General features: G+C 35.9%; 2 protein-coding genes and 2 long non-coding RNA genes across 6 annotated transcripts in view; 3 read left to right on the plus strand and 1 right to left on the minus strand.

The window, feature by feature from the left end:
• ARHGAP42 (Rho GTPase activating protein 42) overlaps positions 1–18,913 on the plus strand; it is a 316,690-nt gene extending 297,777 nt beyond the window's left edge. The window contains exons 22-24 of the mRNA XM_078432969.2: positions 354–416; positions 15,133–15,212; positions 15,629–18,913. Coding sequence (XP_078289095.1) covers positions 354–416; positions 15,133–15,212; positions 15,629–15,717 — 232 coding nt within the window. The 3' untranslated portion in view covers positions 15,718–18,913. The remainder of the gene's footprint in view (positions 1–353; positions 417–15,132; positions 15,213–15,628) is intronic.
• A 12,442-nt stretch (positions 18,914–31,355) lies between these two features.
• LOC132661113 (uncharacterized) lies at positions 31,356–68,622 on the plus strand. Of its 2 annotated transcripts, XR_009602050.2 has the most exons (7): positions 31,356–32,139; positions 32,414–32,525; positions 33,347–33,416; positions 37,186–37,211; positions 59,322–59,373; positions 66,085–66,219; positions 68,537–68,622. It is a non-coding gene; the product is annotated as an uncharacterized LOC132661113 (long non-coding RNA). The 2 variants fall into 2 exon arrangements; XR_009602051.2 differs by lacking the exon at positions 37,186–37,211.
• Positions 68,115–173,475, minus strand: PGR (progesterone receptor). Of its 2 annotated transcripts, XM_060605291.2 has the most exons (9): positions 171,294–173,475; positions 169,879–170,030; positions 133,891–134,007; positions 113,338–113,424; positions 103,356–103,661; positions 87,979–88,123; positions 86,432–86,562; positions 72,079–72,236; positions 68,115–69,615 (listed from the first exon to the last, which is right to left on the minus strand). In XM_060605291.2, exons 1-9 carry the CDS (start codon positions 172,925–172,927, stop codon positions 69,460–69,462), a joined length of 2,886 nt encoding a protein of 961 aa, XP_060461274.1. In that variant the 5' UTR covers positions 172,928–173,475; the 3' UTR covers positions 68,115–69,459. The 2 variants fall into 2 exon arrangements, with proteins under 2 accessions (XP_060461274.1, XP_060461275.1); XM_060605292.2 differs by lacking the exon at positions 113,338–113,424 and having other exon boundaries at positions 68,116–69,615.
• On the plus strand, positions 68,656–134,784 carry LOC144612905 (uncharacterized). Its single transcript, XR_013550066.2, has 4 exons — positions 68,656–68,729; positions 92,747–92,897; positions 95,703–95,875; positions 134,626–134,784. It is a non-coding gene; the product is annotated as an uncharacterized LOC144612905 (long non-coding RNA).
• Positions 173,476–288,358: the final 114,883 nt, after the last annotated feature.

The raw sequence follows: 288,358 nt of genomic DNA on the forward strand, positions 1-288,358 counted from the left end.
ACCCTGTGGCTCCACAGGAGTCAAAATCACTGCCAGAAGCTGAGTGGGGAGAAAATGTTCTTTTTTACTGTTTCCATAGTTTTTTGAAGTAGAAAAGATGAGAACAGTAAGATCCCCAAGGGAAGGGGAGGTAGCTATAGGTTTATTACATCTGGTACTCTATGAGCTGGAGACTAGATCTAAAAATTTCTGCCACATTAAATCTTAAAACAATTAAAATTCAGATCAAATTTTGAGGATAGTTCTTAACTAATTATTTTTGGTTTGTGTTAAGTTATAACCCTGAATTATACTTTGAACTGAATAATATAATTTTTATTTTAATGAAAATCGCATTTTAAAATTATTTTCAGTGTGGCAGCAAAAGCCCAACTGTTTGAAAATGTTGGTTCACTTAAACTGGATTCTTCTGGGCGGTAAGTTCTCAAAACCCTTAAAATGAAAAAATAAATAAATAAAGTAGTGGTGACATTGTTGCTTTTTGTTGACATACTGAGTCATCTTTGACAGCTCTGACCTTCAGTTCTGCAGATGGTGAAATCCACACTCACTGTCTTGCACACGGGGCGTGGGGGTGGGGGGGAAGATCATGTCTATAAACAGCATATAGCCTCTCAGACTGTTCCACTGATGCCTTATTTACTAAAATCTTCACAAAGGAAGAGTTCTAAACAAGTTTTCTAAAAGATACAAGTTGTCCTAACCTTTTGCACACAATGACAATTTGTGGAAAGTTTTCAAAGGTATATTCATGACTTTTAAAAATTACAGAACTTTTTCTGGAACAAGTTTTATGAACATGCATTACAAATTTGCTTATTATTAATGGCCACTGGGTTGCTCTAGGCTGATTGATCTAAACTGCTCTTTTTTTGAGTGCAGTACTTCATTCAGGGTTTCCAGATTTTACCTTTCACTCTGTTGTAAAAAAGACGCAGGTTGTTGCATCTTACTGCTATTAATGTGCTTGCTTCTAAGGTTTTGCTTTCCTCTCCTCCCCTTGTAAAATTGATTCTTCTCATCCACAGTGGGCTTTGGTTTTTTATCTGAATATGTCTGAAATAATGGAATTTTTTAGTATTTTGATATTTCTGGTTTTTTGTTTTGTTTTACAATCAGCAGCTACTAGAGGTATGTGTCATTTAATAAATGCTTGTTATTAAAAGAGCATATAAATGAGACCACTTGAAGAATAAACTTTGATTTTTCCTTTGGATGCACAAGGGAATTTCGAGCTTCCCATTCATACTTGGATAATTGAGGTTTTGAAGTAAAAGAACCACAGTTAATTGAAGTATCACTATATTTAACCACTGTTGTACACCTGAAAAAAATATAACACTGTTAACTATATGGGAATTAAATTTTTTAAAAAAGATTGTTCAACCATAGAATTTTATTGACCCTTTTAAAGTATGTGTACTTTTTCAGCAGTAGGCATTTACTAAATACCTACACAATATTGGGCTGTTGCTAGTTACTAGGGATAACAGTGACCTTCAACTTCTGTTTTGTTTTTTTTTTTTTTCTCACAAGACCTAGCAGGGGTCTTTGTGTATCAATGCTTTTGACTTCACAGAGTTGAGCCACTTTGGTATCTTACAGGTATGTTGGTTGATCCACGGAACTTATGTAACAAATCCCAGAGTAATTTCATTTACCTTAGCTCCATCCATAGTAACTTCACCTTCTTCCCTTTGTTCAAGATTTGGTGAAAACCAGGTACTGTGCATATCAGAGCAAACATCAGTTCTCTGAAACTGTCATCATTTTTAGACCTTAGTGTATGGGATTTAACTTTGCTACTTCTGTCTTGCTATATCATTGAATTGCTCCTGTAGGTGGAGTCCTTTTACTATGAAGCTCTAAACAAACCTGTAAGAGCTCAAGTTATGTAATCAAAGAGATAATCCTTTAAGCTTTAAGAAAACAAGCTATTAATCAAGTAAATCAGAATACTGTCAAATAGTGAGATGTTCAACAATGAACCTATGCATTTTTAGTATGCTTTTATATTATACTCTAAATCAACTTCTAATAGGCTGTCAGCATAAACTTAGAGCTTCTCAATACATTGAAGGTTGGAGTCATTATTTGTCAACAGTTCCACAGCACTTGTTGATGGTGTCATAGCTTTTCACCAAAAGACAGGCCCAGTGGAACACAACAAATATCAGGGTCAGATAGACCTACGTTTAAATTCTTGGTCTACCTCTTTCTAGTTGCAGTAACCTTGGAGTTACATATTTAGGAAAAATATTTTCTTTTTTTTTTTCAGTATATGAAGTTTATTGTCAAATTGGTTTCCATACAATGCTCAGTGCTCATCCCAAAAGGTGCCCTCCTCAATACGCATCACCCACCCTCCCCTCCCTCCCACCCCCCATCAACCCTCAGTTTGTTCTCAGTTTTTAAGAGTCTCTTATGCTTTGGCTCTCTCCCACTCTAACCTCTTTTTTTTTTGTCCTTCCCCTCCCCCATGGGTTTCTGTTAAGTATCTCAGGACCCACATAAGAGTGAAACCATATGGTATCTGTCTTTCTCTGTATGGCTTATTTCACTTAGCATCACACTCTCCAGTTCCATCCACATTGCTACAAAGGGCCATATTTCATTCTTTCTCATTGCCACGTAGTACTCCATTGTGTATATAAACCACAATTTCTTTATCCATTCATCAGTTGATGGACATTTAGGCTCTTTCCATAATTTGGCTATTGTTGAGAGTGCTGCTATAAACATTGGGGTACAAGGGCCCCTATGCATCAGTACTCCTGTATCCCTTGGGTAAATTCCTAGCAGTGCTATTGCTGGGTCATAGGGTAGGTCTATTTTTAATTTTTTGAGGAACCTCCACACTGTTTTCCAGAGTGGCTGCACCAATTTGCATTCCCACCAACATTGCAAGAGAGTTCCCGTTTCTCCACATCCTCGCCAGCATCTATAGTCTCCTGATTTGTTCATTTTGGCCACTCTGACTGGCGTGAGTTGATATCTGAGTGTGGTTTTGATTTGTATTTCCCTGATAAGGAGCGACGTTAAGCAACTTTTCATGTGCCTGTTGGTCATCTGGATGTCTTCTTTAGAGAAATGTCTATTCATGTTTTCTGCCCATTTCTTCACTGGGTTATTTGCTTTTTGGGTGTGGAGTTTGGTGAGCTCTTTATAGATTTTGGATACTAGCCCTTTGTCCAATATGTCATTTGCAAATATCTTTTCCCATTCCGTTGGTTGCCTTTTAGTTTTGTTGGTTGTTTCCTTTGCTGTGAAGAAGCTGTTTTTTTCATAAGATCCCAGTAGTTCATTTTTGCTTTTAATTCCCTTGCCTTTGGGGATGTGTCAAGTAAGAAATTGCTACGGCTGAGGTCACAGAGGTCTTTTCCTGCTTTCTTCTCTAGGGTTTTGATGGTTTCCTGTGTCACATTCAGGTCCTTTATCGATTTTGAGTTTATTTTTGTGAATGGTGTGAGAAAGTGGTCTAGTTTCAACCTTCTGCATGTTGCTGTCCAGTTCTCCCAGCACCATTTGTTAAAGAGACTGTCTTTTTTCCATTGGATATTCTTTCCTGCTTTGTCAAAGATGAGTTGGCCATACGTCTGTGGGTCTAGTTCTGGGGTTTCTATTCTATTCCATTGGTCTATGTGTCTATTTTTGTGCCAATACCATGCTGTCTTGATGATTACAGCTTTATAGTAGAGGCTAAAGTCTGGGATTGTGATGCCTCCTGCTTTGGTCTTCTTCTTCAAAATTACTTTGGCTATTCGGGGCCTTTTGTGGTTCCATATGAATTTTAGGATTGCTTATTCTAGTTTTGAGAAGAATGCTGGTGCAATTGATTGGGATTCATTGAATGTGTAGATAGCTTTGGGTAGTATTGACATTTTGACAATATTTATTCTTCCAATCCATGAGCAAGGAATGTTTTTCCATTTCTTTATATCTTCTTCAATTTCTTTCATAAGCCTTCTATAGTTTTCAGCATACTGATCTTGTACATCTTTGGTTAGATTTATTCCTAGGTATTTTATGCTTTTGGTGCAATTGTGAATGGGATCAGTTTCTTTATTTGTCTTTCTGTTGCTTCATTATTAGTGTATAAGAATGCAACTGATTTCTGTACATTGATTTTGTATCCTGCAACTTTGATGAATTCATGTATCAGTTCTAGCAGACTTCTGGTGGAGTCTGTCAGATTTTCCATGTATAATCTCATGTCATCTGCAAAAAGTGAAAGCTTGACTTCATCTTTGCCAATTTTGATGCCTTTGATTTCCTTTTGTTGTCTGATTGCTGATGCTAGCGCTTCCAACACTATGTTAAACAACAGCGATGAGAGTGGGCATCCCTGTTGTCTTCCTGATCTCAGGGGAAAAGCTCTCAGTTTTTCCCCATGAAGGATGATATTAGCTGTGGGCTTTTCATAAATGGCTTTTATGATCTTTAAGTATGTTCCTTCTATCCCGACTTTCTCGAGGGTTTTTATTAAGAAATGTTGCTGAATTTTGTCAAATGCCTTTTCTGCATCAATTGACAGGATCATATGGTTCTTTTCTTTTATTAATGTGATGTATCACATTGATTCATTTGCGAATATTGAACCAGCCCTGCATCCCAGGAATGAATCCCACTTGATCATGGTGAATAATTCTTTTTATATGCCGTTGAATTTGATTTGCTAGTATCTTATTGAGAATTTTTGCATCCATATTCATCAGGGATATTGGCCTGTAGTTCTCTTTTTTTACTGGGTCTCTGTCTGGTTTAGGAATCAAAGTAATACTGGCTTCATAGAATGAGTCTGGAAGTTTCCATTCCCTTTCTATTTTTTGGAATACCTTGAGAAGGATAGGTATTATTTCTGCTTTAAACATCTGGTAGAACTCCCCTGGGAAGCCATCTGGTCCTGGACTCTTATTTGTTGGGAGATTTTTGATGACTGATTCAATTTCTTTGCTGGTTATGGGTCTGTTAAACCTTTCTATTTCCTCCTGATTGAGTTCTGGAAGTGTGTGGGTGTTTAGGAATTTGTCCATTTCTTCCAGGTTGTCCAGTTTGTTGGCATATAATTTTTCATAGTATTCCCTGATAATTGCTTGTATCTCTGAGGGATTGGTTGTAATAATTCCATTTTCATTCATGATTTTATCTATTTGGGTCATCTCCCTTTTCTTTTTGAGAAGCCTGGCTAGAGGTTTATCAATTTTGTTTATTTTTTCAAAAAACCAACTCTTGGTTTCGTTGATCTGCTCTACACTTTTTTTAGATTCCCTATTGTTTATTTCTGCTCTGATCTTTATTATTTCTCTTCTTCTGCTGGATTTAGGCTGTCTTTGCTGTTCTGCTTCTATTTCCTTTAGGTGTGCTGTTAGATTTTGTATTTGGGATTTTTCTTGTTTCTTGAGATAGGCCTGGATTGCAATGTATGTTCCTCTCAGGACTGCCTTCGCTGCATCCCAAAGCATTTGGATTGTTGTATTTTCATTTTCATTTGTTTCCATATATTTTTTAATTTCTTCTCTAATTGTCTGGTTGACCCATTCATTTTTTAGAAGGGTGTTCTTTAACTTCCATGCTTTTGGAGGTTTTCCAGACTTTTTCCTGTGATTTCAGGCTTCATAACATTGTGGTCTGAAAGTATGCATGGTATTATCTCAATTCTTGTATACTTATGAAGAGCTGTTTTGTGACCCAGTATGTGATCTATCTTGGAGAATGTTCCATGTGCACTCAAGAAGAAAGTATATTCTGTTGCTTTGGGATGCAGAGTTCTAAATATATCTGTCAAGTCCATCTGATCCAATGTATCATTCAGGGCTCTTGTTCTTTATTGACCGTGTGTCTAGATGATCTATCCATTTCTGTAAGTGGAGTGTTAAAGTCCCCTGCAATTACCACATTCTTATCAATAAGGTTGCTTGTGTTTATGAGTAATTGTTTTATATATCTGGGGGCTCGGGTATTTGGCGCATAGACATTTATAATAGTTAGCTCTTCCTGATGGATAGACCCTGTGATTATTATATAATGCCCTTCTTCATCTCTTGTTATAGCCTTTAATTTAAAGTCTAGTTTGTCTGATATAAGTATGGCTACTCCAGCTTTCTTCTGCCTTTCAGTGGCATGATAAATAGTTCTCCATCCCTTCACTCTCAATCTGAAGGTGTCCTCAGGTCTAAAATGAGTCTCTTGTAGACAGCAAATAGATGGGTCTTGTTTTTTTATCCATTCTGATACCCTATGTCTTTTGCTTGGCGCATTTAGTCCATTTACATTCAGTGTTATCATAGAAAGATATGGGTTTAGAGTCATTGTGATGTCTGTAGGTTTCATGCTTGTAGCGATATCTCCGGTACTTTGTCTCACAGGATCCCCCTTAGGATCTCTTGTAGGGCTGGTTTAGTGGTGACGAATTCCTTCAGTTTTTGTTTGTTTCGGAAGACCTTTATCTCTCCTTCTATTCTAAATGAAGACTTGCTGGATAAAGGATTCTTGGCTGAATATTTTTTTCTGTTCATCGCATTGAAGATCTCCTGCCATTCCTTTCTGGGCTGCCAAGTTTCAGTAGAGAAATCAGTCACGAGTCTTATAGGTCTCCCTTTATATGTTTATCCTTTATACGTTTCCTTTATACGTATCCTTTATCCTTTATACGTTTATCTCTAGCTGCTTTCAGAATTTTCTCTTTATCCTTGTATTTTTCCAGTTTCACTATGATATGTTGTGCAGAAGATTGATTCAAGTTATGTCTGAAGGGAGTTGTCTGTGCCTCTTGGATTTCAGTGCCTTTTTCCTTCCCCAGATCCGGGAAGTTCTCAGCTATTATTTCTTCAAGTACACCTTCAGCACCTTTGCCTCTCTCTTCCTCCTCTGGAATACCAATTATGCGTATATTATTTCTCTTTAGTGCATCACTTAGTTCTCTAATTTTCCCCTCATACTCCTGGATTTTTTTATCTTTTTCTCAGCTTCTTCTTTTTCCATAATTTTATCTTCTAGTTCACCTATTCTCTCCTCTGCCTCTTCGAGCCGTAGTTGTCTCCATTTTGTTTTGCGTTCGTTGATAGCATTTTTTAGCTCCTCCTGGCTATTCCTTAATCCCTTGATCTCCATAGCAAGAGATTCTCTGCTGTCCTTTATACTCTTTTCAAGCCCAGCGATTAATTTGATGACTATTATTCTAAATTCACTTTCTGTTATATTGTTTAAATCATTTTTGATCAGTTCGTTAGCTGTTGTTATTTCCTGGATGTTTTTCTGAGGGGAATTCTTCCGTTTGGTCATTTTGGATAGTCCCTGGAGTGGTGTGGGACTGCGGGGCACTTCCCCTGTGCTGTCTTGAATAACTTGCGTTGGTGGGCGGGGCCGCAGTCAGACCTGATGTCTGCCCCCAGCCCAACGCTGGGGCCACAGTCAGACTGGTATGTACCTTCTCTCCCCTCTCCTAGGGGCGGGATTCACTGTGGGGTGGCATGGACTGTCTGGGCTACTTGCACACTGCCAGGCTTGTGGTGCTGGGGATCTGGCCTATTAACTGGGGTGTATCGGCAAGGTGCACAGGGGCGGGAGGGGCAGGTTCAGCTCTCTTTTCCTTCGGAGATCTGCTTCGGGAGGGGCCCTGGGGCACCGGGAGGGAGTCAGACCCGCAGGAGGGATGGCTCCGCAGAAGCACAGCGTTGGGTGTTTGTGCGGTGCAAGCAAGTTCCCTTTGGGATTTCGGCTGGGGGATGAGCGAGGGAGATGGCACTGGCGAGCACCTTTGTTCCCCACCAAGGTGAGCTCTGTCGTCTGGGGTTCAACAACTCTCCCTCCCGTTCTCGGAGCAGAGCTGTTAGCTTATAACGTTCCAGATGTCAAGTCCCGCTTGCTGTCGGAACACACTCCGTCCGACCCCTCCGCTTTTGCCAGCCAGACTCGGGGGCTCTGCTTGGCCGGCAGGCTGCCCCTCCACCCCGGCTCCCTCCCACCAGTCCGTGCAGCGTGCACCGCCTCTCCCCCCTTCCTACCTTCTTCCATGGGCCTCTCGTCTGCGCTTGGCTCCAGAGACTCCATTCTGCTAGTCTTCTGGTGGTTTTCTGGGTTATTTCGGCAGGTGTAGGTGGAATCTAAGTGATCAGCAGGACGCGCGGTGAGCCCAGCGTCCTCCTACGCCTCCATATTCGAAAAATATTTTCTTTATCTATAAAATGAATATCATAATTCTGCCCTTGACAAATTCTTATAAATGTACACTACAATTTATTTGCAAAACTTGCTAAGTTCTCTGTAGATGGTCTATGATGGTAACTATTATTATTGTTATTTAAAGTGCTCGCTTAAGATATTGAAGCCTCTAATATATTAATGTTACTAAATCACTAACCATTGGCAATCACCTGATACTATTTTATACCATTAAATACAAGTGAAAAACAGATAGAAATTGGGGGCATTTCCCATACTAACCTCCTACAAAGTCTATTTTGCTTTCTTTCTAGGGAGCTCAGGGGTATCCTTGAATTGGACCTTGAAGAATGATTGAACCCAGTAGTAGGCAGTAGGACAACTAGCCATGTTTGGGAAAGAGACCTAATGGGAGATTTCAGTGGATGGCTTTGAACAACAGGAAAGTAACACTTCTGGGAGTTACTGTAGACTGAGTCATTGAACAAAGGGGTGATCTAATCATGGGTGCGCTTGAATAGATCACTCAAGTGGCTTTTCTAGGAGGTTGTGAAGGGGAGAGAACAGTTGGCCGTCTAGGATGGAATTTGTGAGGTTTAAAGGGCCTTAATTAGGGCAGTAACAAAAGCATGAATAACCATAAGGAGAATTTTGTGGATCAGACCAGGATTGGGCAACTGCTTGGATACTTTGGGAATGAATGATAGGTAAAGAAAATTCCAAGTCTTTGAGACTGACTGTCAAAAAGAATGGAAATTTAGCTTCTGATCTTAGCTTGTGAGTATATAGGAAAGGAAAGGAAATGTTGACCGTAATGTTCAAGGAGCCTGAGGAACATTGACAGGCAGTTAGAAATGTGCAACTGGAACCAGGGGAGGGCATGGTGTTTGATGCCATTTGAGAAACTTCCATACAGCAGTTATACTGCATAAATAAAGCTGAGGCTACTCAATGATGGAGCTTATTGAGTGAAAAAGGAAAAATATCTGAGCATTGGTCTTTGGTGAATGGTTTCATTTAAGGGTCAAGCATGTGAGTGTGAAGAAATGATAAAGAGAAGTAATGGTCAACATGGTAGAAGCAAAAGTGTCAAGGAGATCATTAGAGGAGGACACTGGTTTTAATCTCTAAGGCATCACTGGAAATCTTGAAGAAATCAGGTTCAGTGGAGTGGGAGGGATCACTCTGCAAGGAGCTTGACCTATAAGACTTGTTAATATGAAGATTCCTGAGTTGCTGCAGACTCTGTAAACCAGAATATCTGAGACTGAAGCCTGGAGAATATGAATTTTTGACAACATCCCCAAATGGTTTTTATGTACCAAGAAATACTGTTTTTGATAGTCATTTGAACAGAGAAAAATGTCTTAGTGCCTAGCACATCCTTAAGTAGACATTGGTTATATACAATGCCTTCAAAAACCAAATGTCACTAGGCTCTGTTTCACCATTATAAAATATGTGGAAAATAGTACTTTTAAAGCCTTCACCTAAATGTCAGTTAAATTTGGGCAGAGGGGAAGATCCACTTTAACATAATATAATTTACGCAAGATTTACAAATATCTTCTGAAGGTTGAATTGAGAATTATATGGTTGAGAATTAGGAAAATTGAGAGTGCCTGGCTCATTATAAGCAATCACATATTTCTATTATCATAATTTAAAAGCAGTGTTGAAAAAAATAAAACCAGTGTTTTGTTTATAATTGCAAAACACCAAAGCAAAACTCAACAAAGTCTTCTCGTCCGGTGAGTTTGAGATTTAAGAAGGCTGTCATTGATTTAGAGCACAGTACACATGTAAGATACACATAACATAAAGTATTGTGCTACATTAAGAAACACAAAAGAATGCATTATTTTTAAGAATAACATTTTTTTTTCTCTTAGAGAATGTGGGTAGTACTAATAAATTTTAAAAAAGTAAAGGAAAGCCACCTCTTATCTCACCACCTGAAGATAACCTCAGTTAACATTTTGGTTCACAACCACCTAATCTCATCTATGACCATGGTTCTTGAAATTTTTGGTCTCAGAACACCTTTATACACTAAAGAAAAAGAAAACATTGAGAACCTCTAAAGAGCTTTTGTTTATGTGGATTATATCTATTTATATTTACTAGAAATTTAAACTGAGCAATTTAAAAATATTTATGAATTTAGTAAAAATATGAATAAGTTAATGCAACTAAAGAGGTGTAACAGTAACATGCTTTGTTGTTGGAAGACAGAATTGTGATTATTTACTCTTATTTACTGTCAGCAATTATCAATAATAGATGTGATTTTTTTTCACTGATATTAAGAGACTTCACAGATGACATTCAAATAGTCACCACAAATGTTCTAGACCAACAATCAGGAGATGTAGTTTCTAGCCTGACTCTGCTGTAACTTTAATTTCTCTTGGACTTCATTTCTACATATAGAAGATGAACCAAGCAAAATGCCTGTTTCCTTTCAAAATCCAAACTCCTATCACCTAAGTCACCTGATGATCACAAGTCCTACAACATTTGGGGGTCACCCTTTTCTATAAAACCTAGGCAGAGAGTTTATGTGCCCACCCCTAGATCACAATAGGGTCTAACCTCCCCACCACTTTCCTCTTCCAAAGGCCATATTTTTAATGTGTTTTGAAAACAACAGAAATTGTTTCACATCCAACACTAACCCAGACCACATGGAAGCCCACTCCTCCTCTGTTGTTGCCATATACTGAACGTGCTGCAGTCAGCTTCCATTCCTTAATGATGGTGACTGCTGAGAGCTCAGGAACTGACACCTCTCTTCCTTAATCCCATCAAAGCACCATTAATACAATAACAAAGATTTTTTAAAAGGCCATTACATATGAATATAAATAAATTTTATGAAAATATTTTTTAAAACAAAGAGCTACATTATTTAACATTTTTGTAGACCTCTTTAAAACATGGCATACTAGAATATAAATGGATTCTCGTATATACTTCATTTGCTCTCAGAGCAATGTCCTCTCAGGGCCCTACCTACCCATCCATCCAGGTTCCCCTTGACTATACTTTGTGAACCACTCCTCTATGATAAACACAGAAAAGGAATTATGAAGGTGGTGCTCACTGTATTGCTCCAACATAGTACCCAACAGAGAAAAGATGCTCAACAAAGTTGTTGGATAAATGAATAAAATAATACATTTTTAACTTAAAAAGATTTTGTTACTCACTTTTTCACTTCATTTTCAATGGAGTTGCAATGCACGTGCCTTTTACATAAGCAGCTTTACAAGCGTCCATGGGAGTTCTTTAACATTGAGGCATTCAGTATTCACTCAGATATCTAAGCCAGAAACAGCCACTATTTGTTGACAAAAGCGTAAAAAAGGAACATGTGACTAATTTTAAAAAATCTCCAACCAGTGGCCCAGAAGCAAATGTAGTATTTATTGTAAATAGTCATGGGCAATTTAGGGGCCTTGCAAGGACATATTTTTTTATAAAATAATTGCCTTACAGGCTAATATTGTTTTATGCCATGTGTTCTTCTACATTATTATTTAAAGTAGCTGCCTGATGCTTTATTTGGGTTGGTGTTTTTAAATCTTCTGATGAAGACTTAGGTTTTGATTTTTTTGTTTTTAGCTTTTCTATATGTTACTACTACGTTGGCATCTTTTTAACTATATCTAGGTTCATTCCTCCTTCCTTCATACAAAAAATATACGTGTGTGTGTGTGTTTGTGTATGTGTGTATCATTAAGTGACCCTCCAGAAAATATTGTATCAATTTTGATCAATCATAGCTTATGATTAAGATAAGCATTGTGAATTTTGCACACTTATCAAAGCTCTGTAAGTTTACTCATTAGTAATAGTGTATAGAATTAGGAATGAATCTCATGAACAGATCATTCTCTGGATGATAAGGGAAGAAATAGCTTTCAGCATGCTGAGTGTCATTACCTACTCTCCCATGCAATAAGAAGCAAGATTTTCAGAATCCTTTTCAAAGAATATTAGGATCTTCTGAAGAAAGACCTAATAGGTGACAGTATTATTTTCACATCTTCTTCAATATACCAAGGCAATAAAAGAGGAAGCATTAGCACCTGAAGAGAAAACTTCACAGTCACAGACATCTACATTAAATCATCAAAGCTTTCTGCTGAGTTAACACCTGTAGTTACAGATCTCAGCAGAAGAAAATTATACCTGTCTAGTCATATGCACAGATGATTGAAAAGTCAGGACAGATATTATTTTGTGCTGTGTATTTTTGACACATACAACAATATCTTTATTTTGTGATATAATTATTCTACATGCCTCCCCCTTGCTATCCAATTCCATAAAACACTATAGAGAGAACATTCATATCTGAAATGTTTACAAAAATAGTTTAGTTGTATTCAGTATATAATTTCAAAAAGTATATCATTGCAATGATTATTATATCTTTTTTTAAGTTTATTTATTTATTTTGAGAGAGTGAGAGTAAGGGGAGGGGTAGAGAGAGATAGGGAGAGAGAATCTCAAGCAGGCTCTGCACTGTTAGCACGGAACTCAATGCAGAGCTCGAACTCATGAATCCTGATATCATGACCTGAGCCAAAATCAAGACTTGGAGGCTTAACTGGCTAAGCCACACAGGCACCCCAGGATTATTATATCTTAATCATTTCTATAACTGGAAATTATTTCCTTATGCATCTCTTAGATTAATGATTCAAAGCAGTAGGACTTAATATTAGAGAAAATTGTTGCCATTAGAAAATTTGGTTTTTTTGAAAAACACATATTTTTAGAGAAATGGTTCTGGGACTCTCAATTATTTCAGCTATCAGATCATATTAGATCAAATCATACCAAATTAGATCAAATGATTGTAATTGACTAGAAGATTTATAGGAAAAACTAATATATATATTTTTTTATTTAGGATTATCATGGTCTGATTCTTACAAGTCTTCATAACTTAGTAGTATCCTCTTCCCCCACCCCCCCACACCCGTGTCAGCCAGCACATACATTCATGTGCCTGCATGTACATACACACACGTACATATGATTCTTCTTTAGTGTAGAGCCCTGTACTTCCTCAATTCTTCCTTGCATGATGCAGCCCTGAGAAGTGTTCTGTGTGGGCTAGTAGTCATTCCTAAATCTGCCTGCTGCAGGCTCTCCTAGGCTATCCTAGCAGACTTTCTGAAAGTACAACCTGAGACTTAAACCTCATGAAATAGATTCTGAGGGTAGGACCATATTTTTTCTCTATAAGCTTTCTAATTTTCAGATAACTTTTTGGAAACCCGGTTTAAATGACCTAGCCTCATTCTGGAAGTGTAGGGAATAAGACCCATTATCCAGCTCCAACAGGGAAGTGAAATAATAATGTACACTGCTCTTTGAGAGAGCTGTAGATAGCAAACACTGCTGATGCTTCTTTGTAGATAAAGTACTGGGCCCTCAGGGAGGAAAGACAGGGTGCCTTCAATATTTAAAAGGACTCACTGTGTATGAAACAGAGCCCAGAGCTTCTTAACTTTTTTTTTCCATTCATTGATTCAGCAAATATTTATTGAGTTACTAAGCATCAGGCCTCATTCATGGAAGTTGCATTCTAATTGAAGAAGGTTATAGAAATATCAACAGTAACAACAGAATACCAGATACTAATGCCATGCAAACTTAAAACAGGAGAATATGATAGTTGCCTGGGCAGCTGTTTTAGAGTGTGTGGTCAGGAAGACCTAACTTTTAGCAAAACGTAGGAAATTTAAGATGAACTAGAAGTGAACAACCATGTTTAGATCAAGGGGAAAACATGTCAGGGCAAAGCCCTGGGGTGAGAATGACTTTGGCATGTTTGAGGAGGTAAAAGCAGGCCAGTGTGAATGGAGTATAGTAGATGAGCAGGTAGGTACAGAAGAAGCAGGAGATACTAACAGGTACCTGATTGTGCACAGTATGGAAGCAGGAGTTGGAAACCAGTTGAAGGGTTGTTTTCAGGGAAATAATGTGGTCGTCACACAATCATCAGAACCTTTTTCAAACTGGCTGCTCTGTATAGAATGGATTTTAAGTAGACAAAACAAGAGGCCTAGAGGATTTAGAAAGGTAGGAAGCCATTCTGTGAGCCACACCAGAAATGATTTTGGCTTGGGCTCTGGTTGTGATAGAGATGGTGAGAAGTAGGTGAAATCAGCATAACTTGCACATCATATGAAGGTAATTGGATGTTGTCGAATGAAGGTGACTTGACTAGTGATTTGATAAGCAGCCTCAGATGATGGCTTTTTAGTGTTGGCTCAAATATTTTTAAATATATCACATATAAAATTCTGAAATTCTGTTTTCTCTTAAGAAACTAGAGTATCTGGCTACATTGAGTCTGAATTCTCACATGGCAGCAGATGTTGGGAGCTGAATATTGGCTTCCCACTTTAGGAGATGGGTATAGGCTCTGGTTTGCAAAGCCTCCATCTATCCTCATTGTTTTCCTGACAATGAGGCTATTGTTGGTTGCCATTTATCATCAATTTATTCTATTCTTTTTCCTATCTCATGTACACTTAATTTATTTACCATATCCTGTAGGCCTTTTAATTTTTGGGTCTCACCTCTGATAGAAAGTAGGAAAAAAGCTACAGGGTACCTATGAACCTCTATATAGGTGTAAAAATGGTCTGTTTGCCAGCATATTAGCAATTATATAATAATAGTGTTCTTTAAAACCAGCTTGTGCTGTTAGGAGCCAAGTTGGTTACCCTTGGAGACATTTCCTAGAAACACAAGAAGGGTTTTTGGTATGATGTCAGTGTTTTTGCTTTGTGAAAAATGCTCTTATGCATACTTATATGTGTACTTGATGTGTATTATACTCCAATTACAACTAAAAACTAATATTATTTTTTACAAATGATTTGAAGTATAAATGTATTTTTGTTGAGAGCTGTGTATTTTATAAATTACTTTTTGCTCTTTCAGCCAAGCCAAAGCCATGTACTCTTGTAAAGCAGAGCACAGCCATGAACTTTCTTTCCCACAGGGGGCAATATTTTCTAATGGTAAGTATACCCATTCCCTTTGCTTAAGTTTATTATCATGGGGATGATGAAGGAGTAGCTTCTTATAGCTAAAGTAGAAGCCAGGAGACTCAGAATCTGCTCTAGCCCTTGCCTCTCATAACCTGTACAAGTTAATACACTATATTTCTCTGGAGCCCAGTTTCCTCCTATATATGAAAGAGAGGGAGAGAGAAGGAAGAAGAAATGGGGGGAGATAGGAGAGATGGAAGGATGGGAGGGATTGGGGAGGAAGAGAGATTGAATGCAGAGGACATTTCCAGCCTTAAAGGTGCTTTGACATTGTTTTGACAACTTGAGTATATTTATGCAATCTGATGTGCATTTTTACCCATTTGTGTATATAATTATTTGAAGCTAATGCTGATTGAATGACATTTTTTTTCATTTTTTGCCAGTATACCCATCAGTGGAACCAGGATGGTTGAAGGCAACTTATGAAGGCAAAACAGGACTAGTTCCAGAAAATTATGTTGTCTTCCTCTAATACTGTTTAGTGGATGGCAGTATCTTCATGGTATCCATGGTAACAATAATAAGTGCTATGATTTTATCTGACACAGATATGGGAATCATCCCACTAAATGAAACGTAAATTTCTATCAAGTTCTACACCAGCAGACCATGTAGCTCCCTATAAATGAAAAAGAAAAAAAATGCATAAATTGTTAGCCATGCCATTCTTTTAATTTTTACTTCTTGACTGGTTTATTTTAAAATCTTGCCCCCACACTTGTCTTTGATAACTAACTCTGCGCATTGTCTTTTCCATAACAATTGTAGAATACTGTGTTAAGTACTATATCCCAGAAATTTGGAAACTAGAAATTTGCTGTAAGGATTTTCAGATAAGTCCTTTACTGTCTGGAATTCTCTGAGGAACCTTGAAATCATTAGTTAACATGTAATTTAAATTGTTCATTCATTATTTTTTCTTACGAATTTCTTTCTTTTCTATGTCATTGTTTTGCTGGTCCTAAACATTTCAAGGAAATAAGTTGTTTTTTTTTTTAACGTTAAGTTTATTTTTATTTGTTTACCAAGTAGATGATGATATTCAAAAGGAATAATGTAAATGATGTCTATAAATGAAACCAAGTTAAGTCATACACTGATTTCAATATAAACACTCCATTCAGCATTCCAGATGCCTTCTATGGGTATAGAGTGGGGATTAGCAAACTATTTCTGTCAAGACCTGATAGTAAATATTTGGGGGTTTTGTATACCCTAAAGGTCTTTACTACAGTACTCAACTGCCATTGTAGCAGAAAGCACTCATAGATAATGAATAAGCAAATGAATAAGGCTTAGTGCCAATACAACTTTATTTATGGACTCTGCAGTTTGAAAATTTTTGAAATTCTCATTCTTAAAATCTATTGAAAAATAGAAATATTTTAGCTGTTAGGCCATGTAAAACTAGTGGCGGGCCAGATTTGACTCATGGGTAATAGTTTGCTGATGCCTGGTTTAGAGGATATATAAAACTATCTCTATAACTTTGGGATTTAATGAAATTTTACCACATTAACATATAAATACTGGTAAGTCATATGCACATATCATCTGATAGTGGCATTACAGTGGCATCAAAAAATATAATAAAATGAAAACAATGTAAAAAGTGGATTTTTAAGGCAGCAGCCTAAATTCTACTTGTAAGACTATAAAGTGTCAATGTATTTTATTGATATCTAATATTGGCTTTTGAGAAATTCTTGTACAGATGATAAAGATTTTTTTAAAGATACAAGTATGCTTAAATTCTTTTAAATTCTATACTTAGTTGCAATAAAAACCAAACATAAAGGTACAGGATTCTTACATAATCTTTAGCCTCAGAATTTAAAATTGTGTAATCATCTTTAGCAGGAATAAAATCTGTACCTGACTTTATTTCATGCCTTTCAATTTATAGCTTTTATTAGGAATTTCACTGAATTTATAGAGTGTAGAAATAGATATTCACTACCCATTTAAATAGATCATCAACATCTGGTCATGCATCAACCATTATTTCTATTTCAATTATTCTAATATATTATCTCTATAAATATCTGCATGTGGCAAAGAGCCTCTCCTCTTAAGATTCCAAAAAGCTGGTTACTTGCCATTGATGGCCACAGCACTGGTCCACTGGGACATGATATTTTACTTGTTACTTCAGATTTCTCCATGTACAGACACTCAGGTATTGACTGCATAAAGCTCTTTTTGCAGACAGAGTCAAAATCAGAAATAAACACCAGTACATTGAATAAAGGGATGAAAAATATTTAATATTATAAAAATTAGTAATATAATGAAAAAAAATCTGATAAATGTTTATTTTTTACCTCCTGCTTTTGATCTTTGTATACTTATGATCAGGTGTTGCTAGAGCTTTTTGGTCTCTAGATCCTTGGTGGCCTTTTCCTAGTAATAATAACATTGCTGATAGCTTGACTACCTTCTGCTGGAACAGAAGGCAATCCCTCCAATGTTCCAGTCCCTACGTTTATATGACACCCTCAGTTTAAATGCCTTTGCCATCATCTGACATCCTACTAGATTAGAATGTCTTAATGGCAAATTGATTACCTTGCAAAGATCAACTTGACTCCAAAGAAAGATTCAGAATTCCACTTCATTTGCTACAACATAGAGAAATCTCAACGTTCATTTTATTTTAACACAGACCAGAGTGTTCTTTCCTCTGAGTTGTCTGTGAGCTAATTCCACTGACAATTAGTGAGGAATTAAAGCTTTTGTTGTATAGGACATGGATGAAGCCCAACTCTCCTTTATTATATACTAAGGCATTAGTATACATTTATTGTAGCATTACTTACTGTGGTCCCTTTTTTGAAACAAAAGTGTAAGTGCTTGTTCAAATTGTACCTTTCTTTGAAGTTTTAATCTTACAGATTTATGGTGATGGTCCTTTTTTCTTCGTATTGATTACATGTGTTAAGCAAGTCATGGCCATATACTGCTTTTCCTTAGAAATAAGTTTCCCACAGAAAAGGTATTCATGAGCATTGAGAAAATCAAGACATGTGCTCTAAATTACATGGAATATTAATTACACAAGAGGTAATGACAGTCATTGAAAGACAATCACACTTAAAAATTTAACCACAGTTCAATGATGAAACCTTAGTATTTCAGGGATAATGTGAAGATAGGTTAGAATTGCCACCTCTACATCTCCAAAACACACAATGTGCACACCCTAAACACTGCTTACAGTATAATCAGTATGAGGAAGAGTTGATAAGTCTATGTCAATCATCTTGTGTACTATGTAAAAATATCCTCGAGTACAAAACATTTATGTATTTAACAGGTGACTCTTTTGTTATGCCATAACTCCTACCACATTTATAGACACTAGTCAGTTAACTGAAGGTTTTTCTTGTGTTATGTGTAAATGTGTGAAAAGTAAAATAATCTTTGTATTCCTGTGAAGTCCATGAAGTATGAGGAAGTGCCATTTCTTCTTGTTTGATTTGAGTGGCTTTGGTAGTTGTGTTGACTCTCTGTACTTTGTAATGTGAATGAGTGTAACCAGGTCTTTTAACAATGGCTTCTTTGCTAGCTCTTTCAGGAATGGTGAAGAAAAAAAAAAAAAATGTACTTTACAGTCTCAAACTATCCAAATTTCCAAATAGGAAAAATAAAGATATATAATGACTATTCTTATTCTATGATAATTGGTTTTACATATTGTGGTACTCCTTTTAAAAATCAACTAGGTTGAACAAAAAAAAAAAAAAAAAAAATCCATTAAGTTGTAAGGAAAAAAAATCTGGCCTGTAATCCTTTGACAATAACCTCAATCACCTTGTTACTCCCAGCCTCATTCTTCAGGTCTGCATCTGTTTCTGAAACAAAAAGGGTAGCATTCATATGGATGCTGGTGTAGAAGAGTCCCTCAGAGCCTTCTCTCAGACAACTGTGTTTGTAGTATACCCCTCAATATGTATTTAGGATGCTTTAATTAGCATTTAGAGCCCCAACTTGAATTCCACTTAACTGACTCACAAGTTAGAGGCAGACTGGTTAGGGTCAGATTTTGTTCTTTGTTTTTATAATAACTTTTTAATTTGCAGCTGTTACTATGACCTAATAACAGGTTAACTCAATAACCTAATCATTAAGTAGGACCCCAAAATCATATCTCCCTGTTAAAGAAGAAAACAGAGACTTTACTATTATCCAGAAGTTATTTTGCACTTGACTAAAGTTTTCCCACTTAGGGTGGGAATAGTAAATTGATGTTTACTTTTGCTTCCTATCTTTTTTGGTTACCTTCCAAAGTCAAAACAATTTTTACAAATGAACCTTTTTGAATAATCTATGTCCTGCCTGTCTCCTGTTAATCTACAGACTTATTGCCAGGTATTTATCAACTAGTCTTACATTTCCCAAACACATTTACTGTATCCATTCGTTGTCACCAAAATCTCCCTGCTTCAGATGTGCAAGTTCTACTTGGTAGTAATCGCAGACGAACTCTGGCTTATAACTGACATGGTCTTTTAGAGGATCAGATCAATAAAGAGGGCTTTTTATTTTTTATAGTAGCTGTACCCACTGCTTAAAATAAGGAATTTCAATTAAGAATTTTGACAGCACTCATAGTGAGCCATTGACAGAAAACTGATGTGAATATTCTAGATCAGTGGTTAGAAGCTATTGTATTAGTTAGGGAACGCAATAGGTCATCATTTCCCTCCCTGGCACTCAAAACACATGCCAGGTTCAGAGACTGAACATTTCTTGGTGCTATAGGGAGGAGTGGAATCTGTTTGCTTACTAAGGAGTCTCAAAAGTCAGGGGCCACTTATAGTTATTACATACATAAATATCCTCCATTATCCAAGATGTTCATGTACAGGACTATGTGAGGAAATTAAGTGTTGGAGGCAGGTGGGGGGCCAAAGGTGCTGACACCACTTAATTCGATGACCACTTTCTCTCTCCCCTTTGTACCATCTGCCATCTCTCAGCAATGTTTCCTTTGGTCTTTACCCTTCCAGGGTTGAGAGCAGCCTAACTTTGCCTTGAATCCACCCAGTTTCTTATGTTAAAAGTGTGCATTGTTTTATATATGGCAGCATGTTAGAAGTTTTATATCTGGCTTTGTATCTTCATTTACCCTTTTACAGAGAACACTGCCCACACTTGACTTATGCCTAAAATCTGAGATATCACCACATTGAAGGCTGTAATTTCAGGAGGAACTGAAACCTTTACAGTTAAATAGGGAGTTTGGCAGGGAAGAGGACTCTTTTTTAATTCAGAATCTTATTTATATGCTGTTAAAATTTGAAGTACTATAGTTTATATTAAAATTGAATATTTAGATACTCTGTTTCAGTACTAAGAATATTTTTTGCAGCCACCAACATGACAGATTAATAGATATGATGAAAATGATTGTCAGTAAATTATCATATTGAATTTTGTGTAGTGTTTCTGTATTTGTTTTCACTTTGAATATATATACACACATACATATACAAACATGTACATAACCTCATGTTATTCCTAATCTCATTTGCTACAATATCTTTAATGTATGTTGACACTGTATTTTAAATTAATTAAAAAAATAAACTATGTAAACTCATTTTAATTTAGTCTTTGTACTTCAAGAGCCACTGTGTTGGAGAGCAGCTGCCTTGGATTCATATAGAGAAAAAACAAAGTTTCAAGTACTGTGAATGGTCATTTTGGGTGTCATTTTGGGAAAATCATAGCAGAATTAATAAACTTTTCCTGACAATTGGACCTTTTGCCAAGAAACTGGCATTATGACAGATCAGGAAAATGTTAATGTTGGTACCTATTAATGATGCAGATGTCTACAGGAGAGAGAAGTAAATGAGCCATATACAAAATATCAAATATAACAGGGATGCAGGCTTACCTGAAAATATAAGTTTGCAAAAGTTTACAAGTGTGCTATGGAAGAAATATCAGCATGCAAACACTCCCTTAGATTTTTGTTAGTTTTATGACATTCTTGATCACTAATTGACTTCTAACTAAAACTTTTTCTGTATCAAAAAAAGAGTTAATCCTGTATTTATTTTGTACTGCTAACTGGATTGTTAGAGTGCAGCAATCACCTTGCAAAAACTAAGCCTGACAGGTTAATAACAGTGCCTTTGAGCATAAAACCTGATCGACTCAACTGGATTATAACTTTCCTTGATATCAGAAGAGAAGCAAAAAATTCATGACACAAGATTGTTGAGATAAAAAGACTAATGTGAATCAATGTAAGTATGAGTAACCAGGAAAGGACTGTCAGGATAGGTATTAGAAATCATTATGGATGAGCTACTGTTTGAAAATGTTGGGTTGGAAGAAATTAACCTAGATGCAATTCCTTATCATTGATATTTTAGAAATAATAAAAACTAGTTCCCAGTAGCCAAAACTGGAATGGTTTGAGCAACAAAATAAGTAATGTATCATGATTGGGTTGTAACCCAAAGTATAAAATACTGGTGAATCCACACTGATACGAAGGACAATAAATTTTGTTTATATAAACACATGTAAAATAGAGAAGAGACAGATATTCTTTAGAGAAGAATTTCAAAGAATTGGAATTGTATTACTCTTCCCTCCAGGGGGTAGAGTTTAACTTTTCCCTACTTGAGGACGGGCTGTTAGATTTAGTGATGAATTTCCAAAAAGTAGAGTATGGAAACTATTATAACTTTAGAGAAAAGCCAATCAGATATTATCCTCACATCATCAGTGAAACCATGTAGGTTGTAAGCCATAACATGATGTGATGAGAAAAGCCAATTACCTCTGGATTTCTTTCCCCAAATCCATACCTCCAATCTAATCATAAGAAAAACATCAGACATATCTAGATGGGGGACATTCTACAAGATAATTACTAAGATACTAAGTACTTCTCCAGACTGTCAAGGTCCTGAAAAATAAGAAACTGTCATAGATAAAAGGAGATTTGGGAAGCCCAACAGCTGAATGCAATGTGGACCCCTGGATTGTATCCTGGAAAAGAAAGAAGACATAAATGGAAAAGCTGGTGTTGTATAAATAAAGTGTAAAGCCTAGTTAATAGTGGAAAAAATGAAAACAGTAACAAAATCAGCCACAAGCTTGTGACATGAACTGGGGCCACCTTATCTCCTTTTTGGAATTTAAGTTGCTTTTATTCAAAACTTAAGACTTTCACATTTTTCTCTGCTAAGTGGGATCTGTGTGCAGGACATGTCTCTTGTTCATTGTTGAATCCCAGGCTTGTTCAGAGTTTGGTATACATCAGGGTCAGCCCCTTTCATTAAATGAATAAATTCATTAACAAAGGAACAATCATTGTAAGCTGTTTTAGAATTTAGATAATGCAGTTGTAGGCTTGAATTGTTTTTGTGTCTCTGTCTCTTTGCCCAGGAATAGTGGATTTCAGTCTTTAACATCCCCGACATATGACTATTATATGTTCGTAAGGAAAAGGATTAGACAGATTTGCTCTTTTCAATACTAGTTTGGTTTAAGGATGATGTTGAAGTCAATTTTCTAAACCATTAAACACAAAATAATCCCAAAATTTGAAAAGCTATGTTAAACTTACAGTTGAATTTCATGAGCCAAAGAAGTACTGTTAAAATTTTGTGCAGCCAAAAATTTAGAAGCAAAAATTTTTCAAAGTTTTTTATGTAATGGTTCTTGTTACTTAAAAAAAAGGATAGAAGAGAACATTTGAAACCACTTCATATAGGATGCCACTGGGAACACAAATCCCCAAAATATTAAAATTGAATGCTTGCAAATGCTGTTTCTGGGTGTTTAGGGTAAATAAGCCAAGTATGGCATGTCAGCAGGACTCTGCTTATTGATAGAGATTAGTTATCTGACATATTCTACCTCCAAATTACCATAAGCCAGTCTACTGGGTCAGCCTGGGTTAGAGAAAGAAAAATAACACCCTACCTCCTAGTCCTCATCATGGGTTTTGATACTCACTAACTTACCTATCTACAGACAGGTTTTTCACAGAATGAATGAGTCATAAGTTGCCTTAGCAATTATACAGTTCCAGTGCCTTTCAAAAATTTTTAAAAAACATTTTTTAATGTTTATTTATTTTTAAGAGAGAGAGAGACAGAGCATGAGCAGGGGAGGGGCAAAGAGGGAGACACAAAATCCAAAGCTGGCTCCAAGCTCTGAGCTGTCAACACACAGCCCGATGTGGGGCCTGAACTCACGAACTGTGAGATCATGACCTGAGCCAAAGTTGGATTCTTAACTGACTGAGCCACCAAGGCACCTCTTAAACATTTTTGGAGTAACAACTATTTCTTCAAATAAATCTTACTTGAAACAAATATGAGCCAGCCTATTGGAGTGTGTGCCTATATGTGTGTTAAAGAATGCCTCCTCTTCCTCCATCCAGGCCCACAGACTCTCTGGCATCTCCATAGAACATGTAGAGCTTTTTAGGACAAGGTATGGAAATGCCTTAGTCTAAATCTCTGCTAATTTAGAGATGGGGTCATATGAACACCATTTTATAGCAGAATCATGGCTTTTACCTCTGCTGTGATCTGACCACTAAATTTTTGACTGTGTGGACGGCAGCTTCTCCTATACTTTGATCTTTGTAAAGTCTAACTTTATCTGAAAAGGATATCCTCTGATGAATATCTTCCCTGATGGATGCACATGGAGCAGAAAAGCAGAACAGTAAGATTCAACCAGACTTGGCTGTTAAAGGAGAGAGACTTTTTTTTTTTTTTTAAATTTTTGGTGTGTAAAGACTTCTGAAAATAGGTATAAAATACCTGGCCCCATATCTTGTACCTGTAAGGTATTATTGGATAACTATTATTTAAGACTTCAGGGGTTTGATAATTGAGTTTGCAATGTTCTGATGCAAATGACAAAAGAATCAGATTTCACAAGTTTAGTGAAATCTTAAACTTAGGCAATAGAACTGAAATCATGGCTCCCAAATGTATTGTCCACAGCCACAAAGCAAATGCTCTCACTTGCACATACATTATCCTCCGGTCCTAACTACTAGACACAGACACTGGATATCTCCTTTTTCTTTTTCTTTTTTTTCTTTTCTTTTCTTTTCTTTCCTTTTCTTTTCTTTTCTTTTCTTTCTTTCTTCTGACCCAATGTCACATGATTGGTAGTGGCAGAGCTTGGACTCAAGCTGAGGTGTCCTTCTTTGAAACCCAGTACTCTTCACAATGAACCACCTTTTTACTACACCAAGTGGAATATGGTAAAGCTTTGTGTATTACCACACTTGAAAGAAGTCTGGCAAACAACCTTATCCAAGAGAAAGATGAAGTTGGTGAGGAGACTAGAACTAACTTATCCTCTGAAAAATGTTTTAGACCAAGTGTGATCTGTTTACAAATTCAGAATCTGAATCAGCATCTGCATTTTAACAAGAGCACAAGATGATTTATGGAAACAGTGCAGTTTGAAAAGCACAAGTTTAGCAGAATTTTGAGGCCTTTGGGAATATATGAGGGCAATAAAGGACTAGATTCATTACAAAGGCCAAATACAGAATCTTGGAAAAAGTCACAAAGATTGAGATTAAGGTTTCAAAAAGTAAGTTTATCACCAAGTATTCTAAAAGAAAACTCAAGAAAAAGCTTTCCATTGTAAGGAGTGTTCAAGTGCATCTGGATGACTGACCATTTGTCATGATTTCCCAGAGGAAATAGAAAAATTTAATGAGTATTTGAACCAGTCTCAAAAGGTAAATTATTGAGCACCAAGACCTGTGTAAGTCATTGGAGGTCTTGAGTACATTAGGTATTATACTTCCTTTCAAGAGGACCATGGTTTATTTGGGTAACCAGTAAGTAAAAGTCAATGAGATGTTATATGATGAAATGCTTAAAAAGTAAATACTGGATTCTATAGGGGTGCAGAGAAAGGGCACTATTCTGAACCCAGGAGATGGCAGAAGTAATGAAAAAGAAAATAGGTTGGAGAGAGAGAAAAAAAAATAAGTGTGAATTGATTATAACATGGTGAATTATGCCATCATCCAAACTCAGTTAGAGGTAAAAAGCTGAAAAGACTGGAGCTCCCTGCAGTAAACTTGGATTCTACGTTGCAGAGAGGATGAGACAAATAGAGAAGTAGGGGAGAGGGGAGGAATAGAGTGGGTTTTGGGGAAGTTCTGGGATGCGCTGAATTTATTATTTTTTTTATGTCTTCATCCTTTCAATTAACGTAATACCAAGCACTGCTCTAGTTGCTCACTATTCAAAAAAGAATTACACATGGTCTTTATTCTTAAGAAATGCAGAGCTCAATGAAAGAGACACAACTAAGGTAAGTGTGATAGAGGCACAACGTGTGAAAGGAGCACACAATAACCCCACAGTTTAGAAGGAAAAGGGAGGTAGAGAGGATCAGAGGAGGTTTTGCACACAGAAGGAAACATCCTAAATAGACCCTAAAGGACAGAACGTTACAGAGAGTGAAGATTTAGACACTTAAAATTGAATGAAGTTTCTGATGGAACTAGATCTCTAGTTCTAAGTAGTCAGTAAATTGAGTGCTTGCACTGGCACATAGACATGTGATTGTGGGGGTATAGGATGAGGTTGAAAAAAAATGTAAAAAAGCAGGATTGATTGCATGAAGCCCAATCTGAGGAGGTAGGGAGAGTTTAGAGAGGACAATGGTGTGATCAGATTTACATTTACGAAGATTGGAATGCAGGAATGAGTGTGTGTTCAAATGAATGTTGTGTCAGGCAACTGCAGGAGTAGGGCTGGGGAGCCAATGTTTCATAAACCCTAGAAAAGATGAACAAGACCAGAACAAGGAAATGACTCATTTCAGAGGTCAAAGTGACATGACATGATCATTTTGAATGAGTAATTTAGAGGACTCATATGTGGCTTAGATGTGTGTAGGTTGCTGAGGAAGGAATCAGCAATAAAGACAGCAGGCAAAGTTGTTAAGGCTGAAAAAGGCAGCCAAAATTACTGGGCAGAGTGCATGGCTGGAACTGGTTAGTAAATTTGGTGATGTGGACTCACTTGGCCTGAGCCATTCCCTCTTTGGGAGCCCTGTGGGAACTGGAAGCAAGGCTTAGAGACTGCTTAATGCCTCCCACAAAATCCAGGGGCTTTCAACTGAGTTTCAAGAATGGACATAGGTGGTTGGGGGTGGGAGGCATGAGTTAACCTGAGTTCCTAAGTAAATGTGTTGTGTCTATATCAAATTCAAAATTTTCAATTCCACCTTTGACCTACCTCCTCCCAGCACAAAAAGTACCAAATGGCTGCTGCATGTACATAGTAGCTAAAAGTGTGGCTGGACTATCTGTCCGAACCCAGGGTCAGCACCGTGAAGGATGGGAGTGTAGTTTAACTTGGGGCCAGCTTGATCTCTTCCCATACAGGTTGAGAAAGAAATGACAGTAGACTAAGCTTAAAAGCACAGGCCAGCCTACTGATTTGTGCCTACTCTTTGATGAGAGAATGCTCACAGAGACCACAGCAGGTATCAGGGGAAATTAATGAGGAAGGGATCACAATGTTGCAAAGCATTTAGGCTCCAGTCCATTCAGTCTGTTGCCTGGGCTGGGTTGTGACCTAAAGGCTGAGGTAGCTTTTCTTCTGCTTTGTGAACTCAGGAGGTCTCTGTGCCAGAAATAATTATTCTGGCATTTGTATAACAAAAGACCCCTGCCATTCTCTTCCCCATGACCTTTGAGGAGTCCAGGAGCAGGCCAAGTTTTGCTCTACCCAAGGATTGTTGAGTGGTGTGAAGCACAAAGCTATAGAGTTATAGAGTGTGGGAAGCTGCAAAAAGTGGCAGAGCTTGACCTTGCCTAGTCTTTCCTGCTGTTTGTGGCAAGGCTAACCTACTGGAGACCCCACCCTGGATAGGTGGATTGTTTCCCTTTGTTTTTTTGCTTGGCAAAGCTAAAATAACTCTAAAATGGGAATAACAATGTTTTTGTTAAGTACTTAAACATGATATATCAGTCTGTTTCCAATCTGAAAACAGAAAATCCGCTAGTAATTAGAACAGGTTAAAATTAATATAAAGATTTGTTAACTGTAAAAGGTGACTACTAAAGAGTTTAACATGTAACTCCAAGGAATACAGAGATAGCACATGGAGAAAGCAGCTACTACCCATAGGGCAAAGGGAGAGTATCAAGGAACTAAGAACTAAGAAGAGCTCACTTGAGGCTGAGATATAGACCTTATTGGAGAAGTATGGCTCCGCCAGGATATACAACGGACCAGTTGTTAGAAACTTGCTAGTGAGTATGGGCTGGAGCTGGCTTCCATGAAACTGACCATGTGTGGCAGAGAAACTAGCTGGCAGATGCGAGATGGTGAGCAAAGACCACAGAGATGAGTGCCACTGGGCTGCCCGTATGTGATCAGCTTAGTGTCCTTCTTCCTCTCAGCTGACAAAACCTAGTATTGCACCAAGTGGCAAAGAAGAATTGCTTTTGAGCAATTTATGACCCAGTGTCATAAAACAGGGAGAATGTCTTTGGAGCTGAAGGCAGTAAAGTGGTAACTGACATACTTGTAAAGATTGTTTAACTCAGATCAACAGCAAAATGGTAAGAAAATGAAATAATTGGTATATGTCTTGCATAAAAATGGATAATTTTTTATGTCCAGATAATATGATTATGTACTTAAAAAACCAAGACAGTCTACAATAAAATAGACAAAACAATCTATTGGAATTGATAAGAGAAGAATATAACGTGTATGAATATATAAAAATTAAGAGCTCTTTCTCCTATCTTGGTAATAACCTATGTAAATTAGGAGAAATCACATTTATGACAGCAAAAAATGAAATGTATATGAATACATATGTTAAGAAAGTTAAGGGACCTATATGATGAGGAAATCCAACAGTTTATGAAAAGACTTAAAATAAGACCCACCTTATAGGATGGTAAGAATTAATACTTTAAAAATGCCAGCATTCTGTATAATTCTAATTTTAATGAAACTAAAGCAGGAATCCATTTTTTTTTCTTTTCTTTTTTCTTTCTTTTTTTTTTTTTTTTTTTTTTTTGGAATTAGAACAAATGATCTGAGACTCATATAAAAGAATATGTTCAATAAAAGGCCAAGACATTTTTAACAGAAGAGAATGAGGGCAGTACTTACTTACGTTATACATTTATTAATCTAATTTTATTTATTTTTAAAGTGTATTTTATGTGTTAGGTTTTTTTTAACGTTTATTTATTTTGAGAGATAGTGTGCATGAGCAGGGGAAGAGCAGAGAGAGACCGAGAGAGAGAATCCTTAGTCTCCACGTTCAGCATGGAGCTTAACACACAGGGATCGATCTCATGACCGCAAGACCATGACCTGAGTCAAAATCAAGAGTTGGAGATTTAACTGACTGACCCACCCAGGCACCTCAAATTTTAAATTATAGAAATTAAAACAGTACAGTATTAGCATTGGATTAAACAAGTATGTATTTATAAAAAACAAAAGTATATTTAAGCATTATGCAGAAGCTTAATGTATGATAAAACTAAAATTTAATAATTTCATTTAGGTTGATTTAATAATTGGCCATCAAAAGGGAAGGAAACTAAATTAGACCTTCTTCATACTCTATACAAAATAGATTTAGAGAAGAATTTATAAAATCCTTACAATTAAACAATAAAATAAGAAGAAATATCAGGAGCTTGTGTAGCATAGACCATCTTAAAAGCAAGAAACCACAAAATCTCAAGGAAAGAGATAGTCTTAATGACAGAACATTTTTTTAATTTTGAATAGGAAAACCATACCATAAAGTTGAAAGATCCCTTCTAAACTAAAAAATATTTGTAACACAAGAGACAAAGATGATATCCTTAATATACAAAACACTCCTATGAATTAACTGGGGAAAAAAAAAAAAACATAGAAATAGTGTCAAGGGACCACCGTGAGGCAACTTAGGAGGAATTTGCATACAAATGTTTGCAAAGATGTTCAGCATCTTTATTTAAAAATGCAAATTAAACTGACAATAAGATACCATTTTTTACCCAGATGACTGGCAAAACATCTAGTTCTGTGGAGGTTGCAGGAAACTGAGAACATTTATCTGTGAATTTGCTGTGAATTACTCCCAACATTTTGATCCAAAATATTTAGCAAAATTTGATTAAAAAAATAATAATAACACATATGCTACTATCCCTGTAATTGGATTCCAGTAATCCAATTTTGGGAAATGTGTATTTCAAAAATATAAGCTCCAGTATAAAAACATGTGTTCAAGGATGTGTAGCATAATTTTGTTATGCCCAGAATTCGTGATCCCCAAATACCACCAGGGAGCCGAGTCCGATGTAAAAGCAAAAGAGCCTTTATTCGAGCTAGCTCGAGCTCAATCCCCTACCTGCACCGACGCAGCGGTGAGATACCAGGGAGAGAGAGCAAGTTTCAAAAGGACAAAGGTTTTATTGGGGTCTAGGGGCAGTTGGTGAGGTAATGGCTATGGCCTCAGCCGATTGGCTGGGGAAGGGTCCGAGTCCTGTAAGGCAGGTGAGGGGGGGGTTACTCAAGGGGAGGAGGTGTGGTCAAGGTGAAGGACACAGAACAAGATGGAGTCCGCCGACGTAGTCCCGCCCTTTCAATTTCATAGTTTCCAGTTTATAAACAGTGGGTATACAAAGACACAATATTCTTCTTTTTTTAATGTTTATTTATTTATTTTGAGAGACAGAGAGAGAGCACAGGCAGGGCAGGGCAGGGCAGGGCAGAGAGAGGGAGAGAGTGAATGCTGTCAGCACAGAGCCCGACATGGGGCTTAATGTCACAACCATGAGATCATGACGTTAGCCAAATTCAAGAGTTGGATGCTTAACCAACTGAGCCTCCCAGGTTGTCAAAAGACAACGATATTCTTTTTTCTTTTCTCTTCTTTCTCTTCTCTTCTCTTCTCTTCCCTTCCCTTTTCCTTTCCTATTCTTTTTTTCTTTTTCCTTTCCTTTCCTTTATTTTTTTTTCTTTTCTTTTTTGATTTACATCCAAGTTAGCAACAATGATTTCAGGAGTAGATTCCTTAATGCCCCTTACCCACTTAGCCCATCCCCCCTCCCACAACCCCTCCAGTAACCCTCTGTTCTCCATATTTAAGAGTTTCCTGGGGCACCTGGGTGGCTCAGTCAGTTGAACGTCTGACTTCAGCTCAGGTCATTATCTAGTGGTCTGTGAGTTCAAGCCCTGCGTCAGGCTCTGTGCTGACAGTTGGAGCCTGGAGCCTGCTTCAGATTCTGTGTCTCCTCTCTCTCTGCCCCTCCCCCAGCTCATGCTCTGTCTCTCTCTCTCTCTGTCAAAAATAAACAAACAATAAAAAAAAAGAGTTTCTTACGTTTCGTCCCCTCCCTGTTTTCATATTGTTTTTGCTTCCCTTCCCTGTGTTCATCTGTTCTGTGTCAGAGTTCTGAAAAATTCTGTAGTTGAAAAAGTCTATTTCTCAGCCTCCTTTGTAACATGGAGGCTATCTGATACAGTTTCTCCACCGAGATAAATAAAAGTCATAAACTGGAAATTTCTGGGAAAGTTTTGTTCTTCTAATAAGTGCTACTGCTACCCCTTTCTTCCTTGTGATTTTCTTCTAATTCTTCCTGCCTGGAAAATGGATGGGAGGCTAGAAGTGGAGCAATCGTTTTGTGACCATAAAAATAAAAACAAGAAGGATGCTAGGTCATTTTTATAATCATGGAAACTGAACTAACTCCAAATTGCTGTTTTATGAGAAAAAAACATTATTTGGTTAAGTGTTATAAGAGAGTTTCTTTTATAGTCAGTCAAATGAAATACCTTACATCCTCATCATTTTACTAAACCAAACAATTTGCAGAACTAAAGAATAACAATCATGTAGAAATGCCACACTTAACATACATGGTGGTTGAGTACTGCTGATTTCATGCGTACCTTTCAAGGAACCAGAAACTCTAATGTAGAAGGGTCTATGTTTGTGAGATATGACTTACCATATATATGTATGGTATATAAATGTATACATTTAAATTTTACTGAGTCGCATTTCTTCCCATTTATATGTTCAGTGACTGGAATCACCAATCCAATTGCATATTATACAGCTGTAAACTTTAAGCTTAAAACTGAATGTTTTGGGGGCACCTAGGTGGCTCAGTTGGTTAATTGTCCAACTTCATGATCTCACATTTCGCTTGTTCAAGCCCGTTATCAGGCTCTGTGCTGACAGCTCAGAGCCTGGAGCCTGCTTCAGATTGTGTCTCCCTCTCTTTCTGCCCCTCCCCTTCTCGTGCTCTGTCTCTCTCTCTCTCAAAAATAAATAAAAACGTTAAAAATTTTTTAAATGAATGTTTTGTTCAAAAGTTTTGTTTATAATTCCATGAGAATACAATTAATCTGCTTAAAAAATTATTCATTGCAGCAAATAGCTCATAGCAACTCAGTTCAACTAGAAACAGTGCATTCTACATAATAAATGCCTTCTTTGTACCCACCTCTTCTAACTCTCTAGAGGGCTGCTCCACTTCAGATGGACAGTACAGTCTTGTGTGGACAGAAATGCCAAGGAAAAAGTAGAAGGAAGGAACATGTAGGAGTAGTGAAATGAGAGAGATGAGGAACTCTATGGAAAGCCTCTGCACATGGGATGTCACCACTTATGGACAGAGACTGTTATAATATGTTGAGCACATGTGCAGGCTCCAAATGAACAGAAGACTTTTTCAAGTGACAACAAGAATGAGTATTATGGATGAGTCTGAGACTCTACATTCTAGGTTCCGATCCAATGTTACTCTTTGCAATTGTGCAGAGCCTCAATTCACTCATTAAAGGAAAACATATATATCTTGTTAGCTTTACTTATTCTGACTTGCTAATTTGTGAGTATAAATTATATTTTAGTGTATGTGCTTATACTTGTGGATATTTTGTTCTTACAGCTTCACTGGCCCACAGCAATTGTGTTTAATGAAAATCAGGTTGGTCTTGGAGTCAGAAAACCTGGTTGGAATCCTGGTTAAGCCATAGACCTAGTTGTATAATTTTGTGCAACTCTTATCTATAAGCCTCAGTTCCCCCATTGGAAAAATAGAGATAATATACATCTTACAGTGTGTTGTGAAGCTTTTATAAAATTGTGTACCTCTTCCACAGGACTCCCCAGCAAAATGAAAGAGATGAAAGATAGAAGCTTTGGACAGGGGTGCAGCTAAAACAACATGGGTTAGCAGGGGTCTCACACTCAAATACCTACTAGTTCATACAGGTAATGTAAAAGTGTGAAGTAGGCAAGTGAGGCTGTGGTGATTACAGAGTACTGTCCCTGAAAGGCTCAGGCCTTTTAAGCTCCAACTGATTGCTGCTATGTAATAATGTAGGCTTAGATTTTCTGAGTTTTAAAGAGATGACAGGAATATGGGTGTTCATGTTTTAAAACCTTGTTTTCAAAATGATGGCAAATATTTTAGAATGTTAAAAGATTGTTAGACTAAATAACATAACTGTGGAAGTAGCTTGTAGGCTACTGGTTTGTTATCTTTAGGTTTCACTGAATTTTAGAGGAGGGCTTTAATTTTTCTTTTCTCCTGGCTGAATAATAGGTCCCATTGGCTGAGGAAACTCAAGAAATATCTGAGGTTCTTGTCTCCCAAACGGCTTCCTTGTTTACCTTCCAAGTAAACAGCCTCCATATATATATTTCTGGCAGAGTTTTGAGTGCATACAGCTGCTAACAAAAAGGAGAGCTCAGCCAAATCTAAAGGTGTTAAGAGGAAGTTTCATTATTTCATTTGGAACGAGTGGGCAGAGGATATATTGGCTCTGTGTGAAGTAAGGATGATTGAATGTGACCAGGAAATGGCCAAACAACATGAACATTTAAAAGAAGTCATCTAAAATAGGCTCAATGGGGCATTAGGAAAAAACTTGATTTTTTTTTTAACCCAAATGCCCAGAATCTTTTAATTCAAAATCGTTATGGATAGGACCAATTGTAGTTAGTTTCATCAGGTGTTTGTGAATGAAACACTTCAATCTTATTGTCTGAACACATTGGTCATGATCTCTATTTTTTGTTTTACTTTTTAGAGCGACATCTCGGAGGAGGAGTTTTCTCTGCTTCTGCTTCATCCTAGTGAGGGAAGCCACATACGCTGAGGTAGGTTTGACAAATACTTCTTGAAACATAGGTTAAATTTACTAGAATCAACTACTGGAAAATTCAAATTCCTCATGGTGTGGAGTTGTTTGTTACAGAGTAATATTGGAACAATTATGTGGGGGGAAGTAGCAATTGCAAAGAAAAGGAGAGATCAGACCTACTGGGTGCTGACTCTGTTCTAGGCCCTAACTAGCTGTTCTCTTGATAATTACTTCTCGGTGTGTAGATTTCTGGACCCTTTCCAACTCAACAGTAGAAACTCTGTGTAAGCTACTTATTTCTTTCATCACAAATCTTAAGAGAAGGGCTCAATTATAAAAAAAGAAAAAGAAAAAACTTTCTGTTGTCTAGATAAGTACTTTATATTATATATATATATATATATCCATATATTATATATCACATTACATATCCATATATATTATGTATCTACATATCTATCATATCTATATATTACCTATATTATCTACATATCTACATATCTACATGCTATTATTGTGTATCTATTCTATTTTATATTATACATTTATTTATATACGTTATATAGATAGATACTATCTATATCTTTACATTTTCTCTTTTTAGTTAATTTATTTATTTCAATTTATTTTTTAATTTATATCCAAGTTAGTTAGCATATAGTGCAATAATGATTTCAGGAGTAGATTCCAGTGATTCATCCCCTATGTATAACACCCAGTGCTCATGCCAGCAAGTGTCTTCCTTAATGCTCCTTACCCATTTAGCCCATCCCCCCACCCACAGCCCCTCCAGCAACCCTCAGCTTGTTCTCTGTACAGTTTGTTCTCTGTATTTAGGAGTCTCTTATGTTTTGTCCCCCTCCTTGTTTTTATATTGTTTGCTTCCCTACCCTTATGTTCTTCTGTTTCATATCATAAATTCCTCATATGAGTGAAGTCATATGATGATTTGTCTTTCTCTGACTAATTTTGTTTAGCATAATACCCTCCAGTTCCATCCACATGGTTGCAAATGGCAAGATTTCATTCTTTTTGATTGCCGAGTAATATTCCATTGTATATATACATACCACATCTTCTTTATCCACTCATCCATTGATGGACATTTGGGCTCTTTCCATACTTTGGCTATTGTCGATAATGCTGCTAAAAACATTGGGGTGCATGTGCCCCTTTGAAACAGCAGCCTGTATCCCTTGGATAAATACCTAGTATTTCAATTGCTGGGTCATAGGGTAGTTCTATTTTTAATTTTTTGAGCAACCTCCATACTGTTTTACAGAGTGTCTGCACCAGTTTGCATTCTCAACAGCAGTGCAAAAGAGATCCTCTTTCTCTGCATCCTTGCCAACATCTGTTGTTCCCTGAGTTGTTAACGTTAGCCATTCTGATAGGTGTGAGGTGGTATCTCATTGTGGTTTTAATTTGTATTTCTCTTATGATGAGTGATTTTTTCATGTGTCGTTAGCCGTCTTCTTTGGAGAAGTGTCTATTCATGTCTTTTGCCCATTTCTTCACTGGATTCTTTGTTTTTTGGGTGTTGACTTTGATAAGTTCTTCATAGATTTTGGATACTAACCCTTTATCTGATATGTCATTTGCAAACATCTTCTCCTATTCCATCCATTGCCTTTAGTTTTGCTAATTGTTTCCTTTGCTGTGCAGAAGCTTTTTATTTTGATGAGGTCCCAATAGTTCATTTTTGCTTTTGTTTCCCTTGCCTCTGGAGATGTGTTGAGTAGGAATTTGCTGTGACCAAGCAGTTTTTGCCTGCTTTCTCCTTGAGGATTTTGATGGCTTCTTGTCTATGTTTAGGTCTTTCATCCATTTGGAGTTTATTTTTGTGTGTGGTGTAATAAAGCGGTCTAGGTTCATTTTTCTGCATGCCACTCTCCAGTTTACCCAGCACCATTTGCTGAAGACTGTATTCCATTGGATATTCTTTCCTGCTTTGTCAAAGTTCGGTTGGCCATACATGTGTGGGTCCATTTCTGGGTTTCCTATTGTGTTCCATTGATCTAAGTGTCTGTTTTTGTGCCAGTACCATACTGTCTTGATGATTACAGCTTTATAATACATCTTGAAGTACGGGATTGTGATGCCTCCAGGTTTGGTTTTCTTTTTCAGGATTGCTGTGTCTATTTGGGGTTTTACATTTTCATAGAATTCTCCTGCTTTGTTTTTTTTCCTCTTCCAAAAGCTACCTTGTATTGATGGTTTTACTCTATATTAGGATAGAGGTAGAATAGTGGCTAAACTCCGAAGTTGCACTTTCTGGATTTAAATCCTGATTTTCTGGGGGTGCCTGGGTGGCTCAGTTAAGTGTCCAACTTTGGTTCAGGTCATGATCTCATGGTTCACAGGTTTGAGCCCCGCATAGGGCTCTGTGCTCACAGTGCAGAGCCTGTAGCCTGCTTCATATTCTGTGTCTCCCTTTCTTTCTGCTCCTCCCCACTCATGCTCTGTCTAACTATTTCTCTCTCAAAACTAAAAATAAAAAATTAAATTAAATTAAATTAAAATAAATAAATAAATCATGACTTTCTAAACCACAATATCCTAACCTATAAAATGTGGATACTAATAAGATAATCTCATAGATTATAATATTACATGAAATAGTACTTGATATAATAGTAGCTGCTACTACTACTATTATTATTATTATTATTTGTTCCTTATATCAACTGTGGAAAATAGGTATTACCTAAATTTTATAGATGTGGAAACAAGAGAAATTATGACAATCTTTTTTAAACTTTTTTTTAATGTTTTTGAGAGAGAAGATACAGTACAAGGGGGGGGGGGGGAGGGCAGGGAGAGAGAGAAACACAGAATCTGAGCTGTCAGCACAGAGCCCAACGTGGGGCTTAAACTCACAAACTGTGAGATCATGACCTGAGCTGAAGTTGGACACTTAACCTATTGAGCCAGCCAGGTGCCCCAAGAAAGTACAATAATCTTAAAAGACTTTTATTTTTCTTCAGAAGCAGTACCTCTCATAAGAAGTTATAGATTCTTGTTGATTCTTTTAGTCCTAGTTAAGGAATAGAGTTTCTAGCAAGACTGATAATTTTCTTGTTCATCATGATGCTAGAAGTAGGCTAATGGAGCAACTGGGTTTCTTGGTTGTATCAAGTCATTTGGCTAAAAAATCCATTACAAAATAAATATAATAGGTGTGCATTCTCAGGTGCAGAACCAAAATACCAAATGGGAATCTTCCTCGTTGCTAGCACTGCTGGGTGGGACAGCAAGGATGACAAAACACACTTTTAAATACCAGGCTTTCAAAACTTTTATTTATGGTGGAGGAAAACAACACTACCAGGTATACCTGTTTCAAGCTTTTTTCATTAAAAAAATCTAGAAAATAATTTATCAGGGGTTAGGTCTCTGTATAAGACAACCTGACTGGCAGCCAACGTCTCCCCAACAGTTCACAAAGAGAATTCTTCTTGTTTTCAAACTGACCCACTTTAAAATGGAGGAGGCTAGTCTAACCTATAAGCAAAACAAACATGGAGCTAAAAGAGGGGAGGAAACTGGGACAGAAGAGAGGTCAAGACCACATTTTCTTATTCAGCTCAGTCAGTTGCCCTTTAATGAGTCATAATACCTCTCTGAGTTTCATTTTCGTGCTTCTGTTGAATGTATTCATAATAGAATGCGTGCTTTCTACCTGAGATGCTTTTCCAGATGAGATAATGCACACAAAATAGTGATTGTGGAAGCTTTTCAAATGGTAGAATAAATAAAAATATAAGGACTTTTTAATATTTCAGCTGCAGCTTGGAAAAAATGATAAAAGGTATGTTAAATTAAATTTTTATTCTAATGGAATAAGATTTCATAGATATTATTTAGGGGTGTAAATTGAATTACTATTTCTATTTCATTAAAAAATTAATACTTATTTTCTTTTTGTTTCTTTTTTTTTAGTTTATTTATTTATTTTGAGAAAAAGAGAGAGAATGCAAGCTGGGGTGGGGGCAGAGGGAGAGGGAGAGACAGAATCCCAACCAGGCCCCATGCTCAGCATGGAGTGCAATGATCTCACAAACCGTGACATCATGACCTGGGCTGTAATCAAGAGTCAGACACTCAATGGACTGAGCTACCCAGGTGCCCCTTATTTCTAATGCTTTAAAACTCAAAGGTATTTGAGCCTTGTTATGAGTGAAACAGTAATCCTATAGGAAATATAATGTTAATAGATAAGTAGAAGAAATAGTATTAGGTAGGAAGTGATAAACATTTGGACTTTAAATTTTGTTTTTAATTTTAAAAATTCTTAAGCTAAGAATATTATTTAGTAAAAACTTTCCATAGAGCTTAATAGATATTTTATGTGCTATTTTAATAAAGAGTTGGTGTTGTTTAGGAGAAGCAAAACTAAGGAATGTTTGCCCCTGTAGTTCTCAGCAAAGCCTCACCAGTGTTCCTTAGTCTTTTGTGTCAACATTCTGTGGCTGTCATACTTTAAAAGGCCTTTTAATAAGGTGAAATTATTTCTTACTAAGAAGATTAGGAAAAACGTCATGAGAAAAAAGATTTTGATTCAATCCTTAAAAGGTGAAAAAAATCTGGAAGATAAATAGCAAATCAGAGGAGGTCACGCTAAGTAAATAACACAAAGTATTCTGACACTCATAGGAGATTTCGGTCATTAATTACATAATTCTTATCTCTCTTTATCTGTCTTAAACTTAAGAATTATGCCTAATTTGGTATGTCTTTATTTGTACAATATGCCTGGTCACCTGGGCAACATGCTAAAACTTTCGTTTATGTAACAGAATGTAAGTCTTACCTGAATTAAGTTACTTTTAAAAAGCATATTTCCAATTGAGACACCCTTTTTTATCTTTAAGAAGAATGAAACAAATCAGGGCTCACCAGAAGCTCCAGGGATAGGCGAAGTGAATGGTAGGGGCTGGCTAGGCTCGTGGTGCTCTCAGCTGAGTACTAATTCATTCTGGATTTGAAAGATTAGTCCTTTCAAAACCCAACTTATTACATCCACCATCCTCTCAAAGGGAAAAGTCAAGTTTGATTTGGGGTCCTTTGACACTTCCTAAAGTTTTAAGTTCTTTACTCAAAGTGCAAAGCAGAATGGTGCCAGACTTATGCTGCCCTAAATCCTGTTATTTATAAGATGTTTGGACATTTCCAACAATAAACATGAATTGTGGACTCAAACACATTTACTGCCTCATTTATCTCCCCAGAACTCAAACAGATCCCAAAAGAATAAATACAAATTTCTGTTGAAGTTTTACCAGTGCCTGCTTGTGGGTCCTGGTGCATTGATATATGATAGCACTTTGAGTCTCATTGGAAAACGTTTGTACCTTCTCTCATAGCTGTAATTGGAGACATATTAGACTTCAGTTGTTCTGAAACTATTTCTAGCCATAGTCACCATCATCTACAGAATATATGACCCTATCAAAAATACCTTTTAACTAATCTAAATTCCAAGATCAACTTCTCCCCAAGAGGCCTGTGCCTATTAATAACAAATCATACCATTTCCTGTGGATGAGACATGCTTCTCTTTAACAAACAGATGTCAAAGGAAGGTGTATTGTGTATTCACTTCTTATAATATTAACTGATCAGTTACTTCCTAATGAAGCAATCTCTGTGAGTGGATTTGTAGGGAGTGAGTATAGACAAATATAGATATGCAGCAAATAGGTGGGATGAGGGAGGCCAGTGCAGCCTGGGGATGACTGAATTCACAAGGACCTGGCAGACATGTGGAAGATGCTCTAAGAAAGAATAAGAGAAAACTAAGCAGTTTTCAGTGTGTAAAAAAGGTAAATCTCTACTTCCAAAACTCTCTGGGATCACTTCTGAGCCTTTGGATGTCATAAAAATGACATATGTTCTTTAATTCTTTAACAATAGTGTGAAATTAGCTAGCTTTTGGTTATATTTATATTAACAACCTGAAAAGCCCAGCCAACCCAGAGCCACCTTTGCCAAACTTCACATTGTACTTTTGATATAAGTATGCATAGATTCATGGGAATGCTTATTGACCTTCAGAGCTAGAACATAGAGTTGTAAAAGTACTGTACATAGGAAGTTGAAACCTTTGTTACCTTTGTTATCCTAATTGAGAAGCTGATTTGTTACATTTTCTTTCTTTTAAAAAAAAATTTTTTAATGTTTATTTGTTTTTGAGACAGAGAGAGACAGAGCATGAGCAAGGAAGGGGCAGAGAGAGAGAGAGACACAGAATGTGAAGCAGGCTCCAGGCTCTGAGCCGTCAGCACAGAGCCCGATGCAGGGCTCGAACTCACGAACTGTGAGATCATGACCTGAGCCGAAGTCGGACGCTTAACTGACTAAGCCACCCAGGCATCCCATGTTACATTTTCTTTCAGTTGCTGTTCCTGGCAGTGAATATGACCTTATAAGAGACCACAGTCTGCTATGGGACTATTCCCCAACCTCCCATCCAAATGCATTCTCTTTGGGGCTGTCAAGCACTCTGGTGCATGCATGCACATGCACGTGCTCTCTCTCTGTGTCTCTCTCTCCCTCTCTTTCTCTGTAGGCTGCCCTCATAAAGTGAGTTGCTGCTATGTTGATGTGCTTTGGTTTATTTCCTCTGGTGTTGACATTTTTATTTCGAGAAGAAACATAATTCATAATAGCAGCAACAGTTTGGAGAAAAAATTAGCTATTAAAATAGTTCTTAAATGAAATTCCCTTTCAGGTGACTGCAGGGACAAGATTTGTTGAACTGTGTCATTTTTAATGTGATATTACATGTTGTTGCTTTTTTTTAAGTTTTAGGTTTTCTTTTCTCATTCAATAATCTTTCCTATTTTTCTTATTTATTTAACATCTTTTAATGACATAGACAAGTGATGGTAGTTTTCCTTCTTAAGGTAAATGCGTTAAGCCCTTTCTGACTAAATTAGCTTCACTTTAGTTATTATGATATGAAATTCTCAAATAGAGTACTTTTTCTGTTTTTATTGGCTTTTTCGTTGCCTTTGATCTCCAAAGACTTTGAAGAAAGTTTGTAACTATGAGGGTTTCATGCAGTAACTTTGACTTGATATTTCCTTTTGGGTCAACCTGTCTACTACAACAGACCTTTCCAGACTACACTAGCCTCTCTCTACTTTGAACTCTTAACACTGGAATTGAAGTCTATGATTTAAGATTTATTCATATTATGGCTTAAATTTCCTTGAATTTTTCTCGTGTGTGCAATATTCTTCATCTCTAATAAGACCATGATATAATTGTGAATAGATATTAATTTCTACTTAGATAACATTTTAAATTCTTAAATGACACATAATAGGAGCTCAATGTATATTGGTTAATGCTTTAGGCAACAGTGAGGGACATTCCTTCCTGTCATTTTCAGGTCTTTATTGGTCTGAGGAAATATTTTCTATTTCATTTCCCCCCAATTATTTTAAGACAATTTAGCTTTTCATTCATTAAAATATAATTATATTTTAATGATTACTGACTGGATCAAGCATTTAGATGATAACCTAAATTTTTTTTTTTTTTTTTTTTTTTTTTTACTTCTCAGTTTTGGAAGACAGTTTGGAATGTAGTTTCATTCTGCTTCCAAACCTACTAAGCCATGCTTTGAAATATTTCAAAACAAAATATATATTACGGAGATTATTCTTCTACTCATTTTATACTTGGAATCACCCCACTGAGTTTGGTAGAAATTAGTGATGAGGGGTATAGATAAGATGTAACTTCCCAAACTGATAAACCATGTACTAAACTTTGTTCTGACTTTTGTTTCTATTTTTTTCTCCCCTTTAGCCCCAAAGAATAAGAAAGTAAAAGATTCCACACCTTTACCAGTGAATAAGTTAAAGATTATTATCAGTGGAGCAGAAATGCCTACAGCTATAACGTTTTAATTAAATTTTTATTTTAATTTCAGAATACTTAACATACAGTGTTATATTACTTTCAAGTGTACAATGTAGCAATTCAATACTTCCATTTAACACCTAGTACTCATCATGACAATTGCCCTCTTTAATCTCCATCACCTACTTGACCCATCCTTTCCCTCTCCTCTGGAAACCATCAGTTTGTCCTATATATAAGAGCCTGTTTCTTGGTTTGTCTCTTTTTTTTTCCCTTTTGCTCATTTTTTTGTTTCTTAAATTCCACATATTAGTGAAATCATATGGTATTTCTCTTTCTCTGATTTATTAAGCTTAGCATTATACTCTCTAGTTCTATCCATGTTGTTGCAAATGGCAAGATTTCATTTTTTTATGGCTGAATAATGTATATCTTCTTTATCCATTCATCTATTGATGGACTCTTGGGTTGGTTCCATAATTTGGCTATTGTAGATAAAGCTGCTATAAACATAGGGGTGTATGTATCCCTTTGAATTAGTCTTTTGTATTTGGAGGGGAAAGTATTTGCAAATGATACATCTGATAAAGGGTTATTATCCAAAATATTATAAAGAATGTATACAACTCAACACCCAAAAAACCAAATAATCCAATTAAAAAATGATCAGGGGTGCCTGGGTGGCTCAGTCAGGTAAGATCTGACTCTTGGTTGAGCTCAGATCATGATCTCATGGTTTCGTGTGTTTGAGCCCTACATCAGGCTCTGCAGTGGCAGCATGGAACCTGCTTAGGATTCTCTCACTCCCTCTCTCTCTGCCCCTCCCCCATTCATGCTGATTCTGCCTCTCTCAAAATAAATAAACTTAAAAAAATTGTTTTAATGAGCAGAAGAAATGAACAGGTATTTATCCAAAGAAGACATACAGATGACCAAACAGACACATGAAAAGATACTCAACATTACTTATCGTTAGAGAAATACAAATAAAAACTACAATGGGATATAAAAAAAAATCACAAGAAACAGCAAGTGTTGGCAAGGATGTGGAGAAAAGGAAACTTGTGCACTGTTGGTGGGAATACAAACTGTGCAGCCACTGTAGAAAACACTTTGGAGTTTCCTCAAAAACTTAAACATAGAACTATCATTTATTTTGATTGAAAAAAAGAATAATCAGAAATTGTGCCCCAGAACAATCCTATTTATCTTCAGAAATATGAAAATTAATTTCAATTTTTTCACAAATCCACATTTTAAGGCATAATATGGATAACAAATTATAATTACATTATATTTGTAGCTTAATAACATTGTGGGTGCTACCTGCAATGGAAGGTTCAATTCACTACTTCAGTTTCATGTGAACAAAACTAAGAGGAACCCACAATTTACCAGCCTCTTTGTTGGCTGAAAACCCCATCTGTTGGGAGCTCTACCAAATCAATAACATTCTGTCATTAACCTACATATCAGTGCCCGGTTTCAATGCCTACGTTTATATCCTCTATGAATCCTCTATGACCTTGGATGAGTCACATGCTCTCTTAAATCTCAGATTATCTATTTGCAAAATGAGATGGTGGAACTGATTTGTTTGTTAACATATTTTTCATTGCTGACTCCTCTGAGAAGTTAATGAAAGTAATGGAAAACACATTTATACACAGGCACCAAATTATACACAGACTGTTGAGATCTTAAGCTTCCTTAAAGCTTGTCCATGGACCACAGAAAAAGAATCCATGGGCCAAATGATCTTTAGAGGTCTATGTAAATCTAATGTGACTGGCTATACTTTTATTTTAAATTAGCTTAAACAGAATATTGAAAGAAAAAAAAAACAAGAAAATAAGTGTATAATATAAGCAACACAAATCTGGGTATTAACTATGAATTTAGATTGTGGTGTTTGGAATGTGGTGATAATGAATTCAATATGCAGAAACAAAATATATCAGCACTGACACTGCATTTTAACAGTAAAGTTTTAAATAATAAATTTCTGTTTATTACAAGATGGATTAATTTATACATCCTCTAGAGGTACATTTTCTTATCATTTCATTATCATTTCATTGCATACAGAGGGGTGCCTGTGTGGCTCAGTCAGTTAAGCATCCAGCTTCAGCTCAGATCATGGTCTTATCTCTCCTGGGTTCAAGCCCTGCATCAGGTTCTGTACTGACAGCTCAGAACCAGGAACTGGCTTCAAATTCTGTGTCTCCCTCTCTCTCTGCCCCTTCCTCACTTGCATTCTGTCTCCTTCTCTTTCTCAAAAATAAATATTAAAAACCAATTTTTAATTTCATATAGAGAAATATACTGATTCAAAGAACAGATGATAACATAATGACTTCCAAATTAACATAGAAGACACTATTAATTTGACATACATATTTTGAAGATTTTTAAATGACTAATCTTTACATTTAGCATTCATACTGTTAAAATATTCAGTAGAAATTATTTCACAATTAAGATTGATTTAATCAATAAAATAAACTTCCATATTTATGTTTAAAAAGTTTATCCTTGGGGTGCCTGGATGGCTCAGTTAGTAAGTATCCAACTCTTGATTTCAGCTCAGGTCATGAACCCAGGATTGTGGGATGGAGCCCCATGTCAGGAGCCTGCTTGGGATTCTCTCTCTCTCTCTCTCTCTCTCTCTCTCCTCCCCCACTCACATGCTCTCTAAATAAATAAATAAATAAACTTTTTTAAAAAAGAACAGTTTATCCTTGAAGTACGATTGGAAGCTGTTTGCTTAATATTTTGAGCAGTTAAAACATATGGTGCCTGGGTGGCTCAGTCAGTTAAGCATTTAACTCTTGATTTCAGCCTAGGTTGTGATCTCAAGGTTCGTGAGTGCAAGCACCTCATCAGTCTCCATGCTGATGGCGTGGAGCCTGCTAGTGATTTTCTCCCTCTCCCTCTTTCTCTTCCCCTCAGCACTCTGTCTTGCTCTCTCAAAATAAATTAACTTAAAAAAAATGGGATTGTCTGAATATAGCTAAGAAGAATTAAAATGCAAATTAGTATTTTGAATTGTAATGTCATATTCAATCTTAAGAAAGTACAATGGAAAAGATGACTTTTTTTAGAACCAAGGTTTTATTAAAAGGAATGGATAAAGAGGAGATGGAAAGAAAGAAAAAAGAAAAATTGTTTTTGAATATCAAACAAAAAATGCTTCTTAAAGTTAAACTTTACTGAAAATAGAGTACAGAAAAAAATAGTTTTCATGCAGGAAATATACACTGGATTTTGAAAGTATCACTTTCAAAATCACACAAGCCAAAGTATCACTATTTTAAGATTCATTTGTGTTATATAAAAAATCTATCCAAATTTATACTTAAATGGGTAAAATCAAGGTTAAGTCATTTTGTAAAATTTTTGTAAGTACCCCAAATTACTTTAGATTGTTTATAGACACACAAGAAATAAGGAAATCAAGTGTTTCTTGCATTTTTCAAAAATTAAATGGAAACAAGTTAAACAAAGATAATAACTATTAAGAATTTATAGAATAAATTAAATAAAAATCTATTAAAATATTGAACCACTCTTGTCCATATTTCCAAAATTTTTGAGATACATATATATCATGTGACCTCATCTTTCAGGTAGGGAAACTCACACCAGCTCATAAGAAATGTCAGAGTCATTTAGAACAGAATTTTTTTCCTTCAAGTTTCCAATCTCTTTCCTCTATATTTTAGCCTGAAAGGATAAATTTTGTTGTCTTTTGTAAAAGGTACTTACGTACATTTTTTTCTAGATTGTGTGCATGAGTTGCACTCATGCATGTGTGCAGAGTTAAGAGTAAACATCTCCTATCCCAGAATAACTTGAGTGTAAGTCCTACTTAAGTAGAGATAACTTGGGACAGCAATAAGTTGAAAGCTCCACATGATGTATGTAATTTAACTCTATGCAAAAAGGTTTCTAAAAATATGAAAATGGCATGATGTATAAATAGCCTCTGAATATGAGTCAGTATTTTCTTAGTTATTGGAAGAATTACATTTTGAGGCTTCATAGCAGAAGTGAAATAAATCACCAGACAAGAATCTAGTGAATTCAACACAGTTTAGATAGCCAAATCAGATGATTTTTAAACAGTAACCTCTTCCTTCTTCCTTGATCACCCTAGGTAGGACAGTTTCTTCATTGCAAATATAAGCACTCTATTTACTAAGCTCCTTGTAGAGATTTTTGTAAGTATACATGAACTTTATAAAATGTTTTTATTTTCATAAAATTTGCTTTAAAAATGAAGTCTTCTTAAATAATAATGAACATGATTCTCTATTTCAAGGAGGAAAGTGGGGTGCTTCGGTGGCTCAGTTGGTTAAGTGTCTGGCTTTTGATTTCAGTTCAAGTCATGATCTCATGGTTCGTGGAATTGAGCCCCACGTTGGGCTTATAGCATAGGATTCTCTCTCTCCCTTGCTCTTTGCCCCTCTCCTGTTCATGTGTTCTCTCTCTCTCAAAATAAACTTAAAAAAAGTAAAAGGATGAAACTAATAATTCTTGCAAATGTGCAAATAACCATTTGTTGGCATAACTTTTTCCAAAAAGCAGCTCCTCGATGACCATCTCCCATCACAGTGCGTGGGTCTACATAGCAACCTCTCAAACTGCACAAGAGAGTGAGCAGGCTTAAGGTCCACAGAGGACCATTACTTAGAAGAATTATATTTGTATAGTGTTTTATAATGTGCAAAGGAATTTTATAGGCACTGTCTCATTTAAACATGAAACCTTTTGCTGAAATATTCTCTGCTTGATAGGTGAAGACACTGAGGTTCAGAGAGTTGAAGATAGATTACTAAGATCACAAAGCATTATTTTAGAGAAGTGAAAGGTTTATTCTTTAAAACTGAGTGTAGTAATGCTGTTTGTTTTACTACATGTATTTAGGTGCTATTAACAACCATCTTAAATTGATGTTAAGGCCATCTCTGTTTAAATGATTCGCAGGTATTATGTTTTGGTTCACTACCTGTATATTCTTACTTGCATACCTTAACCTTTTATCAACCAGGTTATTACTTTTTTATTTTTTAGAAATTCTTAGTGATAATTATCCTTTGGTAAATCAACACTGCAAACACTTCCAACAAAATCAGAAATTCGATTAAGTTAAATGTAAATACTCTCTGGCTAAATAGATATAGATATTGCATTATAGTTTTCCCCTCTCTTTGAATTTTGTTCCATAATTTATTGATTTTTACCTTAGTTATTCTATATTTTCTCTAATTTTGTGGGAATTTACATATATGTTTCTTACTATCCATAATTTCAACTATCCATAATTTCAACAACTAAAATGTCATTTAGGAACTTGAAAAACTTTATAATAATTTTTGTTTGTATATCATAAAAAATTTTACATAAAATCTAACCATTTATTGACATTGATCCAAGTTCTTAAAAAATGTTCTTTTCTGTGGCAAATTGTTCATTACTCTACAATGTTTCAGTAAAAACATTGCATCTTTGAATCATTGTGATCATCAGGAAAGGTGTAAGATTTGTGAAGATCTAAATAAATCTGACAAGTAAAAACATTTCCTCTGTTCTGTGTATCATCGAGGCTGGTTTGATTTAATTTTTTTTGAGAGACAGCAGGGGAGGGGCAGAGAGAGGTAGAGAGAGAGAATCCCAAGCAGGCTCCGTGCTCATCAGCACAGGTCCTGATGTGGGGCTCGATCTCACAAATGATGAGATCGTGACCTGAGCCAAAATCAACAGTTGGACGCTTAACCAGCTGAGCCACCTAGGTGTCCCAGATTTTAATCTTATTAAAAGGAAACATTTTTATTGTGCAGTTCTGCTAAAAGTGTCTTAATAAATTAAGAATTTCAAAATTTAAATATGAATTCTATGAATAATTCAATTTACACTGATTTTTTTTTCTTTTTTTCCAGCATATTGCCCCCTTTGTTTTTTCTTTTTAACAGAAATACTTAGTGTCTATATCTGTCTTACCTTTAATAAGGTTTAGATGGTTATTTATCTTAACCTCTGGCACACAAGAATTAAAACGTGAAGACAAAGAATGGAAGCTTTGAAAGACATTAATGTATCATTTTAATCAAAACTCTTTAGTAACTATAATGGAAATATTGAGAATATGAATTTATCCCCAACATTCCAACCATTAAAAAACATTCCTTGCCAAGTCATTTGGAGCTACCTTGAAGTCATATGTCAAATCAGAGAATCTTTGACTTTCAAAGATTCATCATACTTTATATAACTCCCTAATTTTGAGTAGAACATTAAGGTATATTTTCTTTAAGATGGTATATATTTCAAAAAGCACTGTATTATGGTAACTTTTATAGACCTAGGGACTATCAGTTAACCTTTTATTCAAAAGTGATATCTCTGTGAATGAAGAGACCAATTCAACTACACAGATAATGGCAATTAATTACTTGCATGAAAGTATTCTGTCTCAAAATATGTATATCTTTCCAGTAATTAAATGAGATTAAACTCTTAATCATAAATTTAATAGGGGAGGAATTTTCTTTTGATCTTTGATTAATTCCTTATCAGAGGCTGTGATGCTGGGAAATTAGTGCTATTTATATTTTGGTTTCCCCAGAGAATTGACTATTACCCCCCCCCCTCCAGAAGCTCTCTATAGTTGTATTATGAATTTCAGTCCCTGGTACTTCTGGGGAACATGGAGAACCCTAAATTCACCCCATCCCATAGATACAACTAGATAACACTCACATTAGTGCAAATAACCTAGAAAATGACTTGAAGACTGAGAAACAAACTCCATAACTAAATGTAGAGAAGAGGCCACATGGAAAAGGGTGGGAAAGGTAGAGAAGTGGTGGGGAGCTAAACCCTGTGGGTCTGGCCATTGGAGGAAATAAGTATGGGCGTGGAGAGGGGAGCCTGGACTGGGAAAATGAATCCCCACAGCATTGGGCTTTGAAAATCAGAGGGGATGGATTTTGTGAGTTCTTAGTGGGACTTAAAGCCTGGAACTTTACAAATCAGTGGCACTTAAAGCCTGGAACTCTGGGACACCCTGGAGGGTGAGAGAGAGCCCTGCCCTTAAAGACACAGAACAACAAACAGCCCTCAGAAATACACCTTAGAAGCAGCTGTTTGAAAAATGCCTGGGGCACATGAGAGGTAAATTTACTTAGAGCTCACTGAGAGACTTCTCCAGGAAAAAAGGAGCTGGAAGGCGCCATTTCTTTCCCTGGCCCCAGCATAATTACTCAGCCATCTGGTAAGGCCAGCATAGCCCCAGCATTCGCTACCTAACTCAGTTAGATTGCACCCTTCCCCTTCCAGCTGGGCTTGCCTGAGTACTGGTACTGAGTCCTCTTTCCCAGAAGACATGTGCAAACCTTGCCAACACTGCATCTTCTGACCTTCTCCAGATGAAGTGCACCTTATTAGAACTTCACTCCCAGTCACCTGTGTGCTTTGCAGAGTGGCCCTGGGATGCCTGGTCTCTGCAAGAGCTGTGTATCCCTATTGGCAGAGAAATGCTGCATACACCTTGTGGCACTGTGTGCATGCCTGTGCGTGTTTTGCAGAGTTGCCCAGGCCAGCCAGGTCTGAATGGCTGCTGTGCATCCCCTGTGGAAGAGGACCAGCACAACTTTGTTAAAAGTGCATGCCGAACCCACTAATTTCAAGAGCAAGAGACAAAGCTGACTTTCCTAACACACAGAAACAGACACAGAAAGTTAAGCAAAATGAGACAGAGGAATATGTCCCAAATGAAAAACAGGCCAAAATCACAGCAAAAGAGCCAAGGAAAACAGAGATAATATGTCTGAAAGGGAATTTAAAGTAATGATCATAAAGATACTCACTGGACTTAAGAAAAGAGTGGAGGACTTCAGTGACACCGTTAACACAGACATAAAAAAGAACTAATCATAGATAGATGAAGAACATAATAGTTCAAATTAAAAATATATTAGATGGCACAAGAACAGACATTCAGATCAATGGAACAGAATAGATAACCCAGAAATGGACCCACAAATGTATGACCAGCTAATCTTTGACAAAGCAGAAAAGAATATCCAATGGAATAAAGACAGTCTCTTCAGCAAGTGGTGCTGGGAAAACTGGACAGCGACATGCAGAAGAATGAACCTGGACCACTTTCTTACACCATACACAAAAATAAACTGAAAAATGGATAAAAGACCTAAACGTAAGACAGGAAGCCATCAAAATCCTTGAGGAGAAAGCAGGCAAAAACCTCTTTGATCTTGGCTGCAGCAACTTCTTAACACGTTTCCGGAGGCAAGGGAAACAAAAGCAAAAATGAACTACTAGGACCCCATCAAAATAAAAAGCTTCTGCACAACGAAGGAAACAATCAACAAAACTAAAAGGCAACCAACAGAATGGAAGAAGATATTTGCAAACGACATATCAGATAAAGCTCAATCCCCCCCTCAAATAATAATCCAGTGAAGAAATGGGCAAAAGACATGAATAGAAACTTCTCCAAAGAAGACATCCAGATGGCCAACTGACACATGAAAAAATGCTCAACATCACTCATCATCAGGGAAATACAAATCAAAACCACAATGAGATACCACCTTGCACCTGTCAGAATGGCTAACATTAATAATTCAGGCAACAACAGATGTTGGTGAGGATGTGGAGAAAGAGGATCCCTTTTGCAGTGTTGGTGGGAATGCAAGCTGGTGCAACCACTCTGGAAAACAGTATGGAGGTTCTTCAAAAAACTAAAAATAGAACTACCCTACAACCCAGCAGTTGCACTACTAAGCATTTATCCAAGGGATACAGGTGTGCTGTTTTGAAGGGACACATGCACCCCCATGTTTATAGCAGCACTATCAACAATAGCCAAAGTCTGGAAAGAGCCTAAATGTCCATCGACAGATGAATGGATAAAGAAGATGTGGTGTGTATATATACAATGGAGTATTACTCGGCAATCAAAAAGAATGAAATCTTGCCATTTGCAACTATGTAGATGGAACTGGAGGATATTATGCTAAGTGAAATTAGTCAGAAAAAGATAAAAATCATATGACTTCTCTCATATGAGGACTTTAAGAGACAAAACGATGAACATAAAGGAAGGGAAACAAAAATAATATAAAAACAGGGAGTGGTACAAAACAGAAGAGACTCATAAATATGGGGAACAAACTGAGGGTTACTGGAGGGGTTGTGGGAAGAGGGATGGGCTAAATGGGTAAGGGGCACTAAGGAATCTACTCCTGAAATCATTGTTGCACTATATGCTAAGTAATTTGGATGTAAATTTAAAAAAATAAAAAATAAAACAAGTTAATAAAAAATATATTAGATGGAATATGTAGCTGGCTATATGAATCAATGGAATGAATTAGTGACCTGGAAGACAAAGAAATGGAAAGTAAACTGAGCAAGCGAGAGAAAAAAAGAATTATGCAAAACAAGAATAGATGTAGGAAACTCAGTGACTCCATCAAGCATAACATTCACATTATAGGGATCCTAGAAGGAGAAAAGAGGGAAGGGGGGGGCAGAAAATATATGCGAAAAATAGTTGCTGAAAATTTTCATAATCTGGGTAAGGAAACATATACAGATCCAGGAGGCACAGAGATTCCCCAACAGAATCAACCCAAGGAGGTCCACACCAAGACACATAGTAATTAAAATTTTAAAAGTAGTGATAAAGGAAATGTTTTAAAGGCAGTGATACAAAAGTAGACTGTTACATACAAAGCAAACTCCCTAAGGCTAGCAGAAGATTTTTCAGCATAAACTTTAGAGGCCAGAAAGGACTGGCATAATATATTCAAAGTGCTGAAAGGGAAACCTCTGCAGCCAAGAATATTCTCTCCAGCAAGATTATCATTCAGAATAAAAGGAGAGATAAAGAGTTCCTCAGACAAAAACCAAAAGAGTTCATGACCACTAAATCTGCCCTATGAGAAATGTTAAAGGGGACTCTTTGAGTGGAAAGGAAAGACCATAACTGGGAATATGGAAAGTAGGAAACACAAAAGCAGTAAAAATAAGTATATGTGTAAAAATCAGTCAAGGTATTCATAAAACAAGTCTCACCACATACCTAATTGTAGGGGGCGAGGAGTACAGAATGGGTTCAAACTTAAGCCACCCTCAGCTTCATATACACTGCATTTACAGAAGATGTTATATACAAACCTAAAGGTAACCACAATTCAATAAATAGTAATAGATACACAAAGAATAAAGAGAAAAGAATCCAAGTATAATACTAAAAAAAAAGCCAGCAAGTCATGAAAGAGAGCAAGAGAAAGACCAGAAAAAAAAAAACTACAAAAACTATCACAAACCAAGTAACAATATAAAAATAAATATCTATCAATAATTACTTTGAATGTAAATGGACTAAATGCTCCAATCAAAAGACATAAGGTGTCACAATGGATTTAAAAAAACAAGAGCCATCTATATGCTGTCTACACAAGACTCATTTCAGACCTAAAGAAACCACAGATTGAAAGTGAGGGGATGGAGAAACAAGTATCATGAAAGTGGATGTCAAAAGAAAGCCAGGGTAGCAATACCTATATTGGACAAAATAGACTTTAAAACAATGACTGTCACAAGAGATGAAGAAAGGCATTATATACTGATAAAGGGGACAGTCCATCAACAAAATATAACAATTGTAAATATTTATGTGCCTCAAATGGAAGCACTCAAATACATAAAACATTTAATAATGAACATAAAGGAACTAATTGATAGTAATACAACAAGTCAGGAACATTAACACCCAGTTACATCAATGGATAGATCATCCAAACAGAAAATAAACAAGCAAACAGTGGCTTTGGATGACACACTGGGCCAGATAGATTTAACAGATATATTAAGAACATACCAACCTAAGAGAGTAGAATACACATTCTTTTTAAGTGCACATAGAACATTCTCCAGAATAGATCACATTTCAGGTCACAAACAAGTCTCAACAAATTCAAAAAGATTAAAGTCGTACCATGCATCTTTTCTGACCACAGTGCTATGAAAGTAGAAATCAACCAAAAGGAAAAATCTGTAAAGAGCACAAATACATGACACTAAACAATGAATGGGTCATCCACGAAATCAAAGAAATTAAAAATTACATGGAGACAAATACAGGAAAGCACAATGATCCAAAATCTTTGGGATGGAGCAAAAGTGAGTCTAAGAAATTTATAGTAATATAGGCCTACTTCAAGAAGCAAAAAAAAAAAATTCAAATAAACAACCAAGGTTACACCTAAAGGATCTAAAAAAAGAACAAACAAAACCCAAAGCCAGTAGAAGGAGGGAACTAATAAAGATTAGACCAGAAATAAGTTATAAGTTATATATATATATATATATATATATATATATATATATATTTAATATATAATAAAAAATATATATATATAAGAGAACAGCTCAATGGAACAAAGAGTTGGTTCTTTGAAAAGATCAACAAAATGATAAACCTACAACCAGACTCAACAAGAGAGAGAGGGGGAGACAGAGAGAACTCAGAAAAACAAAACCAAAAATTAAAGAAGGCAGATAAATAATTTTAATAATTGTAATTATTACAGAAATATGAATAATTATAAGAGAATATTACGAGAAATTATATTCCGACAAATTGGACTATCTAGAAGAAAAGGATAAATTCCTAGAAATATGTAACTTACCAAAACTGAACCAAGAAGAAATAGAAAATTTGAACAGACCAGTTACTAGCAAATGAAATTGAATCAGTAATCAAAAAACTCCCAACAAACAAAAGTCCAGGACCAGATGACTTCCCAGGAAAATTCTACCAAACAACCAAACATTTAGAGAGGACTTAACACCATTCTTCTCAAATTTTCCAAAAAATACGACAGGAAAACTTCCAAATTAATTCTATGAGGACAGCATTACCCTGATATCAAAGACAGATAAAGATACAAAAAAAGAAAGAAAGAAAGAAAGAAAGAAAGAAGAAAGAAAGAAAGACCAGCCAATATCTCTGATGAACATAGAGGTAATAATCCTCAACAGAATGTTACCAAACTGAACCCAACAATACATTAAAAAAATCATTCGCCATGATCAAGTGGGATTTATTCCCTGGGTGCAAGGGTGGTTCAATACTTGCAAATCAATCAATGTAATATATCACATCAATAAGAGAAAGGATATGGTCATTTTAATAGATGCAGAAAAAGCATTTGACAAAGTACAATATCTATTCATGATAAAAACTCTCAAAAAGTAGGGTTAGAGGGAACATACATCAGCATAATAATAGCCATTTATGAAAAATCCCCAGTGAACATCATCCTTAATGGGGAAAAACTGAGAGGCTAGGAACAAGACAATGATGTCCATTCTCACCACTTTTATTCAACATAGGACTGGAAGTACTAGCCACAGCAATCCAACAATAAAAATAAATAAAAGGCATCCAAATTGATAATGAAGACATAAAAATTTTACTATTTGTAGATGACATGACACTATACATAGAATATTCTAATAATTCCACCAAAAAAACTACTAGAACTGATAAAGGAATTCAGTAAAGTCACAGAATACAAAATCAATATACAAAAGTCTGTGGCATTTCTATACGCAAATAATGAGGCAGCAGAAAAATTAAGAAAATAATCCCATTTATAATTTCACCAAAAAATAATAAGATACCAAGGAATAAACTTAACCAAAGAGGTGAAAGACCTGTACTCTGAAAACTAAAAACACTGATGAAAGAAATTTAAGACACAAAGAAATGGAAAGACACTCCATGGTTACAGATTGGAAGAACAAATATTATTAAAATGTCTATAGTACCCAATCTACACATTTAATGCAGTCCCTATCAAAATACCAACAGCATTTTTCACAGAATGAGAACAATCCTAAAATTTGTACAGAGCCACAAAAGACTCAAATAGCCAAAGCAGTCTTGAAAAAGAACAAAGCTGGAGGCATCACAATTCCAGGCTTCAAGTTATATTACAAAGTTGTAGCAATAAAAGCAATATGGTAGTGGCACAAAAATAGACACATAGATCAGTGGAACAGAACAGAAAATCCTGAAGTAAATCCACAATTATATGGTCAATTAATCTTCAACAAAGGAGTAAAGATTTTCCAATGGGAAAAAGACACTCTATTCAGCAAAAGACATTGGGGAAACTGGACAGCAACATGCAAAAGAAAGAAACTAGACCAGGTTTGTACCATACACAAAAATAAATTCAAAATGGATTAAAGGTCTAAATATGAGAGCTGAAACCATAAAAATCCTAGAATAGAACACAGGCAGTAATTTCTCTGAGACTAACTGTAACAACATCTTTCTAGATATGTCTCCTGAGGCATGGGAAACAAAAGCAAAAATAAACTATTGGGATTACCTGAAAATAAAAAGCTTCTGCAGTGCAAAGGAAACAACCAACAAAATTAAAAAACTTCCTATGAAATGGGAGAAGATATTTGCAAATGACATATCTGATAAGGAGTTGGTATCTAAAATATATATAGAATTTATACAATTAAACACCCAAAACCAAATAATCCAATTAAAAAAATGGAGAAGACATGAACAGACATTTCTCCAAATAAGACATATAGATGGCCAACAGATACATGGGAAGATGTTCAAAATCACTCATCAAAGGAATGCACAATAAAACTACAATGAATTAGGGTTTTGTTTTTTTTGGGTGGGGGTAAATATCTAGTAAGGAAATTGCTGGATCATATGGTAGTTCTATTTTTAACTTTTTGCGGACCCTCCAAACTGTTTTCCAGAGTGGCTGCACCAGTTTGCATTTCCACCAACAGTATAGAAGGGTTTTCTCTTTCTCCACATCCCCACCAACACCTGTTGTTTCTTGTATTGTTGATTTTTGCCATTCTGACAGGTGTGAGGTTTTTATTGCAGCATTATCTAGAATAGCCAAACTATGGAAACAGACCAAGTGTCCATTGATGAATGGATAAAGAAGAGGTAGTATAGATATACAATAGAGTATTAGCCATGAAAAACATGAAATCTTGCCATTTGCAGTGACATGAGTGGAGCTACAGAGTATTATGCTAAGTTAAAGCAGTCAGTCAGAAAAAGACAAAAACATGATTTCACTCATATGTGGAATTCAAGAAAAAAAAGCAAAAGAGCATGGGGGAAAAAAGAGAGGCAAACCAAGAAACAGATTCTTATCTATAAAGAACTGACAGTTATAAGAAGGAAGGTGGTGGGGGGTGGGAGGGTTAAATAGGGGACGGGGATTAAGGAGTACACTTGTAATGAACACCAAGTGTTGTTAGAAAGTGTGGAAGTATTATGGTGGTGTACACCTGAAACTAATATTACACTGTCAACTAACTGGAATTTAAATAAAAAATTAAAATAAAACTTCAATGAGATATCATCCCACTCCTGTCAGATGGTTAAAATAAAAAACACAACAAAGCACGTGTTGGCAAGGATGTGGAGAAAAAGGAACCCTCGTGCACTGGGTAAAGCCCACCATGGTCTCTATACCACTAAAGAATAATACGTTTATCATGATGAGCGGTGAGTGACATATAGAATTGTTGAATCACTATATTGTACACCTAAAATTAATATAACACTGTATTTTAACTATACTAGAATTAAAATAAAAAAGTTTTTAATTAAAAAATAAAAAATTCCAAAGATACTCATCTTGATGAGGTTTAAACAGGCAGCACATTTATTAAGTTTCTTCATATATCAAGTAAAACCATTACAAAAGACTTAACGCGTATGCCAGGAAAAATAATTTAATTTGGAAAAATATGACAGAAGCTTTTTTCTTTTTGCAAGAAATAGATTTTCAAATTTAATGAAGTACTCTGAACCTCTATTTACACCTCTGTAAAATGGAACTCATATTTAGCTTGCAAGAATTACAGTAAGAGTTAGAGATAATATAGGTAAAACTCCCTATTACAAGGCCCGGTGCATAGTAGCTACTCAAATAAGTGACAGCTAAAAAAAAATGGTAGTACTTAGTGAATGCATATTGATTACTCATCTATAATAATTGAAGTAGATCACTTGTAAGACAAAATCTGACTTCATCTGATTAGGTAAAATTAACATCCCACCATTTAAATAAAATGTTGCTTTTTAAAAGCAAGTAGAGTGATCTATATACTCTTTAGTTGTTATAGTAACTCTGACACCAGGGAATAAAGTGTCCCATTGACACCCATGGTCATTTACCATGTTTTCTCTTTATTCATTAAATAGCTAAATGTAAAATTAGAAAAATGCCAACTATCAAAATCAGATATCTAAAAACCAGTGTATTTTTATACACAAATACGAAGTTTTTCATTTAAAACTTTCATTTAACCTTCATTTAAATTAGCATTTAACTTTCATTTAAATGTTTTTCATTTTCATTTATAAATCTGAATGTGGAGACATGTTTAATTTAAAAACTGAAAACATAGTGTTAAACAATAATAAATGAATAATATTTTTAATGTTGAAGGAATATTTTCATGGCCAAATAATCCAATAAAACTTCTTGGTTTCTACATTCTATTTCAAATGTGGCTGGTTAAATAAAAAGAAGTATGTTTAAGTTTCAAATTATATCTAGCCTCTTATCACCTGGAACTTAAAAGCAAGAAATCTATTCAACTTTTATTTTTGTGTTTCCAAAGGCCTATCACAATTACTTATACTCTCTAGACACTTAGTTTATTAAATAAGTATATTTGCATATTTCCAATATTATATTAAATTATATTTCTAGTAGTGAAACCAATGCATGATACCAGTTTAAAATACTTTGTTAGTAACAATCAGATTATATTCCCTTTCAGTTTAATGTTAAGTGCATCAAATTTCATGTGAAAATTCTTAATATTTGTATAATAAGTATCAAACTTTTTACTTTACCAATGTGAGTAGCCAAAATAGTGCATTATCAATTTTACTAGATACCAGCTGAATGTATATTTTGCCATCATGAACTAGTTGGATTCAATTTAATTATCTGAGAATCACTCTTTGCTTCATTAAAATATACACACAGTCATGGGTATTGTCTACATATGCCAAACCATCCATATTAATATCTCACCTTATTCCATGTACACTGTTGAACAAACTGAAATGATTATAAATTTAAAGTGACTGGTAAAGAATAATGTACTGAAGATTCTTATGCACCTTGTATATAACTTTATATAATTGTATTGAGGTTTTTGGCGCTCTAATTCATCAATAAAGAGATATATAGACACGAGTTATTCTTTATTATCACAGAGAATAGTTAGAATAATAAAAATTAGTTGTAGTTATTTTTAAGAAAACATATTTAAAGATGATTCATTTCAAACTGCCAGCCAATTTAATGTAAGACACTTGTCAAATATCCGTTTTTTCATGTGAATCACAAAATATTTCCTTCAAAATCCACCTGTAGTTAAAATAGAGAGATTAGACTGAAAATAAATATGTGATGATGGTTTTAGGTGTCCACTATCACCTAATTTTTATAGCTTTGCATTTGTCATCCAACCGTTGCTTGGGAACCAGTGCCAGACATACATAGATGGAGAGAGAGTCTCACTTTCCCAGCAAAAGCCTCAGGTGAACTTCCAATTTGAAATATTGGCTTCCCCACTCAGAAATGAGGAGCTAAATGTGTGAAACTGGATACAAGAAGTATACAGGAGTTAAATATCCTTAAAAGTATAAGTCTGGTGTATGTGCTTAGTCCCCTACTATTTACTCAAAATAAGGTAGTAACAATGGAACAAAAAGGGGTGTGAGTCATGAGAGAGGGAAATGATGATTCCCTGCATCTCTTGCCAAATATTACACTAGTTTTACTAACAAGGAACAGAGTGGATAACTGAATATTTCATCAATTTCAACATAACAAAATATAAAAAATTCATGTGCAAAGAAGTCTGCTAAATATTTCAGGTGGGTTCTAAGGCATTAGATTGAAAATAAGTGTGTGATGTTTTTATGAGTCTACCATCATGTAATTTTTACGGCTATGCATTTGTCACCAGCCAGTGCTAGAACTGTTAGGCATATCCAGATGGAGAGTCTCACCATCTTGACAGAAAATCTCATATGATTTTCCAAAGTATATCTAAAATTTATATTTATTGAAATATATTAATCTTTGCTTTTTTTTTCTTTCTGGCATCTGACCTATTTCCTGGCCATTTGGAAGCAGCTATGTTGCTCCAAGAATTAGGATTATTACAGCAGATGCTTAAAGAAAGTCAATGTTGAGCTGATTTCCACAATTATTCTTTGAAAGACAGAGCAAGTCTGGAGAATTGGGTTTCAACCCCCACTAAAGAAAGAGGTTTTCTAAATCTCAAAAGTATCCTTAAGAGGTAGACTCAAACAGGGAGTTACTAGAAATAAGTGAAGAGAACTCAGATGAAGACTCACAGGAAGCCTCTGACAGATAGGAAGTGAGAGGTTTCTGTGATTCAGAAGGACGAGGTAGGTCAGGGAGGTCAGATGACAATGTCTCACTTTTGAAGAAGGTGGGATGGGCAACAGAACATCCAGACAGGTAAAAGTCCAAGAAAATTGTGAATTTTGTGTATGGGTGTAAAGTCTACAAGCATCTCAGAGAAGCCTGGATTCAGCATGGTGCCAGCTGGGTGGGAGCTGAGCAGGTAGTAGTGAGCTATGACTTTCCTGAAGGGGCAAGGCAACTGCATACAGAGGCCAGATGGGGAAGGCAGCTGGGCCTAAGGATATGTGGAACTAGCAAATGGAAGGTATCAAGTCAGCTAAGTCACAGCATCCTGCAGTACTGTGAAGAGAGAGCAGATCAATCTATGAACCATAGACTTGACTATGAGGTGATCGCGGTGGGCTCTATAACCAGGAATGGCAAGGGAGTAGTGAGGCCAGTGAGTACCATGAGAAAAAACAAAAAAAAAATGAAAAAACACTTCCCATAACCACTGTTTGCATAAACAAACTTCTTCTTTCTAGCTGGTTAGTGGAAGTAAAAAGAAAGAACAGCCCTTGATGGAAACCGAATGAGGTAATCCCTATAAGGCTCTGTGAAACTAAGAAATGGATATATTTTCTTAACTGCCAAGTTTGCTCCACATTGTATGTACTCACCAGCCTTCCTTCCTTTACTCCCCACACTTGGTGAAGAAATCATGAATAAATTTTCATAAAGAAGACATCAGACCCCTTACAGAGAAGCATTTTTTGCAGGTGCCTTTTTATAATTATACTGAATAATGACATCTGAAGAAGGATCCATACAAGTGATGTGTTTTTCATTTTAACACAGCTTAGTTTCCCTTCCCTATTTGCTGAGTCTTGAACTGTTTTAATCTTACCTTTGTGCACAGACCAGGTGATCTTGAAGTTCAATAGACATGCGAAGGTAAGAATATTGGTAGAGGGATGGAGATGTTTGGATAGATAGAATTCTAGAAATTGGTAAGTTGAAGTTCTTAATTTTCATTGTCTTTATTGATGACAAATTTGATATTTCAACACAGCAGAATAAATAGACATCTGAACTTGTGTTTGACAATTTATATGGTGTATTTCACCTACTTTCCCAAAGCTGCCAATGCTTCTAAGTTAAGTTTCTTTAAAACCTCTGGAAAATTAGGGAAGAGGTCATGATCATCTCTAACTTTTCATGTTTATGACCACCATTTTTCACCAAAATATTGCAACTTCCTCAAAAATGTTCTCTCTGCCTCCAGGCTAATTATCTATCTCCAATTCTATTCTCCGTATTGCACTAAGAGTGAGTTTTCTTATATGCCAATCTGAATTATGCTGCTCTCCTGCTTACATCAGAATCAAGACTACACAACTTAATACCAAGTACAAGACCACTGATCATCTGGACCTTGTTGTCTTCTTCAGCCTCATCGTCAGCCCCACCTTATACTCTCTCTCACCATCAAGGTCTCTGCATATACTGTTATGTCCTATTTGGAATACTTTTCTTTTCCTGCCTGTGGCATCTTCTGACTGCATGCTCAGCTAATTCCTAAGCCACTTTTAGACCAGGGCTTATATCTTCTATCCCAAATGCCTTTGCCCATTCTTAAATCAAACTAGGTGCCCCTCATAGATGCTCCAATAGCTCCCTGTACCTCCTCCATCATTGCACTTACCACACAGTAACTATTTATCTAGTCTCCATCCAACTGTGAGTTCAAAGAAGGTAGGAACTGTGTTTGATGTATTCATTGGTTACCTCCACAGTCTGGCAGAGTTGCACATAGTAAATGCTTCATAACTAGTTATTGAAGAATAAAATGATGCCTAAGGCAAGATTCTTCAACACTGCAAACAAAATCTATTTTTCCCCTTGTGTTTAAGGGCTTTTCTTCTATTAACATAAATAACTTAAAGTTGGATGCTTTATGTTGATATAAACTATTAACAGGAAATTTGTAGTTTCAGAGTTGAAAGGAATAATTTGGTCCTAGCCTTTTCCATTTCTTTGTCTCTTTCTTCCTTCATTTTCACCCTATCCCGACTCCCCACTGCTTTCTTTTTAAGCATTAAGACACCCAACTAATTGAGAGCCAAGCAGTGTTAGAAATCAGTATTTTTTTTCTACGCCTCATTAAAAAATGAAGAACTTAAAAAGCAAGCTTATGGGCATATTTATATTTTATATACTTGGGATAGCTAGTGATAATTTCCCTAACATTTAGCATTGTTATCCTGTGACATAATCGCCCATGGGATTGTGCCATTAGCATAATGGCTTGCTCAATAAGGAAAAATATTTAAGATATTATTTGGAGGAGTTCTCCATTGCACTTTTGTAAGACATATTTACTACTTTCAAAGTAAGAAATTTTATATTTTTCTTCTGTTTCTTCCAAATTACAGTGAAAAGCTTTTTAAAAAACTTTTCACTCTGATTTTTCTTATGAATATGCACATATCAAAAAAGTCAAAATGCACAGAATACTCAGGTCATAAGGAGATACTTTATTGGTTAAAGTGATGAGTTTTAAAGCCTGCCATGTGAAAATCTCTTTCTAGTTATATCAATATAGGGCTTACCATTTTAAGTTAATCTGAATAGTATCTTTACCCTATGGAGAATATACCTCTTGTGTCTTCATGTTGTAGAGCTGCATATTCTATTTTGGCAAGAATATAGTATGTTTGTAATAAATTTCCATAAACCATTTTGGTCTTGCTCATGAATTTCGAAGCCCTCAGAAGGAGATTTACTTTTGTATAATATATTATGACCTTATATCTTCAGTTCTTAACCTATTTTAGGAAAACTATGATAGATATATCCATTGACTATTTGGCCATTATAATTTTTTTTTTTGTATTTACCAAGTTAAAACTGCATCAAATCAGTGTGGACATAATTGTCATGCTGCTCAGCAGCTCAAATTGAGGTCTTTGAATAATAAAACATGAAGAAAACAAAGCAACTATTTCTTAATTGGAATATAGTTTGCTAGAGATGTACTTTAAAATACAAGCTTTTCTAGGAAGTGGACAGTAAAAGGTATCTTCAGTGGCAAAAATTTTAAAACCACTGCTTTCTATAAATTATAACAACAACAACAACAAAAAACCCTTCACAGTTAAGTAAATATCATAGAAAAAGAGATGTTAAGTTTTATATGCAACTAACTAAGGAAAAACATTTTTAAGTGGGCTTCATTTAGAGTAATTTCTGTTTGTTAAATTGGATGAGTCAGATTTGATGTATTAAGAGAAATTTCAGAAGATTATAAAACAGGCCTTGACAACTATTTACAATACCATTTAAATATTTTGCTCATATATATCTAAATATTGACCATGATGCTGATGTAACATTGCAAAATACCATGCATCTTATTTAAAGCAATTATGGGGTATGTTTTTTCCTCCTTTAAACAGTAAAATGGAATGGGGTATGCTTTCTTAGTGACTTAATTCAGATATCTCTGAAAGTGCTTTGTCAGTTAAAGCTTTCAACTAGCTTAAAAGTAATGCTTTCCCTATTTCTCCGTGAGTGGAAAAAGAGCAAACAAAAGCATGTTTCACGGTAAGGTCAGCATGACATAAAAGCAACAAAAGCCAGTAAATTCAACATGAGCTTGACATTCTGGGACTAATCCAGCAGTTCTGCAACAGTCTTCCAACTACACAGCTGCATAAAGCTGTGGACAAGCCTGGGCGCAGCCTCCAGGCATTTGCCCAGAGCTCAGCCTTGAAATGTGATCAACTTCAAGGAGAACAGATTTGTATTTTTCTTTGGCTACAGGATATTTAGATAAAGTATACGTCATTGCTATTATGAACTGCTTTTTTACGTACCACCAAAACTCCCAAATTCTTAAATTTTCTCCAATGACAGGGAGGACAAAATTTTAAGGCCGCATTGTTTCAGGCCTAACTCTGGAAGTACAGATTCTATTATCCCCAGGTACATGATGGTCTGTAGGGATGTTTTCCTGAGCTTAAATAGGGATGTGATCCAACTTAAATGCAATTACCTAAGGCCCAGTTCATATTATGAATTCATGTTATGGATGTAGACCTATCCAGGCTAGATTTCCATAATACAGGGTGAATCATTTATTTTACTGCTTTTTATTCAACTTTTGGATTTGAGAAAGAGCAGGGAGTGTGGAATACTGGTGCATTAAATAGACGGCAGATTCTAGGTAGAGACAGAAACTGTCCTTTTCACCAAAACTTGAGTAAGGAAAATACAGTGAAACTACAGAGGCTGGATGATATATATATATTTTTTTTTTTTCACTAAAATCATTACATGGCTTACTCTAGTGAGAATAAGCAAGTTAGAACTTGGCAAACTCTTACTAGATTATCTGGTTATGTATTTCCTATAAAATTTAAGAGTTGTAGAAATTCCCCACATCTAATGGCTATTTAAAAGGCATACTTTGGAAAAAAGAAAGTTATGCCCTTCCTTGGGTTGTCTGCTTGTCCATTTTACTTTTATCAGTGGAGACATGGTTGTTGAATGCTCTAATACAAAAATGAATTATCTTTTAACTTGAGAAAAAATTTCAAGTTTTAAGCACTTATCCTCAATGTCATGTAGATTGTAAAGATATTTAAAAGAATATATATTCTTCCTAAAATCTGGTGTTTTAAAGACTACATGTGGATTAGAGAAATTGCTTAGATATTCAGAACAAAACCTTTAGAAATCTAATAGCCATCTCACCCAAAGGAATGCAAGATATCAGACCAAGGCAGACAAGATCTCTTCGGGCAATTTGTATCTAACCTTCTTAAGGACAGTAATGTTATTTTTGGGGTTGATAATTTCACTATGATTTCTAGACCCCTTCTTCCCTTCTGTGAAATTATTATAATAAAAATTATCTGAGCATATAGTATATCACATAGATATTTGGAGGGTCTGTATTCTAGTCAAGATCTCAATATTTTAGAGATAACTTTAAAAATGACAAAATCAGTACCATTATTCTTAATATTATAGTGAAAGGGTGATAGGTTCTTTAAATTTCTAATAATATAGGCCTCAAACTCAAAAGACTTTTTCTTTTTGGGCAAAGAAACTGAATACTTCTAGCTCTAATTTCAAATCAAATCCATCAAATATTTGTGTGTACATGGAGATAGCAATGAAGCAACTGCATTTTCTAGATTCCTTGTTTTCACCATAGAATATGCCAGATGAATTTGATAAAATTCATTGTGTGATAAAATTATAAAATTGTGTGTATAACACAATTATATTGTGTTTAACAAAAACACAATAATAGCAATTACTATTTCTGAACACCTGTATACTTTTTGTTTTCATTTCTATTAATTGCAAAACAACTTGTCAAAGTCAGGTTTAATGAGAGAGGTTAAATGACTTGCTCAATCTCATTTAGTAAAAATGACAGAGAAGGGGCATAGGCCTGGGTCAGTTCTTCCACAGTACCCATCATGAAATATATCACTGTAATGGATAATTTAGAAGTTACAGGTTGATATGCCATGAAAGCCACTGTTTTAGCAGAAAACAACATATTTGCATATAATTTGTGTAACATTTTAATGTTAAATGTAAAAAATTAGAGCACTGCCTAATTAAAAAGTGCAATGTTTTTAATAAAAACAAAAAATTAGCCACATAACAACTGATACTGGAGGTATAATTGATCCAAATTCAAATGGCTTCTCAAACCTTTTTAAGGGAACTATTTTTAACTCAATAATCTATTTCAGCAATCTTAAAGTATTTTCTGATATATGACCTGTCGTATTATGATTAATTTCATTTTAGAGCGAGTAGAAAGAACATGACCTGCAAAATGAAGATAAAGGTTATGATGACTGCATAGGAATGGAAGTAAAGGAGGATTTAGAAACTAGATATCTTCCATTTGGTGATGTTATGTTCTTTTTCAAAACCTTTATTTTTTAAAGTTTAGCCTGAAATTTTAAATCCAGTATTTTGACATCTACACTGTGAATCAATATCAACATCAAGAACATCAAACATTATTAGGAGGTTGCAAAACAACAATAACCACAACAGCAAAATCCAACCCTTTTGGCCACCACATTTTCACCCCATAGTTGAATGAAATTTTAAAAATTTAAGTTATGTTAGAAATTAAATATGTGTAGGTAGAAAAGGATTTGTGTCATCCAAATATTGTTTTAAAATAACAAGAATCAGATAAAATGACCACATCATCAACTGTTCTCTGAGTCTTACTTGAATGTGAAAGGCTAATGACATTTCTTTTTTTTTTTTTTTTTTTTTTGGGTACATCTACATTTTCTTACTTATCAATGTAATACATTCTGAGAGGTACTATTCCCAGTGGCAGATTGCCTTTATTGTGTTGGGGAAAATTTTTAAATGTATTTATTGGGATGACATTTGTGGGGGGAAAACATATTGAAACCTTTTCAACAAATGTACATTCAGATTTAATGCAAATGAATTACTGACACAAATTAAGGGGTTATTTGAAATTTATTTTAGGTTTTATTTTTTTAATTTTATTTTTTGAGAGAGAGAGAGAGAGAGAGAGAGAGAGAGAGAGACAGGTGGAGGGGCAGAAGGAGAGAGAGAATCTTAAGCAGACTCCACACCTGATGCAGCATGGCCTAAGCTGAAATCAAGAGTCTGATGCTTAACTGAGCCACACAGGTGCCCCTGATATGTATTTTAAAGTTAATATCTTTAGCTGCATTATTTGTCTTAGTGAAGTTATACATAAATAATGCTTTGCACTTATCACATCCAAACTGTATTTTCATTTGTGTGCTCAACAAATATTTGAGTGCCTACTATTTACCAGACACTGTGATTTATACCTACTGCTAGGCTTTAACTTTGTTGAGTTATAGTCTTCCTTCAGCTGTAAATTCCCATAATGCTTTTTACCACATTTTCTTCTGTTAATAACAGGTACTCAATATTTGTTGAGTGAAATCAGAAATGAGAAAAAATTGTATATTGAGTTAGGGCTATATACTGAGTTTGCATTTGTGTAATCTTTCTTAGGAAAGGAAATAATACTCCACTCATTCAGTTTTGAAATTTAAAACAGGGAGCATGAAGTGTTCATTTTTTTCCCCAAAATGCAACTTTTTATTTCTGAATTATACAATTACAGATGTTTTTCACCATATATTCTATATATCCTTAGTTTTCAGGTAAGAAGTAAAATATTTTACTATTAAAATTATATAAGACATTAAAAAGTCTCTAACAACTTTCCATTTAAAAATAATCTCTTAGAAGCGAATTAGGATGTACACTGTCAGAGGCTCGACTTTCAAGTTCATAATTATGGAAATCATTGAAAAGAACTGGTCCTTGGAATTTACTTCAATTATTTCATTGATAAGAACATATCAACCACCTTTATCTCAGGTAATAACACCATTACTTTTCAGAAGCCAGTCTATTTCATGAAAAAATCTATTATCTCTTCTTACTCACGCCTAAACAACATATCTATTTAGTCAATTTTTCAGACCAAGAAAAACAAGACTTCCATAGTTCACTCTAAATCTCAAAAATCCCAAACAATTACATCAGATAAATGAGGTCCAAAATTGAGACTTTTCAGGGAGCACTAACAGCCATTTTGCCTCAAAGGTGCCTCTGCTTTTAGAACTAAATTATGCAAACTTCCATAAAACTCTTTGTCACTGGATATTTGTGAGAGTCAGTCAGTGTTTTTAATAAATATAAAACATACTTATATTCTCCTAAGGTATAATCAGTATGAGGAGAGATCTCACAAAGTAGGAAGAAGTAGAAAATTTTTAGAGATGAAGAGAAATGCAGAAATGTAGATAAGGAGTATGGGAAGAGAAAGCCATAAAATCATGAATATGGACATATAATGATGTAACAAAAGAATGATACAGATCCATGGTGATACCAAAAATGAGAACATGCCATGCAACTCCCAGTCAAGAGACACAATTGCTCTATCTCAAACTGGCTCCCAGTCTTGTACTACAGTCAGAATTATAGAACACACTACTATAATTCAGATGTGCACAAAATACCTGGTAAACCTTAGGAGGAAGCAAACCACCACCTGGAAGATGCAGGGAAGAACATTACAAAAATAATGCTTCGCTGAGTCTTGAAAATTGAGATATGAATGTGACTAGTATCAAAGGGGGAAAATTCAGGCAGAAAAATTGATGGTAAAAAGATTTGTATGGCTGGAACATAAGATAAATGTAAGATAGTAGAGGACGAAGACAGTAAAGTTATAGAAATTGATGTTTGAACATCATTTCAGAATAACTACTGTGTCACTGAATTAATAAGAGTAAAGCAATTAAAATAAAATCACTGAGGATGGAGCCCAGGCAAAGGTATTTTTAAAAAGCTCACTTTGAGACTGTAACATGAAGCTATAGTTGATAATCACTGTAATGGGTGACCGGAAGTCGATGAACATTTTAAAGTGAGGAAATGGCAAGATTAGATCCTTTTTAGGAAGTTAACTTTGGACTGAAGATAGCAAGAGTATGAGTTTGTGTGTATAAAGATTTTGAAAAACTGAATAGCTATAGTCTATGGTTATACATATGTATTCACAGAAAAAGACATGTAGTTAGACTTACCAAGGAAGAGACTGTTTTTATATTAATGCTAACACTATTTGGAATACTTGGTTTAAACTCTTACTGAATGTTATAACCAAATATTATAAAATTTGTATATTATTGACTATATTTGTCACATAGATGTAATGAACCCAAGCCAAGAGCCTTGGTTGGAGTTTATTTTAATCCCTACTTCAAATGTCTTATGTGAATTCACTATTTATAGACATGCCATAGCTAATTCTTTTTATAAATAGAGAATTAGCTGGTAAAAAACAGTTTTGAAAACACTGTCATGCCAATTTTTTTTCAGATGAAACCACTTTACCTCGTTTGGGGGATCACATTAGTATTCATTAAGAGATGTTACTGTCCCTTGGTAAACTGCAAAAATTTATCAGTTAAAGAGAATGGGTAGCCCAAAATGTATTAAGAAATCAGAGAAGTCAGTAAATGTTTTCTATATTGTTTTCAAAGTTACTCTTTCTTATTAACAACCATTAATTTGCATATGGCGATACATCTTATTTGTAAGATAATGTCCAATTTTTAAAATTTTAGAAAAATAATTTGGCCTACTAGTTACTCTGAGCTGTTAAAATACACACACACACACACACACACACACATATATACACATATATATGTATATATATATATATATATATATACACATATATATAATAGAGATAAAAGAAACAGAAAATAAAACAATGATTATTTTTATTGAATTTTATCAGTGGTATGAACTTAGTTCTTCCTGTTATTTTTTATATATTTATCTGTATTTACATATACAGATATATACATAGATCTTTAAAAAATAAATGGCTCTCCAGTGACTCATCTCATAAAAATACTCTTGTCCATATTCTAATGCAATATTTTTTAAGTTCATATAACAGTGTGAATTGTGTGTTTTCTAGTTATTATAATTGGTTGTATTATTTTAATCCAGTATCTAGTATTTCTTGAAATACCTATCTTAGAATTGGATCAGAGGCACTCAAAAATTTTCAATCTGTGATTTATCATTATGACTTTCTGAATGAAGAAAGAGAATATTTATTTTTTTCCTCTTCCTTTCCTCCCTCCCCTTCTTTTCTTTTTTGATTAAGAAGTGAATAAGAAGCTTTGACCAAAAGGAACATTTTTCAGGAAATATATTATACCAGTGGTAAGGGTGAGGAAATTGAAAATCAGTAAGGTTAAGTGACTTTCTACCTGCTCCAGATGGTAAGGAGTAGCATTAGGCCACAGACTCTTCAGATTTGATTCACAAGCCTCATTAAAGGACAAGTCCCAAAAAAGGTTAGTAAAAAACTACAAAACCGCTAATACTGTTGTCATAATGATATGGCTTTCCTTAATAACTTCCTTACAGTCTGTGTTTCCAATCTGGGAAACAGTCAGAGTCTATATATATGAGCTGTTTTTCCTAATATCAAACCCTCAATCTACTTCAGGGATTTTAAACTCTTTTTCTCTATACTTTTTGCACTAAAAACCCTTTAGAAAACCTGATAAAGGTTATAAATTTCCTCCTCACAAAAATGTATATATATGTTCATGTAGGCAAAATTTTGCATACCATTATTTAAAGGCTCATTTTTGTAAATATAATCGAGACAAAGGGAGCTACCTAGAAGGAACATATACAATAACTTTTTATTTTTATGTGTAAGATTTTTTTCCTTTAAAGTAGAAGATTTGTTAGATGCAAAAGTTAAAAATCTTCACCTAAATGGTGTGAAATACTATGAATATGATTAAGTTTATGTTAGCAATCACTTTTAGTACTTTTTCAATCTTGTAAACTCTTAAAGAATATATGGCTACACAAAACACTTTAAAAATTCTAGTTATGCTTTATAAAGAAAAACAATTAAAAGTTCACAATTCTCTCTGAAATTTACACAATATGATACGTTATAAATGTAAGGCTTTGAGAAGAACATTGTAAAAATCAAGACCTCACAATGCAGACTAAAAGAAAAATAGACATACCACAAAATTTAATTTTTAAAGATAAAAATGGCATTCACTTTTTATGAAAGAGCAGAGGTTTCACCATCCCTGCCAAGATCTTGGGTAACTGTGCAGCAATCACTTCAGACATCATTTCTGGAAATTCAACACTCAGTGCTCGGGACTGGATAAATGTATTCAAGCAGTACAGATGAAGCTGTTTGACAAGCTGTTGGTTCCACAAATGGATAAAAAACATGTAAAAAATAATACATTCATATTGGTTGGTTTCACAAATGGATAAAAAACATGTATAAGAAAAATAATGCATTCATATATTAATCAAACATGACAACTTATTTTTCTAACAATATAAATACCTATCAAGATGTTTTCTTGATAAAATAACTCCCTTCACTCTCTACAGTAATATGAAAATATTACATACAGTGAAACATTCTGATAGTACAGAAAGATTTAAAGAAATGAAAGTCATTCATAATCCCACAGGATAAGTGATATGAACATTTTGGTGTCTTTCAAATTCTTTTTCCTCTTTATACATGTATACAAACATAGCCAGGTATATACACAATATACACAATGCATATATATTTCCAAAAATGCAATTATTTAATAAAGTCTATTTGTTAATGGACTGGATTTTTTGCATAACAATATATTGACTCTGCCTCTGTCAATACAAGTAACCCAGCATAATTTATTTTAATCTAATTTAACTTTTGGCAAAGTAATTAATGTAAGTAATTTTAAAAGTCAAATAGAACCCAGCAGCAGCAACAAAATCCAGCAGTTTCCTTATAGAATTCTTCCCATCCTTATTCTAGTTTCCAAGATGCAACCACTTTTAACTTCTTTAGCCCATGTCTCTAAATACTTATCTCTGTATTTCTAACAAATTTTGTTTTTAAAATGTGATGTTATTGATTTTCTATTATGAAAAATGAGACTTAGCTCCCTTATATGAGACACCCCTCCCAACTATGCACACTTTCTTTTCTCCTCATTCTCTGTATAGTTGTATCTCAGTTTTTGACCAAATCAATATCTAGCAATTATATTATAAATATTTTTATTGTTTCCTGCTGGATTAAATTTCCTTTATTATATGACTTATTTTTATTTTGCTAGAGTTAATAACCTTGTGTTTCTGTTTTGCTTTGTTTCCTGTATATTTATCACAAAGCCACGGTCAATTGACACAATTTGTAAAAACTCACCTCAGTATGTTCACACCTACTGGTAATCCCTCAGTTCCATCTTTTTTTCCCCAATACTAGTATTCCAAAACCCTGTGCATTACTGCTTCAAGCTAGGCTAATGATTGCTATGCTAAAATATCCCTTTGCATCTCTCCTGTATTTGATTTTCTACTTCACTGGCTTACCCCAGTGTTTGTTGTTAAAACATCCTGTAGATGTCCTTGAGAAAGGTTATATTTGAGATAAGTTCTCTGAGACCTTGCATGTCTGAAAATACCTTTATGATGCCATCATATTTGTTTGATGGCTGGCCTGGGTATAAAATTCTTTGAATATTTTCCTTTCCTTCAAAATTCCAAAGGCATTGTTTTCTGGGTTCTAATATTGCATTGAGAAGTACAACATCATTCTGAATCCTGATAATTTTTATGTGATTTGTTTCTTTTCTCATTGGTATATTTTAGGATATTCTCTTTATTTCTGGTATTCTAAAATTCTACATTAATGTGCCTTTGTTCAATTGTGCTGTGCTTTGTACACTGGGGCTGTACAGTCAGAAAATTAAGGTCTAGCAACTTTTATTCTATGATTTTTTATAAAATTTCCTCTGCTTGATTTTATCTATTCTTTTATAAATTCCTTTTAATTAAGAATGAACTCCCTGCAATTAATCCCCTAAATTTTCTATCTCTTCTAATTTTTCATCTTTATCTTTTTTGTTATTTCTTTTGAGTTTTCCTGAGGTATATATGTCAGCCCTTCTATTAAAATTTAAATTTCTGCTCTTCTATATTAAATTATCCAAAAGTAATTTCTTGGTAAATGTTCCTTTTCAACTATTTTTTATTCTTGTTTCATGGATGCAATATCATACATTTCTAAATATCTTAATTCTTTTTGAATATCTTTTGTGTTCTCTGCTCTGGTGCCTTTTCCTTCATTACTTTCTCTCTGTTTATTTGCTTTCTGCCTTTCATTACAGAGGCTTTACCCATATAGCTAACAATCCTTAGCTATCTGTCCATATTCAGGAATAAGGTTTCAAATTTGACCTGATGAGTAGATTGTCAAATTGTCTACTAGCACTGTTATTAACTTATAATTCCATCCAAAATGATATGAGTCTTATTTTCCACACCTATACCTTTGCTTGTCTTGTATATTTAAATTTTCTAACATAAGGCAAAATTATTTTAGAATATGCTCAGGAAGGTGTATAATTCCTATAAATCATTAAATTACTCTCAAATTATACAAATACTAGTAAAAGGATATTTGGATGATCTATAGTGAAAATGAAAAAAAGCACAATATAAATTCTGAGCAGTGTGATGTAAATACTGTTTTAAGATATAAGTACAAATTATGACCTTGAAGAAACCATATAAAGTAAAATGTAGATTTAATATTTAAAATATTACAGAAATTCAGAAAACAATCATTTATTTCCTAGAAAACAAAATACTTACATCATGCAAGTTATCAAGAAGTTTTGTAAGTTGGTAGAAACGCTGTGAGCTAGAGACAACTCCTTTTTGCCTCAGACCAATTGCCTTGATGAGCTCTCTAATGTAGCTTGATCTCATCTCTTCAAACTGGTTTTGACTTCTTAACCCTTCCAAAGGAACTGTAAGAAGATAATTACAAGTAATAGTTATACTTAAAAAGATGAATTCTTTGGATAAACAACCCAAAATATGAACACCTTAAATAGGAGTGTTATTGATAGTTTTAGGACATATAAACATAATTGTCTTGAAGAATATGATAAAAACAACTACATAAATTAAAGGAAATTTTTAGCTTACTTATTTTAGAGCTGTATCAATGCTTATGCACTTAACTTAGCATTTGCTCATTCCACATCCTTGTCAGGAATGGTTTGATTTAGTTTACAATTACATGTATTCTGGGTCCTTTTTTAAAGAAGAGGTATTGTAACAAATACTTGGATCACTCTGTAAAGTTTAAGTCTTATAAATCTGAAGCATTTCTCATTGAGATTATTCATGGATAATTTATTTTTTTTGTAATTTTAACATTGCTTTATTAAATTTCCTAACTCCTTCCTGCTGATAGGAGAAAGCTATTGATACCACAATACTTCTCTTTGTGATACTCTATTTTTATTTATTTCTTTTAATTTCTATTTTTAATTCAAGTAGTTTTGGTAGATTGTCTTTTTATTTTCCTTTTTTTTTCTTGGTATACAAAAACACTATATTGAAAATATCCTCATTTCCCCCTTCCCAATAGTTGTAGCTCTTGTTTCTGCTTCATGAGTCAGTGCATTGTTAGGACATCCAGAACAATATTAAAAAATGGTAACTATGGCAAATATTCCTATTTTGTTGCTTATTTTATTGGGAATGCCTCTTATTCCCATGGTGATGTTAACTGGTAATTCAGACATTTCCCTCTGTAATCTTTAATTCTGATCACCAAATTTTAGACACAGCTTCCTATTCTTATTGCTAGTTCCCCTACATTGTCAATTTACCAACAGCTTTTTTTCCTTAATATTTTAGTTCCTTCTGATATCACTTATTTGAGATGCCCTGGTTGATATCTTCAGGAAATTATCATCAGAACTCCCAATTTTCTTGTTTTCTTTTTCTTTGGTTGTATTTATCTTACAAACAAATCTTCAAATTTAAGTGAAACAGCTGCCTTTTCTTGCAACTATATCTAGATTGCTGAAAGAAAAACCACATAATCTCTTAGATTACTATAACTCTATGTTAACTGGAATTTAACTAAACACTTAAAAAATAATTTTTTCTTCTGATTCTTGAAGTACTATTTTCCTGTTGGGCGCTCAAGAATGGAAACTAGTAACCCAGAGCCTTCACTCTATCCATCTAAGTATTTAGAACTGGCACTTGAACCAATTATTCTCTTTAAGAGAAAATCAGGCCTAATCCCAGCTAGCCTCACATACTTTTAGTATCAACCACTAACAAGTTCTGGGGATATGATAATCTAATCGTTAGGCTCTCATCCTATGCTTCTGAGATATTCTCAATTTTTTTCTCCTCTCCTACTCATTTTCCTACATTTCAGATCTATGTTGAACCAGCTCTCATAAATATTTCTCTTTGCTTTGAGCTCCTTACCTTAATTCATTGTTTCCTTAATTTATTACATCCAGTAATATATGATTGGAGAACTTTCTCTCAGATTCTTGTTGATTCCACAAGTGACTTTTAGGATTTCTTGCAAATATCATAGTGGCAAAATGGGAGAGGGTGAGTCATGGGCAGTTAGCCAGGTGCTATTTTAGATAAGAACACTTTTTAAAAAAAAAGCAAGGATCTTTATTTTTGATTTAGCTAACTTAAAAATAACATAATCATTGGAAAACTTTTAGAAAGTACAGAAAATACATATAAAATTACAATTCACCAGATCCTACAATCCAATATTTTAGGATATTTCCTAACATTATATTGAGAACATTTACTTACATCTCTTAGAATTCTTTAAAAATGAATATTTTAATTCTCACATATAATTTGACCTCACGAAACTGTAGGAGTACAATTTATTTAATTGTCTTATCATTTGATATTTGAGATATTTTGCCAAACGATGTTTACGATAAATTTAATTTTTTTTTTATTTTTTAAAAGGATATATCCTTAGACATGGAATTATTACAGTAAAAGATATTAACTTTCTTAACACTCATAATATACATTGCTAAACTTCTTAGTATTTAACTGTTTTGTGACTAGTTTTGAGTATCTTAATTTTAGGTAATCTTTGCTTTTTACATATAAAAATAAAATCTCATTTTCATTTCTTAAATTATTAGTAGGCTGAACAATATTCTTATGCATATTAGTAATTTTTAAAAACTTTTCTATTTTGTACTCATTTATCTATAGGGGCTTAAAATATATTTCAAATGTTTTTTGAAGTTTGTTGCTTAATTTTTAAATATTTTATATATTAGCACAGTTTTGCAACCTTATTAGGGCAAAGAATAGTGCCCAGGCAACCCAACATTTCTCATGCTCAAGAAGCAAATGTGTTTAACTCTTTCAGCTATTCTAACTTTTCCTTCCACAGATTTAAATAGCATCATTGTAGTGTTGACTCCCTTTTCCTTTTTTTTTCCACAGAGTATAATTTTTATTGAGATATTATGCATATGCCATAAAATTCACCTTTTCAAAGAATACGGTTCAGTGGTTTTAGTATATTCACAGAGTTGTGCAACCATCACCATTATTTGGTTCCAGAACATTTATTATTACTTTTTAAATTTAAATCCAACTTAGTTAACATATAGTGTAATGATGATTTCAAAAACAGAACTTATTGATTCATCACTTTATATAACACCCAGTGCTCATCCCAACAAGTGTCCTCCTGAATGCCCCTTGCCATTTAGCCTATCCCCCTACCCCAAACCCCACCAGCAACCCTGTTTGTTTTCTGTATTTAAGAGTCTTTTATAATTTGCCTCCCTCACTGTTTTTATATTATTTTTCCTTTCCTTCCTTTATGTTCACCTGTTTTATGTCTTAAATTCCACATATTAGTGAAGTCATGTGATATTTGTCTTATTTCACTTATAATACACTCTAGTTCCATTCACATTGTTACAAATGGCAAGATTTCATTCTTTGTGAATGCCAAGTAATATTCCATTATATATACATGTGTGTGTATACACACACACACACACACACACACACACACAAGTACTACATCTTCTTTATCCATTGATGAGTCAATGAACATTTGGGTTCTTTCTATACTTTGGCTATTGTCCATAGAGCTGCTATAAACATTGGGGTGCATGTGCCCTTCAAAACAGCATTCCTGTATCCTTTGGATAAATACCTAGTAGTGCAATTGTTAGGTCATATTGTAGTTCTATTTTTAATTTTTCTGAGGAACCTACATACTGTTTTCCAGAGCAGCTGCACCAATTTGCATTCCCACCAGCAGTGTAAGCAGTGTAAGTCCTTTCTCCATATCCTTGCCAACACCTGTTGCTGCCTGAGTTGTTCATTTTAGCCATTCTGACAGGTGTGAGGTGCTATCTCATTGTGGTTTTGATTTGTATTTCCCTGATGATGATGATGTTGAGAATCTTTTCATGTGTCTGTTAGCCATTTTAATGTCTTCTTTGGAAAAGTGTCTATTCATGTCTTTTTCCCATTCTCTGGATTATTTTTTGGGGGGTGATGAGTTTGATACGTTCCTTTTAGATTTTGGATACTAACCCTTTATCTGATATGTCATTTGCAAATATATTCTCCCATTCTTTTGGTTGCCTTTTAGTTCTGTTGGTTGTTTCCTTTGCTGTGCAGAAGCTTTTTATCTTGATGAGGTCCTAATAGTTCATTTTTGCTTTTGTTTTCCTTGCTTCCAGAGACATGTCAAGTAAGAACTTGCTGTGGCTGAGGTCAAAGAGCTTGCTGCCGGTTTTCTTCTCCTAGAATTTGATAGCTTCCTGTGTTACATTTAGGTCTTTCATCCATTTTGAGTATTTTTGTGAATGGTGTAAGAAAGTGGTCTATGTTCATTCTTCTGCATGTTGCTGTCCAATTTTCCCAACACAATTTGCTGAAGAGACTGTCTTTTTTCCATTTGATACTCTTTCCTGCTTTGTCACAGATTAGTTGGCCATACATTTGTGGGTCCATTTCTGGGTTCTTTATTCTGTTCCATTGATCCATCTGTCTGGTTTTGTGCCAGTACCATATTGTCTTGATGATTACAGCTTTGTAATACATCTTGAAGTCCAGAATTGTGACAACTCCAGCTTTGTTTTTCTTTTTCTTGATTGCTTTAGCTATTTGGGGTCTTTTCTGGTTCCATACAAATTTTAGCATTGTTTTTCTAACTCTGTGAAGAATGCTGGTGTTATTTTCATGGGGATTGAATTGAATATGTAGATTGCTTTGTGTAGTATCAACATTTTAACATTTGTTCTTCCAATTCATGAGCATGGAATGTTTTTCCATTTTTTTGTGTCTTCTTCAATTTCTTTCATAAGCTCTCTATAGTTTTCAGCATATAGATTTTTCACCTCTTTGGTTAGGTTTGTTCTTCAGTATTTTATGGCTTTTGATGCAATTGTAAATGGGATCAATTTCTTGATTTCTTTTTCTGTTGCTTCAATATTGGTGTATAGGAATGAAACCAATTTCTGTTCATTGATTTTATATCCTGTGTGTTTGCTGAATTCATGGATCAGTTCTAGCCATTTCTGGGGGGGAGTCTTTTGGGTTTTCCACATAGAATATCATGTCATCTGCAAAAAGTGAAACTTTGACTTCCTCCTTGCTGATTTGCATACATTTTATTTGTCTGATAGTTGAGGCTAGGACTTCCAACCCTATACTGACTAACAACAGTGAGAGTGGACATCCTTGTCATGTTCCTGACCTTAAGGAGAAAGCTTAAGGTTTTCCCAATTGAGGATGATAATAGCAGTGTTTCTTTCATATATGACTTTTATATCTTGAGGTATGATCCTTCTATCCCTACCTTCTTGAGGGTTTTTATCAAGAAAGGATGCTATATTTTGTAAAGTGCTTTTTCTGCATCTATTGAGAAGATCGTGTGGTTCTTGTCCTTTCTTTTATTAATGTGATGTGTCACATTGATTGATTTGCAGATATTGAACCAGCCCTGCATCCAGGTATAAAACTCACTTGGTTGTGGTGAATAATTCTTTTAATATATTGTTGGATCTGGTTGTTGAGTATCTTGTTGAGAATCTCTGCATCCATGTTCACCAGGGAAATCGGTCTGTAGTTCTTCTTTTCAGTAGGGTCTCTGTCTGGTTTTGGAATCAAGGTAATGCTGGCCTTGTAGAATAGTTTGGAAGTTTTCCTTCCCTTTGTATTTTTTGGAATAGTTTCAAAAGAATAGGTGTGAACTCTTCTTTAAATGGTAGAATTCTCCTGGAAAGCCATCTAGCCATGGGCTCTTGTTTTTTGGGAGATTTTTGATTATGGATTCAATTTCTTCTGTTCAAATTCTGTGTTTTTTCTTTTTTTAGTTTTAGAAGTTTATATGTTTCCAGGAATTTGTCCATTTCTTCCAGATTGCCCGTTTTACTGGCATATAATTGTTCATAACATTCTCTTATTATTGTATTTCTGCAGTGTTGGTTGTGATCGCTCCTCTTTTATTCATGATTTTATTTAACTGGATCCTTTACTTTTTCTTTTTGATCAATCTGGCTAGTGGTTTATCAATTATGTTAATTCTTTCAAAGAACCAACTCCTGGTTTCATTGATCTGTTCTACTGTTTTTTTTTTAAATTTGGTATCATTGATTTCTGCTCTAATCTTTATTATTTCTCATCATCTGCTGGTTGTGGGCTTTCTTTCCTATTGTTTTTCCAGCTCTTAGGGTGTAAGGTTAGGTTGTATATGTGAGACATTTCCTCCTTATTTAGGAAGGCCTGGATTGCTATATACTTTCCTCTTATGAGCACCTTTGCTGCATCTCAGAGGTTTTGGGCTGTCATGTTTTCATTTTCATTGGCTTCCATGTACTTTTTAATTTATCTTTAATTTCTTGGTTAACCCATTCATTGTTTAGTAGGATGTTCTTTAATCTCCAAATATTCATGGTCTTTCCAAACTTTTTCTTGTGGTTGGTTTCAAGTTTCATAGCATTGTGGTCTGAAACTATGCAATGTAAGATCTTGATCTTGTGTACTTGCTGAGGGCTGATTTGTGTCCCAGTATGTGATCTATTCTGGAGAATGCTGCATGTGCACTTGAGAAGAATGTGTATTCTGCTGCTTTAGGATGAAATGTTCTGAATATATTTGTTAAGTCCATCTGGTCCAGTTTGTCATTCAAAACCATTGTTTGCTTGCTGATTTTCTACTCATCTGTCCATTGCTATAAGTGGGATGTTGAAGTCTCCTGCTATTATGGTATTATCAATGAGTTTCTTTATGTTTGTAATTAACTGACATACATGTTTGGGTTCTTCCAGGTTGGGGCATAAATATTTAAAATTGTTAGCTCTTTTTGGTGGATAGACCCCTTAATTTTGATATAATGCCCTTCTTCATTTCACTACAGTTTTTATTTTAAAATCTAGTTTGTCTGATATAAGTATGGCTACACCAGCTTTCTTTTGGTGACCATTAGCATGATAGATGGCTCTCCACTCCCTTACTTTTTTTTAATCGGTAGGTGTCTTTAGGTCTAAAATTGGTCTCTTGTCAGCAGCATATAGATGGTTCTTGTCTTCTTATCCATTCTGATACCTTATGTCTTTTGATTGGTGCATTTAATTCATTGACATTTAGAGTGAGTACTGAAATATATGAATTTAGTGCCATTGTGTCATCTACAGAGTTGGAGTTTCTGGTGATTTTCTCTTGTCCTTTCTAGTTTTTGTTGCTTTTAGTATTTTTTGTTTTGTTTCATCTTTTATCCACTCAAAGAGTTCCCCTTAAAATTCTTGCAGGGCTGGTTTAGTAGTCATGAACTCCTTTAGGTTTTGTTTGGGAAACTCTGTCTCCTTCAATTTTGAATGACAGCCTTGCTGGATAAAGAATTTTTGGTTCCCTAGTTTTCCAATTCAGCACGGTGACTATATTCTGCACTCCTTTCTGGACTGCCAGGTTTTTTGTGGATAGGTCTGTTGCAAACCTCATCTATCTTTCCTTATAGGTTAAGGACTTTTTTTCCCTTGCTGCTTTCATAATTCAGTCCTTGACTGTGTATTTAATGAATTTGACTATGATATGTTGTAGTGATGGTCAGTTTTTTTTAAATCTAATGTGAGTTCCCTATGCTTCTTGGATTTTGATGTCTGTGTCTTTTCCCAGATTAGGAAAGTTTTCTGCTATAATTTGCTCACATAAACCTTCTGACCCTTTTTCTGTACCTTCATCTTTGGGGACTACTGTAACTTGGATGTTATTCCTTCTTAATAAATCACTGAGTTCTCTAAGCCTTGTGTTGTGTTCTTTTGCTTTAGTTTCCCTCTTTTTTCTGCTTCATTATTCTCCATATTCTGTCTTCTATATTGCTAATTCACTGCTCTGCTTTGTCCATCCTTGCTGCTGTGGCATCCATTTGAGACTACATCTAGGTTGTAGCATTTTTAAAATTTTTTTAACGTTAATTTATTATTGAGAGACGGAGAGAGACAGAGCATGAGCAGGGGAGGGGCAGAGGGAGAGGAAGACACAAAATCTGAAGCAGATTCCAGGCTCTAAGCTGTCAGCACAGAGCCTGACGCGGGGCTTGAACTCACAAACTGCGAGATCATGACCTGAGCCAAAGTTGGACGCTTAACCAACTGAGGCACCCAGGCGCCCCTACGTGTTAGCATTTTTAACTTCTCCTGACTAGATTTTACTTCTTTGATCTATGCAGAAAGGGATTCTATGCTTTTTCAACTGCAGCTAGCTTCTTATTATCGTGGTTCTAAATTCTAGTTCGGAAATCTTGCTTCTATCTGTGTTTATTATTCTATCCTGGCTGTCATTTCTTACTGTTCTTTCTTTTGTGGTGAATTCCTTTGTTTTGTCATCTTGGAGGAATAACAAAATTAATAAAAAAATAAAAATTAAAAAACACAAAAAAATAAAATAAAAGAAGCTAAATCCTAGATGTGTTTTCATCTGCTTGTTGAAAGAAGCTTGATAGAATAGAGAAAAAAGGGAAATAATGGAAAGAAAAGGAAAAAAGAAAAAATATACTAAAAAATTTTAAAATTAAAAAAGAATAGAATAAAGTAGAATAAAATGAAATAAAGTGAAATAGAATAAAAAATTTACAAACAATGAAAAACATAGTAAAAAAATTTAAAGTTTTTAAACGAAAATAAAAATAAGTTTTCCTCTTTCTGTGTCCAAAAAAAAAAAGAAAGAAAAAAAACCCCAAATTAAACAAAAATAGAAGTAAAAAGAAAAACAAAATAAAAAATGAATAGATGAACCAGCAAACAGAATGAAACCTGAATGAAGTTATATCCAGTTTCCCTGGGAACTCAAACTATGAAGCACTCTATATGGTCTGTACACTAAGCAGGCAGAGAGACTTGTGTTGGTCTTCTAGGGGATGTGCTTGGAGGACTCTGCTGGGCAGGGCTTGGTGTAATGGTTTCATTCTCCACTAGGTGGCGCTGTTTAGTTTACTGGGGTCGATCTGGGTGGTGCTCACGTGCATGTACATGTATGTGTGTGTGCAGGAGAGGTGGAAATGGCTTCACCCAGCTTCCTAGTCTCTGGCATAGGAACTTTACACTCTCACTGACCCACAATGAAGCACCCCTCCTTTTTCTCAGACTTCCATCCACACCCCACCTCCAGCCTGTGTCCAAGCCATCAGCCTGCCAGGTGGCACCTCCCTCCATAGTTTTATCTGAGATGGACAGTGTTTCAAGATCCCTCACTTCAGAGAACCCTGTGGCTTGGACCCACACTTAGTCTCTGGGGGAGGGTCTTGCTGAGCAGTGGCCAGGTGCCGGCTTGCCCTAGAAAACATTTGTGCAATTGGGCAGTGGCAGGGGTTCAGAGGCTATGACAAATCATAACACACAGCTGGTGCCAGGTTTCACCGCCTGGCATCTTTGTCCCAATACCATCAAACGTGGCTGCTCTCTGGGGTCTTCTGGGATCTTTGCTTGTGGGTAAGCTGTATGGCCTCTACCAAATTCTCTCCAATCAGGGGAACTGCTGATTGTCCCTTATGACACAAGGGCCCCTCAGACCCTGCTGCCTGCTCCTGGGGATTTGCCCTCTTTCCTCACCAGAGCACCACCAGGTACTGAGCTCTGGAATTTCCGACTCTGTGCTCCACTGTTTATAGAATCCTAATGGTATTGAAACCCTTACCTTTCTCCCCATCAGGGGTTTTGGGGAACAGATTTCTTGTCCAGTCCCTTGTGCTTTCACTCTTTCCCTCCAGCTACTTTTGGGGGAGTGCATTTTCTGCACTCCCCTGGTGTGCCACATTCCCCCACCACCACCCTTCTCTGTCTTCTGTCCACAAAAACAGCTCCCTGCCCTCCACAGCTTTTCTCTCCCCCAGTTTACCTCTCTGCAGAGTACCTGCTGAGTTCTGTGGCTCAAGTTATGCAGACTGTTGGGTTAATCCTCAGATCAATGTCCTAGGTATGCAAAATGGTTTGGTGCTGATCTAGCTGCATTTCAAGGATTAAACAAGCTGAGAACTTGCATTCTGCTCTACCATCTTGCCCTGTAGTGTTGATTCTTGATTTTTTTATTTTTAACTTTTGATTTTCCACTACGGAAAATGAGGCTGTAACTCTATTTCCATCTTTCAGATCTACCATCATCTCCACATCATTAGTGCATGCACATGTGTACACACACACACACACACACACACACACACAACATCCTATTTCTCATCTTCCTAATATCATTTTCGTAATATTAGTCATATAAATATTCAGTATTTATTAGTCATGTAAAATCCTACTACAGTTGAGTCACATAGTATATATTATGATTTCTAGTAGAACTTTTTGTTTTAGTGACAGTAAATAATCATCTTAATGGGTGTGTGAAGTGGCATCTCACTGTGGTTTTGATTTGTATTTCCCTAATGATGTTGTTCCTTAATTTCTATCTGTATACCTTCATAGGAGAAATGTCTAGCCTTTGCCCATTAAAATTTTTTAATTGTTAAATTGTAATTTTTTACATATTCTGGATGTTAATACTTTTTCTTTATCAGATACATGATTTCCAATTTTTTTCTCCCATAAAGTGGGTTGCCTTATTATTCTGTTGATTGTGACCTTTGACGCACCAAAGTTTTAAATTTGATGAAGTCCATTTATCTGTTTTTTCTTTTAATTCCAGTGTTTTGGGTGGCAAATCCAAGAAATCATTGCCAAAGTCAACATCATGAAGCTTTTCCTCTATTTTATTTTTTTTAAAGTTCATTTATTTTTGAGAGAGCGAGAGAGAGCGACCATGAGTGGGGGAGGGGCAGAGAGACAGGAGACAGAGACTCCCAGGCAAGAATTCCTGATGTGGTGCTCAAACTCATGAACCTCAAAATCATGCCCTGAGCCAAAGTCAAGAGTCGGACGTTTAACTGACTGGGCTACCCAGGCACTCCTATGTTTTCTTTTAATAGTTTCATAGTTTTATCTCTTAGATTTATGTCTTGATATATTTTAAGTTAATAAGAGTCCAGCTTCTTTTATTTTTAAATGAAGTTTTCCAAATACCTTTTGTTGAAAAGACTATTTCCTTTATGATTTCTCCTCCTATGTATTTTCCTGTTCACTCTTTCTAGTCCTCCAACTAAGTGGGTATTGGGCCTCCTTGATTCTGATTTTCTATATTTTTTGGGGCTTTGCTCTATTTTTGAGAGGTTTTCTAACTTTGTCTACCAATGCCTGTACTGTAAATTCTGTTTCCAAATAGTTGTTTCTTGGGTGCAATATGTTCTATTATCTTTCTAAAAAGGGATGATTTTTAAATTTTTTTTTGAGGTTTTTATCTTCCTATATCATCTCTGTTTTCTCCAAATTTGTTTTTTTTCTTTCTGTTTTGTCTTTTTCTTTGATGTCAAGGCCTCCCTCAGATGCCTTGGTTATTTATATTCAAGAGTGCAAAACTAAAAGGCTGATTCATAGTTCTGTTTCAGTGGGTAGCACTTATTGACTGTTAGCTTTAGTTCAGGGCAAAATGGCTGAGCAATTTCAAAGAGAAACACCTGCTATTAACAGATTCTGCAGAGAAGAGTCTTTCATTCTCCTGTCTAGAGGATATAAACCTGGAAGACAATGTTCTGAGAGATGGTGGGTAAGAGTATGCAGGAGGACGGTGTCTCAACATTTGGTATATAATTAATCTGTTGTCATTATAAGACCCCTCACCCTCAACAGTGCCTACAGTTTCATCAGTTCATTTACCCTCTGTTATATCCTCTTCAGGAGGATAACCTAAGGTCTCTGCCTGAGTTGGAGAGGGAAAATTTTGTGGTTAAATGATTTTTGGACCCAGATTTTAAAAAGAGCTTTGTGTTTTTAACTCTACCTTCACTCTCATCTCAAAAAATCATTGTTGTCGGGGCGCCTGGGTGGCTCAGTCGGTTGAGCGTCCGACTTCGGCTCAGGTCATGATCTCACAGTCTGTGAGTTCGAGCCCCGCATCAGGCTCTGTGCTGATGGCTCAGAGCCTGGAGCCTGCTTCCGATTCTTTGTCTCCTTCTCTCTCTGCCCCTTCCCTGCTCATGCTCTGTCTCTCTCTGTCTCAAAAATAAATAAAAACATTAAGAAAAAAAATTTAAAAAAAAAAAAAAAATCATTGTTGTCACCAACTGAGAACCATGCCAAAGATTTGATATTTCAAATTAAACCTCTTGGTTTTTCTTACTTCTGGCCTAGAATCCAACTTTCTCAGGTATGCTAAATTAGTTCTGTTTGCTGGCTTGTAGAATGTCATAGCTATTGAGCTTCTCATTCTCTTTTAGTTCTTAAAAAATCACTTTGGTAATATTTTAGTGTAGTTTTAGAGTGAACAGTGGTGTGTTCAACTTGTCATACTTCCTTGGGAGATTTTATTTTAATTTTTAGTGGCACATTGGAGGTTTAAATACTTATGTATCAAATCATTGAACTTTTCTTTTGTCAACTCTCCAAATAAATTGCATTTATTTTTAAAAAGGTATTCCTTATTTGAAATCTCAAAATCATTTGTATTCCTTACAGTGTGTTTTTAACTTTTAAAGTGTGAACATATAACTCAATTATCTGGTATTTATTTTAGGATATAACTTGAGCTAAATATCCAAACTGAGTTTTCCTCAAACATAAAACTGATTTTTCCTAACAATATCTATTTGCTCCATACTCATTGATTTGTGATGTTTCCACTACAGTATATTAAGTTCTAATATACACAAGTCTGACTTTACTAACAATTCAGTATATCTATTCTCCCATGCTGTGTTAATTAGTGTAGATTTCTAACTCTCGTCTCCACTTCAAAATTTTTGTAATACTTATGTACTTAGTTTTTAAGATTTAAATATGACTTCCCAAAAACTTTGCCAAGTCTCTCCTCAAAAATCCCATTATGATTTTATTAGAATTTGTAGAAATCATAAATACTATTCAGTAAATATTGCTGTTTCCCTTTTGTTGAAGCTGCAAGTGGCCAAGAATCTTGCTTTCTATGGTGTGTGAATGGAAGTTATAGGTATGTCACTTCCTTTCCTCACCACTTCCTTCCTTACCAATGCTCTAGTGATTGGAGAAATGCATGTCAAGATATAGCTCCCATGTACCTGGGCACCTGAGGGACAACAATGAGCAGAGCCTCCCTGTTGATCTGCATTGGACATATAGCGGGAAAAGTATATACTTAACATTTTTTTTGTTAAGCTACTGAGATTTTAGGGCTGTTTGGACCTCCAGCACAATGTAGCCTATCTATAATATAGAATTATGTTAATAATATCAACTAATTTGGGAAATCTAGGATTATCTATAACATAACTGCTATAGGATTCATTACTGTCAAGAAAGGGGTTAAATACTGTAATATTAAGTTTATTTTAGTTGACTCTCTTGGCTAGTTCCATATCAATACTTTAGTCCCCTTTATGATATTTTATCAAATTAGACTTGAGGGCCTCTGTTCAAAATAGTGTTTTCAAGGTAGGGGGATAGGGCTATGGATCCTTAGATCCTGTATTTGTCCTTGTGTTTTCATAAATTTTCATGAGGAAAACTTTCTTTTTAAGGCATTAGTGCTTTTTGTGCCTTTTCTCCTGATGTATACCCCCACCCCTCCACTATTTGAGATTTGTGCTATTAGAAAGAAGTACTTGAAAAGATGCTACTGAGAAAGACCCTTGGCTCACCTTCTACCTAAGGTCTTAGCTCTCAGTGGTTCTCTTTCAAATCACTATGAGTGACAGAAGGATCAGTTCAGAAATTCAAAGGCTGAGCCTACCTGTGCATGTTCCAAGGACACAGAAAAAGGTGGAAAGTGAAAGCAGTTTTTAAAAATTTTCTCACCCAGATCTTTGGGAATCCACTGAGGCAGAGGTATGTGTGTTCTTTGTGTATGAGAGAGTGAGATGGATATTTGCCTGTCCTTCTGGTGACCAATCTATGTTTCATGTTTCTTTGGGGTTTATAGCTAAAGTGCATTTTCTAGCCTCTCCTACAGTTAATATGGGTCATGGAATGTGGGTAAAAGTGACATATAACACTCTCAGGCCTCACTTCCATATCTTTTATCACTAGGTGCTTACCTTCTATTCAGATTAAATGGAGGACTCCAAGCTGCTATGTAAGAGTGGAGTCCCTAGACGGAAGGAATGTGGGTTTTCTTCCTAACCCACTGGACTGTGAATATGAGTGACAAATAAACTATTGTGTTATGCCACTGATCTTTGTAGATATATGTTATAACAGCCTATTCTGATATTAAGAGAATAGTTCCAAACAAAATTGTGTATTTTATATAGTAAGTCCTTTATGGAGTGGGAGTGGAAGGAAGATCGTTTGTGTTTATGTAATATTATCTAGTTCATAAACTTAATTAGGTGAATATGAAAATGTCATTTAATCATGTTTTATCTGAAAAAATATATATAATTGGCTGAACTTGTGGACTATTTTACTCTCATGTAAAACCTGACAAGTGTGAAGTAAGTTTATTAATGTCTATGACAGTATATTAGGTGGTTCTCCTTTGCAGTCACAATCTAAGATTTATACCTCATGTATAAGGATATGATCATATTGTTATTTGAGACTTTCCCATTGAATTAAAAATTAAGAAAGTAAATATCTTATAAAAATTGCTTGTAGTCACTCACTTGTATTAAGAAGTAGCAATACTTTCATACACAGGAACTCTTCTTGGCTAACTTGAAGCTTGACAAACTCCTGTGGAATCTGCCACATGGTGAGGCATAGTGAATAGAATGATGATTCCTTCATCCTCTGTCTTATATCACACACAACACACACAAGAGAAAGCAAGAAGGAAAAAACATACACACGGTGTCTTAGCCAGTTTGTGTGATTTACCAGAGAAAATGGCATTTGGTAATTTATATATTATTAAAAATGTCTTTTTGTAAACACACTCAATATTTTGAAGTTTAAGCAAAATAAACCAATAAAGTAAATCATTCACAATGCTGAATTTTTTGAAGTTAAGAAATTTTAAAGTTAGAAAATCATATTAAATACACATGTTGCTTCTCACTTTTATTATTATATTTTAAAAACCTAAGGAGTTGAGAATGTGGAGCTGAGGAAATCATTTATTTATGATTTTTTTCTGTTAAAAATATATAAAATTTTACATGTAATCCAATGGGAGAATGGATTCAGTTCACAGAAATTGAAGAGTATAGAATAGTTCAGTGTATTCAGTTGAGAGTATTCAGTGTAGAACAGTTATGCTGTGAACTATTCTAGGGGAAATGTATGGTGATCAAGAAAAGAGAACATTACAAAGGATTAAACAATTGACAAGGCCAAACACTAATTCTGAAGGTTGGGGACATTTTTTAAAGGTATTTTCTCAACCATGTGTTCTGCAATATCTACATTAGTCACATGCGGCTAACACAAATAGTGAAAAGAAAACTAGATTTTGACTCAGAAGAACTAACATTAATCCTGCCACTCAGATTCTTTGGCAGGATATGCAATTCCTCTGAGCTTATTTCCTGAACTGTAAAATGTAGGATGCTGATTCCTTACCTATTTCAAGGGATTATAGGGCAAAATGGAATTAAAATATATGAAAATTATCCATTACTATAAAGACTTATACAAGTAACTTATATGCTATAAAATTCTGAGTCAGCATTCATCATTAGAATGGTATAAGTATTTCCACGAAAAGATTCTTATTCAGTTTAAGGTTATACATAGAAAATTAATTATAGTAATTTAAATACAGCCAAGAAAATTGAAATATTTATCTTTTAATTTCTAAAATAAATTATTAGTGATTTTTCCTCTAGGAGGAGAGATAATGTCTTTATTTTCTGAAGGTAAGTCAATATTTTCAAGCAAAATTATTTCTAATTTACATAATTATCTTCATCAGTACAAAGGTATAAAATTTTAATTTGGTAAACTAAAAATTTCATTTTATCTTTAAGTATGTTTCTTGACACATTGAAACAAAAGGGGAAAACTCCAAATATCAAATTACTAATATAATGATAACAATTTTATTAATTTTGTTATATCAAGCTATATCCTGAGATAATTCTGATAAAGTTTTCAGGAAAATTCTTTTATTTAGGATACCAATAGTATAATCATCTATTGAAATGTAATTTCTAAGATTATCCTACATATACACTGCAATAATAAGAACAAAAATCAAGTTACTACTTACTCATTTAGTATTAGATCAGGTGCAAAATATAGCATCTGCCCACTGACATGTTTATAAGATCTCCATCCTAGTCCAAACACCATTAAGCTCATCCAAGAATACTGGATGAGAGTTATCTGGTCATCAATATGTAAATTTCTAAAACCTACAAAACAAATTAAAAAATAAAATGATCCCCAAAATCACTTGTGTTAAAATGCTGAAAATACATATAAATTTGAAAATAGATGTAAGTAGGGTAATATGTTGTTTTTAATTTTAATATATTTTATACAAATGAGGAAATATTAATAAATAATACCTGAGAAATTAAAAAGGAATAACATTGGAAGTCATTAAAAATGGTCACTATGTTTTAGCATTTCTGGGAATTCACTGATTGACAGTCATCCATCATTGACACATACAATATTCATTTATTGAGAATCACTTGTCTGTTAGGCACTGTGTTAAAATGGCGGGGTTAGGAAAATGAAAGACCCAACCCTTACCCTTAAAAGAAACTCATAAGTTGACAGGAGAGACAAGCACATACTTATGTGCACCAGGAATTGGGAAGCAGGTCAGGAAAAACTCCCAAAGAGATCATGCTCAAGCAGAGTATAATCAGTTTGTTAAAGAATCTTGAGTCTTTGGACTTTAAAAAAAAACTGGTTTTATTTTGTAAAACCACTGCTTTCAATCGTGCTTTATTTTTATTTAACATCCTTTAATTATGTCTTAGGTAGATTCCATAGTTTATGGTCACTTTTGTTTTTTGGAACTTAATCCAGTCTCACTTTAAACTATCATGTGGTTTAAAAGGTTTAGGGAGAGAAAAAAAGAGAGAGTGTATCCTTCTCTGGTGTTGGTGGCAGAGGGAAGACAGCAGGGAGAGGGCAAATGCATTGACTTAAGTGGTCAAAACCTTCTTTTCATCTCTTTTCAATTCTTTTTGCCTGCTTTGCAGAAGATCACCAGCCCAGCGCTGATGAACTTAAAGGAGAGGCAAAGAGGTAAATTTGGAGATGGAGGCTGTGGTCAGATATATCTATTAAGGAGCAACAATAGCCTTATTTGTGTTGTGGAGGCATCCTTGGTAGCCATGTGGAAGACATATTCAAGGGAATAAGTCTGGAGTTACAGAAAAAAGTTGGGAGCTATTGCCAAAGGCCAGATGAGAGATGATAAAAGTCTGAGATAAGCCAACGGGTAGGAATACAGAGGAGGGAGTACATCAGGGAAATATTTAAAGGGTAAAATCCAAGAGATTTGGCAACTGATTGTATATAGGTAGGAGAAAGAAGGAGCCTAGTAGATATTTCAGTATTTTTGCAGGAATGGTGGAGGAAAACAGCATTACTGAGACAAAATAGAGAAGAAATAGGCTAGGGACAAAATCTTAAGTTTTGATATGTTGGAGCGACTTTTGAAATGTCTAGATAGCAGTTAAATAAATGAATTAGAAATATAGAGGGGCTTTGGGTGGCTCAGTCAGTTGACCATCTGACTTCAGCTCAGGTCATGATCTTGAGGTTTGTGAGTTTGAGCAAGGTGACAGGCTCTGTGCTGACAGCTTGGAGCATGGAGCCTATTTCAGATTCTGTGTCTCCCTCTGTCTCCGCTCCTCTCTCACTTGTGCTCCCTCTCAAAAAAAACATTAAAACATTAAAAAAACAAACATTAAAATATTAAAAAAATTAAAAAACTTTAATAATAAACAGTAAAAATTTTAAAAATAAATATGGATAGATGAACTATAAGTATGAACTTGGAAATTCTTTGTTTTTGAGTATGCGGAAACAATGAGAGTAGATGAAATCTTTTATTAAAGGTACATAAAAATCAAGTGTTTTGGTGGGAACATCAACTATTTTCCACAAAGCTACTTTAATAACATCTGTTCTGCCTAAGAATTTGTTGAAATCTACTTACAAATGACCTATTTCAAAAGTAAAACCCAAACAAAACTTGATTCCTTACAGGATAAAACAAATGTATTTCCTGATTCTGTGAATCATCTCAAGGCAGGTAGAAAAGAAGGTTATCTTTTCTCCATACACTCCTGATAGTCCCATCTTCCTGTGAATAGAAGACTGCTATTCCCTTCTATAAAATCTTAGCCTCACACAACCAAAAACAACTCTCATGCAAATTCATAATTAGGAATGTCACAGTAGACATCTGCCTCTTTTTTTGGGGGGTGGTGGTGAGGGGTGTCAACTCTTTAGTATCTAACTTTCTGTCTTCCCTCCCTCTCAGTCTTCCTTTCTTCCTCTAGGTGGATAGAGTTTCCCATTGGTTGTATTTTGGTGAGAGCAAGTGTCCCCAGTGAAACTGGCTAAGGACTCTACTTCCCTGAGCTTGTGATCTGGATTTGACCCACTGAACACATACTACCTAGACTTTGAATAAAAAAAAAAAGTAAAACAAAGACAAATGTATGGTTAGGCTCTATTCTGGATGGCAGTGGTTGGATGGCAGTGGTACCCAGTGAGGGAAGAATCCAGTGGGGGCATTTGTGATGTTTGTTTTTTTTTTGTTTCTGCAGGGACAGCTTGGTTTCTGCCTATTTTCCAAACTTATTCCAGTTTGTATTCACTGAATTTCTGGGGTCCTTCTAGGAAATTATTTTTTCTTTGTGTTCTGTTTCTGATAGCCAGAAGTGTTTGCTAAAATTAACAGAGTTGGCTTTTTTTTGCTTACATCCTGATTTATTCAGGTGCAGAAAAACTCCCTAAGCAACTAACCAAGAAAAATGTGGCATGCAATTTTCATAATTCTTTATTTTCATATGATATACATGTATCTTCAAGTTCATGTCTATATATTATTTCTCTTTCAAAACAATTATGAATCACTTTTAATACAATAGACCTATAGAAACTAAAGAAATGCAAAGAAAGAGTGCTTATAAATAATATTTTATAGGCTTTATGAAAATGGGTAATTCTTTTATGAATTTAAAATCATTTCATAAGAGATTAATAAGTTTTCCTAAATTTTTTGCAAAGCAAAACTCTTTAAAGGGACACATATGTAGATCTTCCTATTGCTGGTCTATCTCCTTAAATTAGGAGTTCTGGAGAGAAGGCTCGAGTTCCAGTTTTGGCTCTACCACTTACTGAATGCCAGCTTGTTTAAGTCAGTTAATATTACTATATCTATATTTCTTCATAAGTAAAATCAAAATGATAAAGAAAGTTAGTTCACAGAGTGGCTATGACACTCAAATGGGATAATTATGCATATTTTGGAGCACTAGTAAGATGCTTATTATTATTCTACCAATGGATCCTGTAATAGAATTGCTGATGGAGAAATGGCTTTAAGAAGACCACCGATCAGTCTGATGGGATATCTCTAATATTAAAACAATAAGATCCAGAAGGCATTTTATATATTAGTAAATATATAAAAATAACTGTATATGTATGTATTCATACTTATTTATTAACATACATAAATTTGCTAATATATTTGTGATATATTACATATTAATAGATATTTTATTATATATTATACACTTAATATCTATAAATATATACTTATATATTTATTTATATTTTATGGAACCTATGTGATAACATTAAAGGGTAAATATTATTAATAGCAACAAAATTCAAAGCAAAAGCAAGTGTTCTATCTGGAATATACATTTTCCAGAACAACATATTTCATATATGTATTTATTTTTCCAGACTATATATTTTATATATATGTTATTATATATATAACATATATATATACACAATATATATATATAATATATATAATAACATATATAATATATAATATATATATATATATATATATATATATATATATATATATACAGTCTCATAGAAATTAGGTTCAATTAGTCACATGTATTAAAACATTAACAAATTTTTCACTATCATCTTCAGGAACATATTTTTATTCTTTATTCCTTTCTTAGTTCCATAACTTTTTTAAAAAAGTGTTTAATACTACTTAAATATTTGAGTTACTATGCTACATTTTTTTCACTCTAGGCCTTAGAGATGTTAATCTCTAATTTGAAAATTTTTACATCATAACAGTTAAATAATTTGTTCTTTTTAAAAAACAGATTCCACTTATATTTACAGGTTTATGTCTACTTTATCCTGCCCTTTATTTTGTAGAAGTTGCTTATTTTTCTTATTTTGCATTCTGGGATTACTAAGAAGTAAAAATAAATTACTACGAAGTAAAAATAAAGGAAGATTTTTAGTAGATTATAATATAAAAGGCAAATCTTGCTGAAATAACTTAAAACTTTTGAAATTACCAATATTTATAGCAGAAAGTGTATTATTTCCATTTAACAGGATGAAAAAGAACTCAGAAAACAGCTTTTTAAAATAGCCACCTTTTAGAGGGCTTACCTGTGATAAATGTACACTGTTAAATTGACTTGAACATGCTTGGTACAGAAGTATAATTCCCCCCCCCCCCATTAACTGTAATATCATTCATTACTTTATACTGAAACAAAGAAGGGAACACTGAGATCAAATTCCCATTGATGATAATGATCAGGTAAAGTCAGTACATTTGCAGTGATGATCAAAATAAGAAACTACACATAGAGAAGTGATGGATGATTCTTAATTGTGTTTAACAAGTAGTAAAGAAAAATACCCTTTCCTTTTAAGTGACTTGACCTGATAGTTTCTGACAAAAGCCCTGTTACAAGCTGTTCAATCTTTAATGATTAAAAAAAAAAACTATGTGGTAATACATGACATGTATGATCTTCTAAATTCTCCTGTGTTACTTCCAGGGTTTTGGTAAAATATATAGATTGTGCTCCTGTAAAAGCTGTCTTGCATTGAAACATTTTATCCACAACAAAGGCAGAGCATTAAATGCCTCAGCACATTCTGACACAAAGTATGAATGAACTTTGAGGAGCATAGAAAAGCTACAGCACTGTAAGTATAATCACCAACAGATATATGATTGTTTTTAATGAATAAGGACTTGATGGCTAATGATTTAAAGTAGCATAGTTCCTTTTATATCAATTCTGTAATTCAAATTTCTATAAATACCCTTTAAGCACCCCTTTGGGATGAAGCTTTATGGTTGCAATTAGGCATAGAGACTAGAAAGACTAATATTTGCAGTCTGGAGACAGAAAAAAAAATGAGAACATAATTATAATTCAGAGTGATAGTAGTATGGTTGATAAAGGCAAGAGTGATGTGGTAGAGCAAAGTGGCCTTTGGCTCAGTCTGGGAAGGCTCAGGGAACACTTCAAGTGGCAGATGATTAGAATCCTGAGGGCTAGTTAGAGACCAGCACGGGGGAAATGTGGGAAAAGGGAAGAATCTTCAGGTAGAGAAACAATATGTAAGAAGGCAGGATATTAAACAAAGAGCATTGTGGGAACTTTAGAGTTGCTTGAAGAGGAAGAATGAGAGATAACATTGTAAATTCAGGAGCCAAATCACAAAAGATTCTTGAATGTTAAGGCTAATAAGTTTGGACTTTGTTATGGAAAGAAAAAGGAATGATATAATTGATTATAATTGTTTTTAGAAAGATGATTCTGATGGCAGAAAAGGATTGTTTGGGGGCAGGGTGAAACTGGTAATCGGGTTAGTCAAAGAGCTACAACTGAAATCTAGGAAAAAAGGGCAAGGACCTAAACTGAATCATGACAGTAGCAGTGGATGTAGCATGTATAATGAATCCTATATTTAATAAATAGAGTTGACAAAATTTGATAACTAAATGGATAGGAGGTGAAGGAGAAAAGTGAGCTCAGGATACCCAAGATTCTGTCTGAGGCACCATTTCAAGATACAGGTTTTAGGTTTATGGAGTAGAAGGTCATATTGACTTGGAAATGCATCCATGTGGAAATATATAAATAGTTGAAATAGGTGGTCCAATAGTTCATTACAGGGTCTGGGTTTATAGTATGTATTTAGGAGTCATCAGAATATAGTGTTAGTTGAAGACAAGGCTATGAATGGGCTCATCCAGCCTGTGCAGAATGAGAAACTACTGGAGTAGAAGATGGAACTCAGGAAATGCCAAGTTTATGGTGTGAATGGAAGAACAAATCCACAAAGGAAACAAAATTTGTAAAAAACATATCCACCTCAAGGGAAATGATAAATGCCAAAGTATGAGTATCAGCCAGAAATGGTTATTTCATTAGTGTCTCCAGAGGCATGCAAAACATGGTAATGGCTGAAAGTATTCATTAGATTTGATAAAAAAAAATTTGTTGACATCAACAATATTAATTTCAGTGGAATAGGATGTTAGAAAAATCATTTTTTGAAAGGCTTTATAACAGTATTCTCAAACCTTGACTTTACTCATAGGCTAATCTCATTTCTTTCCCACCACTTGTGGGGGCGGGGAGTAAGTTTATTTATTTATTTTAATTGAGATGAAAGAAAAAATCCTTTGTCACATATGCAATGGCTGTCCCTGACTCAAAGATATTTTGGCATGCTTCAAGGCAGAAAATAAGGCAAAGACTGTTGCAGTCTTCTGATACTGTTAATTGCAAGTAGTCTGGCCAACTGAGATTAAGGAGCAAGATATGTTTTCAAAAATGCAATATTTAAAAATGTTAAAGTATTAGCCCTAATAGATTTTTTCACAAAATAAACAGAAAAATCAGGACAAAATTTCTAAAAAGCCAATATTTTCCCCAAACCCCTCTGTCACATAAAGTCTGCTACAATGTATTGATATATAGGATAAAGAATATTTCAAGGTGAACCTGAATTGGCAATGAGGACTTATTAATTTAATTTCCAAAGCGTACCCTGACTTTCAAGACCCTCCTTGATCAAATCATAACTATGACTCTAAATTTCCTTCTACTACTCTCTCCAACGTAAATTTATTGTCAGTGGCTTCTTAATACTTGGCTGATGAGCCCCCCAGGAGGCCAATACTGTAGTAGTGTTTGAAAACCATATATATAATTGTATTTTCTCAATTAGCAGGTATTAAATGTTATCATTACTATGCTGTGGAGGAAGGTATGATAACATTTTTTTGTGTTATGAATAGAAAAGATTGAGAATAATTCACCAAACATACCTCATGCTTTCCTTATTTTACATCATAAGCCACACTATTCCAAAGTCTCACTTCTTCAAGGTACAATGTAACTGACATCTTGACTCTGAAGCCTTTCTCTAGTCCCTGAAGATAAAAATGTCTTCTGTCTCTCTTTTCTTTATATCTGTATCTTATGTCACTTTCACATACCACTATAGTTGTTTGTGTATCTTATTTATTCCACTGGATTGAAAATTCCTTAACAGAAGGAATATGTCTTGTTCATTAAAAAAATTAACTATAACTAACATACAGTGTTGTATTAGTTTCAGGTGTACAACATAATGATTCAACATTTCTATAAATTACACAGTGCTCATCACTGTAATTACACAGTGCTCATAACTACACTGTTGCAGGTGTAGTCACCACCTGCAACCAAACAATGTTTTACATTATTAATGACTTTACTCTCTACAGTATACTTTTCATCTCCATGACTTATTTCATAACTGCAAGTTTGTATCTTTTAGACTCTTGTATCTATTTCATACATCCCCCCCTCACTCCTCTCTGGCAACCACCAATTTGTTCTCTGTATTTAAGTCTTTTTTTTTTTTGGTGTCTTTATTTCTTCCTTTTTTAAAATTCCACATCTAAGTGAAATCATATGTTATGTCTTTCTCTGGCTTAATACCTTTTAGGTACACTAGATAAATGGGCTCATCCAGTCTGTGTAGGATGAGAAACTACTGGAGTAGAAGATGGAACTCAGGAAATGCCAAATTTACGGTGTGAATGGAAGAACAAATCCAAAAAGGAAACAAAATGTGTAAATTGAGAGAAACATGTCCGCCTGAAGGTTTTGTTTCAAATGGTATGATCTCACTTTTTAAATCACTGGTAATATTCCATTATATATTTATACCACATCTTCTTTATCCATTCATTTATTAATAAGCACTTGGGTTGCTTCCATATCTTTTCTATGAATAATGCTGCAGTAAACACAGGGGTGCATGTATCTTTTCAATTAGTGTTTTCATTTTAAGTTTTATTTTAACTCCAGTAGTGTTCAGCTGTACCATACAGTGATTCAACAATTCCATATGTTACTCAGTGCTCATCATGAGAAATGTACTCTTTAGTCCCCATCACCTGTTTCACCCATTCCCCTGCCCACCTCCCTGCTGGTAACCATCAGTTTGTTCTCTATAGTGAAGAGTCTGTTTCTTGGTTTGTGTCTTTTTCCCCCTTTTCTTATTTGTTTTGTTTCTTAACTTCCACATATGAGTGAGATCATATGGTAATTTGTCTTTCTCTGACTGACTTATTTCACTTAGCATAATACTAACTCCATCTGTGTTGTTGCAAATAGCAAGATTTCATTCTTTTTTATGGCTGAATAGTATTTCTGTGTGTGTGTGTGTGTGTGTGTGTGTGTGTGTGAGAGAGAGAGAGAGAGAGAGAGAGAGAGAGAACTGTATCTTCTTTATCCATTCATCTGTTAATGGACACTTGGACTACTTCTATAATTTGGCTATTATAAATAGTGCTGCAATAAACATATATCCTTTTGAATTGATGTCTTGTATTTTTTGGATAAATGTCCAGAATTTCGATGACTGGATCATATGATATTTCCAACTTTTTGAGGAACTTCCATAAATTGGTGTAATTGCACAAATTTACATGCCCACCAACAGTGCACAAGGGTTCCTTTTTCTCTGTATCTTTGCCAATATTTGTTATTTATTATCTTTTTCATTCTGGCCATTCTGACAGGTGCGAGGTGATATCTCATTGTGGTTTTGATTTACATTTCCTCAAAGATGAGTGATGTTGAGCATCTTTTCATGTGTCTATTGGCTATCTATATGTCTTCTTTGGAGAAATGCCTGTTCATGTCTTTTGTCCATTTTTAAATTAGGCTTTTTTTTTTTGGTGTTGAGTTGCATAAGTTCTTTATACACTTTGGATACTAAAACTTTATTAGATATGCCATTTGCAAATATCTTCTCCCATTCAGCAGACTTTTAGTTTTGTTAGTTGTTTCTTTTGCACTGCAGAAGCTTTTTATTTTGAGGTAGTCCCAATAGTTTATTTTTGCTTTTGTTTCCCATGCCTCAGGAGACATATCTAGGAAGATGATGTTACAGCTCCTCTCAGAGAAATTACTGCCTGTGCTCTCTTCTAGGATTTTTATGGTTTCGGGTCTACATTTAGGTCTTTCCTCCATTTTGAATTTATTTTTGTGTATAGTATGAAAACTGATCTAGTTTCTTTCTTTTGCGTGTTGCTATCCAGTTTTCCCAATCCATTTGTTGAAAAGAGTGTCTTTTTCCCATTGGAAATTCTTTCCCCTTTGTTGAAGATTAATTGGCCATATAGTTGTGGGTTTACTTCTGGGTTTTCTATTCTGTTCCTTTGATCTATAGGTCTGATTCTATGGCAGTACCACACTGTTTAGATTGCTACAACTTCGTAGTATTTCTTGAAGTCTGGGATTGTGACCTTCGGCCTTGTTCTTTTTCAAGATTGCTTTGGCTCTTTGGGTTCTTGTGGCTCCGTACAAATTTTAGGATTGTTTGTTCAAGTGCTGTGGAAAATGCTGTTGGTATTTTAATTTATTTATTTATTTATTTATTTTTTTAATTTTTTTTTCAACGTTTTTTATTTATTTTTGGGACAGAGAGAGACAGAGCATGAACGGGGGAGGGGCAGAGAGAGAGGGAGACACAGAATCAGAAACAGGCTCCAGGCTCCGAGCCATCAGCCCAGAGCCTGACGCGGGGCTCGAACTCACGGACCGCGAGATCGTGACCTGGCTGAAGTCGGACGCTTAACTGACTGCACCACCCAGGCGCCCCTTTATTTTATTTATTTATTTTTTAAATGTTTATTTACTTTTGAGACAGAGACAGAGCATGAGCAGGGAAGGGGCAGAGAGAGAGGGAGACACAGAATGTGAAGAAGGCTCCAGGCTCCGAGCTGTCAGCACAGAGCCCAATGCGGGGCTCGAACTCACGAACCGTGAGATCATGACCTGAGCCGAAGTCGGACGCTCAACCCACTGAGCCACCCAGGTGCCCCGTTGTTGGTATTTTAATAGGGATTGAATTAAATCTGAATATTGCTTTGTGTAATATGGACATTTTAACAATATCAGCTCTTCCAATCCTTGATCATAGAATATCTTTCCATTTGTTTGTGTTGTCTTCAATTTCCCTCACTGATATTTTATAGATTTCAGAGTACAGGTCTTTCATATTACTTGGTTAAGTTTACTCAGATATTTTATTGTTTTTGATGCAGTTGTAAATGGTTATGTTTTCTTAATTTCTCTTTCTGCTATTTCATTATAAGTGTATAGAAATACAACTGATTTCCCTTGTATGTAACTGTTTTGTCTTGTTGCTTTAAAATTTTTCCTTTCTCATTACTTTTTGCCACTTTAATTATTATCTACCTTGGTGTGGACCTCCATGTGTTCATCTTCTTAGGGGCTCTCTATGCTTCCTGGACTTGAATGCTATTTCCTTGTCTGGGAAGGGAAGTTTTCAGCTTTTAATTCTTCAAATAAGTTTCTTTCCTCTTTTCTCTATTTTCTCCTTCTGTACCCCCTATAACATGAATGTTATTATACTTAATGATGTTACTGAGTTCCCTTAACCATGCTTTAATTTTTATGATTCAGTTTTTCTTTTTTAAGTTCATCTTGTTTGCTTTCCATTACTCTGTCATCCAGATGCTGATTTGTTCAGCATTCTCTAATCTGCTGTTAGTTCTCCTGTATACTTTTATTTCAGTAATTGTATTATTCATTTCTGACTGTTTTTTTGTTTATTTTATAATTCTTTGTTGAAGGCCTTATTGAGATCCACCACTATTTTTTTAAGTCCAGTGAATATCTTTATGACCATTACTTTGAATTATTTATCAGGCATATTATTTCTATTTCATTTAGATCTTTTACTATGATTTTGTCCAGTTCTTTCATTTGGGACATAGTCTTCTGCCCCATTTTGGCTAACTCTGTTTGTTTATAGGTAGATGGACAGCTATGTTTCCTGGTATTAAAAGTAGTGGTCTTGTGAAGAAGAGGTTTTGTGGTGCCTGGTAGTCAATGTCCCCTGTTCACCAGAACCATGTGCTCCCGGGGTGTCTCCTGGATATTGGCTGTGTGAGCACTGCTGTTGTGGCTAATCCACTAGCTGACTGAACTTTCAGTCCAGTTAGCTGCAATGACTGGCTTTACCTGCTGTGGTTTCACAGGACAGGGTTTGGTCCCTGTGCTTTTGTAAGGCATATCTGAGATAATCATGGGTTTCTCGACAGTTGGTGTTGGCAGTCAGGCTAGCTGTCAGTACTCTGTTTTCTGCAACTATGTACACACCAATTGGCAGAGTACTCTCCTTACGTGGCCCCCTGAGTAGCTTTTGTTGGTAGTTGGGGCTGGCAGTCAGATCAAATTTTCCATCCAGGATGGCTGTCACAGCAACAGGCACAGTAAACAGGGGGCTCTCTTTGAGTGGCCAGCTAAAATGCTCAGCTACTGGAAGTGCCCATGTGCTGGTGTTGAGGGTTATTCCCTGCTATCCCCAGGGCAGGAGTGACTTAGGAATGGCATTGGTCCCTTTTGGGCTGTTTGCACAGTATATAAGGGCAGGAGCTCCTTTTGAGGAATGCCTGCTGAAGTGGAAGAGATGAAGTGGGTTTGCATGGAAACGTGACTTGGGGTGCATGGTGCTGGCAAGATAGCAGGTGTTCCTGCTGATATCCACAAGTGTCCAGCTAGGTTGGGGGAGGGGAAGAGAAATGATGTCTGCCAACACTTTTGTTCCTGAGGAAATTTCCTATTGATGCATGTCCCTCCAGCCCATGTTCTAAGATTAGTCAATAACTCTCCATGTATATTCCAGGCACTATTCAAACTGCGCTATATGTTGTGTTGAGTCAGTAGGGTTACTTACTATGCTAGCTCTTTAAGTAGAGGAGGTCCCAGTTTCCTATGCCCCTTTGGTCTCCCTGAAGCTAAGTCCACTGGTTTTCAATGTACCCAGAGTTAGGCCCTCCAGATTTTCAAAGCTTGCCAAGTTAAGCTCCGTTGGTTTTCAAAGTCAGATGTTAGGAGGACTTGTCTTCCCAGTGCACATCCCCAGTGCTGCAGGTGCCTGGTGTAGGGTCTGATCCTGTTGCTTCACCATGCTACGGTGTCCCTTCCATTTGTGGTTAGTCTTACGGGCCTTTGGTTCCCAACCATGTCCCTGCCCCTTTTCTTCTTTTCAATGTGGTCTCCTCTCCATGATTAATTGTGGAAGGTTTGTTCTGCCAATATTCACATCATTTTCAGAGTTAGTTTCACAGATACAGCTGTTATTTCGGCGTGTCTCTGGGATGAGGTGAGCTCAAGATTCTCCTATTCTTCTATCCTCCTGACCTCTGTCTTTGTTAATTTTTCTAAAATTTGCAAATATTGTGTTGCTTCAAGTTCCAAATAAGAAAATATTACCCACTGATGTTACGGCTAAATGTCAATGTAAAATCATTCACATAACTGATACAATATGTCAGATGTAATATATCTTAAGAGATATTTTAAATGTGTTACCATGAAGCTAAAGCATCTTGCAAGTCTCCATTACATAGGAGCAATGATATCTCTGACATATGAGAGAGATGTTGGATAGGATGCAATTACCTTCATGGGTCCAAGAAAATAGAAGAGCACAAATAAAGAAAAAATGAGGAAGCCCTGACCAGGCAACAAGCATTCTCACAGGGACCTGTAGATATACACCATGGAGCCCTTAGGCATACTGTTACTTTTGTTGTTGTTGTTGTTGTTGTTGTTTTACATTTGATCTTAATCTGACTTCCAAAATACTCTTTCCTATTGTGAAAGAATCACCTGATCTGCCAACATGTTTTACTAGCAGCATCATTCTTGCACTGTAAATAAGTAAACTGACATCCTGACTTATTAACAGACCTCATTTAACCAAGTTAACATGTGAGTGAATGGATAAAATAAGTTTCTCTCATGAAAAATTGATCACCAAATGCTAGGATATGTTGCATCCAAATGTGTTCACACTATGAGCTCAGACTTTTGGCTTTTCTTTCTAACATTACTGTTTAATTGTTACATCATGCATACAGCATGCTATAGACACTTACTGAGTGAATCAAATGAATAAAAACTATTCTGACTAAAAGTCAACTGAAAGGTATTGAGTAGCTAATGATACCAGATTACTTTATATATGTGAGTCCTTTCAAAAAGATCAATATATATGGTTCACTGACCATTTTCATCATTCATACACTATGTAGACCATGCAAATATAGTTTAAAAGAGCACAGGCCACACAATCATTTGCTAATCGAAATTATCAAAATAGATTATCAAATAAGCTTCCCTTATTGTTACAGGTAATAGAAACAGTACCTGTAATACTGGTAGATGCCATCATTCTTTTTTACTTACACACAAATTACATTTTGGAATTATTAAAAAAGTTGCCACTAAATTCAGTGTAAAAATTTTCTCTCACTGTTTTTGGAAATGTGAGGATGAAATAGCTTCACAGAGAAGTGTTTCAACTTAAAATGTACACTAGCTTTTACCCAAAGTGAATAAATTATCTTTTAAGCTATAACTGGTTATTTTCTAAATTTGCCAACTGATAGTAGAATGTTTTTAAATAGTAAAGAACCTCCAAAATGCAAAAAATACAAACTGTATCAATCAAAATCAAAGAAATCACTTTTCCAAATAATATAAAAACTAAGAAAAGTTAAACACATATTACTCATATTTTTAAACAGAAGAAGTTCAATGCTATTGCAATAATTTAATAGAGATCTATCAAATTTGATAACCACTTTACAGCAAGTTTTAAAAATTCAGAAGTTTTCTAACAGAAAAAAATTACCTGTCCAAGACTTTCAGTAACAATGGAGCTAATAAGAACCTGGTTATTTGGAATTTTCTATAAAATTACTTTATCTCCATTAGAATAGTGAATTTTATTAATTTTTATCAAAGTGTATTTTTTAAAAGATTCAACAAACAGGAACCTATATTTCTTTCTGTTTCACATAACCTTGGATTTTCAATAACAAGTATTTCAAACATTTCAGGTAAAATAATAACAGAAATATATTAAGGCAAATTGAGAAAAAAATTCTTTTTTTTTTTTTTTTTTTCAACGTTTTTTATTTATTTTTGGGACAGAGAGAGACAGAGCATGAACGGGGGAGGGGCAGAGAGAGAGGGAGACACAGAATCAGAAACAGGCTCCAGGCTCCGAGCCATCAGCCCAGAGCCTGACGCGGGGCTCGAACTCACGGACCGCGAGATCGTGACCTGGCTGAAGTCGGACGCTTAACCGACTGCGCCACCCAGGCGCCCCGAGAAAAAAATTCTTTAAAAAAGGCTGTTGAATTTACTTGTAGACCAAAATGGCATATGTTCAATTCTTGATTAGATACTGGTAAAATAAACTGGTCTAAAAAAGCATAAGGATATTTTTGGTGTGAAGAGATTGTAATTTAAAAAACTGCTTTATTTTTACTTATGGGATTAATGCTTCCACAAGTAATGGCTACCCATGTGTTCTCCTGGCTCTGTAGTCTCAGATTTAGCCAAGTGAAAAATGCATCCTTGTAATTCCTTCAACCTCTAGGCTCATATGGAGCTGTGCTAAGGAAGCAAACTAGTTATTAAATAAAGTGACTTAAATCCCTTCATGATGGTACAACCCAAATTCTGTTATCTGCTTTGTCTGAGTATAAATTAGAGAAAATAGTGACTGGAAGAAATTCATTTCTCTATGTCCAAATTATTTACATATGTTTATCAGTTATGTTTCTTAATTAACTTTAAGCACCCCACTGTACTCTGAATACTGTTTTGACATATTATATGAATAGAAACATCCAGTTTTATTTTCAACCATTTGAAGTTTGTTAAATTTGGTTAAATTAGCACTTAGAATGGAAGACACACTTTTAAGAAGATGTTCAATTTGTCTTTCTCTGAACTACTATAACATCTGTGCTTTAACATACAAACTTATGCTCTTCCTTAATTGTTTCAATCACGTAATTCTTGAATCATCAAGACTCAAAGTATTATCTATGACTATTGTATTTCCATAGCACACAGTAGGGTCCTAGACAAGCAACATATTATTTAGGATCCTAGATAAGTATTTCACACTGCTGAAATGCATACTATAACATGCTGTTTAGACAATACTTAATTTACTGAACAGGCCTTAACAGTTTTCCTAGTACAACAAATATGGTAAAATTTCCATTTCATGCTATTATATACAAATTATTATTACCTGGCAATGATTTAGACCACTTGACTACTGAAAGAAGTTGTCTCTCGCCTAGTTGATTAAGACTTGTCAGCAAAGAACTGGAGGTATCAGGTTTGGTGTTGTCATGTCCTGCATAGATCACATCTGGTTCAATGCTCATTAGTAGGTTAATCAATGGGGGGATCAACTGTATGTCTTGATTTGGTGAAAAAGCGATTCTCTGGCTTAGGGCTTGGCTTTCATTTGGAATGCCCACAGGCTGTGGGAGAGCAACGGCATCCAATGCTCTCATAACTCTGACTTTATTGAACTTTTTAAACTTTCGACCTACACAAAAGAAAAAAAGAAAAGATCATATAAATATATATCATCCAAATCTTTCAGCATACTGTTATTTTTCTTAACAGAAATTAGAATTATAATTCTATAATTAGAATTATAGTTTAGGAGGTTTTAGCATCAATCTAATAAGATGAAATTGAATAAATAAAATGTTAGGTCTCAGATTTGGATTAAATAATTAATTACACCAGGGCCACCTGGGTGGCTCAGTCAAGCATCCGACCCCTCGTTTTGGATCAGGTCATGATCTCATGGTTTGTGGATTTGAGCCCTGTGTTGGGTGTGTGTTGACAGCATGAGGCCTGCTTGGGACTCTCTCTTCCTCTCTCTCTGCCCCTACTCCACTTGCATGCTCTCTTTCTCACACACCCTCAAAATAAATAAACTTAAAAAAATAATTACACTGCCATTTGGCAGGTTGGTGTGGTGTGAGATATTTACACCAGTATCCAATGGAGGATTATGAAGTTTTGCAGCAACATGAAAAGACAAATGGCTTTTAGTAAAGACTAAGCTCAGTATTGGTAAATATTCTGACAGGATTGCCTTCCAAAAGCTAATGCTACAGCCTACATTACTTAAAACATAATTTTCAGTAAATACCGAATCTTGTTTTGGGTTTCATTCCTTTAGGAATGTGTTGAGAGTAATATAAGATGATGGATGGGTTAGGAGGATCCTGGACTCACTTTGTCCTCCAGATATACCAAGATAACAGCTATATTTATTCAACTAACTCTGAAAATGATCTGAAGACTGGCAGAACAGAACTTCCACAGTTGTTCGTGGAGAGGAGGGCACATTGAAAAGTGTAGGAGGGGGGCACCTGGGTGGCTCAGTCGGTTAAGTGTCATGACTTCGGCTCAGGTCATGATCTCCTGGTCCGTGAGTTCAAGCCCCGCATCGGGATCTGTGCTGACAGCTCAGAGCCTGGAGCCTGCTTCAGATTCTGTGTTTTCCTCTCTCTCTAACCCTCCCCCATTCATGCTCTGTCTCTCTCTATATCAAAAATAAATAAACATTAAAAAAAATTAAAAAAAAAAAAAAGAAAAGTGTAGGAGGAGTGGAAACACAGCTGGGTACTAAATATTTCGTGGTATTGACACAAATGGGAGGGACATCACAAGCATGGAAAAGCAAGAGGATCTGACCCCACACTAGGCACCACCTGCATTGGGCACCTGTGCCAGGAAGATGAGTCCATATAACATTGGGCTTTCAATATCAGCATGGTTTAACATGAAGAGCTTTAAAAATCAGTGGGCTTAAAGCCCATCCTTGTGGGAACTAGTGCAAATATTCTCCATCTACCTTGTTAAAACTGTGTACTCAACTGCTGAGTTTCCCTGTAGAGACTCACTCCACCTAACCCCACCTGCCTCAGTAGGCATCCATCAATCCATCTGGCTCTGGGAAGCAGAAGGAAGATAACTTCATATACCAGCATGTCCGCAGTCCTAGCAGCCCAGCCTCTTGGCTACCTGCACAGGAAACAAGCCTTACCCCTCATATACCTGAAACTGTGTCAGAGTGGCTAATTGTAGACATTTGGTCTGACTGCTGGCTCCATCCACTAATAAGCCCATTATGACCTCAAACAAGACCATCAAAGATCGAAGACCGAACCCTGTCCAGTGTGCCCACAGCAGGTCATTGCAGCTGGTTGGGCTGAAAGTAACTGCAAATCATCCACAACAGTAGGGTATACACAGCTCTTACAGGGGCATCCCTGGAGCACTTGGTTTTGGTGACCAGGATGGTTTATACTATAGGGTACCACAGGACCTCTTCTTCACAAGGCCATTACTTAATACCAGAAAACATACGTGACCTACCTAATACACATAAACAAACACAGAGAGGAAAAATTACGACATAGAGAAATATCTTCCAAATGAAGGAACAAGACAAAAGCACAGCAAAACATCTAAATGAAATGAAAATAACCAATATGTCTGATAAATAATTCAATTATTGGCCACAAACATACTCACTGGACTTGAGAAGAGTGTAGATGATTTGTTAGATCTTCAACAAAGAGATGGAAAATACAAAAAGAAATAGTCATAAATAAAGAATTCATAACTGAAATAAAAAATACACTAGAGGAAATCAACAACAGATTGGAGGATGCAGAATAACACATCAGAGATCTGGAAGACAGTGTAATGGAAAGCAACCAGGCTTAACAAGAAAGGGAAAAAGGAATAAAAAATGAGAAGAGGTTAAGGAAACTCAGTGGCATTATCAGGAGTGATAATATTTGCATTATAATAATCACTAAAGGAAATGAGAGAATAAAAAGGGCAGAAAAGTTACTTCAATAAATAATAGCTGAAAATCGCCTTAATCTGAGCAAAAAAATACATCCAAGTCCAGGAAAACAGAGATCCCCTAACAAGATGAACCTAAAGAAGTCCACACCAAGATAGGTAATTATAATGGTAAAAAATTAATGGTAAAGCAAAATTTTAAAAGCAGAAACAGAAAACAGTTGCATGTGAGGGAAACTCCATAAGGCTATAAGTTGATTTTCAAATAGAAACTTTGCAAGACAGAAGGGAATGACGTGATGTATTCAAAGTAGTGAAAGAAAAAGACCTACTATCAAGAATATTCTACTGGTAGATTATAATTCAGAATTGAAGGAGAGATAAAGTGTTTCACAGACAAACATAAGTCAAAGGAGTTCATCACACAAAACTAACCTTATAAGAAATGCTGAAGGAAATTTTTTGAGTGGAAAGAGGGAAAAACATGTATCATGCAAAAGGAGTCGGAAAAAAAAGGACAGCAATATTTATATCAGACAAAATAGACTTCAAAACAAAAAGGACACTACATTTCAATAAAGGAATCCATTCAGTGAGAAGATACAAAAACTGTAAATATCTATTCACCCAACATAGAAGCACCTAAATATATAAAGCAAATATTAGCAGACTCGAAGAGATTAACAGCAATACAATAACATTAGGGGACATAGTATCCCCTTTACATCAATGGATAGATCATTCAGGCATAAAATTAACACAGAAATAGTGATTCTGAATGACACACAGCCCAGATGGACCTAATAGATATACACAGAACAGTCCACCCAAACACAGCAGAATACACATACTTTTCACATACACATGGAATATTCTCCAGAAGAGATCACATGTTAGACCACAAAACAATTCTCAATAAATTTGAAAAGACTGAAATATCAAGTGTCTTTTATGACCACAATAATATAGAACTAGAAATCAGTAACAAGATAAAACTGGAAAGAACACAAACACATGGAGGCTAAACAATTTATAGGGCAACCAAAAAATCACAGAGGAAATAAAAACAATACATGGAGAGAAATGAAAATGAAAACAGAATGACCCAAAATCTTTGGGATGCATGTAAAGCAGTTCTAAGAGGAAAGTTTATAGCAATACAGGCTTACCTCAAGAAACAAGAAAAATTACAAGTAAACAACACAACCTTACAATTGAAGGAACTAGAAAAAGAAGAACAAACAGATCCCTACGCTAGTAGAAGGAAAGAAATAATAAAGATTGTAGCAGAATAAAAAAAAATCAGACTAAAAAACAAAACAAACAAGAGTAAAGATCAATGAAACTAAGAGCTTATTTTTAGAAAAGTAAACAAAATTTATAAAACTTTATCCAGAATCATCAAGGAAAAAGAGAGAGTATTTAAATAAATAGAAGCAGAAATAAAAGAGGAGAAATAACAATTGACACCAGGGAAATACAACAGAGTATAAGACTGCTACAAAAAATTATATGCTAACAAATTGTACAACCTAGTAGAAATCGATAAATATCTGGAAACATAAACAATCTCCCAAACTGAATCAGGAAGAAAAGGAAAGTAGAACAGACATTACTAGCAATGAAACTGAATAAGTGATCTAAAAAGCTCCTAACAAACAAAAGTCCAGGACCTGATGGCCAATGAATTCTATGAAACATTTAAAGAAAATTGAATACCTATTATTTTCAAATTATTCCAAAAAATTAAAGAGGGAGAAAAACTTACAAATTCATTCAATGAGGCCAGCATTAACCTGATACCAAAACCAAAAGAGGTACTACAAGGAAAGAAAACTAAGGGCTATGAACATAGATGCAAAAATTCTCAACAAAATATTAGCAAGCAGAATTCAAGGATACATTAAAAATTATTCACCACAATCAAGTGAGATTTATTCCAGGGATACAAGGGTGGTTCAATATTCACAAATCAATCAAAGTGATTAACTTCAAATAACCAAGGATAAAAACTGTATAATGACCTCAGTGGGTACAGGAAAAGCATCTGACAAAATATATAGCATATATTCATGTTAAAAACACTTTCAAAAAAGTGGATTTAGAAAGAATGTACTTCAATATAATAAAGGTCATATATGAAAAACCCACAGCTAACATCATACCCATGAAAAACACAGAACATTTCCTCTATGATCAGGATCAAGACGAGGATGTCCTGTCTCATCAGTGTTATTCAACACAGTACTGGAAATCCTAGCAACAGCAATCAGACAAGAAAAAGAAGCAAAAGGCATCTAAATGGGTAAGGAAGAAGTAAGACTGTCACAAATTTAGATGACATGATACTATTTATAGGAAACCCTCAGGATTCCACTAAAAACTATTAGAAGTAATAAATTAATTCAGTAAAGTTTTAGAATTCATAATTAACATACAGGAATCTGTTACATTTGTATATACTGGTAATGAAGTAGCAGGAAGAGAAATGTAGAAAACAATTCCATTTACAATCATATCAAAAAGAATGAAATACCTAGGAAAAAATTTAATGAAACAGATGAAAGACCTGAACTCTGAAATTATACAGCATTGTTCAAAGAAAATGATGGCAAAAACAAATAGAAACATAATGCTTATGGATTTGAAGAATTAATATTGTTAAAATGTCCAAACAACCTAAAACAACTTACAGATTTGATGCAATCTCTACCAAAATAGCAATAGTATTTTTCACAGAACTAGAACAAATAATCTTATAATTTGTATGGAAACACAAAATGCCCTGAATAGTCAAAGAAATGTTGACAAAGAACAAAGCTAGAGATATATCAATTCCAGATTTCAGGATATACTACAAAGCTAGCCTAATGAAAATATTATGGTACTGGCACATAAATAAACTACACTCATCAATGAAACACAATAGAGTACAGAAATAAAGCCACACCCATAGTCAATTAATCTACCACATAGGAGGTAAAAATATACAATGGGGAAAATACAGTCTCTTCAATAAACAGTGCTGGGAAAACTGGACAGCTACATGCAAAGGAACTGGACCACTTACACCATATACAAAAATAAACTCAAAATGGATTAAAGACCTAAATGTGAGACATGAAACCACAAAATTGCTATAATAAAATATAGACAGTAATCTTATTTAATAAATACAATTTATTTTTTTTTCTAATTCCAAAGTAATATGTGGCTTTCACAGACATTTTAGAGAATCCCAAAGAATTTTTAAAGTAAAATTTTATTTCTTTATTATTATTTTTAAAAATTTAAATCCAAGTTAGTTAACATAGTGTAATAATGGTTTCAGGAGTAGAATTTAGTGATTCATTATTTTATATATATCACCCAGTGCTCATCCCAGCAAGTGCCTTCTTTAATGTCCGTCACCCATTTAGCCCATCCCCCCACTTCAAGCCCCTCCAGCAGCCCTCAGTTTATTCTTTGTATTTAAGAGTCTTTTATGGTTTGCCTCCCTCTGTTTTTATATTATTTTTCCTTTCCTACACCAATGTTCCTCTGTTTTATTTCTTGAATTCCACATATGAGTGAAATCATGATGTCTTTATCTGACTTATTTCCCTTAACATAATACATTCTAGTTCCATCCATGCAGTTACAAATGACAAGATGTTATTCCTTTTGATCACGAAGTAATATTCCATTGTATATATTTTCCACATCTTCTTGATCCATTCAACAGTCAATGGACATTTGGGCTCTTTCCATAATTTGGCTATTGTTGATAGTGCTGCTGTGAACATTGGGGTGCACATTCCCCTTTCAATCAGCACTTTTGCATCCTTTGTACAAATACCTAGTAGTGCACATGGTGGGTCATATGGTAGCTGTATTTTCAGTTTTTTGATGAACCTCCATACTGTTTCCCAGAGTGGCTGCACCAGTTTGCATTCCAAAATCAGTGTAAGAGGGTTCCCCCTTCACATCCTTGCCAACACCTGTTGTTTCTTGTGTTGTTAATTTTAGCCATTCTGACAAGTGTGAGGTGGTATCTCATCATGGTTTTGATTTGTATTTCCCTGCTGATGAGTGATGTTGACTATCTTTTCATGTGTCTATTAGCCATATGGATGTCTCCTTTGGAAAAATGTCTATGTTCATGTCTTCTGCCCATTACTTCACTGGATTATTTCTTTTTTGGGTGTTGAGTTTGATAAGTTCTTCACAGATTTTGGATACTAACCCTTTACCAGATATGTCATTTGCAAATATCTTCTCCCATTACATAGGCTGCCTTTTCATTTTACTGATTGTTTCCTTTGCTGTTCAGAAGATTTTTATCTTGATGTGGTCCCAATAGTTCATTTTTGCTTTTGTTTCCCTTGCCTCCAGAGACATGTCTAGTAAGAAGTTGCTGCGGCCGAGGTCAAAGAGGTTGCTGCCTCTTTCCTCCTCCAGGATTTTGATTGTTTCCTGTCTTAGTTTGGTCTTTCAGCCATTTTGAATTTATTTTTATCTATGGTGTAAGAAAGTGGTCCAGTTTCATTCTTCTGCATGTCACCCTCCAGTTTTCTCAACACCATTTGCCTCAAGAAACTGTTTTTTTTCCACTGTATATTCTTTCCTGCTTCATGAATATTAGTTGGTCATACATTTGTGGGTCCAGTTGTGGGTTCTCTATTTTGTTCCATTGATCTATGTGTCTGGTTTTGTGCCAGTACCATACTGTTTTGATGATTACAGCTTTGTAATACAGTTTGAAGTCTGGAATTGTGATGCCTCCAGCTTTGCTTTTTTTTTTTTTCAACATTACTTTGGCTATACAGGGTCCTCTGTTGTTCCATACACATTTTAGGATTGTTTGTTCTAGCTCTGTGAAGAATGCTGGTGTTATTTTGATAGGGATTGCATTGAATGTGTAGATTGCTTTGGGTAGTATTGACATTTTAACATTATTTGTTCTTCTCAACCATAAGCATGGAATGTTTTTCCATTTATTTGTGTCTTCTTCAATTTCTTTCATAAGCTTTCTATAGTGTTCCATGTACAGATCTTTTACCTCTTTGGTTAGGTTTATTCCTAGGTATCTTATGGATTTTGGTGAAATTGTAAATGGGATCAATGAATTGATTTCTTTTGGCTGCCTCATTATTGGTGCCTAGAAATGCAACCTACTTCTGTACTTTGATTTTATATCCTGCACCTTTGCTGAATTCATGAATCAGTTCTAGCAGTTTGTGTGTGTGTGTGGTGTGTGGAGTCTTTTGGGTATTCCACACAAAGGATCACATGTTGTCTGTGAAGAGTGAATGTTTGACTTCTTCCCTGCCTATTTGTATGCCTTTTATTTCTTTTTGTTGTCTTATTGCTAAGGCTAGGACTTCCAAGTACTATGTTGAACAATACTGTTGAGAGTGGACATACCTCTCGTGTCCCTGACCTTAGGGGAAAAGCTCTCAGTTTTCTCCCATTGAGGTTGATTAGCTATGGGCCTTTCATATATGGCCTTTATGATGTTGAGGTATGTTCCTTCTATCCCTACTTTTTGAGGGTTTTTATCAAGAAAGAATGCTGTGTTTTTAGACAGTAATCACTTGGTCATCAGCCTTAGCATCATATTTAGATATATCCCCTAAAGCAATGGAAAAAAATGAAATTAAACTATTGGGACTACATTAAAATAAAAAAGCTTTTGCACAGTGAAGGAAACTCAACAAACCAAAAAGGCAACCTACTGAGTGGTAGAAGATATTAGAAAATGATATAATCTAGTAAAGGGTTAATATCTAAAAAAAAAAAAAGACCATATACAACTCAGCAAAAGAAATAAACAATCTGATTTAAAAATGGGCAGAGAATCTGAACAGGGAGTTTTTTCAAAGATATACAAATGGCCAACAGAATCATGAAAAGGTGCTTAACATCACTAATCATTAGGGAAAAGCAAATCAAAACCACAAGAAAATGTAATATTACACCTTACACCAGAATAGCTAGAATAAAAAAGACAAGAAGTAAGTGTTAGTGAGGATGTGGAGAAAAGGAAACCCTCATGCATTGTTGGTAGAAATGTAAACTGGTGCAACCATTATGGAAAACAGTATGGAGGGTACTCAAACAATTAGAAACACCATATGATCCAGTAATTCCACTATTGGATATTTACCCAAAGGAAATGAAAACACTAATTTGGAAAGATATATGCACCCCTGTGTATATTGAAGCATTATTAATGATAGCCAAGATATGGAAACAAACCAAGTATTCAGTGATAAATGAATGGATAAAGATGTGTGACACACTACACACACACACACACACACGATGGAATAGTACTCAGCCATAAGAAATAATGAGATTTTGCCATTTATGACAACATGGATGGACCTAAAGGATTTGTGCTAAGTGAAAGACTTGTATGATTTCACTTATATGTGAAATCTAACAACAAAAAATAATGAATAAACAAACAAAAAGCAGAAAAAGACCCATAAAAATACACAAATGAAATTGATGGTTGCCAGAGGGAAGGTGGATGGGGGGATGGGAAAAATGGAAGGAGGAGAGTGGGAAACACAGGGTTGTACTTTTGGAATGAATATTTCACCAGGATAAAAGTTATAGCATATTTATCATAATCAGTAGTATTGTAACAACACTGTTTGGTGATAGATGTAGCTACACTTGTGAACATAGTATAACATAATGTCGAATCACTATGTTGTACACCTGAAACTAATGTAACATTGTGTGTCTACTATACTTCAATTAAAAAAAAAGAATGCAAGAGGTGGGTTGGGGCATGGGCTACATAGGTAGGTATAAACATCCAGTTATAAGATAATTAAGTCACACACATTAAAAGTACAGCATAGGATATTTCGTAAATAATATTGTAATAACTTTCTATGGTGAGAGATGGTGACTACACTTATTGTTATGAGAAGTAAGTAGTGTGTAGAATTGTTGAATCACTATGATGCACACCTGAAACTAATATAACATACACAGCTATACTTCAAAAACAAAAATGAAAAAAAAATCTATAGAACTTCATATAATTGTACCTCTAGCTTTTCGTTGAGAAAATAATGGCAAAAAGTAATCAGAATTAAATAACAACATAGAATGCCTTTGTATTAATTACAAAACTATTTATGTACTTTGAAAAATAATAGCATCTGCAGGTTTGGGTAAGCTAAATAGACAATAGTGGTATAGGTACAGTAACGACCTTCCACTGTACCATTTTTCCCAACTACTGTGTCTATCTTTAGGAGATGATATGTCTGGGAGCTTTCATTGTTTTCCTGGAGGGAGAGAAGACCTGGGATCAGATACTAGGGAGTGGACATGGGAACATAAGAAAAGACAGAAAGAATGACTTAATAGGATCTCTTACTCACCCTGATGAATTTTATTCTGAGGGATGGAATGTGCAAAAGTTTCACAGGTGCACTGTATGTAATAGCCTTCAAAGTGGATACAAATGTCTATCAAAATGAGAATAGGTTAATGATAGTCATAGGATGTAATAATATAGTTCAGTAAAAATGAATAAACCAGAATAATACACATCAGAATAAAGAACTTCACTAATGTTAGGCAAATAATTCAAGTTACAGAAATATATATGCCATATGATATTATTTCTATAAAGTGGGGGAGAAAATCTTCAAAACTAAGGAATATATTGTTGATGGAAATATATATTCAGAAAATTTATAAAATGATACAAGGGAATGATAAACTCAATATTCAAGATAGAGGTTTCCTGGGAAAATGATAGCTTACATGTAGCCTAGTAGTAAAAATTCTGAACTGTTTTACAAAAAATTGTAGGGAGTTGAGAGGGCAGAGAAAAAGGTTCTGAACTTATTTAGCATGCATTATTTAAAAAGGTTGGTAAAATGTTATAGGCATACTTATTAATTTTGATACAATTAAAGGGGAATATAGATTTAATTATGACTCATCAGAAGGAGCATGTAAGCACTAGCAAAATGGAAAAACACATTGAAATTAACAATGGATGACTGAGGATTGAATGGGGAAAAGAAAATGAAGGAAAAATTGACCAACCCAGAAAATTAAGAAAAGGAATATTTAACAAATATACTTAAGTAAACACATAAAATACACATAAAATGTATTGGAAGAAATAAAAGCTTATATACTGATTATCCTAACAAATGTCAATGTCAAAGAAAGGCTGGGTCAAAAAATATCTATTTGCAGTTTACAAGAAAAATAATAAAAACAGGAAAATAAGTTGAAAATTAAAAGATGAAAAGAAGTGAACAAGGCAAATACAATATGTGAAAAGCAGAGGAAGCAATATTAGTAACAGATAAAAACAGAATTAAAGTCCAAAGACATTAAAATGAGACAAAGTGAGGATATTAAGGATAAATTGTAGCCTCCTCAAAGAAAACATAAGCATAAGCCTTTATAAAGCAAACACAGCAACCAAACACTGAAAACAGGAAAATCCTTAAAAAAAATACCCAGAGTAGGAATATCCCTATATTTCTTTCATATTTTACACATTAAATACACAATTAATAATATAGATAGAGAACTTAAAACTGATACAGTACAAGAAATCTTTAATAAATTCTGAAAAAATAAACATTATATCCTTTCATAACATTATTTTATTAAAAATCAAAGTTAACTTGGCACTTGACACATTTTTCTAGGTAAGTAGTCTTTGACCAAAGAGGAAATTTATGTAAAAAAAAATTATTATTCCTCTGGACATTAACAACAAAAGACATTTCAAATCAAAACTCATGAGATATACTTAAATGCAAAAACATATATAGAAAGAATTATATGGTTTTGTTGTGGAAAATGAATGAAAAAATGAGTTAAGCATTCAATTAAGACATTAGTCAAAAAAAAGAAAGTCAAACAATAAAGAAAAGGAGGAAAAAAGTATCATATAATGTTTGGTAAAGGAACTTTAAAGACACTAGAAGAATTCCAAGACTTAGAAAATATTAAATGAAACACTCCTAAATAAATTTGATAATTTAGAAAATGGAGAGTTTTATAGAATACAATTTTTTTAAATTTTAATGTTTATTTTTGAGAGAGAGAGAGACACACACACAGTATCCAAAGCAGGCTCCAGGCTCTGAGCCATCAGCACAGAGCCGGATGCAGGGCTCAAACCCACAAACCGGGAGATCATGACCTGGGCCAAAGTGGAATACTCAACCGACTGAGCCACCCAGGTGCCCCTAGTATATAAATTATTAAAACTGACTCTGATAATGTCACACCCTAAGTCTTATCTTCTCTATGGCAGACATTTCTCTTATACTATCTTTTTCAATTTTTTAAAAATGTTTATTTTTGAGACAATGCGAGAGACAGAGTGCAAGCAGTGGAGGGGCAGACACAGGGAGACACAGAATCCGAAGCAGGCTCCAGGCTATGAGCTGTCAGCCCAGAGCCTGACACGGGGGTTGAACTCACGAACTGCAAGATCATGACCTGAGCCAAAGTCGACTGCCTAACTGACTGAGCCACTCAGGCGCCCCTATACTATCTTTTTAAAATTTTTTTTAATGTTTATTTATTTTTGAGACAGAGACAGAGAGAGAGAGAGAGAGAGAGAGAAAACAGGGGAGGAACAGAGAGAGAGGGAGACACAGAACCAAAAGCAGGCCCCAGGTTCTGAGCTGTCGGCACAGAGTCCAACATGGGGTTTGAACTCACAAACCGGGAGATCATGACCTGAGTGGAAGTCAGATGCTCAACTGACTGGGCCACCCAGACACCCCTCTCTTATACTATCTTAAAGAAAAAAGTCAAAACCTTCCCTATACATTTTAAAAGCAAACTTATCCTTAAAAGCATCATCCCAGAAATAAAGATTAAGCTGTCATGATTTTATAGGTAAAATTTTAAAATGAGCTAAAAACTTGAATTCTGCAGAATTAAAAATAGAACACTATACCTTACACTATTAGAGCTTGTTCTGAGAAGAAAAGGATGGTTCAATCCTGGAAAATCTACCACCAAAATTCATTATATCAGATCAAAGGAGAAAATCACTTAATTTTTATCAACAAATGACAAGAGGCTTTGAAAGGCAGAATCGTGGTTCCTTAGAGATGGCAGGAATAAGAGACAATTAAAATTGCAGATAGAATTAAGATTGCTAACCAGCTGACATTAAGAAGAGCAGCTTGGAACACCCAGGTGGACTCAGGACCGTGTGATACTCAAGTTTCTTAAATGGGGAAAAGGGAGACAGCAGAGTCAAAAGAGATGATGTCTTGACAAAGACTAAACTATTGTTCGCTTTAAAGATGAACTGGCACCACAAGTCAAAGAATTGTGCAGCCCTAGAAGCTGAAACATGCAAGGATAGAGATTTTCGACTGGAGTCTACAAATGAAATGCAGTACTGCTAATGCCTTGATTTTAGCCCAGTAAAACCCATTTCAGACTTCTGACCACCAGAAATTTAAGATAATAAATGTGTGTTGTTTTAAATCATTAAATTGTGGTAATTTGTTACAGCAGTAGGAAACTAATGCAAAAGCTTTTTGTTAAGATCCAAGAGCCACTACTAAAACACACAAATAAAAACCTCAAAGTACAGGTAGAAAGATATAAACACTATTTACCAAAACCCAACAGTGAACATATTAATAATTAGTTTATTTGAAGATAATATTATAGCTAGAAAACTCAAGGGATTACAATATAATTCTATAAAAGTATTAAGATAATTTAGTTATATGACCAGAAAGAAGATATGTCTATAAAAATCTCTAGATATATCACTTTTAATAATTAGAAGGTAGTAGATTAATCACTTATAAAGCCAGTAATGAGGTTAATACACTAAAGTAGCAAAATCAATTTTATCTACAAAAATCAGTCAAGGGAATGACCAAAGAAAAAGATGTAAAATATGATATCATTCATATACATAAAACATTGAGAGGGGAATAAAAATTCAGTCCTTTTAGAATGTGTTTGACTTGAGACCATCAACTTAATATAGACTACTACATACCCAAGATGTTAGATCTGAAACCAATGCTAACCACAAATCAAAAATCTATAGTAGATACACAAAAAATAAAGAGCAAGGAATCCAAGCATAACGCTAAAGAAAGCCATCAAACCACATGGGGAAAGAGCATGAGAAGGAAGGAACAGAGAAAAACTACAAAACAATGAGAAAACGATTAACAAAATGGCAAAAAGTATATACTTATCAATAATTACTTTAAGTGTAAATGGACTAAATGCTCCAATCAAAGGACAGGGTGACTGAATGGGGAAAAAAAACGAAAAAAAAAAAAAGACCCATCTATATGCTGCCTAAAAGAAACTCATTTCAGAACTAAAGATATATGCAGATTGAAAGTGAAAGGATAGAAAAATATATACTATGAAAATGGAACCCGAAAAAAGCTGGGGTAATAATATTTCTTTCAGACAAAATAAACTCTGCAAGGACTGTAGCAACAGACAAAGAAGGGCACTACATAATGACAAGCAGAAAAACCCAACAAGAGGATACAAGAATTACCAATATTTATGTACCCAGTGTAGAAGCACCTAAATATATAAAGCCAATATTAACAACATAAAGAGAGAAATTAATAGTAATACAACAGTAGGGGTTAACACCCCATTACATTAATGAACAGATCACCCAGACAGAAAATCAACAAGGAAACAGTGGCTTTAAATGACACATTATACCAGATGAATCTAACAGATATATACAAAATATTCTATCCTCAAATAGCAGAATACATATTCTTTTCAAGTGCACATGGAACAATCTCCATAATAGATCACATGTTAGATCACAAAACAAGTCTCAATAAACTCAAGAAGGTAGAAATTATACCATGCATCTTTTCTGAGCACAATGTTATGAAACTAAAAATCAATTATGAGAAAAAATCTGGAAAGAACACAAATATATGGAGGTTAAGCAAATGCTACTAAACAATAAATGGATCAACCAAGAAATCAGAAGAAATGAAAACATACCTTCAGACAAATGAAAATGAAAACACAACATCTCAAGTCTTTCAGAAGATGCAAAAGCAGTTCTTAGAGAACAGTTAGAGTGATACCTGACAACTTCCAGAGAAAAAGGAAAAATGTCAAATAAACAACCTAACCTTACACCTTAATGGGCTAAAAAAAAGAACAAAGCCAGATATAGTAGAAGGAAGGAAATAATAAAGATGAGAGCAAAAATAAATGAGATTGCAACTTAAAAAACAATGGGAAAGATCATTGAAACCAGGAGGTGGTTCTCTGAAAAATGAGCAAAATTGATAAAACTTTAGCCATATTCATCAAGAAAAAAAAGAGAGGACTGAAATAAAATCAGAAATTAAGGAGGAGAAATAACAACCAACACCAGAGAAATACAAAGGATTATAAAAGAATATAATGAAAAATTATATGCCAACAGATTGGACAACCTAGAAAATGGCTAAATCCCTAGAAACAATCACTCTTCCAAAACTGGATCAGGAAGAAAAGGAAAATTTGAACAGATTGATTACTAGTAATGAAACTTGAATCGGGAATCAAAACGCTCCCAACAAACAAAGTCTAGGACAAGATGGCTTCATGGGTGAATTCTACTAAATATTTAAAGAAAAGTTAATGCCTATTCTTCTCAAACTATTCTGAAAAATCAAAGAGCAAGAAAAACTTCCAAAATTGTTTTGTGAGACCAGAATTACCCTGATAGCAAAACCAGACAAAGACTCCAAAACTGTAGGCTAGTATCTCTGATGAACATAGATGCAAATATCCTCAACAAAGTATTAGCAAACCAAATTCAACAATACTAAAAAAAATTATTCACCACGATCAAGCAGGATTTATTCCAGAGACCAAAGGTGGTTCAATATTTGCAAATCAGTGTTATACATCACATTAATAAGAGAAAGGTTACAAATCATATGATTATCTCAAAAGATACAGAAAATCATTTTACAAAATACAACAATTACTCACTTTAAAACCTCTCAACAAACTGGGTTTAGAAGGAACAGGACTCACCATATTAAAAACCATATATGAAAACCCCACAGTTAAAATCATACTCAATGGTGAAAAACTGATTTTCTTGTAAGATTAAGATTAGGAAATAAAGCAAGGATGCTACACTCACCACTTTTATTCAACACAGTACTGAAAGTCCTAACTGCAGCAATTGGACAAGAAAAAGAAATAAAAGGCATCCAAAATGGAGAAGAAGAAGTAAAACAGTTATTATCGCATTGACATGATACTATGCACAGATATTACACTCGATCTTAACGAAAATGCTATGAAGCAATGAAACTATATACATAAACCTGAAAGACTCCACCAAAAAACTATTAATTGATAAATGAATTCAGTAAAGTTGAAGCCTACAAAGTTAATATACAGAAATATATCACATTTTTATAAACTAATAACAAAGTAGCAGAAGGAGAAATTAAGAGAACAATACCATTTATAACTACACCAAAAAGAATAAAACACCTAGGAATAAATTTAAACAAGGAGGTAAAAGACATATCCTCTGAAACTATAAAACACTGATAAAAGAAAACAAATGGAAATGTATACCACATTTATGGCTTGGGAGAGTTAGTATCATTAAAATGTCCATGTTATCCAAAGAAATCTAGATTCAGTGCAATCCCTACCAAAATACCAACAAAATTTTTCACACAAATAATACAAATTATTGTAAAATTTGTATGGAACAACAAAAGACCTTGAACAGACAAAGCAAACTTGAGGAAGAAAAACAAGCTGGAGATACCATGCCCTGGAATTTCAAACTTTATTACAAAGCTATAGCAATCAAAACAGTATGGTACTGGCACAAAAACAGATATATAGATCAATGTAACAGGATAGAGAGCCCAGAAATAAACCCATACTTATATGGCCAATTAATCTAAAACAAAGGAGGCAATAATATACAATAGGGGTAAAGATAGTCTTTTCAATAAATGGTGTTGACAAAACTAGACAGCTACGTACAAAGAATAAAACTGGACCACTTTATTACATCATATACAAAGATTAAAGGCCTAAATGTGAGACCTGAAACAATAAAACTCCTAAAAGAAAGCACACACAATAATCTCTTTGACATCAGCCATAGAAACATTTTCTAGATATGTCTCATGAGGCATGGGAAACAAAAGCAAAATTAAATTAGGACTACAGCAAAATAAAGTTTTTTCATGGTAAAGGAAACCATCAACAAAACAAAAAGGCAAGCTACTGAATTGAAGAAGATCTCTGTAAATGATCTATCTGACAAGGGCTTAATATCCAAGATATATAAAGAACTTATGCAACCTAACACAAAACAATTTTGATTAAAAAATAGGCAGAGTACCTGAATACACATTTTTTTTCAAAGAAGACACAGACATGTACAACAGACACATGAAAAGATGCTCATCACCAATCATCAGGGAAACATAAATCAAAGTCACAAGATATCACTTCGCACCATTCAAAATGGCTAGAATCAGAAGAATGATAAATAAAAAGTCTTGGCAAGAAAGTGGAGAAACGGGAATCCTTGTGTACTGTTGGTGGGAATGTAAATTGGTGCAACTGCTGTGGAAAACAACATGAATGTTCCTTAAAACATTAAAAATAGATATACCATATGATCCAGTAATTCAACTACTGGGTTTTTACTCAAAGAAAAGAAACACTAATTTGAAAATATATAAGCACCCCTACATTAATAGCAGCATTATTTACTATAGCCAAAATACGGAAACAATACAAGTGTCCATTGATAGATGAATGGATAAATAGGTGATGTGATATACACAGACATAGACACACAGGAATATTACTTAGCCATAAAATAACATAAGATCTTGCCATTTGCAATAACATAGATGGACCATTAATATTATGCTAAGTGAAATAAGTCAGACAGAGAAAGACAAATACCATATGATTTCACTTACATGGTAATCTAAAAACAGACTCTTATATAGAGAGAACTTTCCAGAGGGAAGGTGGATAAGGGGGTGTGTGAAATAGATAAAGGGAGTTAAGAGGTACAAACTTCTAGTTATAAAATAAATAAGTCATGGAGATGAAAAAGATAACATAGGGAATATAATCAATAATATTTTAATACTGTATGGTGACAGATGGTAGCTACACTTATTGTGGTGAGCACTGAGTAATGTATAGAACTGAGGAATCAATATGTTATACACCCAAAACTAATATAATATTTTATGTTAATTAAGCTTAAAAAGATTAAAATTAAAATATAATAACTAAATTTAGGTGCCAGGAAAGAAAAAATCATTATGTTTACCAGTTCTAAAAATTATTGTTTTAAAAATGGAAAATAATATTCTATCACAACAGAAGTTAAACTTCAGCTGTTGACATTATTACATTTATGTCCCCAACCACTGTTTCCCTGTCTTTCATATCAAACCAAATAGCTAAGATATCAAGCCTTCTGGCTCAAATTATAAAGGTTTAATCAAAACAAGAGAAAGCCAAGGGGAAATCACTATCAGATACTAAGTCAATTACCAGGCAAAGATAGAATTACACAGACTTAACTGTGTAGTAAGTAACAGACATATCATATGAAATTTAATAAAAATTAATTTTAGAAATGATGAAAATGTAAAAATCAAGAATCAGATGAATACAAATTGGAGGGAGAATTACTGTAGGAAAGGGACTTAAGCAAACTTTCACTATATTTCAAAAATAAAATGGCATCTAAGTTTCAAAAATCCAAAGAAGAGAAATAAAAGATGAAATAAATTACAAAACAGTAAGTTAAAATGGGAGACGGAAGAGAAAAAAATGAAGAAATAAGGCCATTATTGATGAAAAAAACCTTATTAGGAGAATAAAGGAGGAGACCTGCCAGGGTAAAACAAAAAGTAACCAGAGACATGACGTTCAGACCCTGAGATTTTAAGAAAAATCACCAAATAAAGTATAAAATAACTAAAATGAAACTGAGTAGAGAAAGGATGGCAGGTGTGGAAGACAAAGAAAAGAGCTCATGTACCAATTATTATTGAGGACTATGAAAAAAAGGAAAGAAAATATGAAACAAAAAGTCTCTGGGGCACTTGGGTGGCTCAGTTGCTTGAGCATCCGACTCTTGATTTCAGCTCAGGTGATGATCTCCAGGACTGCAGGATAGAGTGCTGCATCGGGCTCTGTGCTGAGCATGAAGCCTGCTTGGGATTCTCTCTCCCTCTGTCCCTCACCCCTGTTCATGCTGTCTCTCTTCCTCCCCGCCCCCCCCACCTCTCTCTCTGAAAAAAAATTTTGGAGGTAATACAGAATACTTTGCTAATATATAAGAAGACTTGAAATTTCAAATCAAAAAGGGCTTATTCTGTTTCAGGAAAAAATAATAGATTAAGATAGAGCTAAATATTGATGAAAATACTGAAATTAAAGGATTAAGAAACAGAGGGAGAAAACACAGGTCATCAACAAAGGAAAAATATAAGAATCTCATTTTCTTTCAATTATATTACATGCCTAAAAACAATGGCAATGTATATATATTTGAGTGAGAAGGGGCCCATTCCATACATTTTCCATGTTTGAATAGAATTTTAGTAAAGATTTGGTTGGCCAAGGGAAGTAGTACACACAGTAACATCCCACTCACTTCCTTTTCCATCTCACTCCTCCTACTTCCCTCAGTCCCATCCTAAGCAACACAGATTCTCTTTTGCCTTTGGTAGATCAAATTGATGAATATCTTTTGTAACTTCAACATGTTCCTGGAGTCACAGGCTCTATCCCAAACAGTTTTAAAAGCATTTCTAAAAATCAAAACAAGTAGGACATTTTCTACAAAGCTAAAAAAAAAATTAACTGAGAAATATTTGCAATCATTTAGAAAAATTTCCTACCACATAAAAATATATACATTTTCTTTCAAGATTATGTTTCCATGGGAAAAACATAGTTTGAAACGTAAATAGATATGACAATATTCAATAACTTTACACTAATTAAATACACTCTACTATCTATGATTCGGTAAATTAATGCAATTCCAAGATACCTGCATTGATTTTTTAATGGTTCCTACAGATAAATAATTAAAAACTTTTAGAAGATACAATAAATATTCTGCATTAAAGTTAAATATTATTTTAACAATGACAATATTTGCATAAATGACTCCATGATATGAAAGATATTTTAAGCTACTATTTACTAAACTTTTTTATAGGCCAGACGCCATGCTACATGCTTTAGATGTATCATTTCATTTGCCCTCATAATAACCCTAATTATGTAATCTTTTTTTTTCTAAGTTTTATGTATTTTGAGAGAGAGAGTGTGTGCACGTGCATGGGGGAGGAGCAGAGAGAGAAGGAGACAGAGTCCCAAACGGACTCTGTTAGCATGGAGGAGCCCAATGTGGGCTTGAACTCAGAAATTGTGAGATCATGATCTGAGCCAAAATCAAGAGTCTGATGTTTAACTGACTGAGCTACCCAAGCACCCACCTCATTATGTGATCTTAATGGAAAAGAAAGCAGAGATGTGTAAAGGTTGCAGTGCGTCCTGCAGCTATTGGTGGGGAAATTTAAGTCAAACCCTACTTGTGCTGACTGTGCATCCTCATACTTGTATAATGCTATACCATCGCCTACAGAGGTGTTTTAAAAATTCTTTTTTACAAACAGAAGACCATGGCAGAAAGGAAGGGGAAAAAAATAGATACAAACAGAAAGGGAGGGAGGCAAACCCTAAGAGACTCTTAAATACAGAGAACAAACTGCAGGTTGGTGGGGGTTGGGAGACAGGGGAAAGTAGGTGATGGGCACTGAGGAGGGCACTTGTTGGGATGAGCACTGGATGTTGTATGTAAGCCAATTTGAAAATAAATTATATTCATAAAAAATTCTTTTTTAACCTATTGACAAATTTTAAAATTTTAAAGCAGAGTTAATATATTTGATTGAAACTGGCATAAAATTCTATATAAACTCTTCTGGAAATGTAGAAAATTAGGTAGCTTATAAATCCCTTCTCCAGAACACCTAATATGATGGATGAAATATAACTAACATACTTTTAAATGCATAGTTAAACTCACAAAGTCAGCAAAGTATCAAGGAGTCCAAAATGAAGACTATTTCTATCCACTGACAAAGGGGACATGAGAAGACAGCTTGTCTGTTTCATCCTTATTAGTTCAGTATAAAACATCTCTCCTTTGATCACTCTTAATCAAAGGCCTTCTTCAGCCAGATTGGCAGCTTGAAATTATTCTACCTGCATGGTACAGGAATCCTAGAGCATTAATGAAATCCTTAAAGTGCCTGGAAGAATAAAATAAGAATTCTTTGGACAGAAACTCCCTCAATTAAGGCCACACAGAATTAAAGAATTAAGAAAGAAAGAAAGAAAGAAAGAAAGAAAGAAAGAAAGAAAGAAAGAAAGAAAGAAAGAAAAAAGAAAGAAAGAAAGAAAATAAAATTAAGCTGTGCCAGACATGAATTTATAATCCAAAATTACAAAAGGCACAATGAGTAAGAAGTAACAGAGATAATAAGCAGGGTGCTGGAACTGGAACTGGCTCATAATGGCCTATGAAAACTTATTAAATATTCAGGAATACTGAGAGCCAATTTTTAAAACTCTGGTAGCCTGAAATTTGCTATAAAGGAGTATAACTACAATCATGGGGGAATTCTGTAAATAATAACGGCTTTTTTTTAAACCATCATGCTACAGTGGCATAATTAGATTCGGAGTTATGGGACTTTGGAATTAGTGAATACAAATATTTGTGGCAAATTTGTTTACAACTTATTAAAGTTATATGAAAAAAGAATGGAAACACAAAAAAGTAAAAGCTTTTTTATTTTAGTAAAAATAAGACAAATTTATAAAAGAAACAAGTATAATGTTTAAAAAAATACCACCACTAAAGTTAAGAGATGGTAAACTTGAAGATATAACTGACTAAATTTCACAGAATATAGCATAGATAACAATATGAGAAATATTATATAGGGTAAGGATATTTGGAAGAGAGAATGTGCTAATATATGTCTAGTAAGTGTTCTAGAGGTAGAAAAAGGCAATGTGGAGGGAAGCAATATTTGAAGAATACTGGGATGGTATTGATCCTCCTGGTATGTACAAAAGACACAAATTTATAAATCATGATTTACAAGTAGAACAAATGAAGCTAACTTATTACTGGTTGTTACAGTGAATTTGTAGAAAAAGTATAAAAAACATTTTACATAAATATAGATAAAATATTGCCTCAAAGAAACAGCTGTTAGATAAATGGGAGAATTCTCAGAAAAAATGATACTCCCAGAAGGTAGTAGATGAGCATCTTTACAGCGTGGAGAAAAACAAAGACAACCTAAAATTTTTAAATCACCAAAATCATCTTTTGAAAGTGAAGGGTAAAGAAAGATATTTTAAATGGATAAATGAAATTATCATTAATAATTTCCCACATAAAGAACTTACAAAAATTGTATCTCAAAAACAAGTAAACTGAATGAAGGACTGAGTTGGAAAAAAAACCAAATAGGTAAACATATACGTAAATCTTTCAGACTGAATAAAGTAATATAGATTACTAATTATGGACTAAGTTCTGAAGTGAATGTTTACTTTGCCATGGCCTCTCTATTTGTTTTTATTTCTGGCAAAAAAAATGTTATATTTTTTATTTTGTGGATGACACAAGGTGTTCATGTGATAATGCTGGGCACATTGCATAGAGGCAGAATACTATATTGGATATTAAAATGTAAATTTTATGGAAGCTGGAAAGCTTTCTGGGAATTGGATGAGAAAATAGAGGGTAAAGATCAGCAGACAGGGAATAGTGCAAATCCTTTGATATTATAAGGATCATAATAAGCTTTGCTCTTGTTTAGTTGGATTTATAGGCAATTATCTCAATAGTAGCTGTGAGAAATCATGTCTAGATCTGTGTTTTACTTCGAATTATCAAAAGGATGATGTTGCTGGGATCAGTACATTGGGACTATGCTCTAACAACCTCTTTTGGCACAGATTTGGCTTGCTTTTCTACTTCCCAGATTAAACCAACATGCCTGCATTTATACTTAAAAAAATACAAATGCTAGATAACAGGAAATATAAAATTAAAATGAATATTTAAAAAAAAAAAAACCAAACTATATTAGAATTGTTTTAAATAGTAAATGTCTCAATTATCCAAATAAAGTTAGACTACAAATGGAGGAGAATCTTTATATCCCTCAACCCTAACTTTTTAAGGGGGTCTAAAAACAGTAAATACTGCTAGATGCTCTTGAACAGTTTTAGCTGGCAGCCATAAAAGCAGTCCCTAATTGAAAACAAACAAACAAACAAACAAAAAACCAAACCACCAAAAAACACCCCCAAAACAAACAAAAAACACAAAGAAATGAGAATGAATATTCTAAGGAATATCCTTATCCCGTATGTGTGAAAGGGGGTTTAGGGTGAACAATCAGGAAGTGACCAGAAGACATTATTTGGCTGTAGGTTTCATTCAATTTAGTGAACTGAGGAAATAGTGTGAGAAGTATTATCTTGGTATGGGGGTTGCTCATTCAAAGACCAGGGTTTGGGTAGAAAAGGAAATGCTCATAAGAGGAAGATAGTCCAAAGAGGTTAGGTGGCAGGCATCACCCAAACCAATTCCTGCATCAAAGAGAGGACAGATGATTTCAGTTTTTATAGTAATTAAAGGCACAGACTAAGTTTCTATACTTCCAAAGAAGGTACTGTTCAGAAATTCTTCAAAAAAAAAAAAAAAAAAGACTTTCTGGCTTTCAAGTATAGGAAGAGAAAAAAACAACAACACTTTACTACACAACCCATATTCTGTAGCCCAGAAAGTTATTCTCTTTGCCAAGAGACATGGGAGGTGAATATAGGGGCAAAAGGGGGCAGGAAAGAAACTAGCTTTCTAGCATAACCCTTTAAAATCTGAAGAAAAGGCTTTCTACCAAAATAAATAAATAAATAACAACCCTATAAAAATAGTCTCCAGCTTTAAAAAAATTTCAGCTAACATTAACTATGTATTTAATCATTCCTTTATGTAGAAAGTTACTTATATTTGTAAGAGCTAATTACCTTTATAATAATTCATCATTTTTACCACAAATGCAAAATACAGAGCCGTATTCATTTTAGAATTTTTTTGTGAGTCATTACACAAAAATTTTTTCCAAAGGAAAGAAGTTGGAAGCATAACACCTAAATTAGAAGATATATTACCATACTTCAGCATGTAACTATCTTTCCTACTCAGTACTGTATAGCAATAACAAAATGCAAGAGTTTATTGTGACCTGGTGAAGGCAAGGAAAGTGGTTTATTAAAAATAAGACTTATATGCAACTAAGAGACCCAATAACTCAAACACAATTCTTATAATCAGCACACAGCCACTAAAGCTGGTATTACAACCTGCGATATCTATGTCATGACCTGTGAAAACATTAATATTTCTGGCTTCTGAAATTCTTCCATATATTTTATTAAATCTTTAAAAAAATTTTCAAGGTTTACTCTTTGTTTCATCTTTTGTTATTTAAATGGTCTCTATATCAGAAATGAGAAACCTCAGAGTGGTAAACATGTAGGAAGGAAGGAAAGGATGTATCTCCATTTTTAGTAATATGTAGGCTATTATTACTTAAGTGAAACTCTTCTAATTATGAAAGAATCCAACTAGAAGCAACCCTGATTATCATTCAAAAGGAAGCTCTCACATTCTCAGTAGAATACAAGTACACTTACCCTTACTCCAGAAATTTAATACAGGACTAGCAGTTAGAATCTGATCCAGAAATTGCATACCTTTCTGATTTATAAGAACTGGACTGTTGACTCCACAGACTTTTGCTATTAACTCTTCCAGGCAGACCAATACCAGGACTATGACATATCAGAGTGTGGTGCCACTTCTTTCTAATAAACCTCTGTGCAGATCTACTTATGAGATATTTAAATACACAAACCATATTTCTCAGTTTGTGATACTGACCACAAGATAACATTAGAATTCAATCAATCTTTCCTTCAAATATGCCTGAAATACAGTAAGGTTTTCCTTCTTCTTTCTTTTTTTTATATCCCAGATAGCCCTCAGAATCAAAGATACTGCATTATATATTAGTCCTATGAACCATCTAACACTATGAAACTCCCTAAATTATTTTGAATGACAATATGGTGTTTGGGGAAGACAAATTAACTTGAAATAACTTCAGGGGTAGTTTGGAAGGTTTGTAGAGACTACCTGATTTTAAAAAAAGAGAGACAAGGAAATTTTATAAGAAATTAATCTAATGAGTTTAGTGAAAGAACATATCAAAAGCTTTAAAATATCTGTTAATATATTATTCCTTAGAGTGAAGAATATATGAAAAATGATCATATCAATTAAAAATTGAGTGACAGATATATAGGTATTTACTTGTTTATTTTTATTAATTTGGTAGGCTTAATATATTTTATAATTACATAATACAGCAAGTTGTTATATTATGGAGAATCATTAAAAAAACTCTAATGGGAAAAATATTAAAATGGTTATATTATGTGAATGACTATTTTTGGCTTGGGATAGATTTTCAATTATAGATTCTAATGAGATAACCACCTCACACCTGTCAGAATAGCTAAAATTAACAAATCAGGAAACAACAGATGTTGCTGAGGATGCAGAGAAAGGAGAACCCTTTTTCACTGTTGTTAGGAATGCAAACTGGTGCAGCCACTCTGCAAAACAGTGTTTTTGTTCCTGAAAAAATTAAAAATAGAGCTACCTTATAACCCAGCAATTGCACTACTAGGTATTTATCCAAAGGATACAAAAGTGCTGATTCTAAGGGGCACATGTACCCCAATGTTTATAGCAGCAATATCAACAATAGCAAAATTATGGAAAGAGCCCAAATGTCCATTGACTAACAAATGGATAAAGAAGATATGGTATGTATGTACACACACACACACACACACACACACACACACACACACACACACACTGGAATATTACTCGGCAATCAAAAAGAATGAAATCTTGCCATTTGCAACAACATGGATGGAACTACAGCATATTATGCTAAGCGAAATAAGTCAGCCAGAGAAAGATAGATATCATATGACTTCATTCATATGTGGAATTTAAGGAACAAAACAGATGAACATAGGAGAAGGGAAAGAAAAATAAGATAAAAACAGAGGAAGCAAACCATAAGAGACTCTTAAATACAAAGAACAAACTTAGGGTTGCTGGAGGGGAGGTGGGTGGGGTGATAGACTACGTGGGTGAAGGGCATTAAGGAGGGCACTTGTTGGGATGAGCACTGGGTGCTATATGTAAGTGATAAATGACTAAAATCTACTCCTGGAACCAATATTACACTATATGTTAACTAACTTGGATTTAAATAAAATAAAAAAAAACTATAAGACATTAACAAAACAAATTGAAGAGGACACAAATGCAAATACGTATAGCAGGCTCATGGATTGGAAGTTCAGTATCATTGAAATGTCCATGCTACCCAAAGCAATCTACACATTCAGTGAAATCCCTATCAAAATATCAATAGCATTTGTCATAGAACTAGAAAAAGTAATACTAAAATTTGTATGGAACTACAAAAGACCTCAAATAGCCAAAGCAATCTTGAGAAAGAAGAACAAAGCTGGAGGTATAACAATTCCAGATTTCAAGATATACTACAAAGCTGTAGTAATAAAAACACCATGTACTGGCACCAACACAGACACAGATCAATGTAATAGGATAGAGAGCCCAGTAATAAACTAATGCTTTTATGATCAATTAATCTATGACAACAATATGCAGGGGGGAAAAGACAGTCTCTTTAATGGTGCTGGGAAAACTGGACAGCATTAAGCAAAAGAATGATATTGGATCACTTACTTAAACTATATACAAAAATAAACTCAAAATGGATTAAACACCTAAATGTGAAACTGGAAACCATAAAATTCCTAGAAGAAAACACATGCAATAATATCTTGCCATTGTTCTTAGCAACATTTTTCTAGATATGTCTCTTCAGGCAAGATAAATAAAAGCAAAATTAAACTATTGGGACCAAACCAAAATAAAAAGCCTCTGTACAGTGAAGGAAATCATCATCAAAACAAAAAGGCAACTTACTGAATGGAAGATTTTTGCAAATGATATATCTGACAAGGCATTAATATCCAAAATTTATAAATAACTTATATGACTCAACACCAAAAAAAAAATCTGATTAAAAATTGGCAGAGGGGCTCCTGGGTGGCTCCTGGTCAGGTTGGTTGTGTCCAACTTCAGCTCAGGTCATGATCTCCAGGTTTGGGAGCTTGAGCTCTGAGTCAGGCTCTGTGCTGACAGCTCAGAGCCTGGAGCCTGCTTTGCATTCTGTGTCCCTCCTATACTCATACTCTCTCTCTATCTCTGTCTCTCAAAAATAAGCAAACATTAAAAAAAAATTTAATGGCCAGTGGACCTGAATAGACATTTTTCCAAAGAAGACATACATGGCCAACCAGCATATGAAAGATGGTCAAAATCACTAAACATCGGGGAAATGCAAACCAAAATTACAGTGAGGTATTACCTTATCCCTGTCAGAATAGCTAGAATTGAAAAGACAATAAATAACAAGTGCTGAAAAGGATATGAAGAAAAAGGAAGCCTTGTGCACTGCTGGTGGGAATGAAAATTGTTGTAGCTACTATGGAAAACAGTATGGAGGTTCCTCAAAAAGTTAGAAATACCACATGATTCAGTAATTAAACCACAGGGTCTCAAAGAAAACAAAAACACTAATTCAAAAAGATATTTGCACCCCTATGTTTATTGCAGCATTATAAACAACAACCAAATTAGGGAAGCAACCCAAGTGTCCATAAGTAGATAGATGGATAAAGAAGATGTGATATATATGTGCAATTGACTTAGTCATGAAAAAGCATGAAATCTTGCCATTTGCAACAACATACATAGTCTTAGGGGCTATTATGCTAAGTGAAATACATCAAAGACAAATAACATATGATTTCACTTACACGTGAAATCTAAAGAAACAAACAGAAAAGCAGAAATAGACCCATAAATGCAGAGACCAAACATGGTCGCCAGAGTGGAGGGAGCTGGGGGGATTGGCAAAATAGGTGAAAGAGAGTGAGAGGTACAGGTTATCCACTCATGGAATGTACAAGTCATGGAGATGAAAGCTACAGCATAGGGAATTAAATCATTGGTATTGTAATAGCATTGTATGAAGACAGAAGGTAGCAAAACTTGTGGTGAGCACAGCACATAGACCTGTCAAATCACTGTTTTACACCTGAAACTAAGGTAACTTTTAGGTTAACTATGTCTCTATTATATATATATATATATATATATATATATATATATATATATACACACTACAAAAAGGTTATGAGTTCATTTTAATGTATTTTAGAAAAATTATAACCATTACATCAAACTCATGATGCCGGAGATATTGCTTAAGAAATGGTTAACTGATGGAAGCATCGCAATTCTCAACTTCAAGTCATATTACAAAGCTGTAATGATCAAGACAGTATGTTACTGGTGCAAAAACAGACACATCAGTGGAACAGAACAGAAAACTCAGAAATGAACCCACAACTATATATGGTCAATTAATCTTCAAGAGACTAGGAAAGACTATCCAATGGAAAAAAAGACAGTCTTTTCAACAAGCGTGTCAGGAAAACTGGATAGCAACATGCAAAAGAATGAAACTGAACCACTTTATTATACCATAAACAAAAATAAATTCAAATTGGATAAAAGACTTAAATGTTAAACAGGAAAACATTAAAATCGTAGAGAAGAACACAGGCAGTAACCTCTTTGACATTGGCCATAGCAAATTCTTACTAGATATATCTCCTGAGGCAAGGGAGATAAAAAAGCAAAAATAAACTATTGGGACCTTATCAAAGTAAAACCATCTGCACAGTGAAGGAAACAATCTACAAAACTGAAAGGCAACTGAAGGAATGGGAGAAGATATGTGCAAATGATGTCAGATAAAGGTTTAGTATCCAAAATATACAAAGAACTTATAAAACTCAACACCTGAAAAACAAATAATCCATTTTAAAAAATGGGCAGAAGACAGGAATAGACAATTTTCCAAAGAAGACATCCAGATGGCCAACAGACACATGAAAAGATCACTCATCATCAGGGAAATACAAATCAAAACCACATTGAGATACCACCTCACATGGGTCAGAGTAGGTAAAATTAACAACTCAGAAAACCACAGATGATGGCAAGGATATGAAGAAATGGGAACCCTTCTGTACTGTCGGTGGGAATGTAAACTGACACAGCCACTCTGGAAAACAGTATGGATGTTGCTCAAAAGTTAAAAATAGAGCTACCCTATGAGCCAGCAACTGCACTACTAGGTATTTACCCAAAGGAAACAAAAATACTAATTTGAAAGAGATACATGCACCCTGATGTTTATAGAGGCATTATCAACAATAGCCAAATTATGGAAAGAACCCAAATGTCCATGGACTGATAAATGGATAAAGAAGAAGTGGTATGTATACACGATGGGATATTGCTCAGCCTTAAAAAAAATGAACTATTGCCATTTGCAATGACGTGGATGGAGCTAGAGAATATTATGCTAAGTGAAGTAAGTCAGAGAAAGACAAATACCATATGAGTTTACTCATATGTGGAATTTAAGAACAAAACAAATGAAAATAGAGGGGGATAAAAAGAGAGAAGCAAAAACCAAGAAACAGACTCTTAACTATAGTGAACAAACAATGGTTACCAGAGGGGAGGTGGGCAGGGGGATGGGAGAAGTAGATGGTGGTTATCTTGGAGGGAACTTGTTGTGATGAGCACTGGGTGTTGTATGTAAGCAATGAATCACTCAATTCTATACTTGAAATTAATATACTATATGTTAACTAGCTGTAATTTAAATAAAAACTTGGAACCATAAAAAATAAAATTTGAAAAACAATAAATAAAAACTTAGGGAAAAAGAAAATATACTTAGAAGGGGGAAGAAAAAGAAATTGCCAAGTGAAATGAAAATATTAATTAAAGGATTCAGAAGTGACTCCTCTCCCTGATACTTCCTATTAATTCATCCGGCTTAATATTTTTGATAACACTTACAATAATTTGACATACATACTTATTGTTCCTCTACCCAAAATGTAAGCTCCATTAGGGTAGAGATTTGTTTCTGTTTCTGTTTTGTGTGTGTGTGTGTGTGTGTGTGTGTGTGTGTGTGTGTGTGCGCTGCTATACCCCCAGAATTTAGAAGAGTACCTGGTAAGTGGTAAGGGCTCCATATATAGTTACTTAAAGAGAATGAGGAAGGGAAGTAGGGTGGGAGGGGATTGATGGAGAGAGAGAGGGAGATGGATAAAGACCAATGTACTTGACCAATTCACAGAATCAATTTTTGATTCTGAAAAGAACCTCAGTACTCTCATTTTACAAATAAGGAGACTGATGCCCAGAAGGAGTTAGTGACTTATCCAAGGCTACCCAGACAGTGAGTGGTAGAGACTAGATCCAACCTATGTTACTTAATAAGAGGCTGGTGAACTTCTCATAGCATCTCCGTATAGGCAATATAGACAAATGAAGGCTTATTACTTTTCATAACATACCTAAAAAAGATGAGAATCTATTGCTAATGTGATATTAATGGTTGCATCATTCAGACACCAATAATCATGACAGGAAAAGCAAAACAAGAACAAAGATGAATAAGAAAACTAGGATTTCCCGGCCCACGGTTTTAGAGTGTAAATATTCAACAGCATATTACTGATGAAAACATCAGTATTACCTCCAAGGACCATGCCAGCCTGGCAACACTTTCTAAGGCGACATGCGGGGCAGTTTTTTCTGCGGATTTTATCAACAATGCAATCATTTCTTCCAGCACATAAATAATTATGCTGTCCTAGAAAACAAAACAAAAACAAGAGTTATATATGATATCTAAAGACCTTTGGAAATTTTATGCATAGAAAACTTAAAACAACAACAACAACAACAACAACAACAACAACAACAACAACAAATGCACATCAGCAAGTGCATTACTGTCTCTCTCCGCCTCTTGCCTGGCATAAGTGAATGTTGGGGATGCTCCAAACCCTGTTTAATAGTTTACCCGTGTCTTCATGAGCCTTAATGAGGTGCACACAGCATATAAATTAATTTTATGACTCCTTTAAAAATGTTTTGTATAATATTTCTGTTCATCTTCTTAATGGTGTCAGTATGAGATTGCCCTTAGCCCTTTCTCATTTCAAGGTTATCTACATGTTGTTGATAAGCTTTAGTTATGTAAGATAGTCAAACTATAGTAAAACTTTTTTTTCTTTCTGACATCTAAACCTTCAAGAAACAGACTAAAGAACTAAAGAAGTCTCTGAAATAGACATTTTATAAAATCTATACACTTAATTCTATTGGAAAATCCTGGAGCTATCTTACTTACAGGGTCAAATGATTGTGAATAGCACATTAAAAAAAAAAAAAAGATGTCACTGATTGTGCTGACTTTACTGCCTAGGTTATTTTGGCTGCAAATTAGAAAACACAATAAATGGAAATAATGATAAATGAGAAAAATTTAAAACACTGAGAAGTACTGAATGAAGGAAAAGACAGAAGAATTGTAGAAGAAATGCACATACTATGTGTGACCATGGGATCATTTGTGGAGTTTTCCTTCAAAAGGTCTGGGATATTAATTTAATATTCAACCATGATGATTTTATTTTATTTATTTTATTTTTAATATAATTTATTGTCAAATTGGCTTCCATGCAACACCCAGTGCTCATCCCAAGTTCTCCCCTCAATGCCCATCACCCACTTTCCCCTCTCTCCCACCCCCCATCAACCCTCAGTTTGCCTTCTATGTTTAAGAGTCTCTTATGGTTTGCCTCCCTTCCTCTTTGTTTGTAACTTTTTTTCCCCTTCACTTCCCCCATGGTCTTAAGTTTCTCAAGATACACATATGAATGAAAACATAACAACCATGATCCTTTTAAACCACAAACGTGTTCCATTTAATAAAGCATGGAACAATCTAACTTAATTAGATTGAATTTAAAAAATTCAGCTTAAACATAGAAACATTAATTAACCGAAAAATTTACTTTTTGGCACTCATTTTCCAATAAATTCCTGTAGCACAGACTGAGTCTTTTTAACCTCTTCAGCTTACTTATATTTTGGAAGTATGAAAAGTAATTTTAAAGGATTATGGAATTTCCTTTAATATTTTATATTAGTCAGCATTAAAATCAGATTCACTCTTCTGGCCAAAGTTTGTGGTAAAGGAACACAGAGGTACCTTAAACATTTGCTTTATCAAGCAAGGGCAAGGATGTGAACAAAGCACAAAGGGAAAAAAGGCCATGTCTGTCAGACAGCTAGCAACAAAATGGTCTTGGCCTGGGGCATTTTGGGATAAGCACAGATGGTCTTTTCTTAAATATATATTCCTCCACAAACTTATGTCCATGTACTCTCTCCTACTAATGTTCATTCTCTTGTTTAGGAGTCTTAGGCATAGACTTAGGGCTTTCCTCCTAACAAAGGATGGTTATGAAGTTTCACACTCATGTCCATCAGATTAGTAGAGTGTACACTGCATGCTACTTTTTGATTTGACTCTGCTCATTTTTTTACCACAAGTTATATTTGCAGGCTACAGGAGTGACTGTGGGAATAAAGTATGTGTAAATCAATCAATCAGTCAATTAACCTATCCATCCATCTGTTATTCATCTGGACCCTACACTGATTTCTCACAAGAAGAGAGAACAGGAAGTAGGGAGCAAGATTTTCCATTCTATACAGAGAAAAAACTTAAACAGTGCACATGGATGTAATTGTTTTTTTGAAGGGAGGCTCTCCTGCCTTCTACCCCTAGGTCACAAATATTTAGGAAAAACCAAAAGCCCAAAAGAAACACCAGCATCTGGGATACTGCTGATTATAGTATTTCAATTTCTTAAATGATTTACAATGGCACCTTCTCTTTCAGTGCTCAGAGGGAGTTCTTCTTACCAAGGTTCTCAGTCTATGCTCTTGTAACCATTGTTTCCTACCTGCTTTCAAATCTTGCCCTTTCTCTCCTAAAATCTTTAGACTCTTCCTCTCCAATGATATCCTCCTTTCACAAGTGTTTCCATGCCAAAAAATTCTAGCAGCAATAAGGGAAAAATAAAAGGAATTCTGTCTCACTCTAAATTCTTCCAGGATCCATGCCTTGGTCATCTAACTTGTTGAAAAAATCATCTACATTTTCAGTCTCTAACTACCCAACTTCCTTTACTCCTCAGCATACTATAATATGGCTTATATATATTCACTGTTCTTATAAAACGGCTTAAAAAAGATTTCTTCATTCCTAAATACTGTGGATTCTTTCTTGACCTTCTGTATAATTTGCCACTGATAATTTCTCTCCCCACCTGTCTCCTGCTTTGTTTTGGGGGGCATGTCTCTTCTGACTCTTCATGTGTCTTTCTAATGGTTCCTTTAAGTTCCATTTGCCAACATCTTGTCCTTTGCCTATTTCTTATATGTTTTACTCCACTGTACACACCATATGGGTAGTTTCATTATCTTCTCATGGCTCCAAAACCTCACTCTGAGCTCTGCCCTTCCAACCACTTATTTGTAGTTACTTCAAACTCACTCAACATATATAAAAAATAATATAGTGATTATCTGGTCAAATTGTTAATTTTATAAATTGTATTATTCGCGAAATTGTGGAACAAATTAAGGAAATTCAAAAGAAAATCATCTACAATTTCATTATCATGCCCTATCATTTTTGTGTTTCATTCTAGTTGGCCTATACAGACCTAGAGGATACTTAATACTTACTTGTTAATATTCATTAAGTGAATGCATATACACTCTTATAAAACCCTCATACATTCAACAAGCATTTATTGCTTATCATGTATGTCCCAATACTGTTTGAATAATCACTTTTCCCCACTAAATGTAAATGCCTAATTTCCATGCCTAATTTCCACCTAATTTTTGATACTATACTATAGTTTTAAACAGCAGAGTTACTTGAAATAAGATTTATTATTCAAAGTTTGGATCTGGATCTTACTATCTATAAGGTAATAACAACAGCAGCAGGCCACTATCAAGTATTTACTGAGTTACTTGAAATAAGATTGATTATTCGAAGTTTGTATCTGGATCTTACTATCTATAAGGTAATAACAACAGCAGCAGGCCACTATCAAGTATTTACTATCTGCTAGGCACTGTTATAAACTATTTGCATGTATCAACTCATTTATCATCATAGCATCCTTATTATTAACATTAGTCCCATTTTATAGAGTTAACTGAAGCACAGAGAAGTAACATTTCTAAAGTCACACAGCTAGACATTTGAGCCTAATTAACCTGAAAGGTAGTATAGAAATTTATTATTATTAACCTGAAATTTATTATTATTAACCTGAAAGGTAGTATAGAAAATTAAGAGTGTGGACTTTGGTTTTTTTCGTTGTTGTTGTCATGATTTTTTGTTTTGAGAGAGAGAGAGAGAGAGAGGTGAGGAGGGGAAGAGAGAGAGGGAGAGAGAGAATCTTAAGCAGGTGCCACGTCCAGCACAGAACCCAATGGCGAGATCACGACCTGAGCCGAAATCAAGAGTCTGACGCTTAACCAACTGAGCCAGCCAGGTGCCCCAAGAGTAAGGATTTTGGAGCATTACTGCTTAAGTTCAAATTTCAAACTCCTTACTTAGTAGCTAGATGACTTTGACAAGTAAAATGAAATAATATTAGTACCCAGAATTGGATCTAAGGATTAAACAATCTCATGTAAGAGTCTGTCAAATAGCAAGTAATAAATGAATGTCTGCTACAACTATGATTATTGTCACATCTCTAAATACCAAATACAGTACTGGATCTGTTCTAGATCTAGCCCCAAAATTCTATACTTAGTGAAGTTCTTCGGTTTGAAAGGCAATTGAAAGACATTCTCAGATATGCATAAAATCAGGAAATGAGAGCCCAGTACACACTCTGAAGAGATTCCTAAAGATATAACTTAACCAATAATGGATGAGTTACAATAGAGAATGCACGAGGAGAGAAATCTGGCATGAAAGATTGCTGATGAATACTAAATAAAGTTAAACATAGATTTAAGTATAAATGAGAAAATTATAGTTATCAAATAGAATGCAATTCTTATAACTCTTGGTGGGGGGGGGGGGAGAGCTAAGCATTCCAAGATTTGACGTCTGAAAAGGAGGAAAATTTCTGATAATAAAGGCTATTGGCATGAAGGCACCACCTTGAGGGGTAGGCATGATTCATATCATCATGGGCTGCCTGTAACAAAATGGAAAGGCTTAAAGAAATCTGAAAGTTACGCTATGGTCAACTTTAACACTAATGTTAGGCTATCAAAACTGCAATGCTGGTATAGCATCATGCAAGCAGAATTTAGGGGGTAAAATTAGAGGTTAACCTTTCCCAGGAGGCCTTTTGGCTTAAGAAATGTTTCACCCAACCAGTTCCAACTAGAGCTAAGATAATTTGGCATGGGGCCCAGGCATTGCCTCTGCAACCAGAAAGCTTGGCCAGGACTCAGAGCCACCGAGAAGGCAAGGAATACAGAAAGGACCACTCTGTCATATGTGTCACTCCATCAGGTACCTGGCTGTACATGCAAGTGAAGAAAGTTCATGCCCAAATGCATTGGCTCTGTCAAAACTTTATCCAGGACATCTTCAAAACACTGAATTGTGAGGGTTATGAATCCAGCATAGTGTGTAGTGCTACCACTTTTCTTTAGACAATTTACATTCTGGTTTTGAAAAACAGATCCACTTGCTCATTCCTCATAAATCACAGATTTAGGCTCAATTGTTGCTGCTCCTCAGTCCAACACAACATTGTCACTCTAAAACAATTTACAAAAAGTCAGTCTTCAAATTACTTAGTACGTTCTAATATCCTTGCTATCTACCCATACCTTCACCACCAGGAGTTACAAGACATCCGGGAGTATTTATAAGCTATGGGCCACCACAAACAGAATGAATGGCACAATGTTAAATAATAGGAGAATTCACCCAAACAGGAGATACTGTCTAAATCTCCCCTTTTAATATATACATCATCTGCCCCTTCTGAAACCTGGGGCAATGTTACCAAAAGTCTGTAATAGAACACCACATTTTCTCTTTCTCCTTAGAAAATCTCATATATTTCAGGGTGGGAAGAGCAAATGGTAATTACTATTACATCTTTTCTTTTGAATTTCATATTCTGTTTTATGTTCTAGTTGTACTAACATCCTTACATTTCCCCAAAGTCTCTCATACCTTTATGACTCTCCTCCCTTTTCTAAGTCTACCTGTTGAACAAACTCTTAACTGGTCTAACTGATCCGAGAAAGGCCTAGACATTTCTTCTACGTTACCAACTAAATATTCAATATGTATCTACTATAAATACTGTTTGCCTGCCTTCCCTAGGTTTTGTGAAGGTAAAAACTAGGTCTTTTGTAAGTTTTGTGTTAAATAAGACTGCAATAAATATTTGTTGAATATATGTACACATAACTATATTTTTTGTTTCACTTATAGCCATAACTATGGTGTACTCAATGATATAGGCTCTACAGTAGTATTTCACTTATTGTCATATATGGTAAATTTTAAAAATGCCTTGCTCCAGATTTGTATTTAACATCTTTCAACATTTTTATACACAATGCCTATTATTTCAACGAATTTCCTGCCTTTTTATATTAATAGACCATGAGTTATAAGTAGAGTCTTAACAAGCTTATTTTTATAGTTTTTTTATAATTTTTAAATTTCAATATAATTAACAGTGTTAGTTTCAGGTGTACAATATAGTAAATCAACAATTCTATACACCACTCAGTGCTCACCACGATACTCTTAACCCTTTCTATTTCACCTAACCCCCCTCCCATCTCCCCTCTGATAACCACCAGTTTTTCCTCTATACTTAAGCATCTGTTTATATCTTTTTTCTTTGTTCATTTATTACAAACTTATTTTTAACATCTACCTTTGTAAAGACATAAGTTTTTATTATTTCTGAAATTTTTATATTTATCTGAAAAAACAGATTATTGAATGGCTATATTTATGTTACTTCTAACTGCTCCCTATCTATATATCTATATATCTATATATCTATATCTATATTTATAAATAAATATATGATATATATTATAATATATCATAATTATATATATAACATATTATATATACTTATTTAATATATATTTATATAACTTTAATTTAATATCTTATATTTATAGAACTTTAATTTAATATATTAATATAACTTTAAGTGTTACTATCATTAAAAGGATCATATTCTGTGAAAATAAAAGCATTATTAAAATGTGACTGGATCATTTTATATGCCTAATGGCATAAGAATTTCGGATACACGATAAAATTCCATTTTGATTGAAATGAAATCTATTATAAGCTAAAAAGAGATTTACCTTTAAAATAAGACTTCTGTATTATTTTTGTTGCCTTATAAGCACAAGTGAACGCATTTCCCTTTGATTTGAGAGAAGTCACAACTTTTTCACGTCTTCCTTTGAAAAGGAGGGGGAAATATGTAGTAAAATGGCAGGAAGAATGAATATATATATTTAACAGATAAAGAACAAAGAAGAGGAAGTTGGTATTGTATCACTTGTGAAGCATAGGGTTGAGACAACATGACCTGGTACTTATGGGGGCATTCCTTCCACCACAAACACAAAAATGCTGAATAAAACGTCATGGAAATAATGTTGTTTAATTATAGTCTAGAACAAAAAACGGGGGTATCCCAATAATCCAGAAATTAAAAAAGATAAGCAGAGAGGAAACTGGAATGTTCAAAAAAAGTTTTAGGTGTAGATATAGGACCTAGGAGCCAAGAACTGGAGTTTAACAGTCACAAGGAGCCAGGATTTGTGGCCTCAGGCCCACCAGAAGAAGAGCATGGGAACTGAACCCTGCATAAAATGGAGAATCTGAAGGCTGTCTTATCCATGAAAATAGGGCTAGAAAACACTACACAGACTATGCTGATGAAGCCAGGAATCTGCCCAAAACTTTGGGTGGGGAGAGGAGTCACCCATAACTAACAATAAAACATACAAAAATCTTGGCCTTTACAAGAGGTGATTTTCACTACCACATGATGTATGAACCTGTGCCAAGGAACAAATACTGGTCTAAGACCAGTAAAACTCCTAGAGTCCTGGGAAAGCCAAATGCAAAACTCATCTGTAAAAGCAGGTATGCATATTTGCCAAAAAAAGAGAGATCTGTACGAGAATATTTATAGAAGTAGTGTTTATAATTAGTCCCAAACTGAAAACCCAAATGATCATCTACAGCATAATGTATAAACAAACTCTGTTTTAGTTATTCAGTACATTATTATACAGCAATGAGAAAAAATATCTAGCCTGTGCAGAAATGTGGATGAATTCCATAAGTATAATGCGTAAAATAAGTAGACACAGAAAAATGCTCTATGATTCCATTAATATAAAGTTCTCAGACAGTCAAAACCATATATAATGTTAAAAGTTGAGAGGTGGTTACCTGTGGAGAGTGACTGGAAGGGGTGTAAGAAGGCTTCTGGGAAGCTAATGATTTGTAAGTGGTTTAATTTGGGTGATGACATCCTAGTTTCATTTACTCAATAATAATTCATTAAGCTCTACACCTTTAACTTGAGCACTTTTCTAAGATTATTCATGCCAATAAAAAGTTTGTACTTTCTTTTTAAAAATACTTCCACCTAAGAGGACAGACTAGAGGATACTGTGATCCAACACAGAGGGAGTCTGTGTAAAGCCAACCATTTGAAGTCCAGAGACTGAGGATAGAAGGAGTGTCCAGAGAGAAGAGAGGTATCACCTACATTACAGGATTATAGCTGAAGTTTCCGGTGAAATATCCCAACAATCCCACCAAGTATCCTGCTAGAGAAACAGTTATAATCATCCACCAAACAGAGAACTCCACTGATAGTCATATATGTATGTGCCAAGTACAACTGTGCCCCTCCTTTTAACCCCTCTCTTCCTATGCCTTTTACATTGAAAGGTGAAAATCAGTTGTTAAGGGGTCTTAGGAATGTGAACATGGTAAACAGAAAAAGGTGATCTTGTTGATTCTTCTATGCAACGTCAGGCCCCAAGCATTGCTAAGCTTTGGCAAAGGAGAAACCTTAAATTAGGTGAGAGTTTGGAATTTTTATGATTTTAGTATCATGCTGACCTGTGCATTGTGGTTATTAAAATGAGACTGTTCTTTTGATTAAAAACTATGGGAATGGACCAAGATTTCATAATTTCATAGACAAGATGGAACAACAAGCCCACAGAGGTACTGTCGTTAGAGGTCATGTTGATGTTGGCATTGTGAAATATGTATACACACACACACACACACACACACACACACACACACACACACACACACAAATACATAAACATGGATAAAATAATAGAATTATTTTAATATTGCTATAAATAAAATTGCAAAACAGTGCTTCTCAGCTAGAGGTATTTTTGCCCCCTTCTCTAATCTACCGCTGGGACATTTTGCAATGCCTTGGGACAATTTTGGTTCAGACAACTGACGAAGTAGGTGCTACTAAGGAGAGGCCAGGGATACTGTTAAACCTCCTACAATGCACAGGACATCCCAACAACAAAGAATTAGCTGACCCCAATGTCAACAGTGCCCTCTGAGAAACTTTAGAATAAACTCATTATTGCCCCACTTTTTTAAAAAGATGTTTTCAAGGTCAGTCCACTAAAAATGCCTATAAGCAAACACAACTGTAGCAGCAATAAACACTGGGATCCAGATTGCTGTATCTAATATCATTTTTATCTGAAAGAAACCAGAGATCCTTGGAGAAATGGCTGATCTAGGTTGTGGCTGGAAATGTACAAGTTGAGCCTGTGGTGCTTTGTTGTGACAGAGTTTGATGTTATTGAGGGTTAATGAAACTGTGTCAAAGCCACACAGACCAAAGACAATTTGAACATCAGAAGGAATCTAGTTCAAGTGATTAAAATATATTGACTACATAAAAAGTCATTACTACATGATGACATTAAGAAAAGAAAGAAGAAGAGAAATAAACAAAATATACTCACTGGAAACTACTGGAGGATGCTAAGGTACAAATTGATTACTTTGAAAATTGATAATTAAATGGAAATAACTGAGCATCTACTAGGCCTTCCAGTATTTTAAGATTACTAATTTATACAAAGAAATATAAAAAAAAGATTTATAACTGATAAAATAAGAAAGAATAATGGAAGCAGAAAATAATCCTTTTGCAATCCCTAAGGAAATGACGACCACTTGTCAAGTCTGAGAGGACAGTTAAAATACTCCTCTGTTTTTCAACTATGTGTCTGTGTGATGCCACATTTTCTTCATATGCTTCAATCAAAACAACATGTTGCAACAGGCTGAATGTAGGCACAGATATGAGATGCAGCTGCATTTTATTAAGGCAGACATTAAAATGACTTGTAAAAATGTAAAACAATGTCAAGTTGTTTCATTAAAATTTTAGGTCTGGAAAATTAATATCAAATGGGTTTGCTATTTCTCAAATGAGCTAATAAGTTAAAAAATATTTTAAATTTATAATATGATAAATATTGATATAATCCACATAAACAAAAACTCTGGGTTCTCAATAATTTTCAAGCATATAAAAGAAAGGGCCATACAACCCTGGCCTGCATATGATTTTTGTCAAAACGTTTAACCTGAATCTAATCATGTGGGGAAAAGAAACCAGACAAATCCAGATTGTGGGAATTTCTACAAAACAGCTGGCCTGGACTCCTCAAAAGTGTCAATGTCCTGAAAGACAAAAAGAGGTAGGTGGATCCTTTTAGATTAAAGGAGATGAGAGAGATTTTTTTAACCAAATGAAGTACATAGTTCTTGATTAGATCCTACATGAAAAAAAACAACCTATACAGCACATTTTTGGAATAGTTGGGGAAATCTGAACATTGATATATATTATATACAATTATTATATCAGTATTAAATTTTCCATTGTGATAATATCAAGGTTATATTGAAGAATGTTCTTGTCCTTAGAAGATATGCTCTAAAATCTTGAGAGGTGAAATATGATATCTGCAACTTACTTTTAAATAGTTATATATAGATATTCCTCATACTATTCTTTCAAATTTTCTGGATGTTTTCTAGAAGCCAAAGTTTTCTGAAGACACAGCAGAGTGAGATAAAGGCTTGGACTAGTTTTTCACATTAGCCAATCTGGGGCTGGGTATGTAAAACTGGAAAGGAGAGAGAGGGAACAATGACTATTTGACCGAGTGTGAAAGGGAGCCAGACAATAATGAAGTAGTAAGTTTAAAAGTATCTTCATACAAGATCCAAAGTGTTTTGTTTGTTTGTTTATTAAAGTGAAGGAAAAGGTGTGTGGGGAGGGAGAGAAGGAAGAAAACAAAATTTTATTGAGCATATTATGTGCCAATATATTAGGAACTTAACTGGCTTATTCCATGTAATCCTTACAACAAAATAGATACTACACAGGTATTTAATTTTCCCAAGGGGAAAATGACTAGTCAGGTAATGAAACTACCTAAAAATAAATTAGACGTAAAGAGTCTTGGGCTGAGAACAAAGAGGGCACAAAATATGTCTGTCAAGAACAGAGATGTGGGCACTGGGCATCAGACATGAGCATGTGACACATGAAAGAGGGCTGCTTGAGAGTTACATCACACTGGCAGGGGCAGGTATCAAGAGCATAGAGAATGGCACCTTCCATCTCTTACACAAGAATGCTGTTAAGCTTCATCCTGAACCAGAGGCCACCTTAAGAATCCAATTTCTCTCAAGTATCAGGCAAACATGTACTTCAGTAGAAGTTGGGCATATTCTTAAGCTATTACACATAAGTGAGAATATGTGTTACGTTCATCTAAGAATAACAACTTATTCTGATAGAATTCTTTGCAGTACCGTTTTTATTTAACTTTTAAATTTACTTCTGTTATCCAAATTCTACCAACTATTATTAGACCTTGAATAAATCATTTAACTTCTTGGTGCTTCATTTTCCTTATAATAAGAGTTGAAATAAGAGTTCAAAAGTTGTTTGAGAGTTAAATAAAATAATGTGTTAAAATATGTAGCACTATTACATAGAATAATAATAATAGGTAATAATAATAGGCAATAATTAATAATTAACAGCTAGCAGCTAGGACAGTTCAATAAACAAACATTTATTGAATATCTACCATGTCCTGACATTGTTCTAGGTGCTGATGATAAGATCCCAGGAGCTTACTTTCCATAATTAGTTAATACTTTTGCTTAAGTTGTTTTTTAGTTTATTCTTCAGAAACCCTGATTATGTGTTGAATATATGTTCTCTATTAATCATATCTCTTATTCAACAGCACAGTTGTAAGACCAAATGCTTTATAGTCACATAGACTCTGACTCAAATTCTAGTCCTACCACTAATACCTTGAGAAAATTATCTTAGTTTTCCCATTTATAAAATGGAAATGAAGATAAACACTATCTAAGGCTGTTATATGGATTAAATGAATTAGTTAGAGAAATTACTTAGCATACTGGTACATAGTAAACATAAAAAATCATAGCTTAAAATTTTCATCAATATGTCCTTTTCCTTCATTGTGAAGTAATGCCTTAAATATGAACTCTACACAACTTATTTTATTCTCTTCATAGTTTCTAATATAGATTTTAACTCTCCTATAACATTTTTGGATCTTACCTCATCCAGCTATATTTTAATCTTATAGTTCTTTCCTATGATCCTCATTCTTATTTCATAGATTGCCATCATTTTTTATCTTAAGACTCTAAAGCCAATTCTTACCCAAATATTTCTTCCTTTTCTTTTAGCAAATCAGTTATAAGTATGCCTTTCCCTAAAATCAGATATACTTATTAATGATACAGTGGTCAATCAAACAACTTGACAAGACTCTAGTGGGAGAATGTAACTGTTCAGTGGGAGACTGGCAGTCACCAAAGTTTGGTACGTTTAGGACATTCACATAGGCTGTACATTAGAATGAGCTGGATGAATAAGGAATGTCAGGAAATGGAATTAGAAAAAAAAGAGCCAATTGCCAAGACCCTGAGAGAGATGGTCTGGATTGTCAGGGAACTAGTGAAATCAGTAACCAGAGGGCTCATAGGACTAATAAGTACAACTGCAACTTTTTACCCAAATATACCTGCTCTTGGAATGTAGCCTGCCACCATGCTTCTATAGATAACATTCTTGCTTGACACCATGATACGAAAATGTTGATATAATTCTTTTACAGAGACTCAAGTCTTCAAAAGAAACTGCCAGAGCTGATCAGGACCACTGACCTCTTTGAGCATGTACAAGTGTCCAATGGACAAACTTTTAGCATAGAAGGGCCCTAAAACTCCATGCTTGGATCATGCTAAGGATGTCATTTTATGGTCATGAGTCATAGGAAGATTGTATTTAGAAGATCTGTGCAGGCACAGACAACAAAATGACTTAAACCCATCCTATTTTGAAGTTCCTTTCTCCTGTACCCAGATCCTTTCCCATTTGCCATTAAATATCTCTTACTCTCCCTTCAGGGAGACAGATTTGAGACAGACTCCCGTCTCCTCATTTGGCTGCCTACTGAAAAACAAAAACAAAAACAAAAACAAAAAAACCTTCCTTGCTGCATACTCGATGTCTCAGTGATTGGCTTTGTTGCACATCTGGCATATGAACTTGGGTTTGGTTATGCTAGTAACGTTAGAGCTGACTGAGCCAGAGGGAATGGTAGTGGAAAGGAAGGTCAGACTATAACAGGGCAAGACTCAATAGGGCCTTGGAGATCACTATAAGAATTTTAATTTTTCTCTGAAGGAAATAAAATGCTGTTGCAGAGTTTAGAGCAGAGAGGAGTGACATAATCTGGCTTATATTTTAACAGCATCATTTTGGCTTCCAATTGAAGTATAGATTCTAGGAGGGCAAGTGTAGAAATGAGAACAGTTAAGAGTCTATCATAATAAATCCAAAGGAGAATAATCATGGTGATTAAGAGGTCATATTCTAGATATATTCTAAAGGAGGAATCAAGTAGGATACAGAATGTTACAGGTGACATTCCAATATTTAACTTTCTTAAGTCCTCAATGTTACTATTAAAAAAATTTTCCTCTTATTTCTTCTCTTTATTTCCCTTTACTTTCTTTCTGACTGTAGAACAGTTGCTCCTTCCTGAGGCTAGTCTTACTCCTCTCTTTATAAATGAAACAATGCCGCTGGATCTCTTCTGATCTCTTTCCTAATTATCTACACATCTTTTAACTTTTAAAACAACGAATTGTATGTATTATCTATCTAGTTACACCTGATACTTTCAGTTATTTATTTAGCTAACCAGTAGGCATTTAGGGAAGAAATTGCACACAGACTTTAAAAACCCACACAACCATATTACCTTAAGAAAAGTTCACATACTACTGAGAGATGAAATATTTAAGATATCTACAAAATAATCAGAAAAAATTACAAAATTATATGTCAACAAGGTTGTTTAAATCATTGTGGTACTCTGATGCGAGACTATGGTACTCTGATTCAACATTATGACCTTTTTAAAATTTTGTTTATTTATTTTGAGAGAAAGTTCGTGCATGTACACCAGTGGGGCCAGGGCAGTGGGGGGGGGGGGGGGGCGGCTAGACTCCCAGGCAGTCTCTGTGTTGTCAGCACAGAGCCCAAAGTGGGTCTCAATCTCAAGAACTGTGAGATCATGACCTGCGCCAAAATCAAGAGTAGGATGCTTAACTAAATAAGCCACCCAGGCACCCCAAGCTTATGACTTTTTACATATATATAAACTGTTCTTTCTTTCATATCTATGAATTTATTTTTCCTTTTGAGATTGCAATCCTGAATTTATCAACATTTAATTTCCTTATTTTCTTCAAACTTCTGCTTTAGAACACCAGGTGACTTAAGATTCTGTTATAAATCTCTAGAGCCACTCTGGCTTCACCTGAAATTGGCTTTGCAAAAAACCAGAATCCTATGACCAAAAAATTAGCATTTTCCTACCCATTATTTAGGTCTAGTCTCCCAAATATATAAGATTATACTATCATCATATTTTTAAGCCTTTTATGATAAATTTCTTTAAAAAAATAATTTTTTAATGTTTATTTATTTTTGACAGAGAGAGAGAGAGAGAGAGAGAGAGAGAGAAGCAGGGGAGGGGCAGAGAGAGAGGGAGACACAGAATCCAAAGCAGGCTCCAGGCTCTAAGTTGTCAGCACAGAGGCTGACGAGGGGCTTGAACTCACAGATCGTGAGATCATGACCTGAACTGACGTCGGACACTCAACCGACTGAGCCACCCAGGCACCCCGATAAATTTCTTAAACAATTGTTATTATTATGTTTAATTCTTTTTTTAAATATGAAATTTATTGTCAAATTGTTTTCCATACAACACCCAGTGATCATCCCAACAGGTGCCTTCCTCAATGCCCATCACCCACTTTCCTCTCCCTCCCACCCCCCATCAATCCTTAGTTTATTCTCAGTTTTTAAGAGTCTATTATGGTTTGGCTCCCTCCCTCTCTAAGTTTTTTTCCCTTCCGCTGCCCCATGCACTTCTGTTAAGTTTCTCAGGATCCACATAAGAGTGAAAACATATGGTATCTGTCTTTCTCTGTATGGCTTATTTCACTTAGCATCACACTCTCCAGTTCCATCCATGTTGCTACAAAGGGCCATATTTTATTCTTTCTCATTGCCACGTAGAATTCCATTGTGTACATAAACCACAATTTCTTTATCCATTCATTGGTTGATGGACTTTAGGCTCTTCCATAATTTGGCTATTGTTGAATGTGCTGCTATAAACATTGGGGTACAAGTGCCCCTATGCATCAGCACTCCTGTATCCCTTGGGTAAATTCATAGCAATGCTACTGCTTGGACATAGGGTAGATCTATTTTTAATTTTTTGAGAAACCTCCACACTGTTTTCCAGAGTGGCTGCACCAGTTTGCATTCCCACCAACAGTGCAAGAGGGTTCCATCTCTCCACATCCTCTCCAGCATCTATAGTCTCCTGATATGTTCATTTTAGCCACTCTGACCAGCGTGAGGTGGTATCTCACTGTGGTTTTGATTTGTCTTTCCCTGATGAGGAGTGACATTGAGCATCTTTCCATGTACCTGTTGGCCATCTGGATGTCTTCTTTGGAAAAGTATCAATTCATGTCTTCTGGCCATATCTTCCCTGGATTATTTGTTTTTCGGGTGAGGAGTCGGTGAGTTCTTTATAGATTTTGGATATTAGCCCTTTATCCCATGTCATTTGCAAAAATCTTTTCCTATTCCATCAGTTGCCTTTTAGTTTTGTTGATTGTATCCTTTGCAGTGCAGAAGCTTTTTATCTTCATGAAGTCCCAATAGTTCATTTTTGCTTTTAATTCCCTTGCCTTTGGAGACGTGTCAAGTAAGAAATTGCTGCAGCTGAGGTCAGAGAGGTTTTTTCCTGCTTTCTCCTCTAGGGTTTTGATGGTTTCCTGTCTCACATTCAGGTTCTTTATCCATTTTGAGTTTATTATTGTGAATGGTGTTAAGAAAGTGGTCTAGTTTCATTCTTCTGCATGTTGCTGTCCAGTTCTCCCAGGACCATTTGTTAAAGACACTCTCTTTTTTCCATTGGATATTCTTTCCTGCTTTGTCAAAGATTAGTTGGCCATACTTTTGTGGGTCCAATTCTAGAGGCTCTATTCTATTCCATGGTCTATGTGTCTGTTTTTGTGCCAATAATATGCTGTCTTGATGATTACAGCTTTGTAGTAGAGGCTAAAGTCTGGGATTGTGATGCTTCATGCTTTGGTCTTCTTCTTCAATATTACTTTGGCTATTCGGGGTCTCTTGTGGTTCCATACAAATTTTAGGATTGCTTGTTCTAGCTTCGAGAAGAATGCTGGTGCAATTTTGATTGTGATTGCATTGAATGTGTAGATTGCTTTGGGTAGTATTGACATTTTAACCATATTTATTCTTCCAATCCATGAGCCTGGAATGTTTTTCCATTACTTTCCATTTTTTTCAATTTCATTCATAAGCTTTCTGTAGTTTTCAGCATACAGATCTTTTACATCTTTGGTTACGTTTATTCCTAGGCATTTTATGGTTCTTGGTGCAATTGTGAATGGGATCAGTTTCTTTATCTGTCTTTCTGTTGCTTCATTATTAGTATATAAGAATGCAACTGATTTCTGTACATTAATTTTGTATCCTGTGACTCTGCTGAATTCATGTATCAGTTCTAGCAGATTTGGTGGAGTCTATCCTGTTTTTCATGTATACTATCATGTCATCTGCAAAACGTGAAAGCTTAACTTCATCTTTGCCAATTTTGATGCCTTTGATTTCCTTTTGTTGTCTGATTGCTGATGCTAGCACTTCCAACACTATGTTAAACAACAGCGGTGAGAGTGGACATCCCTGTCATGTTCCTGATCTCAGGAGGGAAAGTTCTCAGTTTTTCGCCATTGAGGATGTTAGCTGTGGGGTGTTTATAAATGGCTTTTATGATGTTTAAGTATGTTCCTTTTATCCCGACCCTCTCAAGGGTTTTTATTCAGAAAGGATGCTGAATTTTGTCAAATGCTTTTTCTGCATAGATTGACAGGATCATATGGTTCTTATCTTTTCTTTTATTAATGTGCTGTATCACATTGGTTGATTTGTGGACATTGAACCAGCCCTGCAGCCCAGGAATGAATCCCACTTGATCATGGTGAATAATTCTTTTTATATGCTGTTGAATTCGATTTGTTAGTATCTTGTTGAGAATTTTTGCATCCACATTCATCAGAGATATTGGCCTATAGTTCATCTTTTTTTTAAGGGTCACTGTCTGGTATGGGAATCAAAGTAATGCTGGCTTCATAGAATGAGTCTGGAAGTTTTCCTTCCCTTCCTATTTTCTGGAATAGTTTGAGAAGGATAGGTATTATTTCTGTTTTAAATATCTGGTAGAATTCCCCAGGGAAGCCATCTGGTCCTGGCCTCTTATTTGTCGGGAGATGTTTGTTAACTGATTCCATTTCTTTGCTGGTTATGGGCCTGTTCAAGTTTTCTATTTCTTCCTGTTTGAGTTTTGGAAGTGTGTGGGTGCTTAGGAATTTTTCCATTTCTTCCAGGTAGTCCAGTTTGTTGGCATATAATTTTTCATAGTATTCCCTGATAATTGCTTGTAATTTGGAAGTATTGGTTGTAATAATTCCATTTTCATTCATGATTTTATCTATTTTGGTCCTCTCCCTTTTCTTTTTGAGAAGCCTGGCCAGAGGTTTATCAATTTTGTTTATTTTTTCAAGAAACCAACTCTTGGTTTCAATGATCTGCTCTACAGTTTTTTTAGATTCTATATTGTTTATTTCTGCTCTGATATTTATTATTTCTCTTCTTCTGCTGGGTTTGGGGTGCTGTGCTTTCTGCTTCTAGTTCCTTTAGGTGTGCTATTAGATTTTGTATTTGGGGTTTTTCTTGTTCCTTGAGATAGGCCTGGATTGCAATGTATTTTCCTCTCAGGACTCCCTTCACTGCACCCCAAAGCATTTGGATTGTTGTATTTTCATTTTCATTTGTTCCCATATAGTTTTTAATTTCATCTCTAATTGCTTGGTTGATACATTCATTCTTTCATCTCCATGCTTTTGAGGTTTTCCAGACTTTTTCCTGTGGTTGATTTCAAGTTTCATAGCATTGTGATATGAAAGTGTGCATGGTATGATCTCAATTCTTTTATACTTATTAAGGGCTGTTGTGATCCAGTATGTGATCTATCTTGGAGAATGTTCCATGTGCACTCAAGAAGAAAGTATATTCTGTTGCTTTGGGATGCAGAGTTCTAAATAGATCCGTCAAGTCCATCTGATCAAATGTATCATTCAGGGCCCTTGTTTCTTTATTGATCCTGTGTCTAGGTGATCTATCCATTGTTGTAAGTGGGGTATTAAACTCCCCTGCAATTACCACATTCTTATCAATAAGGTTGCTTATGTTTTGATTGTTTTATATATTTGGGGGCTCCCGTATTCATCGCATAGACATTTATAATTGTTAGCTCTTTCTGATGGATAGACCCTGTCATTATTCTCTTGTTACAACCTTTATTTCATCTATTATCTCTTGTTACAACCTTTAATTAAAGTCTAGTTTGTCTGATATAAGTATGGCTACTCCAGCTTTCTTTTGACTTCCAGTAGCATGATAGATAGTTCTCCATCCCCTCACTCTCAATCTGAAGGTGTCCTCAGGGCTGAAATGAGTCTCTTGCAGACAGAAAATAGATGGGTCCTGTTTTTTATCCATTCTGATACTCTGTGTCTTTTGGTTAGAGCATTTAGTCCATTACATTCAGTGTTATTATAGAAAGATATGGGTTTAGAGTCATTGTGATGTCTGTAGGTTTCATGCTTGTAGGATGTCTCTGGTACTTTGTGGTCCTTGCAACATTTCATGCACAGAATCCCCCTTAGGATCTCTCGTAGGGCTGGTTTAGTGGTGATGAATTCCTTCAGTTTTTGTTTATTTGGGAAAACCTTTATTTCTCCTTCTATTCTGAATGACAGACTTGCTGGATAAAGGATTCTCTGCTGCATATCTTCTCTGTTTATCACATCGAAGATTTCCTGCCATTCCTTTCTGGCCTGCCACGTTTCAGTAGATAGGTCTGCTACTACCCTTATGTGTCTACCTTTGTATGTTAAGGCCCATTTATCCCTTGCTGCTTTCAGAATTCTCTCTTTATCCTTGTATTTTGCCAGTTTCACTATATGTTGTGCAGAAGATTGATTCAAATTATGTCTGAAGGGAGTTCTCTGTGCCTCTTGAATTTCAATGCCTTCTTCCTTCCCCAGATCAGGGAATTTCTCAGCTATGATTTGTTCAAGTACACCTTCAGCCCCTTTCTCTCTCTTCTTCTTCTTCCCCTCCTTCTTCTGGAATTCCTATGATACAGATATTGTTCCGTTTGATTGCATCACTTAGTTCTCTAATTCTCCCCTCATACTCCTGGATTTTTTTTATCTTTTTCTCAGCTTCCTCTTTTTCCATAATTTTATCTTCTAATTCAAGTATTCTCTCCTCTGCCTCTTCAATCTGTGCTATGGCCACCTCCATTTTATTTTGCACCTCATTTATAGCATATTTTAGCTCCTCATGACTATTTCTTAGTCCCTTGATGTCTGTAGCAATAGATTCTCTGCTGTCATGTATGCTTTTTTCAAGCTCAGCATTTAATTTTATGACTATTATTCTAAATTCTTGTTCTGTTATATTGCTGAAATAGTTTTTGATCAATTCGTTAGCTGTCGCTACGTCCTGGAATTTCTTTTGAGGAGAATTCTTCTGTTTCATCATTTTGGCTAGTCTCTGCAGTAGCTCCAAAGTGCAAGGCACTTCCCCTGTGCTGTCCAGAGTAACTTGTGTTTGTGGATGGGGCTGCAATGAGACCTGTTGTCTGTCCCCAGCTCACCACTGGAGCCACAGTCAGACTGGGTGTACCTTACCTTCCCCTTTCCCAGGGACAGGAATCACTGTGGAGAGATGTGGCCCCTGTCTGGGCTACTTGCACACTGCCAGGCTTATGGTGCTGCTTAGATGGGATCTGGCCAAGGATGTATTAGCCAGGGTGGATCTGTAAGGTGGGCGGGAGGGGCAGGCTTAGTTAGCTTTGCTGATGGTGGTCCCCTGGGGAAGGGGCCCTGCAGAACCGGGAGGGAGGCAAGCCTGTTGGAGGGATGGATCCACAGAAACACAGTGTTGGGTGTTTGCACAGTGCAAGCAAGTTCGGTGACAGGTACTGTTTCCCTTTGGAATTTCAGCTGGGGGATGGGAGAGGGAGATGGCGCCTCCCAGCACCTTGTTCCTCCACCGAGCTCAGCTCTGTCTTCCAGGGCTCAACAACCCTCCTTCCTGGTGTCCTTTAGCCCTCCCAGCTCTCTGAGAGCAGAGCTGTTGACTTTTAACATTCCAGATGTTAAGTCCTGCTGGCTGTCAGAACTCATGGAGTCCGGCCCCTCCACTTTTGCAAACCAGACTTTGGAGGCTCTGCCTTGCCCTGTAGGCTGCCCCTCCACCACCCTGGCTCCCTTCTGCAAGTCTGTGTAGCGCTCACCACCTCTCCGCCCTTTCTACCCTCTTCCGTGGGCCTCTTGTCTACACTTGGCTCCAGAGAGTCCGTTCTGCTAGTCTTCAGGCGTTTTTATGGGTTATTTAGGCATATATGGGTGGAATCTAAGTGATCAGGACAACGTGAGCCCAGCATCCTCCTACACCTCCATCTTCCCAGGTCCTACCATGTTTTATTTCAAACACAGTGCTAAATGGTATGGTATAATAAAAGTAATTTAGTCTTTGGAGTCTGGAAGAACTGGGTTTGATTACCAACTCCACCACTAACTGGCTGTGTGACCTTAGGCGAGTTACCTTCCCTCCCTGTCAATTCTTACACTTGCAGAAAGAGAATGGTAATAACTTCTCCAGCAACTCCTGAGAATTAAAGGATATAATGAATAGAGCACCATGTGTCTACCATGGTACCTGGTATATAATAAAAACACAAAAAACAGAGTCTCCATCCTCCCTCCCTATGCTGTCACATTTCTTAGAATTCTCTCTGGAAAAGGGAGCATTCTTAGTAGGGGCAACTGCCTAGTATATGCTTCCTACACTTTAACTTCACTGTTTTCAGGAATTAAAAGTAGCTTCTCAGCAAAGGACCAAAGGCCCCTAATCTAGATCAAATAATATTTTAAATAATCTTAAAACTGGCTCCCTAGCATCATCTTCTGTCCATGTTATTTACTGTTTTAAATCAAAGCTTCTCAAAAACAAAGCTGACCATGTCACCTCCCAGTTTAAAGACTCTGGCTCCCCTATGAGTAAAGCAGTACTTCATTATGCATAAGAAACAGCTGAATAGGTATTGAAATGCAGTAGAATAGGAGCTTACTTTCGGACTTGTTAGTTTGAGATATTCAGTAGTTATCTATGAAGATCTCAAGTCAGCAGTTAGATATATAAATTCTGGAATTCAGGGGAGAAATATAGAATTCAGGGGAGAGGTCTGGGCTAGAGATAGAAATTTGAGAGAGATCAGGATGGTTTTCTAAAACCATGAGACTAGATTATATATCCAAGGAAATATGTAAACAGAATGTCTAAGGTGTCAAAATACTGAGCACTGGGCCCTCTAAAGTTAAAAGCTAAAGAAGAGTAGACTGAAGAGGAACCAAGAGGGGAAAAAATCAAGAGAGTGTTGTGTCCTGAAAGCCAAGAGGAAAAAAAAAGTATTTTCAGGAAGCTGGAGCAATCAACTGTCAAATGCTACTGATAGATCAAGTAAGACGGGACTGAGAATTACCCATCAGATTTTTGCCATCTGGTAACCTTGACAAGAGAAATTTTGGTGGAGTGATTAGCTGAGACAAAAGACTGACTGGATTAGGTTTACGAGAGAATGGGGGAAGAAAATTCATTGGAGGAGTTTAGCTGCAAAAGGAATAGAGAAATAGTAGACAGAAGAATAAAGCCAACAGAAATATTTTGGCTTTACAATGGGAGAAATAATAGCAAGTTTACATGCTGATATACCAGAAAGGGGGAAATTATGATTTAAGCAGAGAGGGGGAAAACTTTTGGGAGGCTGCTCTTGAGTCAACAGCAGGAGACTGAACCTGGTACACAAGGGGAAAAGGCTGGTCTTGACGAGCAATGCAGATCTTTAGTAACAAGAGGAAAAGTTGATTATAGGTTAGATGCTACATGAGTATATGTGGTAGTAGCATTTTCAGAAAGTTTTTTCAGAAAATTATGAAGCAACATCATCAGTTGAAAGTGAAGGTGGGAGTGTTGGAAGGCTAAGAGGAAGGTGGAAGGTAGCCATCCAGAAGACATGGACAGTGAATGGGACTATTTGCAGCGCTGAATATTTAGTGATTATACTCATTTTTTCAATCCCACCTATTAATTATGCAAAGTTTATTTTCCTCTGAAATTCAGCTAGAAAATTTCTGCCCTCCCTGAAGTAAATCAGTTTTCATTACAAATAATTAGGACAAAGAGACAATAGATAATGGATAAGATGTAATGGATAAGAGAGAAAGTTCACTGGGTTCCAATCTCTGCTCTATTTGCTATTTACCTGTGCAAGTGATTTAACTTTTTTGTGCTTCATGTAATACATAGAGCCAAGTTCCCAGCATGTAATAAAGGTTACATAAATACCAGTCTTATTATTAAACATATTCAGAACCTACCCATTGAAACCCTCTAGATTTTTTAAGTTAGAAAATTCTATTTCCAAGTGTTTAAGTATGTAGTTGTAAAAGTTTTTACTTGTAATGTATTTATAATGCCTGCACAACAAAATCAAATAACAACAATCATCTGCACATAACTGTTTTTCAAAATGCTCTTTACATCACAAAGGGATGTCTTGCAAAAGGGAGTTACATTGCTTTTCTAACATCACTTTCTGCTTGAAAAGGCAGATGAAGTGTCCTTCTGCTAAACACCTTTTTTTAAAAATACAATTTATTGGGGCTCCTGGGTGGCTCAGTCGGTTAAGCATCCGACATTGGCTCAGGTCATGATCTCGCGGTCTGTGAGTTCAAGCCCCGCGTCGGGCTCTGTGCTGACGGCTCAGAGCCTGGAGCCTGTTTCAGATTCTGTGTCTCCCTCTCTCTGACCCTCCCCTGTTCATGCTCTGTCTCTCCCTGTCTCAAAAATAAATAAAACGTTAAAAAAAATTAAAAAAAATATTTAAAAATACAATTTGTTGTCAACATAGCTAACATACAGTGTATACAGTGTGCTCTTGGCTTCGGGAGTAAATTCATCGCTTATATACAACACCAGTGCTCATCACAATTACTCATTCACAATTTCAATATACAAAGACATGCTAACAAAAGTTTTGTTGTAGTTATTTGTCAATGGTACTTTATTTGACCTGACTTCATTTGGCAGCTGAACCTGGCCCAAACTCACATTTTATAGGCTTCATTCATACATTTTGCTGCATAAATATTAATGTGTTTCATTATGAAGTTTTGTTCTAGATAATTTTTTAAAAATCTATACAATTCTGAATTCTGAAACATATCTAGCCCAAAAGATTTTAGCTTAGAGATTCTGGACATGTATTAAGAAATAAACTTATTGATTATACTGAACATGATGCTGCTGTAGTTTTGCAATGTAGCAGCCCTCAAAATTACAATAAATATTTAGGAAACAATTATTGTTATTTGTCCTTCCTGTATATTTACTACCATGTTGGGTTCTGTAGAAGATTACAGAAGATAAATAAGCTATAGTGTCTAAATTCATGGAGCTTTAAATTCCATCAGGGAGATAACCATAAATACAACATAGGTAATAAACTAAATGTGGTTTGGATCTTGAGGGTAAAAAAAAATCATATTAATTAGGGAGACCAAAAAAAAAATAATAATGTTTTTGTGGGGAACGGAGCATGTTAGATGGACTGTTGAGAATACATGATTTTAACATAAAGAGTTGTAATAATGGCTGTTCTAAACAGAAAGAATGGAATGAGCACAAGTACAACTTAGCTAAAGCATGGGACATGGTCCAGGATCCCAGAATACCTTATAATTATATATAACATTTTCATGTGCTTTTCTGGAGTGATTGCTCTTAAGACATTTTCAAAGGAATTCAGTCTTGGTCCATACTTACCACTTGTTTATTCAGTCTCATAAATCACTTTATCACAGAAGAGAAAATAACATTGAAAGTATTTTTTTTCTGAAGAAATGATATGATTGAGTATTATGCTTCAAAAACATTATAATTTATTAAAATTTTATATAAAGTACATAACACAAAAGGCTGTAGCAGCAGTAGAGAACCAAACACCTAAGTTTATTACATTAAAAAAATTGAGCATGAAAATTTACTTCTTTACTTTGTAGGAGTTAACATAAAAAGGAAAACACAATAGGCTGATAAATTATGTGAAATATGCACTATGTAGTTTATTATATGAGGGTCATTCAGCAATAAGAAGGATATTGTGTTTATCTACCCTTATACAAATTAGGCAGATATGGAAGATCTATAGAGTATGTGGCTTTCGAATATTCTAAATGAAGATAAAGTTTAAAAATCCAGGGAAGTAAATCATTAGAGTTACTGTCTTAAGTATCAATTATTTCAATCTGTCCTTTAAAAAAGTGATTGATAAAAGATTCCCTGGAGTTACTTTGTTTTGCTGATAAAGACAGAGCTCTATAACTCATATGTGATTTTCAGATGATAACGTTGATATTCTGTTCAAATATTAAATAGTTGGATTTGAAATCTTGACCAAACATTCACCCTACCTTTGCAGAGATGTCAAAAAAGGCATCAGCAAATAAAGTCAAGGAACTGTTTAGGATTCATTCAAGTACCTGAATAAACATTTGTTTGAGGCCTAAGGGTTTCCTGTCATGATGAAATGGTATGTAAAAGAAAAAGTTGGCAGAAAATCCTTTGTTCAAATAAAATCTTAAGTGGAAGAATAAAGCAAATAAACAGACAAAAGCAGAGTTGTTCTAGTTTGAAAAAGGAATGGGACCGAGTTAAGGAGCACAATTTGAAAACCAATCCTCTGGAAGAGATCATGTTTTTTTCTGAAAAATTATAAAGTAATTAATATTTATTCAAATACAAAACATTGTGGAGAAATAGCAGAGAGGCACACAAACACAGAAGTTGGAGTCAGATGTCCTGGGTTTGAATCTTGACCCTTATACCTTGTAGTGAGCTACTCATCTGTGATGTCTCCACCTGATAGACTCTTAGAAGGATTACATGATGCTCAAGCGTAGTTAAGTATAAATGAATAAGCCTCTTACACAACATCAGGATATGTTAGTGGAACAAAATGCAATTCTTCTCAATTTGTCTAATTGAATACTATGGTGTGTCACCATGGCTTTGGCATAATTCAAGTCAAAGTATTATTCTCGTGTTCACTAATTGTACAGAAGTTTTTTTTGTTTTGTTTTTCTTCTTCTTTATGGCTTTGTACATGTCAAAGATAGGGACTATGTACACTTTCATCTTTCTAGTTCTAGCATAAGCAACTTTTAAATGTAGTATGTAAAAAAATTAATGGCTTAAACCACTTTAGCAGCATGAAGGAAGCTAATCATATAGTTCATTTAGAGCTGTATCAAAATACTTAATTATGTTCTGGAAAGAGGAACAAGGCATGCACTCAAGAAGACACAAAAAAGTTTACTCAAGTAATGGTGTGATAGTGATGCCTTAATAAAAGGATTTTTATACTATGAACTTTTATACAATAGTTAAAAGAACAAGCTAGGACTATAAATAAATATACAGAGCTTCAAGTCACTGTTGCATGAAAACATGATGAAGGATAATACACAAATTATATATAGGATATCATTTATATATGAACATATCATACACACATTAAAAACTAAGATAGAGATAGGGAATAATGGTAGGGAAGGGCACAGATTAGAAGTATTGATCAAAGAGGACTTAAGCCTTACTGGTAATATTTTACCTTTTTAAAGGAGAATGTATTATTGTGTTACTTGACTAATTAAGGTATAATATCTCAAAGGCTGAAGCAGAAGCACTAGCTGTTAGCATTAACAGGTAGGTCTTAATACCAATGCCTTGCCTTCAGATTCTTGCAGGGGTATTAAGATGCAGGTTCTGAAGGATTGTTAATAACAGACAAACCCAAATAACCTAATATTAAGCAGAAGATCCTCAATGTGATCTTTCTACCCCCTTTTTTTTCAGTGAAGTGGAGACCTTAATGGGTCTTATTGAAAAATTGTGCTTAACACCAGCTTACAACTCATGCTAAATATTAAACTGAGAGACGTGTAGCAGAAGATAAATTATCCAAGTATTTATTAATAATAATATTTATTATTATTTATAGAGTTTAGAATTCCAGTCCAGGGGCTCAGTCAATTGAGTGTCTTGATTTCGGCTCAGATATGATCCCAGGGTCATGGGATCAAGCCCCACAATGGGCTCTGCACTGAGCGTGGAGCCTGCTTGGGATTCTCTCTCCTTCTTTCTCTCTTTCTCTCTCCCCACCCCCTGCCTCCACCCCTCCCCATTTGCACATGCACATGCTCTCTTTCTCTTACAAAAAAAAAAAAAAAAAAAAGCCCAATCCATTGCATTACTACATGTTTATTTTTAAGATAACAGAAAAACTGTCACAGGGTAGACTGCACCAGAGAGAAAATTAAATAAGATTATTGGTAAATTACCTTCTCAAAAGCCCCAATTAAAAACAACACTTTAAGTTTATTCATTTTATTTATTTTAAAAGAGAGAGAACATGCACACACATGAATGGAAGAGAGACAGAGAGGGTGAGAGGGTGGGTGAGAGAGAGAGAGAGAGAGAGAGAGAGAGAGGGAATCCTAAGCAGGCTCTGCACTGTCAGCACAAAGCACAATAAGAAGCTGGATCTCATGAACAGGGAGATCATGACCTGAGCTGAAATCAAGAGTCCTACACTTAACCAATTGAGCCACCCAATACCCCAAGAGCCCAAATTTTAGTCAAAGAAATTATGGTGGAAGCGACTATTGGATAATTTTATGGACTACAAAATATGGAGAAAGCACTATAGAGCTCTAAAGACAGGGAAAATAATTCATGAGTTGGCCAATGAAAATTTGAACGTATAATTAGAGTAGACTTCAAAACAAGGAAACTTATTGGGTGTAAAGAGAGATATAACATAATGATAAAGGAGTTGATTTTCCAAGAAGACATAACAATCATTAATTAATGTGCATGCATCTAACAGTTGAGCATTAAATTTTTGTATGGCAAAAGCTGATAGAACTACGAAGGGAAAGAGATGAATCCACTACTATAGTTGGACACCTCAACACCTCTCTAACAGAAATGGACAGATCTACCAGGAAAAAAAAATTAATGAGGACCCAGTTAAACTCAACAACATCATTCAACTGGTTATAATTGACATCTATAGACTATTTCATTCAGCAGCAGCAGAATGCACATTCTCAAGCTCACTAAGAACATTCATCAAGATAAAAAACACCTTAACAAATCTGAAGAATAGAAAAATAGAAATTATAAAATGTCTGCTCTTAGACCACAATGGGATTAAGCCTTCAACAGAACACACCTGAAAATTAAAAAACACATGTAGATTTTACAACATACTTTTAATTATCACATGATTCAAAGAAAAAAAAATCTTGAGCAATTTAAAAGTATTCTGAAGTAAAAACGAAAGCACAAATTACCAAAATCTGTGGCATACATATAGCAAAAGCAGTGCTTATAGGGAAATTTATAGCATTAACTAGATATTTTAGAAAAGAAGATCCAAAATTTACAATCATCAAAGCTTTCTCCTTAGCAAACTAGAAGAAGAGCAAAGTAAGCCATTTAAAGAAAAAAAAAAAAAGAAATAATAAAAATTAGGTCAGAAATCAATGAAACTAAAAACAGCAAATCAGTAAAGAAAAAAACAACCAAAGCTAGTTCTTTGAAAAGATCAATAAAATCAGTATAAGCCTCTAACCAACCTAATTAAGAAGAGAGAACACAAATTACTAATATCAAAAATGAAAGAGGGGGTATCACTATAGATCCTATATACATTAAAAAGATAATAAAGGAATACTATAAACAACTCTATGCCCACAAATCTAAATGAAAGGGACCTAAATGAAATGGACCAATGTCTTGAGATACACAATCTGACAAAACTCACACAAGAAGAAATAGACAATCTGAACAGGCCTATATCTATTAATGAAATTGAATCAGCAATTAATAACTTTCCAAAACAGGAAGCACCATGCCCAAAGGAGTTCACTGATAAATTCTGCCAAACATTTAAGGAAGAGATTATCCCAATTCACCACTATCTGTTAGAAAATGAGGGAATGCTTCCTAACTCAATCTATGAGCAAGTATTATGCTAATATAAAACCAAAGACAGTACCAGAAAACTACAGACTGATATCTCTCATGAACATAGATGCAAAAATCCTCAAGAAAAACCTTAGCAAACTGAATTTAAAAAATTTAATAACAAGTCTACAACACGACTAAATGGGATTTATCCTAGGTATGTAAGAATGGTTCAACATTTGAAAATTAATGTATTCCATCACATCAACAAACTAAAACGGCAATATCACATGATCATATCAATAGATGCAGAAAAAGCACTTGAAAAAATCCAGCACTCACTCATGAAATAGCACTAGAAGTGAACGTCCTCAACTTTATAAAAAATATCTACAAAAAACCCTACAAATGATGTCCTACTTACTAGTAAGAAACTAGAAGCTTTCCCATTAGACTAGGAACAAAACAAGGGTATCTCCTCTCACCACTCATCTTCAACACTGTAGTGGAAGTCCTACTAATGCAATAAGACAAAAAGAGGAAATAAAAGGTATACTCATTAGGAAGAAAGAAATAAAATTGTCTTTGTTTGCAGGTGACATGATCTTATATGTGGAAAATAAATTTGTAAAACACCTGACAAAACAACTCCTAGAACTAATAAGCACCTATAGGAAAGTGGCAGGATGCAAGGCTAATATATAAATGTCATTTTCTTAAATCTAGCAATGAACAAGTGGCATTTGAAATTTAAAACACAATGTCATTTACATTAGCACCCAAAAATGAAGTACTCAACATAAATGTAACCAAATATGTACAAGACCTATAGGAGGAAAATCGCAAAACTCACATTAATTAAATAAAAGAAGTAAATAAATGGAACGTTCATGGATAGGAAGATTCAATATTGTCAAGATGTAAGGTCTTCCCACTATGATCTACAGATTCAATGCAATCTCACTAAAACCCCAGAAAATTACTTCATGGTTACTGACAAACTGATTTATAGTTAATAAGCAGAGGCCAAAGACCCAGACAGACTATCAACACATTATTGAAGTTGGAGGATTGACACTACCTGACTTCAAGACTTACTATAAATATACAGTAATCAAAACACTGGTGAAAAGTGGTATTGGTGAAAGAACAGACAAATAGATCAATGTAACAGAACAGAAAACCTAGAAATAGACCCAAATAAATATAGTCAACTGATATCTGACATAATAATAAAGGGGTTGCAGTGGAGCAAAACTATCTCTTCAACAAATAGTGTGGAACAACTGAGCATCTACATGGAAAAAAAGTGAAATTAGACACAGCCCTTACACTCTTCATAAAAATTAATTCAAAACAGATCATGAACCTAAATGTAAAACACAAAATTATAAAAGTCCTAAAAGATAACATAGGAGCAAATCTAGATGACCTTGAATTTGGTAATGACTCTTTAGATACAACATCAAAGTCATGATGCATAAAAGAAAGAACTGAGAAACTGGATTTCATTAAAAGTAAAATTTTCTGCTATGCAAAAGATATTTCCAATAAAGTAAAAAGACAGAGTAGGAGGAAATATCTGCAAAAGACACATCTAATAAAGAACTATTATCCAATATATACAAGAGCTGTTGAGGCTCAACAATAAGAAAATAAGCTGATTAAAAAACAAGCCAAGAACCTTAAAAGGCATCTCTCCAAAGATACATGGATGACAAATAAGCATATGAAAGCATGCTACACATCATATGTCATCAGGGAAATGCAAATTAAAACAATGAGATACCACTATACACCTATTAGAATGGCTAAAATCCAGAACATAGACAATACCAAATGCTAGCAAAGATGGAGAGCAGCAAGAATTTTTATTCATTGCTGATGGGAATGCAAAATAGCATAGCCATTTTAGAAGATAATTTGGAGGTCTCTTATAAAACTAAACATCCATACAATGTAGCAATTGCACTCCTTGGTATTTACCCAAAGAAATAAAAAACATATGTCCATACAAAAACCTACTCATCGATCATTACAATAGTTTTCTTCATAATTTCCCAAACTTTGAAGCACCAAAATACCCTTCAGCAGGTGAATGGATAAACTGTGCTACATCTAGACAATGGAATATTATTCAGCACTAAAAGGAAATGAGATATCAAGCCATGAAAAGACATGGAGGAAACACGTGCATATCAGTAAGTGAAACTGTATGGCATTCTGGAAAAGGCAAAACTATAGAGACAATAAAAAGATCAGTGGTTTCCAAGGATAAGGGGGCAGAGAATGAATAAATGGAACATAGAATTTTTAGGGCAGTGAAACTACTCTGTATGATACCATAATTATGGACATATTTTATGGTACATTTATCCAAACCTACAGGTACAATATCAAAAGCAAACCCTACTGCAAACTATGGATTTGGGGTGATTATGGTATGTCTATGTAGGTTCATCAATTGTACCAAATGTTCCTCTCTAGTGGATGATGTCAGTAATAGGGGAGGCTATGCCAGGGGAAGAAGTATATGGAAAATCTATGTACCTCCCTCTTGATTTTTCTCTTAAAAATAATAAAATCTTTAAATGAATTTGAGTGTTATTTCTCTTTTGAAAGCCATAGCAGAGAGAATGTATCACAAAATCAGTTTCATTTTTAGTCTCTGATACCAATTATATTCAACTTTTGAAAGAAATGCATTAGTTATAAAAATATTTCATTTCTGTTCAGTTTCCTCTGTGGTCTGATGGTGTCTCTCCAAATCTAAAAGGCATTTTCCATCATCCCCAGCTTCTGACAGAGGGGTCAATTCTCTAGTTTTCCAGATATTGCTTAAACTATTCAACTCAGTACATCTATAATTCATTATATAAATGCTAATTGGTAGAATGTTTCCTGCCTCCACTACAGTACACACCATGAGGGCTGCAGCGACCCAGGTCTGCCCTGTTTTACTATTTTTTCAGCTAGCACCTAGCATAGTGCCTGGCATATGGCAGGTGCTCAATAAGTATTTGGTTATTAATACATGAACAAAATAAATAGTTAAATCTTGAGGACATTATGCATGAAATAACCAGACAGAGAAAGACAAATGACACATGGTATCACTTACACATGGAATAAAAAAATCAAATTCATAGAAAGAGTAGAAAAATGGTTGCCAGGGGCTGGGAAATGGAAGTAGGGAGAGGTTGGTAAAAGCATACAAACGTTAAAGATGAATAAAGTCTGAGGATGTAATGTGTAACATGGTGACTAGTTGAGAACATTGTATTATATAATCGAAATTTGCTAAGAGAGTATAACTTAAATGTTCTTGCCAAAAAGAAAAAAATATATATGTGAGGGGATGGAAGTGTTACTTAACTTGACAGGGAGAATCTTTTCACCGTATATATTAAATCATCATATTGTACACTTTAAATATCTTACAATTTTATTTGTCAATTATACCTCAATATAACTAGAATAAAAATGAGGCTAATAATGTAGTACAATTAAAAATCCATCATTACCTACATAACTAGTGTCTTCTAAATAATATTTTACTGTATTACAATATTTGTTTACCCATATTACATCAAATTTATTCACTACAAATACTGTCACAGTAAAAAGTATCCAAAGAATAAGAGGTTGGCGTCATCAGTTATGATGACTGGTTCATTTAGAACAAAATTTACTGAATATCTAATGTATTCCTAACACTGAGTTAGTCACAGTACATACAGAGGTAAGCCAATGAGAAATTATCTTTTCCTTCTTAATACAAAATCACAGACCTGCATTTATAGAACTGGTGGGTCATTATGACTTCATCTCCTTGAAAGGTATTAGAGCAATTCCCGACAACTTTCTGGTCCATTCCAGCCTTTAGTAAAGGAATGCAATGAGCTATTCAACCAATTGCTTTTGGCTAATTCATTTTCTTAGGGTAAGAGAGGTCATCTCTTCTGATCCCTTTGTACCCACTTCCTAAGTGATTTTTTTTCCCTGCCTCTTCTCTCTTCTGTCTTATACCAAGAGAAACCCAGTTTTCCCGGGTGACTTCTTTACAGGCTTTAATGTCTCTCACTCCCAACTTGGAAGAGAGGTAGGGAAACTGGTTCTTGGTGAAATTAGTATCATCCATCCATTTATATCACACACTTTTTTTTTTAATTTTTTTTTAACATTTATTTATTTTTGAGACAGAGAGAGACAGAGCATGAACAGGGGAGGGGCAGAGAGAGAGGGAGACACAGAATCTGAAACAGGCTCCAGGCTCTGAGCTGTCAGCACAGAGCCCCACGCGTCGCTCAAACTCAGGGACCGCGAGATCGTGACCTGAGCCGAAGTCGGCTGCCTAACCGACTGAGCCACCCAGGCACCCCCATTTATATCACACACTTTTAATCACCCTTCATCTTGCAATCTCCTTTACTTCCACTTTTACCTTCCTAGATGTTTTATCATTTGGCTCACATTTTTTCTTACAATGCTCTATTGTTTTTCTTTGAAATTTAAACAGGATTTCCTATTAAGAGAAATGTAGTGTAGTTGGTAGAGAGCACGGATTCTGGAGTCACACTACCTGGGTTTGAATCCTGAGTCTACCACTTCCTAATTGTGATTAAGGCAATTTAACACCTTTGGGTTTTAGTTACCTTTTTGGAAACTAAAAATAATAATTAATATGTATATTATAAGGATTAAATGAATTAGAACACCCATAAAACACTTAAATAGTCACTGCTGCATGGAAAGCACTCTAAAATGCTGTTATCATTATTATTCCTGGTAACAATATCTATTTTTTGACCACTGACTTTCAACTTCTGGACATACTGGCATCCACACATAGTCTACCTTGAACTAGCTGATCACACAGCCCTACTTTAAGATTTCACATTGGCTATACCTCTACAATTATTAAATCCTTTTACTCATCTTTTTACTTATGAAAATTCCCAGAAACTTCTATTATCTTGCCTTAAACCACTGATTTTCTCCAAATTCATCCAAACACCAGCACTTAAACTTCCCATCCTTTAATTTTAATGATTTCCTCATATAACTCTTCAAGTCTTAGTCTAATCTTAATCTCTTTATTCCTCTTTGAACATATACACTTAAAAGCACTACTCAATGTCCAGAGATCAATAATCTTACTTGTCCTTTAATAACCAAATGAAGTTCATATTTTCCATGAAATCTTCTGCCATCTTTATACAACATGTACATTCCATCCTACAACTAACTTCCCCCTGACGAAACACACCAACTCACAAACTTAACCATTTTACAGATTTGCTTATCTGCGCATTTAGTCAATCTCTATTTTACATGCCAAAAGGACTTACATGCATATATGTTACCTCTTAAACTCTATTATAAACTTCTTGACTACAGAAGCTGTAGTCCAATTGAAACTGACAATATGCTAGACATTTATTTCAATACTTTGCATGTATATACCCATTTAATCTTCATAACAACTTTGAGGAGCAGCTACTGTTATCTTCATTTTATATGTAAGGCAGGGAGAGGTGAAGTCAGGGGAAGAATATCTAAAGCACAGATCTAAATATAAGAGGTATAAAATAACTGTTGAATGAACTTACTCATATAGTTTTGTAATCTTGTTCTAGTTTCGTGAATGATTTATAAACATATACCTTGAGTTTTTTTTTCATAAACATTGCCAAATAAAGGTGCTTCATTTTTACTACTCAGGACTAAAAGAGGACCATGTCAATAATAGTTGTTCAACAAATGCTTTCTAAGAGTAAATCTGGAAAGACATTTTATGTGGTTTTAGATGCTATTATAATATTATAAAAGAATTTGTATTTAAGTTAGGGTGCTTTTGGTTCTATATGCACATTCTGAAGTAACTTCTGAAAATTAAGTAACATTTGTCATATACCTTCTTGTGCACACCATCTCTGATTTATAAGCACTGCAATGAAAGAGTATCTAACCTATGGTAACCAACAATTAGTTACTAACTAGTTGTATGATCCTTGGAAACTGAAATTTATGTCTTTGGGACCTGCTTATCTATAAAGAGATGGAGCTGGGCTAGAAAAAACTGGTCTTCAGGGGATTCTATGGGAGTCATTCACTTACAAAATTAGACTACTCTAAGGAGACAGTAAGAATGAAGGAAATCATATTAATGTTGAAAGAAGCATTCAAGAAATTAACCAAAGTCCGATGAGAGTAGTAACTCCAATTATGCACTGGAGAATCAACTCATTCATACAAAGAAATTCAACTTGTAACTATGACTAAATAATGTCCAAAGGAAACTTAAGGCCACTCTCAGTTGTGTCCATTTTCTCATGTAGCCTCTTTTCACACAGTGATTCAATTAATTTAAAATGCAATTAAAACCCCCTGAAGCTGAATACGTATGTTCAGTAACAGTTAAATACATTCATGTTTTGTGGAAAAAAAATCATATTCTAGATATATACAAAGCAAATATTCTTTAAGAAGAATTAATTTAAGTAGAATTATTACAAATACTACTAATAAATAGTTGGGAATCATTTTTATCAAAAAAGGCTTAATAGTTGTAAAGAATCATCTGTTAGGCATCTACAAAAATAGTGAATTTAAAATGCCTTTTAGATTTTATTCTCTTGGTGCATATTAAATATACATATCAAACTCCTTTGAAAGTTCCCTTAAGGTAAAAATTTCCCATTCCCTCCTTTCCTATTTATAAGTAGAAAACTCTTGAAATCAGAAAACTCACAAACAGGAAGCAAAAAAGCAAGCATTCAGATCTTTGGTTCCTTGTCTAGGTGTGATCTCAGCACTCCAGAGGGAACTTTAAACTCATTTCGGCTCCTTATAATATATACTGATTGTTAGAATTTAAATGTGAAATGATCTTTAAGTGTATTTTTATCTTCAAATAGAAATGTATTTGCTTAGAATTTAGTGTTGATAGAGAAATTTAAAAATATTTTCTATTAGAGCTCAAATCCAAAATACATTATGTAGGTCAATCCAAAATCATTAGATAAATATGTAATTTAGACAATTTTAAAAACATGAAAGTCTTGTTGCAAAGTAACAGAAATTGTTACTTCGATGTCCACAATTTTCTTTTGCTTTAAACTGTTTACTCCTATCCCCTTATATACTTATTTATAAAGATATGCCAAACAAAATGAGAATTTTTAAAAATTTGTTTAGAATTACCATTATATAAGTATTAATAAATATGCATGTAGAGAAAAGACAAAATCATGTAGAAAATTTGTAACCGCATTATATATATATACAAATACACATAGTACATATACATAATTTTGATGATTTTTACCATTTTTCTTTTGATCAAAATTTTAAGCTTAGTACATATTTCATATAATATATAATAGAAATATGAAAATACAATTACAGCCAAGCGATTTCTTTAAAGCTAAATGGGTAATGAACAATAGCAGCACTGTCCCCAAGATTAGTATAACTTGAGTCTAATATCGAAAGCGTTAGTCAAGAGTATGGAATGTTCAAACCACATTCAATTTTGAGTATTATAAATAAAAACATACTGTTAAAACACAGTCATATATTTTAAATTATATGGAAATATCACCATTTCTTAGAAGGGACAATTAAAATATAAAAAATATCAGATTTACAATCTAATAAATCTTGGTCTACAATTAAACCAAAAATAAAGAGCCTACCTTCCATTGCCCTTTTAAAGAAGACCTTACAGCTCCCACAGGTGAGGACGCCATAATGACAGCCTGATGCTTCATCCCCACAGATTAAGCAAATCTTCTGAGGTAAGGACTCGAAGCTGTACTGTGGGCTCTGGCTGGCATCTGAATCGGGCCTTGAAATGCAAAACAAAGTACTCCATTTATTTTTTGGGTGCACCACTGTCTAATACTAAAGTTTTCTTAAGAAAATTGACAGAGTGAAAGAGGATTTTAATATAGCACCATATGTATACACACCCTTGAAAGGCATGCAAACTAGGTGTACCATTACAGGATCCATCGCATTTGTAAATTATTAGTCATTCATCAGCAGCACCAACTTAAAAGAATAATATATAATTTAATGTTCAGAAAAGCTAAGGTCCATTGTTTTTTTTTTAATTCTTTCTACAAAACTCCTTATATAGAATAATCAACTTATTCTTTGACGAATGTAATGTTATGCCCTTCCTGTACACATCGTAACAGTAAACGTGTTTTTGTTTTAGTTCAATCGTACTTAACACTGCTTTTGTTTTCAGTTTTTAAAACACCCCGTAATGGCTGTTTACTTAAACGAGTATGTGTTTGCCATTTTAAAGAATTGTTCAATATACTGACACTGTTTTACCTTTCACAACACAGAAGAGTCTAAACCGAACATTATGGGATTTTAAAATCACACTCCTTCGGTATGTAAATTGAAATGTTTTTGAAAACCTGTGTGAAAAAAGTTGTAGCGAATCCGAAACAATATTAGAATACAGTGCACTGGAGAGATTGATGTTTAAATCCATAATGTAACTATATTACACATAACTGGAGTCTTGAAATTTGTATGATAATACAGCCATTGAAGGTCCAAAACCCGTCAGGTTCTGCTTTCGGTTCTGGCTAGCTACCAAACATTAAGTACCACCCCTCCCGGAGGAACTGTGCCTTAAAGTCTCTACTAAAGACATTCCCAGTAAACATCCTTCAAAGAAAAGAACCATTTTGTAAAGCCCCCAACTCGCCGCATCCCCCCTCCCCCCCCACCCCCCCCACCCCCGCCCCGGCTCCACTGGATTACTGCGCACCTATAGTGACGCTCCACATTTTAAATTAGGGTTGATCTCGCCTCGAAATCTCGCAGATTTGTAAAATTCAGAAGATATTTTCGAGGAGGCACGCTCCAAAAACGGCATATTATGCGCCCCCCTTGTGTCCCCAAAATAGTGAGGAGAGGAGGGAAGAAAAAGGAAACCAAACTACCCTTGTGCGCCGCCCCGGCCACCCACCCCCTTGCGGCCACTTGGGTGAGCAGGATGCTGGGACCTGGAGGAGCGGCGACGAAGGCGCCGGGCTGCTACTCACGGGATGCGTACGGCACTCCGCGCCCCGCCCGGGACCCTCACCTCAGGTAGTTGAGATAGGGCTGGTAGACCTGCGGCAGGCCCTCTTTGAGCACTGCAGCCTGGTAGCCGAGCTGCGGGAGCCCGTTGAGACTGAGCTGCGGGTAGAGCGCAGGGGCCGCCCCGGCGGAAGCAACAGAAGCTGAGGTGGAGGCACCGTCCCGCGGCAGCATGCAGGCGCCTGCGCCCGGCGCCTTGCAAGGCGGCGGAGCAAACGGGCCTTGCTGGGGCGGCGCGCCCTCCGCTTTGTACAGGATGCACTCCAGGGTCGACCCAGACGAGGACGTGGACGAGACTGTGGCACTGGCGGGTGCGGCGGCCGCCCCCGCGGCCTCCCCGGGTCTGGACGACGGCGCTCGCGGAGGGAGCGGCGGCAGCGCCAGCGGCAAATCCGGAAAGACTGCGGGGTTGGGACCCGCCACCAGGTACGGCCGCGGGGAGCGGGCAGCGGCTTCGGTGCCTTTCTCCTCCTCCTTGATCTTCAGGGCTGGCGGCTGGAAGTCGCCGTAGAGCGGGAACGCATCATCCTTGGGCTCGGCGTCGGGCGGGTACGCACAGTCGGAGAAGTCGCCAGCAGCGACCTGGGTGGAAGAAGCCGAGGGTGAGCCCCGCGGCGGGGCAAAGGCGCTGACAACCGCGGCCCCGCCGTCATAATTCTCCCCTTCCAGCAGTTGACGGGTGCGGGCGGCCAGGAAGGCCGAGTTGAGGGGCAGAATGGGCACGTGGATAAAATCCATCATCGTGGTGGCCAGCGGGGAGCACCCGGGCGCCGCTGGCGCGTCCTGCTCCGCCAGGGCGACCTTGGGCGCCAAGAAACGGGAATCTTCTTTGGGGACCAGGGTGACGCTTCCTGCGGCCACCCCAGGAGCGGTGGCTGCAGCTCCTCCTCCAGCTGCTGTGCCTCCCAGAGGCCGGGATTTGCCCTTCAGAAGTGGACCCACGGAGCCTTCGGACTCCAAGCCATCCTCCTGCTCTACGTCTACCACAGCAGGCTGCGGAGCTGGTTTCACTGAGGCCCCAGACCAATGGTGGCTCCCAGAGGTCAGGGGCAGCAGCTGTCGGGGCGGTGACAGACCCCTGGGCAGCACTTTGTGGGCAGTTGCCGTTCCGGAGCTGTCGCTAGCCTTGCCCTCTGGCCGGCTCATGAGCGAAGACAACCCCCCCTGGGTGGTGGGGGCAACCCGGGGGTCTTCAGGAAGCTCAGAGCCAAACAGGCACCAAGGGCTGGCGGCCTCACAGGCAGGAGAGCTGGTGTGGCTCTGCCCGGAAGCTGAAGGCTCCAGTAGTGTGTCCAAGACACTGTGCAGCAGCCCTCTGTCCTTTTCTGGGGGTCTAGAGCTGCCAGCTCCTGCACTGCTTGTGGCTTCAACTCTGGGATACGCCCCCTCCACGTCTGACAGCGGCTGCTGGTCCTGTGTCTTCGGGTCCAGGTCTTGTCCCTGGCAAGGCCTAGGGAAGAGCAACGGGTCCAGAGAGATAGGTATAGCTGAGACTACAGGCGAGGAGTTCGAGGTCTGACTCTCCTGGAAAGGGCCAGCGTCCCGGAGTCCCAGCAGGGGCGCTCGGAGCAGTGTGGAGGAGGGCGCGGCGCCCGCCACGTGGGGAGCCTGGGGTTCCTTTGCCTTCAGCTCTGTCATGACGACCTGGACTCCCCTTATCTCCTCCCCTGTTTGTAAGGAGGAGGGAGAGGGGAAGGAGGTGGGGGTGTAGGGAATATAGGAGCAGCGGGAGGAGAAAATTAATGTTGAATTTGGCTGGACCCGGCGGGGCGGGGTGGGGAGATCCCCACCTCCCGGGTCGGAAGGAGGCGGCGCTGGTCAGCTACTGCTTTTGCCTCCCCATCTGGTAGGCAGAGGAAGGGTGGCAGTTGTTCTGTCCCTTAGTCTGGTGGGGAGAGCAAACGAAGGTAGTTGTGCAGAATCTCGTCGCCTAGCTGGGAGAGTTCTCCGACTTCAGTCCGAGGATGGGAGGCGCAGAGTACTTACAATCCGGCACTCGAGTGGCTGCGGCTTCGAAAGCAATTACAGGCGCAGCTCTATCTTCCGACTTTTTCTCTGGCTTCAACCCAGTGCGTGCCTTGTAGCTCCCAATCCCTGACGCCGTCCTACTTTCCTTCTCATTAAAACCCTGGGACTACTTGGTTTCTCGGCAGTCTAAGAGGACGAAACGCCATTGGTTTACCTATTTCATTCAAATGCCAAGTGAAACTAGTTCGTACTGAGAATGCTGCTTACGCTCCAGAACTTCGAACACTCAAATATTATAAAGCTTAACTCGAGTAGTGACAGCTGTAGACTGGCCCCACAGGTTTCTAATGACGTCTCCTCCCTATCGAGATGCCCCGCCCAAAGCCTCTCCTACACCAATTACAGGCCTGATCTGAAATTCTGGAGTTGTTATTCCCAACCGCTAGTCTGATTCCACTCTGAATGGCAGGTGCTGTGGGATGGAACTTCATACACATATTAGATGTTTTAGTACCAATTAAGAATCATGCCCAATCTAACTGGAAAAGCGAATGGATTCTTTCAGGATTTCAGTTTCGTAAAGATTTAACATCGAGGAAGATATTTGGCTTTATTATGTTTTAGAGTGAATGCATCAAGGATGATCCTAAATAATGCAAAAGAGATCCTCTCTCTTATGACTTCCGTGAAAGCGAATACTTTCAAATTTCTCTCAATACATCCAAGGTGTCTTGCTTCTCTCAAACAGTCCTCAATGTGGCAGAGAAATTTAGGAGTGGAAGATAGTTGATAATACCTCTTGACCTGTTCTGGAAGTTTAGATGTTGGGTACCATAGTTTGATTTGTCCTAAGGAATTCATTCCAACTTCTAATACTATTTTAGGAAAGTTTTCCTTAGGTTATATTCTTATATTCTTATATTCTGTGCTACATGGTAAGTTCTTCAATAGAGTTCCTCAACATACTTATTCTTAAAAATAATTATCTTTCAGGTTTATTTTCTAGGTAGATCACTTCTTACTTCATAAGATATGGTAGACAGGGGGGAGAGTATTGCAATATATTTGAGATACAGAGTTATAAAGTATCAATCTGCTGAACCCATGACCATTGGGTATCTTGATGTCATCCAAAATACCATATTCAAAACTGAATCAATCATTTGGAAAGTTCCTCAATATCCTGTCTGTGCTGATGCCCCACAGATTCTTTCAGATATAGAGAATACAGTGGAAGACTCCAAGACTCCAGGAGGGGCAAAACCCATTTAGGGATCTTGGATCCCTAAATCACCTGGGGCAAAACCCATTTAGGGATCTTGGATCCCTAAATCACCTGGGGCAGGTCTACATGAATGAGAAATAAACCTGTAGGCCACTGGATTTTGGAATTGTTTGTTCTAGCAATTAGCTTATTCTAACAAATTTTGGATATAAAGGAGTTAGGGAGGTAGAAGAGGGGTAAAGTGAATTCCAGGAAGCAGAGAGAGTATGTTCATGGAACATCAAATAGGAAGACATAATATGGGAACTGCCAGGAGGCCATCCATTATGGATTAATCTTAGAATAAATATGAGAATGGAAGAAAATGAGACTAGAGAGGTGAACCAGTTTATTATTATTAATACTTTCATTGTTGCTTTCAGGCTTTTCTCTTTTCAATCTATTTTAAACCACTTCACATGCTTTATTGAGATATAATTTACATACCATATATTTCACCCATTATAAAGCATACTATCTCATGTTTTTTAAGCATATTCAGTTGAGTAGCCATCACCACTATCAATTTTAGAACATTTGCATTACCCCCAAAGTAAACCTCATTCCCATTAGTAATCACACCTCATTCTCCCCACCCCAAATCTCCCAGCAGTCACAATCTACTTTCCTTCGCTGTGAATTTGCCTTTTCTGGACATTTCATATCATATAAATGGAATCATACTGTATGTGGTGTTTTTATCCTGGCTTCTTAAACTTAGCATAATGTTTTAAAAATTCAGCCATGTTGTAGTATGTATCAATACTTAAATTCCTTTCCAAATAATATTTAATTTGTGTGGATGTACCACACTTTATTTATCCATTTATCACTTGTTGGACATTTGGGTTGTTTCCACTTTAAAGTTATTATGAATAATGTCGCTATGAACATTTGTGTACAAGTTTTTGTGCCAACATATATTTTCATTTACATTTTATGCCATAGAATCTGTAGAATTTGTACACTCTGTATAGAATTGCCAGGTAGCCTTCTAAGACCTTTACATGTGTTAATGTATTTAATCCTTCAACAATCATGTAAAGTGGATACTATTATCTCCATTTCATAGTTGAGAAAACTGAGGCATAGAGTAACCCAACATTATAAAGGTAGTAGTAGCCTAGTTAGATTTAAACCCAGGTAATCAAAATGGCAACCTTCTTTGGGGTGTAATTTTTAAATAGCAGATGGTTTGGAATTTGGTTTTCATATTGCTATAGCCATAAGATTGGTGCTGGGTTTCATTTTAAATGACAAACTATATTTGGCTCGATTTTGATTGGTTATAAAAATTCCCTCAAGCCAGCCAGACTGACTACTTTGTTTCTATAAGATTTAAAATTTTGAAGTGGGAAAACAGTAATAAAGAAGCCCAGCATGTCCTAAATCACCATGACGCCATGAAATTTAATGCTGGGTGATTAGCATTGTTGGCATGGGAATTCCCAAATATATGAATCTTTGAGTGAAACAAAATTTACTATCAAATTCAGATGTGACAGGACTAACTCCAAATATTCTTGAAGACTATTTTTGGGGAAGAGAATTCAAGTTTGGAAGTCAGTTTGTTTATACTTTGAAAAGAAAAGCGTTATTAAGGTATAGCTGTCATACAATAAGCTGCATATATTTAAAATGTATGTTTCATGAAGTTTTGACATATCTGCGTATCTGTGACACCATCTCCATAAAAAAGATGATAAATATACCCTTTTCCACCAAAAGTTTATTCACACCGCTTTTCAATCCTTTCCTACTGCTCTTTCTTATCTCCTCCTGTCCCTGCCATTTCCCACCTGTCCCTAGGCAACCATTTACCTGTTTTCTGTCACTATACATTAGTTTTTCTTTTTAATTCATATCTGATTTATTAAACATGTTAAATTATACACCTACATATATGCTTTGGGACTGTCTCCTTCAGTTTTTTACTGATAGCCTTTACTGTTTGTTTGTTTGTTTGTTTGTTTGTTTGTTTGTTTGTTTTAGAGAGGGAGCGAGGGAGTGGGTCAGAGGGAGAGAGAGAATCTTAAGCAGAATCCATGCTCAGTGTGATCCCGACGCTGGGACCATGACCTGAGACGAAATCAAGAGTTGCACCCTCAACCAATTGAGCCACCCAGGCACCCCAAAGCTTTACCTTTTTAGAACAGTGTTAGATTTACAGATAAATTAAGCAGATAATACAGAGTTCCCCTATATCCTTTGTATACAATTTCTCCAATTAACATCTTATGTTAATATGGTATATTTGTTGCAATTATGGGATGAATATTGATACATTACTATTAACTAACACACATAGTTTATTCAGATTTCCTTAGTTTCTACCTAATGTTCTTTTATTTCCAGGGTTTTTTTCTAGGACACTATATTACATTGTTGTCATGTCTCCTTAGGCTCCTCTTGGTTGTGACAGTTTCTGAGACTTTCCCTATTTTGATGATGTTAACAGTCCTAAGGAGTCTGGTAGGCATATTGCAGGATGCCCTTTTATTGGAATGTTATGTTGTTCTCATGATTATACTGGGTTTATGGGTTTTGAGGAGGAAAATCACAGCAGTAAAATACCATATTGGTCACATCGTACATACTGTCAATCAGACCTAACACTCTTGATGTTAACCTTAATCAACTGGATGAAGTAGTATTTGTCAGGTTTCTCATTGCACAGTTACTCTTTTTTCCCTCTTTCCATGCTGTGAACCTTAGAGGGAAGTCACTATGAGAAGCCCCCACTTAAGGGAGTATGGGGGAGTAGGGTGTTCTGTTTTTCCTTCTTTAGGGTGGAGTGTCTACATAATTTATTTGGAATTCTTCTGCATAGGAGATTTACCCCCTTCTTCCCCATTTACTAATTTCTTTAATCTTGTATTTATATCAGTATGAGCTCATGGATATTTATTTTATACTTTGGGTTATAATTCAATACTATTTTATTTTGTTGCTCAAGTTGTTCCAGCTTTGGGCATTGGAAGAGTTTGTGTTGTGGTGTGTGTGTGTGTGTGTGTTTTAGCACTTTCTTACTTTCTGTCATTAAAAGACGCTCCAGACTCATCTTGTCTATTTCCTCCCCAGTCCTAGAATCAGTAATTTACTGGAAAGTCATATCAGCAATGAAGGATCTAGATGCAAATGTGTTCTACATTCATTTTTATTTCTTAGAATTTAATATAATGCAGTATATGCTTTTTTTCATCTACCCTCTTTTACTCGGCATAATTATTTTAAGACTCATCTATATTGTGATATGTATCATTAGTTCATTCTTTTTATTGATGAGTAGTAATTCATTGTGTGGATATACCATAGTTTGTTTATCCATTTACCTGTTGATGAACATTTTGATTGTTTCCAGTGTTTTGGTATTACAAATAAAACTACTATGAAATATGTGCACAAGTCTTTGTATGGATATATGTTTTACCTTCTCCTGGGTATATACCTAGAAATGAATGGTTACCTAGGAATAGTTACATTCCAACCAGAAATATATTACAGTCCTAATTCTTCCCTATCCTAGACAAAAATTGGTATGGTCAGTATTTTTAATTAGGTGGCATCTCATTGTGGCTTTATTGCATTTCCCTAATCACATGATATTACTCATCTTTCACATACTTATTTGCCATCTGTGTATCTTCTTTGGTGTGTCTGTTCAAATGCTTTGCTTTTTAAAAATTGCATTAATTTCTGTATTATGAATTTTGAGAGTTCTTTATGAATTCTCATGCATGTCCATTGTCATATATGATTTGAAAATATTTTCTACTAGTCTGTGCCTTATCTTTAAGTTCTCTTAACTGTCCTTTGAAGAGCAGATGTTTTTAAAATTGGTAAAGTGTAGTTCATCAATTTATACTTTTATGAATTATGCTTTAAATGATGTTGCAAAAAACCCAAGGTCACAAAAGTCTACTCTTGTGATTCTTCAGTTTTTATAGTTTTTGTGTTTACATTTATATCTATGAATCATTTTAAGCTACTTTTTAATATGGCATGAAGTATAGATCAAAGTTTTTATTTGTTTTGAATATGGATATCCAGTTGTTCCAGCACCACTTGCTGAAAAGAATATGCTTTCCTAGTTGCCTTTGCACCATTGTTGAAAATGTTATTCATATATGTAGGGGTCTATTTATGGACTCTCCATTTTGTTTCACTGTGCTATTTGGCAATCTTTAGGTCAGTATTATAGTGTCTTGATTGCTGTAGCTGTATAGTAGTTCTTTGGTACTTGAAGTGTTACTGCTCCTACTTTATTATTCATTAAAAATTTTGTTATTCTAGATCTTTTGCATTTCATATAAATTTTAGAATCAGCTTATTTCTCAAAATAAGACTGCTTTGATAATAATTGGGAATGAAAACAGATAAATTTGGAGAGGAATTGATGACTCATCAACATTAATTCTCCCATCTTTCTGTGAAGAAGACATGTATCACTATTTCTGTAGGTCTAATTTCTCTCAGCAATGTTTTGAAGATTTCATTGTATAGGTCTTTCACATATTTTGTCATATTTATCTCCAATTATTTCATATGTTTTGATACTATTGTAAATGGTATCTGTGTAAGTGTTCTATTGCTTACAAATAAATCACCACAAAATTAGTGGCTCAAACACCACCCAGTTATTATCCGTTTCCGTGGGTCAGGAAATTGGGCATGTTGGTTGCATCCACTGCTTAGGGCTCTTAATGGCTACAATCTATGGATCAGCCAGGACTGCATTCTCATCTGAGGCTCCGGGTGTTCTTCCAGGTTTATTCAAGTTGGTGGCAGAATTCAGTTCCTTGCAGCTTTTGAACTCATGGATATTTCTGTCTTTGAGGTCAGCAGGAGAAATTTACTCACGCTTTTTAAGGGCTTCTGCCAAATTAGGTCAGGCCACCCAGAAATCCTCATTTTGATTAATTCAAAATAATCTGATTTGGGATCTTAATTACATCTGCAAATTTCCTTTTGCCATAAATGTTACATAATCATGGAAGTAAAATATATTGCTATCATTTTGACAGTCTCATCCACATTCAAGGAGACGAAATTATACAAATCATGTATACTGTGGGGAAGAAATTTTGAAGGCCATCTTATATTTATGCCTAATTTTTGTTTTATATTGTACATTTCTAGTGATTACAAATAGAATTGATTTTTTAATTGGAATGATAAGAGTAGGGGTCCTTGGTGGTTCCCTGATTTTAGGATGGAAAACATTCAATCTTTTATTAATAAGTATGATGTTAGCTGCACATTTTTTCATAGGTTCTTCTAATCAGATTGAGGTAGTACCCTTCTATTCCTAGTTTGCTGAGAGGTTTATTAGGAGTAGATGTGGGTTTTTGTCAAATAATATTTCTGTACCTTTTGAAGTTATCATATGGTATTTCTCTTTTAGTTTGTTAATATGAGTTTCATGAATTAGTTACTATAAGCCAACCTTGTATTCCTGGAATAAATCTACTTAAATATGATGTAACATTTAATATATTACATTTGATTTGTTAAGTACTTGTTTAGAATTTTTAAATCTCCAATATTGTTCTGTTCTCAACTAAGTGGGGATAGAGGGAACATACCACAACATAATAAAAGTGATATATGAAAAACCCACAGCTAGTATCGTCCTAAATGGGCACAAACTAAGAGCTTTTCCCCTAAGGTTAGGAACAAGACAGTCTCACTACTCTCTCTCACTACTTTTATTCAACAAGTCCTGGCCTCAGCAATCAGGCAACATAAAGAAATAAAAGGTATCAAAATGGCAAGGAAGAAGTCAAATTTTCACTATTTGCAGGTGACATGATACTCTATATAGAAAACCCAAAGACTCCATGAAAAAAATTGCTAGAACCAATACACAAATTCAGTAAAGTTGCAGGATATAAAATCAACATACATAAATCTGTTGCATTTCTATACACCAATAATGAAGAAGCAGAAAGAGAAATCAAGGAATTGATCCCATTTACAATTGCACCAAAAATAATAAAATACCTAGGAATAAATCTAGCCAAAGAGGTAAGAGATCTGTACTCTGAAAACCAGAGAACACTTATGAAAGAAATTGAAGATGACACAAAGACATGGAAAAATATTCCATGCTCATTAATTGGAAGAATAGATGAAAAATCCTCATTTATACTAATCATCAAAATAATCTCTACAATTTACATGGTGATGGACTGAAACAAAGTAACTTATTTAAATATAAAGTGAGGGTGCCAGTGTGGTTCACTCAGTTAAACGTCTGACTTTGGCTTGTGTCATGATCTTGGCTCCTGGGTTTGGGCCCCATGTCAGGCTCTGTGCTGACAGCTCAGAGCCTGGAGCTTGCTTCAGATTTTGTGTCTTTCTCTGTCTCTGCCCCTTCCCTGTTCTCTCTCTCAAAAATAAATATTAAAAAAAATAATAAAGTGAACACATTAATTTCCTGTAACAAAAATTATCCTATACCTACTCTGTCATTGAAAGTTACAATATGTGAACTTTTAATTTATATAGAAATATTCTTTCTAGAATGCTAAATAAATAAATATTTCAAAAAGTTCCAGTTTTCCTCTTACCAATTAACAAACAAAAATATGATAATCATAGCTAACACAGTTCTCTTTATATTTAACTTTACTCTTTGCTTCTTAAGACAAAGAGCCAGTCTGGAGTTAAATAAAATAAGACATTTTTAAAAAAAAATTTTAATGTTTATTTATTTTTGAGACAGAGAAAGACAGAGTACAAGTGGGGGAGGGGCAGAGAAAGAGGGAGACAGAATCTGAAACAGGCTCCAGGCTCTGAGCTGTAACCACAGAACCCAGTACAGGGCTTGAACCTATGAACTGCGAGATCATGACCTAAGTCAAAGTCGGTTGCTCAACCCACTGAGCCACCCAGTGCCCCAAAATAAGACCTTTCTTTGACTCTCTCATCCATCTATTCTTTGTGATTCTTTGGTCACTCTAAAGTAACCCTAAATTTCTTTCAATCCCCATACCTTTCTCTGAAGTCTTTCATTTTTGCCTATAGGTCATTAGAAATTTAATTCTCAAAGTGTTTTATAGAATTTGTTTTAATTCTGATAAGTATTTATATATCAATTCTTATTTATTTCTTATGGGCTGTTGTGGCCACCTATTGGAGCAAGGGAAGAAGGTTGAGAGGGTTGTCAAGAAGACAGAGCTCAGTTGAATGAGGGCTGATAAAGGCAGGGAACTTTAACTATATCTGTTATGCCTTTTTTTTTTTAAATTTCACTTTTCAACTGTTTCATGCTAGTATATAAAATTAGTTAATTACTACATAACAACTTTATATCCAGAAATTTTGCTAAATTTACTTATAAGTGCTGGTTCCTGTTTTATGGATTATTTAGGATTTTGTAAGCAAACCATTGACATCTATAAATAAAGTTTTTCTTCTTCTAAAAAAAGGAAGAACAAATGTTGTTAATATGTCTATGCTACCCAAAGCAATCTACACATTCAATGCAATCCCTATCAAAATACCAACAGCATTTTTCACAGAGCTAGAACAAACAATCCTAAAATTTGTATGCAACCACGAGAGACCCTGAATAGCCAAAGCAATCTTGAAAAAGAAAAGCATCACAATTCCGGACTTCAAGTTATATTACAAAGCTGTAGATCAAGCAGTATGGTACTGGCACAAAACCAGACACTTGGATCAATAAAACAGAAAACCCAGAAATGGACCCATAACTATAAGGTCAAGTAACCTTTGGCAAAGCAAAAAAGAATATCTAATGGAAAAAAAAGGCAGTCTCTTCAACAAATGGTGTTGGGAATGACAGCAAGATGCTAAAGAATGAAACTAGACCACTTTCTTACACCATACACAAAAATAAATTTAAAATGGATGAAAGACCTAAATGTAAGACAGGAAACAGTCAAAATCCCAGAGAAGAACACAGACAGTAATCTCTTTGATACTGGCTGTAGCAATTTCTCACTAGATATGTTCCCTGAGGCCAGGGGAACAAAACCAAAAGTGAACTATGGAGACTTATTCAAAATAAAAAGCTTCTGGACAGTGAAGGAAAAAAAAATCAACAAAACTAAAAGGCAATTTTCAGAATGGAAGAAGATATTTGCAAATGACATCTGATTAAGGGTTCAAATCTAAAATCTATAAAGAACAATCAAACTCAACACCCCCCCCCAAAAAATTATCCAGTTAAAAAATGGGCAGAAGACATGAATAGACATTTTTCCAAAGGAGACATCCAGATGTCTTATAGACAAGTGAAAAGATGATCAACATCACTCATCAGCAGGGAACTACAAATCAAAACTACAATGAGATATCACCTCACATCTGTAAGAATGAATAAAATTAACAACACAGGAAATGACCGATGTTGGCAAGGATGCAGAGAAAGGGGAACCCTCTTACACTGTTGGTGGGAATGCAAACTGGTGCAACCACTCTGGAAAACAGTATGGACGTTCCTCAGAAAGTTAAAAATAGAACTCCCTTACCATCCAGCAATTGCACTACTAGGTATTCTCTTTTCTTGTAATGATTTTGTCTGGCTTTTGTATCATGAATTACAAGAAATAAATGGCATATTTTTATATTAATAAAATAAAATAACATAAAAATTACAATACAATTTAGGGTCTTCATAAATACATGTATTTTGGCATGAGCTGTTCTTTGGTGTTGCCTCTCTATCTTGGCAGTGGACATCACATGAAAAGAAACCCATAAAGTTGCCTTAAACTTGAAAGGGTGATTAACTTTTGTCAAGTCTATCCAGTTTTACAGTGAATAAAGGAAACTTTCTCTCATTTTACAAACATCTACCTACAGTATGTCACTAAATAATTTGCTTTGCATGTTATTTTACAATAGATAAAACATTTTTTATATTATCACATATAATGCTCATAAAAATTCATAAGTATTATCTCAATTTCGCAAATGAGAAAAGTGAAGCTTAAAGTCTTAGACCTAATAATTAGTAGAGCCAGAACTCACTACTAAGGTTTCTGGTTTCAATATAGAGCTATTTTCACTTTACACATTGTGTTGCTCTATTTTTTACAATTCAAAATGTTTGGTAGTTGACAAGGTGTATATGGAATAGTGTAGAAACATTTACTTGATCTGAGACCCTTTTCAGAAAGGCATGTTGGGCCATCCTGACCTATGATTTGGTTACTTTGGATTTTTCTTTATTATTTATACAACTTTGAGAGCTGGAAGTCTTCTGTATTTACAAAGTGATGATTGTAAGTGAGAGCTGGCATTTGATGTGAATATACAAAGGTCGCTCTCTGGCCTGCTTGAACATACTCCCGTGGGTTCTGAATACAGTGCCCCACATAACTTTTGGATTATTATCCACAGATGCACTGACCACCCATAATGAATAGTGATTTTTTCAAGTTTCAATTTAAATTCCAATTAGTTAACATACAGTATAATATTAGCTTCACGTATACGGTATAATGATTCAACAATTCTATACAACACCTGGTGCTTATCAAAACAAGTGCACTCCTTAATCCCCATCACCTATTTAACCTATCCTCTACCAATCTCCCTGTGGTAAACATCACTTTGTTCTCTGTAGTGAGCAGTCTGCTTCTTGGTTTACCTCTTTTTTTCCTCCCCTTTTCTCATTTGTTTTGTTTATTAAATTCCACCTATGAGTGAAATCATATGGTATTTGTGTTTCTCTGATGGACTTACTTTGCTTAGCATAATACTTTTTATCTCCATTCATGTCATTGCAAATGGCAAGATTTCATTCTTTTTTCTGGTGAAAAATATTCATATATATGTCACTTCTTTATCAATTTATCTATCGATGGACATTTGGGCTTCCATATTTTGGCTATTATAGATAATGCTGCCATAAGAATACATGCTTCCCTTTGAATTAGTGTTTTGTATTTTTTCAGTATATACACAGAAGTGAGATTACTGGATCATAGGATAGTTCTTTTTTTTTTTTTAAGTTTATTCATTTATTTTGAGAGAGAGAGAGAGAGAGAGAATACAAATGGGGGAGGAGAAGAGAGAGAGAAGACGTTCCATTCACATCAGTGCAAATGGCAAGATTTCATTCTTTTTATGGCTGAGTAATATTCGTGTGGGGGGTGTGTGGGGGGGTATGTGTGTGATCTTTTTGTTTTTTCTCAAATCTAAGGTTAGGGTTAGGGTTAGGGTTAGGGCTAGGGTGAGGGTATGTACCTGGCAGCCTGCAGTTCAAAGACCTATCCAGAGAATAAAACCCCAGACTTCTGCTGGGATGAGAACAGACATGACAGCATCTACTGAGCTGAGGCAAGGATGGGGTTTGGATCTATAACTATTCTTTAAAAAATTGTTCAACTGTTCCTTTTGTTTTTATCTCTACTTTCACATCCATTTTTAGAAATATTACCAATATTTAAATGTTTGAGGTCTTCTACAGAATAAATAGGCTGCTTCTCAGGTTTTTTTTTTTTTTTTTTTTTTAAATCATGTGTTCATGAACCTGCTTTTTTGGATCCAAGTATAGGTTTAGAATTAGAGTTAGGGTTAGGGTTAAGGTGATGGTGTGTGCCCAGTATCCTGCAGTTCAAAGAGCTCTCCAGAGGGTTAGGTTTGGGGTAAGGGTTAGGGTTAGGAGTTAGGGATTAAAGTTTAGTGGTAGGGTTAGGGTTAGGGTATGTGCCTGGCCATATGCTGCTTTTTTTGAAGTGTATTTATTTATTTTGAAAGAGAGACAGAGAGAGTGAGGGGGGAGGGACAGAGAGAGAGAGAGAGGGAGAGAAAGAATCTCAAGCAGGCTCCGGGCTGTCAGCATGGAGCCCAATGCAGGGCTCAAACCCACAAACCATGAAATCATGACCTGAGCCAAAAACAAGAGTCAGATGTTTCACCGTGACTGAGCCACCCAGGTGCCCCATATACTGCTTTTTATAGCCATATCAGGTAGAGTATATTTTGGCTCCACGTAACAGGGTCCACAAAACAGGGTCATTGGGCAAATGTGACATATAACAGATGTTATCTCACATAACAAATTCTAGAGGGACGTAGTTCTAGGGTTGGTTAATCAGTGGCTCAGTAATATCTTCTAGGTCCCAAACTCCCCATCTTGCCAGTCAGCTAGTGTCATAGGCTTAGGTTTTGTCTTATTCTTGTCCCCTAGTGTCCAAAGATGGCTATTGAAGCTGTAGGTATCAGAGTCTCACATAACTGCATCCAAAGTTAATACAGTGTTTCTACTGGCATGTTTTTTTCTTTTCTCCTCCTCCTCTCCTTCCCCCTCCCTCTTCTCTTTCTCATTTTCCTCCTTTTCTTCTTCCTCTTCTTTTTCCTCTTCTTCCTCCTCCTCCTTTCTCCTCCTTCCCCTTCCTCTTTTTTTTTTTTTTTTTTGATCCAGAAAGAATCCTTATCCAAAAGCTGACCCTGTAGACATCCTATCAAGACTTATTGGCTACAACTGGGTAATCTGCCCACCACTAAACCAGATACTCAAGGGAAATTTGATTAGGTTAATTGTGATTCCTCCACTCTCTGAGTACTTTGCTACCAAAATGTGAACAAAATTGGGGTTCTGTTAGAAAGGAATAGAAGTAGGGAGATGGCTGATTGGAATTCAAGAAATTATATCTGACATATTTCCAAAGTCTCATTTCCTGCAGAATCCTAAATGACAATCTAAATAAAAAAAATTAAATTCACACTAATGTATGAATGAATTCAATAGCCTGTATAATTTTATAAATCTTTAAAATGTTCCTTAAAGATAATTACTTTTCATACATACTTAATATGTACTTGTGATTCTCTTTAATGTAGCATTTTAAAATGACTGTCAACTTAAGATATCCTTTTATGTGCCTTGAATTATTCTTCAACGTTATGTACTAATTACTAATTTCAACTTTGTGCACTAATTATGGCTATAGTTCTCATTTCTTTGGCTCTTCAATTTAGCATATAATTATCCAAAGCTTACACATTTTGCATTTGTTACTTTTTTTTTTTTTTTTTTTGTTCTTAGGGCTTCATACACTTAAATAGATGGCTTTTATTTAGTTTTGAAAAATCTCATTTTTAATTCTATAGTCTGGCATTCTCTCCTTAATGTAATGTGATTTTTAGGAATTTTTCCAAATTATTATTAAAAGTCTATATTTACGTGAAGTATTATAGAATTAGGAAAGATTGGCAAATAACAGTAGTAAAAATAAAGACCTGTCACAGTTAATCTATAGCTGACACTGTTTAATATGAGTCATTCATTATTTGTGCTATTAAGAAAACACTACTATGATATTGGGAAGGATAATGAAAATCAAGAATCAGAAGGTAGTTATTTTACTACATTCTGCAATCAGATCTTTTGGAGCAGGGGTCATAAGCACCAGCTATTTATCTTAAAATTTTTAATTATATAAATTTCAAATTTATCTATCTAGGAAGGGGAATAAGAGTATATATGCTATGTAAAATAGTAGCTATGTCTCTGCTAGGTTAAACCCTAGGAATAATACTTTCCTGGTGAAGTTGATAAGATCAGTAGTAATTGTATACTTGAGCTTAAAATAAGGAACTATGATAATTTTAAGTTTAAAGTTATAATACAGGAAACAAAACTTTTGTGGTTATACTATTAGTTTTGTAGTTACACTACATGCATTGGAGTGGATCCTCCCAAAATATATTCATATAATCCATATAATCCTTATAACTTGCAAAATATACAGCAAAAAAATAAAACTTATAAGGTGCAAAATTGTGTGCAGAAATAAAAAATTCCTACTTGATGACAGACCATATCTTGAACTGCAGACATTTTTTTTCAGTTATAAGCCAAAGTCATTCCTCACAAACTTCATTAGTCCATTATTTTGACTTCTTAAAAAAACTAACCAATTCATTGAAAATGAGGAAATCCAGGCTTAGAGGAAGCCATTATCTTTTCACAGCACCAATTATTGTGAAAACACAAGATAAATGGCATAGCTAAATTTAGAAAATAGAAAACACAGTAATATTCCTCGTCATAAATAGCTACCCAAATGTACCAATTTTAGTAAATGGAAATTAAAGAGAAGAAAAGTCTCAAACAAGAACAGTCATTTATTTTGTATTGCTATGAGGAATCCTACTCCTGCTCTTTTACTTTCTCTGCCCCTGTGCTGCTTCTCAACCTGGTGTCTGCAGTTTTGTTGTTCTTCATCAAGGCAATCTTCTATTCTACTCTCCTTGGTAGTTATCTTCAAATGACTTTGGCCCTCTGCCAGTTTTCATTCTTCTGCATGTTCTTCTTATCTCTTCCCCAAATTTTTATTCTTGTCAATGAAGAAATGAAAGAAATGATGTTTATTAGTAAATACCATACTTATAAAAAATGACATGAGACAGGCTTTAAAATAAATTTTAGTAATAAAAAATTTTTAAGAATTAAAAATACTGTAACCATGGATTTAGCCACAGAGTTTCTCTGTGAGGAAATGGGGATAAAAGTACTTAAAAGTAATTTTAATTTTAGAATTCAAATAATACATCATTTCAAAATAGTTGTATCTTCTTTTTCTGTCTCCCCTTTTCTCTACAACTCAATTTAATCAATAGTGTTACCTTCTCTAATATTTCCCATATTTTTTTATACGCTTGTACTTTTATTTGACTTTTGATTTTATATTCTTTGACTTCCACTTATACAAATGAATCAATCACAAGGCATTTTCTACTTTGTCCCTTTTCTCCCCATTCTCTTTTGATTTTAAATTTATATCATTAATAAATACTATATTCTATCTCTTTTCCCAATGTTTGTTTTCATTTTAGATTTTCATTGGTTAAAAATATCTATCACTCACTTAAGATTCCACAGCCATATCCTTGTTTCTTTAGTAGTTTCCAAAAGAACTTAATGAAGTTCCTATATGTTCAAATTTGTTGGTTTTCTCTATTTTTGAAGGAGTGCTTAGGTGAATGCAAAATCCTGGGTACTTACTCTTCTTGTGTATCTTATAAATGTTTCTACTCTATTTCCTGACTCTAGAGATGTTTGATTCCATTGTCTTTAACTTTTGTTATATGATGTGCTGTTTCCGTATGTAGATTCAGTTTATTTTATGATGTGCTGTTTCCATATGTAGATTCAGTTTATTTTATGAAAATATTTTCTATTTTGAATTATAGTTTAAAATATTTATTCTGTTCCATTTTTATTTTCCTCTTTGGAGACTTCATTCATGTAAGAATTGGTTCTCTTTTGCCTGCTTTATATATTTATTTTCTTTCTAATTCTTTTCTTTCTTTTTTATTTTTGGTATTTATCTTCTATAGCCCTAGTATTTTTCATGATATATTAATTTCCTAGGGCTGCTGTAACAAATTTTGTGTCTCAAAACCACAAATTTATTCTCTCACAGTTCTGAAGTCTACAAGTCTGAAATCAAGGTGTCAACAAGATTATGCTCCATCTGAAGGCTCTAGGATAGAATCCTTCCTTGCCTCTTCCTAGTTTCTGGTAGCACCCAGAAATCCTTGGTACTCCTTGCCTTTTATCTGTATCACTCCAATATCTGCCTCTGTTTTCATGTGTCCTTTTTCTCTGTGTGTCTCTGTATTCTCTCCTTTTCTTATAAGGATACCAGGCATTAGATTTAGGGCCCACCCTAATCCTTTTGATTTCATCTCAAGATCTTTACCTAATTACTTTTGCAAGGACCTTATTTCTGAATGAGGTCATCTTTACATGTACCAGAGGCTAGGACTTGAACATGTCTTTTGGAGGGACACAATTCAACCTACTATATCTGGTGTCTATGTTCTTTGTTCTCCTCCAATGAAAAAGAAAACCTTCTTATTTGAAAATAATTTCAAATGTAGAGAAAAATTTTAGTTGGTATACAGTAAACTCCCATGATTTTGTTTAGTTGGTCAAGATATTGTTCAGTTTATTCGTCATGTAATTTCTCCTTTCTCTTTCCAATCTTTATTACTATAGTTGAATTTTTTTTATTTTCCTGCTCCAATTTTCCCTCTACCTTTATCAGTCAGCATACTTCTGCAAGGAAAAGTTCTACCTCATGTATGTATGTATGTATGTATGTATGTATTTACCCAGTCATTAACAAAATGGATTCATGGATTTCAGTTTTTTAAGTTCAAAATGTTTATTTTTCAATACTATTTTTATCCCAGTACTCAAATTAAACTAGTTCTGCCAATGAGAGTTCCTGTACACTGGGTTCTTTGTCCTTTTAACATGCTCTAATCACTTGTTCTTAACACTTTCTTATTTTTTGACTTAATATATTCTAGGATCATTTTGCATCCTGTCCCAGCCATTGAATCATTCTTTTTTGTTTTTGTTGTTCTGAGGAAACGTTCATTTTAGTGAAAAATATAATTAGAAACCCATACCCAGGCAGTCAATGTGCTCATTGGAGTATCATCTCTGTTTCTAGCCCCTTTCAGTAGACAGAGCTAAGAAATGTGTGCATGTGTGTATGTGCACCTATAATCTATTATACGTATATAATCTGTATAACATGTATGTATAACTTCTGTAATCTAATTATCTATGAAGATACTAGATGTCATTAGTTCTTTATTGATACCTTCAAATAAAATCATCTCCATAGTTTGCATTGCCTTCCCCCCATTCTGTTTGTATTTTCCTCTTACACAGTGAGAACACTGGCTCCTCACATTGAAACATTCAAAAGCACTTATTTTATTTCCTCAATTCAACAGTGTACCTAAATAACTCCAGAATTGTTTTACCCATATTACTATTAAAAAATACCTATAAAAAATTAAACTTTTTTTCTGTTCTTTTTCATTTCTCCACCCCAACTGAAGAGATATAGGTAAATAGCATGTTAGGGTTTTTTTTTTAGATTTGTGTTTTTATTTTATTTCCACTATTATGTTATTCATGTAAAATAGAGCTGTATACATTTGTTTCAGTTTCTTTTCAATATTTTTGTTCCTTTACCTCCTGGTGATTTATTTTTATTTCTATAATATATAGAACATGCTTCTAGAAGTGGTAACTACAAAAAATTATACTTTCTCAGAGAAATTTCATGCCTTCCTCTTTCCCTTTCATCTTTACCCCAACCCCCATGGGTGATCAGTTTTGTTGTTTTCTGGTTTATTCTTCCTGTGTTCCTTTTGTATAAACAGATAAGTTTGCTTTTCTTTTTCTACTTATTTACCATATAAAAAGTAGCTCTCTTCATTTAATACATCTTGGAAATTATTTCATGTAAGTCCATACAGATCTTTCTCATTAATATTTATAGCTGCATAGTACTGCATTATGTGCATATAAACTATAGTTTACTCAGACAATATCCTATTGGTTGATGCATAAATGACTTTGAATTTTCTCAAAGGCTTTTTCAGTATCTGTTGTCCTTCAAATTAAATCTTTATTTCTGAAAAAAAATCCCCACCTCCCATTTTTACTTGGTTTTTCCAAGTTCTTGATTTATCCACTCTTGTCACCTCATAACCTACTGTTTTCTGGCCATTTCTTACCCGAATTTTTGTACTTTTGCTTTGTGGTCTTCCTTCAGAATAGCAATTGCTTCAAGAGGTAGGAAGATGGTGGAGTAAAAGGACCCTACGCTTGCCTCATCCCACAAACACAACTAGATGACTAGCAAATCGTCCTAAATAACCAAGAATTGATCTGAAGACTGGAAGAAACACACCACAACTAAAGGTAGAGAAGAGGCCACATTGAAGAAGGTAGAAAGTGTGGACATGTAGTTTGGGAGATAAATGGATTATGGCCACCAAGTTGGGGTGGAAGACACAGTCGTGAAGAAGGGCAGGAGACAGACTATCACACAGGGCAGCATGTGGGGGAAATGAATCACCATAGCAATTTGCTTGGAAAGTGAGGAGGCCCAAATTTTTTAAGTTCTTGCAACCAGCAGGGATTAAAGCTTGGAGTTTTAAAGTTCAGTGGGCTTGGGCTTAGACCCTGGAGGATATTGGACTGCTTTTGCAGAAAAGGCAGGCAAACAACTCACAGACATAGAGCATGGAGACATGATCTGAAGAGTACCTGGGACAACAGAGGGGAGGTCACTTGCTCATCATGCAGTGTGTCCCAGGGAGACAGTGTTCGACAAGAGACACTTCTGGGAACAAAGAGACTGGCCGACACAATTTCCATCCCCTTTCCCTCAGCATAAGCACAGGCCCATCTGTGGGAACTAGCTCAGTGCTGATACTTGCTACATAACTTGCTTACAACAAGCTCTGCTCCTCCCCACCTGCCCATGCTCCAGTGGAACCGCCCCTTCCAGTCGTGCCTGCCTCCATCCCAGCTTAGTGGGTGCCTTCCTCCAGACCAGCCCAAACCCCTGTTCACTGACCATCCTATCTCCTGATTCAGGAGTTTTTCAGAGTCTTGGTTCTGGCAGTGGTGGCAACAGATCTCATTTCATAAACAGACCAGAGCACTCCTAATTAAAACTCACCACATTCATGCTAGGGACCAAACACTGCCCACAACAGGCAAAGAAAGCCTCTTCAGACAACTGCCCTGAAGGATAAAGCAGACAGGATAAAACATCAGAGCACACACAGCACACATTAGAGACACTCCTGGAAGCACTGAGCTGTGGGGAACAGGAGGCACTACATGTAGGCCACTATTGGATTGCTTCTTCATAAGGCCATTACTCTCATGAATAGGAGACATAGCTGACTCTCTTAACACAGAGAAACAGGCACAGAGATGTAGACAAAATGAGAAGACAGAGAAATTTATCCCAAATAAAAGAACAGGAAAAGGACATGGCCAGAAATCTAAGTGAAACAGCTATAGGTAACATGGCTGATAATTTAAAGCAATAATCATAAGGGTATTCACTGGACTTGAGAAAATAATGGAAGACATGAGTGAGACCCTTAACACAAAGGTAAGGAATAACATAAAGAGTTCAGTAAACAAAAGAGAAACACAGTTGTTAGAATGAACATCAGACTAGGAGAAGAGGAACAAATTAATGACGTGGAAGAGTAATGGAAAGTAATCAAGAAAAGAAAATGATTATGCAAAATGAGAATAGACTTAGGGAATTCAGTGGCTCCATCAAATGTAATAACATCTTTGACATCTGTAATATAGGAGTCCCAAAAGAAGATAGAGAAAAGGGGACAAAATTTATCTGAAGAAACAATAGCTGAAAACCTCCCTAATCTGGGAAAAGAAGTAGATATCCAGACCCAGGAGGTACAGAGAACTTCCATCAAAATCAACAAAGCAGAGCCTCACCAAGACATACTGTAATTAAATTGGCAAAATATATTGGTAAATAAAACAATTTTAAAGCAGAAAGACAAGAGAGTAACTTCAAGGGAAAATCCATAAGACTAGCAGGGAATTTTTCAGCAGAAACTTTCCAAGCCAGAAGGGAATGGCATGATATATTCAAAGAGCTGAATAGGAAACACCCTGCAGGCAAGAATACTCTATCCAGTCTGTCCTTCAGAATAGGAGAGGTAGATTTTCCCAGACAAACAAAAACTGAAGGAACTTATGACCACTAAACCAACCCTGTAAGAGATACAAAGGGGGTATCTTTGAATGGAGAGGAGAAACCAAAAATGATGGTATGAAAGTAGGAAACACAAAAGGAGTTAAGAATGAATATTTCTGTTAAAAAAGTAATGAAAGTCATGAAATAAAGTGATATAAAATATGACAACATAAACCTAAAACATAGGGAGGAGAGGAGTAAAGAATGGGTTCAAAAATAAATGACCATCAACTTAATGTAGACTGCTATATGCAAAAGAGGTTGTATAGAAACCTAAGGGTAACCATATATCAAAAAACACTAATTAGTAGGCAAAGAATAATGAGAAAGAAATCCAAATATATTACTAAAGAAAATCAGCACACCATGGAAGAGAGAAAGACAAGAAAGGATCAGAGAAAATCTTCAAAACCAACCACAAAACAGGGCACCTGGGTGGCTTAGTCAGTTAAGTGTCTGACTTTGGCTTGCGGTTTGTGAGTTCAGCAAATACATATTGAGCAAAATACATATTTTTTTCAAGTGCACATGGAACATTCTCCTGAATAGATGACATACTAGGCCACACACACACACACACACACACACAAACCCTCAACAAATTCAAGATTGAAGTAATACCATCCATCTTTTCTAACCACAAAGCCATGAAAATAGAGGTCAACTATAATAAAAATCTGGAAAGGCCACAAATATATGGAAGTTAAATAACATACTACTAAATAATGAATGGGTCAACCAGGAAATGAAAAATAAAGTAAAGAAGTACACGGAAACAAATGAAAATGAAAACACAACAGTCCAAAATCTTTGGGTACAGCAAAACCTCTTCTAAGAGGGAATTTTATAGCAATACAGGTTTACCTCAAGAAGCAAGAAAAATTTAAATAACTCTACACCTAATGGAGCTGGAAAAAGAACAACAAACAAAACCCCAAACTAGTAGAAGGAAGGTAATAATAAAAATTAGAGAGGAAATAAATGATATAGAAATTTAAAAAAAATAGAAGAAAACAATGAAACCAGGAGCTGGTTATTTGAAAAATAATCAATAAAATTGAAAACCTGTAGCCCAACTTATCAAGAAAAAAAGAGGGAGGACCCAAATAAATAAAATCACAAATGTGAGAGGAGAAATCACAACAAACACCACAGAAATACATATATATATATATATATATATATATATATATATATATATATAATAAAATATATTATATAAATACAATATATATTATAAGAGAATGCCATGAAAAATTATATGCCCAAAAGCTGGACAACTAGAAGAAATGGGTAATTTCCTACAAACATATATACTACCAAAACTGAAATAGGAAAAAATAGAAATTTGAATAGACCAATTATCAGCAAGGAGATCAAATCAGTAATCAAAAAATTCCCAACAAACAAATGTCCGGGACCAGATTGCTTCACAGGTGAATTCTACCAAACATTTAAAGAAGAGTTATGCCTATTTTACTCAACCTTTGCAAAAACATAGAAGAGGAAGGAAAACTTCCACATTGATTCTGTGAGTTCAGAATTACCCTGATACCAAAACCAGATAAAGGCACCACTAAAAAGAGAACTACAGGCCAATATCCCTTATGAATATACATGCAAAAAATTCCTCAACAAAATACTAGCAAACAGAACACAACAATAAACTAAAAATTATTCACCACGGTCAAGTGGAATTTATTACTGCACTGCAAGGGTGGTTCAACATTCACAGATCAATCAACATGATATACCACAGCAATAAGAGTAAAGTTAAGAACCATATCATCATTTCAAGACACACAGGAAAAGCACTTGACAAAGTACAATATCCATTCATGATAAAAAAGCCTCAATGAAGTAGGTTTGGAGGGAACATCATAAAAGCCATATACCAAAAACCCACAGCGACATCATCCTTAATGCAAAAAAATCAAGAGCTTTTCCTGTAAAGTCAAGAACAAGACAAGGGTGCCCACCCTCACCACTTTTATTCAATATAGTACTGGAAGTCCTAGCCATAGTAAGCAGACACAAAAGAAATAAAAGGAATCCAAATTGGCAAGGAAGAGGTGAAACTCACTATTTGCAGATGACATGATACTGTGTATAAAAAACCCTAAGGGCTCCACAAAAAAAAAAAAATATTTCTAGTAGTGATACATGAATTTGGTAAAGTTGTAGGATACAAAATCAATATACAAAAATCTATTGCATCTCTATACACCAATAATGATGCCACAGAAAGAGAAATTAAGAAAATAATCTCCTTACAACTAAACCAAAAATAATAAGATACCTAGGAATAAAACCTAACCAAATAGGTGAAAGACCTTTACTCTAAAAATTATAAAAAACTGATTAAAGAAATTAAAGACAACACAAAGAAATGGAAAGACATTCCATACTCATGTGTTGGAAGTACAAATATTGTGAAAATGTCTATACTACTCAAAGCAGTCTTCACATTCAATGGAATCCCTATCAAAATACCAACAGCATTTTTCACAGAACTAGAACAAATAATCCTAAAATTCGTACGGAACCAAAAAGGTTCTGATTAGCTAAAGCAATCTTAAAAAGAAGAGCAAAGCTAGGGAAGATGGCAGTGGAGGAGGACGCTGGGCTCACCGCGCATCCTGCTGATCACTTAGATTCCACCTACACCTGCCTAAATAACCCAGAAAACCACCAGAAGACTAGCAGAACGGAGTCTCCGGAGCCAAGCACAGACGAGAGGCCCACAGAAGAGGGTAGGAAGGGCGGCGAGGCGGTGCATGCTACACGGACTGGCAGGAGGGAGCCAGGGCGGAGGGGCGGCCTGCTGGCCAAGCAGAGCCCCTGAGTCTGGCTTGCAAAAGCAGAGGGGCGGGACAAAGTGTGTTCCGACAGCAGGCGGGACTTGACATCTGGAAGGTTATAAACTAACAGCTCGGCTCAGAAAGCTGGAAAGCTGGAGGACAACAGGAGGGAGAGTTGCTGAGCCCCGGGATGACAGAGCTCAGTTTGGTGGGGAGCAAAGGCACTTGCCAGCGCCATCCCCTCGCCAGGGCACACACGCTCACCCATCCCCCAGCCATAATCCCAAAGGGAACCAGTTCCTGCCAGGGAACTTGCTTGCTCCACAAACACCCAACACTGTGCTTCTGCAGAGCCACCCCTCCGGCAGCGGGTCTGACTCCCTCCTGCTGCCACAGGGCCCCTCCTGAAGTGGATCACTGAAGGAGAAGCAAGCTAAGCCTGCCCCTCCTGCCCCCTTGCACTTTGCCTACCCACCCCAGTTAATACACCAGATCCGCAGCACCACAAGCCTGGCAGTGTGCAAGTAGCCCAGATGGGCCACGCCACCCCACAGTGAATCCCACCCCTATGAGAGGGGAAGAGAAGGCACACACCAGTCTGACTGTGGCCCCAGCGGTGGGCTGGGGGCAGACATCAGGTCGGACTGCAGCCCCACCCACCAACTCCAGTTGTACACCACAGCACAGGGGAAGTGCCCTGCAGGTCCGCACCACTCCAGGGACTATCCAAAATGACCAAACAGAAGAATTTCCCTCAAAAGAATCTCCAGGAAATAACAACAGCTAATGAACTGATCAAAAAGCATTTAAATAATATAACAGAAAGTGAATTTAGAATAATAGTCATAAAATTAATTGCTGGGCTTGAAAACAGTATAGAGGACAGCAGAGAATCTATTCCTACAGAGATCAAGGGACTAAGGAATAGTCAGGAGGAGCTGAAAAACGCTTTAAACGAGATGCAAAATAAAATGGAAACGACCACGGCTCAGATGGAAGAGGCAGAGGAGAGAATAGGTGAACTAGAAGATAAAATTATGGAAAAAGAGGAAGCTGAGAAAAAGAGAGATAAAAAAATCCAGGAGTATGAGGGGAAAATTAGAGAACTAAGTGATACACTAAAAAGAAATATAATAAGCATAATTAGTATTCCAGAGGAGGAAGAGAGAGGGAAACGTGCTGAAGGTGTACTTGAAGAAATAATAGCTGAGAACTTCCCTGATCTCAGGAAGGAAAAAGGCATTGAAAGCCAAGAGGCACAGAGAACTCCCTTCAGACGTAACTTGAATCGATCTTCTGCATGACATATCTAGTGAAACTGGCAAAATACAAGGATAAAGAGAAAATTCTAAAAGCAGCAAGGGATAAACGTGCCCTAACGTATAAAGGGAGACCTATAAGACTCATGACGGATCTCTCTTCTGAAACTTGGCAGGCCAGAAAGGATTGGCAGGAGACCTTCAATGTGACGAACAGAAAAAATATGCAGCCGAGAATGCTTTATCCAGCAAGTCTGTCATTTAGAATAGAAGGAGATAAAGGTCTTCCCAAACAAACAAAAACTGGAGGAATTAGTCACCACCAAACCAGCCCTACAAGAGATCCTAAGGGGGATCCTTTGAGACAAAGTACCAGAGATATCGCTACAAGCATAAAACATACAGACATCACAATGACTCTAAACCCATATCTTTCTATAATAACACTGAATGTAAATGGGCTAAATGCACCAACCAAAAGACATAGGATATCAGAATGGATAAAAAAACAAGACCCCTCTATTTGCTGTCTACAAGAGACTCATTTTAGACCTGAGGACACCTTCAGATTGAGAGTGAGGGGATGGAGAACTATTTATCATGATACTGGAAGCCAAAAGAAAGCTGGAGTAGCCATACTTGTATCAGACAAACTAGACTTTAAGTTAAAGGCTATAACAAGAGATGGAGAAGGGCATTATATAATAATTACGGGGTCTATCCATCTGGAAGAGCTAACAATTATAAATGTCTATGCGCCAAATACGGGAGCCCCCAAATATATAAAACAATTACTCATAAACATAAGCAACCTTATTGATAAGAATGTGGTAATTTCAAGAGACTTTAACACTCCACTTACAGAAATGGATAGATCATCTAGACACACGGTCAATAAAGAAACAAGGGCCCTGAATGACACATTGGATCAGATGGACTTGACAGATATATTTAGAACTCTGCATCCCAAAGCAACGGAATATACTTTCTTCTCGAGTGCACATGGAACATTCTCCAACATAGATCATATACTGGGTCACAAAACAGCCCTTCATAAGTATACAAGAATTGAAATTATGCATACTTTCAGACCATTATGCATACCATCCATACTTTCAGACCACAATGCTATGAAGCTTGAAATCAACCACAGGAAAGAGTCTGGAAAACCTCCAAAAGCATGGAGGTTAAAGAACACCCTACTAACAAATGAGTGGGTCAACCAGGCAATTAGAGAAGAAATTAAAAAATATATGGAAACAAACGAAAATGAAAATACAACAATCCAAATGCTTTGGGATGCAGCAAAGGCAGTCCTGAGAGGAAAATACATTGAAATCCAGGCCTATCTCAAGAAACAAGAAAAATCCCAAATACAAAATCTAACAGCACACCTAAAGGAAATAGAAGCAGAACAGCAAAGGCAGCCTAAACCCAGCAGAAGAAGAGAAATAATAAAGATCAGAGCAGAAATAAACAGTATAGAATCTAAAACAAAAAACAAAAAACTGTAGAGCAGATCAATGAAAGCAAGAGTGGGTTTTTTGAAAAAATAAACAAAATTGATAAAACTCTAGCCAGGCTTCTCAAAAAGAAAAGGGAGATGACCCAAATAGATAAAATCATGAATGAAAATGGAATTATGACAACCAATCCCTCAGAGATACAAACAATTATCAGGGAATACTGTGAAAAATTATATGCCAACAAACTGGACAACCTGGAAGAAATGGACAAATTCCTAAACACCCACACTCTTCCAAAACTCAATCAGGAGGAAATAGAAAGCTTGAACAGACCCATAACCAGCGAAGAAATTGAATCAGTTATCAAAAATCTCCCAACAAATAAGAGTCCAGGACCAGATGGCTTCCCAGGGGAGTTCTACCAGACGTTTAAAGCAGAGATAATACCTATCCTTCTCAAGCTATTCCAACAAATAGAAAGGGAAGGAAAACTTCCAGACTCATTCTATGAAGCCAGTATTACTTTGATTCCTAAAACAGACAGACCCAGTAAAAAAAAGAGAACTACAGGCCAATATCCCTGATGAATATGGATGCAAAAATTCTCAATAAGATACTAGCAAATCGAATTCAACAGCATATAAAAGAATTATTCACCATGATCAAGTGGGATTCAGTCCTGGGATGCAGGGCTGGTTCAACATTCGCAAATCAATCAACGTGATACATCACATTAATAAAAGAAAAGATAAGAACCATATGATCCTGTCAATCGATACACAAAAGGCATTTGACAAAATTCAGCACCTTTCTTAATAAAAGCCCTTCAGAAATTCGGGATACAAGGAACATACTTAAACATCATAAAAGCTGTTCGTGAAAAGCCCACAGCTAACATCATCCTCAACGGGGAAAAACTGAGAGCTTTTTCCCTGAGATGAGGAACACGACAGGGATGTCCACTCTCACCGCTGTTGTTTAACATAGTGTTGGAAGTGCTAGCATCAGCAATCAGACAACAAAAGGAAATCAAAGGCATTAAAATTGGCAAAGATGAAGTCAAGCTTTCACTTTTTCCGATGACATGATACTATACATGGAAAATCCGATAGACTCCACCAAAAGTCTTCTGAACTGATACATGAATTCAGCAAAGTTGCAGGATACAAATTCAATGTACAGAAATCAGGTGCATTCTTATACACTAATAATGAAGCCACAGAAAGACAAATAAAGAAACTGATCCCATTCACAATTGCACCAAGAAGCATAAAATACCTAGGAATAAATCTAACCAAAGATGTAAAAGATCTGTATGCTAAAAACTATAGAAAGCTTATGAAGGTAATTGAAGAAGATAGAAAGAAATGGAAAGACATTCCGTGCTCATGGATTGGAAGAATAAATATTGTCAAAATGTCAATACTGCCCAAAGCTATCTACACATTCAGTGCAATCCCAATCACAATTGCACCAGCATCCTTCTCAAAGCTACAACAAGCAATCCTAAAATTCATATGGAACCACAGAAGACCCCAAATAGCCAAAGTAATTTTGAAGAAGAAGTCCAAAGCAGGAGGCATCACAATCCCAGACTTTAGCCTCTACTACAAAGCTGTAATCATCAAGACAGCATTGTATGGGCACAAAAACAGACACATAGGCCAATGGAATAGAATAGAAACCCCAGAACTAGACCCACAAACGTATGGCCAACTCATCTTTGACAAAGCAGGAAAGAACATCTAATGGGAAAAAGACAGTGTCTTTAACAAATGGTGCTGGGAGAACTGGACAGCAACATGCAGAAGGTTGAAACTAGACCACTTTCTCACACCATTCACAAAAATAAACTCAAAATGGATAAAGGACCTGAATGTGAGACAGGAAACCATCAAAACCCTAGAGGAGAAAGCAGGAAAAGACCTCTCTGACCTCAGCCGTAGCAATCTCTTACTCGGCACATCCCCAAAGGCAAGGGAATTAAAAGCAAAAATGAATTACTGGGACCTTATGAAGATAAAAAGCTTCTGCACAGCAAAGGAAACAACCAACAAAACTAAAAGGCAACCAACAGAACGGGAAAAGATATTTGCAAATGACATATCGGACAAAGGGCTAGTATCCAAAATCTATAAAGAGCTCACCAAATTTCACACCCGAAAAACAAATAACCCAGTGAAGAAATGGGCAGAAAACATGAATAGACACTTCTCTAAAGAAGACATCCGGATGGCCAACAGGCATATGAAAAGATGCTCAACGTTGCTCCTCATCAGGGAAATACAAATCAAAACCACACTCAGATATCACCTCACGCCAGTCAGAGTGGCCAAAATGAACAAATCAGGAGACTATAGATGCTGGTGAGGATGTGGAGAAATGGGCACCCTCTTGCACTGTTGGTGGGAATGAAAATTGGTGCAGCCACTCTGGAAAACAGTGTGGAGGTTCCTCAGAAAATTAAAAATAGATCTACCCTATGACCCAGCAATAGCACTGCTAGGAATTTACCCAAGGGATACAGGAGTGCTGATGCATAGGGGCCCTTGTACCCCAATGTTTATAGCAGCACTCTCAACAATAGCCAAATTATGGAAAGAGCCTAAATGTCCATCAACTGATGAATGGATAAAGAAATTGTGGTTTATATACACAATGGAGTACTATGTGGCAATGAGAAAGAATGAAATATGGCCCTTTGTAGCAACGTGGATGGAACTAGAGAGTGTGATGCTAGGTGAAATAAGCCATACAGAGAAAGACAGATACCATATGTTTTCACTCCTATGTGGACCCTGAGAAACTTAACAGAAGACCATGGGGGAGGGGGAGGAAAAAAAAGAGGTTAGAGTGGGAGAGAGCCAAAGCATAAGAGACTGTTAAAAACTGAGAACAAACTGAGGGTTGATGGGGGGTGGGAGGGAGGGGAGGGTGGGTGATGGGTATTGAGGAGGGCACCTTTTGGGATGAGCACTGGGTGTTGTATGGAAACCAATTTGACAATAAATTTCATATATTGAAAAGAAAAAGAAGAGCAAAGCTGGAGGCATCACAATTCTGGACCTCACCTTATATTGGACAGCTATAGAAATCAAAACAATATGGTATTGACACAAAAATAGATACATAGATCAATAGAACAGAATAAAAAACTCAGAAATAAACCCACCACTATATGGTCAACTAATTTTTGACAAAGCAGGAAAAAATATCCAATGGGTAAAGAATGTCTTTTCAACAAATGGTGTTGGGAAAACTGGACCACTTTCATATACACAAAAATAAATTCAAAATGGATTAAAGACATTTGTGAAAACTCAAACCATAAAAATCCTAGAAGAGAACACAGGCAGGAACTTTTTTGACATTAGCCACACCAACTTTTCTCTAGATATATCTCCTGAGACAAGGGAAACAAAAACAAAAACTATTGGGACTACATAAAAATAAAAAGCTTCTGCACAGCAGAGAAAACATTCAGCAAAACTAAAAAGCAACCTTCAGAATGGGAGAAGATATTTGCAAATGACCTGCTGAAGAGTTAAAACCCAAAATATATAAAGAACTTACACAACTCAACACCCAAAACCCAGCTAATGCAATTTAAAAATGGGAAGAACACATGTAAAGACATTCTCCAAAGAAGACATCCAGATGGCCAACAGACACATGAAAAGATGCTCAACATTACTTATCATCAGGGAAGTATGATAATATGTTCTGTTGATTTTTTTTTCTGGAATGTTTTGTTACTCTTTTCCATTTTAAAAACATGGTGTTGTGTGGATACTGTATCTGTTTTTCATACTTAAGTTTTATTTTTATCAGCCAGCTATTTTTGAGAAGCTCATGTTGGGGAAGGAGAAAGACTAGGGTAATCTGGCACTTTTACAACTCAAAGGCTGCCACCTCTGTTATAGCCTTGGAGCTCTGTGAAACCATCAGATGCCCTCTACCTCTTGAACCTGACCTGGCTCAGGGATATTCCTATTGCTATAGCTAAACTTCTATAGGTTCTTTCTACTCTGCCCTTGCCACCAAAGGACAGCACTGGTCTCTTCAGGGACTCCCTTAAATTCAGAAGATTTTTTTAATGATTTTCTGATCTTTCACTGGGTAACTGCTGAATCCTCTCCCTTTCTCCCTCTTCCCATGCTCCTCAACCATGCTTATAGCAGTTTCCACTCAGAGTGGGTCCCTCTTCAGAGTTTATATGTTGATGTCTTTTGAGATCTGCTAGTTTATTTTCTCACTGCTCTCCCTACTTTTTCCTTTTGACTTTTATCATACCCCATCACAGTTTTCTTTTTTTTTATGTTTATTTACTTTTGAGAGAGAGAGAGAGAGAGAGAAAGAGATATAGTGTGAGCGAGGGATGGGCAGAGAGAGAGGGAGACACAGAATCCAAAGCAGGTTCCAGGCTCTGTCCTGTCAGCACAGAGACTGACGCAGTGCTTGAACTCATGAACCATGAAATCATGACCTCAGCCAAAGTTAGATGCTTAACTAGCTGAGCTACCCAGGTGCCCCATCTGCCCTCCCATCACAGTTTTCTGCAAGGTTCTGCTACCAGTTCTGTGTTGGGCAGCATTTATATGCAAATTTAACTTGGAGGTGTTTCCTCTGTCTTCTACTTTTGTTGAAAACGGAATTTGCTTTTTTCTTAGTGTCCTTATTTCCTTATGACCTGCTGGAGAAGTGGAATGATTTGTAAGTAAGCTGCCAACAAAGTTTTGCTGGAAGTTGCAAACTATTTTATAATATTTTTCCATTTTACTTGTCATATGATTCCTTACCAGTTATTTAAATTCTTTGCACAGCTGGTGCGCCTGGGTGGCTCAGTCGGTTGACCATCCGACTTTGGCTCAGGTCATGATCTCACGGTTTGTGGGTTAGAGCCCCGCGTCTGGCTCTGTGCTGACAGCTCAAAGCCTGGAGCCTGCTTCGGATTCTGTGTCTCCTCCTCTCTCTGCCCCTCCCATGCTCATGCTTTGTCTCTCTCTGTCTCTCATTAATAAATAAACAAAAAATAAAAATAAAAATAAATAAATTCTTTGCACAGTTGTCTCATCTTCAAAGTGGATTAGATAATACCTAGTAAGATTCATGTAGGAATACATTGAGATACTAAAGTTGGTATAAAATATGGTATGTGGTAAATGCTTATAAGATTGTAAGTGATGATGATGGTGGTGATGATGATCCTGGAAGTACAAGTCTGTAGATACTGATAGAGGAATGGAAGGCCTGGTTTGAATTAATATGGAGATTTTAGAAACATTATGAACTTTCTGCTCTGCTATTTCCTTTCATTAAATAGATCTAGAAATACTTGGTTTGATTGAGTAAAATTAATGCTATAAATCATCACACATATAACTATTTAATATTTGTGGCTAATTAGCATGAAGAAATATAACAGATAAGTATATTATTAGTTAAGTCTTCTTAATTTCATTATATACTTGATTGTAGTTCTAAACTTGACCTGTTTATGTCCCCTCATTTGGCTCAACTCCAATTATATTTGCCTTTTTAAAATTTTTTTTAAAATTTATATTTATTTTGAGAGACAGAGAGAAAGCGAGCATGCATGGGGGAGGGGCAGAGATAGAATCCCAAGCAGACTCCACACTGTCAGCATGGAACCCAGTGCAGGGTTCGAACTCATGAACTGTGAGATTGTGACGTGAGCCCAAACCAAGAGTTGGGTGCTTAACTGACTGAGCCACTCAGGCGCCCTGATATTTGCCTTTTTATAATTAAGTGCGAAAACAATGAGATTTCTGTGGCTACCTTTATTACAACTTTTTTTTTAATCTCCGGTTCATAATGATTTGGATACCTGAACCAAGAAAATTGCTTTCTTCCCTTACTAAGATGACTGCTAATCTCTTCCACCAAAACATTCACCAAAACTTCAAAGTCACCAGCCTATTGTCATTCTTTTTTTAAAGCAGAGATATTTATTTATTTTAATTTATATTTAGTTAGTTAATATATAGTGCAATATTGGTTTCAGAAGTAGAATTCAGTGATGCATCACTTACATACAACACCCAGTGCTCATTACAATAAGTGCCCTTCTTAATATCCATCACTTATCTAGCCCATTTCCTACCCACTTACCTCAATCAACCCTCAGTCTGTTCTCTATCATTAAGAGTCTCTAGTGGTTTGTTTCCATCTCTTCTCTTTTCCCCTCCTTTCCATATGCTCATCTCTTTTGTTTCTTAAATTCCACATATGAGTGAAATCATATATTTGTCTTTCTCTGACTTATTTCAGTTAGATAATACATTGTAGCTCCATACACATAGTTGCAAAAGGCAAGATTTCATTATTTTTGATGGATGAGTGATATTCCATTACACACACATGCACACACACCACATCTTCTTCATCCACTCATCAGTCAATGGGAATTTTGGGCTCTTTCCATAGTTTGGCTATTGTTGATAATGCTGCTATAAACATTGGGGTGTGTGTACCTCTTCAAATCTATATTTTTGTATGCTTTGGGTAAATACCTAAGTGCAATTGCTGGATCATTTGGTAGTTCTATTTTTAGTTTTTTGAGGAACTTCCATACTTTTCTGCAAAGTGGCTGCACTAGTTTACATTCCCACCAACAGTGCAAGAGGTTTCCCCTCTTTGCATCCTCGCCAACACCTGTTGTTTCTTGTGTTGTTAATTTTAGCCATTCTGACAGGTGTGTATCTCATTGTGGCTTTGATATGTATATGATGAGTGATGTTGAGCATCTTTTCATATGTCTATACTACCCAAATAATCTATACATTCAATGCAATCCCTATCAAAATAATACCAGCGTTATTCACAGAGCTAGAGCAAACAATCTTAAAGCCCACAAATAGTCAAAGTAATGTTGAAAAAGAAAAGAAAAGCTGGAGGCATCACAATTCTGGACTTCAAGTTGTATTACAAAGCTATAATCCTTAATACAGAATAGTACTGGCACAAAACAGACACATAAATCAATGGAAAAGAATAGAGAACCCAGAAATGGACCCACAAATGTATGACCGTCTAATCTGACAAAGCAGGAAAGAGTATCCAATGGAAAAAAGACAGTCTCCTCAGCAAACGGTGCTGGCAGAACTGGATAGCAGCATGCAGAAGAATGAAAATGGACCACTTTCTTACACCATACACAAAAATAAATTCAAAATAGATGAAACACCTAAATGTGAAACAGGAAGCCATTAAAACCCTAGAGGAGAAAACAGGAACAACCTCTTTGACCTTGGCTGCACCAGCTTGTTACTAGACATGTGTCTGGAGGAAAGGGAAATAAAAACAAAAATGAACTATTGGGACCTCATCAAGATAAAAGCTTCTAGGCAGTGAAGGGGAAAAAAAATAAAAAAAAAAAAAGGCAACAATGGAATGGGAGAAAATATTCACAAATGACATATTGGATAAAGGGTTGGTATCCAAAATCTACAAAGAACTTACCAAGCTCAACACCCAAAAAATAAATTATCCAGTGAAGAAATGGTCAGAAGACATGAATAGACATTTTTCCAAAGAATACATCCAGATGGCTAGCAGACACCTGCAAAGATACTCAATATCACTTATCAGCAGGGAAATACAAATCAAAATCACAATGAGATAACCACCTCACACTTGTCAGAATGGCTAAAATTAACAACTCAGGCAACAACAGATGTTGGCGAGGATGTAGAGAAAGGCAAACAATTTTGCACTCTTGGTGGGAATGCAAACTGGTGCAGCCACTCTGGAAAACAGTATGGAAGTTCCTCAAAAAGTTAAAAATAGACCTATCCTACAACCCAGAAATTGCACTACTAGGTATTATCCAAAGGATACAAAAATGCTGATTCAAAGGGGCACATGTATCCCAAAGTTTAGAGCAGAACTATCAACAATAGCCAAATTATGGAAGGAGCCCAAATGTCTATCAACTGATGAATGGATAAAGAAGATGTGGTAAATATATAGAATAGAATATTACCTGGTGATCAAAAAGAATGAAATCTTGCCATCTACAACAATATAGATGGAACTACAGTGTGTTATGCTAAGCAAAATGAGTCAGTCATAGAAAGATAGATATCATATGTTTTCATCCATATATGGAATTTAAGGAACAAAACAGATGAACATAGGGGAAGGGAAGGAAACATAAGATAAAAACAGAGAGGGAGGCAAATCATAAGAGACTCTTAAATACAGAGAATAACCTGTGTGTTGCTGGAGGGGAGGTGGGTGGGAGGATGGATTAAATGGGTTATAGACATTAAAGAGGACACTTGTTTGAAAGAGCATTGGGTATTATATGTAAGTGATGAATCACTGGGTTCTAGTCCTAAAGCCAATGCTACTTGAATTTAAATAAATTGAATTTAAATAAATAACCAACTTGAATTTAAATAAATAAATGAAAAAGAATCATTAAATGATGTTTTTGGAAAATGTGTTCACAAGAGCCTATTTATTCTAGCCAAAAGCTCAACACAGCCTGTTGTCTGATGAAAAACTGAAGTTTAACTTGATACAATATTAGTTAGTAAGAAATTACTAATTTATATAACAGCACGATTGACTATATAAAATATTATGCATAAAAGAAGTCCTATACATAAGAATACATGTAGTATGATTCCATTTATATAAAAGTCTATAACAGGCAAAACTAATCTGGGGGGGGAGTCAAAATTGGTACTTTGTGCAGTTCTTGTGTATAAGTTTAGAACAAAAAATAAGAATTGTATTCAAATACTGAACTCTAATTAATGATATACATGTGGAAAAACAGGGGAAAGTATATTGATGTCTGTCACTTACTTTGAAATGTGTCAAAAAATGAGATGTTTCAGAGATGGATAAAGAAATTGGTAGGTGGATAGTATTTGATCAAGCAAATATAGTAAAATTTTAGTACTTGAACCTCGGCAGTAAATATATGGATCTTTACTGTATAAGTCTTTCAATTTGGGGTTTATCTGTAAATATTATCATGAAATGTTGGAAAATATATTTATATTTTTTCAGGTAAATACTTTCTAAATGTTCATGTTACACTATTTATTTAAAAATCAAATTCTAATATAATGTTCATATTGATCCTACTTTCATAAAAATTGAAAATAACTATATATACATATATATGTTATGTTTTTTTTACATATGAAATTTATTGTCAAATTGGTTTCCATACAACACCCAGTGCTCATCCCAACAGGTGCCCTCCTCAATACCCATTACTCACCCCCCATCAACCCTCAGTTTGTTCTCAGTTTTTAAGAGTCTCTTATGTTTTGGCTCCCTCCCTCTCTAACCTTTTTGGTTTTTTCCTTCCCCTCCCCCATGGCCTTCTGTTAAGTTTCTCAGGATCCACATAAGAGTGAAAACATATGGTATCTGTCTTTCTCTGTATGACTTATTTCACTTAGCATCACACTCTCCAGTTCCATCCACGTTGCTACAAAAGGCCATATTTCATTCTTTCTCATTGCCATGTAGTATTCCATTGTGTATATAAACCACAATTTCTTCATCCATTCATCAGTTGATGGACATTTAGAATCTTTCCATAATTTGGCTATTGTTGAAAGTGCTTCTACAAACATGTTATATGTTAAATGAACACAGAATGATGGAATGATGTTAATTTAGATTATGATAATGATGTTAGGTTAGGTTACTCAAGGGGTCAGAGTGGCATGGTGGTGAAAAGGATTATAAATTTTTCTTCATACAAATCTGATTTTTTTGTATTATTTTCAGGAACATGCATTACTTTTGTGACTTTCAAAAAAATCTGATACAATATACTGTAGAGGTAAAAAAAAAAACTTGTGAAGAGGGAGGTGATCTAAAAGAGTTGGGTAGGAAGACCTTGAACTCACCTCCTCCCAGGAAACATTGAATCTATACCTACATAGATTAAACATAGGGCTGATTAAACAGCTTCTCTGCAATAAATGACAGAAGAATCAGTAGAGAAGAGTAGGAGAGACAGAGACATAGTAATGAACCCCACCCCTGACACTACAACTAACTATAACATGCAGACTTTGCCTATCATGGGGTCCAGAAAAAAAAAGCCATTTAAAGTACTAGACTATAAGTGAAGGGAATCAACATTAACCCTGGGGCATCCACTAAATGGATGGGAGATTACTGGAACACTCTCTGTGGTTGGCACTGGTAAGTGCTATTTTTTTATGTTTCCATTCCACCTTGATAGTATGGATGGGAGCAATGCCTACTAAGGCTGCCTGTACACTTCAAACCCCTGTGCCAGTTCCAACCAACTCCCAAAATGGTCCTGGTGGAGTATACTCTAGGACACCTCTGACTCATACCCACTCCAGCCCTCTTGCCAAGGCAAACCTGGCTTGGTGAACCCTGGGAACCCATAGCCTATGCCCACTTTAACTCCAGCCATCCTGCCAAAGCATCCCCCCATATACAGCATTTCAGGGTTCTCTGGACTGCATCAACTCCAGCTCCAACTGTCCCAGAGTGACCCTGGAGCACTGTGCCTGGGAACCCTTCAGACCATGCCTACACCAGCTCCTGTCCACCCACCAAGGTGGCCCTGGTGCAGTGAGACTCAGGACTTCTGTCCATGCCTACACCATCTTCAGAGACTGAACAACATGCTACTAAACCACTGGTGGGTCAATGAGGAAATTTAAAAAGAAATAAAAAATACCTTGGAACAAATAAAGATGGAAACACAACTTTCCAAAATCTATGGGACATAGCAAAAGTAGTTCTAAGAGGTAAATTCATAGTGATACAGACCTAACTCAAGAAATAAGAAAAATTCCAAATAAACAATGTAACTTTACATCTAAAGAAACTAGAAAAAGAACAAAGCCCAAAGTTAGTAGAAGGAAGGAAATAATAAAGATCAGAGTGGAAATAAATGACATACAGACTAAAAACAATAGAAAAGATTAATGAGACTAAGAGCCAGTTTTTTGGAAAGATAAAATTGATAAACCTCTAGTCATACCCATCATGAAAAAAAGAGGGAGGCCCTGAATAAATAAAATCCAAAATGAAAAAGGAGTTACAACTAACACCACAGAAATTCAAAGGCTTGTTAGAGACTACTATGAACAAACTGGAAAACCTAGAAGAAATGGATAAATACCTAGAAACACACAACCTTTCAAGACTGAATGATGAAGAAGTAGAAAATCTGAATAGACTTATAGCAAATAATGTAATTGAATCAGTAATTTAAAAACTCCCTCCCCCCCCCCAAAAAAAGTCTAGGACCACATAGCTTCACAAGTGAATTCTACCAAAGACTTAAAGCAGAGTCAGTAACTAATCCCCCCTACCCCAAAACAAAAAAAAAACCAAAAAGCACAAAGAGGAAGAAACACTTCCAGACTCATTTTAGGAAGCTAACATAACCTTGATACCAAAACCAGGCAAACACCACCAAAAAAAAAAATAAATAAACAAAAATTAAAGGCCAATATCCCTGATGAATATAATTGCTGAAATACTCAACAAAATATTAGGAGACTAAATTTAACACTACATTAAAAGGATCATACACCGTGATCAAACGAGATTTATCGTTCAACACTTGCTAATCAATCAATGTGATAAACCACATTAACAAAAACAAAGGATAAAAATCATATGATCATCTCAATAGATAAACAAAAGGTATTTGACAAAAATTCAACAGCCATTTATAATAAAAACTCTCAACAAGGGGGTATAGAAGTGTATGTATTTTAAAAAGCAGTTTTGGTGGGTATATACTTAATTGTGAGAAGCTGAAAACCTTTTGTCTAGGGTTAGGAACAAGGCAAGGATGCCCGCTCTCACTCCTTTCATTCAAGTTAGCACTGGAAGTCCTAGCCACAGCAATCAGACAAAGAAAAGAAACAAAAGCCATCAGGGGTACCTGAGTGGGTCAGTCAATGAGCATCCAACTCTTGATTTTGGCTCATGTCATGATCTCACAGTGGTGGGATTGATCCCTGAATTAGGCTCTGCACTGACAGCATGGAGACTGCTTGGGATTCCCAATCTCTCTGTCTGTCTGTCTGTCTCTCTGTCTCAAAATAAATAAACTTAAAAAGATAAATAAGAGGCATCCAAATTGGAAATGAAGAAATAAAACTGTCACTATTTGCAGATGACATTGTACTATATATAGAAAACACTAAAGATTCTACCAAAAACTATTAGAAGTAAAAAATGAATTCATTAAAGTGGCAGGATTAAAAATTAACATACAGAAATCTGTTGCATTTCTGTACATTCGATGAGCTATCAGAGAAATTAAGAAAACAATGCCTTTAACAATTGCATAAAAAATACCTAGAAATAACTTTAACTGTTAGATCTGTACTCTGAAAACTATAAGACATTGATGAAAGAAATTGAAGACATTAGAAAGCAAAGCAAAGATATACTGTGTTTATGGACTGGATGAATTTAAATTGTTAAAATGTCTATACAATCCAAATTAATCTACAGTTTTAATGCAATCTCCATCAAAATACCAATGGCATTTTTCATAGAACTGGAACAAAGAATCCTGAAATATGTATGGAACTACAAAAGACCATAAATAACCAAAGCAGTCCTGAGAAGAAAGAACTAAGATGTTGAGGTATCATGATCTCAGATTTCAAACTATACTATAAAGCTGTAGTAATCAAAACAGTATGGTACTGGCATGAAAACAGACACACAGATCAATGAAATAGGATATAGAGTACATAAATAAACCATTCATATATAGTCAATTAATACAAAAGAATGAAACTGGATTACTAACTTACACCATACACAAAAATAAACTCAAGGACACATGCACCCAATGTTTATAGCAGCACTATTGACAATAGCCAAAGTTTGGAAATAGCCCAAATGTCCTTCAACAGATCAATGGATAAAGGATATGTGGCATATATATACAATGGATTATTGCTCAGCAATCAAAAAGAATGAAATCTTGCCATTTGCAACAATGTGGATGAAACTAGAATATATTATGCTAGGCAAAATGAATCAGAGAAAGACAAATATCATATGACTTCACTCATATGTAGGATTTAAGATACAAAACAGATGAACATAAGAGAAGGGAAGCAAAAATTATTAAAAAAAACAGGGAGGGGACAAAACATAAGAGACTCTTAAATATAGAGAACAAACTGAAGGTTGCTGGAGGGGTTGTGGGTGGAGGGATGGGCTAAATGGGCAAGGGGCATTAAGGAAGACACTTGTTGGGATGCACACTGAGTGTTATACATAGAGGATGAATCACTGGATTCTACTTCTGAAATCATTATTGCACTATATGCTAACTAACTTGGATGTAAATTAAAAAGATAATTAATTAATCAGTTAATTAAAAAATAAGCTCAAAATGGATTAAAGACTTGAATGTAAGACATTAAACCATAAAACTAAAAGAAAATATAGATAGTAAGCTCTTGGACATTGGTTTTAGCAACATTTTTCAGAACTTTCTCAGGCAAGAGCAACACAGACAAAAATAAACAAATGGAATTACATTAAACTTTTAAAAAGCTTTTGCACAGTAAAAAAAACCATCAACAAAACAAAATGGCAAATTACTGAATGGGAGAAGATATTTGCAAATGATGTATCTGATAAGAGTTTAATATCCAAAACATATAAAGAACTTACAGAACTTAATATCAGAAAACGAAACAACCCAATTAAAAGATACACAGGGGCACCTGAGTGGCTCAGTCAGTCAAACGTCTGACTTTAGCTCAGGTAATGAACTCATGGTTTGTGAGTTCAAGCCTTGCCTTGGGCTCTGTGATGACAGCTCAGAGCCTGGAGCCTGCTTCATATTCTGTGTCTCCCTCTCTCTCTCTGCCCCTCCCCAGTTCATACTCTGTCTCTCTCTCAAAAAAGAAATAAAACATTTTTTAAATGTTCTAAAAGAAAATATTTTAAAAGAAATATAAAAAAAAATTAATGGACAAAGTGTCTCAGACCTTGAGTTTGAAGTTCTCTCTTGTCCAGCAAGAGAGTGGACACACAATTAAATGTGAGAGAGGCTAATGTTTGGGAGGAGGCAAGAGACCTGAGTAAGAGTTCTTGCTCCATTTTTATTACAATCAGAAGTCTTACAAACGTGATGGATGTGCAGAAAGAGACGATGAAACAGTGGCCTTTAACTCATGTGTATGAGAGAAAGGGGGTTTCAAAGATATGCAGTGTTAGGGGTTTTGGTCAATACAACACAAAATCTCAGTGCTGAGCAGATGGTTGTTTACTATAGGCACCAGGCGCCCAAGTCTGTTTACCTTAACTTACTTAGGGGATAAGACAGATAGAGCAGTCTACCTCAGGGTCAACAAGGCACCTTTCTTTTGCTAATTAGCTCCACTCCAGGCAATTTCACCCTGCTGCAGAGGTCTATAGCCCAGTTTACCTGTTTACCTATTTTGGACCTTCTGTCCTGTGAAAGCAGCTTTCTGCTTTTGTACTATGCTGGGGGTGCTTCCTCCCTGTTTACTTAATCTTGAATGCTTTCATTCCCTGGCTTCCCATTCCTATGCTTTTGTATTATGCTAGAGGCATTTTTGCCCTGTTTACCTAATCTTGGATGCTTTCATCCTAAACCTTGTTAACTCATTGGTGCAAGCTCAGGAATTCCTAAACTTATTCCCCACAGCAGAGAATTTGAATAGACATTTTTTCCAAAGATGGATGGCCAGCAGGTACATGAAAAGATGCTCAACATCACTAATCATCAGGGAAAGGCAAATCAAAACCACAATGAAATATCAACTTATACCTGTCAGATTGGTTATTATCACAAAGATAATAACAATTTCTAGGATGTAGGAAAAAAGGAAACCTTTGTACACTGTTTGTGGGAATGTAAACTGATGCACCCATTATGAAAAGAGTGTGGTGTTTCCTTAAAAATAAAAATAGAACCACTGCATGATCTAGCAATCCCACTTCTAGATATTTATCTGAAGAAAATGAAAATATCAATTCAAAATGATATATGAACCCCTATGTTCATAGCAACATTGTTTACAATAGCCAAGATACAGGAGCAAGCTAAGTGTCCATCAATAGACAAATATATAAAGATGTGGTATATGTATACAATGGAATATTACTCATCCATAAAAAGAATGGAATCTTGCCATTTGTGACAACATGAATGGAACTAGAGGGTATTATGTTAAGTGAAATAAGACAAAAAAACAAATGCCATATGATTTTGATTATATGCGAAATCTAAAACAAAACAAAATATAAGCGAGGTTATAGATATAGGAAACAGACTGTTGGTTATTAGAGAGGGGAGAGGTTGGGGAGACAGGTAAAATAGGTGAAGGGGAGTAAGAGGTATAAACTTCTTAGGTTCCTGTGTGGCTCTGTTGGTTAAGTGTCTGACTGGATTTTGGCTCAGGTCACGATTTCACAGCTTGTGAGATAGAGCCCTGCATTAGGCTCTGCACTGACAGCATGGAGCCTTCTCTCTCTCCCTCTCTCTGCTCCTCTTCCACTCTCCCTTTCTCTCTCAAAATAAATAAACATTTTTTAAAAAAGGTACAATCTTCCGGTTATAAATAAATCATAGGGACATAATGTACAGCATAAGGAATGTAATCAATAATATCATAATTACTTTGTATGAGGACAGATAGCAACTAGAATTATCATGGCGATAATTTCATAATATATAAAAGTATCAAATCACTATGATGTATACTTGAAACAAATGGGATATTTTGTGTCAATTTTACTTCAAAAGTTATTAAAATAATAACATTTTTATATGAGCAAAAAATACTTGGATAAATGGATTTGAATCACTACTTGAATTTTAAAATTATATTTTAAATATATTTAAAATATTTTATTTTAATATTTAATTTATTTAATTTAAATATTTAAATTTAATTAATTAATTATTATATTATATTATGTTATAATAATATTATATTATATTTGTAATATATAATATAATAAATAATAAATTTATTATTATTAATTTAATTATTCTTTATATATATGAAACTTAGAATTATTATGCTTATATATGTTAGCCTTTCATACCTTCAAGGTTTTTCTTTTCTCTTCTGAGACAATAAGTAATTAAAATCTAATTATACTTTATAACCTAATGCATCATTATTGAGAACTGTGTTTGGTACATATTTTAGTCTCTATCCCCATTTCCACTTGCCCCAGCATTTAACAAAGTCCTGAACACACATTAAGTTCAGTAAATGCATTAAGTGAGCTTTGAGTGATGGATTTCATTGTCTGCTTTATTTAACCTTAGCAATATATATCTTTTTTGACCAAAGCCCATCTTTTCACCTATTGAATCTCTTGGGTGGCCTGTTTGTTGTCCTTTACTTCTCCCAATGTAGATGTTAAGTGCATATGCTGTGTTTGGCCATGTGCTAAGAGCTGATAATACAGCACAGTAACTTCTCTCATGAAGCTTTTCTTCTAGCAGGGAAGATGAGAACAATTAAATAAGAAATAAAAATTAAGTGCATGACAAGGGAGATACAAAGAACTATGGGAAAACATTTCCTCACCTACCATTGATTCATCAACTCACTGTTATTAGGACCTTGTCCCTTTAATTTTATGAAATCAGCAAAGTCACATAATTTCTTCTAAATAATAAGTTCAGTGAAGAATTTTCAACACTTAGAACATTTCTCTGATGCTATTCACTTGTGAGCACCTATAAAAGTTGATTTATATCAATTACATAAATTTAGAAACTAACACAACATTGTGTTTGAAGACTTTCTTTGAGAGATTTACATAGATATAAATTTATAAAGATATAGATAACATGTTTTATATATTTATCTAATTATATACACAGATATATATATACACATATATGTATACAAATATTACCTATCTATATAACTTATCTATATATCTATCATCTATGGTTCTATCATTTATCTTATCACAGAGCCAAACACATTGTAGGCATTTAACATCTACTCTGGAAGAAAGAAAGGAAGGATAAGCAGATCACTCAAGAATTTTGATTGCAAAGGGAAGAAAGCAGTTAAAAAGACAAGATAAAAGAAAGATTTCATTTTACTTTTCTTGTAAGACTAGAGAAACTTTAAATGTGTATAGGATGAGGGGAAGGAGCCATTGAAATTGGAGAGATTGAAAATATAGGGAGAAGAGGGAGTATGATCCTGGAGAATACAGGAAGAAGATAGAATTGAAATCATAGGTGGACAGATGTCTTTGATCACTTTTTTCTGTGTACACACTCCATTCCAGTCATTTTTGTTTTCTCCTTGGCCTTTCAAGTCATTAAACAAATGGAATAGAGAATCTATATTATCTTTTTAAACTTTGTATATTATGACTCTCAGCCAGCTTCTCTGGTGATAATATTTGTTAGTAGGAAACTTGTTAGATGGTTTCAACTATGAGTACTAGAAATTGTGTCTGAAACTAATAGAGAATGTTGTATGATTACCCCCACTTGCTTTATCATTTGCACTCTAGGTTTCTTTTTCTCAACCATTTGAGAATAAATTACATGCATTATGTATCTTTATTCTGAAATATTTTAATGAGGGTTTCTTAAGAATAAAGATATTCCTTAATGCAGTCCCTATCAAAATACTAACATTTTTCACAATAGTAGAACAAACAATCCTAAAATTTGTATGGAACCACAAAAGGAAAAAAAAACCAAATAGCCAAAGCAATCTTGTAAAAGAAAAAAACTGGAGGTATCACAATTCTAGACTTGATATTATACTACAAAACTATAGTTATCAAAACAGTATCATAGTGGCACAAAAACAAGCACATAGGTCAATTGAACAGATGACCCAGAAATAAATCCACAAGTATATGGTCAAGCAATTTTTGACAAAGCAGAAATAATATCCAAGGGGAAAAGGCAGACTCTCTTCTGTTGAGAAAACTGGACATGCGAGAGAATGAAACTGGACCACTTTCTTACACCATACACAAAAACAAACAAAATAGATGAAGAACCTAAATGTGAGACCTGAAATCACAAAACACCTAGAAGAGAGCACAGGCAGTAATTTCTGTGACACTGGCCATAGCAACTTCTTTCCAGATTTATCTCTTGAGACAAGGGAAACAAATGCAAAAATAAACTCTTGGGACTACATCAAAATAAAAATTTTCTACACAGTGAAGGAAACATTCAAAACAACTAAAAGACAACTTACTGAATGGGAGAAGATATTTGCAAATAACATACACTAAAGGGTTAGTATCCAAAATACTTAAAGAACTGATAACAACTCAACACCAAAAAATAATCCAATTAAAAAATGGACAGAAGATATGAATAGACATTTCTCCAAAGAAGACATCCGGATGGCCAATAGACACATGAAGAAATATTCAATATCACTGACAATCAAGGAAATGCAAGTCAAACTACAATTAAATATCACCTCATACCTACCAGAATAGCTAAAATAAAAAACACAAGAAGCAATAAGTATTGTCATGGATGTGGAGAAAAAAAAACTCATGAGCTGTTGCTGGGAATACAAACTGGTGCAGCAACTGTGGAAAACAGTATGGAACTTCCTCAAAAACTTAAAGGTATAACTACCTTACAATCCAGCTATCACACCACTGGATATTTATCCAAAGAATACAGAAACACTAACTTGAAGAGATATATGCACCCCTATGTTTACTCCAGCATTATTATTTTTTCTTTTTTTATGAACTTTATTGTCAAATTGGTTTTCATACAACACCCAGGGCTCATCCCAACAGGTGCCCTCCCCAATGCCCATCACCCACTTCCCTTCCCCCTCACCCTCCATCAAACTGCAGCATTATTTATAGTAGCCAAACTATGGAAGGAGCCCAAGTGTCCATCGATAGAGGAATGGAATGAATGGATAAAGACGATATAGATATAGATATAGATATAGATATAGATATAGATATAGATATAGATAGATATAGATATAGATAGATATGTGTGTGTGTGTTTGTGTGTACACTTAAATAAATCTAGAGAAACATGACAAATAAACACAATACCTGATAGTGGACTGTATAGGGTACTGAAGGAGAGAGAGATGCTCTAAAGGACATTTTGGGTCAACTTGCAAAATTGACTATGTATGATATATTAGCTAAAAGTGCTAAATATATTTTAAACTTATTGAAGTTAGTAACTTTACTGTGGTCACAAAAGGGACTATCCTTATTTATGTGTGTGTACTCTTTAATTCCTATCACCTATTTCACTCAACCCCCTACTCACCTCCCCTCTGGTAACCATCAGTTTGTTATCTATAGTTAACAGTTTGTTTCTTGGTTTCTCTCTCTCTCTCTCTCTCTCTCTCTCTTTTCTCATTTGTTTTGTTTCTTAAATTCTACATATGAGTGAAATCATATGGTATTCGTCTTTCTCTGACTGACTTATTTTGCTTAGAATTATACTTTCCAGCTCTATCCATGTTGTTGCAAATGGCAAGATTTCATTCATTTTAATGGCTGAATAGATTACATTGTGTAAATTCCAGGACATCTCTTGTTAATTAGATATATTATCCCTTTTTATCTCTTCTCTCCTCTAGGCTGGTTACTCTGGTTGTTGATTTGTTTAAGCAGACATATTTAATCCATTCTCTTGATACATGTTCTGCACCTCCTTCTTTACTTTCCTTTCTCTCTCTCTGGAATAATCAAGCCATATAGTTTCTCTGTCTGGGTAACTTTATCTTCCTTGCTTTTTCCCCACCTCCTTCTTTATTTTCCTTTCTCTCTCTTTGGATTAAGCCATTTAGTCTCTCTGCCTGGTCAATGTTTATTTTTTTCTTTTTCCCCGCCCCTGTCATTTTTCTCTTTGTATGCGCTCTTCCATCAGCACTGCCTCCACCCTGATCTTCACTTGTAGCTGGTGTTTCTGGTTTTTTTGCTTTTGGATTTTTGTTTGTTTGGTTGGTTGGTTGTGTGTTTGTGTGTTTTTGTTTTCTGTTTGTTTTTCTGTTTGTTTTCTTTTCCAGGGCTATTTCAAGGAACAAATCAAATCACACCTGGTGGAGGGTACAAAACATCACTACGAGTAGGGAAATAGAATAACTAAAGTCACAACAACAGAGAGCAAGTAACACTCTCCAAAAAACACCTCCTGAAGGGCCAGGCCCTGGAGACTCCATGACCCCCATTTAATATAGCAGTGCTAAAATGTGCAGAGCACATAACAAGCTTTTAAACTCATCAGGGACAGAAAACTAGACAAAATGATGAAACGGAAGAGTTCTCCTCAAAAGAAATTCCAGGAAGAAGTGACAGTTAAAGAATTGATCAAATCAGATATTAGCAATATAGCTGAGCAAGAATGTAGAATAATAGTCATAAGGTTAATCGCTAAGCTTGAAAAAAAGCATAGAAGACAGCAGAGAATCTATTGCTGTAGAGATCAAGGAACTAAAAAATAGTCATGATGAATTAAAAAAGTGAGGTGCACAATAAAATGGAGGCAGCCATAGCACAGATTGAAGAGGAAGAAGGGAGAATAGGTGAATTAGAAAAAAATTATGGAAAAAGAGGAAGCTGAGAAATAGACAAAAAAAAATCCAGGATCACCAGGGGAGAATTAGAGAACTAAGTGATGCAATCAAACAGAACAATATCTGTATCATAGGAATTCCAGAAGAAGAAGAGAGAGAAAGGAGCTGAAGGTGTACTTGAACAAATTGTAGCTGAGAAGTTCCCCAATCTGGGGAAGGAAACAGACATTGATATCCACGAGGCACAGAGAACTCCCTTCAGACATAACTTAAATTGATGACATGACACATCTTTTATCCAGCAAGCCTGTCTTTCAGAATAGGAGTGATAAAATTTTTACCAAATAAACAAAAACTGGAGGAATTCATCACCACTAAACCAGCCCTACAGGAGATCATAAGGGGGACTCTGTGAGAGAAATGTGGCAAGAACCACAAAGTACCAGAGACATGACTAAACCTATGAAACCTACAGATAACACAGTGACTGTAAACCCATATTTTTCAATAATAACACGGAATGAAAATGGGCTAAATGCTCCAATCAAAAGACATAGGGTATCAGAATGGATAAAAAAATAAGACCCATCTATTTGCTGTGTAAAAGAGACCCATTTTAGACTTGAGGACATCTTCAGAATGAAAGTGAGAGGATGGAGAACTATCTATCATGCTTTTGACTGGAAGTCAAAAGAAAGCTGGAGTAGCCATACTTATATCAGACAAACTAGACTTTAAATTAAAGGCTGTAACAAGGGGAGGGAGCCAAGATGGTGGAACAGCATACAAGTTTTTTGTGTGTCTCACATCCATGAAATACAGCCAGACCAACACTAAACCATCCTGCACACCTAGAAAACTGATCTGAGGATTAACACAACAATCTGCACAATCTGAACCACAGAATTCAGCAGGTACGCGGCACGGAGAGGTGAACTTGGGGAAAGAGAAGCTGCAGAGGGCAGGGAGGTGTGAAGAGAGAACAGAGACAGTGGGGAGAATACAGGAAAAGCAGCCCTCCCCAAAAGCAGCTGAGGGAAAGTGGAAAATTGGAAACAGGTGTAGGAACTGAACTAAAAAAGGGAGAATGGAGAAAGGAGAGGGTTTAAATTCCATTAAGACTGTAAACAGGGGGAGCACAGAGTCTGCAACTCTGCAGCTCAATATCTGGTGGTGCTCTGGTGGGAAGGGTGAATCCCCAGGAGCACAGTGGGGTCTGGGAGGTTCTTGGGCCACACAGGGAGAGGTGGTTCCACTGCTGGAAGCACATTTGGTAGAGGCTGTGAGGCAACCTGGGGCATTCACTGGTCCTGGAACAAGGTCACTAGGATGAAGCTTGGTGCCAGATGTGTATTGTGATTTTTCATAATTCCTGAAATGCTGCTGCTACACTGTCTCATGAACTTTTTCTGGGGCAGGCTGGCACCTGGCCACAATATCGGGCTTTGGCAGCAGCACAATCCCACAAACATTCCTGGGTGCAGGTGGCACTCGGCTATTGCTCAGTGAGACCCTCCACAGAGGGGCAGAATAGTCAAAGCAGCAGTCCCTCAGAAGTAAGGGGCCAGGGAAAACAGCCGCATCTGAGACAAAACTAGGAAGAGAGGTACTACCTGGGGCTTGGTCACGGACAGTGTAAAAGAGGGGAATGGAGGAAAGCTGAAGACAGAGGACAGATGTGCGATTGCTGATTGGGGAGAACAGAGTTCCGATACTAGAGACTGGGTAGCTGGGTGATCTCATTTTCACCACTCCCGTGCATGCACATACACACCCACAAGAGCCACAACAATCCACCCCATAGCAGCACCATCTAGTAGAGAACAGAGCCGTTACACTACGCCCCACACAACTAAGCCAGCCTTGCTCTTCAAGAACTGAAGTCTCACCTCCTGCTTAGTTTATGGACAATAAAGCACTTCATAGTCACACTTCTAGGGGAAAACGAAGTAATTTCAGTGATGTTTCAGTCTGTAAGCAGGTCCATCTATTGAATTTTCTTTCTTTTTTTTCTTTTTTCATTTTTTCTCTTTTTTATTTCTTTACTTTTTCTTGAATACAGAAAGAGAAAATTCATTTTTATTTTCAATTTTTATTTAAAAAATTTTCATTATATTTTTTCTATATTGTTTACTTTTGTGTAAATTTGTTCAAATTCTATTTTACTTCCATCATTTTATTTTATTATACTTCAGTGTATTCATCTTTTCAAATTTTCAAACGATTTAGGTTTTTTATTTTTCTTTTTTCTCTTTTTTGTTTCTTTTCTTTTTCTTGAATACAGAAGGAGAAAAATTCATTTTATTTTCAATTTTTATTAAAGATGTTTTTCTTTAAAAATTTTTACTGTATTATTTACTCTATGTAAATTTTTAAAATTCTATTTTACTTCCATCATTTTATTTTAGTCTACTACAGTGTATTCACTTTATCAAATTTTTAAATGGTTTCCTTTTTAAAATTTTCCTCTTTTTCATTTCTTTTCTTTTTCTTGAATACAGAAAGAGAAAAAAATCAGTTTTATTTTTAATTTTTACTAAAACTTTTTTCTTTAATTTTTTTCTACTATATTGTTTACTTTTGTGTAATTTTCTCAAATTCTATTTTACTTCCAACATTTCATTTTAGTCTGCTTCACTGTATTCATTTTTTCAAATTTTAAAATGATTTCCATTTTTCCCCTTTTTTTCTCTAATCAATCAAGCCACTTTCAACACCCAGACCAAAACATACCTAGGATCTAGCATCAATTTATTCTATTTTGTGTGTGTGTATGTTTTTAACTTTTTTTAATTTTAATATTCTTTAATCTTAATTTTTTTCTACCTCATTAAATCCTTTTCTCCCTTCAAAATGAAGAAACGAAGGAATTCACCCCAAAAGAAAGAGCAGGAAGAAACGACAGCCAGAGATTTAACCAACACAGATAAAAGCAAGATGTCTGAACCAGAATTTAGAATAATGATAAGAATACTAGCTGGAGTCCAAAATAGATTAAAGTCCATTTCTGCAGAGATAAAAGAGGTAAAAACTAGTCAGGATGAAATAAAAAATGCTATAACTGAGCTGCAATCACGGATGGATGCCATGGCAGCAAAGATGGATGAGGCAGAGCAGAGAATCAGTGATATAGAGGACACATTTATGGAGAATAATGAAGCAGAAAAGAAGAGGAAGATTAAGGCAAAAGAGCACGATTTAAGAATTAGAGAAATCAGTGTCTCAATAAAAAGGAACAACAACAGAATGATAGGGGTTCCAGAAGATGGAGAGAGAGAAAAGGGGTAGAAGAGTTATGTGAGCAAATAGTAGCAGGAAACTTTCCTCACCTGGGGAAAGACACAGACATCAAAATCCAGGAAGTGCAGAGAACTCCCATCAGAGTCAACAAAAACCGACCATCAACAAGGCATATCATAATCAAATTCACAAAATACTCAGGCAAGCAGAGAATCATGAAAGCAGCAAGGGGAAAAAAGTCCTTAACCTACAAGGGAGGACAAATCAGGTTTGCAGTAGACCTATCCACAGAAACCTGGAAGGCCAGAAAGGAGTGGCAAGATGTATTTAGTGTGCTGAATCAGAAAAATATGCAGTCAAGAATTCTTTATCCAGCAAGGCTGTCATTCAAAATAGAAGGAGAGATAAAAAGTTTCCCAGACAAACAAAAATTAAAGAAGTTCGTGACCACTAAACCGGTCCTACAAGAAATTTTAAGGGGGGCTCTGAGGGGAGAAAAGGTGAAAATATAAAAAAAAAATAAATAAATGAAGACCCAAAGCAACAAAAATTAGAAAGGAACAGAGAATACCACCAGAAACTCCAACTCTACAAGCAACATGATGGCAATAAATTTCTATCTTTCAGTACTCACTCTAAACATCAATGGACTCAATGCTCCAATCAAAAGACATAGGGTAACAGAATGGATATGAGAAGAAGATCCATCTACATGCTGTTTACAAGAGACCTAACGATACCTTCAGATTGAAAATAAGGGGATGGAGAACCATTTATCATGCTAAAGGTCAACAAAAGAAAGCCGGAGTAGTCATACTTATATCAGACAATCTAGACTTTAAAATAAAGACTGTATCAAGAAATGCAGAAGGGCATTGTATCATAATCAAGTGGTCTATCCACCAAGAAGACCTAACAATTGTAAACATTTATGCGCCAAATGTGGAAGCACCCAGAGATATAAATCAATTAATCACAAACAAAGAAACTCATCAATAGTAATACCATAATAGTAGAAGACTTCAACACCCCACTCACAGCAATGGATAGATCATCCAATCAAAAAATCAACAAAGAAACAATGGCTTTGAATGACACACTGGACCAGATGGACTTAACAGATATATTCAGAACATGTCATCCCAAATCAGCAGAATATACATTCTTCTCCAGTGCACATGGAATGGTCCCCAGAATAGACCACATACTGGGACACAATTCAGCCCTAAGCAAGTACAAAAAGATCGAGATAATACCATGCATATTTTCAGACCACAACGCTATGAAACTTGAAATCAACCACAAGAAAAAATTTAGAAATGTAACAAATACTTGGAGACTAAATAACATACTAAGAAAGAATGAATGGGCTAACCAAGAAGTTAAAGAGGAAATTAAAAAGTATATGGAAGCCAATGAAAATGATAATACCACAACCCAAAACCTCTGGGACACAGCAAAGGCGGTCATAAGAGGAAAGTATATAGCAATCCAGGTCTTCCTAAAGAATGAAGAAAGATCTCAGATGCACAACCTAACCTTGCGCCTTAAAGAGCTGCAAAAGGACAGCAAATAAAACCCAAAAACAGCAGAAGACAGGAAATAATAAAGATTAGAGCAGAAATTAATGCTATTGAAACCCCCCCCCCAAAAAAAAAACTGAACAGATCAATGAAACCAAAAGCTGGTTCTTTGAAAGAATTAACAAAACTGATAAACCACTGGCCAGTTTGATCAAGAAGAAAAAGGAAAGGACCCAAATAAATGAAATCAAGAATTAAAGAGGAGAGATCACAACCAACACAGTAGAAATAAAAACAAAAATAAGAGAATATTATGAGCAATTATATGCCAATGAAATGGGCAATCTGGAAGAAATGGACAAATTCCTAGAAACATGTACACTACCAAAACTGAAATAAGAAAAAACAGATAATTAGAACAGACCCATAACCAGTAAGGAAATCAAATTAGTAATCAAAAATCTCTCCAGAAAGAAGGGTCCAGGCCAGATGGCTTTCCAGGGGAATTCTACAAAACATTTAAGGATGAGTTAACACCTATTCTCTTGAAGCTGTTAAAGCAAAATAGAAATGGAAGGAAAACTTCCAACGTCTTTCTGGGAAGCCAGCATTACCTTGATTCCAAAACCAGACAGAGACCCCACTAAAAAGGAGAACTATAGACCAATTTCCCTGATGAACATGGATGCAAAAATCCTCAACAAGAGATTAGCCAACCAGATCCAACAATACATTAAAAAAATTATTCACCACGACCAAGTGGGCTTTATACCTGGGATGCAGGGCTTGTTCAATATCCGCAAAACAACGTGATTCATCACATCAATAAAAGAAAGGACAAGAACCATATGGTCCTCTCAATAGATGCAGAGAAAGCATTTGACAAAACACAGTATCCTTTTTTGATAAAAACCCTCAAGAAAGTAGGGGTAGAGGATCATACCTCAAGATCATAAAAGCCATATATGAATGACCCAACACTAATATCTTCCTCAATGAGGTAAAACTGATAACTTTCTCCCTAAGATCAGGAACAAGACAGGGATGTCCACTCTCACCACTGTTATTCAACATAGTATTGGAAGTCTTAGCCTTTTCCATCAGACAACACAAAGAAATAAAAGGCATCTAAATCGGCCAGGAGGTCAAACTTTCACTCTTTGCAGATGACATGATACTCATATGGAAAACCCAAAAGATTCCACAAAAAACTGCTAGAATTGAATCATGAATTCAGCAAAGTTTCAGGATATAAAATCAATGCACAGAAATCGGTTGCATTCCTATACACCAACAGTGAAGCAACAGAAAGACAAATAAGGGAATCAATCCCATGTGCTGTTGCACCAAAAACCATAACATACCTAGGAATAAATGTAACCAAAGAGGTGAAAAATCTATACAATTAAAACTATAGAAAGCTTATGAAAGAAATTGAAAAATACACACACAAAAAGGGGAAAATATTCCATGTTCCTGGATAGGAAGAACAAATATTGTTAAAATGGCGATACTACCCAATGCAATCTACATATTCAATGTAATCCCTATCAAAATAACACCAGCATTCTTCACGGAGCTAGAACAAATAATCCGAAAATTTGTATGGAACCAGAAAAGACCCCGGATAGCCAAAGCAATCTTGAAAAAAGAAAACCAAAGCAGGAGGCATCACAATCCCGGACTTCAAGCTGTCCTACAAAGCTGTAATCATCAAGACAGTATGGTGCTGGCACAAGAACAGACACTCAAATCAATGGAATAGAATAGAGAACCCAGAAATGGACCCACAAACATATGGCCAACTAATCTTTGACAAAGCAGGAAAGAATATCCAATGGAATATAGTCTTTTCAGCAAGTGGTGCTGGGAAAACTGGATAGCTACATACAGAAGAATGAACCTGGACCACTTTCTTATACTATACACAAAAATAAACTCAAAATGGATGAAAGACCTAAAGGTAAGACAGGAAGCCATCAAAATCCTCGAGGAGAAAGCAGGAAAAAACCTCTTTGATCTTGTCTGCAGCAACTTCTTACTCAACATGTCTCCAGAGACAAGGGAAACAAAAGCAAAAATGAACTATTGTGACCTCATCAAAATAAAAAGCTTCTGCACAGCGAAGGAGACAATCAGCAAAACTAAAAGGCAACTGATGGAATGGGGGAAGATATTTGCAAACGACATATCAGTTAAAGGGTTAGTATCCAAAATCTATAGACAGCTTATCAAACTAACACCCAAAAAACAAATAATCCACTGAAGAAATGGGCAAAAGACATGAATAGATGCTTCTCCAAAGAAGACATCCAGATGGCCAACTGACACATGAAAAAATGCTCAACATCACTCATCATCAGGGAAATACAAATCAAAACCACAATGGGATACCACCTTACACCTGTCAGAATGGCTAACATTAACAACTCAGGCAATAGATGTTGGCAAGGATGCAGAGAAAGAGGACCTCTTTTGCACTGCTTGTGGGAATGCAAACTGGTGCAGCTACTCTGGAAAACAGTACGGAAGTTCCTCAAAAAATTAAAACTAGAACTACCCTACAACCCAGCAATTGCACTACTAGGTATTTATCCAAGGGTTACAGGTATGCTGTTTCGAAGGGACACAGGCACCCCAGTGTTTATAGCACCATTATCGACAATAGCCAAAGTATGGAAAGAGCCCAAATGTCCATCTACAGATGAATGGGTAAAGAAGATGTAGTATTTTATACACACACACACACACACACACACACACACACACAATGGAGTATTACTTAGCAGTCAGAAAGAATTAAATCTTGCCATTTGCAATTACATAGATGGAACTAGAGGGTATTAGGCTAAGCAAAATTAGTCAGTCAAAGAAAGACAAATATCATATGACTTCACTCATCTGAGAACTTTAAGACACAGAACAGATGAACACAAGGGAAGGGAAGAAAAAAATAATATAAAAACAGGAAGGGGGACAAAACAAGAGACTCCTAAATATGAAGAACAAACAGAGGGTTACTGGAGGGGTTGTGAGAGAGGGTATGGGCTAAATGGGTAAGGGGCATTAAGGAATCTACTCCTGAAATCATTGTTGCAGTATATGCTAACTTGAATGTAAATTTTTTTTTTTTTTTTAATTTTTGGGACAGAGAGAGACAGAGCATGAACAGGGGAGGGGCAGAGAGAGAGGGAGACACAGAATCGGAAACAGGCTCCAGGCTCCGAGCCATCAGCCCAGAGCCTGACGCGGGGCTCGAACTCACGGACCGCGAGATCTTGACCTGGCTGAAGTCGGACGCTTAACCGACTACGCCACCCAGGCGCCCCGAATGTAAATTTTAAAAAAAGAAAATAAAAGAAAAAGAGAAGAGGTTGGCTAAGTTAAGAGATAGAATGCTTCAGAGAAGGAACAGCATGAACAAAGAAGCAGAAAAACCAGAACAATTTCCATGAAGCTGGCAAAAATTGTAGTTAAGGGGGAGTGGCAGTAAAGTTGTCCAGAGAAGTAAGCAGAGAACCAGCCAGAAATGAAGGATTTGTATACTCTTGAAATGCCCAGGAAATGGCCTTCTACTTTTTCCTAGGGCAATGGGAAATCATTGCCAGATTTTTATTAGAGAGATTGATGATTGATTGTATTTGATTTTGAAAAAAATTATTCTGGCTGCATTGTAGGTTACAGAAGAAGCAAGAGGAAAGGTATTGAGGAGGCTGTGAAGATTATCCATGTATTAGTGGTTTGTATTTTGGAGCAGGGGAGCTTTGGGGGCATAGTAAGAAGTGTACAACTTGGGAAAGCAATAAAGATAGTACTAGGGGGAATGGTAGGATGTGACATTGAGGCAAAAGAGGGATATGAATGCTGTACTCAGTTCTGCAGGTCCTTGCACAAGAGTCCTTGCACAAGAGTGACAGCCTAGGAGATGAGTGGATGTTGAAGACTAATATGAGCCCAGCTCACCTGATTATGTGCTTGACATGGCCTGTGTCTGCCAGGAGGAAGGAGGAGCTCCTAAATCACACAGGGTGCCATATGGACTATCAGTTGCCCTGAGTAATAATCAACCATAATGTCACAGTTTCTGGTTTGGATAATTAGATTATGTGTGGCACCATTTGCTGATACTGGGAACAGAGGTGGCAGTGCAGAGGAAATAGTGAATGCAAAAATCCATATTTTAAAAACGTTAAGAAGTAATAATAAGCTCATTTTGTAAAAGCAGAAATTGAGTCTGAGGGTAAATGTTTTCCCTGAAGATATATAGTTAGTAAATGGTGAAGTTGGGATTCAGATCTTTATACTATATTTTTTTCATTCCCCCAAATTTTCCAAAAAATAGGAAAGACAAAAATAACATTAACATATTCTGGGGACTATTCTATTATGAAAATAGATGTGATTTCATTTGAAAAATGTACCTGAATAATTATGAAATGATTTATATATTTAAAATTTTTAATAATTATGAAACTATTAATTTTTTTTATTTTTTTTATTTTATTTTTTTTTGAAACTATTAATTTTAATAAACATCTGCCTCTAAGCTTTCTTTTTAGTGTTGCTCTCTTCATACTTGCCGTTCCATTAATTTCCTTTCTCTTCTCTAAACCCTTTTCTTTTCTCTGTCTTTCAAGCTTCAACTGCAGCTTCACTTCCTCCAGGAAATGATTCTGAATATCCTGCTTGATATGAATGTTTCTCTCATGAGTTCCCTGGCATCTGGTGTATACCTCTTTTATATAAATCATTACAATTGCCCTAAAAGTAAATTATTGCAACTGTCCTTTTATTTTTATATTCCTAGCACCTGGCAAATAACTACTATTAAGTGAATAATACTTGGTAGACTATTGTGTGAGTGAATTGCTAGTCAAGGCCCACCTCTTCTAATGAGCTTTAATTGGTTTATTCAGTCAGGTCTCTAGTCCTGTGACTGCCAGACATGGCTGAACATAAAAATAAACTGGGGATTAAAAAAAATACAGATTGCTATGCTTTACTCCAGACCTACTGAATCTTAGGACCAAGTTGTCTGGCTTTTTAAAATGTTCCCAAATGGCCATACAGTCAGTCCAGCTGTGACATTTAGGAGCCACTCTGCTAGGCCGCCACACAGTCTGATACAACTCTTCTACCAGTGTGTGCTTATAGTTAGTATATTTATTCTGTATTTATGCAACATTTGTTACAATTTTAAGATAATTATCCATATCTAAACTTTTTGATATAATTCCAGATACTCAGCAGGGTGCTTATTACATGTTTCTCCATAGTCACTGGATAGTATTTTTCTATCTGACCTCTTGAGTTTATTAATTTACTTGGAGTTCTTTAATTGTAAATAAACTACATGCTACACTTTGGATATTAAATTAAATCTATAGAAGCATACATGTGAAGTGTGTATTTTTCTACTTGTTGATACAATAAATATTTTTATATGATCATATTTCTACTCTAAAAATATGAAAAACATCCTTATCTTGCCATATGTTATGCACTGTATAAATCTGGCCAACACAGAACCCATCTGTCCTGAGGCCAATAGAACTGTTTCACTTCAGCTTTGCTTGTATTAACAGCATAGCTAATATCAATATGGCTTTATTTACTCTTGTTCTTTTTTAAATTTTTTTTTTAACGTTTTTATTTATTTTTGAGACAGAGAGAGACAGAGCATGAACAGGGGAGGGTCAGAGAGAGGGAGACACAGAATCTGAAACAGGCTCCAGGCTCTGAGCTGTCAGCACAGAGCCTGACGCGGGGCTCGAACTCACAGACCGCGAGATCATGACCTGAGCCGAAGTCGGCCGCTTAACCGACTGAGCCACCCAGGCGCCCCTATTTACTCTTGTTCTAAAAACGTTGACCAGAATTCATATAGATTCCTTATAAGTCATCTACACTTTCTTTTGCACCATTGAAAAAGATAAAACTTTTGGAAAAGAAGTTTTTCAGACTACAATCATTCTAACATTGAGTGCCCAGGCCCTATTTAAATTGACATTATATATTTTTCTAAAATTCTATTTGCCAGACGACCATTTTTTCTTCATCAAGTATAGTTGAATTAAATGGGAAACTTGGCTTAACCTCATAAACTTTAGTGTCTTGACATTTTGCCATTGAAGTATGTTGTCATTTATAGGGTATGTTTTGTGCTTTTGTTCCTACTTCCGCCATTAGTAATCTGGAAAACCTGGCATTTCTTGATGCAATCAGTGAGTATGTCAATAATGTAATCATGGTTTTCTGATTCCTCAACATTTCTGCAGTGAATGTGACATCATTCCAGATGATCTTACTAAGTCCTTTATACTCTCACAGTACTTTCAGATATAAGATTTTTCACTTGTTCTTCCTTCTACAAATATGTTGTTTTCTAGGGCTGAGATCAGTGAAGCTGTTCATGTTACTTCTACATACCAAGATTTTTCTATGCCTTCCTTGTGGAAGAGCATCTCTCAAGTGTGACATTTTCCAAATAACCTTACAAGAACTCTATAAAATGTAAGCACATTTCTGCAACAAATTACTCCCTTCTTACCCATTTTTTCTAGATGGCATTTCCTGCATGGAATGAGTCACTGAAACTGCCTCTGCTGCACTGGCTATTCACTTCATGATCCTGTCAACTAATTGCCTATATCACAACATTGGTGTCCCTGCTTCCATTCTTCTGAATTCTACTCTATCTTCTGTATAGCTGCCATGATAATTTTTTTTCCAACATTATGCTTAGGTCATCTTCTTGATTATTATAGAAATGTCTTCTTTCATATTAAATCAAATCTGAGTTTCTCAGTCTGCACTTCTGAGCCCTCTATCAAGAGGTCACCTCAAGACCATTCTACTTCATTGTTTATCGTTGCTCATGAGCTCTTGGTTCCTAGCCAATCATTTTTCTTTAAATTTCTGAACTTGTTTCCACTTTCAATAGTCTCAGTCATGTTTAATGCATTCCATTTTAATCATCTCCTTGTTCTGTGTTCTCTCAGTATTTAGCAGTAGCAAGGGAAAGTTGAATTTCTGAAAATATTTTTGGGGTTCTAAAATTCGCAAGGCAAATCACATTTTTAATTCACTAGAGGGAGCTCAAAGTTTAAAATAATTTTCCTAGATAGATATCGTATGATTTCACTCATATGTAGAATTTGAGAAACTTAACAGATTAACATAGGGGAAGAGAAGGAAAAATAAGATAAAAGCAGAGAAGGAGGCTAACCATAAGAGACTCAAATACAGAGAACAAACTGAGGGTTTATGGGAGTGGGTTAAATGGGATATGGACATTGAGGAGGGCATTTTTCAGGTTGAGCACTGGGTGTCATATGTAAGAGATGAATTACTGGTTTCTACTCCTGAAGTCAAGACTACAGTGTATGTTAACTAACTGGAGAACAAAAAAATAAAAAATTAATTAAAAAATTTCCTAGAAATGATATCATTTGATATTAAAGGGGCCCATTAAAGATGAAAAAAAATTTTCTGTTAATTTGAAGCTTTGGATTTGAATTTTCCTATAAATAAAGAGTATGGAATGATAGAAAGTTAGTTTTAGGAGATAATTTAGTTTTAAGTACTAATTTTAAATAAATGAGATTCTATGATTATAGTTTACATTATATACTTATGCATTGCCTTGAAGTTGATTTCTTAATATTTGATATCTGTTTCCCTACTTGCTTCTCCTATATTTTCTTTCACATTTGATAGCACTATCATCCATTCAGTGGTCTAAGCCAGAAACTTAAAAGTCATCATTATCTATCCTCTTGCTCAACCTAATACTAGTATCTCTCTCACTAGACTATAAGCTTCTTGAAAGTAGGGATAGTGCTTGTTTACCATCTATTTCTTCTACCTAGTACTGTACTTAAAATATAGGGGATAGTCAATAAATACTTGAACTAATGAATTAGAATGACCCTTCTCTTTTCCCTAAATGTAAACCATTATCAAGTCCTTTTCATTTTACCCTCTAGATAGATACTGAATCTGTTCTCTCTTCTTACTCTTGTTCTATTCAGACCCTTATCAGCTTATCTAGACTCTTAAAATAATCTCAGCAGCCCATCTTGTCTCCACCTTCCTCTCCCACTTTTATCATTTCCCCAAATCTTGAATTAAAATATGTCAATGCCTCTACTTGGTAAATCCCATCAATGACTTTACATCACCCACAGGATGATCTTTAAGCCTGTTAGCATTAGGACAAGGCCCTCTGTGGCCAGGCCTCCTTCTAACTCTCTAACTTCAATTCATGTCACTCTCTCTTATTTTCAAATAATACCAAACTGATTTTAATTCCTCATATACACCATGATTTATATTTTTACAGCAGACAAACTCTTAGCTTAGACTGGAGAAGGAATCAGAGAAAAATTTCTGGAGAGGAAGACATTGGAGAGGTCTTCAAAAATAAGTAAGAGTTAGTGGGAGAGAAAACAAAACCTTAGAGGTAAATTGTCTCTTTTTGTTAGTTATAATTTTTTAAATCTAGCAAACTTTATTTCCTGAAGTTTAAGCCAGATGCTTCATGAAGTCTCTTTTTAATTAGGTCATTGTGGCTGGCTACATGAACCTTCATTCATGTACTCCTCCAACAATTATTCATTAAGTTCCTTTTACGCACCAAGCACTGTGTTACAAACTACAGATATAGAAGTAAGCAAATGAGTCATCCACCCTGATCTCATGGTATAGAGACAGAGTTATAACTCAGTTACCCCTCAAAGTCTAAGATCTAATAGACCCCAAAAGATAAAACCAAAAATTCGAAAGATGTATCTTTAGCCTCTTACCTACATGAATGCTACTTAAATAATGAATGGATAACAATTCACCTCCTTGCTAGATGTGGTAAGAATAACTGATACTTTTAACTCTTTGCCAATGATATCATCATATGAATAAATTGTAAATGATCAGTTTATTTAGTAGTTATAATAATAATAATAATAATAATAATAATAATGGCTTGGAGTCAATCTAAGAAAAAGCCTTTAAAATTTATGTCAATATCATCACAGGAATTCTTTAGATGGGATTGAAATTTACTATGCCCTTACAACAATAATACAGCACTGTAAGAGCCTTAACACATCCTTAACAACCTCTCTTACCATCTAATGAGCTCTGTTGGGTACATGTGTTCAAAATGATATTGTTCAATGCTAAAAGTTTCTTTAAGGTAGATTGAGAACCAAAAACTAGCCCTGAAAATTCCTGGTTTTGATTTATCAAGGAACTTTTGGATAACTTTAGATGTCACCCATGTAAGCAAAACAGAGAAAGCTCTTCTATGCAGATAAAGTCATTCCATATGGATTTTAAATTTACTATCTGATTGACCAAGAACATATGCAAACAATGTATTTGCAGTTCTTCCAGAAGTATTTTGTCTAAGATTTGATATTATTAATATGCCATATTGTTTCAGTTCCTAAGTGCAATTTCCCAAAATACTTACTAATATCTTTCAGTGTTTCAGTTCCTGTGCAATGCTTGCTGCATTGCAATTTTAGTGAAATATTTTTATGCTTTTAATTTATTCATCTGGAAAATACATGAAGTCTTTAACACTTTTTGTCCATTTTATGCATGGGGAAATTAAGTTTATGTAGAAACATCACTATATAACAACAAATAAAAAGTATGGGTGATCTATATTTTGTTAGGGTAAAACTAGCAGTAAGAGGGGGATGTAAACATGAGAGGAGAAAGGTGAAATAGAACAAATACATGTTCTCAGATAGGTATCAAGCATATAAAAAGTGACAGATTGTTTACTGAATAACAGGAAAGAAAAGAATTTCAGAAACTGGAGAATCAAATCCAGAGCCAGGTATGTAACCATGGTTACTAAGGTCACTAAATGTTACTTTAACCAAGAAAAAGGAAGGCACCAGGAATCTAGTCACAACTAGGACTTATATGTTATTTTAAAAATAGTATGTGTATTCGTATTCATATTCATATTCATATGTATTTTATATTTATATTTATATTTATATTTATATTTATATTTATATTTATATTTATATATTGAACCTGGTTAGAAAGTAATAGAATGATGGCTTAGATAATGAGAGACAATTAAAATTATAGGAAAGTCAATATTCTATCATTAACACCACTACTACTACCATAACCACCACTTCAACCCTTTTTTGGAAATATACACATTGAAATGCCTAGATTTTAGTGTAGGTATTCAATTAACTTATTTTACATGTCAGAAGCACTCATCAGGCCTAGGTACCTACCTCTGTAATAAAGCTGTCTCAATATTTTCTTTGAACTCAGAATTCTTTAAAGTGCTATTTTTCTTGTTGTTTTTATTTTCAGTTTTTTAATGTTTATTTATTTTTGAGAGAGAAACAGAGTGCAAGCAGGGGAGGAGCAGAGAGAGAGGGAGACACAGAATCTGAAGCAGGCTCCAGGCTCTGATCTGTCAGCACAGAGCCCAATGCAGGACTTGAACTCACGAACTGTGAGATCATGACCTGAGCCAAAGTGGGACACTCAATTGACTGAGCCACCTAGGCCCCCCTTTCTTGTTTTTTCTTTGTTTGTTTTGCTTTGTTTGTTTGTTTGTTTGTTTTTATAATTAGTTAGGATGAAGTAAAATCTACTTGATCCAGAAAGGTTTCAACATACTTAGATTGATATAGAAGGAAGAATGGATGAGTTTGAGAGAGATTTTAAAATTTAGTTTGTTGGTAAAGCACATGATATTTGTAATTGGGTTTAGCTGATTTTCCAAAGAAATTTAGTAATGATCACATTTTGTCTATTATAAATCTGTCATTGATATCAAAGAATTATTGTATTTATAGATGATTTGAACCTTGTAGAGTGTTGATCAGCTTCATATATTCATGCTAAAGAAATAATGTGAGGAAAACTAGAAGAAAGAGCCAGAAGAATGGTTCTGGAGAGAATCTGTATGTACTGGGTTAAGTGGATCAAATGTGCTATCCAGTAAGGTTTTTTTTAGGTGAAGGGAAGCAAGCCAGTGACATAGACTTAGAAAAGCAAAATATTACATCTAAGAAGAACCACCAAGGCAATGAGGATGAATATACACAGATAAGAGACTCCTAGTTCTGCCAAGGTTGAGCTACCACAAGAGTCTAAGGTAGATAACTGGAAGAAATAGAGATTCTTACAGGCCCAGGTGAAGGTCTAGCCAAGAGTAGAAAATGAATCTTAAAACTGAGTATAGGAAAATGAAAGTTAAGAGACAGGAGTCAGGGAGAGGCTACTTAACACAGGAAATAACGCATGCTATTCCAATGGAAATAGAAGCAAAGAAATAGATTCAAGTGACATGATTACAATTGGATACCTAACCAACAGAGATGGAGGAGCAAATAACACAGAAGTATTAAGCCTTGTGATTCTGGTTATGGTTATGGAAAGAAGAGTTAGTGCAGCCAAAAGATTAATTCAGTTTAGGACCAATTTAACAAGGAAGATGGATTAAGGGTAGATCTATTACAGTCTTAAAAGTTCCAAACCCAGGTTTGTGTATTTTATTTGCAGGAAGATTTTCATTTCAGGCAATGAGGAACCAATGAAAGACGCTGAGCATGAGAATAATGTGTGCAGTGCATTGTTTTGGAAGATTCATCAAGACAAATTGTAGAAGGAAGTGCAAACAGGTAGAAAGGTGATTTATAAGGCTATTGCAATAGTCTATATTGCATATATTATATATCACACTTATATAATACTATAGATAGTGTATATAAAAACTTCACAAATTAGTTATCCCTAATTTCCTTTCTCCCTTCTTTCATTTTTGCTGTATCTTCTTCCAGAAAAAATTAAAAATGCATGTATCCTGTTATTTAACTTCCATATTATTCATTTCTCCCCAAATTTTGCCCTGTTTGACATTTAACACAACACATTAGGAAGACAAACTAATACTGTCATTGAAAAAATAAATTAATTTGCATGTATTTGTTTGACTATTTTCAGAATATCCTTTTATTTGAGCTAATTACAATTTTGAAGGATTATTCATCATGTACCTGAGTTTGAAGGTTAAGATTTTTAGGCTGTGATTGGGAACTTGGACAGGATTAGGATCTAAGTTTTAAAACTAAGGTTTGGATTTTTCTCATGGAACTTAATGTCTGCACGTAAATTAGTGAAAGTCTTGTATAGGGAAATGGCAATGAAAAAGGAGAACAAGTTGTATATTGGAGAGGAAGCTTTGACTACACTTGTGGACAAAGTGGATTTTAGAAAATACAGGAAAGTAATGATTACTTTTGAACCTGGAGGATTGGAAAAATGGTGTCTATGTAAAAAAAAAGAAAGAAAGAAAGAAAAGGGGGGAATGAGGGAAGATAGCTTTGCATAGAAGTATTAGTGTTTCTAATAAATAGAATTTGGTTTGGCAGTGGACAGAGTGGCAATATCCAAGCAACAGACCTTGAGCTTAAGGAGGAGATTAATGGTGGCCATGTAGATTGGAGAATCATTATACAGAAATCGCAAATTTTCTAAGATTAGAGAGAATTAAAAGACAGCATATCTTGAAGGAAATGTTCCTTACCATTTCCAAATCTGTAGCAAAAATTTCCCCAGGTGTTTGAATTTTTACACTGAGTCATACTGATAATGGTGGCATTTGTATAATAGTTTTTCATGTGAAAGCTGACACTAAGATAAGCAGTTGCATACACCATGCATCATAGCCATTCTAATGACACATATCTGTCCAGAAAACCCAGGATTTGGAAACAATAATGAAATTGTTCAGTGTGTGTCATATGCTTCTGTGGCTGCTTTTTTTTTTTTTTTTTCAAATGAGGTCACTATGAGTGCAATTAGATTAGCTCACTCCAATATACTTATCTCACTATAACACAAAATATGGATTCAGGAAGATCAACTACTATTATTCATTAAACATCAAATCCAGTTGTGTAATTTTTGTAGGTATGCTTCAAAATAATGGGAAAACAATATGAAAAATTATTTTTTAATGTACACATAAATGTCAGATAACAAAAACATCCTTGATTCACTATCACACAATTTACAAATTACTGTTTGATATATTTGTTTGTATTTCATTATAACTTAACATAAATAGTAAGATACCTATTTTTTCAAAAATATAAATCTATTGAAATCTATTACTGTATAAATAGTTTATCCTTTAAAGCACATTTTAGTGATATTATTTATCATATTTAACTAATTTAGGATATGAGCACTTTAATGTAAGCATATTTTTTTTATTTTTTTTAATGTTTTTATTTATTTTTGAGACAGAGAGAGACAGAGCATGAGCAGAAGAGGGGCAGAGAGAGGGGGGAGACACAGATTCTGAAGCAGGCTCCAGGCTCTGAGCTGTCAGCACAGAGCCCGACGTGGGGCTCGAACTCACAGAGTGTGAGATCATGACCTGAGCTGAAGTTGGACGCTTAACCAACTGAGCCACCCAGGCGCCCCAATTTAAGCATATTTTTAAACAGAATTTTTGCTTTTAAGAGAAAAATTAGGAAGTTTTCTGATAAGGCTTATTTTTTTACGTATCTCAATTAAATGTACTAAAGAGCATTTGTCCATTTTAAAAAGTGAATCGCTACATAGCTACAGTTAAGTGTAACTTAAAATGATCACATTATCAATATGTATAGTTTAGAAATTAGACTCAATAATAGGGATAAGGTTTTACTCTGTTAATATTTAAGGAAAACAGATAATGTATTATTAAGAGTGATCCTAATCCAAATTTCAAGAGTACTATATAATTTCTTGGTGCTCTGTCTTGTACCAGAGAAGTCTTTCTGTCTAACCTTGATTTAATTGTGCATTAAAGTAATCTCATTTGTGCATAAGCAGTAACCTCATTTGGGTCATAAATGTGAATCAATAGAGTAGAAAATACCACATTTGACCTTGCCATAATGGCAAAACCTTTGATATTTAATATTGTATTGCTTACTGAATGTGTTAATTTCATTTGGAGATAACATAACCATCTACATCTTTAAAAACACAAATGAGTAATGAATTATTCCTCAAACCAGCATTTGAATCATCTTTGAGATTTTAGTGACTTTAAGATTGAATTACATAGAGGTGATGTGAGTAAATTACACTGACATAGAGTACATTTATGGTGCAGATTTAACTACATTCTGTTACAAATTGTGCCTGGAGAGTTTTATAGTTTTGTTTTCAAGGAGGAAGGAATTGCATCAGGAATACCAAGCACTATGAGCTTGAGGAATCTCAAATGACTGTCATGACTCTATTCTCTGCCACCTAGCAATGATCAGAGAATCAAGTAAAGAATCTATTAAGAACTAAGAATTACAGTTAATGGAATTTAACATGAACCAACAATAAGAAGGAGTTCCTCGAATTGTTAATGTCCCTTCAGTTACACACAAAATATTTTTTTTAACAAAGAATATGTTTAAAAAAAGAGAGATAACTAACAATTGTCTTGAACTGTGATGTGACCCAACCCACATCTATATTGCATTTAGTCCTCAGAGCTAGGTTCAGAGCAGGACTGATGAGCTTGAATATTTCTATTGGAAGGCAAATAGGAAAGCAATGCATCAAGAAATGACCAAGTAGCAGCTAAGGAAGGAGAAAAGTGTTGGAACCAATAGAAAAGCTACCAGGAAGCAGCTATGTTTAATTCAATGTTATCCCTTCCTTGAAAACAAAGGCAGCCTTTTGGAAGTCAGCAACTGAAAATCTTTAAGCGAGGCTGAATGAATTCATTTCAAGAAAGTTGTATATCAGATTTTGCATTAAGCAGAGAATTCAGCTTTATGACATATAAATCACATGTAATCCAAGGTTTCTGTAATTATTTGGAAATTACACACACACACACACACACACACACACACACACACACACAATGACCAGGTATATATTAAATTCTGTTTTTTGTTTTTTTAAAAAGCAGGCTCCATGCCAACATGGGCCTTGAACTTACAACCCTGAGATCAAGGGTAACACAGCTCTATGGACTGAGCCAGGCAGGCATCCCTTAAGTTCTGTTTTAAAATGTAAAATCAACTATAAGCCCTATTTCATCTAATTTAATAGCTGCACTTTTCTAGTACACCCATTATATCTTAGGAATTTGGCCTGAGTCATTATGATCCTCCCAATAGTCTTATAAAATATGAATTGTTCCATTTTACATATGAGAGCCTCACAGATACTAACCAAGGTCTCATAGCTATTATATAACAAACGTGGGACATGATAAAGTCCATCAGTTTCACCAGAAAGACTGTTTCCTTTCCACCTCTTTTGTTTCCCTCACAGTGTATATATTAGAGTAATAAAATAGTTTAATATATTTTCCTTTAAATTTTTTTTGGCATTAGAGAGTTATTTCCTGCTTAAGTACAACATACTTAATTTTATGGTACATAGAATTAACAATTACAAACTCAAAGAACTTCAGGGTTTTATATGACATGCAAATTGTAACCTATAGATCCACCTAACACTGTCATATGCATTGAATGAGGATTCAAAAAAATTTCCTGAGTTGAGGAGCTTTGGCTATGATTTAGAGCACTACTTATGACCATATCAAAATGATTCTTCCACTTTTAATGATAATTTTTTTGATCAGATGCCAAATTTCATACTGATTTCCATGCTCTACTGTTGTGCCAGAGGGAAGCATTGTGAATTTAGTTTCATAATTATGGGAAATATGTATGTCTAGTGAGCAAGAATCTGTGAAGCTTCAAAACAGCTTTCTTGCCTCCATTGTCAGCTTAAGAAAAATAGGATTTTATTTCCAGAAAACATCACCAACTTCATTACATTAAGGTATATTCAGTGAGCAGTGCTAGCTCTCACTCAGTGTGAGAAATCACCTTACAATTTCCCCCTACTCTATCCTTTTGAAAGAATAGAAGTAAAATGAGAAAATATTGCTTTACTTTTCTCTGCACTATGTCATGATGGCAGGGGTTGTAAAAAGAAGCATTAGAAAGTGTTAGTCTTAAAATAGGGTCCCATTTTTCCCTAGTCATGAACTTACTCAGAATTCATATTTGCAACCAATAACATCTTATGGTTTCCTGGACTACATGTGCTCTTGGGACACTTAGAAGCCCTTTCTTAGTGTGTGACATATAAAAATTGTATGCCATAGTTGTTCCTTACTATGAACTCAGATAATAATTGCATATTTATTAGCCTATTTTGAAAGTGTATTGCAAAGTGGAAAATTAAATTGACTCTAAGAATTTACTTTAATGTAAACCTAAGACACACACTCTTTTACAGATATAAATATCATACCAATTACCTTTAATCAGAATAAGAATTTTCAAATAATAGATGGCTATTATGGAACAAACCAATATTTCTTGAAAGATGTCTCTCAAAATAATATGAGACTGCTGAATATTTTCTCACAGTGATACCTATTTCTGAATGAGTGTATATCTATCTATATGTAGAGATAAATAATCTATAACTGGATAGTTACAAGTAGAGATGTACTGATAGATACACATATATACATATATACAATGTTCTGAGAGAGAAACATGGATATATGGAAACAGTCTAGATTATAAGTGTATGCTTTATATTAGTCAATATTAGCTATTGGAAGAATTTTTGAGAATGAATAACAGTAGATACAAGCAAATTAAAAAATCAACTCACCTGTATTCATAAAAAAAATGACATTGTAAATTTATTCTCCCAATTGGGTCTTTCTGACCTAATTATCAAACATTGATCCTCTTGGATGCTAGTACGCTTTTGTGTCTGTTCTTGTGTGAAATAAAAGAGAGAGATTAGAGCCATTATTAGGTACGTTTTTTAAAGAGCTTTATTGAGATATAATTCACATAGTATAAAATTCACTCATTGAAAGTGTCGAATTAAGTGATTTTTTGCACATTTACACTTATGTAACCATCACCACTATCTAATTCTATTTTTTGTCTTTTTTATTAAAGTATAACTAACATAGTGTTGTATTAGTTCCAGGTATGCAATATTATGATCTAACAATTCTATGCATTACTCAGCACTCATCAAAATAAGTGTACTCTTAAACCCCTTTCTATTTCATCTATCCCATAACCAACCCTCCCTCTGGTAAACACCAGTTTGTTCTCTGTATTTAAGGTTATGGGTTTTTTGTTTGTCTCTTTTTATCATTATTGTTTTGCTTCTTAAATTCCACATATAAGTTAAAACATATGGTATTTGTCTTTCTCTGACTGACTTATTTTGCTTTGCATTATACTCTCTAGCTTCATCCACGTTATTGCAAATGGCAAGATTTCATTCTTTTTTTCTGGTTAAAATATTCCATTATATATACATATATATCTATATATGTACATACATATATACATACATATATATGTATATACATATGTATATACATACATATATATCTATATCTATCTATATCTAGATATCTAGATATCTATCTCTATCTCTATATCTAGATATACATATACATACACATACATAAATATCTAGATAGATCACTTCTTTATCAATTCATTTATCAGTGGACACTTGGGCTGCTTCCATATTTTGACTATTGTAAATAATGCTACTATAAACATAAGAATGCATGCTTCCCTTTGAATTAGTGTTTTTGTATTTTTACAGTACATACCCCATAGTAAGATTACTGGATCACAGGATAGTTCTTTTTTTTTTAATTTATTCATTTATTTTGAGGGGGGGACACAAATGTGGGAGGAGCAGAGAGAGAGTAGGAGAGGGAGAGAGAGAGAGAGAGAGAGAGAGAGAGAGAGAGAGAGAGAGAGAATCCCAAGCAGGTCCTGTGCTGTCAGCATAGAGCCAGAAGTGGGGCTCAATCTCACAAGCCATAAATCATGAGATCATGACCTGAACCAAAATCAAGAGTCAGATGTTTAACCTACTGAGCCACCCAGGTGCCCCAGGATAGTTCTATTTTTAACTTTTTGAGAAACCTCCACACTGTTTTCCACAGTGGCTGCAAGAGTTTGCATTCCCACCAACAGTGCGCAAGGATTCCTTTTCCTCCACATCCTTACCAACACTCATTTCTTGTGTTTTTGATTTTAGCCATTCTGGCAGGTATGAGGTGATGATTTTCCTGATGATTTGTGATGTTGAATATCTTTTCATGTGTTTGTTGGTCATCTGTATATCTTCTTTGGAAAAATATCTATTCATGTCTTCTGCAAATTTTTTATTTGGATTATTAATTTTTTGGTGTTTTATGAGTTATTTATATGCTTGAGATACTAACCCTTTATTGGAAATGTCATTTGTAAAATATCTTCTCCTATTCCACAGGTTGCAAAATATCTTCTCCCATTCCATAGGTTGCCTATTTTGGGACTATTAGTTTCTGATGCTTCTTCTTACAACCTCACTCTTTTATAGTAATATTGATATATATTGTATTTATTGCTTTTTAGTTTTGTTGATTGTTTCCTTCACTGTACAAAAGATTTTTATTTTAATAGTGTATTTTTGATTTTGGTTCTCTTGTCTTAGGAGACATATCTAGAAAATGTTGCTATGGCCAATGTCAGAGAGATTACTGCCTGTGCTTTCTTCAAGGATTTTTATGGTTTCAGGTTTCACATTTAGGTCTTTAATTCATTTTGACTTTATTTTGCATATAGTGAAAGAAAGTGGTCTAATTTTATTCTTTTGTATGTTGTCCAGTTTTCCCAACGCCATCTGTTGAAGAAAATAGCTTTTTCCCACCATATATTCATTCCTTCTTTGTTGAAGATTAATTGATTATTTAATTGTGGGTTTATTTTTGAGTTTTATATTCTGTTCTACAGATCTATGTGTCTATTTTTGTGCCAGTACCATGATGTTTTCATGATTACAGATTTATAATATAACTGAAGCCTGCAATTTATAATATAACTGAAGACAGGGTCTTCTGTGGTTCTGTATATATATATATTTTAGGATTTTGTCTTCTAATTCTATGAAAAATGCTATTGATATTTTGATAGGGATTGCATTAAATGTGTAGATTGCTTTGGGTAGTATGGACATTTTAATACTATCTATTCTTCCATTCCATAAACATGGAGCATCTTTCCATTTGTTTGTGGCCTCTTCAATTTTTTCTTGAATATTTTATAGTTTTCAAAGTACAGGTCTTTGGCTTCTTTGGTTGGGTTCAGTTCTAGGTATCTTACTATTTTTGGTGCAATTTTAAAGGGGATTATTTTCCTGGTTTCTCTTTCTGCTGCTTCATTATTAGTGTATCAAAATACAACAGATTTATGTACATTGGTTTTGTTTCCTGTGACTTTACTGAATTTGTTTATCAGTTCTAGTAGTTTTTTGATGGTCTTTAGGGTTTTCTTTATAGAATATCATGTCATCTATAAATAGTGAGCATTTTTCTTCTCCTTACCAATTTGGATGCCTTTTATTTCTTTTTGTTGTCTAATTGTTATGGCCAGGACTTCCAGTATTATATTGAATAAAAGTTTTGAGAGCAGACGTCCTTATTTCATTCCTGACCTTAGGGGGAAAGTTCTCAGTTTTACCCACTGAGTATGATGTTTATTGTGGGTTTTTCATATATGGCCTTTATTATGTTGAGATATGTTTCCTCTAAAACTTTGTTATGGACTTTTGTCATGAATGGATGGTTGTACTTCGTCAAATATTTGTTCTGCATCTATTGGGATGATCATGTGGTTTTTTAGCCTTTCTCTTATTTATGTGATATATCATGTTGATTGATTTGTGATATTGAACCACTCTTAAATTCAGTGAATAAATCTCACTTTATTATGTTGAAAGATTTTTTTTTAATGTATTGTTGGATTCTGTTTGCTAATGTTTTTTTTTTTTTAGTATTTATGCATCTATATTCATCGGAAATATGGGCCTGTAATTCTCTTTTTTTTGTGGTGTCTTTATCTGTTTTTGGTATCACGGTGATACCTCATAGAATGAACTTGGAAGTTTTCCTTCTTATGCTATTTTTTAGAGTAGTTTGAATGGAATAGGTATTAACTCTTTTTTAAATGCCTGGTAGAATTCACCTGTGAAACCAACTGGTCCTGGACTTTTGTTTCTCGGGAGTTTATAAATTATTGACTAAATATCTCTGCTGATAATTTGTCTGTTCAGGTTTTCTAATTCTTCCTCATTCAGTTTTGGTAGATTATATGTTTCTAGCAATTTACCCACTTTCTTTTAGGTTGTCTATTTGTTGAAGTTTTTCATAATATTTTCTTATATTGTTTGCATTTCTGCGGTGTCGGTTGTTATTTATCTTCTTTCACTCGTGATTTCATCTATTTGAGTTCTTTCTCTACTTTTTTTGGATGAGTTTGCCTAGAGTTTATCAATTTAGTTGATCTTTTCAAAGAACCAGCTCCTGGTTTCATTGATTTGTTCTACTGTGTTTTTAATTTCTATATCATTTATTTCTGCTTTAATCTTTATTATTTCATTCCTTCTGCTAGTTTTTGGTTTACTTTGTTGTTCTTTCTCTAACCCTGTTAGGTGTAAGATTAGGTTGTTTACTTGAGATTTTTCTTGCTTCTTGAGGTAGGCCTGTAATGCTATAAATGTCCCTCTTGGAAGAGGTTTTCCTGAACCCAAAGTATTTGGACTGTTATGTTTTAATTTTCATTTGTTTCCATGTACTTTTTTTAAAATATGAAATTTATTGGCATATTGGTTTCCATACAACACCCAGTGCGCATCCCAACAGGTGCCCTCCTCAATGCCCATCACCCACTTTCCCCCCCTCCCACCTGCCTTCAACCCCTAGTTTATTCTCAGTATTTAAGAGTCTCTTATGGTTTGCCTCCTTCCCTCTGTGTAACTTTTTTTCCCACTTCCCCTCCCCCATGGTCTTCTGTTAAGTTTTTCAAGATCCACATTAGAGTGAAAACATATGGTATCTATCTTTCTCTGTATGACTTATTTCACTTAGCATAACATTGTCCAGTTACATACATGTTACTACAAAAAGTCATATTTTATTCTTTCTCATTGCCAAGTAGTAGTCCATTGTATACACAAACCATAACTTCTTTATCCATTCATCACTTGATGGACACTTAGGATCCTTCCATAATTTGGCTATTGTTGAAAGTGCTGCTATAAACATTGGGGTACAAGGGACCCTATGCATCAGCACTCCTGTATCCCTTGGGTAAATTCCTAGCAGTGCTATTCCTGGGTCATAGGGAAGATCTATTTTTAATTTTTTGAGGAAACTCCACACTGTTTTCCAGAGTGGCTGCACCAGTTTGCATTCCCACCAATGGTGCAAAAGGGTTCCCATTTCTCCACATCCTCGCCAGCATCTATAATCTCCTGATTTGTTCATTTTAGCCACTGTAACTGGCATGAGGTGGTATATCAGTGTAGTTTGGATTTGTATTTCCCTGAGGAGGACCGATGTTGAGCATCTTTTCAAGTGCCTGTTGGCCATCTGGATGTCTTCTTAAGAGAAGTGTCTATTCGTGTCTTCTGCCCATTTCTTCACTGGATTATTTGTTTTTCAGTTGTGGAGTTTGGTGAGTTCTTTATAGATTTTGGATACGAGACCTTTGTCCAATATGTCATGTGCAAATATCTTTTCCCATTCTGTCGGTTACCTTTTAGTTTTGTTGATTGTTTCGTTTGCAGTGCAGAAGCTTTTTATCTTCCTTAGGTCCCGTAGTTCATTTTTGCTTTCAATCCCCTTGCCTTTGGGCATGTAGCAAGTAAGAAATCAGGGAGGTTTTTTCCTGCTTTCTCCTCTAGGGTTTTGATGGTTTCCTGTCTCACATTCAGGTTCTTTATCCATTTGTTTTTTCCTGCTTTCTCCTCTAGGGTTTTGATGGTTTCCTGTCTCACATTCAGGTTCTTTATCCATTTTGAGTGTTTTTGTGAATGGTGTAAGAAAGTGGTCTAGTTTCATTCTTCTGCATGTTGCTGTCCAGTTCTCCCAGGACCATTTGTTAAAGAGACTGTCTTTTTTCCATTGTATATTCTTTCCTGCTTTGTCAAAGATTAGTTGGCCATACTTTTGTGGGTCCAATTCTGGAGGCTCTATTCTATTCCATGGTCTATGTGTCTGTTTTTGTGCCAATAATATGCTGTCTTGATGATTACAGCTTTGTAGTAGAGGCTAAAGTCTGGGATTATGATGCTTCATGCTTTGGTCTTCTTCTTCAATATTACTTTGGCTATTCAGGGTCTCTTGTGGTTCCATACAAATTTTAGGATTGCTTGTTCTAGCTTCAAGAAGAATGCTGGTGCAATTTTGATTGGGATTGCATTGAATGTGTGGATAGCTTTGGGTAGTATTGACATTTTAACAGTATTTATTCTTCCAATCCATGAGCACGGGATGTCTTTCCATTTCTTTATATTGTCTTCAATTTCCTTCATAAATTCTCTATAGTTTGTGGTATACAGATCCTTTACATCTTTGGTTAGGTTTATTCCTAGGTATTTTATGCTTCTTGGTGCAATTGTGAATGGGAAGTTTCTTTATTTGTTTTTCTGTTGCTTCATTATTAGTGTATAAGAATGCAAATGATTTCTGTACATTAATTTTGTATCCTGCGACTTTGCTGAATTCATGTATCAGTTTTAGCAGACTTTTGGTGGAGTCTATCAGGTTTTCCACGTATAGTGTCATGTCACCTGCAAAAAGTAAAAGCTTTCCTTCATCTTTGCCAATTTTGATGCCTTTGATTTCCTTTTGTTGTCTGATTGCAGAAGCTAGCACTTCCAACACTATTTTAAACAACAGCGTTGAGAGTGGACATCCCGGTCATGCTCCTGATCTCAGGGGAAAGTTCTCAGTTTTTCCCCATTGAGGATAATGTTATCTGTGGGCTTTTCATATGGCTTTTAAGATGTTTAGTGTGTTTCTTCTATCCCGACCCTCTTGAGGGTTTTTTTTTAAGGAAGGATGCTGAATTTTGTCAAATTCTTTTTCTGCACCGATTGACAGGATCATATGGTTCTTATCTTTTCTTTTATAAATGTGATGTATCACACTGATTGATTTGTGAATATTGAGCCAGCCCTGCAGCCCAGGAATGAATCCCACTTGATCATGGTGAATAATTCTTTTTATATGCTGCTGAATTCGATTTGCTAGTATCTTGTTGAGAATTTTTACCTCCATATTCATCAGAGATATTGGCCTGTGGTTCTTTTTTTTTTTTTTTTTTTTTTTTGCTGGGTCTCTGGTTTGGGAATCAAAGTAATGCTGGCTTCATAGAATGAGTCTGGAAGTTTTCCTTCCCTTCCTATTTTTTGGAACAGCTGGAGAAGGATAGGTATTATCTCTGCTTTAAATATCTGGTAGAATTCCCCAGGGAAGCCATCTGGTCCTGGCCTCTTATTTGTTGGGAGATGTTTGATAACTGATTCCATTTCTTTGCTGGTTATCAGTCTGTTCAAGTTTTCTATTTCTTCCTGTTTGAGTTTTGGAAGTTTATGGGTGCTTAGGAATTTGTCCATTTCTGCCAGGTTGTCCAGTTTGTTGGCATATAATTTTTCATAGTATTTCCTAATAATTGTATTTCTGAGGGATTGGTTGTAATAATTCCATTTTCATTCATGATTTAATGTATTTGGGTCATCTCCCTTTTCTTTTTGAGAAATCTGGCTAGAGGTTTATAAATTTTGTCTATTTTTTCAAAAAACCAACTCTTGGTTTCATTGTTCTGCTCTACGGTTTTTTAAGATTCTATAATGTTTATTTCTGTTCTGATCGTTATCATTTATCTTCTTCTGCTAGGCTTGGAGTGTCTTTACTGTTCTGTTTCTAGATCCTTTAGGTGTGCTGTTAGATTTTGTATCTGGGGTTTTTCTTGTTCCTTGAGATAGGCCCGGATTGCAATGTATTTTCCTCTCAGGCCTGCCTTTGCTGTATCCCAAAGTGTTTGAATTGTTGTATTTTCATCTTCATTTTTTTCCATATATTTTTAAATTTATTCTCTTATTGCCTGGTTGACCCATTCATTCTTTAGTAGGTGTTTTTTAACCTCCATGCTTTTGGAGATTTTCCAGACTTTTTCCTGTGGTTGATTTCAAGTTTCATAGCATTATGGTCTGAAAGTGTGCATGGTATGATATCAATTCTTTTATATTTATTAAGGGCTGTTTTATGACCCAGTATGTGATCTATCTTGGAGAATGTTTTATGTGCACCAAAGAAGAAAGTATATTCTGTTCCGTTGTGATGCAGAGTTCTAAATATATCTGTCAAGTCCATCTGATCCAATATATCATTCAGGGCCCTTGTTTCTTTATGTATTCTCTGTCTAGATGTTCAATACATTTCTGTTAGTGGAGTATAAAGTCCCCTGCAATTACCACATTCTTATCCATAAGGTTGCTTATGTTTGTGATTAATTGTTTTATATATTTAGGGGCTCCCATTTTTGGTGCATAGACATTTATAATTGTTAGCTCTTCTTGATGGATAAACACTGTAATTATTATGTAATTCCCTTCTTCATCTCTTGGTACAGCCTTTAATTTAAAGTCCAGTTTGTCTGATATAAGTATGGCTACTGCAGCTTTTTTTGATTTCCAGTAACATAATTCTCCGTCCCCTCACTTTCAGTCTGAAGGTGTCCTCAGGGCTAAAATGAGTCTTTTGTAGACAGCAAATAGATGGGTCTTGTTTTTTTTATCCATTCTGATACCCTATGTCTTTTGGTTGGAGCATTTGACCCATTTACTTTCAGTATTATTATAGAAACATTTGGGTTTAGAGTCATTGTGTTATCTGTAGGTTTCATGCTTGTAGTTGTGTGTCTGGTACTTTGTGGTCCTTGCAACATTTCACTCACAGAGCCCCTTTGGATCTCTTGTAGGGCTGGTTTAATGGTGATGAATTCCTTCAGTTTTTTTGTTTGTTTGTTTGTTTGTTTGTTTGTTTGTTTGGGACAACCTATATCTCTCCTTCTATTCTGAATGACAGACTTGCTGGATAAAAGATTCTTGGCTGCATATTTTTTCTATTCCTCACATTGAAGATTTCTTGCCATTTTTTCTGGCTCGCCAAGTTTCAGTAGATAGATCTGCTACTACCTTTATGTGTCTACTTTGTATGTTGGGGCCTGTTTATCCCTAGCTGCTTTCAGAATTTTTTCTTTATCCTTGTATTTTGCCAGTTCCGCTCTGATATGTCATGCAGAAGATTGATTCAAGTTACGTCTGAAGGGAGTTCTCTGTGCCTCTTGGATTTAAATGCCTGTTTCCTTCCCCATTTCAGGGAATTTCTCAGTTATGATTTGTTCAAGTACACCTTTAGCCCCTTTTTATCTCTCTTCTTCTGGAAATCCTATGATATGGATATTGTTCCGTTTGGTTGCATCATTTAGTTCTCTAATTCTCCCCTCTTACTCCTGGATTTTTTTTATCTCTCTTTTTCTCGGCTTCTTCTTTTTCCATAATTTTATCTTCTAATTCACCTATTCTCTCCTCTGCCTCTTCAATCCATGCTATGGCTGCCTCCATTTTATTTTGCACCTCATTTATAGCATTTTTTAATTCATCATTACTGTTTTTTAGTCCCTTGATCTCTGTAGCAATAGATTCTCTGCTGTCCTCTATGCTTTCCTTAAGCCCAGCAATTAATTTTATGACTGTTATTCTAAATTCTTGTTTCATTATATTGCTTAAATTGGTTTTGATCAATTCGTTAGCTGTCGCTACTTCCTGGAGTTTCTTTTGAGGAGAATCCTTCTGTTCAGTCATTTTGGCTAGTTTTCTGTCCCTAATGTGTTTTAAAAGCTTGTGTGCTCTGCACCTGCAAGTACTGCTATATTAAAGGAAAGTCATACACTGTCCAGGGCCTAGCCCTTCAGGAGGTGTTTTTTTCAGGTATTGTTACTTGCTTTCTGTTGTTGTGCCTTTGGTTATTTTATTACCCTACTTATAGTAATATTTTGTACCCTCTACCAGGTGTGCTTTGATTTGTTCCTTGGAGTAGCCCTGTAAAGGAAAACAGACAAACAGGAGACAAAAACATGCAAACACACAAATAAATAACACAAACAAACAAATAAACAAAAACAAAAACCTAAAGACTAAAAGCAAAAAACCCAAAAACACCGACTACAAGTAAAGAAGAGGGTGGATGTGGTGCTAATGGAAGAGCATATACAAGGAGAGAAATGACAGGAGTGGGGTGTAGGTGGGGGGTGGGAATGAACATTGATTATGCAGAGTGACTAAAAGGCTTAGTCCAGAGAAAGAGAAAGGAAAATAAAGAAGGAGGCAGGGAAAATGAAACAAAGATAAAATTACCCAGACAGAGAAACTATATGGTGATTATTCCAGAGAGAGAGAAAGGAGTGTAAAGACGGAGGTGTAGAACATGTATCAAGACAATGGATTAAATATGCCTGTTTAGACAGACAATAACCAGAGTAACCAGCCTAGGGGAGGGAAGAGATAAGGAGGAGAAATGGGGTGGGGAATATATCTATATATCCATAATTGACCTATAGTTAATCCAGGCAATGATGCATTGCTTGTTACGAGGAGCTGTCCACAGGGTCTGTGGCTCTCAGTCATACGCATTTACCCAGTGCAAGGGGGCGTGATTTGGCGTATTCTGAACCCACCTCCACTATTGGCCTGGGAGTGATCCATGAGGACCCGCCTTGGTGAGAGGGGGAGGGGTGGATGGTGATCTCCCAGTCTCTTCTCCATGGAACCAGACCCAGTGGACTCCATTTGAGTCATCCTCCCTGTGCTGTGGGTGCAGACAGGGCAGTTCTTGCTCCACCTACTCCCCTGATCCTGTGCTTGGCTAGCATTCAAATCCCAGCTCCGTGCACTCTGGCACTGAGGAAGCGCCTCTCAGTGTGGTGATATATGGTCTTGTCAGGCTTTGTCTGTGCTGCGGCACTTCAGGGAGGACCGACTTCTCCTATTGCGGACTGAGAGCTGCTGCCCTTGCCAGGAGCCCCTGGGGTGGCAGATGCAGGCAAGCTTTGTCTTTTCCCACAGCACTCCAGGGAAATGGCTGCCTTATCCTCCTGCATACTGAGCTCTCAGCCTAGCCACTGTGCCCGGGGGTGGTGGATGCAGGCAGATTCTGTGCTATCATGCAGCCCTCCAGGGAGGGAACCACTTTCTCCAGCTGTGGACAGAACATCTGACCTACCACCGCACCCAGGGCTGGCTCCCCTCCTCCCTAGGTGCTCGAACAGGGAGCTGGCCCCAGTCCAAAGAAAGCCCTGCAGTTAGACATCGGATCTCTCTGTCTCAGTCTGAGATCTTTCTCCTGTCCAGCTACAGTCCTGCACTTCCCTAGCCACTCTTTCTCTTCCTTTTGTCTCTCTACAGAAGGGGGTCCCTCCCCTCCATGCCCACGTGGACTTTTTTTTTATCTCCCCCAGTTCACAGTTACCCACCTATCTTTTTTCCAGCTTTCCCATTTTCTTCCTAGTAGATTCAGTCTCTTTTCCTCCAAGGCTCTTGTGTTCAAAGTCCTTTGGCTTCTACATTTCTTTGTTTGAGAGATGCAGGACACATGGATCCCCCTACTTCTCTTCCATGTTGGCCCTCTCCATACCGTGTACTTTTTTAATTTCTTCTTTGAGTTCTTGGTTGATCCATTTGTTCTTTAGTAGCATGTTATTTAACATTCATGCATTTGTGGTCTTTTTACATTTTTTCTTGTGGTTGGTTTCTAATTTCACAACATTGTGGTCAGAAAAGATGCGTGATATAACTTCTATCTTTTTTAATCTGTTGAGGTTTGTTTTGTGGCCTAATATGTCATCTATTATGGATAATGTTTTATATGAACTTGAAAATAATGTATATTCTGCTGTTTTAGGATGGAATGTTCTGAATATATCTGTTAAATCCATCTGGTCCAGTGTGTCATTCAAAGTCATTGTTTTTTATTTTCTTCTTAGATGGTCTGTCCATTGCTGTAAGTGGGGTGTTTAAATCCCCTACAATGTTGTATTACTATCGATATGTTCCTATTGTTACAGAACCAGGCTGGAAAGCTGGCAGAAAAACCAAGCAGCACTCAGAGATCTTGGTCGACTGGAGATTTATTTCACACTGGCAGGCTCAGAGGAGACTGTTTCTCCAAAGGTCTGAGCCTGGAATGTAAGTGGAGAGGGTAATTTATAGCCGACCACCTCCATATCTGTGGGGGATTTTGCGCACACAGCAAACAAAAGAAGAAGAAACCAGAGGAGGGGTCTCTAAGCTAGAGACCAGAGTTTGTTTTAGTCCAATCAGCCATCTTTGGCATACTTTATCCACTTCTCCAACATTCCCCCCTTTGATGCCTTAAAAAAAAAAAAAACTTTTAATAGGCATCATCTTTCAGTTTTATAGGTTGGTACTCTCGGAAGGTTAAGATATGTGCAGTAGTTTGGCAAGCAACAGTGTTTTCAATAAAACATACCATAGCATTCAGTATACAGGGGCCAATGGATACAAGTAAAATTATGGAGAGGAGGGGCCCTACCAGGGCAGGAAGGCAGGATGCCCAATCTGTGAGATCCCATCCTTTTCATTGATTGATATTTTCCTGATGTCTATGTTGAATTGTTTCCTTGAGTTCCTTAACCTTAGTTGTAATTATTCCTGAATGGTTTACGAAATAGCAACATTCATCCCCCAGAAAGATGCAAGTCCCTCCTTTCTCTGAAGTGAGGAGGTTGAAGGCTCACCTATTTTGGAGGGTCACTGCTGCCAGAGAGTTTATTTGGCTTTGTAAATTTATCAGAGAATCTGCCACCTGTTCCATGCCTTCATTTAACTCTTGAGATAGTCTATGGTATAGTCCTATGGATGAACCTATGCCTCCTATTCCAGTTCCTATTCCTGTTGCAATTCATGCTCCTATCAGAATGGGTAGCAGGATTGCCCATTTAGCCCAGGAGGTGGGTCTAAAGGTTGTTAGTAGCTGATCTTCAGTGTATACAGATATCTCTTGGGTTAGGAAGATGGAATAACATATCTGAGTCCAGTTGGCCTCTAAGCATTGGTAGGCCAAATTAGAACATAGATAGGACACCCCAGGGGTGGAACATAGGGTTGTACTCCTCTTTAAGATTATATTTCTTCTGTATAGAGAGGTAGCATTTATACCTTCTGGGCCTGTACAGATTAGATTGTTGGCATTTGTGAGACGGATCCCAGTGGCCAGGGGTCCAATTAGGACAGAGGTGTTGGTTTTGAGATTTTCAGGAGGTTCCCAGTCAAAGGGAGGGGAGTGGCTAAGTAAGCTCTCTGGCTGAGGGGCAAGCACATCCAGCAGGTTTGGGTGTGATTATCTATTTTATGGAGGACTTGTAGTGTTGGCCCAACACTGGAGTGGGGAATTGGTAAGCATCTGATTTAGAGCTGAAAGGTTCAAACCCTGGTAGGCTGCCAGGGGAGTGGTCACCTTTATGGCTTGTATTACCCTGTCTTGGGTATCCTTTATAAACTTTTGAAGGGCCCTGTCTTGCATCCCTCCCCCATCCAAGATCCCCCGAGGTCCCCCATTGAGGAATGTAAGTGTAGCAAGCCCTATGAAGGCCCTTGTTGTGACATGGGTTCCTAACATTTGGGGTTATCTCTACAGTCCAATACTTAGTCCTTGGGGCACCAGGTGACTGACAGAGAGTGGGTGTTTTTCCGTTGTAGCACTCTTTGTGGAGGGAGGTGAAGGCACTGAATGCCCTTGACCTCCCCTTATTGTCATGTAACAATCCTGGGGACAAAGTGGGTAAGCAGCAGTTGTGAGGGTGAGAGAGGTTATCATAATATACAGGCAATACTTAGTAACCCTCCAATCCAGAGGAGGTATGTGAGACCTGGCATGCAACTTTTGTCCCATGCCCAGCTTATTGGTGCAGTCTCTATCAGCCCAATAGCAAGAAGTAAGATCAGGGCTATGACACCAGTAAGGGACAAAGGCTGGCAGAGTTGCATCCAAACTCCTGGGCTCAGTCCATGTGTTGATTCCTCAAGCTTCTGCCATGTGCAGGCCAGCCAGCTTCCGGGGTGTGGCTGGAGCAAGGCTGGAGATCTCAGGGGTCAGTGTATTTTTGAGGGTCATTTTAAGCAGTTTGACTGGATCTGGATCACTTCGCCAGTTTGAGGGTTCCTCTGAGTTGGCCTTCTTAGCTCTGGAGTGATGGACCCATGGGGAGATACCTGAAACTGAATCCTCTCTTTGGCTGTATGTCTGTAAAGTCCACCTCCAAGTCTTTGAAAGGGGCAGGTTTCTGATAACTGTCAGATCAGGTTTAAGGAAGATATGGTTTGCATATTTAGAGATCCATCCTGTTTTTCAGTTGTTTAATAATCATATGTCCATGGGTCTTATTATTATCCCCATAGAATAACAAGCATAGAAGATTGCGTATACATGAAATACTGTGACGATATTCTGAAGTTTACCTCAAGTTGTCCAGTTTAGGCAAACAACAAACATTTAAAGGCAATCATAACTAGAATTTAACATCCATAATGGTGCATTGTTGAAACATAGTTGTTCTCTCTAAACCCCCCTCCCCCTTCCAGAGATAGCCAAATTGAGACCAATGCATTTGTAGAACAAATCCAGTCTTCACAAATCTGGCCTAATTATTTACATAAACTCATCAAGAATAACGATTGATCATGAGGATCTTTTAAAGTTTGCTTTGTTGGAACCTTTTATAAGGAATCTCCAGGTTGAATTGTTAGTAGCCTCTCCAGACCAGAAGCCAAGCCAAATAGTTGCCATCAGACAAGCCTGCAATACCTGTAGAATTGGGTGAATTCCTATTCATGAGGTCCCCAAGATATCCTGAGGTTCCTGCACTTGCCAGGAAGTGGCCTTCTTTACTTATCTGGTGAGGCTGCTGGGAACTCTGTAAGCAAGGCACCAGGCAGGATTTCCAAGGGGCTTTATGGCTCCATGTTTTATAAAGCCAACGCTAATTCCTTAAAGTTGTCTGGTCATATCTGAGTTTATGAATGTCATCCTCAAATATGACATTCCAGTCAAAGCCTTGGTAAAATAACCAGTATTTCCAAATGGTGACCTGTTATAAGATGAACAGATTCTTATTGAACTTATGCAAATGATTGTAATTGCCATGAAAGAAAGAATACTCATTGAGAGTTTTGAATTTCAGGGGAATTATGTAGAGAGAAAAGATAAATGCTTCAGTTTACATATGCATGCTTTATGACATTTTTGTATATTATAGATATCTTAAGAGAAAGCTTCCTTAATCTGGAAGATGAAACATTAGAAAACCAGCAATATTTTCAATAAGAATCACAAAACTATAAGCTTCCTCAGTTCATTTAATCCCATGTTCCTACTTCTTGTTCAATTTGAATGCAGCTTTTTAGTTCTGGAAATTTTTACCCATTTTAGTATTAATCTTAAAGATGTCAAATACCTGTATTTATCCCCAAAGTCCTTTTTATAAATCTCCTTGAAGAAGAAACATATTTTGTGAGAGAATAAGAACAATTATAAATGACAAAATCTCAGAAATAGATATCATTAAAGATGATGAGAGTTCATTATGATGCAATTGACAAAGAAATTTGGTTATTTCTGTGACACATAACATCTCAAGTAATCAGAATATTAAGTGATGACCTTATATCAAAACATTAAAATTTTAGGAATTGCATATATTCAGGCAGTTACAGCATTCACCTGTGCAATACAATCTAAGGTTTACCATTGTATGACAGAGCTTTTCCAAGTAACTTAACATCCCAAATAAAAGGACCTAATTGGTCAAGAAGTCTTCATTTACCATTTAAATGCTGAGAAGTTTGTTAAAACCTCAGAAGTCATAAGTTCATCCTAAATAGGATTACAGATCATTACAAATCTTACAATTTTATATATTCAACTAAAGTGGCAATAAAAAATCCCAAAGGTGATTGTATAGCATTATACAGTTGTTATCAAAACCTAGCTCCTTTAACATTCAGAAGTTTTAACTAAGTTATCAAAGACCTGATAGAGATGAGACCTAAAACTTTGATTCTCCTGGAGGATAAACCTTTGTTTGCATTATATTATCAAGAGCAGATCAACAGTTCAAGAAAACTTTTTCATTTGAGCGGAGAGAAAAGCAGGATTTCAACCTTATACTAGTGTACTTTTAAGATTCCATTCATCTCAACCTTTTATAACTTTCTTTTGCTTCTAAATTTTGTCCCAAAGCCATTTCTATCCAAATAACCAGTCTCATTTAGGACAAAATTACTTTCTTCTACCTACAATGAAACTGTATTTCTATTCCTTATATCTTTCTTATATACCTCCTATTTTCCTACATACAGAGTTACTTTCTTTATTTTCATCAGTCTTAAGTACATTTAGCAGAATTTTAACTCTTAGGAAACCTTAGTCTCCAATTGAGGACTTAGTAACCAATTGAGAGGTGTTTACATCAGAATTTTTTTGGATGGTAAATTCATGAACGAATTACGTACAAAGCATGTTTTCCAATAGGTCCGAATAGCCTTAATTTCTCAGCAATAAGAAGTTAAAAACACAAACTTATGTTCAATATTCAAAGCTTTAGCATTCCATCCTATTGGAAAAGTTTCAGGTTACCAAGGACCTTGAAACTTATCTAACAATTACCCATGAAAACTTTGAGACAGACAAAATTAACTATCATTAACAAATTGCAACAGAAATAACATGAGCTTATTTGACCTTTGCTGATAACTTTAAGACAGTTCCAATAAACTTAAATTAGTTTAAACATCGAATATGTTTCACCTGCATCCACCTAAAAATCAATCAATTTTTTTCCCAGTGTCAATTTTCATTTGGGGCACGAGTGGAGGTATCTGAAATGGGTGGTCCAAGGAGGGTGCACTTTGCTCCTTGACTTGGAGGGTGGAAGGAGGAACCAATGGTGCCGGAGACACTGAGGATGGTATAGGACCACACCCAAGTTGGTGCAGAAACGTGAGGGGGAGGGGAAGGCAGAAGCAGCAACTTCTTGGGAATATTCCTTAAAGTCCCTGTCCTGAGGTAGACTAACCAAAGGTGGCTCCAATTATAGCTGTTAACCTGAAAAATGAGAGAGAATCCCTCACATCTGTTAAGCAGAGGAACAGGGAGAGAGAGTCGGTGTCCCCTTTTAGTCTGGTTCTATCTAGGCTAGACCAATAAGGTCCCCTTCTCAAGGTTCCTCCTGATTTCCACTAGGTTTCTGGGACTTTCCCTGTTTGGGACATTTATTCTTTTTAATGTCTTTTCCCCTTGCAGCTGGACATATTTATGGCCTTTTCAGCCCCCTGCTCTGATTCCCCCCCCCCCCCCCCCCGAGGGCCTCTTGAAATCAGCGGATGTGGACTGGCATCTGTAGAGTTCCTGTGCCTGGCCGAGGGCGCAATCTGGCTGGGGAGCCATGTGGGGGAGGGTTTTCTGGCCTGGAAGGGGAGGAGAAATGGGCGGCTGCCCCAGCAGCATCTTGGCTGCGAGGCTGGTGACAGCATCAGAGGTGGCAGCAGTGAGTCCACCAGGGGAGGAGTTTCAAGCTCAGGGGAGAGGGGAGGGAGTCTAAAGAGTCATGAAGAGGGGAACATTAGGGGAGTGGTGGGTGGCTTCTTTGACTCCCTGCGTGAGTCTCTGGATGAAGTGACTAAAACCTTTGCCTGGCTCTCGTGGCTCCATACTGACCTGACAATGCTCCCATGATGTGGAGTCACAAAGACAGAGGGACAGGGGCACCCCTTCCAATGAGGAGACCAGCCAGATGCCTGTCTGGCAGTGTCCTGAAGGAACTCAGGTGAGGATCAGCCCCACAGGTACCAGCCCTGCGACCCATGATCAGAAACATTCTGATATTGCCACAGACCAAGCGCCATCAATCATGGAATCGCAGATGGGCCCACTCAGACTCCGTGGACCCCTGGGGACCCCAAGGGTGCCTGCTTGTGGAGCCACAGAACCGAACTCGGCAGGCAAGCTAGACTGAGTCGCACATTCACATTCACATACACACCAGATGTTATTATATTCCTTACCATAGAATCCCTACCTGTGACACTTCTAAAGTCCTGGGGAGTGATCAGGTCCCCTCTCCACTCTTGCGAGTGGGCCTGACTAGATTGGGCTGCAGCCTTTCTGGTTCCAACGTCAGGTTCAGGTCCTCACCTGCCAAGTCTCCTCGAGTCCAGCGGGAACAGCAGAGCGGGGCTGGCCTGAAGGGGACAGAGAAGCAGACTGCCAAAATTTAGGCAGGGTGCGCACTCTCCCTTGTGATCCTTCATTCCATCACCGCCTCGCTGTTCTCCCAAACCAGTGGCAACAATGGGCCAGCACAGTTGGGTTTCCTGGTCAGGAAACCAAGTATGTTACGGAACCAGGCTGGAACACTGGTGGAAAAACCAAGCAGCACTCGGATATCTTGGTGAACTGGAGGCTTACTTTACACTGGCAGACTCAGAGGAGACTGTTTCTCCAAAGGTGTGAGCCCGGAATGCAAGTGGGGAGGGTAATTTATAGCCGACAGCCTCCATATCTGTGGAGGTTTTCACCCACACAGCAAACAAAGGAAGAAGAAACCGGAGGAGGGGTATCTAAGCTAGAGACCAGAGTTTGTTTTAGTCCAATCAGCCATCCTTGGCGTACTTTTTATCCACTTCTCCAACACTATATGTTTATTATTAAATGTTTTATGTATTCAGGTGCTTGTTGGGTGCGTATATATTTACAATTGTTATATCTTCTTGTTGGGTTGTCCCATTTATTATTTTATAGTATCCTTTGTCTCTTTTTACAAACCTTGTTTTAAAGTCTATTTTTTTTAATATAAGTATTTCTACTGCTTTCTTTTGACATCCATTTGCCTGATAAATATCCCATCCCCTCACCTTCCATCTGCAGGTGTCTTTAGGTCTGAAATGAGTCTTGTGTAAGCAGCATACAGATGGCTCTTGATTTTTCATCCACTCTGTTACCCTACATCTTTTCATTGGAGTATTCAGCCCATTTTCATTCAAAGTAGTTATTGATAGATATGTATTTATTGCCATTTTGTTACTTGTTTCGTGATGGTTTTCATAATTTTTCTCTGATTCTTTCTTGTCTCTCTTTCATGGTTTCCTGGTTTTCTTTAGTGATATACTTAGGTTCCTTACTTTATTGTTTGTATATTTATTACTTGTTTTTGATTTGTGATTACCCTTAGGTTCAAATATAACATCTTCTGCATATAGCATTCTGTATTAAGCTGATTGTCACTTAATTTTGAATTCATTGGTATTATTTTGTACATCCTTTTATTTTGTACTTCTCTTGACTGATTTTACAGATATACCTTTCTTTTGGTTTTGTGCTATTTTTCCTACTCTTATAGTTTTTGTTTTCTGCTCACATTGTCACCATTGACATTTCTTGGAGGGTTGGTTTAGTGGTCATGTATTCTTTTAACCTTTATTTGTCTGGGAAACTCCTTATCTCTCCTTCTATTCTGAATGATAACCTTGCTGGGTAAAGTATTCTTGACTTCAGGGTTTTCCTTTCCAATACTTTGAATACATAAAGCCACTCCCTTGTGGCCTGAAAGTTTTTGCTGAAAGATAAGCTCATAATCTTAGGGGATTTCCTTTGTATGTAAGTGTCTTCTTTCCTCTTGCAATCTTTAAAATTCTTTCTTTATCTCCACTTTTTGCTATTTTAATTATGTGTGTTGGTATGGAACTCCTTGGGTTGAATTTGTTGGGAGATCTTTGTGCCTCCTGAATCTGGATCTGTTTTCCTCCACACGTTCAGGAAGTTTTCAGCTATTATTTCTTCAAGTACATTTTCTACTCCCCCCTCTCTCTCTTCTCCTTCTGAACTCCCTATAATGCAATTGTCCTTATGTTTGATGGAGTCACTGAGTTCTCTAAGTCTATTCTCGTTATGCAGTATTTATTTATCTCTCATTTGTTCAGCTTGATTCATTTCCATTACTCTGTCTTCCAGGTCACTGATATATTCCTCTGTTTCCTGTAGCCTGTTTATTTTGTCTATTGTATTTTTAATTTCATTTATTGAGTGCTTCATCTCTGATATAATTTTTTTATCTCTTTTTTCAGAGTCTAACTGATGTCCTCTACACTTTTCTGAAGTCCAGTGAGTATCTTTATATTCATTCCTTTAAATTCTCTGCCAGGCATATTATTTATTTCTCTTCCACTTAGATCTCTTGTTGTGATTTTGTCTTATTTTTTCATTTGGGACATAATTCTCTGTCTCTTTTTTGTTTGTTTGTTTACCTCTCTGTGTCTGTTTCTGTATGTTAGGAAAGTCAGCTATGTTTTCTGCTCTTGAAAGTAGTGGTTTTATGCAGACAAGGTCCTTTAGCACCCACAGAGCAGTGTCCCCTATTCACCAGAACCTGGCATTTCAGGGAAATCTCCTATTTGTGTTGCTTAACTCCTGCTATTATACCTGAGTTGCCTTTCCTTTTAGTCCAGATGTCTAGATTGACTCTTTGACTATTGTGGGCTCTCCTTACTTTCTGTGATGTTAGTGAAACCCAGACAGGGTGGTTCCGAATGGGTGAGATCCATTCAGAGTAATGGGAGTAATTGTGGGTGTGGGATCAGAGTTAGCAAAATTTGCACTGAGCAGCTAGTCCTAGGCTGATCCCTGGAAGTGCAGCAACAGCCAGAAGTGTGGCACATAGCAGTGGCAGTAGCTAGGCATGTTCAGTGTCTGTGCATAGGGCAGGGTGTCTGTGTATTCAACAGCTCTGTGTGGAATATTGTGGCTGGAGTGTGAGATGTCTGTGCATGCAGCAGCTGGTCTGGGCATATGTGGTGTTAGGGAAATTTGTACTGAGTCACTAGTCCCAAGCCAGATCCCTTGAAATGAGGCGTCTACTGTGGAAAGGTGCACAGAGACAGCAGCTGGGCAGGACATGCATAGAGTTAACAAAATTTGTGCTTAGCCCAGGGTCAAGGCCAGCAGGCTTGGAGTAGGTGAATCTTCAGGAGAACTTGTGTACAGGACACACTGCTAGCAGATTAGATATTATGTGTCTGTACAGTGCTGCCTCCTCAGTACCACAAAGCTCTGTGTTTATGCTGGGGGTCAGGGGAGGAAAATGGCACCTGCCAGCTCTTTTGTTCTCAGAAAAGTCCCCCAACAAAATAAGTATAAATGGATTACCCTTCTGTTGTGTAAGCTGTCACTTTTATATTGCATCTTTTCAGGCTGTTGTCTCTTTAAGGGTGGGGATCTGGCTATCAGTGGCCCTCCTGTGCCCCCAGCTTGCTCAGGGCTAAGTTAGGTGGCTCAGCTGACTTAAAGCTCCAGGCTCCAAGTTCTGCTGATATACAAACTCATAGAATTCAGGCCTGATGGTTTTCAAAGACAGAAATTATGGGGATTCCATATCCCCATGAAGGCTTCCTGGTGTGGACCCCCTTGGGTTGATTTTGACAGAGAGTGTCTGTGCTTCCTGGATGTAGATGTCTGTTTCCTACTCCCAATTAAGGCCGTTTTCAGCTATTATTTCTTTAAAAACATTTTCTTCCCTCTTCTCTCTTTGTTCTTCTAGTATCCCTATAATGCAATTATTATTTGATGATGTTGATCAGTTCCCTTAACCTCTTCCCAATTTTTATAATTTTTTTCTTTTTCCTGTTCCATTTGGGGCTTTCCCCTCTCTTCAACTGGAGATTCTTCCTTTCTGTGTGCAGCGCCAGACCACCTATTTCTGCCCTTTCTAATGTCTCTGATGTGGCTTCTTCTCTACATTTATTAGTGGAGTTTCTTCTGCCAGTATTTGGGTTACTCTCTGTTTTTTTTTTTTTTTTTCTCAGATATGAGTGATACATAGTTGTAAATGTGGGAAGGGTGAACTTAGGATCTGCAAAACATGTGTGGGTAGGGCACACAGTTTGAACAAGGTGTATGCTGGTTCCTCCTTAGAGGGGTTCCACCATCACCACAACTGGGACCAAGGTCCCACAAAGCAGGTGGGTCAGGAGATGTGGTGTTGGCAAGGTATGCCCTGTCTTCCAGGAGAGGGACCCAACAGCACTGGGACTGAGGTAAGTGTGACTGGGAAGGGAAAATCCACCAAAGTCTCGGGGGAGAGACTGGGCTTGGTACAAGCAAGTTAGATAATTAATGTCAGCACCACGCTGGTTCCCGTAGATGGTCCTGTGTTTAAACTGAAGCGTGGGGTAGAGAAATGGCACCTACCAGCTCTTTTGTTTCTGGAGGAGTCTCTGTCTATCCTGGACACATTCTGAAATTGGTAAATAACTCTTCTGCATGACCGAGACATTTTTCATACTGCTACTTCTAAGCTGTTTGCTCATAGGCTGTTTGCTGTGTCATCTCTTTAAAAGAGGAAGGACAAGGACTCAGTTTCCTATTGTCCTCCAGACTCTCCCCAAACTGAGCCCACTGATTTAAGTCCTGCTGGTTGTAAGAACTCAGGAAACTTGAAACTCAGCTCCTCTAGTTTTCAAAGCCAATTGTTATGGGAATTTGTCTTCCCAAGCAAGCTCCTGGGTGTGATATTCTCCATTCTCTGTGCCTGCCAGTCCCTTCCTCCAGCAGAGAGCCCTGTGATCTATTTACCTTTCCACTGCTTCCTTACACTCCCTACCTTCTTTGATGTGACTTCTATATATTTAGTTGTGGAGTTTGTTCTGCCAGTCTTTGGGTCATTTGCTGAGTTACTGATACTGATGTGAGTGTTATCAAGTTGTACCCTTGGGATGAGGTGAGCCTAGGGTCCTCCTCCTCTGCTATCATCCCATCCTTCTTTTTCCCTGTATTAATTCTAATTCTATTCTATTCTATTCTATTCTATTCTATTCTATTCCATTCTATTCTATTTATTATTTGAGAGAGAGAGAGAGAGAGAGAGAGAGAGAGAGAGAGAATCTTAAGCGGGGCTTAATCAATCCCACAACCCTGGGATCGTGATCTGAGCTGAGTCAGATGCTCAACCGAATGAGCCACCCAGGTGTCCCTGTATTAACTCTTTTTAAAATGTTTAGTAGAATTTGCCTTGAAGCCATCTTGTCCTGGACCTTTTTTGGGGACATGGGTAGTTTTTTGTTTGTTTGTTTGTTTTATGACTGATTTAATTTCATTGCTAGTAATTGTTCAAACTTTCTATTTCTTCCTGGTTCACTTTTGGAAGGTTATGTGTTTCTAGGAATTTATTCATTTCATTTAGGTTGATCGATTTATGGGCATATAGTTTTTCATAATATTCTCCTGTAATTCTTTGTATTACTGTGGTGTTGGTTGTTATTTCTCTTCTTTCAGTTCTGATTTAATTTATTTGACTTTTGTCTCTTTTTTTCTTTATGAGTTTGGCTAAAGGTTTATTCATTTTATTGATATTTTCAAAGAACAAGCTCCTGGCTACATTGATCTGTTGTATAGGGGCTTTTTAAGTCTCTATTTCATTTAGTTCTGCTCTAATCTTTATTATTTCCTTCCTTCTACTAGATTTGGACTTTGTTCTTTTTCTAGCTCCTTTAGGTGTAAGACTAGGTTGTTTATTTGAAATTTGTGTTTGTTTATTGAGGTAAGCATGTATTGCTATAAACTTCCCTCTTTGAACTGTCTTTTTTGCATCCCAAAGATTTGAGGCAGTTGTGTTTTCGTTTTCATTTGTCTCATGTATTTTTTGATTTCCTATTTGATTTCTTGGTTGACTTTGATATTTTTGAATCTGTTGAGGCTTATTTTGTGGAGTAATGTGTGATCTATTCTGGAGAATGTTCCATGTCCACATGAAAAGAATGTGTATTTTTCTGTGTTGTTTTTTTTTCCCTTTTCTCTTTATATTTATTTTAAATTATTAAGATGCTGACTTTTCACATGATCTTATAACAGGAGTGTTTTTCATACAGTTAATTATGAGCATTTTCACAATTTTTTAAAGGTTCAAGGGCCTGAAAATATTTTTATTGAAATCACTATAAAGCTAATGTGAAAACAAGAAACCAAAAAGTTCTCCCCACTCAGCTTTAGATATAAACTAACTCATCAACAAACAAAATTTGCACATTGATGTGGCTACATCTGTATCAGGGGTCTTCAGAAAACAACTCCAAAGAATAACTATTTTTGTTTTTTTTTGTTTCAAGTTTTTATTTAAATTCTATTTAGTTAACATACAGTATAATACTAGTTTCAATAACAGAATTTAGTGATTCATCACTTACCTACAACACCCAGTGCTCATCACATGTGCCCTCATAAATACTCATCACCCATTTAGGCCATCCCCCTGCCCACTTCCTTCCAGTAACCCTCAGTTTGTTCTCTATTGTTGAGAGTCTCTTTTATGGTTTGTCTGTGTCTTTTATTTTCTTTCCCCTATGTTTATCGGTTTTGTTTCTTAAATTCCACATATAAGTGAAATCATATGGTGTTTATATTTCTCTGACTGACATTTTACTTAGCATAATACACTCCACCTCCAACCATGTTCTTGAAAATGGCAATATTTCATTCTTTTTTTTATGGCGGGGTAATATTCTATTGTGTGTGTATATATACCAAATCTTATTTATACAGTCATTGGTCAGTGGACATTTGGTCTCTTTCCATAATTTAGATATTGTTGATAATGCTGCTATAAACATAGAGGTGCATATATCCCTTCAAATCACTATTTTTTTTAATTCTTTGGGTAAATACCTAGTAATGCAATTGCTAGATCATAGGATAGTTCTATTTTTAACATTTTGAGGAACCTCCATACTGTTTTCCACAGTGGCGGCACAAGTTTGCATTCCCACCAACAGTGTGTTTCTCTGCACCCTCCAACATCTGTTCTTCCTTGTGTTGTTAATTTTAGCCCCTCTGATTTGTGAGGTGGTATCTCATCATAGTTTTAATTTATATTTCCCTGAAGATGACTGATGTTGAGCATTTTTTCATGTGTCTCTTAGCCATTTGTATGCATTCTTTGGAAAAACACCTAATCATGTCTTCTGCCCATTTCTTAACTGGATTATTTTTTTTTGGGTATTGAGTTGCATCAGTTCTTTATATATTTTGGATACTAACTATCAGATATGCCATTTGCAAATATCTTCTCCTTTTCTGAAGGTTGTATTTTAGTTTTGTTGATTGTTCCCTTCACGATTGCAGAAGCTTTTTCTCTTGATGAAGTCTCAAAGTTTATTTTTGCTTTTGTTTCCCTTGCTTCAGGGGATGTGCCTGGCAAGAAGTTGTTATAGCGAATGTCAAAGTGTTTACTGACTTTTTTCTCCTCCAGGATTTTGGTGGTTCTCTGTATCACATTTAGGTCTTTCATTCATTTTGAATATATTTTTGTGTATGGTGTAAGAAAGTTGTATGGTTTCATTCTTCTGCATTTTGTTGTCTAGTTTTCCAAACACTATTTGTTGAAGAGACTGTCTTTTTTCCATTGGATATTCTTTCCTGCATTTTCAAAGAAGAGTTGGCCTTATAGATCCATTTGTGTTTTTTCATTAATGTTTATTTATTTTGAAAGGAGAGAAAGAGAGTACTGGGAAGGGGCAGAGAGAGAGGTAGAGAGAAAATCCCAAGCAGGCTCTGAGCTGTCTGGGCTTGATCTCATGAATGACCTGGGCTGAAATCAAGAATCAAACCCTTAAATGACAGTCACCCAGGCACCCCTCTGTGTTTTCTATTCTGTTCCATTGATCTATGTCTGTGTTTGTGCTTGATGACTACAGCTTTTGTAATATAGCTTAAAATCCAGAATTGTGATACCTCCAGCTTTGCCTTTCTTTTTTAAGATTGCTTTCACTATTCAGACTCCTTTGTGGTTCCATGCAAATTTTAGGATTGTTTGTATAGCTCTGTTAAAAATACTTGTAGTATTTTTGCAAGGATTGCATTGAATGTGTAGATTGCTTTGGATAGTATAGACATTCTAACAGTGTTTGTTCTTCTAACCCATGAACATGATTTTTAAAAAAATTTCTTTGTGTCTTCTTCAATTTCTCTCATAAGCATTCTATAGTCTTCAGAGTACAGATCTTTTACTTCTTTAGTTAGGTTTATTCCTAGGTATCTTATGGGTTTTGGTACAATAGTAACTGGGAGTGATTCCTATATTTCTCTTTCTGCCACTTCAATATTGTATTGAAATGGACAGATTTCTGTATGTTGATTTTGTATCCTGTTACTTTACTGAATTTCTGTATCAGTTCTAGAGATTTTGTGTTGTGTGTGTGTGTGTGTGTGTGTGTAGTCATTCAGGTTCTATGTAGGGTATCACGTCATCTATGAAGAGTGAAAGTTTGACTTCTTGCTAATTTGGATGACTTTTATTTCTTTTTGTTTTCTGGTTGCTGAGGTTAGGACTTCAAGTACTATATCGAATGACAATGGTGAGAGTGGATATCCCTGTCGTGTTTCTGACTGTAGGGAAAAGCTTTCAATTTCTCCCCACTGAGGATGAAAGTAGCTATGGGTTTTTCATATGTGCTTTATGATTTTGAGGTATGTTCCTTCTATCCCTACTTTGTTGAGGGTTTTTATTAAGAATTGATGCAATACTTTGTCATTTTTTCTACATCTATTGACAGATCATCGTTTTATTAATGTGGTGATTCACATTGACTGATTTGAAAATATCGAACCACTCCTGCAGCCCAGGAATAAATCCCACTAGACTGTGGTGAATGATTCTTTTAATGTATTGTTGGATTCAATTTGCTAGTATTTTGCTGAGAAATTTGTCATCCATGTTCATTTGGGATATTGGTCTGTAATTTTTCCCTTTTAGCAGGGGGTCTTTTTTTTTGGTGTTGGAATCAAGGTAATTTTGGCCTTGTCAAATGAGTTTGGAAGTTTTCCTTCCATTTATATTTTTTGGAAAAGTTTGAGAAGAATAGGTATTAACTTTTCTCTAAATGTTTAGTAGAATTCCCCTGGGAAGTCATCTGGCCTTGGACTTTTGTTTTTTGGGAGATTTTTGATTATTGATTCAACTTCTTTTCTGTTTATCAGTCTGTTCAAATTTTATATTTCTTCCTGTTTCAGTTTTGGGAGGTTATATGTTCCTAGGAATTTATCCATTTCTTCCAGATTGCCCAATTTGTTGGCATATAATTTTTCATAATATTCTCTTATAATTTTTCCTGTGGTGTAGATTGTAATATCTCCCCTTTCATTTTTTATTTTATTTATTTGGATTCTTTCTCTTTTCTTTTTGATAAGTCCAGCTAGGGGTTTATAAAGTTTTTAATTCTTTCAATAAACCAGCTCCTAGTTTCATTGGTCTGTTCTACTGTTTTTGTTTGTTTTTTTCTCTATCATTTGTTTCTGCTCTAATCTTTATTATTTTCCTTCTTCTGGCTTTAGGTTTCATTTACTATTCTTTTTTTTGCTACTTTAAGTTTAAGGTTACATTATGTTTGAGAGTTTTGAGATTTTTCTACCTTTTTGAGGTAGACCTATATTCTATATACTTCCCTCTTATGACTGCTTTTGCTGTACCCCAAAGGTTTTGGACCATACTGTTTCATATGTTTCTATGTCATAAACATTTTTAAAAAATATTTATTTATTTTTGAGAGAGGAAGACAGAGGGTGTAAGAGGTAGAGAGAAAGAGGGACAGAGAATCTGAAGCAGGATCAGGCTCTGAGATGTCAGCACAGAGCCCGACGTGGGGCCTGAACCCACAGTTTTCAAATTCATGACCTGAGCCAAAGTCGGACACTTAACTGACTGAGCCGCCCAGGTGCCCCTCTTTCTTTCTGTGTATTTTTAAATATTTCATATGTTTCTATGTATTTTTTAATTTATTCTTTAATTTCCTGGTTAACCCACCCATTCTGTTGTAGGATTGTTTTTAACCTCCATGTATTTGTGGTATTTCCAAATTTTTTCTTCTGGTTGGCTTCAAGTTTCACAGCATTGTGGTCATCAAATATGCATGATATGATCTTAATCTTTTTGTACTTGTTGAGGCTTGATTTGTGACTTATTGTCAAATATTGTGAAATGTGATCTATTCTGGAGAATGTCCCATGTGTACTTGAAAAGAATGTGTATTCTGTTAATTTAGGATGAAATGTTCTAAATATAGCTTTTAAGTCCATCTAGTCCAGTGTGTCATTCAAAGCCATTGTTTCCTTTTTGATTTTATTCTTAGATGATCTGTCCATTGTTGTAAGTGTGGTGTTAAATCCGCTGCTACTATTGTGTTATTATCAATGAGTTCCTTTATGTTTTTTATTAATTGTTTTATATATTTGGGTGTTTTCCATTTGGGGGCATAAATGTTTACAAATGTGAGATCTTGTTGGATAGATGCCTTTATTATGATATATTATGATATAGTGCCCTTATTCATCTTTTGTTACAGTCTTTGTTTTAAAGTCTAGTTTGTTTGATATAAGTATGGCTACTCTGGCTTTCTTTTGATGTCCATTAGTGTGATAATTGCTTCTCCATCCCCTCACTTTCAATCTGTAGGTGTCTTTACGTCTAAGATGAGTCTCTTGTAGGTGCATATAGATTAGTCTTGATTTTTTTGAATCCATTCAGATATCCTATGTATTTTGATGGAGCATTTAGTCCATTTACATTCAGAGTGATTATAGATAGCTATGATCTTTGTGCCATTGTATTACCTTTAAGTTGTAGTTTTTCGAAATTTTCTCTGTTCCTTTGTAGTCTTTGTCATTTTTGGTCTTTCTTTCCCACTCAAATAGTCCTCTTTAATATTTCCTGTAGGGCTGTATTAGTGGCCATGAACTCCTTTAGTATTTGTTTGTCTGAGAAACTCTTTATCTATCCTTCTATTCTGAGTGGCAGCCTTGCTAGTTAATGTATTCTTGGCAACATGTTTTCCCATTCAGCATGTTGAATATATCATGCCACTCCCTTTAAGCCTGCCAAATTTCTGATAGAGGTCTACTCCTAACTTTATTTGTCTTCCCTTGTAGGTTAGGGAATTCCTTTCCCTTGTTGTTTTTAGGATTTTTTTCCTTATCTCTGTATTTTTCAAATTTTACTGTGATATGTCTTGGTGTTGGTCTGTTCTGGTTAATTTTGATAGGAGTTCTCTCTGCCTCTGAGATTTGAATGTCTGCTTCTTCCCCTTGATTAGGAATATTTTCAGCTATACTTTGCTCATATAAACCTTCTGCCCCCTTTCCCTTTGTTTTTCTTCTGGGACTCCTATGATATGAATGTTATTATGGTTTATGGAGTTGCTGAATCCTCTGAGTCAACATTCATGATCCATGATTTTTCTTTCCCTCTCTCTATTCAGTTTCCCTATTTTCCATAATTTTATCTTCTATATCACTTATTCACTCCTTTGTTTCTTCCATCTTTGTGGTCATTACAGCAAGTGGCCTTTGCATCTTGGTTATAGCATTTTTTATTTAGGTCTGACTAGATTTTAGGTCTTTTATCTCTGCATTAAGGGACTCCTTGGTGTCTTTTATGCTTTTCTTAAGTCCAGCAATATCCTTCTGACTGTTTTAAATTCTGGGTTAGGCATATTGCTTATATGTTTACATTAGATCCCTGGCCATGACCTTTTCTTGTTCTCTCTTTTAAGATAAATTCTTTCATCTTAGCCTTTTGTTTATGTCTCTGTCTTCTTCTCTGTGTTAGGAAAGTGTATTATGTTTCCTGCTACTGAGAGTAATGGTTTTATGGAGAAGAGGTCATATACTGTCCAGGGCCTGGCACTTCAGGAGTTTCTCTTTTGTATGCTGTGTGCACTCTGCTACTGTGTTTGGCTGCTCTTTCCTTCACATCAGTCCTCTTCAGAGTTTCTCCTTGGCTGAAGTGGAAAGTGTTTGAACCTTGTCCATAGTGTGGCAAGTTTTAACTAGGTGTTATCTGGTCTGCTTGCTAAAAGAGGTCTGATATTATTTCCATCAGAGCTGAAGCTTTTCAGCACTCTATGGTTAGTAAACTTGGTATTTGCAGGGAGGTTTGTGTTGGTCTTCTGTGGAATGGCCTTGATGGTCTGGTACTCAGGCATATTTGTTCTAGTTAAAAAGCACCTGAAAAGTGGAGAAGGGTGGGGCTTGTTGTACGTGGCTCCACTGTTGTTGATGTTCTACTCACTGAACTCAGTCTGTACTGAGTGAGGCATCAGCTCTCTCTGTCACCCCCAGAGATGAGAGTTCACACCTGCCAGTGTCTTGGAAGCCCTCACAGAAGAGCAAACAATATCTCCACGTGTGTCTCCAGTATCCCTCTGATCCCTGCCTTCACCTTGTCTGTGTTGGGGCTGTCTGCCTACCTGGCCATTCAGTGTACCTGTCTTTTAACTCAGGCATACCAGCTGAGTTTCAAAACTCTGAACTTTAGATAATCAGCATGGCATGGACCTGTGCTGGTCCTCTAGGGTAGGGTCTCACTGCACTATGGCTGGTTTGTCCAAGAAGGGCAGTCACACCAATACATAGGATCTTGGATTTTAGAGTAAGGCACAGCAACAAGCAGGTATCTCTATACCTGTGCTTAATGGGTGAGGGAGTGCAATGGTACCCACCGGGTATTTTGTCCTCTGAGAAGCAATGATCCCCCCTCTCTGATGCACTCCAACACGGAGGAAACACCTCTCTCCGTGTGTCCCAGGGGATCCTCAGATCACACCATCTTCTCCCAGGCCACTGCCCTCCTTCTCCACAGGAACAGCACCACACATGCCAGGCTCTACACTGGCCACAGACTGGATTCCTAAATCTCCACTCTCTGAGCTCTGCTAGTTGTAAAAACTCATAATAATGAGCCCCTCTTTTGGAGGAACCAAGATGGTGGAACAACATGGAAGTGGTTTTTTTTTGCATCTCTCATCCCTGAAATGCAGCTAGATCAACACTAAACCATCTTGCACATCTAGAAAACTGATTTGAGAATTAACACAACAATCTACACAATGTGAATCACAGAACTCGACAGGTACATTGTTCAGAGAGGTGAACTGGGAGAGAGAGAAGCCATGATGGGTAGGGAGCTGTTTTTGCTTGTGGAGAGAGGATGGCTACAGGGAGAGAGGGTGGGAAAACCTCCCCCCCCCCAAAAGCGGCAGGAGAAAAAAGAAAGAGTTCACAAGGGACTGAACAAAAAAGTAAGAAAGGAGAAAAGAGAGGGTTTAAATTCCATTAAGATTCTATAAACAGTGGAAGCACAGAGTCTGAAACTCTACAGCTCAATACCTGGCAGTACTCTGGTGGGAAGGGCAAATCACCAAGAGCAGAGAGCAAGGTCTGAAGGGTCCTTGGGCCACACAGGGAAGGCAGTTCCCCTGCTGGGAGGACATTTGGTAGAGGCTGTGTGGCCACCCCACAGGCAAAGTCCCAGCAGAGCCTGGAGAACAACCACATTCACTGGTGCTGGAACAAGGACATTAAGGGGGAAGCCTGGTGCCAGATGTGTGTTGTGATTTACCTTAATCCCTGAAACACTGCTGCTACATGATTCCATGAATTTTTCTGGAGCAGGCTGGCACCTAGCTGCAGTCTCTGGACATTGCAAGTAGTGTGGGCTCACAAATGTTCTGGAGGCAGGCAGGCACTCAGCCATTGCTCTGTGAGACCTTCCCTCAGTGGGTCAGAATGAGTCAAAGCCACAATCCCTCAGAAGTGAGGGTTTGGGAACACAGCCACATCTGGGATGAACTCAGGAGAGAGGTGCCACCTAGCAGCCTGATGGCCTGATCACAGACAGTGTAAAAGTGGGGAGTGGATGGTAGCCACAAACAAACGAGGGTGACCAATTGCTGGTGGGAGAGCACAGACTTCTGATACTAGAGACTGCATAGCTGGGTGATGCTATTTTCACCCTTTCTGCACATGCTCATACACAGCTACATACGCCACAACAATCCACCCCAGTAAACTAAGCAGGGCCATCTAGTGGATAACGGAGCCATTACACTAAACTCCACCCAACTGGGCCAACCTCGTTCCTCAGGAACACAAGTCTCTCTGCCTGCTTAGTTTGTGGACTATAAAGTGCTTCGTAGTTTGACTTCTAAGGGAAAATGGATGTAATTTCCATCATATTTCATTCTGTTCGCCGGTCCATATACTCACTATTTTTCTTTTATTTTCTTACTCTTAAATGCAGAAAGATAAAATGTGTATTTTTATTTTCTATTTTTAGTAAAAAAGTTTAATTTTGTTTCCACTATATTTTTACTTTTTTGTAAATAATCATAATTCTATTTTACTTCTGCCATTTCATTTTATTTTATTTTAGTGTATTCATTTTTTTCAAATTTTCAAACGTTTTCCTTCTTTTTTCTTTTTTTCCTTTTTTTTATCTTTCCCTTTTTTCTATAATCTATCAAGTTCCTTTCAGCAACCAGAATAAAACACACCTAGGAACTAGCATCCTTTATTTGATTTTGTTGTGTTGTTTTTAATTTTTAATTGTTTTTACCTTATTAGCTTCTTTTCTTCCTTCAAAATGATGAAACAAAGGAATTCACCCCAAAAGAAAGAACAGGAAGAAATGATAGCCAGGATTTAATCAACACAGATACAAGATGATGCCTCAACCAGAATTTAGAATCATGGTAATAAGAATACTAGCTGGGGTTGAAATAGATTAGAATCCCTTTCTGCGGAGACAAAAGAAGTAAAAGCTAGCAAGGATGAAATAAAAAATGCTATAACTGAGCTGCAATCTCAAATGGATGCCATGGCAGCAAGGATGGATGAAGCAGAGCAGCGAATCATTGAGATAGAGGACAAACTTATGGAGAACAGTGAAGCAGAAATAAAAGGGAAATAAGGCAAAACAGCATGATTTAAGAACTAGAGAACTTAGTGACTCATTAAAAAGGAACAACATCAGAATCATAAGGGTCCCAGAAGAGGAAGAGAGAGAAAAAGGGGGAGAAGGGTACTGTGAGCAACCCATACCAGAAAATTTTCCTAATCTGGGCAAAGACACAGACATCAAAATCCAGGAAACACAGAGGACTCCAATTAGATTCAACAAAAACCGACCATGAACAAGATGTATAAGAGTCAAATTCACAAAATACTCAGGTAAGGAAAGAATCATGAAAGCAGTAAGGGAAAAATGTCCTTAACCTCCAATGGAAGACAGATCAGGATCACAGCACACCTATGCACAGAAACTTGGCAGGCCAGAAAGGAGTGGCAGGATTTTTTCAACGTGCTGAATCAGAAAAATATGCACACAAGAATTCTTCATCCAGCAAACTTGTCATTCAAAATAGAAGGGGAGATAAAAAGTTTCCCAGACAAAAAAAATTAAAGAAGTTCATGACCACTAAGCCAGTCCAGAAGAAACATTTAGGGGGACTCTCTGAGGAGGGAAAAGATGAAAACAAACAAACAAACAAACAAACAAGAAAACAAACAAAAAGACCAAAAGCAGCAAAAAATAGAAAGGACCAGAAAACACCACCAGAAACTCCAACTTTACAAGCAACATAATGGCAATAAATTCATATATTTCAGTACTCACTCTAAACATCATGGATTAAATACTCCAATCAAAAGACAGGGTAACAGAATGGAAAAGAAAACAAGATCCATCTATATACTGTTTACAAGAGACCCACTTTAGACCTAAAGACACCTTCAGACAGAAAGAGGATAGAGAACCATCTATCATGTTAATGGTCGACAAAAGAAAGCTGTAGTAGCCATACTTATATCAGACAATCTAGACTTTAAAATAAAGACTGTAACAAGTGGTGAAGAAGGGCATTATATCATAATTAAGGGGTCTATCCACCAAGAACTCCTAACAATTGTGAACATTTATGCTCCAAATATGGAAGTACACAAATATATAAATCAATTAATCACAAACATAAAGAAACTCATTGATAATACTACCATAATGGTAGGGGACATCAACACCCCACTTACAGCAATGGACAGATCATCTAATCAGAAAATCAAAAAGAAAACAATGTGACACACTGGAACAGATGAACTAAATAGATGTATTCAGAACATTTCATCCTAAAGCAGCAGAATACACATTCTTCTACAGTGGACATAGAATGGTCTCCAGAATAGATCACATACTGGGACATAAATCAGCCCTCAAGAGTACAAAAATATTGAGATCATACCTTACATATTTTCAGACCACAATGCTATGCAACTCAAGGTCAACCACAAGAAAATATCTGGAAAGATAAAAAATACCTGGAGACTAAAGAATATCCTACTAAAGAAGGAAGGGGTTAACCAAGAAGTTAAAGAGGCAATTAAGAGGTATATGGAAACCAATGAAAATGATAACACCACAGCCCCAAATATCTGTAATTCAGCAAAGGCGGTCATAAGAGGGAAATATATAGCAATACAGGCCTTCCTAAAGACAGAAGAAAGGTCTCAGATACTCAAACTAACTTTATACCTTAAAGAGCTGAAAAAGAACAGCAAATAAAACCCAAAACCAGTAGAAGACAGGAAATAATAAAGATTAGAGCAGAAATTAATGATATCAAAACAAAACAAAACAAAAAAAAAACAGTAGAACAAATCAATGAAGCCATAAACTGTTTCTTTAAAAGAATTAACAAAATTGATAAGCCCAGCCAGATTGATCAAAAAAAAAAAAAAAAAAGGAAAGGACCCAAGTTAATGAAATCAAGAATGAAACATGAGAGACCACAACCAACACAGCAGAAATACAAACAATAATAAGAGAATATTACAAGAAATTATACGCCAATAAAATGGGAAATCTGGAAGAAATGGACAAGTTCTTAGAAACATATACACTACCACAACTGAAAAGGGAAAATGGAAAATTTGAACAGACCCATAACCAATAAAGAAATCAAATTAGTAATTTAAAAACTCCCAAAAAACAAGAGTCCAGGGCAAGATGGCTTTCAAGGGGAATCCTACAAAACATTTAAAGAGGTAACACCTATTCTCTTGAAGTTGCTCCAAAAAATAGAAATGGAAAGAAAACTTCCAAAGTCTTTCTAGGAACCCAGCATTACCTTGATTCCAAAACCAGACAAAGACCCCACTAAAAAGGAGAACTATATACCAATTTCCCTGATGAACATGGATGCAAAAATCCGCAAAAAGTTATTAGCCAACTGGATCCAACAATACATTAAAAAAAATTATTCACCACGACCAAGTGGGACTTATACCTGGGATGCAGGGCTGGTTCAATATTCATAAAACAATCAGTGTGATATGTTACATCAGCAAAAAAAGGACAAGAACCACATGATCTTCTGAATAGATGCAGAGAAAGCATTTGACAAAACAGCATTCTTTCTTGATAAAAACCCTCAAGAAAGTAGGGATAGAAGGATCATACCTCAAGATCATAAAGACCATAAATGTAAGACCCACCAATAATATCATCCTCAATGGGGAAAAACTGATCACTTTCCCCCTAAGGTCAGGAACGAGACAGGGATGTCCACTCTCACCACTGTTATCCAACATAGTATTGGAAGTCTTAGCCTCAGCAGTGAGACAACGCAAAGGAATAAAAGACATCCAAATCAGCCAGGAGGAGGTCAAAATTTCACTCTTCACAGATGACGTGATACTTTATATGGAAAACCCAGAAGATTCCACCAAAAAACTGCTAGAACTGATTCATGAATTCAGGAAAGTTGTAGGATATAAAGTCAATGCACAGAAATCGGTTGCATTCCTATACACCAACAGTGCAGCAACAGAAAGAGAAATCAAGAATAGATCCCATTTTCAATTGCACCAAAAACCATAAAATACCTAGGAATAAATCTAACCAAAGAAGTGAAAAATCTATACACTGAAAACTATAGAAACCTTGTGAAAGAAATTGAAAAATACACAAAAAAGGGGAAAATATTCCATGTTCCTGGATAAGAAGAACAAATATTGTTAAAATGGCAATACTACCCAAAGCAATCTACATATTCAATGAAATCGCTATCAAAATAACACCAGCATTCTTCACGGAGCTAGAACAAATAATCCTAAAATCTGTATGGAACCAGAAAAGACCCCGAATAGCCAAAGCAATCTTGAGAAAGAAAACCAAAGCTGGAGGCATCACAATCCCGCACTTCAAGCTGTTTTACAAAACTGTAATCATCAAGACAGTATGGTACTATCACAAGAACAAACACTCAGATCAACAGAACAGAATAGAGAACCCAGAAATGGACACACAAACATATGGCCAACTAGCCTTTGACAAAGCAGGAAAGAATACCCAATGGAATAAAGATAGTCTCTTCAGCCAATGGTGCTGGACAGCAACATGCGAAAAAAACGAACCTGGACCACTTTATTTTAAGGTTTATTCATTTTTGAGAGACAGATAGAGTGTGAGTGGGGGAGGGGCAAAAAACGAGGAAGACAGAATCTGAAGTAGGCTCCAAGCTGTCAGCACAGAACCTGACCTGGGGCTCAATTCAAGAAGTGAGATTATGACCTGAGCCTAAATCAGATGCTCAACCGACTGAGCCATCCATGTGCCTACAAACCTGGACCACTTTATTACACCATACACAAAAATAAACTCAAAATGGATGAAAGATCTAAATGTAAGACAGTAAGCCATCAAAATCCTAGAGGAGAAAGCAGGTAAAAACCTCTTTGACCTCAGCCACAGCAACTTCTTTCTCAACATATTTCTGGAGGCAAGGGAACAAAAGCCAGAATGAACTACTGGGATCTCATCAAAATAAAAAGTTTCTGCACAGTGAAGGAAACAATCAGCAAACCTAAAGGCAATCAACGGAATTGAAGAAGATATTTGCAAATGACGTATCAGATGAAGGGTTAGTATCCAAAATCTATAGATAACTTATCAAAATCAACACCCAAAAAACGAATAATCCAGTGATGAAATGGGCAAAAGACATGAATAGACACTTCTCTAAAGAAGACATACAGATGGCCAACTGACACATGAAAAAATGCTCAACATCACTCATCATCAGGGAAATACAAATCAAAACCACAATGAGATGCCACCTTACACCTGTCAGAATGGCTAACATTAACAGCCCAGGAAACAACAGATGTTGGCGAGAATGCAGAGAAAGAGGATCTCTTTTGCACTGCTGGTAGGAATGCAAACTGTTGCAGCCACTCTGTAAAACAGTATGGAGGTTCCTCAAAAAATTAAAAATAGAACTACCCTACAACCCAACAATTGCACTACTAGGTATCTATCCAAGGGATTCAGGTGTGCTGTTTTGAAGGGGCACATGTACCCCAATGTTTATAGCAGTACTATTGACAATAGCCAAAGTATGGAAAGAACCCAAATGTCCATTGATGGGTGAATGGATAAAGAAGATGTGGTACATATACAGTGGAGCATTACTCAGCGATCAAAAAGAATGAAATCTTGCCATTTACAACTACATGGATGGAACTAGAGGGTATTATGCTAAGTGAAATTAGTCAGTCAGAGAAAGACAAATATCATATGGCTTCACTAATGTGAGGAATTTAAGACACAAAACAGATGAACATAAAAGAAGGGAAGCAAAAATAACATAAAAACAGGAAGGGGGACAAAACATTAGAGACTCTTAAATACAGAGAGCAAACAGAGAGTTACTGGAGGGGTTGTGGGAGGGGAATTGGTTAAATGGGTAAGGGGCATTAAGGAATCTACTCCTGAAATCATTGTTTCACTATATGCTAACTAACTTGGATATAAATTAAAAAAATAAAATAATAAAATAAAATAATGAGACCCTCTTATTTTCCCAGTCAATATTTTTGGTGAAATCTTTCACTTCTGTGATCGCCTGTGGGTTTCTCTGTCTCTGTGTGTGTGTCTCTCTCTCCACTCTCTGTGATCAGGGCTCCCTGCCCTCCATAGCACCCATGATCCTTTCCTTCTCCAAATCACATCTCTGCTCCTCCTACCTTTCATGATATGGCTTCTCCTCTCCTTCTAGTTGTTCTGTTTGTTTTCTCAGTCTTGAGATCTATTTGTTGGGTGTTCAGAATGATTTGATATTTATATAGCTGTGTTCAAGGCATGAGGCAAGCATAGGGTCCTACTTGTACTCCACTATTTTAACTTTCCCATCTATTTTTGGATGAAATTTTCCGTATATATCTGTCAGGTCCATCTCGTCCAATGTGTCACTCAAAGCCACTGTTTCTTTCTTGATTTTCTGTCTGAATGATCTGTCCATTGATGTAAATGTGGTGTTAAGGTCCCTATTACTGTTATGTTACTGTCAGTTTTTTTCTTTAGGACTGTTAATAGTAACTTTATGTATTTAGATGCCGCCATATTGGGTGTGTAAATATTTGCAATTGTTACATCTTCCTATTGGATTGTTCCTTTATGATTACATAGTGTCCTTCAGTGTCACTTGTTAAAGTCTTTGTTTTAAAGTCTATTTTGTCTGACATAAGTTGTTGGTACCCAGCTTTCTTTTGACATTTACATGGTAAGTGATTTTTTGTCCCTTCTTTTTTAATCTACATGTCTTTTTAGGTATGGAGTGAGTTTGTTGTAGGTAGCATGCAGGTGGGTCTTTTTTATCCATTCAGTCTCCCTATGTCTTTTGATTATTTAGTACATTCACATTTAAAGTAATTATTGAGATGTATGTAGTTATTGTCATTTGTGAGTTATTTTCTGGTTGTGTTTGTAGTTCTTTATTCCTTGCCTTCTTTATTCTTGCCTTCTTCCTTTGTGGTTTGATGGTTTTCTTTAGTGTTATGCTGGATTCCTTTCTCTTTATTTTTTTGTGTATCTGTTTTGATTTGTGGTTATCATTAGGTTCAAATTACATCTATGAATATAGCAGTCTACATAAATTGATGGTCACCTAAGTTTGGACCCATTCTAAAAGCACTAAATTAGCTATTATACCCTCTACATATTATGTTTTGATGTCATACTTTACATGCTATTATTTTGTAAACCTTTGACCAATTTTTATAGATATAATTGATTTTACTGCCTTTGTGCTTTTCCTCCATACTAGCTTTATAAGTGATTTATCTACTACTTAGTATATGTTTGTATTTACTTGTCAAATTTTTTCCTTTTATAATTTTCTTATTCCTCTTCATGGCCTTTTCTTTCTGCTCAAAGAATTCCCTTTAATGGTTCTTATAAGACTGGCTTGGTGGTGATGAACTCTTCAACTTTTGTTTTTCTGGTTAACTCTATCTCTTCCTGTATACTGAATGATAATTGTTCCAGGTAGAGTATTCTTGGTTGCAGGATTTTTCCTTTGAATTCTTTGAGTATATCATGTCATTCCCTTCTGGTCTGTAGTGTTTCTGCTGAAAAAATTCTGCTGATACCCTAATGTGGTTACTTTTGTAAGTGAATGTTTTATTTTTTCTTGCTGCTTTTGTTTATTTAAAAAAATTTTTAAAAATATTTATTTATTTTTGAAAGAGCACATGAGAGAACATAGACAGGCAGAGAGAGTGAGAGAAGGGGAGGAACAGAGAGAGAGGGAGACACAGAGTCCAAAGCAGGCTCCAGGCCCTGAACTGTCAGCACAGAGCCCGACACAGGGTTCGAACCCACAGTGAGTTCTTGATCTCAGCCGAAGTCAGATGCTTAACCAACTGAGCCACCCAGGCACCCTGTATCTTGCTGCTTTTAAAATTCTCTCTTTATCACTACTTTTTGCCACTTTTATTATTATGTTTCTTGGTGTGGACCTCCTTGGGTTGATTTTGTTGGAGGCTCCATGTGCTTCCTGAATCTAGACATCTGTTTCCTACCCCCAGTTAGGGCAGTTTTTAGCTATCATTTCTTTAATTTTTATTTTCTCTTATCTCATTGTTCTCCTTCTAGGATCCCTATAATGCAAATGTTATTTAGGTTGATGATGTTGTTGAATTCCCTTAACCTATTCTCATATTTTTATTATTCTTTTTTTTCTTTTTCCTGTTCCATTTGGTTGCTTTCCATTACCCTGCCTTCCAGGTTGCTGAATCATTTTCTGCCTTCTCTAATTTCCTGTTGATTTTTTATAGTGTATTTTTTATTTCAGTTGTTGATCTTTATCTCTGACTGGTTCCTTTTTATATTTTTAATCTCTATGTTGATGATCTCACTGAGATCATCCACTCTTTTCATAAGTCCAGTGATCATCTTTATGGCCATTGCTTTATTTTTTTTATGAGGCATATTGCTTATCTCCATTTAATTTAGCTCTTTGTTTGTTTTTTCCTTGGTTTTTCATTCGAGACATATTTCTGTATTTTTATTTTGTCTCACTCGGTGTTTGTTTCTATGTATTGGGAAAATCAGTTATATCTCCTGATCTTGAAAGTAGTGGCCTTATGAAGAAGAGATACTATGGTGCCCTGTAGCACAATTCCCCCTGTTCACCAGAACCAGGTGCTTCAGGGGTGTCTCCCATGTGGGTTGTTTGTGTCATACTGTTGTGCTGAGCTGTGTTTGCTTTAAGTCCAGTCAGCTGCAGTGGCCCATTTTAGCCCAGACAGGGTTGGATTCCTGTGCTGTTAAGAGGTCAGTCTTGGGTTGCCTCAGGCTTATAGTTGGGGAGTGTCAGCAAGCAGACCAGATGCCTGCCCTCAGCTCTTTTTCCAGGGCTGCAGTTGTTCCAAAATGTAGGGTGCTCTCCTTACCCTGTCCCATGAGAGACTTTTGTTTGTTAGCACAATCAGAATTCTGACCAGATGTCTGCTGGGCTGCAGATGCACTAATGGGCAGTGCTTGCTATAAGGGTCACTTGCTAGGATTGTGGACACACAGGTGCATGTGGTTATCTTCCGTTATTCCCAGGGCAGGGTTCACTTTTGAATGGTGTATGTCCTTGCCCAGGATGCTTTCAGGATGTGTCAGGCCAGGACCTGCTTTGGGGGAATACCTGCTAAGTGACAGGGGTGGATGGAATGGATCCACAGGAGAAAGTGTGGGTGGAGCAGGCTGTGTTAGCAGGTTAGAATGGAAGTGTTCACAGTGGTTCCTTCAAGTGTTTGACTACCTAGGCTGGAAGGTTGAGAGGAGAAATGATACCTGCCAACTCTATTTTTCTTGCAGAAGTCTTCTAGAGATCTCTCCCCCTCCAGCACACATTCTGAGATTAGTAAATAAATCTTCATGTATACCCCGGCACTTTTCAAACTGTTGCTGCTATGCTTATGTGGTGAGGTTATTTATTATGCTGGCTCTTTAAGGGCAGGGAATCAGTTACCTGTTGCCCTCTGCTTCTCCCAGAGCTAAGCCTGCTAATTTCTAAAGTACCTAGCCTTACATCCCAAGCCCAACCACTTTTTAAAGTCAGATGTTATGGGGACTCATCTTCCTAGTACAGTCCCTTGTGCCTGGCATGACTGGTAGACTTTTCCCTTCTCCGTGATTTGGTATTCCTCCTGTTTGTGGTTAACCTCATTGGTTCCCAACTATGTCTCTGCCATTCCTATCCTTTTCAATGTGGCTTCATTTTTACTATTAACTGTGGAATGCCTGCTCTGCCAGTCTTTGGGTTGTTTTTAGAGGTAGTTGCACTGATGTGGCTGTTATCTCAGTATATCTGTGGGATAAAGTGAGCCCAGGATCCTCCTACCCTGCCATCTTCCCAAAAGTCTCTAATTAGATATGGTTTTAAATTTATCCTTAACTTCATATTTTGCTTAGATCGTTAATGTGATGAAGTGCATCATTAGTATCCAGAGCTGTGTTCAAGGTTTTGTCCTGACACTTAAAAACTATTCAGTCTTGGTAGTCAGTTAATCTCCACAAAATTCAATGAAATAGGGATTTAAAACAGGGATAAAATTAACACTTACTTGAATGGTTATTGTTTGGGTTAGAAATAATACATGTAAATTGTTTTACACAGTGCCTACATGTTTTTGTAAATTCATTATCAAGCCAGAACAAGTAACTGAAAAAGAAACCCTTATTTTCTACATAAAACAAGAAACAGATCTATCCACAAAATTCATTAATAAATTCTATTTGAGAGTATGATAAACATAGAGTAAAATTTTTTTTTAATTTTTGAGACAGATAAAGCGTGAACAGGGGAGGGGCAGAGAGAGAGGGAGACACAGAATGTGAAACAGGCTCCAGGTTCTGAGCTGTCAGCACAGAGCCCGATGTGGGGCTCAAACCCACGAACTGTGAGATCATAACCTGAGCCAAAGTCAAACGTTCAACCGACTGAGCCACCCAGGCTCCCTGATATAGTAAAAAATGTTAAAGCTTACTTCAAAATATGCTTTCAGAAATCTATTCAACCCATATTCTCTTATATGTTGGTTTACGGTCTCTTGCATTTAGCTTACAAATGTAGTATAATTTGTAAAAATATATAGCAAATCTTATTAACCAATAGCTATGCTGAAATCCTAGCATATTATCATGTATTGGGATATTGTTATTGCATACTAGAAAAAGGCCTTGTATTTCCCACAAGTAACAACTAATTTCTGATAGAATCTGTAGTTTTATATTTATTATGAATTTAAGTTTGATGACCTTAAAACCTTGCTTATTAAAACAGAGCACTTTGTCTAACTTTTTCCTTTTATATTTCCTCTTATACCTCTTTAGGTGGAATATTTTGATGATAAAATTTCTCCTTCCTTTCCCCCAAGGATTCACTATTTTTACTGGTTATGAGAATCATACTTCACTTCTACTCTTTTTCTTTGCTTTGTCACTGTCCCCTATTCTATCACTTCCTTGTGTCCTTTCATGCTTAATTTTCTATACTGTTTTCTTTTATTTCTATACCAAAACAGACATTTTATAGGACTTTTTAAATCAATTTATCTACTTTTGCCCTTTAGCTTTGCATTATTTTCCTTAAAAATTTCCTTAAAATTAAAAAAAGTTACACAAATGTATTGTCATTATTCAAACTGCCCTTCTAGACTGAAATCACCCAAAACCAGATGTTTCCATTTTCAAAATTTGTCTGTACTCTGTTTTTATAGTTAACCTCTGAGCTTTAATTTCTCACTACACTGTGGCTACCTGCACCCTCTCCCTTAACCATTCCAGCTACACTAAGGCCCAATTTGATATTCTTACTCATCTTTCTAATTTCTCCTTAAGATGTTGTGCATCATTCCTTCTTAAGGCACAGCCCAAAGGCCCTGCTCTTCAAGAAATTTTGGCTTCTTCAACTCTGACAGTATGAAATTTGGTCTGCATTTTGCATTCAGTGTAATTTTATATTCCAGCAATTACCTATTTCTGACAACCACCATCTCTTACTGCTTCCTCTCCCTACCTCAATCTATCAAGTTATTTCTTCTGCATGAAATGTCATTTCTGTCTCCATCTAAGACTAATCTCATGTGATTCTGGATCTTGAAGTAGTTTTAAAACATGTCTGCAAATGTTTTGACATTCCTCCTACAAAGATTCCCCTCTCCTTGAATTTGGGCACTCTTTGTGATTCACTTCTAATATGTTAGGTGAGAAGCAGAATAACTTCAAAAGCTAGGTTAGAAAAGGCAATTCAGCTTCTGCCTATTTCCCTTTCTTGAGACACAGGTCTTGGAAGCTCTGAATTGACATATGAGAAGCCTGACTACATGAAGTTTCTGGATAGAGAAAATATATATAGTAGTCACAGAGATGGAGATGCCCAAGAAGCTCCAGCTGTTCCAGCCTCCAATAGTTTGAATCTTTCCAGTGTCAACCACCAGGCATGTAAGTGAACAAAATCTTCAGATGATTCCAACCAGCAGCTTTTGACCTCCCCCAAATGACTGAGTGGAGTGGAAATTAGATATCTACACTGAGTTCTGCCCACATTGCAGATTTGTGAGCAAAGTAATATACCCTGTTAATTCCAACTGCTTCATTACTCTGAACTTCAATCTCTACGTCTCAGCTCAGAGATCATACTGGTCTGTTTGGCTTAACCTCCAAATGCCATATTGTGAATATATCTTCATAGAGAATGTGTGGGCAAATATGGTGCTGCCATGTGCCTCTTTTTTTTTTTTCTCACAAATCAAAACCCTGCGTTTTTTAGAGTTGTGTACAGCAGGAATATGAGTTCCCTATCTGTTATTCCACTATGACAGGAAGTGGGGCTTTTATGAAGACAAATTCATAAAGCATTCATTTACTTTAATGAAGATAAAATTCAAAGGCAGAAAACACCTTCTGGGAGAAAAATAGTTATTCCATGGAGTCTTTTTAATTATTATAGGAGACTGTAAGAAATAGTTGTTGGTAATTTTAATCACATAAAATTTTTTTTCATCTTGCTTCACTCTTGAAAAGTCGCAATAGATAGAATGTGGAAATTAATTTTTCCCCTTAAGAGATGTGAAAAACTGTATTTTGAGAGTTTACTAACAAATGAAGTTCACCTTGACATTTTTGTGAGCTACTTAACAATTTATGATCTTTTCATGTAAAATTTCAATATATAGTTTTTTATCTCTGTGGCTGAAGAAGGATGAAAAAATTATAGATAAGTGTCACTTTTCTACAAAATATTTAGAAACATTTGCTTGGAACCCTTTTCATTTTATGTACAACTCAATTAAAGTTATTGCTTAGCTTTCTTTGGAATGGCTCTCTGAATTTAATTGCTACTAAACTAATTTTGCTTTTTGGAACTGGTTTGCTGTCATAATTGTAACCTAGTTATATCCTAAACAACTGAGGTGGCACACAGCCACTCTAAATTCTGTACAGTAATTTTGCTAGTTGGAAATTGTAGCTCAGAAAGGTGAGCCATTAAATAAAAATGTAGTTATAATTAAAATCTGAGTCAAAAGTAATCATTTTATTCAATGTGTACATGAAATTTTCAGATTGAGAAGACCAGGCAAAGAGTGTAAAATGTTTTTAGTTTATCATCATGACATACAACTTGAATAAAGTATCTCTTTAGTAATTATTACTAGCATACTGATGCATTTTAAAAAATAGTACTAAATGCCCTAAAAATGAAAGAAAAAGCAAATAAAACAGTCAAGAGATAACCAGTCACATAAAACTAAAAATAATATTTTTTAAAAGAAATATAATAGAAAATGCAAAGAATGGAGTCTGGAAGACCTACATAATGAATCTCCTATTTCTGCTTAAATGTTAGAGAAGGACTACTCCTATGATGTATACGTGGATGAGGCAATTGCTTCTGGGGTGCTAGTTATGAGACACATCTGGCCTATGTGCCTGAAAACCTCTCCAGTGAATGGGGCTGGAATTCTAATCATTAAATACCTGCTTCTAGGAGTAAGGTAAATTCTGAAGGCCCATCTACTACAAACCAAGTATATCTTAAATAAAAAATACTTTTCTAATGAATTGCTTGACTTAAAGGAGTTAAGGAAAATCTCCAAGAATCATTTTCTAAATAGACAAATATTTATTTATTTACTTATTTATTTATTGTTTATATGAAACTTATTGTCAAATTGGTTTCCATACAGCACCCTGTGCTCATCCCAACAGGTGCCCTCCTCAATACCCCTCACCCACCTTCCCCCTCCCTACCACCCCCCCATCAACCTTCAGTCTTTTCTCAGTTTTTGAGTTTCTTATGTTTTGGCTCCCTCCTTCTCTAACCTTTTTTTTCCCCTTCCCCTCCCCCATGGTCTTCTGTTAACTTTTTCAGGATCCACATAAGAGTGAAAACATATGGTATCTGTCTCTCTCTGTATGACTTATTTTACTTAGCATAACACTCTCCAGCTCCATCCATGTTGCTACAAAAGGCCATATTTCATCCTTTCTCATTGCCACATATTATTCCATTGTGTATATAAACCACAATTTCTTTATCCATTCACCAGTGGATGGACATTTAGGCTCTTTCCATAATTTGGCTATTGTTGAGAGTGCTGCTATCAACATTGGGGTACAAGGGCCCCTATGCATCAGCACTCCTGTATCCCTTGGGTAAATTCCTAGCAGTGCTACTGCTTGGACATAGGGTAGATCTATTTTTAATTTTTTGAGAAACCTCCACACTGTTTTCCAGAGTGGCTGCACCAGTTTGCATTCCCACCAACAGTGCAAGAGGGTTCCCATTTCTGCATATCCTCACCAGCATCTGTAATCTCCTGATTTGTTCATTTTAGTCACTCTGACTGGCGTGAGGTGGTAACTCAGTGTGGTTTTGATTTGTATTTCCCTGATAAGGAGCGACGTTGAGTATCTTTTCATGTACCAGTTGGCCATCTGGATGTCTTCTTTAAAGAAGTGTCTATTCATGTTTTCTTCCCATTTCTTCACTGGATTATTTGTTTTTCAGTTGTGGAATTTGGTGAGTTCTTATAGATTTTGGATACTAGCTCTTTGTCCGATATGTCATGGGCAAATATCTTTTCCCATTCTGTCGGTTGCCTTTTAGTTTTGTTGATTGTTTCCTTGGCAGTGCAGAAACTTTTTATCTTCATAAGGTCCCAGTAATTCATTTTTGCTTTTAATTCCCTTGCCTTTGGGGATGTGTTGAGTAAGAGATTGCTATGGCTGAGGTCAGAGAGGTGTTTTCCTGCTTTCTCCTCTAGGGTTTTGATGGTTTCCTGTCTCACATTCAGGTCCTTCATCCATTTTCAGTTTATTTTTGTGAATGGTGTAGCAAAGTGGTCTAGTTTCATTCTTGTGCATGTTGCTGTCCAGCTCTCCCAGCACAATTGTTAAAGACTGTCTTTTTTCCATTGGATATTCTTTCCTGCTTTGTCAAAGATTAGTCAGCCGTACTTTTTTGGGTCTGGTTCTGGGGTTTCTATCCTATTGCATTGGTCTATGTGTCTGTTTTTGTGCCAATACCATGCTGTCTTGATGATTACAGCTTTGTAGTAGAGGCTAAGGCCTGGGATTGTGATGCCTCCTGCTTTGGTCTTCTTCAAAATTACTTTGGCTATTCGGGGCCTCTTGTGGTTCCATACAAATTTTAGGATTGCTTGTTCTAGCTTCAAGAAGAATGCTGGTGCAATTTTGATTGGGATTGCATTGAATATGTAGATAGCTTTGGGTAGTATTGACATTTTGACGATATTTATTCTTCCAATCCATGAGCATGGGATGATTTTCCATTTCTTCATATCTTCTTCAATTTCCTTCAAAGCTTTCTATAGTTTTCAGCATACAGATCTTTTACAACATTGGTTAGGTTTGTTCCTAGGTATTTTATGCTTCTTGGTGCAATTGTGAATGGGATCAGTTTCTTTATTTGTCTTTCTGTTGCTTCATTGTTAGTGTATAAGAATGCAACTGATTTCCGTACATTGATTTTGTATCCTGCAACTTTGCTGAATTCATGTATCAGTTCTAGCTATAGGTCGAGTCTATAGGGTTTTCCATGTATAATATCATGTCATCTGCAAAAAGTGAAAGCTTGACTTCATCTTTGCCAATTTTGATGCCTTTGATTTCCTTTTGTTGTCTGATTGCTGATGCTAGCACTTCCAACACTATGTTAAACAACAGTGGTGAGAGTGGATTTCCATGTCGTGTTCCTGATCTCAAGGAGAAAGCACTCAGTTTTTCCCCATTGAGGATGATATTAGCTGCGGGCTTTTCATAAATGGCTTTTATGATGTTTAAGTATGTTCCTTCGATCCCAACTTTCTCGAGGGTTTTTATTAAGAAAGAATGCTGAATTTTGTCATATGCTTTTTCTGCATAGATTGACAGGATCTTACGATTCTTTTCTTGTCTTTGATTAATTTGATGTATCACACTGATTGATTTGCGAATATTGAACCAGCCCTGCAGCCCTGGAATGAATCCCACTTGATCATGGTGAATAATTCTTTTTATATGCTGTTGAATTCGATTTGCTAGTATCTTATTGAGAATTTTTGCATCCATATTCATCAGGCATATTGGCCTGTAGTTCTCTCTTTTTTACTGGGTCTCTGTCTGGTTTGGGAATCAAAGTAATGCTGGCTTCATAGAATGAGTCTGGAAGTTTTCCTTCCCTTTCTATTTTTTGGAATAGCTTGAGAAGGATAGGTATTATCTCTGCTTTAAATATCTGGTAGAATTCCCCAGGGACGCTATGTGGTCCTGGCCTCTTATTTGTTGGGAAATGTTTGATAACTGATTTCATTTCTTTGCTGGTTATGTTGTCTGTTCAAGTTTTCTATTTCTTCCTGTTTGAGTTTTGGAAGTGTGTGGGTGCTTAGGAATTTGTCCATTTCTTCCAGGTTGTCCAGTTTGTTGGCATATAATCTTTCATAGTGTTCCCTGATAATTGCTTATATTTCTGAGGGATTGGTTGTAAAAATTCCATTTTCACTCATGATTTTATGTATTTGGGTCATCTCCCTTTTCTTTTTGAGAAGCCTGGCTAGAGGTTTATCAATTTTGTTTATTTTTTCAAGAAACCAACTCTTGGTTTCATTGATCTGCTCTATAGTTTTTTTAGATTGTATATTGTTTACTTCTGCTCTGGTCTTTATTATTTCTCTTCTTCTGCTGGGTTTGGGGTGTCTGTGCTGTTCTGCTTCTATTTCCTTTAGGTGTGCTGTTAGATTTTGTATTTGG

The sequence above is a fragment of the Panthera onca genome, chromosome D1, assembly GCF_046562875.1.
Source record: "Panthera onca isolate mPanOnc1 chromosome D1, mPanOnc1 haplotype 2, whole genome shotgun sequence".
Classification (NCBI taxonomy): domain Eukaryota; kingdom Metazoa; phylum Chordata; class Mammalia; order Carnivora; family Felidae; genus Panthera; species Panthera onca.

What these genes read in the sequence shown, in the direction of transcription:
- PGR (XM_060605291.2), bottom strand. Translation starts at nt 172,927, where the DNA reads ATGACAGAGCTGAAGGCAAAGGAACCCCAGGCTCCCCACGTGGCGGGC. An exon ending in CCCTATCTCAACTACCTGAG is followed by an intron (nt 170,031 to 171,293) that starts GTGAGGGTCCCG and finishes TTGCATTTCAAG; the next exon opens with GCCCGATTCAGATGCCAGCC. An exon ending in TCAGAATAAAATTCATCAGG is followed by an intron (nt 103,662 to 113,337) that starts GTGAGTAAGAGA and finishes TCTTTTGTGTAG; the next exon opens with GTCGAAAGTTTAAAAAGTTC.